At 39.9% G+C, this 288,358-nt stretch overlaps 12 protein-coding genes across 28 annotated transcripts; 7 read left to right on the forward strand and 5 right to left on the reverse strand.

Moving 5' to 3' along the window:
• Window positions 1-1,567: 1,567 nt before the first annotated feature.
• kars1 (lysyl-tRNA synthetase 1) lies at window positions 1,568-8,421 on the reverse strand. Of its 2 annotated transcripts, XM_080499775.1 has the most exons (15): window positions 8,343-8,393; window positions 7,417-7,583; window positions 6,967-7,111; window positions 6,704-6,869; window positions 6,504-6,597; window positions 6,215-6,401; window positions 5,480-5,605; window positions 5,230-5,349; window positions 4,972-5,134; window positions 3,592-3,765; window positions 3,348-3,433; window positions 3,160-3,245; window positions 2,952-3,078; window positions 2,645-2,788; window positions 1,568-2,214 (listed from the first exon to the last, which is right to left on the reverse strand). In XM_080499775.1, exons 2-15 carry the CDS (start codon window positions 7,554-7,556, stop codon window positions 2,140-2,142), a joined length of 1,833 nt encoding a protein of 610 aa, XP_080355901.1. In that variant the 5' UTR covers window positions 7,557-7,583; window positions 8,343-8,393; the 3' UTR covers window positions 1,568-2,139. The 2 variants fall into 2 exon arrangements, with proteins under 2 accessions (XP_080355901.1, XP_080355902.1); XM_080499776.1 differs by lacking the exon at window positions 7,417-7,583 and having other exon boundaries at window positions 8,343-8,421.
• A 1,255-nt stretch (window positions 8,422-9,676) lies between these two features.
• On the reverse strand, window positions 9,677-26,861 carry nfat5b (nuclear factor of activated T cells 5b). 3 transcript variants are annotated; one of them, XM_080498563.1, is made up of 14 exons: window positions 26,808-26,861; window positions 24,687-24,749; window positions 23,516-24,146; window positions 22,287-22,473; window positions 21,325-21,515; window positions 20,856-21,028; window positions 18,650-18,784; window positions 18,502-18,554; window positions 17,618-17,750; window positions 17,321-17,395; window positions 17,044-17,147; window positions 15,003-16,854; window positions 14,151-14,219; window positions 9,677-12,213 (listed from the first exon to the last, which is right to left on the reverse strand). In XM_080498563.1, the coding sequence occupies exons 3-14, from the start codon at window positions 24,139-24,141 to the stop codon at window positions 12,188-12,190; spliced, it is 3,624 nt and encodes a 1,207-aa protein (XP_080354689.1). In that variant the 5' UTR covers window positions 24,142-24,146; window positions 24,687-24,749; window positions 26,808-26,861; the 3' UTR covers window positions 9,677-12,187. The 3 variants fall into 3 exon arrangements, with proteins under 3 accessions (XP_080354689.1, XP_080354688.1, XP_080354687.1); XM_080498562.1 differs by having other exon boundaries at window positions 9,677-14,219; window positions 15,003-16,851; XM_080498561.1 differs by having other exon boundaries at window positions 9,677-14,219.
• A 21,162-nt stretch (window positions 26,862-48,023) lies between these two features.
• LOC308131139 (polycystin-1-like protein 2) lies at window positions 48,024-64,403 on the reverse strand (the record flags this gene model as incomplete). Its single annotated transcript, XM_080497746.1, has 41 exons — window positions 48,024-48,194; window positions 48,289-48,420; window positions 49,225-49,326; window positions 49,444-49,654; window positions 50,025-50,185; window positions 50,280-50,407; window positions 50,507-50,640; window positions 51,148-51,478; window positions 51,680-51,865; window positions 51,954-52,094; window positions 52,204-52,300; window positions 52,401-52,873; window positions 52,967-53,183; window positions 53,281-53,507; window positions 53,847-54,046; window positions 54,147-54,293; window positions 54,370-54,548; window positions 54,675-54,776; window positions 55,042-55,272; window positions 55,385-55,575; window positions 55,760-55,985; window positions 56,056-56,184; window positions 56,583-56,703; window positions 56,789-56,913; window positions 57,006-57,152; window positions 57,701-57,838; window positions 57,938-58,117; window positions 58,218-58,360; window positions 58,975-59,154; window positions 59,236-59,374; window positions 59,452-59,563; window positions 59,820-60,021; window positions 60,360-60,507; window positions 60,634-60,734; window positions 60,843-61,253; window positions 61,341-61,570; window positions 61,657-61,804; window positions 62,166-62,276; window positions 63,031-63,219; window positions 63,298-63,456; window positions 64,082-64,403. The coding sequence occupies 41 exons, from the start codon at window positions 64,401-64,403 to the stop codon at window positions 48,024-48,026; spliced, it is 7,422 nt and encodes a 2,473-aa protein (XP_080353872.1).
• A 1,039-nt stretch (window positions 64,404-65,442) lies between these two features.
• On the forward strand, window positions 65,443-67,692 carry bola3 (bolA family member 3). The gene is made up of 4 exons (XM_080502325.1): window positions 65,443-65,581; window positions 65,669-65,795; window positions 66,315-66,403; window positions 66,594-67,692. The coding sequence occupies exons 1-4, from the start codon at window positions 65,513-65,515 to the stop codon at window positions 66,657-66,659; spliced, it is 351 nt and encodes a 116-aa protein (XP_080358451.1). The 5' UTR covers window positions 65,443-65,512; the 3' UTR covers window positions 66,660-67,692.
• A 1,912-nt stretch (window positions 67,693-69,604) lies between these two features.
• Window positions 69,605-82,688, forward strand: vat1l (vesicle amine transport 1-like; the record flags this gene model as incomplete). 2 transcript variants are annotated; one of them, XM_080494681.1, is made up of 9 exons in its annotated part: window positions 69,605-69,819; window positions 70,389-70,522; window positions 70,735-70,946; window positions 71,867-72,009; window positions 74,053-74,156; window positions 74,789-74,844; window positions 74,995-75,189; window positions 79,501-79,584; window positions 80,357-82,688. In XM_080494681.1, the coding sequence occupies 9 exons, from the start codon at window positions 69,605-69,607 to the stop codon at window positions 80,453-80,455; spliced, it is 1,242 nt and encodes a 413-aa protein (XP_080350807.1). In that variant the 3' UTR covers window positions 80,456-82,688. The 2 variants fall into 2 exon arrangements, with proteins under 2 accessions (XP_080350807.1, XP_080350806.1); XM_080494680.1 differs by having other exon boundaries at window positions 70,389-70,518; window positions 70,731-70,946.
• A 1,944-nt stretch (window positions 82,689-84,632) lies between these two features.
• On the forward strand, window positions 84,633-86,768 carry clec3a (C-type lectin domain family 3, member A). Its single transcript, XM_080499548.1, has 3 exons — window positions 84,633-84,796; window positions 84,904-84,990; window positions 85,205-86,768. Exons 1-3 carry the CDS (start codon window positions 84,685-84,687, stop codon window positions 85,600-85,602), a joined length of 597 nt encoding a protein of 198 aa, XP_080355674.1. The 5' UTR covers window positions 84,633-84,684; the 3' UTR covers window positions 85,603-86,768.
• An 897-nt stretch (window positions 86,769-87,665) lies between these two features.
• usp47 (ubiquitin specific peptidase 47) lies at window positions 87,666-111,493 on the forward strand. 3 transcript variants are annotated; one of them, XM_080498567.1, is made up of 29 exons: window positions 87,666-87,891; window positions 90,565-90,621; window positions 92,660-92,854; window positions 95,061-95,177; window positions 95,286-95,433; window positions 95,526-95,622; window positions 95,713-95,858; window positions 95,993-96,072; window positions 98,065-98,214; window positions 98,342-98,437; window positions 98,525-98,677; window positions 100,829-100,987; window positions 102,216-102,347; window positions 102,980-103,056; window positions 103,172-103,227; window positions 103,852-103,964; window positions 104,059-104,160; window positions 104,623-104,830; window positions 104,982-105,097; window positions 105,231-105,350; window positions 105,447-106,257; window positions 106,481-106,656; window positions 106,740-106,820; window positions 106,958-107,073; window positions 107,176-107,294; window positions 107,974-108,104; window positions 108,233-108,280; window positions 108,365-108,495; window positions 109,881-111,493. In XM_080498567.1, the coding sequence occupies exons 1-29, from the start codon at window positions 87,847-87,849 to the stop codon at window positions 110,053-110,055; spliced, it is 4,155 nt and encodes a 1,384-aa protein (XP_080354693.1). In that variant the 5' UTR covers window positions 87,666-87,846; the 3' UTR covers window positions 110,056-111,493. The 3 variants fall into 3 exon arrangements, with proteins under 3 accessions (XP_080354693.1, XP_080354694.1, XP_080354695.1); XM_080498568.1 differs by having other exon boundaries at window positions 100,832-100,987; XM_080498569.1 differs by lacking the exon at window positions 90,565-90,621.
• Window positions 111,494-111,986: 493 nt separating this feature from the next.
• On the reverse strand, window positions 111,987-117,149 carry dkk3a (dickkopf WNT signaling pathway inhibitor 3a). Its single transcript, XM_080494615.1, has 7 exons — window positions 116,908-117,149; window positions 116,605-116,700; window positions 116,458-116,517; window positions 115,411-115,503; window positions 114,321-114,465; window positions 114,075-114,231; window positions 111,987-113,946 (listed from the first exon to the last, which is right to left on the reverse strand). Exons 1-7 carry the CDS (start codon window positions 117,112-117,114, stop codon window positions 113,859-113,861), a joined length of 846 nt encoding a protein of 281 aa, XP_080350741.1. The 5' UTR covers window positions 117,115-117,149; the 3' UTR covers window positions 111,987-113,858.
• Window positions 117,150-120,070: 2,921 nt separating this feature from the next.
• Window positions 120,071-176,747, forward strand: mical2a (microtubule associated monooxygenase, calponin and LIM domain containing 2a). 10 transcript variants are annotated; one of them, XR_013936711.1, is made up of 25 exons: window positions 120,071-120,200; window positions 128,737-129,093; window positions 133,615-133,822; window positions 134,270-134,386; window positions 136,024-136,125; window positions 137,518-137,673; window positions 137,810-137,910; window positions 138,527-138,784; window positions 139,445-139,560; window positions 139,891-140,017; window positions 140,122-140,212; window positions 140,945-141,092; window positions 142,972-143,171; window positions 143,762-143,868; window positions 144,040-144,108; window positions 144,717-144,851; window positions 145,167-145,271; window positions 146,896-147,162; window positions 148,788-148,895; window positions 149,876-150,056; window positions 150,147-150,223; window positions 150,520-150,610; window positions 152,379-152,439; window positions 160,150-160,324; window positions 163,416-163,469. XR_013936711.1 is itself a non-coding variant. In XM_080500100.1 (24 exons), the coding sequence occupies exons 2-23, from the start codon at window positions 128,833-128,835 to the stop codon at window positions 152,435-152,437; spliced, it is 3,084 nt and encodes a 1,027-aa protein (XP_080356226.1). In that variant the 5' UTR covers window positions 120,071-120,200; window positions 128,737-128,832; the 3' UTR covers window positions 152,438-152,439; window positions 176,702-176,747. The 10 variants fall into 10 exon arrangements, 9 of the variants coding, with proteins under 9 accessions (XP_080356226.1, XP_080356225.1, XP_080356224.1 ...); XM_080500100.1 differs by lacking the exons at window positions 160,150-160,324; window positions 163,416-163,469 and adding an exon at window positions 176,702-176,747; XM_080500099.1 differs by lacking the exon at window positions 160,150-160,324 and having other exon boundaries at window positions 163,416-163,480.
• On the forward strand, window positions 176,107-222,896 carry tead1b (TEA domain family member 1b). 2 transcript variants are annotated; one of them, XM_080500178.1, is made up of 14 exons: window positions 176,107-176,217; window positions 176,702-176,825; window positions 188,763-189,015; window positions 208,772-208,836; window positions 210,412-210,627; window positions 213,305-213,316; window positions 214,126-214,257; window positions 214,547-214,593; window positions 214,776-214,837; window positions 216,418-216,542; window positions 218,303-218,476; window positions 220,735-220,875; window positions 220,995-221,147; window positions 222,678-222,896. In XM_080500178.1, exons 3-14 carry the CDS (start codon window positions 188,859-188,861, stop codon window positions 222,789-222,791), a joined length of 1,398 nt encoding a protein of 465 aa, XP_080356304.1. In that variant the 5' UTR covers window positions 176,107-176,217; window positions 176,702-176,825; window positions 188,763-188,858; the 3' UTR covers window positions 222,792-222,896. The 2 variants fall into 2 exon arrangements, with proteins under 2 accessions (XP_080356304.1, XP_080356305.1); XM_080500179.1 differs by having other exon boundaries at window positions 214,556-214,593.
• A 6,716-nt stretch (window positions 222,897-229,612) lies between these two features.
• rassf10b (Ras association domain family member 10b) lies at window positions 229,613-230,917 on the forward strand (the record flags this gene model as incomplete). Its single annotated transcript, XM_080494733.1, has 1 exon — window positions 229,613-230,917. The coding sequence occupies one exon, from the start codon at window positions 229,613-229,615 to the stop codon at window positions 230,915-230,917; it is 1,305 nt and encodes a 434-aa protein (XP_080350859.1).
• A 16,778-nt stretch (window positions 230,918-247,695) lies between these two features.
• Window positions 247,696-254,733, reverse strand: btbd10b (BTB (POZ) domain containing 10b). The gene is made up of 8 exons (XM_080496037.1): window positions 254,638-254,733; window positions 252,362-252,555; window positions 251,616-251,931; window positions 251,350-251,452; window positions 250,847-250,967; window positions 249,837-250,034; window positions 249,644-249,754; window positions 247,696-248,450 (listed from the first exon to the last, which is right to left on the reverse strand). The coding sequence occupies exons 2-8, from the start codon at window positions 252,510-252,512 to the stop codon at window positions 248,119-248,121; spliced, it is 1,332 nt and encodes a 443-aa protein (XP_080352163.1). The 5' UTR covers window positions 252,513-252,555; window positions 254,638-254,733; the 3' UTR covers window positions 247,696-248,118.
• Window positions 254,734-288,358: the final 33,625 nt, after the last annotated feature.

A 288,358-nucleotide genomic window follows, 5' to 3' on the forward strand; every position in this document is an offset into this window, starting at 1 on the left:
TTTTAGCACAGGCAACATTTACATGAACTAAAGCCAGGGGTGTCACCTCACGTACTATTTTCTTTTTTTTTTTTATAAAACCCTCACATTTTCTCCTACTAGAAAAAAACCAATTTCTACACATGCAATGGTATCTTATGGTGTTGAGTTGTCCTCATATGGTTACGTCTTTGTTTATATGTGTCATTGAATGACAGTTTTCAGTCATTAAATATTTCTAGTACTGCTGAAGTGCCCAAATGATTTGCACCACTTCGAACCAATGACAATTGGGGTTCACTAATAAAATTACAGGGCGGTCTATCCCTTATACCAACATCCCCATGCCAGCAATAGGCTGACAATATGATTACAGCATTGTCCCAACAAAGTGTATGTATGGTTATGAACTAATTCATGTTTCTTGCCATTCTTGATTTATTTATCAACTTTTATTTATACAAGTAGTCCTACTGAGGCATGCAGTTTCAGTTACTAGTCTTGAATTCATCCATAAATGTTGACATAAACAAGCTCCTGAGGGACTGAGTTAACTTGTGGTTCTACTTCTAGCTCTAGAACAGAAGCATCCCAAAATGGGAAGTGTAAAGTGGGATTCTTTATTAAGCAATAAATATTTTGGTGCTTCCCATTTAGCATTGATTATATTTTGTAGTTTGTGTCGTTGTCATTGTAATTTGAGCTGGTGTTTTTCTTTCACACCAAAGTGTGTGGGATTGATACTTCGCTTCGTACTCAAGTCTAAGTAAATAATTACAAAGAGGTCAGGACAGTGAATCTGTGAAAATAATCCAAATCGCTTCAGTTCCACCCCCCCCCCCCCCCCAACAGCGACGCCACAGACAGAGGTCTGTTTAAATGCTTGTTATAGTTTGACAGTGTGTCCATGTCATTTGGAATAACTTTTTTTTTTTTTTACAAGTGAGATTTTGCAAAATCAAATGCTGTATAGTTTAATGAACGGGGTGTAAACAGTCATTAATTGATGACATTGATTTCAAGATGGTGTATGATGATAGTTTGAGGCATCAAATATTATTGTGAATTTTAGGATCATCCTGAAATATGACCAGAATGGTGAATATCCTAAACTTTATGTGAGTATTGTATGTAAAGGAATAGAATTGTTGGTAAAGATAGTCATCTGACTACAAGATTGCTTTGCGATTATAGGCTTGTGCTCTTAGTTTAGATACAAATTTGATCATTTGGTTAAAGGTTCAAAATGAAAAACTCCAGCCACAATACAGTATACCAAGTTCTCATTCAGCTACAGGAAACAAAAATATCTGAAAGCTGAAAAAAAAAAGAAAAAATTGGAAATGCAGTATTTACATAATAGTCAAATAATAATGGACAAATTGTAAAATCCAGCTTGCATTTTAGTTGTACTGTCGTCGGGCAATTTGATACAGAATTCATAAACCTTAAATATCGCAGGTTTGTTGGGTATAAATTAATCTTCTGCAAGAGTCTGACATTAGTCACAGATGTCACGATACTAAAAAGCCCAAGACAATTCATTACATTGAAAAGGAGAGTGTCTAAAACCATCACGAGACACAGCAAATTCATATGCACTTTATTCTGACATACAATCTTTAAAGTTCTTGGCAGAGAAATCTTGAATTTGTGGAGCAATCATTGAAAACAGGACAGATGAGCAGACGTAGAGAAGAAACTAATGGACATACTGCAAATATTATAAGAGGGTTCAGCTTCATGTTGATGTATTTCCACGCAGCATATTTGGTAATCCAGCACCCTCTTTAGTAACTCAAAGTATATTCAGAAGTATTAAAACTGATTCTGCATCCAACAGCACACCAGATGGATTCCTAACCAAACACCATGTTCATCGACCGACTCACAAAGAAGGTTAAAATGTGTTTTTCAGGGAAAAGGGGATGCAGTCAATAGGTGAGAAATACACAAAGGAAAGCATTCATCAAAACAAGATGATTTTCCCTTGCAGTAACTTTCAAATTCTGAACACAAAGACTCTGAAAAAAATAAGCAAAAGTAATCAAAACAAAGAAAACCCACTGAATCCATGGACAGCTGTAGTGAGGAAAATGCTCCAACATGACGCTTACTCCCGTCATGACGGGACAGCAGGAGAGTTTGAGGGTCACGTCATTACACGGAGGTCCCCTCGCTGGGTGCTGATGTCTTGTTGTCATCAGGCTTCATGGCTGGGAACAGCAGCACCTCCTGTGAAAGCCCAAACGTGTTACATCATTCTTTTAATTTCTTTTTACTCCAATATGGACATAACCAACTGAAATAAGAGTGAAACATGCATTTGTGGGTGCAAATCTGTTCCACCATTGTTGTCAACCTTTAGGGGAGGATTTTGCAGGTGCTATATTATAAATCTATGTGTTGGTCTGTTCAATTGTTTTAACTTGGGGGGGGGGGGGGGGTGGCAGAACAAAGATTTTTCCTGGGCAGAGCAGACTGCTGCACCACAGGCATCATGGTTCATCTGACATCCTGCTGTCTAGATCAGGCTGATGTTAAGTCTGTTCTCTACTAAATTACATATCTGATGGCATAAAGTATCTGACTTGTATTTGCTTGGTTGTTATATGTGCAAATAAATTAAATAAAATAAAGTTGAAAACAAGGCCAATATCTTTACTTTGATGTTGTTGGAGTCGGTCAGAAACATGGTGACGCGATCGAGTCCCATTCCCCAGCCGGCGGTTGGCGGCAGACCGTATTCCAGAGCTGTGCAGAAGGTCTCGTCAATGAACATGGCTTCATCATCACCCTCAGCTTTGGCCTGTGGGAGGAAAAACAAAACAAAAAACAAATCCACCTCAATGATTAAAATGCATTTGTTATGTGATGTATATATACAGTGACAATAAGACAAGGCCTCAGCTTTTGGATAATTTTCCTCTGTAGAAAGAAAAAACCCCCAAAACTTAGGGGTTCATACACACCTTGGATTGCTGCTCAAAAAGCTCTCTCTGTCTGATGGGATCATTCAACTCCGTGTATGCATTGCAGATTTCCTTCTTCATCACAAAGAGCTCGAAGCGCTCCGTTAGGCCTTTCTGCGATCTGTGCCTGCAACGACAGGGGAGGCGTCAGGACCCAACCGAGCCTCGACTCACCATGAACACGAGGGCAGAACAAAGCGTTTCTCACCATTTCGCGAGAGGACTCATGATCTGAGGATGGTCACAGATGAATGTCGGGTTGATACACGTGACCTCGAGGAAATCTCCAACCAACTGTAAATAAAAACAAACCCAAACAATTCGTATGTAAAAGTGGCAAAAGGAAGAACGGCAATAAGAAGGTCAGACAAGTGGTGATCAGCAACAATGCAGCACCTTGTCCAGGAGACGAGCGGTGGTCCTGGGCGGGGGACATTCAACTCCCTTCTGAGCGCACAGGTCATCAAAGAATTTACGCGTCTCTGCAGAAAGAAAGTGGAAAATAAACCACAAAAGTTCAATACAGAGATCGCACGCAATCTGAAAGGCATTGTCAACTGTTGTTTCAAAAAAGCATCTGGAGAAAGGTATGTGCGGTTCTCTCAGTCGATGTGATTCTTTATATTTCCACATTTCTTACCATCGCTGTCATAGCTGTCAGTTGGAGGGAATTTGACTCCCATGATTTTCTCCAAATCATGAGTCATGCTCACTCTCCTGAAAGGTGGGGTGAAGTCAATCTCATAGGCCTGTCCCTCCGGACCGTCAGGGTGATAAGTCACCTTGTATCCTCCAGTGATGTGCTTCACCATCCCTAAAGCAAACAGGATCATGTGAGTCGCTTCTAAATAGATTTGATTCCAGCACATTTTCACCATTTCAAAAGCAACAAAACTGAGGATACTGGTTATTCCATACTTGGGAAAAAATATATAGTGTTTTGTAGTTAAATTGAGATCTTCATTAATATACAAATTCATTACATTCAACAACACTGAAGGCAGCCAAGTAGCTCATGACTGACACCTGTAGGTTTGTAGATGAAGTTCTTTACATAATCAAGGGTGTCTAACCTTAGCAATTCATTAAATCCCTTTCCACCTAATATTTATTTTACCCTCCAAAATTACGACCATAGCCCTGTATGCATGTAATTGAAGAACCACTGATTTCTGTTTTTAAGTGTTAAGCTCTTTCAATGTTGATTTTTTATTTAATGGCATTTGACCAACTCTCATTAAACATACAAATGGATAAGCACTGTTGAAATGAAAGAAAACAAGTCAGTATGCATAGTTAATTGGAACAAGGGATATAATGTGTTCTGTGTGACCATCTCTTGCTGCTTGCCCTGTGATGGACAGGTCGGCTTTAGAACATCGTTGATAAAGCGAAATAGAAAATGGGTGGATGGACAGATACCAGGTAACATGGCATGACGTCCTTCGAACTGCCGGTTAAGAAAAAGATTTGATGCCACGCTAAAAAAGCAGGTCTAACTATTTATTTACATGTCGTCCAATAAAACTACACCGAGTCACTAAAGAAAGAACCAAGAACAGCCGATTGTAGACTCCTGGGCTATTGGAGCTTCCATTAATTCATACTCTACAGCTTTATTTTATTCAGGGTAGTCGGGAGCTGGAGTTGATCCCAGCTAACAGCGAGTAATGGCATGGTAACCCCTGGACAGGTCAACAGTCCAAAAACCTGGCAAACACTGAGAGAATGACAATCAAACACAATTTAGAGTCACAAATGACCTCAAACGCTTTTGGAGTGTGGGAGGAAACTGGAGCGCTTGGGAGAAAACCCACACAAGCAAATGGCGAACATGGAAACGCCACACAGAAAGGCAAACTCAGATTCACTTCATTAATACGAGATGAGAGCGCATGACCACTTCACTGCGTGGGCTCCTCTGAAAACCTGAAAAGTGTTATTTAACCGATGGACGGTTGAGTCTCACAGAGATCAGTTAGAAAATGATTTCTACACCATGGCTCAGACTTCCATTTACCTGAGAGTAACTTTTCAGTGATTTCCATCAAGTCGTGGTAATCGGCATAGGCCATGTAGAATTCACAGGTGGTGAACTCTGGGTTGTGAGTGAGATCGATGCCTTCATTCCTGAACTGACGGCCAATCTCGTACACTCTGTCCATTCCACCAACCACCAGCATCTGAGGGAGTGACACACAGGCATAGTTAGCACAAGTAAAGTACAACCTTTTCATCTTCCTTTCTTTTTGTTTTTAACTCCCTCCAAAGACATTACCTTGTGGTAGAGCTCAGGGGCAATCCTCATGTACAGGTTCATATCCAGCTCATTGTGGTAAGTCACAAATGGACGTGCCACTGCTCCACCAGGAATAATGTTCATCATTGGTGTCTCAATCTAAAAGCAAGAACAAACATGACTCAGCCAAGCAAATTGACACTACATTTATCTCACTCACATGTACAAACAAATACACAATCTGCGTGATGTGGTTCGCGTCACTGTTGCGGTACACATCTCATCGAACCTCCAAAAAGCCAAGCTGGTCCAGGAAGCTCCGCAGGTATGTGATGATTTTGGAGCGAGTGATGAACTTCTGCCTCACGTAGTCATTGAGAATCAGGTCCAAGTAACGCTGGCGGAATCTGGTTTCCTTTGAGATAACAGAGTCACAGCAGTGATAAGCAACACCTCAGTAGCAGTTCCTGCTACTACAACAGTGTTGATTTATTTACCATCACACATGCAACCGTGCCTAATTTTAAAGTCAATATCCTCAATGTATTTCCAGTACTTTCAACACTTACAACTAATTCATTCACCGATTATTTAAGCATGTTTTTGGGCTTTGAGAGAAAAGTGTGCAACTGAGAAGAAACCAAAGCCACCATAAAGCAAAGGAGGCTGGATCTATAGCTCTTTCCAATGAGGCGAAAGCGCCAGCCAGCAGAAGGTCGTGTCACCCCAAAAAAAAGTTTCTTCGAATAATAATTTGGAAGTCTGCTCTGTTCTCTGTCGAGTGTGCGGAAGATGTTTTATGCCTTTTTATGACAGTACAATCAGAAAAAACTTGGAACACCATGCAACAGTTGAACTCAATGTTCCCTTCAGTTTCATTTTGACAAACGGCGTCAAGAAAAAACATTTTATTGCTTTCCATAGATGGGAGTAGCCATGTACTGCATTCATCAGTTCCCTTAAGCCTATATTCATTGAGAATAAAGAAAATCCACGAAGGCGCCTCTGAGGTTGTCCTTGTTACCTTGTCTTTGAGGCCGAAGTGGAGGTGGGGCAACATGTGCAAACATGGCGACAGGAGAGTCATCTCGATAGGAACAATGCTCAGCTCCCCCTTCTTTGTCTTCCCCGGGTTGCCGCGGACCCCGATGATGTCACCACGGCGCAGTTTGTCGTTTATGGCCATAAAGGCTTCCTCAGACTTGTAATTCCTGTCAACAAGATGCACCAAAAATGAAAACACGCACTACAATCTTAAGAAAGAAAATCCCCCAACAATGTAAAGAGCCAGTGAAGAGTTAATGAGCGAGTACCTTGAGTTTGCCATCACTTGCAGCTTGACTCCCTCCCCTCGCAGGTCATAGAAAATCAGCTTGGCTCCAGAAGCCCTCTTAGCGTGGACACGGCCTGCCAGACACATACCAAGTTTATCAGGCAACCTGCTGCAAGGTACCGGCACATGTTTTACGGAAAGTGCACACAAGACAGTGAGCTCATTCATTAATCCCAGTACCTGACACATTGAGCACCACATCTGTCAGCTGATCTCCTGGCTGTAAATTATTGTATTTCTCGATGAAGTCTGTAAGCGACAGGTCCACATTGTACTTGTGTGGGTACGGATCCTCGGCTGTGCCCTTCAGCTCCTGGATGGCCTGAGTGCGAATCTTGTAGTATTGCTGTGTTGTAAGCAACAGATTGAATATTGGATTAATTTGTAAATACAATTTTGGAAAAGACAAGCAGAACAGTGCAATAGCCAAACAAAATCCTCACATTTGGATCAAGTGTCTCTTCATCCACCTCACAGGCATTTTGTGCACCCTGGTCGTTGGACTCCTTCTTTTGTTCCACTTGGTCTTTGACCTTGGCTTCTTTCTCGGCTGCCTTTTTCTCTGCTTTCATCCGCCTCTTCAGCTCACTGATAAAACAGGAAGGAGGAAATAAAAATGACTCAGATTAGATACAAATATTTTATTGTTTCTGATGCAATGGCAATGCAACGGCTTTGTAGATGGATGTGAACAGATGTATGAACTTTACAAAAAACTCCATTGCACAGTTCAATGTATCGTGGTTTGTTAAAACAAAATAAAAGAAAAAAAACAAGACGAGAGGAAGCAACAAATGCGGAAGAGGGTGGGGTGGGGTGAGGGGAGGGGTCTGCATCTGCTCTGATGACAAAAGGTTGGTTGATTTTCTCACTTTAATGGAAAAGCCACCAACCTTTTGTCACCTTTCCACCGGTTTCCGTAAATTTGAGCTGGGCCTGCAGCTGTACATGGGGGTGCATATTTTAACCACTGTCCCCTGACCCGATTGGCTTGGCAAAGCTGCTGCCTGGCTGCCCTGACCAGACACAGCATTCTGACTATCTCGGTCAGCAGACAGTCCTGAGAAAATAAGACATATATGCAAAGACAGAGTACAGAATAAAGATGAAAAGCGGACTCTGTCTGCCAGGAAATTCTAAACACTGTCAACATAACGTAAGTCTTAATTCTCACAAAGCTCAAGGGAGCTGAAATTCAATTTTTTCATGCAAATCAACAGAGAGTTAAAGCCAGATGTGGAGTTCATTGATTTTCCCTAAAGGTGCGGCAGATACCATAGTGCCACTGCATGCATGTATGGTAAATTGAAAGCGAAATAATCATAATTGAGAAACCGTTACTGTATACACACACAGTATACACACTGTTATATATATATATATATATATATATATAGAAATTTTGCATGAAAAAGTGCCCTGCTTGAAATAATGCATATCTTCATGCAGCGAGTCTACAATTTGACATAAGAAAAGGATCCGCAAGATTGCACGATCAACGTGTGGAGGACGTTTGGATAAATGTCTTCTGGTACTTGTAGTTTAATGTGCGAGCAGAAATAAAGTACATCGACCGGTTTAAAACCGTGTTCGAGACTACAACTACCAGCATCCAAAAACGAAATGCATGCTCGGATGTGTAGGCTGTTCCGGCGCCTCCATATGGGACCTTCGTTTCGCTTCTATCCCCTGACAGGAGGACTGGAATTACGAGATGCAAACAGTCTTAACTGCATAGAGAAGCACTGCTTTGAAAAATGTAGCTGGACGACAGACCGAGAGCGCTTGAATTAGCGCCGAGAGTAAAGAAGGAGCTCACTTTTTGCTGAGTTTCTCGCCGTCCTCCGCTGTCACGTCGGCCATGTTCTTGATGCTGTGCTAGAAAAGACCAACGAGCGCGCACGCACGTCGGAACACGAACGCGCAGACACCTCGAAAGTGACGCGATGGTGCGTTTAGGTCCGTCGGAAACCGTAAACACTTTATACGAGTACTTCAGTGTCATTGGTTAATAGATATATTCTTCAACAAACAAAATATAAGCAACAAGAAAATACATGTGAAGATCTAATGAAGGTAGTAAACGTCGATGAATTTTAACAGGTAAAAATCTAAATTTTTAATTCAGAGAAGGACTTTTGACGTCCTCTGCAAAATACGTATTAATCCCAACTGACTGACTTAAAAGTTTAGTGTAAAAAAAAAAAAAATCTGAATTGATTGCAATTATTATTTTTGTTTTTATCGTTATAGGCTACATGGAGCAGTGTAGTGCTCTCACCTCAAAGTGAAAAGAGTGTAGGTTTAAATACCAGCAGGGCCTTTCTGTTTGGAATGTGCATGTTCTCTCAGTGTGTGCTTAGAGAAGTGTGGATTTCCTCCGGGTACTCCAGTTTTCCTCCCACAGTCCAAAAACCTGCAAGTGAGGTTAATGAATCTAATTTGCCCATTGGTGAAAATATAAGAATGTGTGCTTGTGTGTCTCTCTGGGGCTGAGTCCTTCTGAGTTAATTTAGTATGTTCTCCCAAAGTCCAAAAACATGTACAGTATATGAGATGCCATGGTGCCAAATTGCCCATAGGCCAGTCAGTATTTGTGGTGCGATGGACCAGCGACCTGTTCAGATCATACCCTTCCTTCCATCACTGTCCTTGGATTGAACAAAGCAGGGCAGCAGATTGATGGGCTTTCCTTGCAGCTGAAGCCTATTCCAGCTGACATTGAGCTGGATTGGTATTTTCCAAATTTGGAGAAACTAAAATACATGTTATCTTATCTAAGTAAAGGCTTAGCATTTTTATGAACCCAAGCCCCCCCTCCCAAAAATAAATAAATAAATTGAGACAACACACCCTGAAACATTAATCCTTTTTTGATAACGTTTCATTCAATTCAGTGTGATGGGATGCTGGAGCCAATCCCAGCTGCCGATGGGTGAAGGCAGGGCTGGTCCTGCAGGTGAATCACTCCATAACAGGACAAATAAAGAGATAAATGATCACGTCAAAACTGAGCCATATTGCATTCTGCTGATGAATGGTGTAACTTCATTATTTTTAATGGACAGCTCAGAGACAAATGTACAAGGCCTGTATGTTGTGCCACCATAGCAATCTCAATGGACCAAACACATGAAATAAATACTCAAACCCTTAAAGTATACAAGTTTAATATGGAGAGCAGCAACTTTACAGGAATCAGATTGCAAGAGAAGAAAAATGTCCCAACAAAAGCCAAATGCATCAAACCCCTTTGTATCAGAGATGATTGTTTGACAGTTGTTCACTTGGTTACAAACAAAAAGACAAAATTCCTCCCAGAACAGTGATTCACATAAAATAGAAAGCTTTTGAAGAAATGCTCTGTGAGAAATTCAGAAGTTTTGCAGGATTTGTAACCAATAAAATGCAGGACATAACAGATGTAGAGTGGACTGACTTTTGCTATTCTGTTTGACGAATTACACGAAGTCTGTGTAACGCACAGGCTCTCAGAGAAATCAGCAAGATTAGAAATCATTGTGCTAGTAAACAGTAAGTTAAGGTAAATCTCCTCTTAAATTCACCAAACAATACAATTAATTAGACTTGTATTTTAAAAACAAAAAACATGTTATATTGTTGTTGAGAGGTTTGCATTTTGACTTCAGGAATTAAAATCAGGCGGCACTCAACGCATTGGAAAAGGCAACACAAAAAGAAAGAACATCTATTCTGTTTTTGTTTCCATTATGTGGAAAACCAAAGAGGTTATATAGAAAAATATATGTATATTCAAAAACTAATAGATCTCTATTTCAGATATATTAGCTGCATAGCAGTTTCAGAGAAAATTTGTCTGCATCTACGTCAAATAACATAAATGCCATGGATACTTCAGTACAAAGTTACAATGTTGTAGATGCATGACGGAAATTGCACATCACATGAATCCACCACAGCCACATCGGTCTGCTCACTGTTGTCAAACTAAAGAACAACACTTTTATAGTGTTATGGCTTTAAACATTCTAGATAATGAGGACTCGCCTTCGCTGGCAGGACCAGCAGGATGTTAAACAGGCAACCATGAATAAGCAGAAATCTTGCTGCTACTACAACATCTACTGAAGACACATGTACAACTTCTGCAAGTATATGAAGACACTTTCCCTAAGAAATGTACGGTAACGTTCTGAATACATGTGACTCATAGAATAACTGGTGATGCTCAAAGAAAACCACATATTGTTCTATTGCGAGGAACAAAGAAATAATCTTTGGCAGCTTGAGAAAAATGACAAAACACCTGTTAATAATTTCTTTTGTGTAAAGTTGGTATAAAGTGTAAAGAGTCTGTAAGAGTATTGTGAAAACACAAATGAGAAGAATGTAATTTCAAAAAAGTAATTACCTCCCCAGATTGTGAATCTAACAACATTGTGGCTCTAAGTGACACATTCACAATCACAATGTAAAACCACAATCAGTACTATTTTCCATTGTAAAAATACTGCAGGTGAGTTGGTCCAAGAGTTTGCTGCCATTTTTCCCTGCTGTTTACTATTTGGTCAAACGGACTACAGAGCCACTGCTCTCAAACCAACTCTGAAAGTTACAGGATATAGTGTACACAGGAATGTGTGTTATTAATTTGTGTACAAAAGCACGTCCAACTTGTAAAGCCTCACTGCCAACACTACAAGGTGCTTGTTAAAGAATCAGAAGGTCTCAGGGCCAAATCACATTACCGTCATAAATTATGGTCAAAAATACAACTATGATTATGGGGGGGGGGGGGGATGGTAACAACAAACACACAAATAAATTAGATATGCTTTTCTGACAAGAAGCTGGAAAAAAAGACTTTCTACAAGCAAATTAAATCATAAATATGCAACACTGGAAATCTTAGTTTTTCTTTTCTATTTCACAAGTTGAAGAAAGCCAATCTCAGACAGCTCTTTTCTCCAAAGTCAGGTTTCCTTCAGGAGTAGGGTCCCTTTAAAAAAAAAAAAACTGACTCTGACTTCTAGTCACATTGATAAAGTTTGCACCATCTGCATCAAAAAACAAATAGCTCATTCCAACTTTCGAGTATATAAAATGTAACGGTGTTGACCTGTTAACAAACTATACATGGAAAAAAAAAACAACCCAATAAACAAAAACGAGACAACAATGACGCATAAAATGGAGCTCACGCCATCATAATGAGAGACCAGCCCCTTGTTCGTACAGACACGGACAGTGAAGCTACACATGATAGGGATATGCAGAAGCAAACGGACACAAATAAACAGTTTGGCAGCAGTACACCGTGCAAAAAACTGAGATAGATCATCAGGAGGCAAATACATCTACGCCTATGCTGATTTTGAAGTTACATTGCAAGTCAGTAGAAAAGAAAAGTTTACGAGCCATAAAACTGGCCTGTCATCAGGATTTATGCAAAGCCAGAGTTGAGTCAAACTTTGGTCCTGAGGCAACTGGCCAACTGCAGACGAGGACAGAGTCTGTAAAACCTGCGACGAGTTTGTATTTACAGGAAAATGTGTGAAATGGGCCCCAATCCTGCTTCTGAATACCATAACATGGTGCAAGGAACTTCGTCCTTGACATTCACCAAATCCATGACATTTATAAAACCGGTGAAAAGGCTCTTCTCAAGCTGGTTTAAGAATACTATTCCATTTTCTGCGTGCCGGACGCTGAAAAAAAAGACAACAAAATGACACTTAAACACATAATATTCTGACCCTCACAACACAAATGATAATAATATACTATGTTACACTCTACTCTTTCTATTCCAGAAGACTGAACTTATATTACATTGTTTATATGACATTCTCCCGATCCACATTCCTCCTCATCTGTCCAGTCTTGAAGGAAATGTTTTTGAAAAGGGCAACGGTGATCATGACACTGCTGACAACAGCATGCAACAAAATCTGGACCCAAAACCTAAAGTTTGGACACAGCGTATCTGATTGGAAATGCATTGAATGATGATGAAATACAAGTGGATATTTATATGATCTGCATTAATGGGAAAAATATTATTTTTGTGACTGTAAATACAGAAATAAGTGGAGCAGAAAGCAAAAGCACCAGCTCTGGTGGGACTTCATGAAAATAAAACAGTGGCTGCAGATCATACCTGTAAGTCTCAGCCATCATTGGTTGTCTATCTTCCACTATTCTTTGTACAAAGATGACTTTTTTGGGGCTTTCTTGCATCAAAACCAGCAGGTTTCAAAGTGCAGAATGTGTGAAAGATTGCTTTAATGTGTGGTAATCACATTTAGAATAAATTCCACTCTAAAATTGTGTTTTTATAATTATTTATCTTTAAATTAAACTTTAGCCTCCTGTGAAGCTCAGTGGTGTCCCTCAGGGTAGGTCAGTCCTACACTTTAAAAACCCATGACTTAAACAAGTGTAGAATAAACCTAATGAGTATTTCTGCTTTTAAATCAGACCATTAACAAAATCAAAGCCAGTTTTTTGGGGGATGATCAAGCAATGAGAACTTTTACAAGTTATTGGTTTCGAAGAAACAACATGGAAACTAAAACCTACATACATGAGACCACACATCCGATTACCTTAGACGCATTTGTCACCACAGACATTCTACCACCGACTTCTCAGCCTTCTTGCTACTTTGTGAACTTCCTTTGAAACAACTTCTGCACTGTCAGGTGGAAATAACTATCAACCACATCAGATGCAGGCGCCGTCAAAATCCTCCCCAAGTTTAGCCAAACGTTCCAAAACCTCTCTAACATACTGCACCATACACTCTGGCCTCCATGCAACAAGATATACAAACAACATGATTAAAGAGAACACTAATCCAGGAAAGCACTCAACACTTTGGAGAACACTTTAGAGAAACACCTCAAGTGGAAGGCGGTGTTGCAAAAAAAAAAGATCAATGACAATCTACACATAGATCAAAACTTCACAAAACGTCTCTCCGCAAGGAAAGTTCAAGAAACGTGCCGAGTTTTACATTTCTCATTATGATTCTTCTCACATCGTTCACGGTTAAAACCACAAGGAGTCAGTCTCATTTGTAAGACGTGTTTAGTTTTCTCAACTAACTAATGAAGCTAAGTAATGCCTACTTTACCCTGTGTCAATATGAATTTGGTCAACTTTTCTTCATGGTCACCATCATTCATGCTGCTCATTCTGTCGCTATAATTTTGAAGATAGAGACAGGCTCATCATGGCCAGTAGCACTTAAAAATGTGTGACTCTCCTTCACATTATTATCAGTTAAATGCATGGCTTTAAAAATGGATCAAATTACTTTTTCATAGACCATAAGAACATCAGATGGCCACGATAAGTACATGCTGTAATGCTAATTATAGACATGTCTCATTGAATATGGAAAATATTGGGATCCTTTAGTCCACATTTCTATTAGCATTACAAAACAATAAACAGGTGTGGCATGAAGGTCAGTATGAACGAGTTAAGTTGCTGCCGGTGTCCTGCAGGCTGACCAGCAGGTCGTCAATCTTCTCCATGTTCTGAGAGGCAGACATGCTGCTCTGAACAGCCCCGGGCTGAGACAGCGACTGGTTGAGCAGTGACTGGATGTGTGCATCGCTCTCTCTTTGGTTCTGACCAGACTGGCTGATTGCGATGATCTGGTCCGACACAGTGTTTCCAGGAGTGTTCATCATGGGGCCACATTCTGCCAGGATGGAAGAGGGAGATGGACAAGTGAATCACAAAAGAAGAAACAATTTTAACTTCACCTCTTAAATCAATTGTCAAAAGTTTCATTATTAGAGTATTTTACATGAGCTTTTTTGTCTTGCAATGAAAGAGTGTCAAATTATTCTATACTCGAGGGAGCTTCTCAGTTCGACTTCAATGTGTGGACGCTCTGATATAGATGAGACTATCCACTACAAATACAGCACATCTGTTATGTTCACATGCTAATAAAATGTCTTGTTATTGCATTTTTTTTTCATCTTATGAAATCTGTGGCCATATTTGATTGTTTAGTGTCTTATAGGACATAATTTGTCAGTGTCCTCAAATAAAATTTTAAATACCTAAACAAAAGAAAAAAGTACCGTAATCAAGTGGTTGATTCATCTCTACTCACTCATTGTCAGTAACATGAGATTGTTTTATTGTTCTGACTGAGCTGATTTTAGCCACTTGGGGGCAGGAGAAACAAACTGTACACACATGTCGCTTCATTTGAGATTGAAATGGTTTTAACTTTAGATACATTTGCCAAATGCTCCTGTTACTTTCCTCGAGTTACTTTGAGATTCGGTCCTTAATATGCTCAAAGCAGATGATCAATGAAACGAGAGCGCGTGGGAACGATAAAGTCAAAAGAAGGTGTCAAAAGTTAGGTGACACCTGAGAGATGAGAAGCTTCTCGTGTTGAAAGCTAGTTACAGGGTTGTAGAAAAACACAAAAGGGTGAAAACACGGGGCCATTAGACAAACTAACCATTCTGCATACTGAAGATGAACAGGCCTGCCTGCTGAGGCTGGCTGGGCTGTCTGATGCTTCCACTCATAGCTGTTTGAAATAGATTCCCTGGCTGTTGAACCGGGGAGGAGGTTGTCGTCTGGAGGTTTGCCACTCCGTTCTGTGATGCGTACAAGGCAGACTGCGACAGCTCCTGAGGCGACAGTCCTCCCTGGAGAGAGCCCATGTTGGACTGGGGCATGAAGAGGCTGACGGGCTGCTCCTGCCGGTTGTTGGTGCTGCTGCCCAGCTGCATAGGCTGCTGTTCCTGAAACATGGTTTGCTGTCGTGGATCAGTGGGGTTCCCCAGGGCCATGGGCTCAGAGCGATCCTGCTGGTTAACATTCACCATGCTGGTCTGGGAAAAGAGCAGAGAAGGGTTTTGGGGCTCTTGAGAAACCAGACTGGTGCTGGTTGACGGAGGCATCTGTCCCTGGCTGCTGAATAAGAGGCTGGAGGCCTGGTCTGAGGTAGGCACAGCGCGGTTGCAAAAGAGCAGACCAGCCTGCTGTTGCTGCTGCTGTCCTGGAGAGAGCACATTTGCCGATGGATGTGAGGGGATGGTCTGAAACAGGGCAGCTGGCTGAGCTGGTTGTGTGTGTGGCTGTGGCTGGGAAGGCTGCTGCTGCTGCTGCTGCTGCTGCTCCATGGGGGCTCTCTGCTGGATGGGGGAGATCTGGCCCTGGGTCTGAAATACTGATTGTGGTTCAGGAGGGGAGGACTGGAGAGCATTCAGGAAGGCCATCTGCTGTTGCTGCTGCTGTTGCTGAGCAGCACCTGTGGAAAGCTGGCAGGATAAGGGGGCCTGGGGGAGGAAAAGTCCAGGAGTTGAGGGCTGCTGCTCTGGAGACTGCAGTACTGTCAAGGTGTTTTGAAACAGAGCAGCTTGAACCTGCTCCTGGGATGCTTTCTGAAACAGGGCCACCTGTGGATCCTGCGGTTCGGCCAAAGAGCTAGGATTGTGGAATACGGGTGGTGATGGGTGGGAGGACGTCTGTTGGAGGAAGTTGGTCTGAATGGAAAGGTCATTAGCCTGTTGAAAAAGAGCTGCTTGCTGCTGTTGCTGCTGTTGTTGTTGCTGCTGCTGTTGCTGCTGCTGCTGCTGCTGCTGTTGTTGGGGTTGTTGGAAAAGAGGGCTCTGGTTTGGTACAGCCCCCTGTGATGAACCCTGATGTTCTGCATTTTCCCCCGGAGAACCATCTGGGAACATGCCACACTGCATCTGAATCTGTGACTGAAACAGTCGCCGCTGTAAATTCTCCAAAGCCTGCTGCTGTTGCTGCTGTTGCTGTTGGATTTGCTGTTGCTGTTGGATTTGCTGCTGTTGTTGCTGCTGAATTTGCTGTTTTTGGAGCTGTTGTTGATGCTGAATGTGTTGCTGCTGCTGCTTGGTGATAGAGTTGTCAGACTGAAGTGGCAGGCTGCAGTACGCTTCAGCTTTCAGTTGTCTCACTGCTTCCTCGAGCTGCGCGACTTCATCTGGAGGAAACAGTTGTATCTGCTGTTGTTGGGTTGCAGGTTCCCCACAAAGTCTAACAGCTCCAGAACCGCTGCCCGTGCTCTCCTGCCGGATGCCATCTCTGGGCTCCAGAAGGAACTGCTGGGAGCCTTGCTGGAGGAGGGAGTCCGCCTGTACAGGAAACGAGCCGCTAGCAGCAATATCCTGCTTCTGGATGGTGCTTAAAGGCTCAGCGTTAGTGAAAACTGGAGCAGGGCCTTTGTCCGGATTGCCTGCAGACGGAGACAGGTTGTTGGAAAAAGCTCTGCTTTTATTTAGATGTCCTGTTGTCATGTCTAAGGTCTGCTGGGCCGGACAAAGGTCTCCAGACTGCTGGGAAAACAGAAAAAGTGAGATGTGTTACTTTAACTCATCCCGGTACAATTTCAGTTTACTTTTTTTTCAAACTTGCATTTATGAAGAACTTTTTTCGACGGGGCATTTAAGTAAAAAGTGAATTTAATCAAATATTCAAACACCTAACAGAAACACACTGAATGAACTTGTAGGTCACTACATCACCTTAAATACGCCAGAAGACTGGAGGTTGCTTGTCACTTCCATTGGTGTAACATCCTCTCTCTTCACTAACGGCAACAGTGAAGGCATCAATCCACCATCGAGACCTGTAGAAGAAACAATCATATTAAGAACATCTTTCTGCAGTTATGTCTCTCTGAAACATGCAATAACGATGACATTAAGAAGGGTCTTTCTTTAAAAATGTATTATCTCCTGAAATGTATATATGTAGTTCAACAATGATTGAGTATGACAGTAAAATTCTGAGTTAAATAACCTTTGATTTGCTCATCGAAAGAACAATTCTTCACTGGAGAGGGCATCTCTTTCTTCACAGAAACATCCGGTTTTACTGCAAGAGTGTTGGCAGAAAGGAAAATAAATTTTACTACGACAGACCTTCTAACTCAGTCAGGCTGTCAGTCAGTAAATACAATAAACATTTTGTCAAACAAATATATAGATATAATCTAAAAGTGATTTACTACTTAACAAGAAGCTTGATTACATTTCCATGGACATTGGGATGGTGAAAAAAGGGAAGTACTTTTGTGAATGAGCAGATGAAACAAACCTGGGTCTGGAGTGTAGGTAAAGGGCTGAATATCATGAGATCTCCCAGCGTTTGTCACCACGTAGATTCCCACACACACAGGAGAGGTGATGGCTTGGTTCTGATATGGCGGGACCTTGACTATTAAATGATTCTTGAGGATAATAAAAAGAAAAGTCAGCAAACTGGAACGAGAACAGGCTATCTGACTTCATGAATTGGAGGAAAGCCATAAGTCACCAGGTTAAATAACTGATTCAAAATAGAACAAGTTATGCAATTCTCTGGCATAGCACAAAAAAAACTGATGTGTGAATTAGTAGTGACCTGCAGTTTGCAACAAAAACAAAAGGGAATGGTTAGCTAAAGAGATTATTATTAACTGAGTAAATCATTTACAATTGGAAAATGCTTTGACAGGAAACGAACTAACCATTAGTCCAAAATGGGTAAGTTCTATTAATTTGACAATAATGTTAAAAAAAAAATTTAACCAGTGATCATAGTAATCATATCCACCATATGACATTTCAGATTACCAGAATTTCAAAACAATGACTGTAAATATTAAAAGAATCGAATCAAAATAAAATGAGAAGGGTCTCCCTTGCTGCAAATTCATCAGTCCATCTACTTTATGACTCTACGACCATTTCAGTTCCAAGGGCAAAGCTTTAAGCAGTCCTGTTGAGACACACTCAGCAGAGCCTCTGAGGCTGTGTGTAATTAGGTCACCACACAATAAGACTGCTCAAACCTTTGAACCAGCATCCATTTAAGATGATTACATCTAAAGCCCCATACCAATCTGAAATGGCCCCGTATATCTTATCAGCTCATTAGTAAATAACACCAACAATAATTCAGCACCAAAAAAACCCCCACAGGAAATAGAGAGGTTTCACCTGGTGAAACAGCTCCATGTCGATTTCAGCCTCTGCTTTCCATGACTTCTCCTCTGGAAGAAATAGAGGATGCAGCAAGTTGAATCGGGGTATATTGGGGATATTAACCTGAAATGTTCACATACAGTTCATTGAGCTCATTTAATACCTGAACCATTCTCCTGGAACATGACTTTGGTATCTTTGAGAAAGTTTTTGCCAATGATGAAGACTTCTTCTCCGCCTCTCACTGAGCAACTGTGGAGGGACTTCTTCAGTATTTCAGGAACTCCAGCAGGTTGAGCTGCAACCAGAGTGGAACATTAATGAGCCACGTCCATAGCAAAGGACAGGAAACAATGTAACAAGAAGAGGCACTGCACCCCTGTCACCATTTGGAAATGATTTAAAAATGTTTTTACAATAAGCATTTTTCACTCTTTTCCCCACAAACAAGCAAGCTGTTGAGAACTGTTTTTGTAACATTAATGACTCTTATAATCTAAAATTTAGGCTATAGGGACAAATAACAGTGTTCTCTTGTTTGGTCTACAAATTCAGAAAATGCTCAAATGTATACTAAAACTAATTCTGCAATCGTGCAAATACAGATCATCATGCTGTAATTAAATAACATTAGAACAATATCTTCTGTGCAAACATTGGAACATCCATTTCAGAACAGTTAAGAGTGTCTGATGTAGTTGTTATTCCACATGAAGATCAATCACCTCGTACAAAGTCTGGGTTACAATAGGTTATTATATTTAAAAACAAAAAAATTGCAAAAACTGCTGAATAAAAAAACGTGTCATAAAGCACTTAATTGTAAAGTTATTTTCTAGTGTTTATGATCTGGAGGCTTCAAACTGCCCTATCACACTTTACACATGGCAAAAAGTGAATCAACATTTCACTGTTTTATCAAAAAGGAAAAAAAAAAAAAAAAAAAAAAGTGTCCAAAAATAAAATGTTATTATGAATGCATTTTGTATACATTCATTGATCTCGTTCAAGGTCATCTTTGGGAGCTGCAGAGCATTCTTCTGCTCTGTCTCCTTCTCCTGCTTCCCGTTATGTTCGCCCAATTCATGCCAACAACCCACAGTGGAGCATCTGCTTCTATCTCAACCATCTCAGTGTACTCATTCAGCTTTGGCTTTTCTATAAAACTCGAAAGTGGACATGTTGAATACTGGACAGAGAAGTTGTTTATTATACCCAACTGGTGGAAGCACAAAGAGGCCGACAGGTTTTTAAGTACAGAACTGGAGAAACAGGTGTCCTTTTTTGTTTGTTGGGGATGCAAGTTTGAAATAAATATCCAATTGGAGTTATGGAACCTGCAACTGTTAATGCGTGGTTTCTTAGTGCCAAAAAGATCCAAACCATTTCAATGCAGCCCAGAAGCACATGCTCGACCTTCTAAATTGTGCCGACAAGTTAGGTTAAAACATACTGAGCTGTGACGTATTATTAAATAACTTCCGTCAGTTTCCCTAATACAAATGGCTTTAACACATTCATCCATTCACTTCTACACTACTTTATCCCAATCAGGGTCACAGCGTGCTGGAGTCCATCCCAGCTGGCTGTTTGTAGAGACTTGGTTGCCAGTCAATCACAGGATACATACAGGGAGACAGTCACACAGACTCTCACCAATCAACCCCCACAACATATTTTAAACAGTGGGAGGTCCAAAAACTGAACAAACAAATGTAACTGCTGTGATTGTAACAATCACAATTTTTCACCACCTTCCTCCCCCTCCAGCACACAATTTTACATATGGACACACACAAGCAAAGATGGATTGCTTTTTTTCTTCTTATTTTGTAGAAAGATATTTCCCTAGATTGCATGCATGCTCTGTGTAAACAATGGAAGTCCACACATCTCTATTGTTTTGTCCTTTCCCTCTTTTTTTTCTCCCAAATCCACTTACACAGATATTTCTCTGCCGTAAGCGTCTTTCCTGTTTATGAAACCAGCCACGTCCTCCTGCTGTAGGTATTATCAAAATCACCGAATCTGACAGGATCTTAACACATTGTCTTCAAATGTCTCCATCCAAAAGTCTCCTGACCTCAAGCTATTTTTAACATAAAGTGAAGGGACTGTCTCACGGAGGAGAGAAAAAAAAAAAGCGCAGCTTAGACTAACTATTAAATAATTGGGTTGCAGGTCAATTCATTGTTTTCTTGAATGAACCTGCCAGATTATAGTGTTACTGGATTAACAAAGATGATAATAGGCTGCACATGAAGCAGCATTCTGTCAAGATTGCTATATTATTTAGCTGTTTTTTTTTTTTACATGCGTCTCTTAAAGGTGTGGCCATTCCCTCAGAGGCAAGCCCAAATCCGACTTACTACATAGGATTGAAGACGAGGGAGTTTGTAGTATGAGCATCGATCCGTCTGGACGAGGGATGCTGACCCGAAACACCAACCGAGCTCGCGTGCTCTTCTTCTTCGACCCGGCCACACCGATACGAGCCTCGACATCAGCATTACGGAGCTTCAAGATCCCAACACAGTCCACCCTGCAGATAAAAGCAGTATTAAACAACAAGCCTGACATATACTAAACGTGTGTATTTTTACAAAACGATGTCCATCAGCACACCATGAAAATAACTAATACTTTCGAGAAGGCTTATAGAAGACAGTCTTACTTTATAGTTGACAGATATCAAAAATTCCCTTCATTAAGCAGTTGCTATGAATTATTTGGAAGGCACATCTAAACACCTGCAATCAACTCACTTTATGAGACTTTGTTGGATTTAACATCTCAAAACTAAAACAAGACTTTTCAGTCCCAGAGAAAAATACGCACGCGAGTGTCATGTTGGTGCTCGGCTCGAGGGACACCTCAATGACAGTTGTGCCATCGATGTCAACCTCCTTGCAGGCCGTGGTGTTGCGTCCGGTTACCCTGCAAGCTTGGTAAAATCCGTGAGGCTTCACACGTCCCGCGTCGTTCCCCACAAACACCTGCAGCACTACTGGCTCACTCACACCCTCCAGCTGCGTCACGGGAAAAACAACCGAATGGCTCAGATCACTCTTTTTCTTCATCTACAACAACCTCACGACGACACAGAAACTTCTTGTTGTCACTTATTCATCCTATAATGATTATTGGGTTACTGGCAAAGGTAGTTGCATTGCAATCACTATTTTATTGTTATTCTCAACACTGCTTATGGACATTTTTTAAATACGAATTTCACAAGATCCTTTTCTTTTTCACCCTGCTGTACAGCAGCATGCCCCGGCCGGGCCTGTACTTGTGCCTCTTCTGTCTTTCAATTGTTGTTTTAGACACACCACTAATAGCAATTACCTCACCGATCAAGGAGAGTCCTTTATTGTTTTGCCCAACACACCTCAATGTTTATTGCTCTCTTGTACAAACGAGTCGGGTTTTAAAAGTCGGCCTGTACTTGTTGTGCTCTGATTTAAAATTTGCTTTCTCACTTGTACATGTTCTCTTCTGAAAGGACATGTCAATGATAAACATTAAACTTCGTGATCAAATAATGGTCTCAATTCTGGATCGAAATCTTTAAACTCTGACACACAATGACTTCACTACTTCAGCATATTTGTTTTATTTTTTTGTCACCACTCTTATGGCTCTGGGCAAATATTAGATACATAGATGTGGATTTGAAAGCCTCCAGAAAGAACCCAATAATGTATTTACCCTTAAACAAAGGTAAACAACTGCAGGAATGTTAAAGGTAAGGAGTCCATGTGTTCACCATAGAAACTATGCCATGGGATTATCTTTACCTTGACAGTAGGGAAGCCCTGCTGAGTGCGGTCCTTCACTGATCCTCTGCTGCCTTCAGTCAGGTAACGGGCTCTGTGCTGAGTCTCAGGCTGAACCAGGATCTTCAGCTCCTTTCCTTCACTCTTTTGTGGGAATTGCATCGAAAGAGTTCCTCCTTTGTGATTTGTTGTTTGAGGATCATCCAAGCTGCAAAAAGTCAACAGAAGATCATCTTTAATATGAAAAGATTCCGAGAACTTTTATCATTGGATATGCAACTGAGCTTTTCTCCTTTTACATTGTAGACAGTTTATAGAGTAAGTTCATAACTGAATCGGTTAATATAGTCATTAACGGTTCATATTATTTTTAAAAAGAAGAAAAAAAGTTCTTGTTTCTGTTTGCATCCTCTTTACCTGCAGATCCTGTGAAATTCAAGACAGAGAATGCACTCATTATTATTAAATATATATGCGTGCATCTGGCGGGGGCTCTCTGCTGTGACTTTGCAGCCACGACAGTAAAAACACTTCAAAGTTGCCATGGTGCTCATGGAGCAATGCCGAGTTTAGAGGCCCTCCATCAAGCGGGCATATTCTATACCCAGCTCTTAAAACCTTCAGCGATATCTGTTTATTTAATCTGCTCTGCTTATCCTGGGTCTTTGAGAGAGGCTCTGTGATTCACTGTGGCTGACCATTGTTTGTACTTCAGTATCCTGCCCCTCCCTCGCTTCTGATCTCGCCGCCTGTTCTCCGTCAGTCATAGTGTGGTGGGAAATTTAGAGCCTGCTCCGTTTGTTGAAGATTTCCATCTGTTGGTAAGTGTCAGAGTGTGTAATTTCCTGATAATACATATTCTGACCATCAGGATGAATGCTGACGGAGATTATTATTAGATGACCTTTATAATAATGGTGAGACCAAAGTTAGTGTCCACTTAAAAAACTTCAAGGGTGGCAAATTAAACAAAAGGGTTACAAATTAAACAAAAAAAAGAACTATAAAGAACTATAAATGTTTGTTATGTCAATCACTGAGTTTAATTATGCCCCAAATGAAATTGAGACATTTGTATTTGATGGTTTTACAAGACAAACTTCCACCCAAAAATCAGGATTAAATAAATGAAGAGCAAAAGAATGAAATTATTTTCTTCTAATCATTCATCTTTCTGTGCATGAAAATCTCTTCTTATCAAAACCTAAATGCTGTGAGCATGTTGTGGCCATTTGGAACTGGGTACAAACCTTCCTTTTGATCCGGTTTTGTTGTCAGATCCCAGTTGGGAGAGCACAAAGTGTGGCCCTTTTGCACTGTCTGCATCGAACACATCCATGCTGGCTTCCGCTGTGGGCACAGTCTTGGGCCCGGGTCTTTGTCGAGGGGTACGCTTGCGTGACTTTCGTGGCACTTCGGTGTTATCATTGTAGGAGACGCTGTTCATGAGACTGAAGTTGGACAGGGAGTCGTCCATCCAGATGCTGTTACTCTGCTCCGAGTCCACGGACGCCTCATCCTGGCAGGACATGCGACTGTCATCAAGCAGGTCTTGTGGAGGTGGAGAGATGTTTAATATGGTGCGCCGCTTAGATGGCGTCATCTGATGATGTGGTTGGGGCTCCTGGGGTGTGACGCCTCTTCCTCCTCCAAGCTCGCTGCTGCCCCTGCTGTTTCCACCGCTACTGCTGCCATTCCCACTTTCTCCTCCTCCGATGACCTCTGGGACCGCTCTGCTACTCCTGGGGTCCTCCTGGTCCACATTGCTGCTGTGAACTGGATTCTGGTCACTGACTAAAGCAGCGGAAGGCACGGCGGAGCTGGAAGAGGTGGGAAAAGCACTGCGGGGGCCTTCCACGGTCACAGAGGAGGACATGGCATCTACATGGCAGATAATTAGACAGTGAATAAAGGTTTCTCAGCCAGGGTTGGCTAGCAGTCCCTTTTAAGCAGCAAATTCTATCCGTGATTTTTTTTTCCTTTATTTTTGGATTTCTTTTAATTTATCCAAATAAAATTTCCCCCTTTTCATTGGTTCTTAAATGTGTGCATGTGTGATGCAGATGTTATCTGTACATGTGAAGTAGTGTGGCAAAGATTGGACTCAAAACGAGGTGAGCAGTCCATTTATGTTTTTTGTTTTTTTTTTGTAAAGTTGTTTGGCAAAACAAAATTTAAGAAAAAAAATATCCAATTATAATAAATTAGCAATATGGCTAGCAATTTTGGTTATAATCATTTTTTTTTCCAAAATGAGGATATGGAGAGGGAAGTATGAAAAAGTAATATGTACAATAAGGAGGCATGCCAATTATTGGAGCTTTTTGTTTTGTTTGTTTTTTTTTCTATTCTGTTTTTGCGTCAAAAGCTCATTTTTGGGACTGAACGTAGCCACAGAGACAAAATAAACAAGCTTCTGACCTATGAAGCAGAGAACTGCAGACCATTTTATATGCAGACACTCCCTGCTTCAGAGGGAACTTCCTGGAATATAAAAATGAGACAGCGAATGAGCAATAAAAGCTGAACAGCAAAAAAAATTTATTCAGATTTGAAAAATCAAGACAAAAGCTCTTTTGTTTGCCAAAAATGAAAAAATAAAAAGTTGCTCCAGCATGCTGACATACACTGTGACTTCATAAGCATTCAAATAGTTACAATGAACTCGATGAAGAGTGGGGAAGAGTGTGGTTAAATTGCAGATTGTAGAGAAGAAGTTAGACTGCTGCTGACGTTTGGTGATTCATTAGTTTGCAAAACATACAGTTGGAAAGAAAAAAGATGCACATAAAACACATGGAAGGAGTTTCATCTTGGGAAATTATAAAAAATACAAAAACATCCACGATCAGAAAGTAAGACAACATATCATCAACCCAAATCTGCAAAAATACTGATAAAGATTTATCTGATTTATCTTGAATGGATGCATGGAATTTACCTAAGCCCATTAATAATTTGTCAGATCTGCATGCAACAAGACTGACAAAGTGAAAACCACAAAGAGGTCTTCATCATGCTGAGTGAGATTGACTTTGATATGTGTAAATGATCAAATTTGCTTCATGGGGACCTATTGCATTTTTTTGCTTGTGATATTTTCAAGTTATATCGTAGTAGCTTAAGTTCACAGCACAAAGAAGTCCTTATTGCCACATTCTGGCCTCTTATTCTAGTTTCAGTAGAGCTAAACATCCTCACAAGCAGAATCAAGCGCTTGTAACTTGACACTTGCCTCATCTTTAATGTGCATCTCAAAATTATATTATAACATTAAAAAAAAAAATGTGTAGACTCATATCACTAGATGCATGCTTAATTAGCTTAAAATAAAAAAACAACATTTGATATGAAGAAAGATGCAAGCACTCCGAGATGCTGCATTCAACATTTAGGAATTAATGTGAAAAAATAATCAAGAATAAAACATAAAAACCCCTGAAATACTTAGTTTTATGCATAATACAAGTCAAATATAATATACAAAGATTTCATGGTTTCAAATAAATATTTGGAAAAAGAATGTACTTTTCTAAGAAGTTGTAGTGCTGTGTTCTCTCTCTGTGCTTTCTTTTGTTTTGAGACACACCCTTATATAAAAACATCCATGATGATCTGTCAGAATGTTGAGCACACACAGTGATCTGAGCATAAACATTGATTAATCTCAATACTTGATATTAAGGACCCTTTTAATATGAGCTAATGTAAATGTTTCAATGAATGTTGTATGTATGTGGAATGCTCATAAAATGTATGTACAGGTGACAGAAAATGCAAGAAAGGTTAATATGTCCCTCTAACATGAGTTGACCTAAAGTAAGTTGTTTGTTTTGCTTAGTGACCCAGACTTGGACCATCTCTGCATTTAAGTCAGCATAAAACGAGACAACCAGTTCATTTTAGTTAAATAATCTGCTCAAATAAAACACTGCGTCACCATCACACACCCAAACACCCTGTAGATCATCACAAATGGAAAAAAAATGTATGCTTAATCGTTTTCATCCACATAATGAAGGATGGTCAATGGATGAAGTCTAACAAAGATAACTACATGAATGAAAAGTGTGGCGGATAACATTCACAGTGCACTGGTGACAAAATTGTGTCATAATAAGTCACAAGTCATTTGATTGTGGAATATGCCGAGTATGCAAAACAATTGTTGCAAAAAGTCCACATTTTAATGCAAATCTTTATTATTATCCTGCAGGCAGAAAGATGCTAGCAAATTTGAATACTGTTTAAATGTGCTGTCATGGCTGAAATTTAAAACAACAATGCTGCAGAAAAATTACCAAATAATGAATTACAAAAAGCAGACATGATCAGTAAGCAAGTAGAGCTGATTTTAAATCCTTCTCAAGGTAAAGTGTTTTCCCACATGTGTCAAGTAACCAAGCAGCATGTTGATTGACTGTCTCTCCTATAATATGCAAATCTTTGTTTGCCTCAAATTGTGAGCTGTAACATGTGTGCTGGTGTCTGAGGTGAGCCATGATTAGCCTGCAGGGCAGGAGAAAAGGAGCAGGATCCTACCTGATGCGAGAGGAGCCGAAGGGAGAGGCCCTGCCTCTCCGCCGCTGGTTTGACTCATGACTTTTTGTTTGTGGTGAGTGGAGGAAGGCAACAGCAACTTTCTGGGAAGAAGGTCATACACCGACTCTGTCAAGAATTGCGGGAGAGAGGCAGTAAAAGGAATAATTAGAGGACATGCTAATAGGAACAGCTTTTGTGAGTAAAACAATAATCATGTGCTTGGTTTGATGGCATTAAATCATTAAAATCAAATTAAAAAAATTATGGTTAACAGCAAATAAATTGCCTTTTTATTATGCTATTTTTGCAGTTTTATTAGTCTCAAAACACTGGTCACAATCAAAAACATTCCAAGTCATATGCAAACACAAAAACGTTCACACAGACACACACACACACACACACACACACACACACACACACACACACACACACACACACACACACACACACACACACACACACACACACACACACACACACACACACACACAAAGGACACACGTCAATGGTGATGGCAGTCATTCAAGGTGTTTACAGATCAAGAACTTTTGCTCAAGGACACTGCTTGATGGGTGATTAAACGCCGATCACATGATTGGACGACTGATCACTCTATCAACAGAGCTACAGCTATCCATGTCACATTATTGTCACAATATACCCTCGACTTCAGGTTGCAACTAACTGCATTAAATAACAAGGAAAAGCTCACAATACACTCTGTATACAACAGTGAAAAATCAGCACAGACATCAGCTTCATTCTACCATGACATGCATATACAATTCTATAAATATTTGTTTGCAACATCCATCAAAAACACAAACGGTCACAGTACAAGTAGTTTAGTCAATAAATATCTCAAATTTAGCCTAAAAGCTCTGAATTATTAAAAGTTTATCATAAATTTGATGAGTTGATTGGTCTTATATTAGAGAATGGTGTAAAGGTAGACCTGTATGTACCAAAGCCTGAGAAAACAACAACAAAATGAATGTGAATGTGTTTCTATCATGAGTAGTTGAAATCCGAGAATGTTGGCTTAAACTCCTAAGAGTTGATTTTCGGTTATTATATCCAAATGCCAAAACGTATTGTCTGCAGAGCTAATCACCTTGTGGTGTACGTGAAATTGAAGCCAAGATATTTTGGGTTCTGGTAAGGTGTTTATGAAGCGTGTGAGTAAAACCTAACTAATTCTATAGCAGTTCAGACATGTGTCAACATTTTTTGTCAACGAAAAAGCACAATTGTGAGGACGGTCCTGAAGAGGTTAAAATATTCCTTAAAAACGATCAAATATTTGTTAAGTGACGATGTTTTTTTTTTCTGTGATTCTATTAATATTTATTAAATCATAATAACTTATAATGTCTGTGAAGATTGTCCAGGACATGATCAGGGTATCTCTGTTTTGTGTCTTAGGCCCTGTTTACGTGACAACGTTTCACGTGTCAACACCTAATCCGTTAAATAAAAGGAGTGTGTTTACACTGCAGCAGTGGACACAGAGACAACGATGTAGTCAGAATGCCGGGCCACGGGAGGGTGCTGTTGCTTGATTTTGTAATGAAATTCGAAAGTGAAGAAAGTTTTGCGGACACACTCGTATCTATTGTCGTGGGCCTTAAAGGCAGATGAAATGTTGCACTTTAAAGACTTTTAATATAACCGGGTAGATTTTGTACACTCTCTGAATACACTGACCAAGTGCTACGAATAGACATGGTGCAACAAACACATGTCCATGCATGTTCTTATTTGTCCAGGTCGAAGACCTCTCAATGCAAATTGAATCAGGTCAACTGGCCTTAGTCATAACGAGGCAGCTAAGCCGGGTGAGCAGCACAAACTGATAAAGCTACTTGGATAAGGGGTCATACATCTTCCAGGACATATATGACCGAGCCCGACTAACCTCATTTAATTTGCACTGAGATGCAACAAACATAGAAATGAAACTGACTTATTAAAAAAGCACTATGCTCAGTTAGGTAGTTTACAATAGTCCAGGGTTTAAAATACTTGGTGGTACTAATCCATAGCTGTGTTGTTTGTCATGCGTCAATAAACCCCAGAGGGTAAAAATTAAAGGACTGTTTTGTGTCTTTGCATTGAGTAAGAAATTCTTCCAGGTAGTTTTGGCATATAATCCATGCTTATTAAGGCTAAGTCAACACATACGCTGAGTAATGTGTGCAGTTTGGAATACAACATTTGACCTTTTGCTTTCGAGCCTTTGGTTCAGACACAAGGCTCTAAAGCTTGAGTGTCAAACACACGTTAGTTCAGGGGCCACATGTAGCCCAATTTCATCTCATGTGGACTGTACCAGTAAAATAGTGACATAATAACCTTTAGTTTTAAACTTTAAAGTTCTCGTTGGTAATGGCATAAAGTATACGTGATGAAAATGTCTATATTTTCATAAAACCAAACCATTACAACCAAGAATGACTCCAATCTCAATATAAATCCTGTTTCTATGATACCTTCTTTTGCACAGCAGGGCTTAGAGGCCAGTTTGCTTGTTTTCTCGTAACAAGGTAGTTAGTAGTAGTTCAATGGGAGCATCACCAATTGCTTAGGTGAAATACTAAATTAAATTGTGCCTTTTTTTTTTTGGGAAAAAGCTTCCAATGCACATTGAGGTCATCTCACAGCACTGCTGATTTCACCGGCCTAAGACTTTTCCTTGGGGCTCTGGATTTCCTGTAAAGATCATCAAACCAGGTGAAAAAACATGTGCAGATGGATAAGACAAAACAAATGTTCTTGTTTACCAAATTAATAGTGAATCTCATTACAGACAGACGACAGAACCCCACGAAGCCTGTGTCTCTCCATTTTGTGCTTCCCTCAGGGCCGACAGGACATGGGGATGGGAGAAAGCCTTGGGTCAACAGCACGGCAACACTTTACTAGCAGCCTGATTCATCAGCCAAATATTATGGTATGAACTTAGAGCGCCCATTACAGTCGCCTGACTCTCTCCTCTGCCAACTGCCAGCTTTAATTACTTGCAGATGAGTCCCAGGGTTTGGTGTGTATATCAGATACTTAACCCTCCCATTGTTACCACTCGCTGTGTACAATAGACAAACCTGGGCCATACTGAAACTAACCCAATGCCTCTTCATTCCCAAAGCCCTCTGGTCTCTTGCGGCTCGCTCTGGAAGAGCACGGAAAACTGGCTCCCAGAAAGGGAGCTTATTACTGGACTCTGCAAACTCATATAACTTCCAATGCACACACAGAAACACACACACTCACCCACGCCGACACAAGATTCTAGTGTGGTTTTTGCTGGTTATTTGCTACGTTCTCAAAACAAAATCACAAACACACATGCATGCGCATACACACAAACACCACTCCCCCCCCCCCCCCCCCCCCCTGGCCACGGCAACAAAAACACTTTTCTGGCCCTGTGTTTGCACTTAAACTCAACAGTCTTCGTGGGGCTGACTGACTGCACATGCAGCAACATGTGCTCCGAGTGAGTGAGCAGCCCTTCCAGTAAACAGATTGCCAACCACACAGACAGAAAATATATACTCTTCTGTCAAGAGCAGTGGTCTCGAGTCACTGGCTGGCCTGTTCAAAGTGTTTCCACAGTCCCTTTGACATTTAAAAGAAGAAGAAAAAAAATCTCATTTGCCTCATATTTGTTTCCTCATTAGCAGACAGACTGCAGTTCTTTCTTCACACGTGACAAAAACACTGTCCCTTTCACAGGAGAGGAGATTAAAAAAATGGTCAGTCGGGTTAGCTGGTAAATAAACTGTACTGACTCACACACCACGTGCTGTTTTCATTTTACCTTAAGACTACAGTCATGTTGTGAGCGCCACACAGGAAAAAGCTTTCATCTTTATTTGGTTTGAAGACGACGATGGCAACATGTTACGGCACGACCAAAAACATTCGCACTGACACCATCATCCGGCTTTGGAGCCGATTCGTTTCTGCTTATAAACATTTTGAGACTCAAACAAAGAGTCCACCTTCAGGAGCTGCTTCGCTCGTTTGTTTCCACTCATCCAGGGGTAAGTAACGAACCGCACACAGAGATTTTTTTGGTTTGTTCCTGGAGCCAGCTTTAAAAACACTTTTACTTTTCATACCTTCGCTGTGCCTTGTCTTATCTTTTATGGTAAGTAGCGCGGGCTAAAGGTGAAAAAAAGAGAGAGAGAAAGCACTCACCATGTGAATGACAGGACTTACACTCCCATTCATTTCTCCCACATTCCTGCTGCTTGCTCTTACTAGCCCTGGCACCTGGGGCGTGGCACTGGTTTTTTGGCTGAGTGACTGATTTAACTCCCTTCTGTCCCCCTCCTCCACTCCACCTACCTCTCAGCCAGTCTTGTTTACTGAGCTCTAGACCCTTTTTCTGCATTGCATCTTGCTCGACAGGTTAGTGGTATTATTGTGTGGAATCCTGCCAAGCAGAAACAAAGCAGTACTATAACCTACGAAACTCAAGACAAAATAACCGAGCCACTCGGCTACGCAGGCGACTGAGCGCAGAGGATTACTACTTTAAAACTTAATGAGCAAGACAAGCTAGACTCACCTTGCTAGCACATTTAGAGATTATTCCAATCGGCAAAGAGGATAAGAAACGGTAAGAGAGGCTGGCACCTGCAGCAAACCATGTACAACAACCCTGAAATGTTTACAGCCAAGCCTACATGAAGGCTGCCAGCGACTCCATAGCAACACTGAACTGGGGAAAAGTCTTTAGAGCGTTTCACTCTCTTGTGGGTCGACAAAGTCTGAAGATCCAAGCCTCGGCTGCAGAACAGCAAAAGAACAACATTGTATTGTGGCAATTATTTGAATATCTACTGCAAAGTGTCTCGTCTGCATGATCTTAATGTCGCCTATACATCATCTGTCTATAAAAAGGTGGTGGATGGACCATTGATAATTGCGTTACACATGTGAAAATGTTACTTTAATATTAACAATGAAATTATTACTTTTCTATTAGTTTTCTAACGTCGCTTAATGTTTTAATTTCACATTGGCTAGAAATGTTTAATTTGTGGTTTTTGAAGGCTTGGTAATAGTCATATTCAAACTGTGAAATACTTGGCTTGTATAAATTGCAGTATACGGTGGTGTATTGGTTAGCATCCCCGGCATACAACAAGAACGTCCCCGGTTCAAGTCTTGTTTGGATTCTGTGTGGAGTTTGCATGTTCTCTCCTGGCATGCACACATCTCCAGATACAATGGTAACAAAAACTAAAAAGTCTTTTTGAAAACTATGGATTGGGATATACCAAGAACATGTGTAAACTTGTGAGACAGCATAAGAAAACCAATTCACTGTCTGAAAATATGCAAAGAAACATTTTGTGGAAGAGGAAAGTAAACATAATGCAAGTATGAATGGATTCAGAGGATGAATGAGTGTATTTAATGTATTTATCTGAAAACATCCAGTAGTGTTTTTTTCTGCAGTTTGTTTTTACATTGACTCAGCAACTACTCACGACTAATACGGGTGTAATGGTACACAAGAATCACAGTTTGGGACGTACCTCGGTACAGAAGTCACGGTTCGGTACTCAGTTAAGGGGGAAATGAAAAAAAAATCTTTCCCGGACAAACTTTGACTTGCCCGAAGTAAAGTAAATTTCTAAACTTTGGTAATGTATGAATTCGACCAACATAACTTTTTACTTAAACACACTTGTAGTTTCTTTAATAATCAAGATATCTCAATGAAACATTCAGGGAAGGCGTATCTCTTTATACTCTTCAATCTTAAGGAATAATAATATATATATTTGCTTGTTCTTCACGGCAAAAAAGCCCAGAGTTGAATTAACTCCCATTTAACTTTTAGTTGAAGTCGTTTTTATGTGTTGAATTCGAGTGAGTTTTTAATACGTTCCGGTGACGATCTGAATGTTGACGGAACTGAAAAATTCAAAATGGCGGAGGACGAGGAGTTTCCCAGACTACGTAATCCGATGGATTCCCAAGGAATTACGTGACGCTATTCAATCAGAATGCATGTTTTCCAGGTAAGACGCAGTGTCACTGACCAGAATGGGGAACACGAATCTGGAATAAAATAGTGGCCGCGGTCTTCACATACCTATATCAAGCGTTTTCCCACGCTATCGTTGGCATTAACACGAGAATCACGTGATATCGAGCCCGAACATTTTTGTACCGCGGTAAACCTCTGGACCGGACCGAACGGTACGGGTACCAGTATCTACATCGTTACACCCTTAACGACTAACAGGGAACAACTTTGACATCTTAGTTACTGAACGATGTGCCAGATGTAACACTCCCTGACTTTGCCTGCAGCATGAATCACAATACCCAAATATGTGCTTCCTCCTGGTGACTTTTGACCGACCTTCACATCTGGAGATCTGTTCATGAATTCTCTTTTTGTCAGACCCTTCTGTCATGGACATATTGAACGAAGATATATGCCTGCCTTCATGATGAGTGATTAATTACACTTTGTGTGTAAAGTTTAATAGTTATAGGACAATCATTGATGTTATCTGAGGTGAGCCTCAAGGGTTTTATATCATTTTACTATTGGTCAATAAAGATAGTGATGAGGTTACATGGCAAAACAGTCAAGTCAAATCATTTTGCATACTGTCCTTGGCGAAGCCAGTCCTGGGTTCGATCCACCTTGTTCCCACTTGAATTAGTAGACCTACCACTTTACTGTAAATTACTCACAGCCGTTCCTGGAACACATGTCACACAACTTTCATTTTGACTGCAGAGTCTGCCATTACTGTGCCGAATGATTGCGTCAAGCCCGATGACTCAAAATGCTGAATACACTCTCTCTTAGTTTACAGCCTGGAGCACAACAGCACACATTACAAAATGAGATGTCATCATTGCTTTGAACCATCTATTGCATTCAGGAAGGAGCATGACAAAGTCACATGTGTCTGATGAGGAAGCACGTAAGAATGACCAAACCACAGCTGAAATAGCATGGGAAATCACAGTTATCGTGAGTATACTCAGACACTCTGGTTAGAGACTTGGAGCCTGTAAAGAGCCTTTGGGAAAATCTGAATCAGGCCAAATTATACATTTATGGAATCCTAGGTAATTTATAATTACATGTTGTTGTTGCTGCTATTTTTTTTTTAACTTGGTGTTTATCTTTTTTGTGTTTGATGGAAATGTATTTACAAAAATTTTAAGAAGTACAATTATATTTTTCTTACTCATCATGTTACAATAACAGAGATTGTTAACTAATTTCACCCACGTTTTATTGATTTGTTTCATTCAACTCCTCATGCCCCCAGTCTACACATTTTATTACTCTGTAGTTAAACGTTTAAAATATTTAAATTTGCAAATATGTGCAAATGTAAAAATCATGCCTTCCCGTCCCAAGTAGTCCCCACAGCTGCCTTCCCCAAAGCATTAGACACCGAGAATGGTTTTATCCATATTATTTTAAAGTAGTTTTCATATTGGCATCACCATACAATAAAAATCGAATTGACCTTAAACTAACATTTGAATCAGAAGACCATCAACATTGTCCACACCTGTGTGTTCAAACAAGGAAGCTGTTTTGTTAACATTGAACAGGTGAATGAGGACAAACATACACTTGTGATCTGGTGTCCATAGGATTCATTTCAATTTCCTCACTTAGAACATACAAGCTCTCATTGTGGCCGGAGTTCAACCACAAGAAGTCTGGTCCACTGGATCCCTCCTCCATGTCATTGGCTGTATTTATAACAGTCGAGTTTCATAAATTAAGTGTGGTGTACTTTTCATGCAGTCAGGAAATAAAAAAGGTTGATCTTTATCATCTGATCCCAGCCATAAAAGACGTCTGAATGGATCTAGGACCTGACAATAGGACTGGACAAAAATCTAAAGTGTCGTGCACTGCCCTTATCGCAGCTTACAACATTGCTTATTGGAATAAAAGTCATATTGCAGAACAATATTGTATGGTAGGAAAATAAAATTATTAAACATAAAATCTACTGCAATATTGTTTTTACACATTTCTTTCAGGTTGGACGTTAAGGATGTGCTAACTCAGTGAACTGGAGCATGGTAGTGACTTTTCTTTTTATCAAACTTTGTTGCAGAAGAGAAAACCACACCACAAGTATAATTAAGATCAATGACTTTCATTTTAAGTTTCAGTTTTTACTCAAACAATCCAACAAGCTTTCCGGTGCCGAGTTGAAGGGCACTGATGTGTTCCGAGTTACAAATATGAAGAAACTCTGGACTCAAGAATGAATCGAGCAACTTTACACACTGATACTACAGCAGCTTTAATGAAAAAAATATGGCTACTGTTTTGTTTTGATTACATTTTGAATTAAAAAACAATCGAGGAGAAAGAAATGCTTGTTATAAAATATCTGTTGCATCTCAGTGGCTAGAATCCCAGTAACTGTGGGCATTTTTTGTAAAAAACAAAAACACCAAAAACAACTTTAGAAAGTTTTATTTTGCCTCAGTAAATCTGAAAAATGAAAGTGAGTGAAGCTTTGGAGCCACCTGAGTCACTACCAGCAGACAGGCCTCAAGTCATTGTGGTACATGTTTTTTTCAGTCGGGTTAATCCGAAAAGAAACCAATAACAACCTCCAGGCCTCAGTTTACGTGATTTGCTTTCAACAAACAGCCACCGCTGTCCGGACTTTACAAAACAGCCCACAGAGAGCGAGTCCTGTGAGGACTAAACCACCCAGCAATGAGTCTTGCTCAAAAACAAAGTAGCTCTGTTGTGTTGATTATCCTCACCGCAGTGCAGTGAAGTTAGTGTGACTGAGCGTAGGAGGGGATACAACTTGGAAAAATGGATTTCGAGAGTACCTTCAGCTGTGTGCTAACCAGCAGACTTGAAAGATCAACCAGGCAGTCACTGAACTTCACACGAAAGCGCGACTTCGGAAAGCCGTGGAATTCAAAGCATCTACAGAGGACAGTGCACATGCAGGCTCACATTCATGTGCAGCCACCAAAAAAGGCCATGTTTACATACAAATGACTGGAACTTACTAAACTCCTCTACACAACACTTCCAGGGAAATCAGCTCAATGGCAGTGATACAATCATCCTTTAACCGCAGAGCCGGAGTCGATTACACTCACCCACAAAAAACATTATCAACAGACTACAGTTTTTCCCCATATGTTTGGTGTGCCAATACTGGCACTTCTCTGGAGAAATCGAGCTGAGGCAACAGGAAGAGGCTTTAGCAACGCTGCACGCACTCTTTCACAGCGTGACATCAGCAAAGAGCTTCACTAATTGCACTCTGGTATTAAAGCAATACTATGAACATTTTGAAAGCGACTCATACCTCGCAAAGGTTTTCCAGCTTGTCGAACAATGAGTCAAACATTTATCTTGTCCAAAAGGGGTTTGAGAAAGAAAACACCAATTGTTGATCAAATAAAATACCACCTATACGGCACATAATCCCTCCCTCCACACCGTGCTCTTTTGCTCAAGCTGTCACAACACCAGTATCTCTTGTATGTCTTGTGTATCTACCGTCTCTACCCATCCATCCATGTTCGACTGACTTCACTCATTTCAGAGCAGAGCTGGAGCTGATCCCAGTTGATGGACAGGGTACCAGCCAATTACAGAGCTTACACAGTGACACATTCAAATGCATGTTTTTTGGACTGTGAAACACCCGTCAGACTCGGAGGAGACGAAAGCTCCAGTCAGACTTGAACTGAGGGCTGTCGAGCTGTGAGGTGACAGCACAACCCACTGCACTGCACAATCTGCTTACATCGACTCCAAATTCACTGTAATCCTTTTGTGCTCCTATACGTGTGGGTGTTTATTTCTTATATAACTTTGAGAGTGCATTTAATACAGCATTTCAGGTCTCAATATACTGATTTTATTCTAACTTGATTGTTTGAAGGGTGGCTGAGTATTATAATTCTCTTCTGGATAAATGAGGGATTTCTTTCTATTACTTTACCTGAACACACATGACAATATTATGAGATAACGTGCAACGATTCTAATGAGTTGAGAACTGCATAGCAGAAAGAACTGTTTCCAAATACGGAATATTAAATTAAAGATCATTTCCACAGGTGGGGAAGTGTGCCGATACACAGCTGCATGAGAAACGGTCAGTACAGTAAACGTTGAGCCACACCCAGTAGCCGGTAAACCAAGCACACTTATAAACAGTAGCCATGCAAGTAATAAAATCCACCATCCAATGACTCTCAAGCCCACTACTTAGCACAACTTTTAATCTATACAAAACCTTTACAAACTATTTGCTGAAGTAGCCTTACTGAGCTTGACTCAAAGCAATTCACAGAGATTAGTGAAGAAAGAAAATCTACATTCGGCAGCTTGAGGCCAGTGTTATTAGAGTGAGAGCGCCCTGGGAGTGTTCATGCAACACCTTATTACAAAACCATCACAATTCTATAAAAAAAATGCAATCAGTTTTCTCTTAAACAATGCAATCAAAAACCAGCATAACAAATTATCAATAAAAAAAAGAATAAACAAAAAACCTACTTTATTAAACCTTGTAGGAAAACGTGTGTAGAAACAATGAATTAGAGAGTTTCAACCTAAGGAATCTGGCATTTTGACAACATTTTGTGCGCACTGGGAATCTCGACTTGAGTCTTGAGGCGCTGAGAAGTTCACAAAAGAACAGAAAGCAAGGTAGTATGTAGGACTAGAAACCTAAAGCCAACATTTTGTAAACTGAGAGCCCATTTCAAAACAATCACTGCTCCAGGCATTGCAAAATCCTCACTTGCTCCAGTCCAAGTTCATGCAAACTGTGCAGTAATTCCTTGCCGGTTTACTAAATCGTATAGCCTTCAGACTTGACAAGTTTCGCATCCATAACAATTCAGGACAAAATTCGAGAAAGAGCTGGAGCTTGAACCTTCAGCTCTCAGTTACATAAGAAGATTTGCTGCGGAGGCTAATAAAGGATTTAAAATGTCTGCCGATTAGTGAGGCAAAAGCAGACTGCAAGAAGGGTGATTGACTGAGAAGCAGCAAACAACGTTGTCACACAACAACCGAGCCGTTCTGGCCTCTGTGAGACTACTTAATACAATAATCTTGATTTACAAGAATCAGGTTTTGTCGATTGGACTTTGACTTCAGTAACAAGTTACAGTCTTGTGTCTTGGCAACGAAATGAAATGTGAAATATTGTGCCTTTAATCCAGCACTCTTTTTATGTCATGTCGACAAGCAAAAATGGTGTTTGAAGGTTGTTCACTGTCATGTCCTTCTTGCTTAAACAAGACTTTTATGAAAATCCACACTCAGTTAAGAAATATATTGGAGTCATGTTTCTTTGGCTCACGATTTAAACAAGTTGCAGCTTGCATTAATGATCTTATTTAATAGCAAACACTGATACATAGGGGAGCGGCAAAAGGGAGTTTAACCCTAAGACTGTAATACTGGCATCATATCACACCACTGATGTGTCACGGCACCAATACAATCATTAAAGAGGAGATAAAACAATGCTTTGTTCAGTTGAAACAATCAGGAATTAAAAGAAGCAAAGAAATTATTGAAGAAATTATCATAATCAATAATCATCATACTACAGACGAATCTGAGTTCAACTCGCTCTGTCATGTTTCGACTCGTCTTCATCCTGATTGAGACGCCTTCACCATGTGTTGGGATAACATCAAATGAGACCCGTCTGGCTTTACGTTAAACAAAACCATTGCAACATTTTCTACATTATTATATACGGAGAGCTGTGTGTGTGTGTGTGCGTGTGTTTGTGTGTGTGTGTGTGTGTGTGTGTGTGTGCGTGTGTGTGTGTGTGTGTGTTTACAAAAAGTGTATCTGAAAAAATTTAAATGCAAAGTTAAATTAAACTGTGGAAATCCCATACATTTTAGATTTACTTTAGACTAGAATATGTCAAACTTTTTAGTTTATCTAAAAGTTAACATTAAGAAACATATATATATCAATTTATTTCAATCGGTGCTTTATCCTGATCAGGAGCGCAAACAAAAATCATATTTTAAATATTTCAGAAGATCACAAAATTGTAACTGAAGGCCACACATTTCAATGTTAAAATTAAATCAAACACTTCAGCTTCAGTTACGCGTGTAAACATAACTACAAAAGTAATCAGCTATTTGATGCTATTGCCATTTTTGAGGTGCACCTGTGGTTTATTTTATGCCTTCTTGCAATATCGTAAATAACATAAAAATGTTTTTTAAAAAGTCTTCAACTTAAAACACTTCGCCTTCAAATAAATGAATAAATAAATTGTATCATATTTTATCTTCAAATTTTATACAACAAAGGCTTACCATGGATTTGAATAGATTGTTTCCTCATGGTTTCCAAATGTAGATATTTATTCTATTGAAATGTATTCCTCACAAGTCTTGTTTATCTTTATTTATTGTTACTAAATAAAGGTCAAATTCTTTCAAACTGCACAGCATAATGAAAGATATGGGGCTGTCATTTAAAAAAAATGTATATTTAGTTTCACTGCTGCCATTAAAATCTCGGCACGCGCTGAGTTACTGGTTTGTAGAATATGCATTATTCTGTCCCTCGTCTTCACTCTTACTATATTTAATGTGGGCAGAGGGCTCAGTGGGACCGTTTCACATCACTGGGGTCTTTTAACTGTAAGAAGCAAGAACAAAAACAATGACAGGATACAGGGGAGAATCAGGGGGACCAGTGGGTTGATTCATGGGAGCCCTGCCAGTCTGCCGGGAAGCAGCAGATGACTCAGAAATATGAAATGAAAACACAGATAAGAGGAATGTTGGTGTTGGAGTCATTGACTATTTTAGGTCAAAGGTCTTGATGATCTCTGAAGGTCATGGATCCCCCCCCCGCCCCACCCCCCCTACCTCCCTCATTGAGTGAGCCTCTATCTGGAAACCTTGTCATGTGACAAATTGTGTAAAAGGCAAAAACAAAGTCACTAAGGACAGAGCCATCCCCTGAAGGCAACACAAACCTGGATCATGTGTTTGAAACCATGGGGTGGAGCAGCGATAGGCCACTTCAAAGCATGTGCGGCAGGTGGGAGGAAACCTGAGGGCACGTATCATATGGTCATGACCTAGCAACATTTTAACTGCTCTTTGTAAGTGAGTGGGACATCAGAATTCAAGGATCGGGATATGGTGGTGAGGTAGTGGTTGGCACTCTCCCCTCACAGTGAGAAAATCCCTAGTTTGAGTCCGGGGACCTTTCTATGCAGAGCTCGCATGTTCTCCCATTATCCCCAGGTAGTGCGATTTCCTTCCACAGTCCAAACACATACTTTATGAGGTTAACCACACTCTGAATTACCCGTGCGTGAGTGTGGTTGTCTGTCTGAGCAGAGTGATGGATGGATAACTTGTTGGGCAGGTTGATCAGAAAGGAGCGTGAACACAACAGTACTGTGATGTGCAACCGAAGGCGCATGAACAAAACCTCTCCTGCAGCTCTGGATTCCACTTCTGAGCAAAGTCACCTCACCTGCTGCCACAAAATGAAAAAAAAAAAAAAAAAAAAAATCTAATCAACACGCAGATAAGTAAGACTCATACAAATAAAGATGAAAAACAAAAAAGTCTTTTCTAAGCCTCACTGCACATATTTGACCACATTGTTCATCTTTTGAGCCACATGCTGGTAATTATTGTTGAACAGCCCTGGATTGAATCCGTCACTGCCGGCTGTAACAGCAACAGCGCCACGACTCCACGGCTGTGCGAGATGAAAAGACAAATGTGGCAGGATGATAGATAGGCCAATTACAGTCGGCCATTACAGACGTAATTCACACAACCAACAAGGTGCAGTAACTGTCTGCTGTGATAGCAGACAGGACTGCTGCAGCGGAGGGAGGACATGATGACAGACAAGCGTTGGAGGTCACAGCATGTCAGCCTTCAAACAGCCCAAACCACTTGTGAGAGCTGTTGTTGAAAACGTTACGAGTCAACAGCTCCCTGGCACAGCGTCAACAAAAACCGAATATGATAGGCTTCACAAAAGGGGAGTTGGAGTATTGGATTACAAATGGAAGTATTTTTTTTCTGGTTTCTGGTGTTGCAGTGTACAATAAACAAATGTCCGCTTGAGGCTAGGAGGCCCGACTCCGTCTGAAATTGCCCTTTGTGTTATGTAGGTTATGAAACAGATCCCAGTTTATTATTGTTTATTAATCATCACATGTTGACAGGGCGGGATCTTACGTTCAGTGAAATAAAAGTTCAATACACCATTGTTTATATACTGGGTTTCTTGAACTGCGGGCCAGAAGAACTTCTCACACTGTGCACAAGTTTCAGACACCATGACTGCGGCACCTCATCTGTCCAATGGAAAGAGACAAGCCAGCCAAGATTCACCACATTTAATATTTAATGTCTGACTTCAGCATCATCTTCTTGTGGAGAGAAACACAAGGGGAGGCCGTTAGATCTCACAGGGGCTTTTGGCTTTTCACAAAAGAGTGTGAGAAATATTCCAGAAAGCAAGTAGGCCGAGTGTTCACAGGCCTCCAACACTCAAAACAGACTCCGTCTCAACACTTTACCAGCTCAAGCTGAGAACAAATTCATGCGTCTGCATTGTGGTTTGTGCAGTAAAACATTATTTAATGGAAATCCTCAAGGAATCTGTATTTCTGTACTTATGTCCCTGGCAGAGTGGACCAATGAGGAACGAGGGAGCAGAAATCTCCCTTTGAAAACACAACTGCACTATTCAACTTTAAATTCCACATCACAGTGCTTCAATTTGTGTGTCACAGTACTTTTTCAGAGGTTGCCTGCTCCAGCGTGTGGAATTTTATAAAATCTCCACTCATGAGCAACACTTTCTTTCCATTTCACAAAGCCCGTTAACCCACTAACCTAGAAAGATCAAACTAACCCAGAAAAAAGGTTTCCTACTCCACTCGACGACATTAAAAAAAAAAGATTACGAGCAGGACAGAAACACAGCAACAACAGCAAAGAAGAAAATCTACATGCATTAGAAGACATTGCAGATAAATAATAAAAATATGCACGGATTAAACACTTCAATTACTGCAAAGTAGTGTTGACTAAAAGCAAAATATCATCTGTTGATCCATTTCATGTAAAATACTCTATCCAATATTTTATCAGGCATTATGGTATATTTTTGAAACATTTTAATTATTACTTTACTCCGTATTTCAAGCAAGATAAATGTATTCAGGCCAGTTTGCTTGTGTGCCAGTCAAGAGGATGCCATACAAAATAAGTCCGATTTCTATAAACCTTGAGTGCAAGACGGGAAAGCAACAGATGTTGGATGTCATCAAAACAATTAAAAGTGTCCACAAGTTGTTATTTTAATATCATCAACATTAAATGAATCTGTAGATCACAGGAGAAGATCGTCAGTGCTTCTCTCGTTTTACAAATTTCTGTTTCATACGTATATGTTAAATGTGTTTTTAACCTCACGCAAAAAGTCTGACGCTGACTTTCGGTTTACAGCAAATGATTTACCGATGAGCAACAATAACAACAACAGCGATTTTAGAGGATATATCCGGGTGTGGAAACCAAGACTACAAATTGTGGACATCAATACTTCAACTATCACACACAGAGAAGCTTTTTATTATCGGCTCCGGGAGCTTGTAGAGGTTAAACCACTCATTCAGTGATTTGCTGCGGCCAAAACAAAGTCACAGGTGTGCAGTAAATACCAAAGGAGGTGACATTTTGTCCAAACCCTGATTAGACTCCTTACTGATGTTTGGTTAGTGTTAATAATTGAGCAAAGAGATTTAAATGAAGGCAAGGTCACACAACATTGTGTTGAATTAGATCATCCACAGTTAAACATTGAAAATATGCAGATGACTGCCAGGAAAGGTTACCTTTTATTTTCAACACATTGACTTTAATTGCTGCAACACGAAACACAAGAGATTTCACATAATTATGTAATTACAAATGTACAAATGTCTTTTATTTTGTCTGCTATTAGGTGTTACTCTGTTATGTAGCTCTTCTTAAAAGGGGGAAATAAAATGTGTAAATGGGGGCAACATGAGCAATTCCACTCTAACTCAGCAACTTTTAATCACAAGATAGTACGACAGCATCTTAAATATGATGATGAGGTTATATTACTCCCCAACGCTGTGACAAGTACTGTATATGATTTAAGGGAAGTGAAATGTGTTTTAAGACAATGGTAGTTCAGGAATGAATTAGTAACCTATGACAAAAGATAGTGGAAAAAAAAAAGAAAAGTCACCAGCTAATAAAACAGCCTGCTGTGTTCTGCAGAACAGGTTGGATTTCATGTTAAACAGATGAAGACACCAGAAGGAATTCTCTCGATGAGGTTCAGCGTGATCGCAGCGGAATCGAGTTCACAAGACAACTGGGTCACAAGTAAAATATGTCCGGCCACGTGAAATTAAAAGGTAATAGAATAATTTCCAATCTGAATGTATATCTGAGTTCTAAATCCTCTCGCATGATGGGGTTTTTTTTTTCTTCCCAAATGAATAAAATAATGCAGAAATGTCTCATGCTTCCAATGGTCATCCTAGTAGTTAATACAAACCAAAATAAAAGCCTGAATATATATAGAATCTTGACAAATCAGACTATTTTACACTTCAACAGTTAAGTTTTGGAAACTTATTTCAAAAACCTCCAAATGTTTGTATGCGCTCATATGTCCTGTTGGTGGTGTTCAAACTCCGAGATAATTTCGTATTTTTCTAGATGTCACCCACGGTCCTGTCGCATTGTTTCTTTCATCAGCCAACATCAACAAGCTTTCAAGGCAGTCAGATATTTTTAAGTGCATGCTGCTAGGTTTGCTTAACACAGCAGAGTCAATATTAATAGAGTGCTATTTAAGCTCAGGTTTATACACAGAGCAGCCAGATAGTTAATGATTGTCCAGGGTTTGGTGGGTGTCAATAAAAAAAGAAGAAGAAGAAGAAGAAGAAGAAGAAGAAAAAAAAGAAACACAAAACTATGTCGAGATCTGAGGCTTTACAATTCTTTGGCGGTGCCTGACAAAGTTACGGGAAAGTCATAACATTCTTCACCCTTAAAGTGCAACTGGTGGGGAAGACGTTTTATTACTTCCATTAACCTGCAGTCCATTACAAGACAGAAAGATAAGCATTCCTGTCCTGAGTGCTATTGTTACAGTGTGATGTTTTTCCTCGGTATTCCCTCGACTGCTCGCAGGCCAAAAATATGAGTTCGGATTTAGGGAAGGAAGCCTTAAACATGAGAAGAAACATTTACGACAAATCACAGCAAATCCTGCTCAGAAATGAAGCTTTCTTTTAATGCAAGTGTTTGTCAACACTGAGGAGCTCCTTTAAATGAGTGAACCGAAAGACAGACGAGGTCAATCAGTGTCGTCAGCAAGATGTGAAAACTAACTTCTACACACACACACACACACACACACACACACACACACACACACACACGCACACACCTGAGTCAACGCTGTTTACACAAACACACAAAAGAGTGATTGGTCGTCAAACAAAGTATAAGTAAGACCGGTGAACATTTAGATTTCAAAGGAATTTCTGCTGATTTATTGAGTGAACTGATAGTTTACAGTACAGGGAGGTTTTATCTAGAGGCAAATACAAAACCGTATAAATAATCACTCTTGACCTTTCTATGTGACTCCCACTGAACAGCTTTGTGGATTTTGTTTTGTTTTGTTTTAAATAGATATTATTAATATTTTATTGGCGAATGAATACAAATGGAACTGATTATCAAAGCAATGTTTTATAATAACACTACAGCAATGTTTCATTTGAAATAAATTGTTTGAAAATGGAACTCGTTTTTTATTCAGTGTTATATACAAGCCAACCATTGGACCCGTGATTCAGCTGCAAACCAGAAAAAAACTCTGGCAAAAGATGCTAGCTTAACCAGCATTTTCTTCTCAAAACATTGAGTTGGAAAATAAGTTGACAAAATATCCAGATGACTACAAGCCACATTTTCAAGTGCCAGTGAGTCAACATACTGAAATTCAGGACAGACAGTTTGAATAGCAGGTTTAAGACTTAATGTGGAACAAAGAGCTGCATTCAGTCTGGTCATTTAAAATAAAAGGAGAGAGGGATTCACAAGATTACTTTTCACTCATCGCCAGATAAACATGACACAAGAATGTAATAGCTTCAACTTTTCATCCATGCAGCTTTATACTCACTTTTTTCGCAATTTTTTGGGGGGAATAAATAAAAATCTGTTGTATTCAGGCCACATAAATCTTAAACGTTAATTAATTTCACTTGTTGTCATAAACTGAATTCTACTAAGTTGAATCAGCTATTTCAATGAAATTAATATTCAAAGTTTAATGCAGATTTATCCAAATAACAGTAAAAAAAAAACCCAAAAAAACAGCCTAATATAAACAGACTAATTGTTGGAGAAACCCACAGAAGTGATAAGCTTGATGCGGGCTTGTAATACCACTTTATGCCACAAGATGGTACAGTGAGTGCAGTGACAGATTCTGATGCTGAAGCAACACTCAGATAAGAATGGTAAATACTGGAAATTGGGGGGAGCTATCATTCACTACTTTGACCAAGAGCACAAAAGTGGCATCACTTAATTCTTATGAACTGATCAATGGATCATAAACTGGCAACTCCTGAGTTATTGGATTGCAATAGATTCAGTGCTTTCACTATAACCATGTAACGAACACCAGAAACAGTGTCACATCGTGTCCATGTACTTGTGTGGAAATCAATCAATCAAATGAATGCCACTAAAAGTAGAAAAAAAACAAGCTATCGAGCCAAAGTTATGTTCACTTTTTTTTTTCCTCCCCCATACTTTATGGATTCAGGTAAAAACTGTTTAAAATGTTTCACAGTCATGTCTTACTTATATGGCAGACAATAGGTCAGCTTTATGCTGCAGGGGTTTGCTGAAAACTTGCACAGGTGGAGATGAGTTGCATCGGCGGTCCTCCTGTGCTATTCTTGAGTTAACAGATCAGTAACACATTACAAAAAGTCTTGATCTAAGCCTCAAATAGGGTTTGGTCAAATATTCTAATGACATTATAAACAACCGCACATCATAAAATAATGCTGTATACAAACAGTCCATTACTTTGTTTTTCCCCAACAGTGTTGACACATTTCTTTTTCTTTTTTTTTTCTTTTTAAATAGGAGCACTTCTCACAAATGTGTGAAATCTAAAGCTTGGAAGAGGTTAGTATTTATGTACATACGTTTTGCCTCATCTATGGTAAACTAGTGCTTTATCATAAAATGTTTGAGGAGATACATGTTGTTGTTTTTTTTGCCAGATTAACTTTATATGTGAAAATTATTTCAAGGGTGAGCTTATAGAGCCCCACACCCGGTGTAAGAAGTTCGGCTCAGTTCAGTTATTTGATCTGCCACAGGGCCCATTGGCCGATGATCACCCAGGTTATATTATTGGGGGCTCTCTAGTGCCGCCCTATGGGTCGCAACCTGCCTGTGCATCCCCTGAAGGGGGCGGAGGGGGCGCTCTGATGGCCTCTTCAAACGACCAACAGAAAATAGAAAGCGATGTTTTTCAGCTGGCAGAGAAATAAACTGGTCTGACCGGTGTGCATACAGCTGCTGAGGGCTTCAGTGTGCAAAAAAACACACGCACACAAAAAACACCACTTCACCTTGCTCCAGGATAATAAAAAAAAAGACAACGACTGAAGGACAATATGAGCATTTAAATGACTCTACACGAGATATCGAAGTACAAAAGCGTAATATTATGAACAGACGTGTTGCCGGAGGAGGTAACTTTACACGTGAGTGGGACTCAAATTGGCTCGTGGCCACTGCAAAGTTATCAAACAAAAAAACCCATAATAAACAAATAAGTTACATACATATTTATAAACAAAGAAAAGCAGCCAGAGGTGGAAAATAAAGCAACATAAAAATATGTATATATATTTGTTTTTACCTTTGGTGTATAAGGATCTGGGAGAAGTCAGGTCGGGGTCCCCGCTGAAAAGGGAGATAAAGTCAGAGGGCATCGCAATCCCTCAGGCGGAGGAAACCGGACGCCCTCAGTCACACAGCGGCTCAACTCGAGTTCACTTTCTCTGTGCCGCCAAAAGAACCTTTAACTAGAGCTCGGACAACTCGGGCTCGTGACTGGAGTGAGCCTCTCGAGCTGCTTGCTGGACTACGTCTGCTGTCACTAGAGCAGCGCGTCCCCCCCCCCCCCCTCCTTTCCGTCCGCCCACGACGCATGTTGGCTGGCAGTGGAGACACGCCCCCCCACCCTCCAACGCGATGACGCAATACGCACAGACTGCGTATGGAACGCGTTGTAGAGAATCTCATTTCTCCGTACAGGGCTGCTTTTGTCAATGAGCACGACAATTACAAAGCTAATATTTACATTTCTCTCCAGAGAGCTCCTTTTATCATTTACCTTGACAAATAAAAGGTGAATGTTTATCTGCAGAGAGCTCTGCTTATCAATGACCTTGATCAGCAGTGGGCCAATCATTTCCCCAAAGGGCCACATGAAAATGGACTTTAATTGACTTAAATTGACTTGAAATTTGCTCAATAAGAATTATCTATTAATAAAAAGCATTTTAACATGGTTACTATGAGCTACTGTTGCTCTGTGTCAGGGATCTCTTTTATTATTGATCACGGCAATAACAAAAGTTAGTGTTTGTCATCAGAAAGCTTTTTATTAATAATGGCAATAAAACAGTAAGTATTTATATCCCTCTTTAGAAAGCTCTACCTAAAAAAGAATTTCAGTGTAACTCATTGAAAATAACTTGACAAAATAGAAACACACTGAACATGATTTAGTCACAGAAACGTATTTATTTGTGCCACAAAATATAGTTGTTACTAAGTACAATGTCTTAAGTATAAGCATAAGCATTATGTATTATCCTCTGTTACTACCATCATCACGTCATATTATTGTACAATGGCAACAGCACTGCAGCATTAAAGAACAGCTAATAATTTATATATTTATAACTACTATTCAGTCACAGATCAACAACATTGCACCAATGCAGAGCTATCAATGAAAAGCAACAACAGGTCTTATGTGATCTTACATTTGATCTATATTTGACTATATAAACAAATAAATCATCCATTGTAAATAATCCCGGAGGAAATTGTGGACATTTTGGTATTTGGATTAGATAAAGCGGCTGGTTTCTCTGTTAGGGTGCTGTCCTCTTGTTTCTTGCACTTGAGTCCAAACAAACTGCAGAGTTTCATCAACATCATGTCCACAATCTCATCCTCTTCTGAAGGCTGAAACAACAGTGACTCAATAAATATCAAATCATATCAGGCTGGCTTCTGACAGTGATGTCAACAACAGTCAGACTGAGCACGGGTGAGTTACCTTGTGATGTGTCTGCTCCTGACTGAATGCCACCAGAATGACAGAGATGAAGAGGTTCAGCACTACAAACGTCATGAACACAATGCAGGAGCCGATGAGGAAAGCACCGAGCACAGGATTGTAGTTCAGAACCTGAAGGAAGAAATTGACTGTCATCGACTGCAGAGAAACACTTGCAGTAAAACATGTCATAACAGAGGTGGTGCGGTGGTGGATATTTTGAAAACTCTGGGGTACGCGCTGTAAACAAAAGGATAGCCCAAATATCAGCTACAAACATTACATTTGAGAAGAAAATTACTCAAAACTAGTGAAATTATTTGTCCATGTGGCAAGTAAATTCTACTTGCTGTAGTAAATTTACAAGTTCTTGTCCTCTTATAAAATCTTGAAAACAGGTTTTTAAATTTAGATTTAAGATTATAATGTATAATCAATGACAGAAAGCTAGTAAATAACTTTTAAAACAAGCCAAATCATCTATCATGTCTGAAAAGGAGATATTAAATTTTGGCAAGCGTCAAATAATTCATATTTATTAGGATGTATTTTCCAAACGTGTTTACATTTTTTAGAGGAAATCTTGAATATATCATAGATAATAAAGAAAGTGAATCATAAAAATATTGATTTTATCAGAAAACACATATGAGGTTTGATTTCGCTGTAGTATCAAGGTGACAAATTAAGATTGTTAGATACATCTTAGCCCAAAACCATAAGATAAAGAATGACAACTGTTGCAGACTACATAGAGAGTTATTACCAGTTTTCTTTTAAATTTTAAAAAGCAACCTCAGTCGCTCAAGAATTGTATTGGTCACCATTGCCTATTCATGAACTCCAACAGCCTTGAATGATCATGTTTTATAATGTGAAAAACATCAGGACACCCAGCATCCAACCCACACTTTGAAAACCTTTTGAAATACAAACCTCATCGTAGTTAAAAATGCCAAGTTGCAAGCTGATCATGGTCAGCGCAGAATCAAGCAGAGTCCGATAAGAATACAGCTTCCAGCCATACATCAGGTTGGACTACAAAAGACAAAGTATGCCTCTGTTTTAAAGACCACATTTGAGTGAGTTCCATTCAAATAAAGCAGGATAAAAAGGTAGCAGCATGGTGATGGGAAGTGTGGGAAATCTCCTCACAGCAATGGAGTAGGCCAGGAACATGATTGTCATGACCACCAGGAATCCTGAAATATCAGTCCAAGCCCGCTGCAGCGTGGCCGTGATCATGTGCAGCTTGGGGTTCAGTCTCAGCAGGTGCCACAGCTTGACTGTAGCCAGCAATACCAAGAAAGCAATCAGATACCCGAGCACTGCGTCGGCCTTGGCAGTCTCATGGAAACTGGCATATCTGGACACAAAGCACAAGAGGAAACAGTCCTCTGAAATCATTGATCATACTGCTTTTCTTTTTTAAACAAAGGAAAAGTAGAATTTCAAAAGCAATTAATTACAACAAAAAAACTTTCTAACTGTAGTTGTAGCTCAAAAGGCATAGTTCCAATAAATTGACAAAATATATAATTTAGTGAAATGTAAAACAAAATCAAAAATATAAGCTACTATTTTTCTGTAGGGAAAAAAAAAGAAAAGGCTTTATGCAGATAATTTGTTGTAATTCACTGATGTGGAAAAAATTACAATAGAAAGAGAAATTTGTTGTTCAGAGTAAACAGAATATTTTATATTTAAGATAGGTACTATTACATCTTGTTGCTTACTGATCCTTGTTGTTCTGGTAGTAATCCATGTCCCTGTTCCCCAGTAAAGTCCTCTTGATAAAGACAGACAGCGCACTCCAGCTGAGAAGGATGATTGCCAATTCCAGCAGGTTCCACTTACTCTTGAAATAAGCCCATTTCTGTGTCTTCATCAGCTTTCCCTGTCAAGACAAAAGGGTTACATGGTCACATGAGCAATTTTATCAGAAAAATCAAGTCTAATCGCATTTTACAAAGGTCAGGGACTATACTTACCTGAACAAACATGTAATAAATAACAAAGAGAAAGTAGATGGCTTCAGAGGCCATAACAAAGACGTGAAGGCCTCCTGTCGACTGGTAGAGACGCACACTCTGTTGCTCGCTGCGGAACTGGAAAGCTCCTGCAGGAAGCACAGGGTGAAAAACATACACAGACATATTCTCATCAGAGAGGAGATTTTGGGAAGTTCTCAAACACTGCCCTTTCCTGGTCTGCTTACCGATGGCTGTGGTCTCCAGCATCAGTGTGACAATGCAGAAAAGGTTGACGTTCGCGTTGTAGACGGTGAACTCAACGAAGATCGCTTGGGTGTACATGTCAAACCATGTATTGTCATACAGGTACTGGAGGATTCTGTATGATTATGAAAAAAGCAATAATATTCTCGTATGATTTTCTTAAATATACGTTGAGACAAGCAATTCTGTCCAAAGTGTAAAACAAACAACAGTTACTTTCTACATCAAAGAAAGCTGTTTAACCACAGCATGCATGCAAATTAAGAGCAGATAAACATTTTAAAAGAATTAATATTATTTGAAGAAATGAAACATTGAAGAAATCATGCATTTTTCTTGTTTCATTATATTGGCCCATTGCATGTATATAAAGGCTAAAGTATCTATCGATCCAACCATTCTCCTGTGTCACTGTCTTTTAATAAAATACTTATTTGAACAATTATTCAAAGTATATTTCATTATTTTGTGTCATAGTAGTTGTGTTGCGTTTCTGTCTGTCTCAAAATTAATATAAAGTGAAATCTGAACAAACTGTTTTGGCAGTTTTATTAGACATAATGTATCAAACATATTTAAGCCATTCAGCTGTGTTGGGTTAAATAGAAAACAAAATATGTACCTGCTGGAATTTTCTAAATCAGGCCCCAGATTCACTACGAAACCTCCTCCTCTGTAAAGCCTCACACTTCCCCAGATGGGGTACGCTCTCAGTTTACCCTGAGACTTATACGTCCACAGGCTGTGGAAGTTTGCCGAAGTGTTGTTTCCCACCAGGCGATTCCAGCCAGGGCCGTAGGAGCCAGTGTCCTCCACTTCCCATGAGTAAGGAGCATGACAGTCTGGCACAGACCTTTGCATGGACTGAGGGATGCGGCAGGAGTTTTTCTGCACCCTCACCTGGCGGAGGCGTGCGTTACCAACCAGCTTTGAGTTTCCGTCTGTGATGAATCCTGTGAAAGTGAAAGAAAAGCACAAAAGTGACAACTTTCTGGACCACGAAACGTAAGTCCAAATTAAAAAGAAACTATAAAATAGCTCCATAATTACAATGATGACATCCATTGATTTCTGTGTCAGTATGACACAGATCCACAATATTAATTAGTCAAAGACAATCAAAGCAGTATGTAAAAACATTTACAGATACTGACCTGGATATTCTCCAAAAAGGTTGCTTACAAGAGTGGTGTTTGCCCAGTTGAACACATCCTGAATGCTCATAGTGTCAGAGATCCCTTTGCTGAAGCTCTGGCGAATGTGTTGTGTCAGGAAGAAAGCATTGGGGTCCCTTTGACCGTAGGCCACCAGCAGCAATATCCACATAAATCCCATGTAAGCTATAGCACATAAAAGTATGTTGCATCAGAAACGTACATTGTTTGACATTGTTTGCTATGTGGTTAGATATTTAAGCAGGTCTCTTACCAAGAATCTCTTTTATGAGGGCAAAGACCTTCTGCTCTTTAATCATGTTGTTTCGTATCTTCTCAATATCAGTAGGGGGTGGTGGTTGATAGAAGCTACAGGTGCTGTCTCTTCTCGCTGCCCGCATTGCATCAGGATCACCTGAGGGAGAAATGTTGTACTTATGAATTAGCTTAATTCCATTTTTGTTTTATAGAAACATACGGAAAAAAACCAACAACAAAACAATAGACGTGTAAAAAGAAAACACCAGGGTTTCTGAGGCTTTCGTCTATCTGAGGTTCCCCGTACTCCTCTTGATCAACTTTTTTGAGAACAAGAGCAAAGAAGGCAGCAAAGCCAAGGACCTGAGAAGAAAGATTTTTTTTAATTAATATTTTAATTTCAAGATACTGGCTAGTGTGATAGGCATACATGTATCGTAATTTGCTTATTAGGGCTTCTCACCTTCAGGGGTTGGGTGATGAAGAGACTCTCAAAGAAGGACACAGCCATGGAGATAAGCCAGCTGATTGAGCGGTCTTTGCCATAGGTCAGCCCGTACATCATCGTGAAGTACCCTGACACCCCACTGGTTGCGATCACCAGTATCCAGCCAATAAACACAAACCCCCATGGCAGCCCTCCTTGGCAACACTTCCTGCTGGCGTTTCCATCGATGCTCTCTTCTGGACTGGGGCTGCGAGAGAGCTGGCTTCTGTCGAGGCTGGATAATGGCAGATGGTACTCCAGAAGATCTCTCATTCCCTGAACCTGCTGCACAGCCCGGCTGTAGCTGTCTGCCTTTGGCAAACGTGAAGGTCCCAACAGGCTGAGCTCCTTCTCGACATGAAGCAGCTGTCTGTACAGGTAGCGGTTGTTGTTCGTTTTCTTCTGAACTTCATCTGAGGTCTTCTCTGGGCTCCCCCACATGTTGTTTTCTGTCAGTCCGAAAAGTGAAAAGCAAGATAAGGCGAGAACACAAAGACAATCTTAAACAGAATAAGGAGGGGAAATGTGACGTTAGAGTTTACCTTGCAGATTAACTGCACCTAAACTGAGGATCATGGAGCGGTCTGTCTTTAAGGAATCAGTGTAGAAGTCTCCAGCTGCTCGGTTCTGCTGTTTAATGATGTCCTCCACCAGAGCCAGCAGAGTGTTGATGTCCGCCTGCTGGCCAGGACGCAGCTCCAAATGGGGCAGTGGACTCTTCATGGCTTTTGAAAGAGACTGAGCAATTCTCTTTATGTCCTAATGAAGAAACCATATCCAACTCTTCACACATGTAGAACAAAGTAGCTACTAGATCTCGGCTGTAATGGGGGACTGTAATGAATCTTTACTTCACCTTAATCACAGTGTCAGGTGTAATGTCCTTCAGCTCCTTTTGAGGAGAAGAAGTCTGTGAGGGGGAAACTCGAACAGTTTTCCCTTGTTTCGAAGCATCTGTTTTGGTCCTTTTCTCTCGAGGACGAGTGTTTCTGAAGATGCTCACGATCAGGAGGTTGATGGGAAACATAATGATTGAACTTTGAATTCCAATCATTACCTGCTGCCAAGTAAACTCAATGTGACCTGCAAAGTAAAACCTTTTTTGGAGCTCAATTTGAAAATAATCATTTAGGATTTCAATAAATAAGTAATGCCCATACAGTATATGCAGATACAATAAATTCTCAGAACTGTCAATCCTGCAAAACGTCTAAATGGTATGCTGAATTCACTTTTAAGACAGTATAAACTTTTGTAACTGTTGCATGCTGGTCAGTGCTACAAAATAGGAAGAGGCACATTTTCCTTAAAAAAGCTAAACAAGGCTTGAACATAGGCTCTGATTAAAACTACTGAAATATCCTGACTTTTACTAATTCTAATACTAATGATTAATTTAACTGATTTGTATTTGTTACTGACCCAGGTCCATGGTCTGCTCAGATGGGTCAGTGGGAATGCCCCAAAACATAATGCTGGTCAGCATTGTGCAGAGCAGAAGGGAAAAACAGCACGAGACTCGCTGCACACGTGTGAAAGTGCTGCAGGGAGGCCGACTAATGACAGAGAACCAGATGTGGCCATCACGGAAATCCTTGGCTGTCTTCATGAAAAACAAATTGCTGGGGAATAAAAAAAAGTTACATTCAATAAAAAAAAAAAAAAAAAAAGATAGAGACTTCAATATAATTCATCAGTTATTGAGTATTTGGCAGGACTCACCTAAATCTCTTCAAATCAGTCTCTGTTGCTACCGGGAAGACCTTGTCAAGCGTGCACTCTGCCACGTCTACAGCCAACCAGGAGTTACACAGAAAGTGCCACTTTTGACCACTGTCCAGATCCTGCACCATCACTTTGTTGACATACCTGCAAATTACATTACACATCGATTTCTGGGCCTCACAATAATGAGACGAACTCAAAGGTAACTTCAGACTCGCACCATGCCGGGTGATCTCCTGAGTTGTCGTGCCAAAGTCGGATGCTCTGAAGATCTCCAAGTGAAAAGTGTGTGGTCAGCAGAAACATATCCACTCCACCCCGCTCGAACACTGGTTTCTCAGAGTCAGTCAGGTGGTGGGGCTCACTTTCTCCCTCTGTGCCAAGCAGAGTTATGGTTACCTGAAACAAAAATGCTCAGTCAAGGTATATACAGATGCAAAAAGTATTAGAATTTCTAGTGTTGTGCATCAGATGTGGACAATGTTTCTTGAGAAAGTCTTTTGAAATTTCATAGACATCCCTGACCTGGGAGGAAGTGGAGGCACCGTGCCGGTGCCCAGTGCTAACACTCAGCATGTAACGATATTCAGCCAAAGGGTCATTGTCCTCAAGGACTGTTATCTTGACCTGCAAAGCAAAAAGTAAAACAAAGGGGGAGATAATTTTTTTACTGAGATAAAGTTGATTTGAATGTCAGCATAGAAGAGCAAGCACTTCTATAATTTTTGTTTGTTTTGATTTATTGCATTTATCATGCAGTGGTACTATTAATTTGAACATCAAATATCACAGGCCAGATCAGCAAAAGTGTGAATCACAAGAAAGCAAAAACCAGGAACAAATCCAATATTATAATGTCAAAAAAGAAAAACAATTCTTTATTACAAATTACCTTGGCTGAGTCCTGGATGTCTTTCCTGCGTGCCCAAATGGCCACCATGAAATAAGCAACAAAAATAGCCCCAACAAAACACACCACCACGGGATTGTTAGTGAATGTGGAAAAAAGCTCAGCGGTGCGCGAGACATCCACCAAGTTTGGCATGACGAAGAAAGAGCTGCCAAAGACAGTTAAGTGGTTACAAAGACACTGAGTGACCAGAGGTGTGGTGAGTGGACCAACCTGTTGGGGGGAAACAAGCACACAAAATAAACCTCACAATTTGACAAAGTGTGCAATCAGATTGCAATAAAAAAAAAAAGAACTGTTTGTTTTGTTTCTTTTTTTCACTCACTCTACAACCGTCTTCACTCCAAGAAGATGTAGTTTCATTCCAGTATTTGCACTGAGCAGCGACGGTGCTGACCGTGACAGTGGCGTTGACAGATTTGATGCCAGGCTCAACAATGGGCTTCATGACGAGGTAATGCACTCCAACATCTCCTCTTCTGTCTTTGGGACTAAGGACCCACGTCAGTTTTTCCTCTGTGTTATGATGACACACATACAATCTAATTGAAAATTGTTTACGCCAAATACCCCTTCTGAGATGCATGCTGAGACATTAGGGATTAAGTGTCTCGCTCAGGACACATTGTACTGACCCACCAGGCTTTCACGTCCTCCAATAATCAGAATGTGTTCATTGATTCCCATTTAAATATTTTACCTTCTTTTGTGTTCTCTAAAGGCATCTGAGTCTTGGCTACATGACGTCTATCATTTGGGTAGTCTTTGTATCCCAGGAATAGCATAAAGGAAATGTCTTCAGAAGGCTCCATTTTCAGCACCAGCGTGACGTCCGGTGATGGGACATCAATTATTAATGTGCTGAAATTGGCGAGGTCCAGAACTGTGCTGCTCTGCTGACCCACGTCTACCCTTGGCAGAAGAATCTGAAAAACCGACAAGAACAATTTTCATTTCAAGTGAAGCAAAATAAAATATTTTTGGATGGGACGTTACCTCAATCTCTTCGGGCAGGTTTTCAACAGGAATGACAGAGCCGTTGGCTCTGGTGAGAGAAACAGATCCTACTGTTCCTGTGATGTTGTCTTCCCTCCAAGAATATGGATTCTTCTCAAAACTCATCATCTAGATGATGAAGAGTACACCAACAAACCGTCAAGTCAGCCTAAAATTGATGTCAATAATTAAGGGAAACTTTTTTTCTTTTTTTTTGACTGTAAAAAAAAGTCACAACAAAAAGAGGAAGCAATAAAGGCAACATTTCCTATTTTATTACTCTAACTTGTTGTTTGTATTAGCTATGAGAGATTCTGTCAAATCGGATAGTTTGTATATTCTTTTAAAGTCAAGTATGAATGTACAGTCTAACACATTTCAACATCTAAACTCATATCCCCATAGTCCACACTATACCATACATCTTCAATTCCTAATATGTATTATGATGCAGACTTTTAGTCTGTGTCGGCCTCTGTAGATTCACATGTTGCCTGTTTCATTTCCTCCATTTAGTATAAACATACTCTGACATCCACTGGCTCCTCTGGAGAGACAATATCACCAGGCAGTGTGGGGAAGGAAAATCTGGACGAGCTGTTCTTCTGGACATTTATATCCTGCATTTGCATAGCTCCCAGAGTTATTCTGAAGGCGGAGAAGTTGGAAATATTTAAGTCAATTTCAGATTGTGAACAGAACCTTGGTGTAACTTTTTGGAGTCATGTCCTACCTGTTCACATACACACTGATCTGACCCGAGTCTATGATGGCAGGCTCGCCATCCAGCTTTCTATTACTCAGCAAAGCACTTTGGACATTGTTTATTCCAGTCAGAAGAAAATCTGAGACTTTTTTCTGTGACAAACATAAATCTAGTTGAGGGGAAAGCAAAGCAATGCAATTCTCAGAAAAAACACATTGAGTGTCAGTGATAGTTGTGTTCTTACATTGGATGAAACATTGAGAATATTGCTGGCTGCTTCAACTATTGGTGTTGCTGCTTCAGCAACTTCTTCTTCTTCTCTGCTGTGCTGACCGACAATGATAGTGTTGAGGGAGGAGCTGAGGTCTACCAACAATGAACCTGCTTCTTCCTGTTGGGAAATTCAACAATATAGACATCTGAAGAACAAAAACTAACAGACAAGCAGACACATTATGACAGTTTTGCATAGTCAAAAATCTGCAATTAATTCAAACAAGAAATCAAATCAGCTGAAATTGTTGGTGAGAACTAAGTTTCCATTTAATGTTGTTTGGGGACTTTGATTCAACTTAAAGGCCTTCAAAACAATCATTTCCATCACCCGGTGTAACGCTCACACTACTTTGATAAGACATAAATGTGTCCTTATCAATAATGTTTGCCCTACAGTAGAGATAAGAGTGACCTCAGCATGTTCTTACAGACTACACTGTCGACTTCTATACTCCGCCAAATCTCAAATCCAGATCTCCCACATTCAAAGTGAAGCCGAAACCTGAAACACCACAAAGGAGGTATTGAAAATTTGATGTAATTGTTTTGTAATTCTGCCCCGCCCCCTTTTTTTTTTTTTTTTTTTTTTTTTTAAAGATTCACATATGCTATTTGGATTTTTCTTGACTAATGTCACACATTATCAAGTATTTATTGCCATACCTGGGCTGCAGGACTGAGCTCGTCTGAGCGCTGTGTCAGTCCAGCCACAGCTCTGGCCGTGACTTGCACTTCCTGTGTCGAGTTGCTGGGGGAGTCTAGCAGGACTGAATTCATTTTGGTAAGCATTTGCTCTCTGAGCTGAAAGAGAAAGAAACAACAATTCATGTTATTTTGTTCTCTTCTCACTAACACTGGATATTGATCTCTGCAGGCCCAGACTCAGCTGCAGTCAGTTACCTTTGACCGAGCATCCTTTTGGCCTTGGTCTTCCTCTGTATTCAGCATATCAGAAACTGAAGTGAATATCTGTCCAAGCGTCTCCCCAGAGAGAAGCCCCTGCTGCTCTAACTGATTGACAGTATCCTCCACGGCAGACTGGAGCGTCACTATGGAAGCACTGGAGTCACTTTTTCGTACCTTATTAGAGACATCAAACTCAAATCATTTAAAAACCCATCAGATTGATTTAACTCATAGTGCTTCTTTTCTTAAAGATACATTACTATTGATGACAAACCTGAGTGGTGACGGTTGTGCTGGTTTTATCAAAGTCATTTTTCACAGTCACCACAACGGACAAACTGTAATTGTTGTTTTCATCCCCAAGAGGCAAGAAGACAGATTTCACGTCATTTGCATTGCTGCATCGCAGATGTTTGCCTTAAAGAAAAGAAAATCAGTGACTGTAGTTTTAATTTCTTATTCTTATAGACTATCTGCATGTGGCTTGCCAAAGCACTGATAATGATTGCAATCACTCAAATTGAGAGCATCACATTTATAAGGCTCAAAGGGGGGTTTTCTAAAGTTTTTTTTTTTTTTTTTGCCTTAATGTTAACCCTTTACCACACAATGAACCATATTTTATATCCTCTCGAATTTCTTGATTTTTGATGTTGTTGTTGAAATTGTTCTGCTATGGTATTCATTCATGTGTATCCAATCTTTTACTCAGGTCGAATAAGAATTGTATGAAGTTATGGGGTTTATATGCCAGAAATTGTGATTTGCGTGTAATTTTGATCTGGTTAATGTTTCAATGTTTTAACCTATTCTATTTTATATGATGGTAAGTTATAATGTCCATGTCAGATTTTTTTGAATGTGTAAATAACTATGAAGAAAAAAATTATTAAGTTTAGCTTACTTGTCCATTTATATTGATTCATGATTGGATGCTCTCTATGTGGACTGCTTATCAATGATAGATATTTTGAATTTCGAAACTTGTTTAAATGTGAATGAAAATGGTTAACAGATCAATTCACTGCTACCTGTGTTGGTTTTGAAGCAATAAACACATCCTGCTGAGCAGAAAGAGGTTTCTTTGCAGGAAATGTTGAATGCATCAAGCACAGTTCCTGATGACGGAGAAATGCTACACGAGAGCAGCGAGGGGTCAGGTGGGCCCGGAATTGGAAGAACGTACTTGACAAAACCAGGTACCTTCTTGCCTGTAGAAAAATTAAATAGAGGTATAACTTTAAAAAGAGTGTCTCAAAAACAACACTATGTTACACCAGAAACAAACCCACCATAAGCATAAACAGTGATGTTTTGTTCCACGTCCCTTGAAACCTTTAGATGTTGGCTGTGGACAGTATACTCTGTATTTACGTCCTGCTTCTCAATAGGTGGCTTTCTTCCTGCTTTGGTGTAACATTCAAAGTCATCCTGAGGAAAACAAGAGTTGGACACGTGAATCTGGGTCCACATTTTGACATTTTAATTGATGTGATAACGAGACTTACTGGTGAGGGTTTGGGGTCTTCAATGTACCAAACAACATCTGGGCAAGTGGTCTCACAGCTCAGTTTCAACTTTATATCGTTGTTTGCATTTATTGATGTGCAGCTATCACAACTGAAAATATAAATGAATAGATATGCAATAGTCACTTCCCATTTTTTTCAAGAGTTTCTCCATTTAATGTGGTGCCTCTTTGCATTAGTTTGTCTCTTACACCCATGTTACATTATGAATTATTGTCTGTAACAAAACCTGATGTATCACTTCAACTGAAAAGGGGTTTGTTGTCCTCAATTTGCTACTAATTTCCCCTCAATTAACATGGTTTGAAAATGTTGTATTAATGATTTCTCACATGAAATCTTTTTACCTGATTGTTACACCTGTAAATTCCTCTGAAGGAGCAACTGTGACGCATTTGAACGCCGAAGTGAGTTCAGGCCATCTTCTGAACCATGTTCTTTTCCTCAAAGTTAAAGTGTACTTGAACATTTCAAAAGGATTCGGAAGGCAAGTGTTTTCAATAACGTGGGTTTTCTCCTTGGTTTTGTTTCTGCATTTGCATTCACCATCTGTGTGAAAGAACACAGAACCCCAGCTTCAATACACCAAAACTAAAAACAAAACAAAACAAACAAACAACAAACATTATTCCTGCTATTTTTTAGAGTCACATTGTGGGAGGAAAAAAAACAACTAAATAAAAAGCAGTTTCAATTCGGAGTAAAATACACAAAGGCTGACTGAATAACCTGAGTCAGATCTGAGTATTTTCTCCTGGGAACTGAATACCAAAAGTCTTTGCAACTCATATAAATGTCCAATCATAGATGATTACACCAGCATTATTTTAAAGTACTTACCGGTAGATTTTAAAGAAATCTTGAAAGCCATTTAAAATCACACTTACCACATTTCCATTCAAATGCAAGTCCTTGACTGGGTAATGTTTCACCTACAGTTGCCGTCAGCGTGACATTCTGAGAGTCGTCAACCACAGTGTCAGGAGTTGCAATTATTTTCAGGTCAGAGGAGTGGTGGACACTCATATTGCCTGTCTGGAGACATAAACAAGAAGAAGATGTGCATTTTGAAAACTGAACTGAATGGCATAGCATAATTTAACAATGCAAAGGCTATTACTGTTTATACAAACAGTATATGATACAATATATTGCACATACTGTATTTGTATACAGGCAGGCATGAAGTATCTTCTCTACATCCACATCCACATCAGCAGATGAAATGGTGTTTGTGGCTCGTATCTCCATTTTGAAAGACCCTTCACCAAAAATGAATTGATAAAAACAATTACAATTCAAGAGAACGAGGCATGTTTATAAGATCCTTTGATTTCATTTTTGGCTTTATCTTTGCAAGCTATTCGTACCCTCGAGTGGATTGGAGAATGTATACGTTTGTAAGGTACCATTGAGCATTTCTCTGGTCTCAGACAGTGTGTCTGTGGCTCCAGTGAGGGTAAAGAGAAGCTTTACAGGGGCTCCACGCTCCAATGAGACCCCAACAATGAGATCAGTGGAGTCTGGACACTTGTGCTCCTCTGTCACCACAGACGCCTGCAGGCCTTCAACTGGCTGCAGCAGACACAGTTCCAGATCAGTGGACACTGGCTGTGACGTGACCCTGTTTGAGGCGGCGAGGGTTAAATTGTGGCAACCATGTCCAAGTTTTTCTGCTATGTTTGCATCCAGTGTGACGTTGATGGGTGTAATCCCTCTATCTGCTGAGACATTTGTCACCAGGTGATCTTCATGGTAGATGGTGTAGGACACATTTGTACCTGTTTATGAAAAAAATAAAAGTTCATTTTGTTTTTCAAGTACTTTAACAGGGCTGATAGATTCCCCATGATGTTTGGTTAACTCACCCGCCTCTAGATTGAGCTGGATCGGAACAAGCTCTCCATAAAGTGCGTTACATTTAGTATCCCCTGTTGACATATTTGTGCCGAAGCACTTGATTCCACCAAACTCTCCAACAGGCTCCTGAATGGTTATCACTTTGTGAGCAGTGACATGCCATTCACTGGTAGTGCATTCAACCGTGACAGTGAAAATACCAGGAGACTTGTATTTGTGTATGACTGTGCTCTCCATCCTGTGAGAAAGGTTAAATAAATGTTCATTATTCGAGTGCAGCTTCAGATGTGTCGGCAGTATTGTGTGAAGTGAAGTCTGGCTCACTCTTTTGGGTTGTAGGGATCTATGGTGTGGCCGTCTCCAGCATTCAATGCGCATGTTAAGTTCCCCTGAAATGGATGGAGGAGCCACTTCACGGTGATAGTGACATTATCAAAGACGGCAGCCAATTTACTCATCAGCAAGTGAAGTCCTGAGAATAAACAAGAGTCACTGAAAAATACTTCCCCAAGCAAAGATCCAAACATTCCTTTTTCACCTCATCTTCATGGGGTGATTGACTGATGGGTGTGTGACAATGCAAAATCTGAACTAATTCAAAAAGTCATGTTGGCAAAGATTGGTGCAATATCAAAGGGATAAAATGTGGTCATAAAAAGAGGAACAGCACAAGGTGTACAATCTTGTGTTATCACCGACAACTTTCTGTGAATCATTCATACCCTGCAGAACAATTTGTTTTTTATAGTCATTCCACTTACAGCATTTTTTTTTTTTTTAGAGAGGCATGGGTGCGTGGTGTGATTAAAAAATGTATAAAGTGTGCATCTGACCCTGTTTGCAGTGGTACTCTAGAGACAGGTAACTTCCCAGCAAAGGACACGGTTCACCAAAGGAGCTCAGATTCACGGGAGCCTGGCAAGCCTGCAGTCCGTGGCAATGAGCTGCAGAGGAAATAAAATGTTCATGTTGGGGGACAATGAACAGAAAATATCATGAGGACTATGATTGGGTAGTTGGCTACACAAATTATATATTGAGGGAGGACAATATAGTCTCTCATTCAAGAACCAATGTTCCCATTTTGATTTCCTCCAAAGCTGCAAACACACATACACTGAAAATGTGACAGTGTGTTAATAGTATTAAAAGCATGCTCCTGTCAAGTTTTCATCCTAATAAATTCAAGTAATCTTTCAAGTTAAAGTGTCTAATAGTTATTTCAATATCTGCTATCTGCATGAAAAAAAATAAACATTTTCATAGAACATTTAGTTTTTACACTAGCCAACTCATATAGATTTAAGAGGGTTTCACTAGATAATTCACTGGCCATTGAACCTGTAATGTGCAAGAAAGGGACAGTAATGGCATTGTGTTTAACGAAAGGCACAAAATAAACACATGCTGTGTTTCCCCCCCGCCAGAATTCTTTATCTTGTCTCTTAGTTAATGTACTTTTGACAAAGCCAAACATGCTTTTCACTCCCACACAATGTAAATACATCCATACCAACAGAACAAAAGATTTCTTCATTCATCACAAAGTTTTAGGTTACAGCATGAAAAAAACTATTGGTCAAATGAGGTGTTACCAGCTCTAGTGCACATTGATTTTTTTTTTTTTTTTTTTTAATAGCGGCTATGAAAAAAACAAACTTGAATGAAACTAAAATGCAATTTTATAACTCTTGATACCTGTTACTGAATCCACCACGTCAATCCAGCTGCATTCTTCCTGAGAGGGTGTGTGTGATGTGGTGAGTTTGGATCGGCAGTAGTGAATTGTTTTTCGACCGTAGAAGCTGTCGTCAATCTCTATAACCTGACCAGAGCCGCACTGCAGTGTGGCATTTTGACTGTCACAGGCAATGGATTTTCCAAAATCTGGAAGAAAAAAAAAAAGTAAGCTTGTGAAGCAAACGCCACAAAATACAATTCGGTGTTTCATCGAACACTGCTCACCAAATTGGCAAATGAAGTTTAGTTCCTGGCTACAGTTTTCTGTGGCTTCCCACTGGAAACCTGAAAGTCTCAAAATATGTCCACAGCCTGCTGGAGTATCAGACATGTTCTTCCAGTTACTATAGCTGACATCTGAGCCATCCAACCATGCAAGGGAACCTGTTATAAAAAAAGAAAAAAGAAAAACATTTGACACCAACCCATGTGGTTGAAATTGCATTTGGAATCTCTTTATTGTGGAGGAAATGTTCTGACTAATAAAGACAAACTTATTCTTTATTTACCAGCCGACTGGCAAATAAGGAAACATGAAAGCTGAGATTGTTATACTGAGCTAGTGACAGAGTGAATAAAGACTCTATGAAAAACAATAAAGATACACTTGTAAACAGGCATTTTGACAGCTATGGAACCATTAAAAAGAATGACAAATATGTCATGAAACCTGTTGGCTGAGATATCATAATGTGACAATGGTATTAGTAAAAAAACAAACAAAAAAAAAGCATCACAATTCAAAGCTTTCTAACTAGACACCAGCTGGGGTAATAAATGTTTGAAGTGATTTCTGGGCTGTTTAGTCAAATTTCAGATCACATCTATCATCCACATTTGAAGAAATGTATTACAAATCTTAATTACTAAAAGGGTATTTATTCCCCTTTATAAATGCTGTTGAAAATGTGATGTTGTGTTTAGATTTTTCTTATTGAAACTATAAAATGCATGTATATGTACTCAAAAATATCAAATGAAGCCTTCAAGTCCCTTTATGTCCTCTCACCTGCAGAGGTTTCTGAGTCGAGCGTGAGGTTTGGCGCTGCAGGTGCCAACCCAAGCCACCAGTCCTTCGCTGGTTCCAAGTGCTTCTGAAGGAACTGCTGCGTTTCATCGTTCAGGATGAAGGCGAGGTGTCCCCCTCCACGCTCACACCATCCTTGAGCGCTAAGAAAGGGTCGCTGCAGACTCACAAACTCGTAGCAAGAGCCGTCAAATCCCTCCTGGTTCTCTGGACAAGAGAGAGCATCAACATCCTCATCGGCATAGCAACCCCAGCTGAGGAAGACAACCACCAGAATCAGTTTGGTTGAAGCAGGTCTGTCCATCTCTGAACCTGTGCACTGTTCGTCTCTGTGGTAGCGTCTTGTTTTAAAGGGTAACAACGTCAGCAGCTCCAGCAGGGATGGCTTTCTTGATGGTTGTTCAGCATTGTGATGTGATCATAATTCTTCAGCACAAACAAAGCTCAGGCACGTAGTGAAAAGAGCAGAGAGCCAACTGTCAACAGCCACTGATTGCAGCTCTGCCTCCATTGATGTCAGAAGCCAACCTGCTGTGTAAGATAAGCTTCTCATTCAAACCTGTTCTACCATGACAATGGCAACGCAAGCTCTAAATAGCAGTCTTTTACTGTTAGCTAAATCGGATTTTTGTTCCTAAGCTAACTGTAAAACTTCCAGGGCATTAAAGACCATTTGTCACCCGTTTTAACTACTAAAGTGAAAATTGGAGAAACATTTTTTTTTTAATGTATCTCACATTTTTTAATCATGAGGGACACATCCACATAATGAAATCCCGTAAAGGACAATTACTGTAAGCTATACATTTCTCTCATCTATACCATGTAGCATAACACAAATAAACCACAACAAATGTATGTGGTCATATCAGACAGAGTAATACAGCACAGTAATACAGCACTTTGTACTTAGATAACTGGAGTGGCCCCCAGCTTTGCTTCAGTTTTTTGACCCCTGATGTTTTATGTTTGAAACAGCTCATATCAAAAATACAGAATTAAAAACTTCTGAGCATGACAATTGTCATGGTCAACTATTTTAACCACAAGTCTATCAATAAAACGACATGTAACTTGTTTAACAGAATGAAAATAAATACAATACTTCGATAAGAAACGCGTGTGAAACACTATGTAGGCAGCAATTTGGGTTAATAGTTTTTTGTGAAAAGCTGAGAATAAATAAATAAATAAATAAATAAATAAATAAATAAATAAATAAATAAATAAATAAATAAATAAATAAATAAATAAATAAATAAATAAATAAATAAATGTTCGTTGGCGAAGGTTGAACTTTTTACATTACCCGGATGTGTGACGTCATATACGAGGGACGAAGCTGTGTGAGGACATGGCTCGTTGAATGACCGGAGTTGTTTTTATAATCGACCCTCGGTCTTAAACTTGACAATGTTCGCTTGTAAGCCGAACCTGACAAACACCATGATCTCTGCTCTCCGGTGTCTTCGCTTTAACCCGGTAAGTGTCACTGTTTCCGGCTCCGTCCAGCGACAGTTGGGGTGTAGCTTCGTGCTAACAGCAGATTGTTGAAACTGTTTCCTGCAGGTTGTTGTTGTTTCTGGACCGGGACACAGATGTCTGTCCACACGTACAGACGGAGAGCTCCGCATCGCACAGGTCCTGAAGGAGAAATTTCCCTCGGCTTCGTCGCTTAAAGTTGTGGATATATCAGGTGAACACGGGTGTAACGACTGGATTACAATAACAAGGCGTTGATATAGTGACCTCCTTATGTATGTCGAGAGTCCAAAACATTCCTCTCTAACCAAAGACACAATGTCAGCTTCCCCAACATGGTTTATTATCCCTACGAGCATATGTCTTCATCGATTGTACAAAAACAACTTCGAAATCTCAACAATGACAGTATAAAAGAATTCAGTGTTTTATAAAGATATTAAGGAAATACATTAAAACATGGAAGGCCTGATCAAATAACAATGTCTTAAGTCCTGATTTAGAAAAAGTGAGTGTGTCAGCAGTCCTTCCACGGGGCTAACATAGGAAGAGTGCTAACCCCCAGTTTGCATCATCTTGCTACCCTACCTCTCAAATTCTAACCTACCTTTCTTGTATTTCTCGTGACAATATTTGATCAGATTTATATCCCAGATGGACTAAAACATATATGTACAATGTCAAGGTTGCAACATGCAGTAGTGAACTGGCTGTGGTCCTGTGCTGTGTCCAGGTGGCTGTGGGGCCATGTATGAAATCCACATAGAGTCCGGTGAGTTTAAGGGGAAGAGGACTGTTCAGCAACACCAGTTAGTCAATCAGGTAAAACGCATTTATTTTCTTCCCTGCGATGGCCTAAATGTCATGGATCATGTTATGCTACAAATCACACTTTAGCAGTTGGATTGAAGCAACTGGCATTTTTTCTATTTAGCTTTAATAATTTGTTCAATATACATGAGCATTGTCTTCTGAATTCCATTAACTAGATTTTACATTTTGTCCTCTGCAGGCTCTCAAGGAAGAGATACAAGGGATGCATGGATTACGAATATTCACCGATGTTCCAAAACAGTAGAGGCCATCCTTTCGCTTCTGAGCCAGTTTTTTCTTTTCTTCATCATATTGTGAATTTATAGTTGCAAAAGAAAACCAAAAAACCACAAGATGTTGCATCAAATGAATTTCATGAACACTTGATGTGACATTATCTCTGGCAGTTACTCATTGATAGTTTGAAATGTGTATTATATTTAGGATGCTAAGCTGTCCTTTTTACTTCATGATTTATCATTTTTCTCTTAGTTAATATACAGTGAAAGCTTTGATACGCACAAAACGGCTTGGTAAAATGTGAGCAAACTGTCAAGTCATTTAGGTTTCTATCAATTATGGAGACTTCTCAGGGTTTATTGTGATGCTGATGTTACAATGAACATTTCAAGATTTTCTGAACAAAATCACTTTGAATAATGGAAAACAGCAATAACCCTTTGCTTCAAAGGTCCCATATTAAACAGTTTTTCAATAGTTCCACATAGGTGTATGAGGTCCAGCAACATTGTATTCAAAGTGTTTTGCCCCCAAACTCAGTTTTGGTCCTGAATTTCATCAGTATTAAAAGTCCCTCGAGTGAGTTCTACTGAGAACAGACTGTTTCTGTGTCTGTATCTTTAAATGCTAATGAGCTGTGTCTGTCCATGCTTACTCCATGCCAGGAGAAAAAGTGGTGCTCACTCTTTAATTTTCGAGTCCAGATTTCATCTTCCTGTGGGAGAGTCAAAGGGAGTGTCCACTACCAGATGTTTGAGCGCACACGAACTAAAAGCAAGAAAGGGAGATGACAGACTTTCTTCACTTCTGGGGCTTCATACACAAAACCTTTTAGAAATTGAATTTTGCATAATATGGGACCTTTTAAGTGAGGAAAATGTGTTGATTGACCATCAGTGTGCAGAGCCATTAAAATTGTGACCATGATTTGTGTTACTTCCCAGTGGAAGTTGGCAGGTTTTAATTATAGCCAACATTGGATTGTGCACGAGTCATGTTTTTTTTGCTACCTATGCATTGATGAGTTTTAATAAAAACATGCTGCCTCAGTTGACTGACACAGAGGTCTTTGTGATTCAAAAAAGTTTACAATTATGTTTTCAGAGGAAATGTTTCCACTTTTAGTGATAATTCAATCATAGACACTTTAAAATATGTCACTGGTCGTGAGGATCTATGTTAAACGGGCTCATTTACATTGTATATTCACCTCTTGCTATTATAATATAATCTAACAATATCAAATAGAAGTGGTGTCCCTAATTAATGCATATTTAAGCATCAAACATGTCTAAAAGTTTGAGTTCTTAGACATATAGCCATAACAAGGAGCCTAAAACTTTCATAGTTTTGCACATAGTTGGGGATGTTGGTCAAACCAACTTCAAAACCCAGGTGATTAAAGTTACTTTAAACGCAATTAAATATTGTGATCACAACAACATTTATAGGTGGGGAACCTTTAATAACAACAACTAGATGTAGTGCTACCATGTCAGTATTAATGAGTTTTCACTTGCTTAGTTTCTTCATGAATAAGTGTCCGGGTTTTTTTTTTGTCAAGTGTGTTTTAGAGTTATCAAATAACAACCGTAATGCTTCACAAAAGAGAGAAAATGAAGACATGATTTGGCATGGTGTACTAGCTCATTAAAACTGGAAGAGGGGCTATGTGGAAGTTCTCTTGGAATCAGCAGGTATTGATTGGTATGAAAGCAAAGTAGAAAAGGTTGTCCGCGCACAATAGAGCAATCAACTTCTATATTGTTTTCCTAATTCAGTGCAGAACAGTCGGCGAGGGCAGGGGGCGCCATGGACAAATCACCAGTCCATCAGTGGAAAAATGGCAAGAAACTCACATTCATCCCCACAGTGAAAACTGAAAGCACCAATAGGAAAAACATGTAAGCTGCACAGAAAGGACCTGATGACCGGTATCAAACTGTGGATGGTTGTGAGATAATAGCACTAACCGCTAGTGAACTCTGTAGCACTTTGTGTATTAAACTAATTCAACATATAAACATGGGCTTGGGAAGGATAACAGGTTTATGCTGCATCACTTAGTGTAGCCTACAGTCGCATCAGACTGTGTCTTTTGTAAAATTTGACATTTGTTCATACAAGTGAAGACTTAGCCTGACATTTTCACACTAACTTACATTCAAATGCATTACATAGTCTCTTTGAGCAACTGGCCACCCCCCCCCCCCAAAAAAAAAAAAAAAAAATTTGTTTCACAGGCCATCGGGAAAATAGCCATTTTAATCATATGGGAACCTCCTTTAAATATAAATGCTCCATATTTACAGTATCAAATCAATCATTATTAAAAAGCCTAATGATAAATTTTTGTAGCACTCACAACGATCAGATATACTCATCCTTGGTCTATATGCACATATGGGGGATTGATCCAATTAAATCATTTTCTTTCATCTGATTTTAATCCCTTAAAACGTACCACCTGATCGTATTGCAAATGTGACAACATCGAGTGTACCTTCGAGCATCCTGGGTTATGAAGCAGAGTTGATCTTTGCTTTCCTCGAGTTTTATCGAATCGCAAGAGAGGAAAATGTACACGCGAGTTTGATCTGAACTTTTGCACAGATTCAACCAGCAGGGAGCGCACTTTGTTCTCCACAGCAAAGATAACGCGTCGGGATTATTTTTTCTTTCTCGCTGTTCGAAATGGCAAACTTTGTCTGTATGAACGCAATGTTTTGAGACTGGAAAACACGTGCGACGGGCGGACTTGCATTTGGCACGAGTGTGCGAGCGTGCAGAAAGTGTGATTTGGTGAAGCGTCATTCAACGCAGTCACAGCGCCCGTGTGCGCGGTGCGCTGCGCTGCGCTGCGGTGCGGCGCGGTGCGGCGCGGCGCGGCGCGCGGGCGGCTCCGCCACACAGTGAGTCCGCCGCACATCACTCTCTGGAGAAGGAGCGCAGGGGCAGCTGGTCTCCGACATGGCGAAAGAAGGAGCAGATATGACAGAGGAGACGGAGTACATGATAGACAGAAACGTGGGGAAAGAAGCGGAGAACCCGGAGTCGCCTGGCAATGCCAAGGAAATGCGAGCGGTGGTCCTGGCAGGTTTCGGAGGTTTGAACAAACTCAGGGTGACCAAGAAGGCAATGCCCGAGCCCCAGGAAGGTGAAGTGAAGATCCGCGTCAAAGCATGGTAAATACTCTTGTGATCCTCCACATTAGATGCTCACGTGTGTTTTAGCTCCCTGTTTTTCCCTCTGCAACGCTATACAATGTATTTCTGATCAACATCTCACTGAGCGGATTGCAGCCAACAGGTCCTTTTCAGTGCAGGATACTCGCTCATGACAACGAGCAAAACTGCCGTCAGCAATTTACCCAATCAGGCGTTTTGAAAATCAGTTTCTGCTTTTATAAGACTGAAGCACACGGATCAGGTCGTTTCGCTCCAGGTTGTAGTCGAGGCAACAGCTTTGGCAAACTCCCATGAGATAAATTAAAGTGTACTTCGTTTTATTCAAAGGAGAATATTTGCTGAATGTGGCCTTGGACCCACAGATGAAAAATCTTGTGACTCACTGCTGATAATAATAGAAAACCAGGGTACTCCCCGAATCCCCCGCCTGGCAGCTCTTATCAGAGATTTGATAATAAAAACTGTGAGTGGCCAGAGAGTTTTGAGGCATGGGTTCATCCAGAATGACGCACCGGATGGATGTGAAGTCTAACAAATACTGAGGTCCTAATTATTTTCTGTTGCAGTGGCCTGAATTTCCTGGATTTGATGGTTCGTCTGGGCACTATTGATAATCCTCCCAAGCCCCCCATTGTCCCTGGATTTGAGTGCTCTGGAATAGTCGAATCAGTGGGTGAAAACACGAAGGGATTTGAGGTTGGTGAATTTATCAGTTGTTTATGTGGCGATCATATCAGAACAAATGATGCTACAGAATCTGAATCAATAGAACTGCAGATTAAAATGTGTGTGTAACAATGCAGAAGGGCTAATCCATAGGTTTAAATACCATCCCCCTGATGCCACACATGATTGTCTCACATGACTGTGTGCTCATTATGCTGCTACTCTTAACAATTCTCTTTCAGATAGGTGACAGAGTTATGGCCTTTGTGAATTACAACGCCTGGGCAGAGGTGGTGTGCACACCGGTGGAGTTTGTCTTCAAGATGCCAGATGAGATGACATTTGCTGAGGCGGCGGCATTCCCCCTGAACTTTGTGGCGGCCTATATGATGCTCTTCGAGGTCGCCAATCTGCGAGAAGGGATGTCAGTTTTGGTTCATTCGGCTGGAGGCAGTGTGGTAAGTCCATTTCCTTTATTACTACAGTGCTCCTCAACTCAGGCGAATGGCTCATTATCGGGCCTCTGCAGTGTCTGATTATGACTCAGTGGTTTGAATCAGGTGTGTTGGATCAGAGAGAGGTCTAAAACATGCAGATCAGTGATGTATGAGGAGTAGGATTGAAAAGCACTTGACCACCAAAAAGTAAGTTTAGCCTATTCATTGAACTCCCTTTTAAAGTTATAATCGCAAGCACAAATGGAGCAAGTTTGTTTTCTCTAATTGCTTGGTGGTGGTGTTTATATAATTGCAAGCAGGGGCGGAGCTACCTTTGTGCTCATCATGTGATTGGCCACCCTGTTTGCCCCCTCCATTGTCATTGCTTCCAAGTGATGTCATTGTGTGTCTGTCACTGGATTATGAAAAATAAAGAAAACTAAAGACTTATCATGTCCTTGATTTTATTTTGAGGATATTTCTGTGTGTGTGTGTGGGGGGGGGGGCTGAAACAGACGTTAAACTTTGTAGCAATGGTAACTGATTGAATTCTGGTCTTGTTTTGCACCTTTACTTGAGATTCTGTTAATTTGCTAATTACACTGAAGAGCCAACAACACACCCAATGTGATGTTAATATTAAAGTAAAGAAATCAATTTGGCTCCCAAAAACAAGATGGGAGGGGAAAAAATTATTTTACCTAAAAGTTCATTTCTTTTCTTTCTTTTTTTAATCAAACGGATGCCCCTTTTTCAACTCTTGGCACCCTATATTTATAAAACTCATTTATTGCTAAACTTACCGACTCAATAATGTCAGTCATTTCAGAGGGTATTGCTTATTGTGTCTGAGTGGATTGTGGTGCTTTTAGAAATGCATTTTCAGTAATTATCTGTGCTGTGGTGCTTTGGTACATTGTAGTTTCTCCTCTTATTTCCAGGGTCAGGCCATTGCTCAGCTGTGCTCCACTGTGTCGAATGTCACAGTGTTTGGGACTGCGTCGTGTTTCAAACACGCAGCCATCAGAGACTCAGTGACTCACCTCTTTGACAGAAATGTCGACTACTTGCAAGAAATCAAAAAGTAAGTCGGTCGATGTGTTTGTGTAGCTGATGAGGACTCTGTGCTTAGTTTTTCTTGATGCACTTTTTGCAACATTGATCGAAGGCGTCCCAGGGCGCGTCGGCTGTTGCCTGTTGCACGTATGAACTTAATGCGATAATGTGGACTCTGCTGAGAGCAGAGGGCTGAGTGACGATGCAGATGTTACCGGTTGCCTCGTTTGGTCTTGCGTGGCAGTGGTCCCCATGGCAACGCACAGCTCATCTCTGAGAGCAGCAGCATTTTGTTGGGTGGAGGTCTGCACCGGCAACGTGGAACAACTGAGCCAATTAGAGCCAACTACTGCTAAACCCCACTGACAGTGCTGCCACAATGCCTATTTGTCATTAGTATTCTAAAGATTCACTGAACTTGCGCCTTGGAAGTTTCAATTCCTGTAAACCTTTCACTGTTTTTAGAAACTTCATCCCCACACATCCTCCTACGCTTCACAGAGCTTCACCAGTAGTTTAATGTTATTTCTGCTGACAGTATCAGTACCAGGAGCAATTGTACTATATGCATATATATACTGCATATTTGCATGCACTGTCCTTGTCAGATTATAATACATCAGAATTAAAATAGCTTCTTTGGTAATTGATGTTTCATGCTTTTTGCCTACATATCAGCTGTGGTAGTGGATTAATATGCCTTTCATCTCTTGGGCCCACACATTCTTCCCAGGATCAAGCCCAAAGTACAATTAAATTAGTCTTTTAACAAAAGGCAGAAACTATGGGAATCACAAGACCACAAGACCACAGTTCAGCCAAGCAGGTGTTCAAGGCCACACGGCAGAAAGTAAGGCATTATCAAAGCAACATGCCAATCATTCTTTTACATCCGCTTCTTTTTAATGATTCTCATTATGGAAAGCTTTTTTTTTTTTTTTTTGTCTGATTCCTTCTGGATGCTGTGAAACCACATTGCAGAATGAGGTGTAGGTAAGAAGTAATGTAGGTACAGCAAGACCATGATTTCTGTTAAAGAAACTATGGAGAGAGGCTAAAGAAAAATGTGAGCTGTGCACTGCAGCTTTTTCTCAGAGCAAACACCCAAGAGAGTTGACGCTGATATCTTATGAACGCATCATTAGACAAAGCATGATGCTGCTTCGGAGTATGAATCACAGTCTGGGTATATGAACTCTTTGCTTTAAGGCACAAACAAAGGGACTCTTTGGAGATAAATTCACTGCAAATTATTTGGCACTTGCCAAAATTTTAAATCTTAGTTATAGACATGATAGATAATTTCACTTGTTTAAAAAAAAAAAGAAAAAAGTAATTTACTTATCTTTAGTTCTTGATTTTAATAGTATAATCTTGAATCTTGATTTAAAAATCTTTTTTCAATATTTATATTGCTGCATGGAGAGATGGTTGAGCAATTTTCTTTGATTTGACTACTCGTATCTATTTGTAGACATCCACAATGTGTGAATACAGCTGAGCTTTAAATGATTAACAGTTTAGTAAACAACATATGGGCATTAATAGTATTGGGTTGTATTATTTTTTAACATAGATTACTTGGCTTGTTCTCTAAAATGTGAAAAGCACCATTCACCATTTCATGAAGCTCGAATATCTTTGAATCTACTGTATCTATTTGGAGGTGTTTTTTTTTTAAGTTACAAAGCATTTCTTTTGGGGATTTTCTGTGTGTGTCTCAGATGTTTCTTTTCTTTTTTTTCTTTTTAATTTAAAACGTCTTCAAAACTTCAAATTTGAATTTCTGTCCATTACTTAATCAATATATGAAGCATTTCATAATCAAAATGACAAAACTCTGGTTGGAGATTCTGCAGTGTTTCAGTTTGACTATTTCTGGCTTTTGATTGCATTTACTAAATATGGCATCTGAATATATTAACCTTTTTTTGGTCATTTTGATTGGCTGGGCAAGTAATTGAAAGTCAAATGATCTGCTTATTAATCAGTACCAGTAATAGACGTTAGCTCAACCTTGAGTAAAAATACATGTACGTATTTACTTTTTGCTTTGTTCCTGACGCTTCAGGATTTCTCCAGACGGCGTGGACATCGTGTTGGACTGTCTGTGTGGGGAGAACACGGGGAAAGGTCTGAGCCTGCTGAAGCCTCTGGGAACTTACGTGCTGTACGGTGAGGGGCAAAAACACTTAACGCCTTTGTGATGTGTTATTGTCAAATTTGCGAATCAGTGTCGAGCTTCAACACAAATGTGACAATTACCCTTGTTCAAATTTTTGGTTAAATCATGGGGAGAGAGATATTTAACACTTCATAAAGCAAACCTGAATTTGAGGTTATATTCACTTTGAACCAGGTTTTATGAACTGGTTCTATTTTGTGTGCTTCAACTAACTTAACTGTTCTCTGGCTGAAGCTTCATTGAAGAGAAAGGCATACTGGTGTTGATAATCCAAGAACTAAACAAAGTTTTATGTGTTGCTCATATAGCTCATGGTGAATAAGATCCAATCCAGCGCTTAAAAATGAACTATATTGTCCTTCACAGCTTCCACTCTTATCTGGCTGTTTTGAATTACTTAACTTCTTGTCGAGCCTCATGAATCAAATAACAGCATTAGATTGATTAATTAGTTGTAGTAACACGGACTATGCACAAATGACATGCTTTCATAGATTTAAGGGTCCAAAGGTGCCAACTCACACCCCCCCCCCCCCCCCCCTTTTACCCACCTTTTCCTTCCTGCTTCATGGCTGCCTGGTCTGCCCAGCATACAAAACGCTTTTTATTTTTGTTTTTTCAGGCGCGTCAAACATGGTAACTGGGGAAACAAAGAGTTTCTTCAGCTTTGCAAAATCTGTGAGTCAGAGGAGCAGCCTCTCATCAATATTTGAAGGAAACAGTGTCCTGTTACCACCCAGTCAATTGCATTCTATAGAAAAATGAAATGCGTAAACAAATGACTCACTGATTTCTTTTTGTTCTTTTTTGTTTTGTTTTTTCCGTCAGTGGTGGCAGGTGGAGAAAGTGAATCCTATCAAACTATACGAGGAGAACAAAGTCATAGCTGGATTTTCGCTGCTCAACCTCCTTTTCAAACAAGGGAGATGTAGCCTCGTGAAATCAGTCATGGACAAACTGTTGAGTCTCTATGAGCAAAAGAAGATCAAGCCGGTGGTGGACTCGCTGTGGGCGCTGGAGGAGGTAAGAGGCTGGGCTGAGCAGAGGATAAGACGGGGAGGTTGATGACGATCAAATCAAACATGATCTTATTTCTGCTGCAACATCATTTGACTTTCCATGGAAGGTGTCAGGATTCATGCAAATGTCCAGGAGCAGTGTATTTAATCTGTTGTTTGTTTTGGCACTGCTGTGGACAGTGTCAGCTGTTCTTGGACATTCTTCAACAGATGGCGGGTTGGTTGAATCTTCCCGTTCCACAATAATTTTTCCACCCACACAATAACCCAACAGGCCATACATCAATCACTTCACTGTTGATTCCTACAGACTCTTGAAGTCTCTGTCGAACTGGTTATTCCATCTCTGGAGGGTGTTTGTGCAGCAGATGCACAACCCACTCTAATCATGATCAGTTTATAGGCCACCGCGGGGAACACACACATGCAGTAACTGCATCATTTGCCTTTTCCCAGTGTGTTGTGTTCAGGTGAATGTCACTGGCTGGAAAATGTGGCTCAGAGCAGGAAGCGATGGTGGTGAACAGTTGATTTTTGGATGTGGTGTATAAGTTTTCACAAAGATCACAATTTTTTATTTTTTATTTTTTACGTGTACCATCACCGCATGTCAAGCATTTCTCTTTTCAATTATCTCAATGGTTCACCCTCACAGTGAAAACATTAGCCATATTTCATATTGTAAGTAAGCATTGAGGTCAATGAAAAAAATATGAATCACATTAGTGTACATAATACAACAGTACTGCTTTATTTTTTTTAAAAACTGTATTTAGTTTGGACTAGTTTAGCAGAAAATACGTCCGCTCACAAACAATTATGCAGAATGTTTTACAAGTCTAAAATGTCAGAAAATATGTCTCTTTCTTCGCTTTGCTGTGCGTCCATGGCTGTGTTTTGATGCCTGGTTGCCGGCAAGTATAGAAAGCTCGCTTGGCCAGGCTCGAGAATCATTACTTAATTTGACTGACTGACTGACTGACTGACTGACTGACTGACTGACTGACTGACTGAATGGTTTATTTCGCTTTCAGTGCAAAAGTTGAATTTTGTGCTTTCAGTTCATAGTGCTTTAATTTCACGGACATGTTGGGTTTTTTTTCACCCGTCTCTTCTAGTTGTTTAGTAGAGGACAGCAGTATGACAAAAAATGTTTATTATGCCAATACCTTTATTTTGTTGTTGCATTTTTGCTGTCATGAGGACTTTAACAGGAGCTTCTCAGAATCATGAATCAAGGAGATGTATTATTATTATTATTATTATTGAGCAAATTCAGGTCAATTTATTGCTTGAGTTTAACGCGACAGTCCCTCTTTTTCATCTAAAAAAAAACCAAACAAAACATTTGCCCACCCCTGGCTATAAGCCTCTACATCATTGTTTAATGTAGATAGACAATGGAGAGACACAAATGTTGGCGACAGAGTATAAATTACAACAATGACACGATAGTTTACCAGAAAAGTTGAGATTTCTAAAAATGTGTAGTTTATTGCAGAATTTTGTAACTTGATTATTGTGCAAGAGTAAACTCCTTGAAAGCCTGTGCTTCCTGACTGGTGTCGTAGTTTCATTGCTGTTTGCAGGTTTGTGCCCATGTGTAAATTAAAAAAACACACACACACACACACACAGATTTCTGTCTTTGCAGAGGTGTAGTTGTAATTCTTTAACACCTAAGAATCTGGATAAATGCAGAGGCATTGAAGGCAGTACGTCACGGGACAAACGACAACGGGTTATTGTCAGTGAGAGACATTGATGAAATCCTTGCAGCCTTCAGATTTTTATTTCTCATGGGAAACTTCCCATGTTCTGTTGTCATTACACTTTGGCAGGTTGCTCCGGCTATTCACTGGAACCACTGCCCATGAAGAATCTCATTAGAGCATAGCGTGGGATGTAGTGTCAGGGGCAGAGGCAGCTTCACTTCTTTATTTGCCTGTAAGGAGAATTCAGAATGTGTTAGTTGACCTGTTGACTACGGAAATTGTTCATGTTGGCATTTGTGTGTGTCTGGGACTGAGTAAAGCCAGATTGCCATATAAGCCAGTTTTTCTCCAAATAAAAATTTATTTTTTATTTCTATCACTCAGATTACATATCATTTTGCATACTGAAAAAATTGGGCTACATTTGCATATTAATACAGTGACTACAAGGACCCAATGCTCCCAAAATGTAAGGGGAATTTACCCCCTCCTCTGTGTGCACGGAAACAAATTGCTGACCAAACTCCTGACCTAATTTTGCTCTTGGCTTGATTTTTGCTGAATTGTTGTGCGGTTTGAGTGTTTGTGACACAATAGCTTCAACGCAAACTGGAACACATTAATTTGTGGCTGTGTGAACTGAAAAGAAAGTGTGAGTTGTAGCACACAGAGTTTTCTCCTGGTGAAGTGTCGATCCAATAGGTCTACAGGTTGAGAATGCTGTTTCACATGTCATAATAGAACCTCACTTGCAATAATCCTTCAATTTAAATCACTCAATTAGAAAACTCCCAATTTTTATGACAATATTATCCTACTAGATGGCGACATGGAGCCGAAAAATAGTCAATGGTGAGCCAAGTGTGCTCTATTAATGTGAAGCATTTGAGTTGATTCCATGGAATTGGTCTCATAATACAAACATTTATGTTAACCTGAGTCATTGTTTACAATGATACTTCCTGATTCCAGATATTGTCAGCAAACACAAGCATGCTGCTGTTCTTCTTTCTCATGAAAAATATATAAAGTCTGAAATTGAAACAAGAGCGAGTGTTCAACATCCTTTTTTGGTTTATCAGTGTATTCACCTAAATACAAACTATCAAACTTTGTGTCCAACATAGTGACATGATTAGTCATGACAGCAGAGTGAATGCAGTGTAGACGTGAAGAAGAAAAAAAATCATAATTCCAGTGCACCTGTTACCCCATCGCTTTGCTTGTAGCAATAAGGCTGCAGCTGATTTGTGTTGAATTGAATTTCACACTGTTTTAGCCCAAGAACCAATCTGTCAGAAAACATAATTTCAAAAGGTGACATTTGTTAAATTGAACACGTATGAGTAGGTGTTCCGCCTGAAAGCCTGTTGGTGAAATTCTCACATGTCCTTGCCTTATAAATTATTCAAAAAGGTGCGCTAAAGCTCGAGTATCCTGACAGACAAACTATATAATCTATCTGAATTTTAGTAGTTTTATTTAAAATTTTACGTTTTGAAAGCAATATTATCTTACTTTGACGACAACAGAGTTGTTTTTTTAAAGTGTGGGAGGAACTCCCCAACTGTCACTTATGCACATGCTTTGTCTCGCATAAAGTCATACGGTCATATTTGGTTTAATGCTTGACTTTATTTTTGTTTTACACATTATACAATATTATTAAGAGCTAATGGAGCTAATAGACAAAATCTCTCTTTGTAGTTGATGCACCCAGTTTGACTGCAATTGTTGCACCGATGTGTTTACACTGATGAGTAGCTTTTTCCTATTGCTTTTATAAAATATAAAACCATTCTACCTCTTTTTTTATCTTGATTTCTTCTGCACAAGTAAAATGAAAAAAGAATTTTGAGTAAAAGGTACACGGCTCACATCTCATTGTCAAAATAATCTATACAGAACCTCATTCAGACTGCAGTGAAAACTGCAATTTCCTCAATGTGTTTAAAAAGGAAGTGCCCAGAGTTTACCAAATGTTTGCAGAGGATTATACTGAGCAAACTCAGCATTATTTGCAGAGTTACGAAATATTTCATGTTGGCAGTGCTTTGTGATCCTAAGATACATATACATTTTTTTTTTGAAGAATCATAAATATTGCACTTATGGTAAGGTTTGGTGTGACTCACTTCAGAGCTGTAGGACAATAGTAAGTGACTTTTTAAAGGCTTGAAAAATATTTGTTATTTCCATTTGGTGTTTCTCATTAGAGCACACTTCATGCTTAAAGATGGTTAATTCGTTCTCTAATGTGTAGTTTATACAGTTCTCGCAATAAGAGATGACGTGAAGCTTGTATGCATTTTATGAAGCTGCATTTGTGATGTCAAACACCTCTTAGCATCAGTGTTGAGTAAATGATGCAGAGTCACTCTGCTATTCCTCACAGAGTGAGCTTGCATTATTGCTGTTCAGACAAAGGGGCCCTGTGTGATTAATAACCATGAAACAAGCACTGAAGCTTTTTTTAAGCTTCTGGTTTAAACTGCATTGAATAAAGTTATTTTAGAGCAAATTGGTGTGATTTTTTTTTTTTTTTTTTTTAAGGTTTCCTGAGTTGTTGGAAATAACTTGATATTGTGTTTTATTCTCAGGTCAAAGAGGCCATGCAAAGAATTCATGACAGAGGAAACATAGGAAAGCTCATACTGGATGTTGAGAAGTCCCCCACTCCTCTGGTAACAACAATTCCTCCTGGTTTTTTTTCCCCCTCCCGAGAACATTTCTATCGATAAACAAGGCTAATGCAGCACCTTCAGTAAAAGTGGCGGATTGATTGATCTTGAAGTAATTGCATTACCTGTTGCTTTGCTTCTTGAAACAAAACAAAAACAATTCTAACAAATTGAACAAGACAAGCTTAAAATGTCATATTGATTAACATAATAATGATCTACAGTTACAGTTTCACTGTATTTCATGTTGCATTAATTCATGATTCAAATTGGTTATTAATTATTAAATTAATAATGAATTTGTCTTTTATTGTTCAATCTGAATGCCAGTTGTAAGTAATGCTGATGACAAAAAACTAGATTAATGATTTAATCTCCCTGGCAATAAATACCCACCGCATGTGGGTGACGAGAAGAAAATTATGATCAAATTAAACAAGAGGTGTAAAATTCCTAACAAAAACTGGCTGACCTGCAGCGTGGTATTTGTTATTATTAAAAATATATATAGACTGCAGCCTATTCCAGATCATCTTAGGGTCATCAGTGGTCACTCTTGTGATTCATTCTTGTTTTATAGCACTGGTTGCCATGGTGATCTCAATATTTTTACCTTGAAAAAGTGCCTGATGCCCACTCTGAGAGATGACCGTGTATACGGCAGCCCGTCACCACATTTCCTGCACTGTCAAATGTCAGCTCACTTTTATGCGTGTATTCCATATGAGGGGCTCAATAAAGGGTCATTGATGGCAGGTAAATGTGTTCCCACTAGATGGCCAGTGACAGCACGGAAACCAGTGAAGCGGGAGAGGAGGAAGAGGAGCCGGAGGGCGACAACGACAGCAAGGAGCGAATGCCTTTCATCCATTAGACCCAATGAAGTCTTCTGCCACACCCCGGGAACGTGCAGAGGCTGCTCAGACTCAGTGCAGAGAAACACAACCGCACACAAGAGTACGTGTGTGCATGTGCTGTATGCATGGATGTCGGTGTGTATGTGCCTTCTGTGTGTCACCTGTTGTCTGTCAATTGATTAGCCAAGCAAAGCATAGACATAGCATGTCTGAACAAACGTGTTTGACACCAAGTAGAAGAACCATTTTCAGAACAGTGTTACGGTCTTTACTGAAGTAGGAAGTGGCGTGATGGAAACCACTCTCGCAAAGATGTAAATGTCCTTTTTAGAGTTATTTACATTTACAAATGTCAATGGAAATAGCAAACCTGCTGACGCGCTATGATGACTGTTTATTTAGCACCCTTAAACAAATGTAGGAACTAGACACATATATAAGTTGAACATTTCACAGGTAACACTCTTATGTTCTCGAATTAACACTACCTTATGCATTAAGACAGTATTTTTTTGACAATGACTTCTGTGTTTTGATGTTACTGATCAAAGTTGTGAATCATTCCCTCCCGTAACGTGAAGTAACGTTCAAGCTGCCACAGGCTGCGGGTAGATGTCTGCATTACACTTTATTCTCAGTGCCAACAGTGAAATATTATGAGATCAACAGTGCCTTTGTTGGCTGATTAAGTACACATGAAATAAATTAAAAAAAAAAGGATTGTTTAGCTTCAACGTGTAAATCGCGGCACAAGCTATTGTCCAATGATGTGCATTGACTGACCAGAACATTAGGTACAACTTACCACATTGGACACCCATTTTTGTCTGTAGAGCTGCCTTAATTGTTTGTGATACATAATCAGCCATGCGTGAGAGGCCCAGAGAGAACAAAGAAACGATTCCTCATGTCCTTGCATCACCATTTACACCCAAACTTTTGCTTATAAGTAGAGAGACTCCACATTTTGTTGTTGCCGAATTGTGATCTTACCATTCAAAAGTTGCTGCAGAAATCAAACCTCATCAGATCAGTCACAATTGTAGCAGTGCTTCTGTTTTTGAAAGCTCAGGTCCATTCTAGACTCAGTTTGTTGTTTGGATACTTGCTGTGGTTCTCTGCTGTTTCTTATCTGCTTCAAGTTCTGTTGTGCAATCAGAAAAGCTCTTCTCCATGCCTCTGTTGTAAAAAAAATAGTTGATTCTGTGTTATTTCTGTTGTCTGAACCCAATCTCGCTGTTCTCCAATATTTGCCACTCATTCAGGATTTATTCATTTGAGCCAGTTCCTTGCAAACTGTTGAGATGCTTGGAAATTCAAGTAGATAAATCGATTCTGCAACATTTATATCAGCTAGTTTTGCTTCATAAGCCACTTTCACAATCACTTCAGCGTTTCAGTTCAATCTCTAGCTAGTTGTTTCTACCTTGCACATATGATTTGCATTAATGAGCAGTTGTACAGGTGTATCTAATGTTGAGGCCAGTGAGTATATGGTGTATTAAGTGTAACATTTCTAAATCGGTGTGTCTGACACGATAGAAAGTTAGAAATAGTCCAGTTTCGGAAAGGCTTCCAAAAAACATCTTGAGTTTAAGTCTCAAGTATGCAAATCAATCTGGGAAAAGTGTAAACTCAAGATAAATTGGTTAAATGAATAAATCTTCCTTTTTTTTTCTGTGTAAAGCGGAAAGTGTCAGATGGGAGCAAAATGTTTATGGAGTCTTTGCTTTGCTTGTCTGTCCAAAGCTGTTTACTTGCGGGTGCCTCACAACAAAAGTGCCACAAAACTCTGTGTTAAATTATTTTATATGGTTCACTGGTGTGTAAAATCAGTCTGAATTAGGTTCGAGCCGCACTGTATTAAGTACTCAAGCATATTTAGAACTGCTTTACTTCTTATCTGTGTGCCATTCCTGTAAACCGCTCACCTATTCACATGACTCAAGTGTTTCTATTTCAAAAGTAAAAAAGGAACCCTGCATTGTTAAATTTTCACTGTTTACCCAACGTAGTGCTTTTTGTTTGGGGTAGTTGTCAGAAGTATAAAAACAATAAAACAAGGCAGTGTTTGGTAGTCATTTCAGGAAATAAATAAAATGTTAAATTTGAAAGTGTGAAACTAACACTGTACAGCCTCTGTCGGCTTTCAAGGTGACTTATAAGCAGTGTAGAAACTTTGGATTGTCAGAATTGGAAATAAACATGATCCATCCATCCATCCGCTATATACAGTTTATATCATGTGCAGGAGCCAATCCAAGCTCACTATGGGCGAGGGCAGGAAACATGCTGGACAAATTGCCAATCCATCACAGGAAATGAACATGACAGTGATAACAATTAGAAAACACAACCCAGTTTTAAAGCCTTTCGTGTTGTGTGTTATGTGTGCACCAGTGAGAGTGGATGTTTTGTATGAATTAATTGTTTAAAAAAAGAAAAAAAAAACAGAAAAATGTGTGCAAAGAGGTGTTTCTGCATTGGTGTAGTGTGTTCACAAAGACCCTTATAAAATACGGTTTACCTGTGGTCAAATATTTGTTGTGTACTTTGAGTACAGCTCTGTTTACTTGAATAAATTTGTCTGCAAAGCATTTAATTATTTTGTTGTCTCAGTTTGATCAATCAATACATTCATCCTAAACCTACTTTACCCGCAGTACGGTCACTGTGTCAATCCCAGCTGACACCATTTAAGAAAAGCAAGCTGCACCCTCAACGGGTTTATTAAAACACTGACAGAGAAACACACAACCATCCACTCATTCTCGTATATAGACCATAATACACATGTCTTCAAGTCAGTTTACTCAAGTGAAAGTGAGGAAGGCATCTGAAAAAAAATGACTCGATTAAAAGTCAAAGTACTTGGATTATTGTATTAAAACCTACACAAATAGTGAGTCTTTGTCATGAAAGCAGGATGTGCGAATTCGGATGCAATGAAGCAAAATAGCATCTTGAAATTGAAAATGAATGCTGCATAAAGAATTGCACATTAAATAAACTGTTGCAACAAGGGTTTGTCAATATACTTCTTTTTCCAAAACATTTTCTTTCCCCTCACCACATTCTTGTGAGATAGTTTAACTACAATATTGAAACTTTGGAAGCAGCATGAAGTGAACACAATCATTCACATCAGGGAGCCTTTAAATGTAGAACATGGTCTCAAATGACATAATTTAATCTATATTTGATATTTAAGGGGGGGGGGTTCATTGTTTTTCAATAACGGATGGAGTCGGGCATAGTCAAATAGGACCATTTCAGTTTATGTTATGCGTGTAGATATAATTGACAAAACAATTGACTCAGTTATATTGTAATTGTTTGATATACACCTACACATTTGTCTTCTCAGCCATGGCTCACTTGCATGAAAAATTAGTTTTGAAGCTCGTCCTGGAGCTAAGGCCCTGCCCTCCCTATTCAGACAACTATACCAAGTTTTTTTTTTCTCTTTATAGCCTGCAGTGAAACAAATGTTCAGGAGCTACATTATACAGTTTCAAGCACAATTATTACTCCATGATTTTGAAGGGTCAAACATGAGAAAAACCTACCTGAGCTGGTTTTGAAGGTTGTATAGCTATATTAAGAGTGTATGCCCAAGGGGTTTTTCTAATTTAGATCACCCCTCCCATCAGTATACAACATTTCACTCTAAAAATAGCTTTACCAGCAGCAGAGCTGGGCCTCCACAGGTATAGCAGCGGCTTTATTTTTCAAGATTGCATAACAATCCTTAAGACTAACTTTAAAATATATATTTAGACACTCTCTTAATGCAGTGACTATCCTCAACTGTTTTTTTTTTAAACATTTAGAATTGTCTTTTCTAAAATATTACTGTATGTGTTGGATGTATGTCCAAAACTGACCAATAATGGCACTTAGATGAAAAACATTTTGTATTGGTTGAAAGAACTCAATAAAGTTCCAGTTTGCTTTTGAAATGAAAAGGAATACTGCTTGGTGTACCCTTTCTCAAGTCAATATTTATCTAAAAATAACTAGAAACAAGGAAATCATTATTTGCCTCCCTCCTTTTTTCCTTCCTTGCCTCCTCCTGATGTTTGGACAAAAACAAGCAGACGTGGAGCCAATGCAGGGACAGGACCCAGAAAGGCACACAGAGGGCCAGTATATATTGAGTTGCCCGTAGTACTTTTGCTTCCCTTCGCAGCAGTACAAGGTGTGCCACTGTGTCCCTGCCCTGCGGGATCCTCTGGCCTCAGTCATGGCACGTCTGGCCCTCCCTGTATTCCTCCTTCTCTGCTGTTCCGTGCTTCACCTTTGCTGCAGCCGTCCACCCCGCACCAGGAAAGCTGTTCCACCACGTCAGTCTGGAGGTACCAGTACATGTCACACACACGCACACCCACACATCCTCGGTACTTGATGTGCACCAATGCTTATCTGACCTGTTTTTTTTTCCTGCCTCCTTGTTGTGATGCAGCGGCGGAGGAAGATGATGTGAAGTCTCAGCTTGAGAGGTTGTGGCAGGAGGTGAATTCACTTAAGGAGATGCAGGCATTGCAGACAGGTACTGTCATATATCACTGCAATACTGCACTTTTGGGCCAGTTTATCAGACATTCTACACTTACATCAATACTAAATTACCAGTAGAGGGCAGTCGCATTCACATGATAAAAGATTGGATGGCGTTGAACTTAAAGTTTTGAGTCAGAAACGTTTAGAAATGTAATTGCAAACCGAACCTCTTTTGACGTCCCGTCTATTCGGGACATTTCCAGTGTGTCTCCGAGGCATCAAAGCACACAGGAAGTGCTACCTCACCATCGAGGAGCCCAGGCATTACCACGAGGCGAACGAGGACTGCATCGCCCAGGGGGGGACCCTGGCGACGCCGCGGGACGCCACGGAGAACAACGAGCTGAGGGACTACGCAAAGAGGAGCGCCCCGGGCTCGGGGGACTTCTGGATCGGCGTGGCGGACATCGTGAAGGAGGGCCAATACGTGGACGTCAACAGCCTGCCGGTGAGCTACTTCAACTGGGACCGCTCCAAGAAGCAGCCCACCGGGACGAAGCGGGAGAGCTGCGTGGCCCTGTCCGTGGCCGCGCAGGGCCGCTGGTCCGACGAGGTGTGCCGCAGCCTCAAGAAGTACATCTGTGAATATATCATCCCGTGAAAGCACCCTCATCTCATCGGCATCCAGCGGGTTCAAGTGATTCGAACTGTGCAAATGCAAATGTGCAAAAATGTCTGCGAGAGGCGAAATGACTTGTTTGATTTGACTGTTCAACTCCACGGAGCCGCATAAACAATTAAAAACCATATTAGATAACTTCCACGGTTCTTCCTCTTGTTTGCACTCGTGGTGCTGCATTGTGGATGATTGTGCTTTTCACTTCCCACTAAAACATGAACACTGGCCGTGTTTAGGAAAAGTGTTTCATACAGTTCATATGAAAAGGAAATGAGCGTCACAACAACGTGAACTAGTGGACCCAGAACACAGGATAACCATTTTGACCTCCTAATGCTTCTATTAATCATATTTAAGGTCAGATATTTATGATACCGAGGGACAGAATTGAAGAAGATGTGTAATTACAATTGTGCAATGCTATATGAAGAAATCATGCAAGACATCTTTGCTAGTTAGAGTTTGTCGGCTTTTACTTGTATGTGTGTTTGGTTTTAAATGTTCAAATATCTTCCAATAAAACCCCAAAGTAGAAACGTGTCATTTCCAAGTATTTTAGCGAGTGCTCTGTAAATGATGATTGTATCTTTATGGTTATCGGGAATTGGTTTATAAACACGATTTAATTGATTATCAGATGACTTCCACACAACCTCCTGACTGAAAAGCAAGAAAAATAAAAAATCACCAAGTGATTCAGACCAGCTAAATGACCGATAAATAATGTGAAAAACAACAATTTCCCTTTTCGAAGGTATAAGGATTCTGTTGTCTACATTTAATTCAATATCTCCATAGAATAAAAATGAATTCAACATTAATGTGTTAACTGATGCCTCCGTTTGAAAAATATATACAAATGTTCAAAAAAACATTTATTTGTGGCTCCCGCTTTGTCTTTGAATACAATTTTATCCAACAGTGTAAAATAAAATAAAATTAATGGACGTTGTGCTTCTTTCAGAAAATGGAATGAAACAGGTGACCTTTGATCACTGATCATCTCAGCGTGGTGCAGTGTTTAAGAAGGGAGACACTTATGTACAGGAGCTGAACTGTAAATATGACTCTGCTGCCAGAATCATTGAATTAAAAGGTAACCATTAACTTAGGTCAAGTCGGGTCGAGTGTTTTGATTCCAGTTTCCTCTGTGGGACAATCTGTAATATATACTGAATGTGACCAAACAATAAAGGTGCCTTCTCCACTGATATAATTTTACTAATCTATCTGAAATGTCAACTTGTCATACACACACTGTTAAACCTGATGCCTCTCTCTCTTTTTTTAAAAAAAAGTTACCTTGACAAAGTACCTTTGTATGATTAGTCACAAATTTGAGGGCAACACTGTTTTTCTGTGAATAATGCGGGTAGCAATACATTTCATTTCGACATGAAGCAGGGTGCACGGTGGAGCAGTGGTTAGTGCTCTCACATCACAGTGAGAAGGTCTGGGTTCAGATATTGGCTGGGGAGTTCTGTGTGCAGTTTGCATTTTCACTCGATCCGTGTGTGTGTGTGTGTGTGTGTGTGTGTGAGAGAGAGAGAGAGAGAGAGAGAGACCTGCGATTTCCTCTCACAGTCCAAGGGCATAATGTGAGGTTAATTAGTGACTAAATATACCCTTAGGTGTGTGTGTGTGTTTGTCTGTCTCGTGTGTTTGACTAGCGATAGGGTGGGGTTGGCTCCAACACCCTGCGACCCTGAACAAGATAAAGTGGTATAAAAGATGGATAAAATCAATAATTTACATCAGGATTACTTCAGGAATGAATGTGAAAATATCCCTGCTTCTCGGAAACAGCTGATTGGGGACGTGGGACTCCTCAGAGGAGAAACGTGGCTCAGATAAACCTTCTGGGGAAACATTTTCATTCTCAAAACAATCAAACGTGCGCCCTCACGCACACTCCCCCGTCGTCACGCCGTCGTCGCACGTCACGCGCGCCTCTCTGGACGGAGCGTGACGTCAGAGCTCCCTGTGCGAAGTCTCGCGGAGTAAAACACCGGCCATCTTTCTCCATTTATAGCAGGACACTTTGTGCTACAACCCGGAGTGTCGCGATCACTTTCCGAAGCCTGCAACTTTTCACAAGTTTAATTTTGGTATTCAAGCATCCAAAGTTACATCAAACCGCACACAAACCATGTTTGTGTTCACCGCCGCTAAGTTTCTTCGCTGACATCCTCGTCCGGACAGACATTGGTCTAAACTGTCGCACAAATGGAAATGGTGCCTAGCGAGGAGAACCAGTTCGTACCCAAAGAGGTGAGCTCACCACGGACCTGCTCCGGGTCGGAGCGTCCGCCTCAAGCGCTTTTGGAGGCCACGCACATTTACAAAGGCGAAAAGTTTTGCGGTACTTTTGGACTTTGCGGTCCCGCTGTGTCGTCCGGAGGCTAATAGTTAGCTCAATCTGACTTGAACGGCCTATCGTGACAGAGCGCGAGCTAACGTCAGTTAGCGGCTAGTTTTGCTATCTAAGATGAAGTGACTTAGTGAGGCGAAGAAAACCTTCAACATGCCTGTCATTCGGCCGCTCTTCGTGCAGATCGAGCATCTGTTTGATTGACAACGAAAAGGTTTTTCGGTTCTACTCGCTGACATGGTGTTATCAAGTCGAATAAATGTGACATTTGTCAACATTACTTGGCTCAGTTGCATAACATTAGCTTGGAGGAAATGGCTAGCCGACGGCGTTAGCCTTTTAAATCTGGTCACTGGCAGCGAGCAGCTAATCTGCTTGTTTTTCAAGTTGCTTAATCAAACACAATAATCAAACACAAAGTACCTACATCGGTTGAATTGACGGGTCTTGTCGTTGAAACGATTTTCATTTTGGTCCATTGTTAGAAATGTGTCGTCTGCGGTTCATCCAGCTTGTTATTTGTGAGTTGTTTGGAACACTACTTGTAGTTTTGTGGTAAAGGTTTCCGTCAGCACGATTAAACTCCTCAGCTAATGTCAGGAAAAATATATAATCTACATTATTGCTAGTGATCTGGGTTGTCGTCAAAAGCTGTTTCGTGTTTGCTTTGACGCCCTCGATGATCTGCCAAGATAAGTTATTTCGCATTTCCTCGTTCAGCCCGATTATCTGTTTGGCTAACGTTAACCTACAAAATTCTGCCGTAATTGGCCCGTAGTTTAAAGTGCGATTTTTTTGTTTTGTTTACTATGGTGTTTACGCAAGACGAAATCTAAACTACTTTGTCTCTTGTCAATACTGTTGATGACGGTTTGGTTGTTGACATGTTGACCCAGTTTAACACGGTGACTTTAAGGTTTTGAGGTTTTAATCACGAGTCAGGTTCATGATTTATGATGCACATATATGAAATCAGCCGTGTTGTTATTGCTTTTCCACCAAACTGACATCGGCAGCAGACCCATGGGCATGTATTCCTCGTGAGAACATTTGATTTGGTGAAGCAGCTACGCAACACTTTTGTTTTCGTTCTGCTTAATGGCAGCAGAGCTTAGACACACAGTTGGTCTGATGGTTTACTTTTATTTATTTTTTTAACTTTGCAGGTCATGCCTTTATTCAATGATGTGCAGGTTAAGTGGATGTAATGTGATTTCTAACCATTAAGCAGTTCTTTCTAAGGGACTCTTGTAGTTTGAGCAGAAATATGTGATTGTAAAACATGTCGCGTGCTAGCACATTACCTGCACACTGCTTTTCACTTCCGATGATAAATGTTGAGTTTCAACCCCGATTCCAAGTAAGTCAACCATGAGTAATAGTCATAAGCCTTGTACAGCACCTTCCATACATGCAATGCAGCAAGTGCTTCACAACAAATAATTGCTTAAGTCAAATGTTTAGTAATAAATATAAAATAATCTTTAAAAGTTTGCTGACAATTATGACATGATGCAACACTTCACATACTGCATCATAAATATTGATAAAGTCAGCTGCATTTGAACAGTGGAATGAGAGTTGGAAATAGCAGCCGAAAACAAAAAACAATTGTTGCAATAAAGTTACATAACTTTTGAAGGTGCATTAATAAACCATGTATAAATAAAAATCTTGACAAACTTATTTGCTTTCACTGCCAACCATCGTGATTTATGTGTATGTTCGTTGTCTTCATAAGGTTGAAGATATTTTGGGACTCAGATAAATTTTATGTAGTTGAAAATGGCAAAAACTTTCTTTTTGTTGTAGAGGTACCAAACTTCATTATTGAGCAACAGTACTAAAGTCGTCACAGTCCACTTAAGTGAAACACCAGAGCAGAGAAAGGCCGCCGTCGTATACAGATCCGTTTTCTGCAAGTGCTTTATCTCAGAATACTGACTCATCACACTGGCCTAGTTTTAAACTCATTTCAACTTTAAACTTTGAGATAATCAAGTATTTGTAAATGAATTAATTTACATTGATCACGGTCATGTCATCCATTCATCACACAGCATGTGGTTAATTTGACTTTTTTTTTTCTTTTTTTTTCTTCATGGGAAATTTGATTAGTGTCTTCCACCTCACAGCCATGAGAAAAAAAAATGCTAAAAGTTTTCAACATTTCAGCCTGTCTTCACTTTGAGGCCGTTATGGACATCTCATGTGAAGAAATATCAGCAGTGTGCTGCGTTACCTGTGGCTTCATGTCAGCACCTTGTGATTATATCCACGGTAAAAATAACCTTTAATCTCATAATACACTTGTGTGTTGTCAGCTGCGGCTGCTCTATGCGAGCCTTCAAGTCACATTTTGCCAAGATCACAAAGGCTATTAAAAATGTCACGACGACGATGATGATGATGATGATGACGATGACGACGTGATTGCCTTTTTTGCATACTTAGCTCGAACATCTGCTTTTTTTGTTTTTACTGGGAATTCAGTGGGTTGGTTTGATTTTTCTGTTGGTTGTTCAATGTGTTTTGAGATGTTTTTGACCCTCACTGTCTCCATCAAACATCAGGACGTGTTTTGGAGTTGCAGACAGAGTCTTTTTGATGAAATTAAAAGGATTTCTAAGGTGTGTGACACCAGCATGAGCTGTGCTTGTCTTATGAAGCATGATGTTGGTCAGATGCATGATGCAGCCACATCACCACCAGATTGACTCTTTATAGGGCACCTATTGAATTTCCTTTGAATGTTCTAGGCCTTTTTCACTTTTTAGGCTTTAATCAGCATTGTCACACCTCTTCTGTATCGACAAATATCTGTAAAAGAAAGCTTAAACACTATTTGTTTGACTCGGGTTAGTTCAGGAGCTACATCCAGCTCAGCTGCTCTCACAGGGGCCCAAGCAGTATAAAGATGATCACTAAGGATTCTCAGACAAATAATTGACATTTTAAAAATATATTTTCATACAATCAAACCTGAGGTAAGAAATGCTAGGATGTTTTTAGTGAAGACGAATTTACCATGATCATTCTAACTTAAATTTAACATAAGTGACGACACTGAATCGTCAAAGCCAAAAAAATACTTGCCCTTATGAAAGATTCCCATGATGGAATCTGGGTGAATAAAAGATGTACCAGAATAAACAACAACAAAAGTGTTGGCTTATTTAATTATTTAATTAACCTATGAAGATTATGCAACCCTGATAATCACTGAAGTGCAAGTTTTTGTTTTGGTTTTGGTGCTTAAAAAATATTTGAGCGTTCTGCAAATATTGGCATTTAATAAACGTTTGCACATTTGCGATTCTTGGTGGATAAATGCACGAGAAGATGATGTGAATGCATTTGTGCTTTGGGATTTGCTCTTCCAAATAACAGCTTTTTCCCTTTGCTCTAATTCCCAGTAGCTGTCTTCTTTTAAGTCTGTCGGGGTCCAGCTGATGGGCCAAATATGGTCACGCGCAGAGCAGGAATGCACAGTGCATTTGAACACAAGTTATCACAGTTCAGTTGGTCTTTATTAATGTTGATTAAAACATTCCAAGAAAAGTTTTACTCAAAATTAACTCCTCCTATAAGCCAAATAGGACCATCTGGCAGACCGGGTTTGTCGCCCTGGCCGTATGTTTCACTCCCCGGATATAGGAATTCGTGTTGTCATTTTGGGTGGGGAATTGACCAGCATGAGAAACGATACATATACTGGAATACTAACACTTTAAAAACAAGCTCCCCTTTGAAAAAATGACATTGCCTGACGTCCTTCTTGCCTGGGTGAATAAAATAAGCCAAGGCAAGCTTCCAGTTTTCTCTTAAAAAAAGTCATATCTGACTGTTTAAAGGTAAACAAGGCCAGGAATGTAAACGTTGAGTTCTGAATTGAGGAACCTCAATCTGTAAGGTCAAACGGGTTGTCTGGTTACTGAGTAACCTTTTCTGTGTTTGCTTCTTTCACTTTTGATATCGTTTTCAGTCTGCAAGGGGCCACAATAATGATCAATCTAAAGCGTTCTCTCAGATGGCAGGCACTGACTGGCTTTCTCTTGAAACTCCTGTTCTACTTGAAAAACCATTTCGCTCTGTGCGGTACACAAAATGTGCACATACAGCGAAGCATGACTCAGCACTTTGATGGCCTGTTTATTCTAACAGATTGTGGATAATTCACAACAACCTGCCCGTGTTTTCGCCGAGTGTCCAGTCTGAGCTTGTTCATTCATGTGTAGGATGGTTTCACACTGATGCACCACTCAAGGAGGCATCTGACAATGTGGAAAGGAAAGATTTCTATTGAGTCCCAGTGGCACAACATGAAAATGTGATCTGCCTTGACAAGGCTGTCACCGATGGAGATCAGATATTGTAGTTTGCATACGAGATTTAATCTTCAGTCTTGATGAGATTAAATTTTTTTGTCTAGCATGAAAAACAAATAAATTCTCATAGGCATTAACCTACCTTTTGATTAACTCGTCTGTAAAATCTGTGCGTCCCGCTTGAGGCGTGGTGGTGGTTTTTCTTTTTGTAGTGCGTGTGGGTGTATGTGTGTGAGACCAGATGTGAGCATCTTTCTGAAAATGATGTGTGTTTTGACAGACAAGACAACGGGTTATAAATGGTGCCGCCACGTTCACTGCTTCTTTGTGGCTTTTGCAGATTCAAAATGCAGCCGAGGAGCCCAGAGTGCTGTGCATCATTCAGGACATCACCAGTGCAAAGACAGTCAACGAAAGGCTGACACTCAACCTGCCTGCTTCCACTACGCTTTCCAAACTTCACGAAGATATCGCCCACAAAGCCGGATATGTCAATGGCACTTTTGGCCTTGCGTGGGGAAACACACAGGATATGGTGAGGCCTTCAGTCAGTTTTGATGCTGTGATGATGTTTTTTTTTTTTTTTTTTTGAGTTAAGATGGATCTCATCTCAGTCGTGGGGAGAATTCTGTGGTTAACTTGTTAAAGCGGAGGATAAATGAGCATGAACTGTAGAGCTGAGGCAGCACCTAAGCTGAGGAATGTATAAAAAAATTGTGTTCCTCAGGTTGACTGTAGAATCAATCTCAAAGCGCTTCATAGTGACAACTGCTACGCAAGGTGCTCGAAACTTCATCGGGTATAGATTTGATTTTAGTGTCTTGCTCAAGGAAACTTAAATACTTTGGCAAGGCGATCAAGGGATCGAACCACCAATCTGATCCACTCTATCAACTGAGCTGCAGGTTCATGTCAAATTCAGTAGGAGTCGTTTTCTTTTCTTTTTCCCTGTTTGCATTACTGTTTTCAAGAGAAAATGGAAAAACGTCCATTGTGTATTGGCTACTCTTGTAAACAACAACAATATTTACAGTTTCTGATGATAGCGAGTTTTGAAAATATCTTCCAAAGCACAATAATTTCAGAAGTGCACCACAAATACAAATTTTCTACATGTAGAACTGCACATGTGCACGACTATTATAATCAGTAATTACAAAAAAACTTGGACATGGACATAAATACTTAGAGCGAATCGAACTGCCTTGCATTTGTCACATAGCCTATTGATTTCTGTCTCATAAATGGTTACGCTGTGGTTAAGTTAAGTCCTTTATTGAAATGATAAAAAAAATAAATAAAAAAAAAGGAACAGTTGGAGCTCAACTTGTTGTTCCTTCTCCTTCAGCAGAAAAGCAGAGTGTTGCTCAGAAACAGCTGCAAAGCTATCAGGCCAAAAACAAGCCACACATTGATCAGGGTATTGTAGAAACTCGGGGAGAAAATTTGACATTTCTCCTTAACTGAGACTGGAACCTCTTCAACAATCAATAGTTTTATTGCAGATATTTGCAGAAAAAACATTAAACATTTCTACATTTTAGAAATATAAATAGAATCCTTCCCCACTGCATTAAAAGAAATGCTTACATTATGTCTAACTCATGCACTTCACTAGTTGAAATGATCACAAGTTAGTCATATCAGGCGCACAGTTTTCTTTTTTTTTTTTCCAAATTTGATTTCTTCCTGATGATACCTGCTGGGCCGCTTAATTATTGGCATTCCTAAGTAAAGCTTTTCAAATAGAAAGAAATGTTTTCAACAGATTTCTTGGTTCAGTGACCCTGATGTTAAAAAAAAGGAAAAAAAAAGAAAAAGTGATGCAGCAGAACTTGGGTGCAATTCTGCTCCACCTGTTTTTGTCATTGTGGAGCTACGATGACCTTTGTGGCAAATGTGCCACATTTGGCAACTTCAAAGAGGGAGTCTGCTCCGTTATTATAGCATCCATGTTGTTACAAATACATTTTGTTCCAGTGTGGTTTAGGCACGGTAGAGTTTAAGCATTTCTGGCAAGCTGTGGCATGATTCATGATGATGACTCTCAACCTTTGTGTGTATTCTTGCTCTCTATTCATGCCCCATGTATGGCGTATAGTGCTGCCCCCTGCTCCTGCTACACTAGCAGAGCACGACTAACGTATCATGACGCCGGTAAAGCTGGTAATGACAGAATTTGTTCTACTTTGAGCATGCAAGTGGAGTTTGTTACACCAGTTATTTTCCCATAAAGAAGATGGCAACACTGGTTCGAATAGTGTTGCAACTTGTGAATACTTTTCTGTCCGTATCCACAGAACTACACAATGAAGATATTTTTAACATGCTGAGTCAGTGTTGTGTTCCCTTGCTTGTCACTCTGTGTACTTATTATTTCCTTTTCTTAAATGAGCCCAGGCTAATCCTGCTGCTGACCCAGCCCAAAGCCCAGGTGCTGTGTCTGTTGTTATCTCACTGAGTAGGTCAGTGGATTAAGCCACTGCATGTTTCCACTGCAGCACTTTGCTTGTTCGTGCTCGGCTTGCCCTGAGAGAAAGGCCGTCGGGTAGCTTTGTTCACGTGTTGACTTCCAACTGCTTTCCTCAGACATGTCAGTGCAAGGATTTATCTGAAAGTGACCTCCTCGGGACTTTTAAGTCAGCTTGTGAGGTCTTCTTGTTTGGTTTTTAATGTTTGCTGCTCCCGTTTCTTTGCATTCTGTGAAATGGAATCGTTAATTTGTTGGTTGTTTCATTCAGGCACCTCTGGATCACCGCGGCGAGATGGCCCTCTCGGATTCAGGCTTTGAACCTGGTGGTAAGAAGAATTTCCTCCAGCTGATAGACAAAGATGGAGAACAGCCCCAGATTGGATCAGTAAGTAACGATATAAACAAAAAGAGCTCCTTGTTTTTAAAAATTTGTCGGGATGTTCTGCTTGTATATAAGAAGCAGTTAACTACAAGGTGATGTTTGCGTGTGCAGGATGAGTCTGGAACAGCAGAGAGCAGCGGACTGGACGACAGCTCCCAGGAACGATTTATTGGGCCCCTACCGAGAGACGGTGCTCCGAGCTGCAGTGGTGGCTACAGCAGTCCTTCTTACTCCTCCATCCTCAGCAAGTCAGAGACTGGTGAGATGTGGATGCCTGTTAAAGTCATGACATTGGTGAATTCTTATGACCATTACAGACTCCTTACCTCATGTCTGCTGCTCCCACCTCAGGTTACGTAGGCTTGGTGAACCAAGCAATGACCTGCTATTTGAACAGTCTTCTGCAAACACTGTTCATGACGCCGGAGTTCAGAAATGCTCTCTACAAGTAAGGACATACGCTCACTTCTGTCTCTATGAGGTTTGACTTATGGACGATAGTTTTTAAAGCCTTTGTCTTCTTCCTGTCCGTCATCAGCTGGGAGTTTGAGGAGTCAGAGGAAGACCCAGTCACCAGTATCCCCTACCAGCTGCAGAGGCTGTTTGTTTTGCTGCAGACCAGCAAGAAGCGAGCGATTGAGACCACCGATGTGACAAGGAGCTTCGGCTGGGACAGCAGCGAGGGTGAGTCCCTGCGCTCCCCTGTGACTGGGCTCACATGTCTCGCCTGCGTTGTTGGTGAAAATAAATGACAATGTGGCCCTCCACGTGTGCTCTGAGTCATACTTTTTTGTGCATGTTTCTTTTTTTTTTTTTAGCTTGGCAGCAGCATGACGTCCAGGAGCTGTGCAGGGTCATGTTTGATGCCCTGGAGCAGAAGTGGAAACAGACAGAGCAGGTACGAGAAAACAAGACACTTTCTCACAAGTTCAATAACAAACACTCATGCAACCAGACCGAGGGCTCACAGCAGAGCCCAAACAAAAGGCCTTCTGTGGAGAAAGTGTAACAGGCCGCTAAGCCCAAGGGTTAGCCGGTTCTTATCTCAGGAGGAAGCTATAAACTGCAAACACTTAGTCCTGTGTGCTTATGTACCGCCATGTAGTCTGTATATGTGTGCTTTGTTATTAGAAACTGAATGCATGTGAAACCAATTTAAATAAACACAAGTAACATGCAAGTTTGTTTTTGTTTTTACAGTGCTAATCTATTATTTTTAGATTCACAAGCTTTTAGTGAAGTTTATTTTCTGTCAGTTCAGCCATATGATGTCCTGTGTTGTATAACAGAAAAAGTGAACCGTTAGCGGTCTTAATAAAATTACACAAAAATAATGAACTTGTGTATATTTGTGCAATTGTGCAACATGTTGTATTACCGTTTTCCTGTTCGAACTATCTGCTCAGTGGGCTCATGCGTGCTCTTATGGACTCCAGTAAAACTGCTCTGCCCGAAGATTTGCCTGTACAAAAGTAATAATGTTCAGCGAAGTTAAAGCCTCTCTTACAACCTTCAGAAAAAAAACTATTACTTCAATTAAATGTTGTTTACAGTGTTGTTGAAATGACACTGTGCTCCTTGTGAAGCACTTGTAGAGCACTGAGGCAGGCCTCTCCTGGGAGATGCCAAAAAGTTGTGGTAAAGTAGGAATAAGGGCTGAGTAATGTTCCATCCATGCATCTTATTTCTCACTTAGTCTGGCGCCTCTTTGGCAGTGAAGAGAGCAAAGAAGCCCAGACATTTTTGTCTCCTGCAACTTCCTCCAGCTCTTCTGGGGGGACCCCCAAGTCACTCCCAGACAAAATCAGGGATATCATTTCTCCAGCCAGGCCTGGGCTGATCTCGGGGCCTCTAAATGAAATAGACAAGAGGGCGTCCTAATCAGATGCCCGAACCACCTCAGCTGGCTCCTTTCAACGTGGAGTAGTAATGGCTAGACTCTGAGTCTCTTCTGGACGGCTGAACTCCTCACTCCGTCACCAAGAGTGACATCCGCCACTCTGTGGAGAAAACCCATTTCAGCTGCTTGTATTCGCAATGTCATTGTGTCAGTCATGGCCAAAAGTTCAATACCATAGGTGAGGGTTGGGATGTAGACTAACCTGTAAACGGAGAGCTTTGCTTTACAGCCCAGCTCCGTCTTCACAACAGTCCAGTAGTGACTGCATTACTGCAGCCGACTGTCTGCTATCTGTGGCAGATTTTCCAATCCCTCCTCCCATCTCTCGTAAATAAGATACTTGACCTCCTCCACTTGGGGGAAGGTGTTCCCCACTTACCTGAAGAGGGTATGCCATTCTTTTCTATAAGAGAACAGATTTGGAGGTGCTGATCCATATACCAACTGCTTCACATGGCAGCGAACTGCTAGAGTGAACCCTGGAGGACCTGATGTGACGGTGCCAGGTGGAAAATATCATTTACAAACAATTGTACTAGTATTCTTGTCTTAAAAAAAATGTCTAAAATGACTAGACGTTTAATTGTAGTCAAAGCAGAGTCAATGGCAGGGCTTTTGTTTTAGAACACTTCAAATTGTATAAACACCTAACAAGGCAGTCAATGAGGGCATACTTGTTTTCGTAAGGTACCAAATAACAAAAATATTAATTACATGATATTTAACTCTGAATAACAATACAAAATCTGTTTTGATTAAAAGATACAAATCATAGTGTTTTTTTTTTGTTTTTTTAATCTATAGCTTCCTGCAAGTCATAATCGTTTTTTAATAGTCTGATTTCAAATTGTTACATACTAACAAGGTCTGGTTCTTAAATCCCTTCATATTTGTGTTTTCTTTCCTGCCAGTGTATGTCGTAAACACACAAATGCAAATTTGTGCAGCATGACTGAAAAGAGCGGCCTGTCTTGCCTCCCATGTTCTCAGGCTGACCTGATCAACCAGTTGTACCAGGGGAAGCTGAAGGATTACGTTCGTTGTCTGGAGTGCGGCTATGAGAGCTGGAGGATCGACACTTACCTGGACATCCCTCTCGTGATCAGGCCTTTCGGTGCCAGCCAGGCCTATGGCAGTGTGGTGCGTTTCTCTCCACATTTGAATCTTTTTCCTCTCATGAACATCTGCGCGCGGTCTCACATCAATAAAAATTTTTGATTCAGACTTTGTCTAAATAGATGTTAAACTATGATTTTTGTGGCCACAGGAGGAAGCCTTGCAGGCGTTCATCCAGCCCGAAACCCTGGATGGACCCAACCAGTACTTCTGCGAACGCTGCAAAAAGAAATGTGACGCCCGCAAGGTGAGCCCACTGAAGGAGCGACTGTCCAGAGAATGTTTGAGTGCGTTTCAGTTGTGCCGGTATCTGATTCTCGGATTCTTCCGACAGGGTCTGAGATTTCTGCACTTTCCCTACCTGCTGACGTTACAGCTGAAAAGGTTCGACTTTGACTACACCACTATGCATCGCATCAAACTTAATGACCGCATGACTTTCCCAGAGGAGCTGGACATGAGTCCATTCATTGATGTGGAGGATGAGGTGAGAGCCACAGAATACTTGCTTTCTCTCTCTGATGTGCTTTTGACGAGGGTTGTTTTCCAAATCGTTACCCTTTGGCAGGATGTTATAGCCCCAAAATTAAATACAAATAAATAATAGATCTTTTAGTGACATCAATGATTTAAGAGTCCATTGAGAGGAATTTTTGTCACATAACATGTGTGGTGGTTTTTAAACCACTGAGTCCCAATCTTTTATATTCTAAATAAGCATTTTACCCCCTTCTCCGATTTCGGATTTACTCAAATTATTACAGCCAAAGTATGACTAACGTGCAAAAGCCGTATCCTTCATATAAAAAGCAAAGTCATTTCCAACATCTGCTCTGTATTCTAGAAGTTGTCTTAACATGGTTTTTCTTCAATATATAAAAAACTAGTTATAAAAACTTCCGAGGTTGAAGAGCCCGAGGACCCATATTCAAAAAATATATTGCCTGTACGCTAAGCAATAAGGTCAAGCCTGGCCCACAGGATTCTATTGCAATGTGGAAAAATAATAAAGAACTCAATAATGGTAATTTTTCTGAAAAAAGTAACTCCCAAAGTTTCTTCTGGGTGTTGCACTATTTCATTAAGAGAAGAGAAAATAAAGCACAGAACTGGACGCTCAAAGCAAGTTCAGTGGCGTAGCAAAGAATGCCAGCGTATTGCTAACACAATAGCATGAGCATCCCTGTAACACTAAGAGTATGAGTTTATGTGCACATAGAAGCTACTTCTTAATATAATGTCGTTGATACTATATATGTACACGATAGCCAAATTATTATATTGGATTCTGTGAAAACTTTGGATCTTTTCTTGCATTATTTGTAATGGTCTGTGACCTGAAATGAAGTTGCACTGTATGTTTTCCTTGAAGTAAAATTAGTTTTGACACCCTGGTCGAGAGTATTTGATGTATTTTCTTCTGCAGATTTTAGCATTTTGAATTAAGTCTCTAACAGGAGAATCTGTATGTCAAGAACAGTTAGAAATTTGTCTGAGGCGTTTTTCTTGTGATGGGCTTCATGATAGCATGCCCATTAGCACTCTGGCTGCATAGCAAGTGGTTGTGGGTTCAATTACGGGCCTGTCTTTGTGCGCTTTGTACGTTGCTTTACTCATTTAGTTTGTAGTTTGTCCAAAAATATGCTTGAGGTTAAATGACCCATAGGTGGGAATTTGAGTGAGTCTGTCTCTCTCTGTTTGCCCTGTGATGCACTGGTAGCCTGTCAGGGTGTACCTTGCCTTCGTTCTTAGTTGGCTGTGGTGGACTCGCGCAATCCAGAACTGAATTAAGCACCATAGAAGCTATTGGGATGACTGCTGTAATAATTTCTTTCTAAACGAGATTTAAATTCTCTCTCAATGTCACAATTACAGACAAACATAATGTGTGAACACACCTATTTAACCTTTTCTAAAGTGACAATAACCAGCGCTATCTTGGATTTTTAAACATTGATTAAAACTTCCTTTGTTGGATTTGACCTTCAAACATTTTTTTCCTCTGACAAATCAGACTGGGTGTCATCCAAATGAGTTTTGAACCTTTCCTCATTCCAGAACTGCTTCGTCTCGGCCTGCTTGCTGGATCTCTTTTTTTTTTTTTGTTATTCCCCAGAATATTTGCAGGGTTTAGGTCTGAATTCTGACAGTATGACTTCAAAGGGAAGTTGCTGCATCGGTTTTTTCTGCACAGTTATTGACCCATGAAGGAAGCTGGTCATGGCCAAGGGCAATAAGATATCAAAATTTGTAATAATATTTCAGTGTACCTTTTCAGTGCCATTTATTTGTCTTTACTATTTGCTCGAGTCTCTTCACAAGACCTTTTCCCGGCAGCATTAGGAAAACCCAGAAGCTCTTGTTTGACTAAAGATTTGGAATTACTGCCATTGACACTGCACAATTATTTCTGTACCTTTTATTATCCCTTAATTTCTGAACTGCGACCTCATGAATGGAGAGATTTACTAGCTCTTTTTACTGCACTTTTCACTGTTACTTTGGAGTACTGCCTTCATTTGATCTTCAAAGCTTTTGTAGTCACTGTTGCTTGGCTGAACATAACCTTTGGTGGCTTTTTTTTTTTTTGGTAAAACATTTGTTTAATCATTTGTGTTTGGACTGAACTCCTCTTCAGAAGTCACCTCAGACGGAGAGCTGCACTGACAGTGGAGCGGAGAATGAAGGCAGCTGCCACAGTGACCAGATGAGCAATGACTTTTCCACCGACGACTGCGTTGATGAGGGCATCTGCTTGGACAGCACCAGCAGCACGGAGAGAGTGTTGAAGCCAAAGGTAAAAATTGCGATCACTCAATTAAAAAGCCAGAATTATTTTTCTATGATCCAATATCTGATTTTGTATTTGTATGATTGTGCTACAACTAAAGCCCCGATATCACTGGTTTGGGACAATTTTTTGGGTTTTATTGTTCCTGCCACACGTCCAAAATAAATTTTTCCAATCAAAATTTAAATCAAAAACTTGAACGGAATTTGTTGAGGTGATTTATACTTTTCTTCTTTTAATTATCTTAAACATTTTCAATTTCCTGATCGCATGATTGTGCAAACATTTTCCTTGTGTGTGAAGAGAAATATCACAACAAACTTTCTTTCTTTTTTTTTTTGCAAAATGTCTGAAAAGAGAATCTTCAGAATTTTAAATCGCAAGAATTTGTGATTGTGGTTGTCACTTGTTAAGTGAGGTATTCATCCAGCAGATTCTTCACTTCTCTCCGCTCCATTTTTCCTGACATCTGATGACAAACTGATTGTTGGAGTTAGACTCGACTTGTCTTTATATGGCTCGCGATTCTCAGTTTTTGAGTATTGCGCAACCTTTTTTGCAACCGTTAAAAGACAAATATGTGAATCTTGAGTGCCATATTTTACTGGCATGTTGCGTGACAAATATCCATTTGCATTCCACCTCGAGTTTATGCAAAATTTGTGCAACATACCCAAAGTACCAATCCAAGGTCTTTCCAAGTGAAAATTGTTGCCAAAATACACATTATCTAGCATTCTTGTGTCGATTAGTACCGAGTTGTTGTAAAACGGTGTCGTCGGTGATGAGTTGGAACTATTTTGTCATATTAAAGTCATCACGAAACAGATTTCCTCTAAAAATCTCAAATGTCCTTATTTGTGTTTCAGAAAGCTGCTGAGCTCTCTATTTAAGTACAGTGACACGCCATGTTGTTTTCCTTCCAATCTTATATGTTGTCTGCCATCTGCTCCTCTATGCCAGGACCGGAGTGATAAGAGACTCCCGGAAACGGTATTGAGTAACTGTCAGCGGGCAGACAAAGTGGAAAAGTTATGTCGTGCTTCCCTGTTGCCGCTACATGAGCTGCATCTTTCCCTGATGATGTTAACTGCACTTTAGTGACTGACCTCGCCAGCACTTGAGTACTGGTGGCTTTTGGAGCAGTGCACTCGGTTTAACAGCATCGCCATAAAACTTGCAGCACTCAATTGTTGTTTTGATCTGAACAATGTCTTCCAATTATCTTTCTCAGAGTTTGCTTACCTTTGAGCTGTTCTCCGTCATGGTCCACTCCGGGAGCGCAGCGGGTGGCCACTACTATGCCTGCATCAAATCCTTCAGCGACGGCCAGTGGTACAGTTTCAACGACCAGCACGTCAGCAAGGTCCGTTTCAGCGGTTTAGTAAATTATTCACAAGGACATGCTCCTGCTGCTACTCTTCAAATGTTTCATTATAGCAGTCTAGGAAGGTACGCTGGAACACTTGGGAGGTCCTGATCAGATCTGCAGGATCAGATCAGGAATGACTTCAGTGTTTTTTTAGTATAATGTGACAACAGTCCATTGGCTAGTTGAAATATCTACAAACATCGGAGCTTCATTCAATCCAATCAATGTGATGCATCTAAAAAGTAAACGCCTAGCTGACTATGAAGATATTTTCACAGCAGCTGTATTAAATGGACCAAATTCCCTGCAAATCCCACAAGTTTCTGAGCTGAGAAGGCTCCTGTAGTCTGATGATTAATGCAGATGACTTTATAGATACTGTTGTCCGCACTGAACAAGAATAATTATGTTTATGTTGTGTTCAATAAATGCCTCATGAATAATGATCTTAATCGCGCCGGATAACAGGTTTAAAGCTTTCGGATCTGCTGTATGTAATGTCACCTCGACATGGGGGGTGGGGGGGGGGCATCGAGACCAAGACAGCCCTTCATAACACTCATTGGCATTTAGCTCTCTGCCTGCCTTTCTAACATCATTTCATTTCCTATTCCATTTCTGTTCAGATCACCCAGGATGATATCAGGAAGACATATGGGGGATCCTCAGGGAGCCGAGGCTATTATTCCAGTGCCTTTGTAAGGTCAGTGTTGTCTCCTCACAGCCCGTCTTGTTCCCATTTAAACTAAACATAGCAATCTGACAAATGTTTTCAGAAAATATTTGTATATTTAATCTTGTTTTTTTTCCCTTTACAGCTCTACGAATGCCTACATGCTGATTTATCGACTGAAAGATCCCTCAAGGAATGCAAGTAAGAAATGTATTTCATTGGACAGTTTTAGCAAAATATCTAAAAGTCTGAGATGGCAAGATAAATATTGCAATTCTTCTGTTCACTTGTCCCTGAAATAAATAATCTATGACTAAAACTGAACATTATGGGCTTACACAGTTCAACTTAAATTGTTCCTAAAGTTCTTCTGAATTACATCTTGCTCTTAATCTATTGTCATATCGTTGATCATATTTTGTGTTGCTGACTAAGTGAAGGTTCTAAGAATTGGACCATGTCTGAATAAATGTTTGCTATAGTGACACATTTTTAAATGTTTGGTGAATTTTCTATATTTAAAAGTTGGACTACTGTTAATTTAATCTGGAAATGATTTAGTTACAGTTTCTGCTGGTGTACAGTCCATGTTAACTTGGCTTCCTGAGTGATCAACCTTCATGCCAGCAGTGTCAGGAGCCTCCGAGAGGCATATTGTGTTAGTTTCAGAAAACGAAGATGACTTTCATTGCTTCATGAGACACAATTGAGTACCGTAATGTGGTGGTTATATTTATTCTGTGTCTCATGCTTCATTACAATTAGATTGAACTTCTTTCCTGTAGTTTTCCCCCCTAATTTCACTGTGTACCTTTCTGTCTGCAGAGTATTCAGCTGTGGACGACTTCCCAGAGCACATTAAGAGTTTGGTTCAGAAGGAGAAAGAGTCTGAAGAGCAAGAAAAGCGGCAGAGAGAGATCGAACGCAACACTTGCAAGGTACTTCACCGCCATTTGTTTAACAATTTTGTGAGACTTTAAAAAAAAAAACAAGTTGCATATTTATTATTCATATTTTACTTTTGACCTTCAGATTAAGCTTTTCTGCATGCATCCAGTGAAGATGATGATGGAGAGCAAGCTGGAAGTGCACAAGGACAAAACTCTGAGAGAGGCAACAGAAATGGCCTACAAGGTATTTTTTGAAAGAAACTTCAGGAATTTAGGAAATCCTCAGTGCTGCTTTAGAATGTGTGGAAGAGACAAAATAAAATACTTGTTTAAAAGTTATACAGTATCATAGTTGAAGGAATGTTGTAGAACTTTGCCTCTGCAGCTTTGATGATATTGAGGCCTGGAAAATATTATAATCCCCATTAGAAGCTCAAATTGTAATGGACTATTAAACAATTTATGAGGATTAGAGCATGGAGTTTAACGTCAAGATCCAACTAAATGTTTGTGAAAATGTTCCTTTGATAAGTCAGTCTTTCAAATGCATTTATTGCAATGAGTATTTTGCTCAAATGTGATGAATTGACCTTTCTCCTTGCGTCACCATTGTTGGGGACTATTCCACAGACCACGGAGGAGGCAAGCTGGTGGGGGTTGGTGACACATTTAGTCCATGTCTGATCTGTGCGTTTTTGTTTCTCAGCTGATGGAGCTGGATGGAGTCGCCCCACTGGACTGCTGTCGCTTGGTGAAGTATGATGAATTCCACGAGTACCTGGAGCGCTCCTATGAAGGCGAGGAGGACACACCAATGGGCCTCCTGCTCGGAGGAGTCAAATCGTCGTACATGTTCGACTTGCTGCTGGAGACACGCAAGCCAGAACAGGTGTTTCAGCCTTATAAACCTGGAGGTAGGGATGGCCATAAATCCAGCAAAAAGCATTACTGTCCTGCTAATTTTGTGCAAATTTTGTGGTTTTTTATCTCCTTCCTTCTTTTGACAGTGTTAATGATGACAATACTAACAAATGTAGTGGCCTCACATCTTTTGATTTTTCACAGAGGTGATGGTGAAAGTTCACGTCGTTGATCTGAAAACGGAGACCATCGCCTCTCCAATCAGCGTCCGGGCGTACCTGAACCAGTCCATCACTGAATTCAAACACCTCATTGCACAGGTTTCATACTTTCTTACTCACTCCATTGTACATTAACCCCTGACACAGATTCTGTGTAGAATAAGTGTTTTTTTATTTTGCACTGAGCATGTGAATTCACATTTGCATTTCCAATGATTGTGTTACTCCCCAGGCGACCGGGCTTTCTGCAGATGCCATGCGTGTGGTCCTGGAACGATGCTACAATGACCTGCGACTCCTCTACCTTCCAAACAAGACTCTGAAAGCCGAGGGCTTCTTTAGGAGTAACAAGGTCTCATTCTCATTGTAACACTTCTGTTTAAAGATTCACAGCCACAACCCTGCGTAAGCACTTCTACCATGATGACGTCGTGTGTATTTTTCTCAGGTTTTTGTCGAGAGCTCCGAGTTGACAGATCACCAGGCCACATTCACTGACTCGCTCCTGTGGAAACTACTTGATCGTCACGGGAATACAATCCGACTTTTGGTTCTGCTGCCTGAACAGTCTCCTGGTACCTTAGCCAATAGGACTCTTTGCCAAAAAGGAGACGCAGACGCACTCTTTGAGGAGTCGAAGGGTACCAGAAAATCTGTGGAGGCAATCCTGGAGGAGAGCACAGAAAAGTTAAAGAATCTGTCTCTGCAGCAGCAGCAGCAGCAGCAGCAGCAGGGCTCCAGCACCAGTGACAGCCAGAAAAGCTCTGACACCAGCGACTTTGAACATATCGAGTCCCCGACCCAGGAGGCCGACTCAAACTCTTCACTGTGTGTAGCAGCAGACAACAGAGAGCTTGAGGACAGGATCAGGGCCACGGCCGGGGGCAGCGGCGGCACCTCCTCCGACCCAGACAACCACTTCGCCTGTGAGGAGCGCTCGGACTCTGAGGTGAACAATGACCGCAGCACCAGCTCAGTGGACAGTGACATCCTGAGCTCCAGCCACAGTAGCGACACGCTGTGCAATGCGGACAGCGGCCCCATCCAGCTGGCCAACGGCCTGGACTCGCACAGCATCACTAGTAGCCGACGCTCCAAAGCCCATGAGGGCAAAAAGGAGACCTGGGACACTGCTGAGGAAGACTCTGGAACAGACAGCGAGTATGACGACAACGGGAAGAGCAAGGCCGAGGCTCAGTATCTGTACTTCAGAGCAGAGCCTTGCTCTCAGGATGATCCCTTGTGTGATGCACAAAAATGTATGCACCTTCTTTTTTTTTTTCTTTATTTAAATACTTAAGTGGCATCGACTTGCTGTAAATACATTTCCAACTTGTCCTGCGACACACGCAACAGCACTGTTTTCTCACATTACCTCCCATTTTCATGTCAAATTAAAAGCTTTAACTTGACAGGAAAAGAAGCGGTTTGTAGCTTGAGAGGAACCGAGCTTAACAAACTCTTTCTTGTGATCTGCTTCAGGTTTAGTGGTTCACGTGGACAAGAGAATAACATTAGCAGCATTTAAACATAACCTGGAGCCCTATGTGGGAGTCACCTCCACCCAGTTCAAGGTGTTCAGGGTGTACGCCAACAACCAGGAGTTTGAGAGCGTCCGGCTCAATGAAACACTCTCATCGTTCTCCGATGATAACAAGGTCAGGATATTTTTTTTTTTAATTGTCATTCAGTTGTATTTGAATTCATTCTTGACCGGAATGCTTTTCTTTTCCTTCTGCAGATAACCATTCGACTGGGAAGAGCCCTGAAAAAGGGTGAATACAGGGTGAAAGTGTATCAGCTACTAGTGAATGAAGCAGAGGTGAGAACTTGTAACTTTTCTGCTGTCATAACTCCAATCTCATTTATCTATAAATGTTACTCCCTATTAGAATCTTAACTGTAGTGACCCAAATTGAATCTGCTGTTCTCTCTCTCTCTCTTTTTTTTCCCCCCCAGCCCTGCAAGTTCCTCGTGGACACGGTGTTTGCCAAGGGCATGACTGTCAGACAGTCCAAAGAGGAGCTGCTTCCTCTGTTGAAAGAGCAGTGCAAGCTTGACCTCAGCATTGACAGGTGGGATCACCCGACTATCAGCCGCTAACAAACTAGAGACGTCCGACAGGTTGAGGTGAATCAGGTGAACGTGAACCATTTATTTTCCATGTTCGTGTTTAGGGTTCGTCTCAGGAAAAAGACATGGAAGAATCCAGGCACGGTGTTTCTGGATTACCACGTCTATGAAGAAGACATCAGCATTTCTTCCAACTGGGAGGTTTTCCTGGAAGTCCTCAATGGTAACCTCAACCAGTCTGAATGATTTCAATCCTCATAAAATAATAATCAATATAAATAAATAAATATGTATTATGATAGTTGAAGCCTGATGGTAAAAATTAGTTTGTGGACCAAGTTGTGTTTTTATATATAAAATCATGAGTTTCATTTTCTCAAGTGAACAATATAAATAAACAGCACAGACACACAGGCGTGCTACCACACTGAACTGCGCTCAGCTGTTTCCTGCTTCCACGCAGGCTTGTATGCAATCGGCTCCAGTGTCCTCCGCCTCATAGTTACACATATTTCCTGCACTGCCGGTTTTGCTCCAGCTGTTATTACTCATGTTTGACCATTGGCTCCGTCAGGTGTCTGTGGATCACATCCAACATATTCATCTTGTGTCTAAAGCCTCTGTGGTGTGATATGTAGAACTCAAATGACACCGGTAGCTGAATGTTAGACCTTCAGTATAAGGTGATCCCACTTTCTTTGACTTACTTCCAGACAAAAAGCCTCCATTTCAGTACAGCATTAAAGTTATTACATTCTTTTTCAAACGCACACCATATTTGATATCGGAAAATCAATAACAGTGCATTGGTGCAGACAGAGTTGTGGAACATACATTTTATCGCTCTCATTTCCTGCTGAAGTCTGAGGCTAAGTGGATCGATGGTCTCTTATGTCTGTCAGAACCAGAGAAGATGAAGTCCATGTCTCAGCTGGCCGTTCTAACTCGGAGATGGAACCCATCGACTATGAAGCTGGGGCCTTTCCAGGAAGTGATCCTCGAGAGCAGCAGTGTAGAAGAGCTGAAAGAGAAGGTCTGTGATCATGTTCAGAGTTTATATTTTTATGTACCATGATGTATATAATCATACGTACGTCTTACTGGGTTTGCTTAATGCACATTTAGCAGCAATTGATAGACGTGCTATCTTTGTGTCCACAGCTCAGTGAAATCAGTGACATTCCCCTTGAAAACCTGGAGTTTGCCAAGGTATGTGGCTTTCATGTCTCTGGAAAGAAAGATCTCATTTGGGTCTGTTGCTTTTCTGACGAGCCTGCTGTGTGATCCCTGCAGGGGCGAGGAACGTTTCCCTGCGATATCTCCGTACTGGAGATCCATCAGGATTTGGACTGGAACCCAAAGGTCTCCACCCTCAACGTGTGGCCTCTCTACATCTGTGACGATGGAGCTGTGGTCTTCTACAGGTAAAATATACAAGTACATGTTGGGCATTTTGGAGACGATCCAAATGTAGGTTCCCTTGAACCATTGATGTGTTCTTAAGTTTCAGTTTCACTTTGCGGGATAATGCAGATGCCTTTATACTAATCACATGAGAGTCTCCAATATTAACAATATAGTATAACCAGCTTGCATCGACAAACCCAAAATTAATTTTTAATTATCTAAAAAGCAGAAGTGAGATGGTGTAAAAACCACTGAGGGACCATGTTAGCAGGACAGTTTTTTTTCTCCGGGGGCATATGGCTAAACATCTTCACTTTATTTATTAGTGTTTTTGTGAATGTCTTTTAGAAAACACTCATTGACATTTTGTGTTTACTCGTAAACTCTACAGGGAACAGTTTCTGACATTCATGGCATTTTCAGTTTTGCCACTTAAAAGAAAATCGAATATAGGTTTCTTTATTGTTAAATTATTACTTCAGTCTGCATCATTTCTTCAACCCAGCTGGTCTAATATTCAGACCGCATCCAAGTGAAATATCATAAAAGGCTCATATGTTCTGTTTGCATGTGCTTTTTTCCACATTCATATGCAGCCAGTGGTATTACTCCATAGATTTGTAGTTCTAATAAATAAAACTATTTGATATACAAGAATTGGAGTTATTTGCTGGTTTGTGTGACAGATTGAGTAACGGCTAGAGGTGTTCAGAGTGACTGCTGATGAAATTGAAACCGAACGTAGCCACAGACGGCTTGTTTGTGAACTTGGCTGCTGACGCCGATACGAGCAGCATGCGAACACAGACTCTGGCGTTCTTACTAATATACTTAGTATGCTCCTACTTTTTGATATCTATTGATGCCACTGTGGAGTGTGGATATGTTCCTAAGCTAAAATACACTTTTAATATTTGAATCACTATTTTTGTTTCTCTGTATTACTCTAGATATTACAGTAGCGCTCACTTCTGGCTGTCCATCCACCTTGTTAAACGGCTTAATTCAGTTCAGGGCTGCAGGTGAAGGTAGTTTACACTCTGGACAGCTCGCCACGAGACACACAGGGATACTTTAGATACTACTAATTAGCCTCAAATGCATGTTTTTGGGTCATGAGAGGAAATCGGACACGTGCTGTTTATCCTGCTGCGCTCAGGCAGGAGGCTCTGCAGCGTCCAGGCAAAGACTTGAGAGCAGCTTCCACTCCGATCCTGTCAGACTTTTGAACCTCCTCACTGACATTTACAATGTTTATATTGATATATATCTTCATCGTGTCATTCTGGGTTTTTTTTTTTTCCTATTATATCACAGTAACCAAGTCAAGAATACTGTTGTCTCTCGGGCTTTGCATGCCGACACTGTAATTGAAGCTGAACGTGAATTTCCGTGTGCACAGGGACAGCACAGAGGAAACTCTGGAGCTTTCTGACGAGGAGCGCAACGAACTGATGAAGAAGGAGAGCAGCCGACTGCTCAAGACCGGACACCGAGTCAGCTACTCGCCTCGCAAAGAGAAGGCCCTCAAGATCTACCTGGACGGCGGTCCCGCAAAGGACTCTGGGCAGGACTGAGACCCACAAAGCCCGCGGTGCTCATTTGGACGGTCTGGCTGCTGTTAGCGAAGCGGCCGGGCTGTGGGGCCCTGAATGTCGGGGGGGGGCCCCCCGATAGCGACTTGAAACGAAGCAGTGCTGGTGAGGCCATCATGCTCTCACTCTCCACCCTGAGTCTCAGGACAGGCTCAGAAACCCTGTTGTGCACTAGTGTATTGTACTGTAAAGTTTAAAGGGAAGTACAAATGCTATTCATACAGAGAAAAAAAAAAAAAAATCAGATACTGTATAGACAAATCAATGGGAGGTGAAATATTTGAAGGCAGAGATGTTAGGACTGTGAAAGTGGTTTTGGAAGGCGTCCATCATGTCTATTTAAATCTAATTTCGCGTCAGGCTGTTTCACTCTCCTCCCTGTCGCCGCGTCCTCATCTTCCTTTTCCGGACAGCGTCTTGATTCTGTTGCCGTTTTGTAAGTCGGTATGCTTACGCCTCTGTCAGTAAAATCATCGTGTCTTGATCAATTACTTTGAATCCAGCAGTAATAAACAGCCATGAAAGAGCTACTGAACCAGCCTTCCTCACTCTCACCTGTTCTGGCGAGGCTGACCTCCCTCTCAGCGACTCCTAATAAGCTCAGACATCAGTCAAGATTTGATGGCTCAAAAAGCAACAATTTGTAAACCCAAGGGTTGTTTATGCTCCTCTTAACGCTCCTATGATGCCAGAGTGGTGTGTTGTTCTGGATGTTTTCCTCACTGCTGCTCTTTGTGCTTTCGAGGAGCTCTGCCTCAGTTCTATTGGCTGTTGGTCCTCCTCTCCAAAGTACAAGGAGACGAAATGTTCAGAATCTCCTCTCTTTGCCGTTTGTTGTAAATTATTTTCGCTGCAGACTTGATCACGATTAGGTCCCGTGAGGCTTCAGGCGCACACCCGATGTCTGCGTTATCCTTTAATTTAGAAAGTGAATATCTTTGTGTTTGAACCATATTAAGTGGATGTACACGTCTGCAGTCATCCGCGCGCGTGTGGTGTTGTACTGACTGGGGAGAGCGCTCTCTTTGGGTGTCTTTTTTTCTTTTCTTTTTTTTAATGGCGGAGTGAGAAGGTTTTTTTTTGTTTGGTTTTTTTTTTTTTTTTGGCGTTTGGGGTTTTTGGCGCTTCGACCTGCTGCTGCTGTTCAATGGACTGACACCAGAGGGTGCTGAAAGCCTGCTGGACTCCTCAAGTCTTGTAACAGGGGCAACTGGCTCTGTGGACTGAAGCTCAGCATCCTGCCTCCCACCATTACCCCCCCACCCGGCTTCTGATGCTGCCACCAGCTGTTCACTGTAGAAATGCCAATATCAGAAGTTTGTTTTTTTTCTTTTCTTTTTTTTGTTGTTCATTTCTTTGAGATTTCAGATCCTGTGTGAGATAGATTATGATGATTTTAGAGAATTAAAGTGCTTTTTTTTTTTTTCATAACTGCAGTTTTCTGTTGTGAATTACAATGACACACTGGTATATCATTTTTCTCCCGTTTACTCTAAATGGCCTGTAAGTGTAAATGTGAGTGTGCGACTGATCACAGTGTTTGTCCTTTGATGGACTGGTGATCTGCCTCAGGTGTATCCTGCGAAGTTGGATGGATAGATTTGTATGCTAAACCCCGACTCGCTCTTCCCTCACTGAGTCTTGAGGTCCTAAACATCGATGGGAGAAAATTCACATTTTATGATGTTTTTAAAAATCACATTTCCTTGCGTCACTTATAAACCCAATGTCCCTCGTTGACCTTCACTTTTGGCTAAATGTTCATACAGCCTTCAACATTTTTGATCAGATAAGAAGAAAATCGGATGGTGAACCTGCAAATATCTTTGAAAACAGCTTTCAAATTATTTTTTTTTTTTAATGTCAAAAATTAGATGCACCTTTAAGTCAATGCTGTGCTTCTTGGCTGACAAGTCAACTTATTTTATTGCATTTTATTCATTACATGTTCATTTAGTGAGCTGGTCCATGCTTTCTGCTCTCTTGGTCTGAACATCAGGAACGTCTTCATTGTTAATGGATTAGAATTCGAAACACTTTTCAGCATACAGCTAATCTGATGACATGCACCACACACCATGGTTTTATCGGGACATTATTTGGCTGCTTGCAAAGGTTTGTGGGCCTCCCAGCATTCGGATTAAAGAATCAGAACAAATGGTGCATTTTGCAGATATAGTGAACTCCACTGAAAGCAGCCAAAGCGATGTTTGTTTAAATCAGTTTGACGGTAAAAATGTCACCTGAAATGTAGGGATGCTGGAGAGAGACAAGCAAACTTGAAACAGTAATGCAGAATATAGTAAATACAAATACTGGGGGGGGGGGGCATCATGCAATGGACTTATTCAGTCACAAGCAACAGTGTTTTAATATACCAAATAAATTCTATTGATTAAAAGCCTTGATCATTATACAATGTATTATGAAATTAAAGAGCTGCTCCTCTCACGGTGCAAAATGATGCATTTGCACAGTGAAAAATCAATTTTATCTTCTTGACAAGCTAAAAACATCAAAGTAGAACAGTTGTTTGCAAAACTAATCAAATAGATGCTTCAGCCAAGCATTTTCTCAGTGAAGTCAAGGACAAAGGATTATTTTACAATTTCTTTTGCAAAAGCTGTTTTTTTTTTTTAGTGAAGCAAATGTTCCGACATCAAGAGAAAACACTCCTGCTCTGCTGACATTAAGGTGGTGCAATATAGTGTGTATTGCACAAAATATTGCTTTTTCCTGTAAAATATTGCCGATAATACTTCACAGGACAGACTATAGAAAGGCCGCAGAGAGGATTACTTTGAAATGGAGCTGCAGCCCTGCCGTTTTAAAGTAATATAATCTGACAGTAAAGTGATACAGGCAATGTGATTACAAATTTAAACAGTGAGGTGAGAAGCTCATAGTTATTTGATGTCTTGAGTCGTTAAGGCTATCTTAGGATTACACAACGATTAGAGTTACAAACGAGTATAGAAATGCAGCGAAAAGTCCAAAAACATAAGTGCAAATATAGATTTGTCTTGGATTTGTGAGTGAGAATTATATCTACATTTTGTAAAAGCTGAGAAGGTCTCATTCAAAGCAAATAATTACTACGATTCATCACCCATGCTCAAAAGCTTTGGATTTAAGCTGGCAAACAAGACGTGTGACGACTGCTTGTAGAAAAGGTCAGGCTTTGGTGGAGATGTTTGTGTAGCTGTTTGAAAGCTGATGTGAACTTAAATTCTTCTCTCTCTCTGGGCTGTGGCAACTCATGAAAACACTTCAATTAACTTTCACCATGAAATTGGAATTTCTGCATGCATTTATTTTAAATGCTGCAGAAACTGCCGGAAAGATTTGGATCAGTAAGGAAGACTGTGATTTGAGACGGTCCAACATTGTTGTTGGTGTTTGCGATCGTCTTGCCGCAGACCCACAAACGTCGCGTGGAAGTCGACACAACTGAACAGGGTCCCATTGTCAGTCCGGCAGTCCTTTTGTCAACAGATGTTCAGGAAAGTGGAGGAGCGGAGGCCAAGACTAAACGTCCTTTCTCATTTATCGTACTTTATGATCTGCAGAAACTAAACTGACATCCATTCTATAATGTTTTATCCAATTCAGAACCTACAGGATCAACAATTGACCTCAAGCACTTTTTTTTTAAAGTGGAGGTTGAATGAATTTTTCAACATGCAAGGCCTTGCATGTTTCATTCATTAAAATTGAGACTTCGGGTTCAAGTGTTTCAAGATATTTCCGTTTGTCGCAGCCCAGTGAGAAAAGTCCTGCTGTGACTAGATGATGTAGTCTATCTCTGAGTAGAGGGAGTCTGTCAGGTCCTCTTCACTTGAGTCCTCTCCTTTCAGACACATGGACCCTCGCCTGTTCAGAACAAACACAAAGTATTGGTGATGACCGTTGGATCGTTGCCTCCACATCAAGCTATAATAACACCGAATCCTTCACTTGATCAAAGTATTGAAGTTTTTTAGGGCCAGTTGAGTACTCACCCCAGGTGCTGACAGTGAAGATCCCCTGCACAGGGGCAATGTTTCTTGGGGCCCTCATCGCCAGTGTCCCAGGACAACAGCGCCATCAGGTGGTTGGAGGCACCAAAGCAGAGCTCCCGTTCAATGGGTTTGGCCGAGCAGACAGCAAAGCGCAGGGCTTCTCATGCGGAAGGAAGCACATGGACAGATGTCCTGAGAGCATGCAGTGGACGGTGGATCCCGGCAGACTGTGCTGCAGTGTTGTACCTTTATGTAAGGCACAGCAAAGCTCCGGGCTGCAGTCGGCCTGGATCTGACAGGTGCTGCCGGACTCTCCTTTGGTTGCATTCTGGGTGCACTGACCCCAGACACACAGCTGTTCAGCACAGCACTCCTCGTCCTTCCTACAAGACTGGAAGAACAAAAAAACAAAACACGATTCTCAAGTGTCCTAAAAGGAGCAGACTTGTCAACATGTACTTTCACTTCATTAAGAAAGAAGCTGAGTAACTTATTGAGAATCATTCTCGAAGTGTGACGCCTGCTGAGTTCTTGATTAAATATAAATGAGTTGAGAAGGTCAGCTGGCCTCTGATAGCCGTTAGAGGACTACATAAAAGCATATCTTCTATATATATAGTCAATCTGGGTTATATGACAAACAGTGTTCTGTTTTTTTTTTTTTTTCCAGGGAGAGTTTTCCACTGGAGGGATTTTGACAAGACGCAGATCACCTCCTCTGTGTATTTATTACACTGCTTCACTGTGCTATTGTTTGGCAGACCGCCAGTATCTCAATCCATTTGCATCGCTTTTTTAGCCTCCTCCACCCAAGACCCACTCATCCGATAAAGACGCTGCACAGCTAGGACTCGGGTGATAACGGAGTCCAAAAGCAACAACATAGGATGCATCACATTATGAAAATCAACTTTGTTCTGGATGTTACTTGAGAGGCTGGACGGGATGGAGCTTTAATTTGACCTTGACACATGATGTTCTCTCATGTGAAGCTGAAGGGACACAAACAACACACTCCAATTACACTTGTGGACACACTGCAATGCAGCTGATGTGAAACCCCAGTAGCCTGGAAGTGTGTGTGTGTGTGTGTGTGTGTGTGTGTGTGTGTGTGTGTGTGTGTGTGTGTGTGCGCATGTATGTGGAGCACAATGACCCATGGGGACGAAACTGGAAGTTCCCATGAATCTATCAATAGATTTCCAGGTTTGCAGGAAGCAAATGTGATTCAAAGTATAATCATGAGGCAGAGCAACTCAACATTTACATGTGTCAGAAAACAACATGTGTGAAAACTTTGAAAATGGACTCTTTGAACTGGAACTTATTTTCTTACCACATCGGTCGCTTTGCATGGCAGACACCTGGAATTCTGTGTTTCCAGGAGGCAGTACTTTCCTTGTCCACAGCCATCATGCGTTTTGCATCCCTAAAAACAAGAAAGAGGTTTATGTTTCAAACAGATCTGATCCCATAGTTTGATCTCATAATCATCAGAAGATAGAGACTGTGTGTGCAAAAAACACTTTTGTCAAGGATTCTATTGTGAAGTATGTTAATAAATGATGTGTCTAATAGGAAGTCATTATGAAAAAAAGTTTTCACTTCAAAAATGGCGTCAAGTGTAAAGGGAACACGGTGTCAAGATCTCCAGTACTGTCTGATTAAAATAGAAATGCACTTTATTGTTGTAAGTTCTGACACATGGACACTGAGATACATGTTTCCAATGCTGTTTTAGCGACTCTGCGTGCCTCCGCGCAAATGGAATTTAACATCTCTCCTCTCGTAAGTCTTGCAAAATGTAACAAGCAAGAAATTAACTGCATACATTTTCTTTTAAGTGAAACTGCTGTTTGAGGACATAATGCCTCCGTGAGACACAAACCTTGAACAGCAGATTGTGGAGGAAAGATTAGTGAAGCGGCAGTGGAAACCAGTAAGTCTTATTGCAAAAAGATACATAAATAATAGCATAATAAATAAGAACCATGAGCGTCAAAGCCAAAGTTTTTGAATGAGTTGATAGAAACGTGCTCAAATCTTGCTGCCAGAGAACCTTAGTATGAAGAAAAACACTACAGCAGAGTGCTTTTCTTTCACCAGAACATTTCAGGTTGTTCTTTATAGATTTGTTAACTTATGCATTAAATGTGAAAATTTCAAGAATTCAGAATATTTTATGATAATGAGAATATGCATGTTGTGTTGTTACAAAACAATCCCCTGAGAAGCCTTTATTCTGTAAAAAATGACACAGATGTATTCAGACTTTCTGAATAAAAAAGAAAATTGACATAATGTCAAGTCATCTTGCAGTTGAAGGTCATTTGAAAACAATCATTTCCTTGATAATTTGTTGAGTGAGCAAAAAGGAACGTACACGATCAATATGGTTTTCCAGGTCATCGGGCTGGATGGCCGTGGTAATGTTGTTCGTCTCCTGAGAGAGGAAGTGACAGAGTTTCATTTAAAGGAATACAGAGGAAATAAACAAGGTCTCTCCTTTATTTACTTCTTAAAAACTCACCTGGTCTGCTGAAGGGGAGCGAACAGATTCATCATTCTTGGATGCAGTGACATTGGCATTACTTGTAGAAACGTTGTTGTCTGTCTGGTTGTTTGTCTAGAAAAATCAAATAGTGCCTCAGGTAAACAAATAAAGAAAGAAATCATTCTTGTATCCTGTCTCCTCTCATTGCTGCGTCTGCATCACTGTAAGTTCCTGTGTGGAGTTTATTCAAAAAAATCTCATAATAAGTATTACCCCAGGCAGTGGAATAATGCTTAGTCATGAAAACATGCTGACTGAGAGGTAGAACTGGCAGCCTACTTGATGAGACGCATCCTCGGGCTTTAGCTGTGTGTCCTCCGGCAGCTGCTCCACCTCCACTAGCACGCTGTCCTGCTCCGGCTGCACCGGCTGCACCCAGGCGAAGTTATCCTCCAGGATGTGGCTGATGCCTGAGTCCACAATCTCAGGGAGGATGGCATGACAGACTGCTGCGAGAGCGAAAAGGAGCAGGCCGGTCTGCATCATGCTGCTCCTGCTGCAGGACCCTCTGCTGCTGCTGCTGCTGCTGCACTCTGAGGGTGTGGTGATGATGCTCAAACACACACACACACACACACACACACACACACACACACACACACACACACACACACACACACACACACACACACACACACACACACACACACACACACACACACACACACACACACACACACACCAACAGCGTCACTCCAGCTGATATTTCTGTCACTGCTGAGTCATCACATCATGTAGACTCCCCAAACTCTCATGAGATCAACAGTCGTGAATAAATGTAGCGTAGTCAATATCTCCTTAAATGTGATGGTATGAAATCGAAAAAGGATTTTTTTTAATTTTTTTTTTAGTCTTTCTGTAAAAGAGACGAGAGACAACCTGAAAGGATTCTTTTTTCATATTCATCCTGTTGGAATTCGTACCTGTGTTCCCCTGAATTCCTGCATGTTCGTTTGATCCGGGAGAGGCAGAAAGAGAGCGTTAATTTCTTCAATAATGCATTTAATAATCACACAAACAAGAGTTTACAAAAATGCATATCAGATTATACAATGCTACAAAATTCCATATATCAGAGTTTACATCTATACGAGCTCGGACCGTTCTTCCCTGCAGACCCAAGTATATAGGCCAGGTTTACAGTGAAGAAGGGCCCCGTTGCAACGCGGGGTTCATATTTATACATTTGCATACGACACCTCAACCTCACATTGGTCAGTTCCTCGTGATGTATGCGTTGCTATGGTGAAGTTGCTATTCCTTTGTCTCCAAAACTGCTTAAAACTGGTTTTACTCAGAGCTTGACGTTTCTGTGGGACCAAAGTGACCTCTGACCTCTTATCTGTTCCAATCTTACCTTAACCATGAATTGTGCAGAATGGAGCACTGAGGAGACATCGTCAACCAACTTGGGATGTCCCTGAACATTAATTTACAGCTTTGTTTTTCCCAACTTTAGCAGTGGGAGAAATCCCAGCTGTGTAGGAAGATAACAATACAATGTGTTCAGTTGTCCCACAGAAATCAAATGTTTAACTTGTATATTCCTTCAATCCTTTGAGAATGCCAAAGAAAGAAAGAAAGAAAGAAAGAAAGAAAGAAAGCAGGCATGTTAGTATTTTTCTTTACATTGCACTTTTTCAGATAAAAGTCACTAATTGTGTCACAATTGAGCATGGAAAACAGATAAATACACACGCTGCTTGTGAGTGTGCTGCTTGTATGTATGATCTCATTCTTTCAGTCATAACTTGAAGATACAAGAAGCTCACAAACCAATGGCCAATGTCACAATCGCCCTTTACATCACTCGTGAATTAGATGCTGAGATACTTGAACTACTTCCACCTTTACTCCTCTATGCATGTTTTAATGTAGGTCATATCATGCTGATTATAACTATAAATATGCAGATCCCCTACAATCCAACAGGGGGTGCCACAGCCCCTACTTCCTACTTCCCACAGCCTTGACGTCAGATGGCTGACAGCGGTTGAAATCTCAAAGAGCTTTGACCTTGAGTGAACCGATTTGATGAAAAGCTTAATGGACATTCATTTCACCATCACTCATTGGACACATTGTACTTTAATTACAATTAATTACAAGAGCAAATCAACTAATTTATGCAAAAACTGTTCATTTTAGTGCTGCGTGTCCATTGATAAATAATTTATGTGTGCAGAGATTTGGTCACATGAGATTGCAAAAGAGTTCAATTATGGAATGTTTTGTATTGGACATTGTTTCTACTAAAGTAGCTGTGAGTGCCCTTACACTATAGACATTGAAATAAAATCCTAATGTTGACATTGATTGTCATTTGAAATTTGTCCAGGTTTTGCAAACAGATATTTGATTGGATGTAAACATTTTCCAATTGTATTCTTACCTCGTCACCCCAAAACGTAGACGAGACATATGAAGTAAACAATGTACAAATTGATGCCAAAATAATGATTATTTCATACATTGCATGGATTTGATTAATCCTCATATCACTATACTGATATTTGCATTGGAATTTATTTATTTTGTGGTGGTTTTGCGTCCCTGGTTTATGCCAGTGTAATGCTTCAATGTTCAAACAGCAAAGATCTAGTTAAAACTTTAGTATTATTCAATGACTTGTTTCTCAGAATTCTGACTCTAAACAGAGCAGTAATCTCACTTCAAACTCTGAATTCTGAGTGTAAAACAGTCAGAAGTCTGAGTTTAAAATGAGATCACTGAAAGAAAAAGAAAATCTAAACTCAGGATTTCCCCCCACAGTGGCTCGACTTCTCTCCTTTAAATATACCAGAGAAACCAAATACTAATAAACATATTGATAATAACTTGCTCAACAAAAAAATTGAAATGATAGGATGAAAAAGACTTTCACAATTCACTTAGAAGTATAACTACATGTGTGAAATATCCACGCCTCATTATAATAAAATATATACCACATTATGATGATAAATATGACTATGATTATGATTATTATTATAGGCAGCATACTTAGTGGTCTGCCATCCCTCTGAGGACCATGTGGTATGTGTGTATCAGCATCACTAATCACATATGGGAGAGGAAGTTGTTATGTCAACCAGCAGGAAGTACGACCTAAATAACTTTTAGCTTTGATGGGAGAAGGAAAAAAAAAAGTTAATTTGAAAAACAGCAACAAACGTGTATTCTGACTTCAATATTGATCCAAAAACATAAATTACTGGCATTTAGTTGTTAAGTATCGCTATTACAGTATCGATCCGCACATCATTAACGCAGTGAAACAAAAACTCCAGAAGTTTGTATTTTGTTTGTGTCCATTTTTAGTAGGCGAGAGGAGGAGGGTGGAGAGGTGGTGGGTGAGAAAGCAGCAGCAGCAGCAGCATACTGGGGCAGCTGGTCCCGGTTGCGTCCCTCTCCAGAGCACCGCCCTCCTCCTCCTCCAACACTGGACTCCTCCGCACCGAGCAGCTCCACACTGTCACACCGAGGAGGACGCGCTCCACGCCGGAGTCCAGCTCCTCGTCTCAGCCCAGACACTCTGGAAGAAAAGGGAAGGACTTAAACTGAGGAATAAGGTAAAAAAATAAATCTGCTTTGTTTTTGTTTTGTTTTTGTTTTTGTGCGTGTTCATGGTTCGTTTCAGAGTTCGCTTAATCCCAGATCTGGCACACCTGACAGAGGTTTGACTCTGATCCCAGCATGCGTGTTGAGTAACCGCGTTAACGAGATCACGCACACACGCACACGCACACACACGCTCCAAAGTTGAGAAGTCAGTGTTCAATGTGCGATCGTGGGCTGACAGTGGTCATGGGTCCTTTCTGAGGGAGGTGTGATTGTCTCCGGTGACACGTGCCAACATTCAGGCGTTATCAGGAGAGGAGTCAGACATCTGGGCTCGGCTCTCCAGCAGATAACACAAAGGTTATCTCCTGCGGTTTTTTTTGTTTTTTTGTTGCGCTGATGCACAAATCTCTTCTGTGTTGCTGGTTTTTTTTCCCTCCTCCCTCCTAAAGTTGCCCCCCAAGTCATCAGAACCTGAATGGCAGGTTTCCTACGCATAGAAGTTCAAAGATGAGTAAACGGAAGTAAAGCCAATAATCCATCAACGGACTTTTTGTTGTTGTTGCTCTAAATCCACCCATTAGTGCAGGAAATGGTCGTTTCTAATTCTTTTCAGCCTCTTTCCAACTGATTCCTCTTGCTCTGCAGCATCTAGACTGTAAATAAACCTGCAAGCCTTTTGGGTTGGAGTGATTTAAGAAGCACAGAGAGGTGTGGTGTTGACACACAGTACTGTAGGGTCACGGGGCTGCAGCTCAGTGAGTGAGCGAAAACTACCGCTTATTAATGTTTTCCAGTGTGACTTTAGGTTAATGTGCAGCTACTGATCAAACAGGCAGTAGGAGGAGAGAAACAACTGCTTTTGTGTTTGGACATATTCTCCTGCAGCCTGTCTGGTGTGATTCATGTGTCTTGCAACATGATGCATGATGTGTTCTGCACATATTTTGTGTTGGGTCAGAGGAGTCATACAAACAGTGGGAGTTCTCCTTCCCGCTGCTGTATGCGTAATCATTTCCTGTGTATTTTCATGGCTGTAGGAGATAAAGCTACCCCCCCCCCCCCCCTTTTCCATCAAATACTAAGGATCACACATGAACGACAACTGGCACCAACTCCTAAACGTATTTGCCGTCTGGTGCAGATACTGACGGACCGTATGTAACTTGTACTGAACAAGACGGACTGTCTTTAGGTCCACGTTCAACTGTAACCACATAATTCTACTCCTGCTGGAATTTCCCCTTTGAGTCATTTTGTGTGCTGTGATATAAAGTATAGGGGGGGGAAATGCCAAAAGCGGCTATGTTCCGCTCAACAATGTAAGTGGTCTCTTGACGATACTTCCGTAAACATACATTTGAGCTTTTTGCTAGTTTAAATGGTTTTGCTCTCTCGATGATTACAGGTTTAACACCGTTTCATTTCCTTAACTTTTCAACTCGGATGTCTCTGGAGAGCTTTAAAAATATACAAACATCAAGAGATAACAAGGCAAAGTAGACAAATGTAACCTGCATGTCGGATTCCCTTGTAATTACAGAAACCATGTCACAACACCAGCTAATACAGCTGACATATACATACAAACACCCACATTTTCTTAAACAGTTGTTGCCAAAATGACTGACCTCCCTTTCCCCCCCCCCAAAAAAAACGTGGAAAAGCCTAACAAAGCAGAATGGATGGCAGCGCTGCTTCAGCAGCTTACAGTTGCAAAATCCTGTGTCAGCCTTTCATTTTTAGTTAGTAATTACCAGCTTTACTGGAGTTTAGCGTAACAGCAGTGCAGGGAAATCCAGAAAGCAGCACAGAGCCCTCCAATCATGAAGCCAAATTAAGGCTCGCACCATGAGAATCCTCATGAAAAACAAAGTAGAAATGTTTACAGATCTTGCTTTTGATGGTTTCATGAAAGAAAACTGACCAACTTCGGTTGTCTCTGGTCTGTAAAGCTGAGCTGCGATTGGCAGCAGGTATCGGTGTCGGTACGTATCCGCGTCAGCTTAGATTGACACAAAGTTAAGTGTTATGCACCTATTGACTCACCTGCAGTAATTAATTGCTGTAATAATAACTGCTTTTGTCTGTAAATTCTCAAAGTGGAAAATATTATCCATTAGTTAGTCATCGTTTACAGCTTCTGGCATGCGATTTGTGTGTCAATAGTTGGGCTAAGTGGATGAATTGGTTAAAAGAATGCACTGGCAAATGTGGGACCGTCGAGTTGTGAATGAAAACAATGCGATCTATGCGGCCTGTTTAACAGTAGAAATCGTTATGGGCAGAGAGGGGCGGTGTAAACTTTCTCCTTCCTCTATGCAACATGTTTCCTTCCTTGTTCCACAGCTGAAAAACTTGACACATGTGTGGAGGCTCGAGCAGACGAGGAACTCTCAGCTGTAGGTGGGAGTTTGTTGTTCCCTGTGGCGAGCTACTTTATCATCAACCTGAAAGTTGTTTGAACATAAAGTGGTTGGCACAATGTAGCCATTAGTGAGTGGTCAGTACTATAGATGAGGAGGTTTATATTTAGTTGCTTTTTTGTCACCTGAATCGGATACAGAAAAAAAATACATTTCTGACTCTTTTTTTTTTTTTTGGTAGTCTTTTTTTAACTGTTCCTCGATGACGGCACAGGTTCAGATCAAAGCATCATCGGCACATATCACATCTAAATCAGTGACACATTGACGGGAGAGCCCGCCCAAAGGAAGTTCAAAGGACACCTCTCTGCAGTAAACTCACCCCAGGATGTCTCTATCGGGTTCCCTCTGGCTATGACAGTTGTCGTAAAGGGTTTCTTGGTCATACTTTAAATTCACAGAGGTGGGATTTTACTGAGGCAGCGCTCCTCCGAGCTTTGATCTGGACAGGAAACCAGACAAACTCCACAGGAAGAGTCTGAATATGAGGCGTCTCGGGGAGCTTGTGCACTTTGTAGCATTACCTGAAGCTGGAAGGCTGTGCTGTTGCCAGACTCGGCAAACACGTGTGTTACTGAGGCAGACTTTGTACATCTCTGTGTTCTTTTTGTTGATGTGGACGTGTTTACAGGGTCTCCTGTTGACGTGTTCCAGCCCTGTTGATATTTCCTCAGGTCATGTGCTGTTTTCTTCAGCAACATGATACACTTCTATTCTTAGCTTGGCTTCACCAATTGTTGGCTTACAGATTCGGCTATTTCTTCGAGGTAGTGTTACTGCCGTTTCAACCTTTATGGTGCCCCACTGGATGAATGAATGACATCCACTGATCTTTGACCCTCGGTGCCACTCAACATTTGTCTTGTGGTTTGTTTTCACTACTTTTTTTTAATGCCGGGTGAGTTTGTAAACCTGTAATTTTTTGAGTCCAGTGTTTTTTTTTTATGATGAAAGGATCTGCAAATGTATGCTTGGGCTTGGTCGGTGTAACTCAGTGTATCCACAGTATAACACACCTCCTGCTACAGGTGAGTCTTCAGCTGCTCTCTTTCGATTAAAAAAAAAAAAACGTTTTCTCCTCTGATGCTGCCTGACATTTCCACTGTTCTGTTAGGGTCTCTATCTCCTCATGACAGACTGTCTTTTGTTTTGGCACGGCTGCCTGAACACGTAGCAGCCAGATTTCAGACAGTTGTGATAGGACCGTGGAGCCGTGGGGCCTGGGGAAGGGCAGAGCCCACCGGCTGAAGTCCACATGAGCGCACTGTTTTCTGAGGCACGCTGCCGGCTTATCAGGCCCACAGAGGGTTCCTTCCTGGTTTTCTTCGATCCAGTCTGTAATTACTGTTGCCGGCTGACTTCACGGCAGTATGTGTATTTCCCAGCACTCCTAATGTTATTCTTGTGTTGTCAGCTTCCTATTGTATTCTGACAGCTGAGAGCTATAAATGACACTGTGCCAGGGGTGTGACACACTGTCTTTACAGATCAATCTGGGCCAGACTTCACTATATGTTTTTGGTTGTTTTCCACCCACAAATGATTACTTTTGAGTGGTCTTATCTTTTCAATATTTATCGAGTGTATACTTTAGAGTTGACAATGTCAGTGTAACATTCGGTATTGTTAACATTTCGATGGAAAAGACTAGAGCCAACAATGACTTGTTTGAAGAACTGATACTTTATTCTTTTGATTTTAGTTTTACCAGTGAGTATAATTACAGTAGGCCATCGCTGCCATCAATGAACCAACAGCGTAATTTATGACATGTATGATGTTTACACACTTGTATATTTATCATGTTTAAACATTTCCACTTTATCATCACTGTCATGTCAGAACATGTAGGCATATTGCTTTAGAAGTGCTATCAAACTCTATGTATACCTCAGCCATGTGAAGTTTCGGTTCCATAGTGAATATCTGTACGCTCTTACAGTAATGTAATGTGCTATAGATTAATAAAATGGTGTAGATTTAGCACTTCGGTGTTACAGGTACATTTTTCACATTCCTGACATTCCTCGTTTATCTCACTGAAAACTGATAGCCCTCTATGTCTCCCAAACATACATGAGTGCTCATATTTATATCCAAGCACTAAGCATATCCACCCTCCTGATCTGCTCTTTACAAACTACAAATACATTTTTCTTCACATAATGTGGTAAAGTGCAGTTGAATGAACCAACGAAAGATGCCACACTTGATACAGCTTAACTGGTTGAATAAAACTATCAAAGCAGAGGCATTTCCTCACAGATAATTTATTCTTTCTCTAACATATTAATCACTGCTCATGATTTTCTCCATCAGGCGCAGGAGTTTTCACTCAGTCTGATAATTATCAAAACAGGCAGGAAACTTGAACGTGTCCACCGTTAAACTCTCCGATCCTGTTAAGCACTATAAGGTTCTTCTGTGATGTATGATGCATGTGTGCAAACGGATATTCTTTCCGCTTCATCTGTCGTTAGTTGTACTTTTACAGCCGCTCTGTGGGTTCACTCCGTCTGCCCGCAAGTGACTTTTCCATTCTGTCAGACCGAGATGGTGAAGTCATGAGACTCTGACGGAGACAATGTAGTTTGAGTGCTTGATCACCAACTTGGCAATGGAGACGGTGAGTGGTACCTTTTCATTAGTCCTCACAGACTGCTGGAGCAGATGTTCCCAATAATTGTGCCTGTTTTACAACTTTACTTGGTCTAAGATGTGAAAATATAGGCGCAGTAAACATGCCTGTATTTGAACTTTCCACCAAAGGTTTGAGGCATTATTGAATTATTGCCAAAAAGTCAGAGGGAAACTATACACATATAAACTCTTTTTGATAAAACCAAGCTTTTTTTTGTCCTAAGACACAGACTGCATCACTTAAAGCCTATGTGTGTGTGTGTGTGTGTGTGTTTTTTTTTTTTTACTGAAAGCAAATCTAAAAAAAGTAAAGATAATAGGCAGGCTCCACAGGAATTTTCCAATCACAGCCTCCTGCCATGCATAAAAGGTTAAAGCACCTACATTATATACCTTGCTTGTCAACACTCGTCACTCGCTGACAATCAGTGAATTGCTAAATGTCTGTGGAGGTGGTCGTGACCCTTGACGAGCCGATTGGCGCAGGAGGCAGTGCAAGGGCTGGCAGTGATGGTTTTGAAGTAATGCTGATAGAGGAGGACACAGCTTTGCTGGCCACGTGGCAAAGGAATGTCAGCTCACTGAGTGAGGCTGAATGTTTGGTGTGAAAGGCCTCAGGGGTTCAGAGGATCTTCTAACAGGGCAGACATTTTTGTTAGGCTTTAAAAAAACAAAATAGAATCACCTGTCTGTATGTGTATTTGCATTGGCTGAGTTCCTCTTTCTGCCGCTGGAATGTAAAACAGCAACAAAACAGGATGCAAACACGAGTACAAACAGGATCTTGTGCAAATGAGTATGCTCATTTTAGTCTGTGTAGAGACATTGATGGCAAATAGTCAAAAAGACCGGATGGTTATTTAATCTAGTGAGTGAATTTTGCTGAGACTGATGTAATATTGCCCCAAGCTAAAGGTAGTTATGGGCAGAGGAGAGTCACGAAGCGTCCTGGGGCTCTGGGTGTGACTGGAGCGATCCAAAGCACGTTTGACCTCTCCTCTCTATCCATGCCCATCCCACTCCATGGGACAGAATGTCAACGGCAAACTTCTCCCAGAACTCATGGAAGCGGTGTTCTCCACCCAAGTGCACACGCACATGTACTTAATGCAGAAAAAAAAAATCAAGAATTTTGCTTTGATGTTGACTTGTGGCTCAGATTTTCTGGCATGAATTCTAAAAAAAAAAAAGCTTGATGGTTGGTTGGAAGACACACACAGAACTATGGGGTATTTTATTCTGTCAGTTCAGTTTTATTTTGACTGGAGTGGGTGTTTTTAGTAGCACTCTCACTCAGGCACTGGCCCCTCTGTATGGTGAGCACACATACTTCAGAACAAGGTGCACTGTAAAGCATGCATACCTAATCACTCTACAGTCTGCACTAGCCACAGTTGGCTTTACTTCATTGCTGAGGCCATTGTCTGGCGGTTTTTAGCTGGAATGCAAAATACCACATACTTTGCCCGTCCACTCTTCGATGGTGAGCACTGCACACCAGGAATGAAAGGTGCCTGACAGAAGCAGTGCTCCATTGGATTGTGGTAATAGAAAACATACCCTCTTACCCAGATTTGATGGACTAAATGCCTGAAAAATGATGAGCTGTACAACACTAAATATTAGATAATTCTGAATCGTAATTTCACTGAAAAAAAATCAATCTCAATAAACTTGGTAAAGAGGTGAGAAATATGTCACAAATAGAAAGGAACTTTTAGAGCATTTTTCAACCAGTTAGTTATATTGAATAAATGTAATTATAATTGTTCTTTGTGAATTTAATAAGTCCATCCATCCAGCCATGGTTGCAGTTGATCCAAGTTGACTCTGCGTGAAGGCAGAGTGCCAGTTTATCACAGAAACAGAGACAGATGATGTTCATTGTATTTGAAGTGGCCAGATATCCTCAAATGCATTTCCTGCCCAGAGTGGACTCACAAACCAGGAGAACATGTGAACTTCACACAGATAAACCTCACCTCAGCTGCACTCAATCTGGGGAAGTTTAAAAATCTGAAAAAGAAGTTTGTCTAAACTTTAGTGAGCATCCATACATCTCCTACTCTTTTTTTTTTTTTCCCCTGTTCAGGGTCACAGGGCACTGGGACTGATTCCGGCTGTCTGAGGGAGAAGGCATTGGTGAGCAATTCCAGGAAAAAGGTCCAATTATATACACTGCATTATCTCAACATGCACATCATCAGAACATTCAAACCTCTGCAGAAAGAGCAAGGCCAACCCTCCATACCAGTATGTAATCTTTAGGCTGAGCATTAACAACAACTGTGTGTGTGCACCAACACTTCCAAATGATTTCAAAATAAATTGGACCTATTGTTAATGAAATAATAAAAAGTCTGACAGTCTGTTTCATGTGAGTAAAGTACATTTTTAATGGGGAATTGCCAGTTTAAAAATGCTTTTCACACAGCATTCCAACCTTTAGGGAACTAATTAAGTGTATATCCTCGTTTTCCTGGATGCATTACATTTAGCTTGTCTTTGTATTGCTGTTCAGCAGGCTTCTCTGACTAGAATTATATTGAGGCTGCCTGGATGTATTTTCAATTTATAGCTGTACAATTGTTAAATATGTGCAGTGCGTGAGTGTTTGACATTCCCAAGTTAAATTCAACTTCCAATATCTGTCATTCATTAGATAATACTGTGTATGTGAATGTGAATGGCCTCTGCGGGGTCTAATGTGTTTGTGCTAAGCTCTGTTTTTCTAACTTTTGGAATTTTGCACATCGCAAACATTCTGTGAGTTGTGGTTATGAAAAGTATGCATAGTAAATGCTTTCAGTGGTGACAAGATTGGGATACAAGAGGGTTGAGAATTCATTAGCTACACTGCTCATGACTCCACCTTAACAGTTTGGGGCAGATTCTCAGTATAACCTATAACACTACAGCATAATTTTTATTGCTTGTTCATTGTGGATGATTCATAATTTCTTTTTTTTTAAACATTTTAGCTCTTTGCAAAGTTACCACTGCGAACCTAAAACTGCTGAGACACTCAGTTCTTTGTTGAACCAACAACTTTAACAATGTGGAACCACAATCGCCTCCATTTATAGGCTCCCATGGTTTTGCTTCTATAAAGCACAAGTAGTAAATATGCTCAGCAGCTGCCCGACGCTGACAGATGGGCTCAGTCAACGTTGGTGCATGACTCTCTCTGTAGTATGTCTTACAGCTGCGTCAGTATTTGAAATGTTATCTTCTTGATGTGGGAGTAAGCTTACCGTATTTCAGAATCCTCCAACGATTGAGATATTTTCATTCTTTGTCCTTCTAATGTCGAGCAGTTTGTTGTGGTAAGCCGGGGGAGATGATTATAATCTTCAAACAATAGGAGAAATCCTGTCAAGTTTTGACAGGTTAAAAGTAGAAAATGCCAACGTGAGAGCCATCAGGTGGAGGCTGTTTGCCATTCAGTGACATCACACTATGATGTGTCTTTCCTCCACAGACTGGGCATGACGGTGCGGGCCAAGCTGAGGGTGTAGCCACATCTGGCGGAGAGCGCCGAAGTTAGTACGCCAGACCATCTACAGCAGCGCGGAAGATGGGAGAGGCAGAGGAGGAGAGAGACAATGCGGGGAAGCTGTTTGAGAACTTCATGCAGGCTTCAACTTGTAAAGGAACCCTGCAAGCGTTCAATGTCCTGTGCAGATGTCTGGACCTGGATCCTGCCGACCACATCACCTTCTACAGCAGCCTGAAGGAGAGGCTCACCTCCTGGAAGGCCAAAGCACTCTGGAGTAAGCTAGACAAGAGGATGTCCAATAAGGAATACAAGAAGGGCCAGGCCTGTGAGGGCACCAAGGTAAGATCATGAATATCTTTGTAGAGCTGTACTTTATCCTTTAAATTAGTTTACTTGTCATGGGGTATCAGAGGTGGAGGATCTGTCAACATAGATATACAAAAACAGAAAAAAGAGCCCATAAGATTCTTTGTGTTTCAAGCAACATAATAATACAGTTGCTGTACATTCTGTATATTTTTGTTCCTGCTGCGTGTTTTTCTGTCCTCAGTTCAGCCCCTGGCTGTACCATTTCTGCAATTCATTCCCCTGCTTCCCCCTCACATTTCCTGTCCGTGTCTCCACCCCACCTATCCAATAAAGACACAAAAAGAGCACAAATATCCATATAAAAAGAATTTAGTTTTTTGTTTTCCAGGCAAGCATTGTTATCTTTTTTCCTTTGGTATGTGACAGTCTGTTGTTTTCATTTCATATTTGAAGAGTGGTTCATCCCGGTTCTCATGGACTGAAAGTGCGGGCCTTTTCAAATGTTTATTTTTCTGTGGTCATGCAGCTGTTTTAAAAAGTCCCTTAACAATTTAGTCAAACATACTTTCCTCTAGACTCGTGGAATTTACTGGACGACAGAAGCCATTATATTTTTATTAACAAATGAAACGATACACCTCAACTCTTCCATATCCAGCAATTATCCTGAAAGTGTCCTTTTTCTTGTAAATGTTATTATTTTTCATCATGTATGGTTCTTATAGATAATTTAGATATGTAGTAAAAACTAAAAACCTGTAATATTTAAATGAACATTCATGGCTTCTTATGAATAACCAGAAATAAGATGGAAGGGATGGTTTATGTGCAATTAAAACTGATAATGTGGTTTAGGATAGTCTCCATAACTTCCCACATGGTTCTTTTTTTTATTCTAAACAAATGACACTCAAACACCCTCATAAAGTATATTACCTTCTTCAACCTCTGCTTGTTCAGATCAAGAAACTTGCAGCTCTTTGCACCTGCGCTGTATGTATTCTATAGGCAAAGCTGTCTCCAAACCAAAACCTGACAGTAAATCAAAATGCACTCCCTCATCTCACCCTGCAACCAATTAATATAAATCAAAGGGTTTTTTGTTGTTGTTATTTTTGGAAAAGAGCTGTTTGGGAGTCGATTATGAGAAGCTATTCACAAGAACAAAGCAGCTATATTACAGTGAGTGTGTGTGCCGTGTGGGTTTGTGGGAAGTGATGGCGATGAGTGAAAGTTTGAGAACCTGGCGGAGTGCGATCACCTTTCATCCCTCTGTTACTCTTCACTTGCGAGAGTGTTTTTATTACACAGACAGCATCACTCAGCAACTATGATTACCTGGCTTCAGCTTTACTGAAGACTTGCTCTGCTCTTTATAAGCTTTTCCTCTAAACGTTGGAACCAGGCTCAAGTTGTTGTTAAAACTGTTCTAAATGCCTCAGTGTGAGCAAAGATTTTTTTATTTACGCTCGGTCGAAGTTGAGCCAACACCCAAATAGGCAATACGAAAGTAAAATGTTGTGAAGCCAGTTTGACTTCACAGCCAAAACTATCAAGTCCGATTATGTCATTTTCACATAAAGGTGCACAAGGTTGTGTTGTTAAATCAAAGGTGGGACCGAGCACTAAAACCTGTAAACTCGTCGTAAACCAGCATTATTGAAACATATTGTGAGTGTGAGAGTTGGCCTTTCTTCTTCTTGGAAAATCTGATTTATTGAGCTGTTTATATAGCATATGTCATATTTCTTTATTAGTCGCAGGCAGTCTGCTGTTTTTTGTGATTTATAATTTCTGCACTCTCCCGGGTTACTCGATGGGACAGACTCATTTTATGACAGCTCAGCTCTTTAACAGTGACAGATGTGATATCACTCGCCACCTCTCCATGTTGCTGCCGTAGCAGACGCATTTTAAAGGATGTGATGTCATCTGTGTTTTATAGTCCGTCACAGCTGGCTGCACGGACACATAACCCCTCGTATGTTCTCGTAAAGTTTTACTATGCAGAACGTTTCTTTTTTCTTCAGTCTATTTATACAATCCATATCTCAATATGATGCAGCTGTAATTCTCAGTCCACCTCAGATCCATGTTGCCCCGTGTCCATTTATTCCTCATCCAATAGCACTTGATGAGATGAAAACGATATGAGGTTTACATTTCAAGGACTTCAGTTAATAGTTTTTTTGGTCATTCGCAATTTTAATTACTTAAATTGTGTATCCCTGATGTCTTTTTTTATTCTGCTATAGATTAGAAAAGCCATTTGTATGTCTGCATCTTGTGTCACTGAGTACAAGCTTAAGAACTGAAAAAAAGAGCACTTACATGAAGTTAAAAACTATGCAGGATTCTTTAATTTGGGTTTGTTATTAAAATTGTTATTAAGTTCAGTTGTAGACACTATTGAGATGCATCTAAAAATATTGGAAAACCATTCAAATTTAAAAATGTCTGCATTCACAACAAATACAATATAGAGTTTTAAGCATTTCAAACATGTTAATTGTGAAATATGGAAAATGGGTCAAATAACCTTGATTATAATATAATTTGATTCCATATTTTTTGATTTTCATCAACAATAAGATACAATTTAAAGGAATAAAACAGAAAATGTTTATTCAACCTTTGTTTATCCAGATTGTCTCATTTTCAAAAAGAGACCTGCCATATGATTTAAAATTTCTGTTCATTTGAAAACTATATGGATGTTTCACTATTCAGTTTTCCCCCATTGGATTCAACTTTTTGAGATGTTAATGTAAAGAATGTTATTTAAAAAAGATTGTAGAAGCAATTTAAAAATGCAGCGGTTCTTTAATCGATGATGAGTGCAAACAATGCTTTAGGAGGCAAAAAAAACAAAAAACAACCACATAAACACTGGATGGAGGGTTTATGATTGACATGTTACTGTTTTCTTACACTGTTCAAGTGAAGGCAGTTTTCACTGCTCGAAGCCTGAAGTTGAATGTACGAGTTTGTTCGTGGTCTGGAAACTGCACAAACTGACTGACGGGCTTTTTGGGAGTGTGGGAGACGAATGGTGGGGTGAGGTGTAACTGTGATGAGAATGAGGTCATGGATGGGAAGCTGAAAGGAAGTGTGTGTCCTCATGTAGCAGATCCAGTCCAGACCCTCAGGAAAGACCTCGTATCTGTGAAGGTTTATCAGTCAGTGGAAAGTATTAAAACAAACATCCCTGCAAATGTGTGATAGGAAGATCAAAACTGTGACACAATGTTAGGAAAAAAAAAAAATGTACAGCTTGTGAACACGTGTCTGAATAAACTGATGTAATGTTGTGCGACTAATTACTGCTCTTTTTTTTTTAATATAACTTCATTCCACCTCATTGTGTGGTAGCTGATTCACATACTCCTCTTTGTTAAAGAGGGGAAAAAAAGATTTGGCCAGCTGGAAGGCTTGTTCAGGCAGCGTTCCCACCACCTGTGTGCACTTCACACCTGACACTGCCTCATCCTGTTATCCTCAGGCAATTCATGGTGAAACAGTGTGTTCCTCATCACCCAGGAAAGCTCATCTTCACACTCGGCATAGCCAAGCTACCTTGTTTCTTGATGCACAAAAAGCTGCTGTCTGAACCGGCTGATAGTCTCTCAGAATGATTACATATGGGGTTTCCTCAGCCTTTCTTATTTATCAGATAGTGGATGAATGCAGGAAGAGTCCTGTTACAATGCCCAGTCCGCTGGATTCAGCTCTGCCCGTTATAAAGAGTAATTGAGAAATGTTTACCAAGAAAGTGAAACTAAATATATATTTTCAGGGCTAATTCGGTGGAGTTGTCACGGCAGGAGATGGTCCACCTTGTTGAGCACAGTTGGGAGACTCTCTCAGGAGTGATTTGGTCTTGGATTAAATCTAAAAAGAAACACGACGCACGTAGCTCCCCCTTGATTTTGCCTCTTGATGTGGTCCGAAGGAAAGATGGTTTGCCAGCACACATGCGTCACCTCTTTCATCCATCGTTCAGGACGGTGATGTCATGTTCTCAGACAGACGCTTTAACCTCAGTGAACTGACTTCATGAATTTTTTTGGGTGCAGCTGGTCTCTGAATAACACCGTAGATATGCAACGGTCCTGTAATGGTTTAGTTTTGTGGAAGTTGTTCATAAACATGCATCTGGTCATAAAAGCACCAATCTGGGACGGTATAAACTCTGTTCATGTTTGAAGTGGTTCACTTATAGTCTCCATACACGGTGTCCGAGAGATGTCATCCTAAAGCTTAAGGGACTTTTAAGCTCAGTGTGTATCTACCATAAGTGTCTTCAAGTTTAATACTTAGTTTCTAAACTCTTCAGCTGGGTGGTAAATGCTGCTTCCCATCGTGATCTGTGTTGATGTTGCAGCGCGGTCAGGCATGGGATAAACAAGTGGGACATGAATGAGTTGTCATTTCAGTGTCGTCTGCAAAAAAAAAAGCCTCAGCCATGTGTTATTAATACATCCAAGATGTTATCACTTCTCTCTGCCTGGCATTCGTAACGAGGTCAATTTGTCACTCTCTCTTGTTTAGTGCCTCATCATCGGAGGAGGCCCCTGTGGCCTGCGGACCGCCATTGAGCTCGCCTTGATGGGAGCGAAGGTGGTGGTGATTGAGAAGAGGGACTCTTTTTCGAGAAACAATGTGCTCCATCTTTGGCCCTATACCATCCATGATCTGCGTGGCCTCGGGGCCAAAAAGTTCTACGGAAAGTTCTGTGCTGGAGCCATCGACCACATCAGTGAGTATCTGAAGTCAAACAGGCCACCTTTAATTTTTTGTTTCACTTCTGATCGGTTTTATGGTTTTGTCTCGGCCACAGTGACACAAAATAAATTAAGACTTAATGTTGTTCGGAACCATAAAGGGTGCCACCAGTCCATCAGAGGGAAAACACAGATAAATGCATAATCATACACATTCAGGAAATTACAAATGAACTTTAGAAAACGCAAGTGAGCACAGTGAAACATGTACCGTAAACTTTGTGACGATAGGCTCCGAAACCCAGACATGAACCAGGGGTATTTTGTCTTTAAAGAAAATGTATCCTCTCTCCAAGCTTTCTTTTCCCTCCTTCCCAAACCACCTGAGTTCTGATTCACATCATATCATTAAAAAAAAAGACAATTCTACAGTGGTTGTGTACAAATTGTGTTAAAGATTAACGTGAGCTTGTGTCTAATAGGCATCCAGCAGCTGCAGCTGATCCTGCTGAAGGTTGCCTTGATTGTTGCAGTAGAGTTTCACATCAATGTGGAGTTCGTCAACTTGTTGGAACCTCCAGAGGATCAAGAAAATGAAGGTAAATTCATCCACGAGTTCACATCGCTTGCATGCCCCCAAAATAATATTAAAAGTGCTGAAAGTTGTTTTATGGCTGGCGAGATGTGTCGAATATTGGAGATTCAAACTGCTGGAATAGGTGTACCTGAGACATCCAGTGTGATCGAGTGGACACCTTGAACAGGGTGTTAATCTTGAGGCAGACAAATGTTTGTTTGCCTGTGTGTCTTCCTGAAGGATGTGTATTTACCCTTCTACTCTGCAGCTTCAGTTGTGTTCCAAGGCCGGTTAGAAAACCAGGCACTCCTGAGGCTGCAGTATTTCATTTCTTTGACAGCCACAAACAAACAGGAGATGAACACTGGCACTGATCTTGTTTTTTCACATTTAGATTACAATATCATGGGTCAAGAATTTCTGTCCGACCATATGTGATCCAGCACAGATATACACCATTTTCACATGACTTCTTCTTATAATTTCTTCTTGTTCAGAAAACACATGTTGGTTTTTTTTGTTGGTTTTTTTAAATCTTTTTTTATATTTGTACACCAAATCAACTCAAAATTAGATTTTAGATTGTACCACGTACTCATTGTAGTCAAGTCGTCATCTGAAGTGAGCCTAACAGATATGAGGAAGAAAATAACTACAACACTCTGAAGCATTCATTTGTCATATCAATACACTGATAAGAACAAGAGCCGCACCTAAATTTAGAGAAACTCACCCTCCTCTTCTGCTGTGACAGACTTAGCTTTGCCCTTGACATCATGGAACATGTTTTCCACATCCACATTACACAACTATCAACAACTATCAACTATCAACTTTAGTGCAGCACTTCCACTTCCTGCATCTTTGCTGCACACTGTCAATGAATATTGTTGGCATAGTTGTTTCATTATGATTTATAGTGTTACATGTGATTGGGATTTGGTAAGGTCACATAAAATGCACCATCGGGATGTTTTGTGCCATATAGAGTTTTAAGTCTACTTTGTATTAAATAAAGCTTACACCGGGAGTTGGTAAACTTGCTTTCTTATGGCAATTTGTTTGTTGCTCCCTGTTGCTGTCCTATCGTGTTCTCTCGTCCTATCATCACTAACCACAACCAGAATAGCAGAAAGTCTCCACCTCTGTCTCAGGGACACAAGTTTTATTCCTGGTAAAAGGAAGTTTTCCCTTTTCACTACCACATGCTTGCTGATGTGGAATAGTTTGGTGTTTCCCTTTTTGCCTTGAGATGACAATATTGTTATTGGTGTTTATATAAATACATTTAATTGAAAGTGAATTAATTAAACCATATGTTTGTGGTTATTTTACCATTATACTTATAGCAATAAAACAACTCAAAATACTGAAGTTCATTCTCATTTGTCATTACCTGAATGTTTTTGAGCAAAATACCGATTATTGTCCTCTACAGGAGTTTATAAAAATAAAAGTATTATAGATGTAGATATTTTAACCATTTTAAAAACGTCTAGAAAATCTGTATCTCAAAATTTGTTAATATTTTCAGAATTGTTTTTTTGTTTTTTACTATAAGACCTTAATTGTTTCCAGAAATGATGGTAAATATGTCTGTAGCAGAAGGGAATCTTCCCAGGGTTTGTACTACATGTTTTCTTTCCCTGGTTTTTTCAGGACTTGGGTGGAGAGCTGCAATCCGACCTGCTGATCACCCCGTGGCTAACTTTGAGTTCGACGTTGTGGTGGGAGCCGACGGTCGCAGAAACACTCTGGAAGGTGAGAAGACAAACGGACCATAGAACAGTGTTGATGCCTCAAGGATGTGCTGTACTTTCAAGCCGGACAAAGAAACAGTGTTCCACATTTTGCTTCTGTGTGACACAAGGCTGGCGCCACTCCCACTTTGTTCATTGTGATTTAAGAAAGCAGCTCGAATCGCTAAAGAAACATAAACATCGCAAATCTTGATTTATTTTTGTCTGTGTCTCATCCTCATCCTGCTTTATTTCAGTTTTAAAGCTGTAAATGAAAGCAACCTTTTTAGAAACTTGTGCGAAGCCATTGATCGCTCCTACTGGCAACGGCTACACATGAAAACAACGACGCATCGTACACAAATAGAGCAGAGTTGGGGGGGCTCAGGGCTGCAGCCAGTGTATTCGTGTTGGACTGACTCCATTGCTCTAACTGTTGCGGGCGCTCTCTTGAAAATGCTGTCATCTGACGACCAATTCGCATCAAATGCTTATTCCTAAAAAGGGCATTTTAAGGCAGTACGAGATGTTTAGCTCATTCCCCAATTATGAAGAACCCTGAGGGAAATGATTTCCCCCTGTTCTCGGTCTGCTTTTGTGTTACTTTGTGGCCTAGCAACACAGAGTGAGAGACAATCACGTTGTAAGCTGTTGATTACTACGTCTGTTGAAGAAAAAAGTAATGTCAGGACAGAGTGGGGATGGAAAAGTTGCTGAATGATCCTAAACAGAGACAGTTTGCGCAAGTTGTGGCGCAGATACGGATTTTTACTGTCTGTACTGCCGCTGTCTCAGTGTGCTGTAAGCTGCGTGCCTCACTGTGGCCTTATCCTTCATGTGGCTTTGCAATGAATGACATTTTCTCTAAGTTCTTTGTTTGCTGCTTTTAAAATAATTGATTTTACTCTTTTGTTGTATAGCTGGAGAATTTCCAGTTAACATGTAAGGACCTCTTGAATGTTTTTGTTTTCCATGTCCCTGATTTCTCCCCATAAAAAGCTCAAATATTCACTATTATGAAGAGATTTCCTCTGCCAGTTCAAATCAGATTCCTCTATCAAACTACATTTAATAATTGCACAGTGAATTATTGGTTCATAAAATGACTGACTGTTGAATGGCACTAACCTCTTACAAGTGGTCCTGAAGGTTAATTAAATAGAAGGCTTTCAAGTTTGATGACAGATGGAATTATTTAAATGCTGGTGCTTGATAAAGTGTGGGACTTTAGTTCTTTAAGCCATATAAAGGTTCACCTTGGTGAGCTTTCTTTTATCCCAAAATAACTGCCATGTAATTATGGTTTAAGGCTAGATTTCCTTTGGTTTTAACAGACAAGCCAATAGTGCTCGAATGCTTGGAAAGATCGACATCCTCTTTTTATTCCATCATCGTCGCTCTATCTTTGTCGCAGGTTTCAAAAGGAAGGAGTTCAGGGGGAAGCTGGCCATTGCCATCACGGCCAACTTCATCAACAGGAACACGACAGCAGAGGCCAAAGTAGAAGAGATCAGTGGAGTGGCCTTCATCTTCAACCAGAAGTTTTTTCTTGACCTCAAAGAAGAGACGGGTGAGAGGGGGGAAAAAAAATAAATATATATATATATGGTATTTACAAAAAAAAAGTCTATCAGCCCAGACTATGTTGTATGTTTGATTGTTTTTTTTTAGCTGTCGCCATACTGAAAGCTTTCTTTTTCTTGCAGGTATCGATCTGGAAAATATTGTGTACTACAGGGACAACACGCATTACTTTGTCATGACTGCCAAGAAACAAAGTCTACTTGACAAGGGAGTCGTCATTCATGTAAGCTGAATAACTAAAGGCGCCTGGTGTGTCCTTTTCTTTGTTTATTGGAGTTTGCAAGTGTGACACAAGCTGGATAATGTTACATCTGTTTTATGCTTGCGACTGTCTTGCAGCAGACACGATTCATAGCAACTAAATTGATAAAGGTTTGTTATGGACTTAAGACATCTGGAGCAGCTACTTTGAGACAATTTAATAAGATAAAAATATGTTTTTATCTAATGTTCAAGATTTAACCAGCAGGCTCTTTTTGTACTCTGTCACATCCCAGTGATGGTGAGAAATTCTATTACATTAGGAAAAAAATAGTTCAGAAAAAATAGGCTGTCAATGTTTTTTGTTTCATTTGAATGTTCCATTAGTCTAATATCGAATATTGTAGAGGTTAGTTGAGTTGTAGGGATCTAAAATGGATTTGCAGGTCTGTTCTTTTAACGTCCTATTTACTCTCTGCAGTCACGTCTCTGGTGTTTCTAACTGACAACAGGGCTCACACAGAGGTTTTTGCCTTGGTGCTCAGAATTGCTAAGATAACATATGAATTAGTCCCTTAACAAAGCTTAACCCTGCCTTGCTCTCTATAATAGCTCTCCTGTCGGCTTCTGTTCAACAGGATTATATAGACACCCAGATGCTGCTGAGCAGTGAAAACGTCAACCAGGAAGCTCTCCTGTGCTACGCCCGAGAGGCTGCTGACTTTGGCACCAATTACCAACTTCCCACTCTGGATTTTGCCATGAACCACGTCGGGCAGCCAGACGTAGCGATGTTTGACTTTACAAGCATGCACGCCTCTGAGAACGCCGCCCTGGTCAGGGAGAGATTTGGACACCAGTTGCTGGTAGCACTGGTTGGCGACAGTCTGCTTGAGGTAAGGAGGCTCAAGATAAAGTGAAGTGAGCTCATCTTGGCTACGGGCAACCTGAAGTGTGGCTCTGATACTGAAACTCCTCTGAACAGACACGGTGGAATGAGGGCTCTTTTGCAACACTGCCGATATTAGTAGATCTTTGTAGTTTTTAAAAGTCTGGCATTTGGCTTTTTATTAGGCGATTTTATAAAGCAAAACTGACTTTTCAAATCGATTGGCTAAAATGCGAGATAAGCCTGAAACCGCCCAAAGGTTACATTGTCGGTTTTATCACTCTTCTCTTTTCTCTCATTTCTTTTTTCTTCCTCCGACATTTTTTTTTTTATTGTATTTGTTTTCTGCACTCAGGAAATCTGCACTCAGGAAAGGTGAACTCCTCTACTGCATACCTAAGCATGATTATCTCCGCTATATGTACTTATGTCCTGTACTCTAATTTTTATCATGCAATGCTTGCCTCATCGTATATGTATGTGAGGGTTTTTTTTTTTTTGTGGTTTTGCTTGGCAAGTATGTTACTATGTGAAACTGTCTAAAATCATCGCACTGTATGTCAAATATTACATACTGCTGCTCTGATAAGGGTTGTTTTGTCTCCACATGTACAGACGGTCATGTTTCTGCGTTCATACGGTTTGTGTGCTCTGTGTTGATGTGCAGCCCTTCTGGCCGATGGGAACAGGCTGTGCCAGAGGCTTCCTGGCAGCCTTCGACACAGCCTGGATGGTGAAGAGCTGGGCTCAGGGCCGGACGGTTCTTGAAGTGCTCGCAGAAAGGTACTTGCATGTGCTTTTGTACATTTCTTTCATTCAGCGCCAGTAATGGTTTGATCTCATAGTGTTCATGGGTCACGGTGTTGTTTTGCAAAGCATCGAACCTCCACTTGCTCTTGGTGTGTGAACACCTTGAACGGCAGCTGTCACCGTTGCTGTGTTTGTGTGTGAGGGAATGTGACTAATGTGCGAAGCCTCGAGCAGTAAAGCAGTAAAATGCCCTGTAAATGAAGTCAATTCACCATAAATAGATACAGTTGTGTGTTTAGAACACTAATTGGTGCTCACTCTCACATGGGACTGATTTGAATACCGCTATTGATGCTTCTCCAGGGAGAGTATTTACCGACTACTACCACAGACGACACCTGAAAACATCGCCAAAAATTTTGAACAGTACACAATAGATCCCGGGACTCGATACCCCAACCTCAACTCTGCCTGTGTTCGACCTCACCAGGTGAGAGGGAGTGACTGTGACGGATATATTACAAGATATTGGCATCATTTTCCACCAAATGTTTACATCTTTAATCTTTTGTTTTCCTTTGCTTTGGGTCTTAGGTGCGTCACTTGTACATCAGTGGAGAGCTTCATTCCTCCTCTCTAGAACGTGCTGCTACCATCCGAAGGCCTGTTAATCTTTCCAGACGAGGTGAGTTGGTCTGTAGCTGACAGACTTAACAGACCTGCTCCTCAGCCACAAATAGTTCAATAAGAGCAGTGTGGTTTTTGCATCTTTCCTATCCTCTCCTTGTGATTAACTAGAAGCTTCCAAAATGAACCTCGGTGAGTGGATAATTCACGATCTGGGGGGTTTTTTTGGGGGGGGAGGGGGGGTCACCAAGCAGAAGAAACTGTGAAAAAAGCTTTAAAGGAACAGTCACACAGAAATACCTCATTGTGCTACTTAAATGTTGTGATTTTTCCCTTAGAAATGACCCTGCTTTTAAATCAGAAGAAGCAATCACTCACAACACTTTAAACCAAATGTGTGTATCAAATGGTGCAATATGTAAGAGCTTAACATTTCTCATATTTTTGACTGAACTTGATGGTATGGAGTCTGATTATATCCACACTTGGAAAATAACTCGAACTGAACTGTGTGTGTTCGACCAAAATAGCTTCATTCACTGAGAGCAGCGAGTAAGTGCATGTCCAGACAGAGACATTTACATACCAGAGCACCAACTCCCAGCATTTTCTGTCAGGATTTTTTTTCAATGGCACCAAGCTGATTGCTGTATGGTTATGACATCATATCCTCTCCATCTGAAAGTGGTTTTCTAACCCCCCCCCCCCCCCAAGAAAAAATACAAAACTGGACGCATTCCTTTGGTAACTTGTATTAAAATAAATTGTTGATTATATGTGTCTTTTGTAGAGTCGGAGATCAGACCAGCAAGGCTCCTCACCTGGTGCCAGAAGCAGACGGAGGGCTACAAGAATGTGACCATCACAGACCTGACGTCGTCTTGGAAAAGTGGCGTCGCCCTCTGCGCCCTCATCCACAGGTTCAAACCCCAGCTGATGTACGTAACCTGCATCAGATACGATGAGCAATTTAAAAAAAAAAAGTCCTACGTGCCGTGACATGAAACTGCTTGCTTTTTCTGTCTGAAAATGAACTCACTGCTCTTTTGTTTACAACCAGTTTTTTTTAGTGCTTGATTGATGAGAATGAGACTCTCAATCTTCAGCTGGTCGCACAGAGCTGCTGTCTAGATTTGACATGTTTTTAATCTTAAATGTTTTATCATTTTAAAGTTGAAAAGTTCAGCTGAGAGAAATGATGTCCATACCAGCGTTTGATTGAAACTGTAGTCCCGTGATCTTGAACGACTAAGAAAAACAACTCCAGTTTGACAAAGAAACAAGAAATACACCTCAGTTTCCACTCTCACACAGGCGGCTCGCCTCACCCAGCTTGGATTTATTCAGTGCGACTGTAGATTAGTACATTTACGAATCTAATTATATCATCTCGCCCTTTAATTATTGCTTTCATACCTCAACTCATACCACTGCAAATTTATGTGGACCCGTAAGTTTCCAGGAACCCACTGGCATTTTTCCCTCTCCATGTGCGTGCCTGTCAGCAGAGGGGGCGGCCGAGAGGGGAGCCGCTTCACCTAGAATAGAGAGAGTGCCTCGGCACACACAGTGTGTGTGTGTGTGGGTGTGCTATTGCTTGGTTACTGCTCTCTTCTTTACATTACTTCTGGAGACGTCTGCACACTGTCATTGTAGGGGGAGACGTCTCTATTTTGTGCTGCAATGTGAGAAACAGGTTCTTCTTCAGGTTAGAAGTTAGCCGAGTAGGATTTGTTCCCTTGCTTTTTTCACATCCCAGTGCGTGTTATCTTATGCATGGAGTCAACTGAAAACTGTAAATTAAATCATTGTCTAGAAAAAAACACAATTCAATGAATCTCAATTGTAAATTTTACAATCACATTCCTTTCTCATCTGTCAAGCGGTGTTCGTGCTTTTTTTTTTTTTAAATTTGGGGAACTCCACTATAAGAGAAACATGTGCACTCAGCCACTTCACCAATCAGCTGCTGGGACTTATTTTCTGCAACATAACTTCCAAAACAATACTGTGGGCTTCAGCTGGATGCGGCATGATGCACCTTGGATTATTGTGGTGGTATTTTTACGAGCTAATAACTCAACAACAGCCCATAAATGTTTTTAAAGGGGCTGAAACTGTGGCAGGAATTTCTTTTTTATGCACACCAGTTACAAAACATGCAGCGGCTTCAACACATCTAAAGTCCATCAGAGGTTCAGAGATCAGAGGAACTACATTTATCCCAGTTTGATCGAATTGTGAAACGAGCGCATAAAGATCCTTGAATACTGACAACTCATCATTTAAACAACAAATAAATGCATCTCAAAGATGTTTAGTGGACTTTTCTCTCAAATGAAGTAGATTTCGAAGGAACAAAAGTGTTTTTCTCCAGACTGATGTTGGAAAAAGTCACTTAACTTTTTAGAACAAAGATTTCTGCCACTTGTAGCGTGGATGCTTTCACAAACTTGGTGGTAATTCAGCAGCGATAAAGTAGCTTTCACTGGTGTAACACAGATTTCTGAATATTGTTACCATCTGCTGTTCAGTTTTCAGTTGAGGTTCTGAGTGTTGTTATGATTTCTACTAGTCTAAACAGTGTGACCCCAGCCGAGACAAACACAACACTTAGTTTTGCAGGACCTGCAGTCAGTTTCAAATGGACGCGGTCAGCATTGTTTAATGTGATCGAGGGTGCAAATAGACGCCTTCACACTTCACCGCATCGCAGACACAATTGTACCCAGGTTGAATTTAACCAGACCAGATGTGAAAACACCTGTCTTACAATGCTTAAGTTTATTTATTTATTTATTTTCTTGCTTTCATCAGAGAATTTGACTCCATAAACGAGGAGGACCGTGTTGCAAACCTCCAGCTGGCTTTTGACGTCAGCGAACGGGAGTTCGGGATCAAACCGTTCACGTCAGCGGAGGATCTGAGCGCTGACGAGGAGCTGGATAAGACCCAGATGAGCGCCTACCTGTCCAAGTTCTATGAACTCTTCCGTGGAACTCCTCTACCTGCATCAGGTACTTGGTGACACGTTCATATATATTACATTTATTTGAAGTTCGTTTAAATATTTCAACCCTTCTTGTTTTGTTTAAGGTTATAACTCATGAAAATGAAAGATGACATGTACTAAAATATTCGAATATTTCATAAGATCAGGTGTTTTTCACTTTTTGTAACAGGAGGTCATACTTTAAATAAAATTAAAAGAATGCGTTTAACTTTATGGTTTATATGTTATGAGCGTGGAAATAAAAGAATACAGATGCTATAGCTGAATGCATGTATTATTAATTTGGAAGTGAATATCATGTGCAAAGGATTTTTTTTCTGAGTAATGACAAAACTGAACTCGAGCCAAATGTTACTATACCGTTGTAATTTAACACCATTTGGGGCCTTTTTTTGTTTCATAGCTGAATGATTGAGCTCAGTTTTGCAAAGTGGAATTATTGCCCTGCATAATTTGACTTTTGCTCCTTTTTCCAGTCTGTCTGTTTAACGTCTTAAATCTATAAGAGAATAACACATGGAGGTTATGTGAAGTTTACAGCTACATGTGGTGGAAAATATGAAGGCTTTAACACAGTCATGTGTTATACTGCAGGTTCCAGAGGAGTGGATGAAAACAATGAAGATTATCCTTCTAAGGAAGTCAGAAGTAATAACAATAATGTGCTCAATCTTGGACTGCCCAGGAAAAGAGTGCCAAAGGTAACTCTGTCTGGAGGTGTTTGTATCCAGTTCACTGATTACACTTGTGTTTGCCTTACATTGTCTTTACTTCTAAGGCAAATGTGATTTCTCATTACTTCATTCCATTGTATTGTGTTGTATGAAATGCTTTATTTTTTCTGTAATCGTCTCATTTCTTTGTATTTCAAGGATGACAAGAAATCAGACAGTTCGGACACAATTTTCAAAAGGAGGCGGCGCTTCTGCTATCTGGAGGAGGTTTGTAAAAATAAGTTGTTAATATGTGAGTCTATTGAATCATTTCTTTTTTTTAAGGCGCCTCAGTGTCTTAGCTGCAAAACATCTTTTAAAGCAAAAGTGACAAGTTAAAAACATGTCATTATTAACAGGTAATTATTAACTAATGTTAACAGGAGAGGGGCGATTGACAGATCTATAATCATTGCAACATTGTTGTTTGCGATATACTTCTTGGGAAAGCCTAACTGCAAGTGGGAACAGCCGACACGGTGGCGGGGCGTCTGGTTAAAGTTGAGCTCTGGAATTACAAATCGTAAAGCTCCAAGACATCAACATCATATCCTTAATTGTGTATTTTAAGTCATATTGTGACAGGCTAATGAAATATCAGGCTGTGCTATAATTCAGGAGTAAAAGTTCCTGCATTGACCCCAACATGCTCTATCATAGACCGAGTGGTGGTGTATTGATCACTACAAATGTGAGGATATTTGTGATAGGAAATGGTCCTGCAGAGCAGGAATCAAAACCATGCACATTGTGTTCATCGGCAATCTGCAGGGTTTGGAAAGCGGCACAACTCCTGTGTTGCCCGAGTGTCTTGACTGTTGTCTGTGTGTCTTTAGGCCACCAATCTGTCCAGCAACGGCCCCTCCGTACGAGATGGGCTTGATCCTAAGGAGAATAAAGTTCGCTCCATGGCGACTCAGCTGCTCGCCAAGTTTGAAAGTACACCGAACCACACCGTTCACAAATCACAGGTAACAACAGAGAGGTTGTATTCTATTTTGCTGTTTGTGGATGGGACTTTTCAGGATGTGCGTATATACTTTATATTAGTCTATATTTGCTCGCACACATTTTGTTCTTTCTTCAATGCAGAAAGTTAAAATGGCTAATTTCTTTCTTTCTTTACTGTTTCTATTTCCCTCTGTTGAAGGTTTTTGGCTTCCTTTTTAACTAATTCCACAAAACTTTCTTTTGTCTGTTTCCATTTCTTGATGTTTCCACTCCATTTCCACTCCTTTGCCCATTTATTAACTCTTCTTTTCCTCCCTAATGCTCTGGGATCTCAGGCAGACAGTGAGGAGTCATTGCTGCTCCATACATTTGTCCTGACCGAGAGTCTGCCAGTTAAAGTCGGGCCTCCGGTCCCACCCAAACCTCCTCCTTTGACTCAGGTAGTCCGGACAAGCTCAAACTGTACAAACAGCACTGAAACACATCATAAAAAAAACACTGTATGACCTCGTTGGATTCTATAATACATAAAATGGACAGTTGTTTGCACGCTAATTTATCCTGGTGTCACAAACCACATGTACAGTACATAAAACCCAAACACCGCCACCCCATGTATAAAACCTAAAAATAAGGCATATAAAGTCAGTTTATAGTCCCTGGATGTTTAAAAGACCATAATGGTGGTTTGTCTTTGTTTAGCCCTAACGGATTGAAACCCTTATTTTGCTGTGAAAACTATCTGACAGTCCTTCATGTGTCATTCCAGATATACGCTGCATAAGAACCTGCTAATCTTGCATTAAATTATAATAATTTCTGCATTCCTCCTCTGCAGAGTGTATTGTATATTTCCCTTTTTTGATGTTAAATGAAGGTTTCCTTTTGCTGTGGGTAAGACTTTGCTGTAAGTATAACAACACTGGAATTGAAAATTTGTTAAAAATGTGTGCATGTGCAGCTCGAATGAGTCATATTTTTTGCATCACTTAACCAGTTTGAGAGGTTCTGGGCAGAGCTCAGTTGTTAAAGCGTGTCCTCCTACAGTCAGATGGGTGGCAGTTCGATCCCCATTTCACCTGGTATTCGTTTCCAAAAATTTGTTGCACACGACAATGAATCCAATGTTACTTTGTAGCCGTCGCCATTAGTATGTGAATTACAGATCATGCAACATGGATTGGGACTGCTATACAAAGCCCATCTATCATTTGTTTTTCACTGATGTTTAAGGCTTGTGTCCAACAATGTATTTTAAAGCACTGGTACTTTTGTCAATGTGTATGTCTTGAAATCCAAGCATCTACCTATAAAATGAGTGTCATGGGACACCAGAGTTAATCCCAGCGGACTTTGGGTGAAGGCAGGTTCTCTGGACAGGTCAGCAGACCATCACACGCATTCACAGCTGCAGGAGATGTTAGAGAAAACTAGAGTAAGAGTGCAGTTCACTGCAGTGCATGACTATGTGGCCCTGTCTTGAAATTGGAAACTAATATAAATAACAGGCTTATATTTGCCCCGTGAGCTTAACAAATGTGATGAAAACACTCCTCGACAGCTGCATTGAAAGCAGTGTACTCATTAGAAAAGTTGCTGGGAACTTACATCCACAAAACTTGTGAATTTGTCCATTTCTTACATTAAAAAAACCAAAGCTGTTGGCTGTTTAATCCCAGCTCCCACCTCTCCAGTTTTTGACCTCCGCAAGTCAGAGAGTTTAAATAGGAGTTTCTCGTCAACACTGAATTGCCTTGAGATGGTTACATAACTTTGTGAAAACACAAAGCCGACGGACAGTGTAATGGATCACCTCCGTGTGTTGATTTTCCATGCTGCGCTAGCATGACTGATGTCTGCCAGGAGGGTCGGGAATCGATCTAACATCTTGTGCTTTATGAACAGCTTGCAGCCGAGTGAAGTGTTTGTGATTTGTAGTTAATGGGCTGAAACTCATAAAACCACCTCTATGGTCTTTAAGCGATCCACAGTGGATTGAAGTGGATAGAAATGCTTTAGTGTCAGATAAGATCAAACGGCTCATGTGTGTATTATTCCTTTCAGTTTGAAGTCAGTCTCAGAAAAGCAGCGGAGCAGTTAGTCCGCCTGCCTCCAAAGACCCTGCCCAAACCTCAGCTCCAGTCTGAGGCCCAGCATCCGTTTACTCTCGTGAAGCTCAGGCACGTTGATCAAACACTCGCTGAGACGAAGCCCCCGCCTCAGCCTGAGAGTGCAGACCCTCCCACTGCTCCTCCTCCTTACCACTCTGCAATCAGTGTCATGTCAAGAATCCTCCACCGCCTCAGGGAGGTGGACGAACACGTCTCCGAGGTGAACAGTGTCTCCTTTTTCTTGCATGCTCCGACCCCGCAAAGAAGGCCCCAGAATGCATGATGAGGATGATGATTGTATATTCTGTCCTGATTATACATTTAGGCTTGTGTAATACGCAGTCATATGGCGAAGGCGGCCCCTAATTATCCAGCCCCAAGAAAAATCGCAAGAGCAGGCCTACAGAGCTGGCACAAGCCGAGGCAGACACACAGACGCACAACTGGCCCGTCTCCGTTCTTGTGGGACAGGTTGGCCAGCGCACGTACGGCATTTACGGAAATAGACTATTTTGATTGTCGAGATTTGCCAAATGGCCTTCAGCAGTGGCTGTGCTTACTTAGTTTAAGACTGCTAAATGATTAAAATTCAGTTTTTAACTAGTAAGAAATTGAAACTTTGCTCATTTTGACTTTTTTGTTCAGAAAATACATCCTCAGTCATAATACTTGTCAACATGAAATGGCCCTCTTCTTCTTACCATTCTAATTTCAGTTTTTACATACTTTTTTGGTGAACTTACAATCTGTGTGTCTGTGCTGCATGTTTGTTCTTGTTCTTGCTGTGGCTTGCGGGTCTTACGCCACACACACTTTTCTCTGCTTTGTGAAGGTTTGTGTGACATTTTGGGATATTTTTCAGATACCATGTAAGACGAGACTGGGCAACTTTGATCATTTCCAGGGCCACATAAATGTTCCTCTCAATAAAAGAAGGCCATGGTGACCGAATGGATCCACCACAAGAATCCATGAGAAATGTGGCAATTACTTTTTAATGAAAATTAATTTTTCCATCGTATTTTAATCAGAGTGCATGTATTTGATATTGGCACATTCAAATAAACTCTGGAATACAGAAATTTGGTTTAAATATGGTGAAATTTACAATACCACCCCTACCTTTACCCATGAAATCACGATTGAATACATTTTGGGGATGAAATTCATTCATTGGCCATAAAATATGAATATGAGGCAAATTGCATGTTTACCAAATAATAGACTAAAACATGTTTTTCTCAAATGAGATGACACATTTAGGAAATCTGAAGAATAAAACAGAATTTTCTCAGTTTCTCCTTCATTTCCTCACCGTTATGCTAAGCTAGGTTAACAACCTTTTGCTTCTTTAAATAGGAATCTCATTACCTTATGTCATTGGAACTTTGTTCATTGCATTTTTCTGAACTGACGTTGCATAATTATTATTTTTTTTTAATTAATTGTCTTATGATTGGACTTCTCTGAAGTAATTTCTCTCCCAGGGTTGTGCCCGCCCCCCCCCCCCCCCCCCCCCCACCCCATAGTACAGTATGATTAACCACATCAAGTGGGGTGTGAAATTAATATAATAGAGCAGCTTTCATGCCACACAGCAGTGTTATTGTTCGGCCCTCAACAATACAGACCCGGCTGTCAAATCCTGTGTCTTATTAAGGAAGTAGAACAGAAAGAGCTTTCATCAGTTAACCGTACAGTGCTTATTAAGATATTAGTCTCTCTAATTATGTGTCCACACAAAAGAGTTCCTCATTTTTGGGGAGTTGATTGTGTCTCAGTGTGCTGAGGCAGCCAGTCTGATGACTTTCCTGATGTCCCCCTCTGCCTTGTGTCCTCCTCCAGAAAAAAGCTCAGACACAACAAGTTAGAGAGTTTCAGTCAAAGAGTATAAAGGAAAAGGCGGTTCACCTTAGGGGCTTGTTCTCAGCAGACGGCGATGCCTTGCTCAAGGTGACTATCTGGAGCTTGATCGTTAACGCCACTGTGACTTTGTGTTTTTTGCATTAACTTCCTCCCACTGTGCATTTATTTGCATGAAGAAACAGATGATGTTTTGGACCACGAGTGTTGCATGCGTCGGTTTTTACACTCGGTGCAAAGCTTCGCCAAACTATACCTGAAGCTCAAAATGACGTGTGCACATGTGGAGTGACTCCTCATGTGATTATCACCGCACAATAATGACGTGTGTATTGGAGTGATGGCTCCATTGTAGATGATCAGAGAGGCGTGTGAAGTTTAACGTGTGCATTGTTGGTATGAACATTTCACTGTGCTTTGCATGAGAACTTAGCTTTAACTGCTGTTTCTGCTCACTTGTGCTTTTAATTACCAGCTGCCATTGGATGGGTGAAGTGTGCGTGTGTGTGTGCGCCACTGTGGATTTTCCTCTGCTCCACCCATCTCAAAGAGCCAGCTGCAACTCTACCACCACATGTTTTTGCAAGACTGTAATACAAAGGCTGCACAATTGTTACCTGTGGATTTATGTTGGGATTAAATTGCAATCCTGATGAATAGTGAGGAATCTGTTTCCAGTCTCCTGCGTGGCTTTATTCAGACGGAGACGGGCAGAGGACACAGTGACATGTCCACAAGGGTCCATCGAGGGTCCATAGGGCAAACACAGAGAGACACACAATTACAGAGACACACACACACACACACACACACACACACACTCACTCACATTTACAGTCACACACACACCAAGAGAACAAAAATAACAACAAAAAAGATTCTTTTTTTATTTTTTTATTTAAGAAACTCTGTTTAGAATGTTATTTCTATCAATGTCACAAATGAGCTTTTTGGTGAACAAGAGTTTGTGTTGTTTTGTCATGAGGGATGCGTGTTGGCTTCATTTATAAAGTGGTATTATTGTTCATCAGCTGTTGTGATGTGACTGTTTGCTTTCCCACGTTTTCCAGGGCGGCTCCGTACGGAGGACGTTTTCCCAGTCAGGTGACAAGTGTCATTCATGCGAGAAGCGCGTTTACATGGTGGAGAGGGTCTGTGCCGAGGGGCTCTACTTCCACAGGGAGTGTTTCCGCTGTTCGACCTGCGGCTCTGCCCTACGGCAGGGAGCGCACGCCTTCCACTCTGAAGAGGGTATGCTGTCTATCAGTGGTGTGGCCACCCACAGCTCCAGCTGGGCTTTTAACCGTAAACTCTCTCGTGACGTTTCATGTGACCTTACAGGGAAGCTGTACTGTAAACTTCACTTTGATCAACGTAACAATGGGACAAACCTGCGGAGGAGTTTGTCTCTACGCTCTGTAAGTATCCATGTTTCATGCCCACCATTTTTTTTTTTTTAAATGTCATATTGTGAGAGGCAGTATTTTTTTTTTAAAATCTTTTATGATTTACAAGCTCAAAATATGAAGAGTATAGCAAAACATTTTTCAAATATTCCATGTAACAAAATCTAAATATATGGAGGTGTCAATGTCTGAATTCTATTATGAGGTAGAATTAAATGGCGATGGCAGTCTATCACACTCAAGGTTTATCCTTCCCCTCACAGTGTTTTCTGTGAAAAGACTAATTTCTCTTCCCTCTTCTGTTTTAGACCCGTTTAGTTCGGGACCGATGTGCTGCTGATGAAGAAGACGGCTCTGTGTCCAGCGGTGCAACAGACCTGCGGAGTCGGCCTGCTGCAGGTACCTTCAGCTCATTCCTGAAGAAACAGCTGAGCTGGCCGCTGCGTGTGACCCGTGCTGTGTGCAACGCCCCGGGGTATCTGTCCCGCCGTGTGCGCGGTGCTGCACAGGCCCTGGGCAGCCACCTGAGGGACAACGCCCAGGACTATGTGTTACTGTATGAGCTGCTGAGCATGAGCTTGCCCCTGCTGTTCGTTTTACAAGAGGTGCTGCTGCAGATGTATGCAGAGGCAGTCCCCGACGGGCCGAGCTCATTTCAGCCTTTACTGCAGTGGCTGCAGGAGCAAGTTGGCTCGGGGCTCGAATATTAACCTCAATCATTGTACCAAAAGCCATTAGGTGAGCGGCTGCGGTGCATGTCAGCTGGATGGTTCTCATCATTCGTGCAAAAGTGCACAAAGCACCTTTGTAATGTTTACTTCCTTTTCTGATGACACTGTTGGTCGAATTGCTGGTTGCTTGGCTGCATTCACGCACCAGTTAAAATAGACACACTGTAAGTTGTTAATGCAAAACTTAGGAGTTTACATTGGAGAATTCATCAGAAAATTAAAGCTGCAACAAATGATTCTGCTTGTGGCCTTGACGGGTTAACAGTACTAATTAATGAGAGGCTGAAACTAGTTAAAATTGAAATAAAGTGTGCCACAGTAAGTGCATTAAAGACTAGACTGCTGAAAATTCTTAATCAACATTGCTGTAGAATTTTACTTTTCACAGAGTGACTTAGGAAATTGTTCGTGCAGTTAATTCCTGATCTCGGGTTATGACTGACTAACTTGACGCACTTTATCTTTGAGAACTGCCCTGTGTATGTAGCAGTAAACTGTCACATTGGACAAAAGCCTGATCTCAGGTTAGCAGTTGCCGCAAAACAGGTTTTCCTCCGATTACGCATGTCTGCCTTTGCCAGATGTTTTTTTTTTTTTTAATGTAAGCATATGTGTTTTACTGGAAACAACTTTTGTTTCTTCAAGAGATGTTTTATGTATTTTTGTCGTTTTTTTTTATTGAACACCACCAAAGAATATCTGAAACTGTAGACTCTCATAAGTACTGTGGAGTGTTTTGTTCTTTGCTGCCATCTACTGTTAACTTGGAAAACAAAACAAACAACAACAAAAAAACCAAATGAAGGGATAATGAGCAACCCCACCTTCTCATTTTCAGCCTTTCAATACCTACGATTAGAAGCAAATGCCTCCATGATAATTGGATGATTTTGGGTTTTACTGTACAAAGACGCATGCTGTGATGAGTTTGAATGTGTTTTCCTCTTTTGCCTTGAGTTTGAAGCAGCAAACCTCCGACTAGAAGCCAAAGTTACTTCCTGTTCACATAAACTATTCAGTGTGGCTCATGAAGCACTTTAGCCTCAAAAATGTTTTGTTTTTCTTCTTTTTTGCTTATCTAACCTTTTTTTTCTATTTTCTGCTTTTGAACAAATATTGCTATGCTCCTATTTTGTTGTCGAACTGCTGCATGTGATACAAGCTGAATGTCTTGTTTACAGCGCAGATGGAAAACAACATTTTTGTGTGTTTTTTTTTTAATGCCAAAGATTTACTTTCATTTGCACAAACTGGACTCTTGTACAACATGTAAATGGCAGATATGTGCAAACTGCAACAGAATACCTTCTTCGTGATGAATGTCAGTATTTTGTTTTTCCCCTCAAAAGAATTTTTTTTTTTTAATTTTGATATTTGAAATTATTTATGTCTTCATCTTCTCTGTTTAGCTGACCTTTGTCTTTTCCTCTGTTCAGCTGATGCCTGTTTTGAAGGTTGTGAGACAACTGGATGGTTAGGAGAGATGACATTTTGAAGGTGATCGCCTGCATGGCCATGTGTTTTTTGGTTTCTATTTTTTATTTTTACTTTTTTTGTGTCAGGATTGTGACGTGGCTGCAGATGCTGATATTAAACAAGTCTGATATGACTGAACTGCACTTTCAGAAGTGATTGTTTTTCCTCTCTTTGCAGTGACACTTGATTCCTGGCTACACTAAAATCAAAACTAATGAACAGCCTCAGTGTTTGTTTTGGATATTAATTTGTACTCACAATGTGGTTTGAGAAAAAGGGCATGCAAATTTCTACTCGACTACTGTTACTTTGCTTGATTTGTCCTCAAATATAAGTACTGTTGTTAAATGTACCTGAGTGAAAGTACATAGTGCTCCTAATATCTACTGAGTATTAGTTACATTTCAACTGTTGGATATATTGATGCATTGTCAATAGCCGGCAATTAGAAAGATTGTGACGAATGCCAAGGTTTAAAAAACAAAAACAAAAGATGCTATAGAAAAAAAAAGGAAAAGTACTTTTTTTTAGGTTATTTTTGTGTGAGATCAATATTAATCCACAAATTAATTTGATCTGTTTTGTTATTGCTGAGGACCGCATAGATTAAAGGCAGACATGGATCTTGTGTATTGTTTTCTAATATCATGGCAAAATTTGACACTAAAGTGAAAAGCGATTCCCATGAAGTACTGTTACCCAAGTGCCAGCACAGCTCATGTAATTCTTCTTAATGGGTTCTCCGGTTTTTGTCATCTCATGTGAGCTCAAGATGTATTTTGACAAAGTTACTCACGTAAGTCTGTTTACAATTGCTGTTGAGACAAAGAAAACAAGGCCTATGCCTTCTATGTATCCACTGGGGTTACATTGCCTCAAGTGATGTCACACGAGTGAACGTCAGCTCAGTCTTAAATGACAAAGTGTGTGTGAGTCTGGACTTTGAGATGACGGAGCCTCAAGAAGCCTGCTCTTCATCTCTGCAGGAGGCGAGCAGCTGGAGGTTACTCCTGCACATTGATCAGGCTGCCCTGATGCAACTGCATTGTGGGTAAAGGATACAGCTGCAGGAGTGACGTTTGGATTATAAAATGTTCCTCAGTGTACATCACTGTTTCTTAATTCTTTGGATCTAACTGTGTTTTACAATTTTTGTGAAACAGAATGATTGATGTCAAAAAAGGACAAAGACTCCCCTTTTCTCCTTGATAACGTTGAATGTCTTTCAGTCACGACAAAGCCCCGTTGGTTCAACTTGGAACTAGTAAAAAGCTGGCAGGATTGTGCATGTCTTCACAGATATTCAGATTGTGTTGTTTCTCTTGGTTTTTATTTAACAACTGCCACAGAAGAACCTTCACTTTAAAATGCCCTGCAACAGCAATACAATGCATATATTGGTAGTTGCTTTAAACTTTCAGATCCCAAAGAGTTTCATGTGTTTTAGTATGTAAAAGAAAAAAAAATGTTTCAGGTATTTCACCTCCAGTGCTAAAACCAAACAAGTCTGGTAATGGTTGGTCGTTAGTTCGCAGAAGTTCTGCAAGTGTTAAAGAGCTTCAGCTTGATGAATCAGCTCTTTTTTGTTCTTGGACTGAATGCAGGGTGAGTGGTACAGTGACTCACTACACCACCTTGTGGAATAAATTGGGATTACAAGATGAACCAAGCAAGCTGGTTAGCATATTATCTTGGAAAGCTTTATATTGTTGGGCTGTAATTGGTTACTGGTTTTTTTAATGATCATAGAATAATATATATTGTATATAATGAAATTGCAATGAAATACTGCATAATGCACCTTTAAAAGGACATAGAAAACCACAAAGAACAGACAGGTGAAAAACCTCAAATCGTTTCTGTTGAAGGTTCATGATCACACCATCGACGAATCACTCAATATCATGAATATCTGGAGATGTACAAAGTCTCTCAGTGTGCAGATATTGACCTTTCTCTGTCACGCCTTGTATAAATGGAATAAAACCTGCATTATCAAGTGAAATTTCTCTGTCTCCTCTTCAGTGTCTCTTGAAAGCAAAATGCCCTCTTATGTTACACTGAAAACCATTGAGGAATGCACGAAGAGCTCAAAGGGCTGAGCCGCCACGGACATGAAAAAAACAAAAACTGCTGTTTAAAAAAAAAAAGAAAAGGAAAAAAAATTTCAGCAATAAGTGGAACAGTGAACCAAAGAAGTCCTTGACTTACACAAAAAAAAACACTGTTCATACACTGAATAGAAGTCTCTATCACTGAGTTTGTTAATTAAACTTTTGAGATTTGAAGTACCAAAGAGTAGAAAGACCAAAAAAATTAGCTTTTTTTTTTTTCACTCTCCATGTAATAAAGAAGAATATTGAATGAGCAGTGTGTCTGAATTGTGGTTTGCTTCTCTGACTGTCGCTTTTTTGGAAAAACACTTTTTCAAAGAACAAAAACAGGTTGCAAACACATTTCTTTATTAGAACAAACTAGTAAGTCCACTTCAAGTGAAAACCATAGGAAGATACTTGAAGCTGGTTTCAGACACCATCTGAAAACTTTTAGATTTATCACATCGAAGCTGTTGGGAAGCAACCAAGAGGGCTTCATTTGTTCCAAACATTTGATGTGTGCAACAAGTTATTGTCTAAAAAAATAATCCTCTCGATTTGTTTCTGCATTCTTATTTGAAGGCTTTGGGCTTTAATCTTACATTGCAAATGAATTGGTGTTACCCAATCCATTTTTATCCATGCATACTTTGTTTTCAAGTATTCTAGTTCTAATAGTTTTTTTAATTCATTGTTCGTGGTTGCCTTGAAGTGAAACAAAAGTTAATGGTTAAGAGAGTCTGCATATAAATGTATATTTCTATTACAGCACATTCATTCAATACAAACTTTAGGATACCATTTGTCTCTCCAGTCTTCTGATCTTTTAAACATTGGTTTGCATTTCAGAAATGTAGTGTGTGTAAAATCTCTGTCCCTTTGAAAACAAATGAAATGTCCATATTTTTAAAAAGGCATTGGCTGTTTCAAAATGTTCAAAGTCCAACACCAGTTTGCATATTTAGTTATTTTAGAGGGCAGAAAAGAAAATGAGCTCTTTCACACACTGAACTCTCCTGTGGGATCAGGTTTGCAGTTTTATCTTTGATAATAAAATCAGAGCGGCCACTGCTGGCAGCAGCTCCCACATTTTGGAGCAAATGAGATGATGATCATCACTCTGTCAGAAAGTCTTTGTTCACTTGACTGAACATCATGAGAGATGAAATGAGACACTTTCTTGCACAAGCTTAAAACGTCCCTCTTTGGCTCGACTTTGAATACTATTTAATACTATCACATACTTAATCATTCTCTTTACTTTTACAGTTATATTTCATCAGATGATTTATGTGTTTCAAATGTTCCTTTTAAATGATTTGAAATTGCTTTTGTTAATAATATTTAATCTCTTTATTTTTATTGGTCAATGTATTTTAATATCTTTATCACCTAGATAGATAGATAGATAGATAGATAGCTTTGTTTCTGTGTTTTTAAGACAAATTTGACAAACTGGATTAAAAAATAGTCAGAGCTGTCTGGTCAGTGGGTATAAAAAAACGACTCCAAATGTATCCTGTTGTTAACGTGTGTTAAAAGGTGTTTTTTTTGTTTTGTTTTTTTTTGCTGCCCCCAAGAGGCCACATGTATATATTATTAATTATCCAATACAACACACTGCCATGCTGAGCATTAGAATAGAATAGAATAGAATAGAATGATTAATGACACATTTGACCTCCTAAATATTTCACTGGAGAAATGATGAGGCATACAGTATTATTCATAATAGAAATAACAATAGATGAACAAAGAGGTGGATTTAATTTGACCAAAGTGTTGTTATATTTAACAGCTTCAACAAAAGTCCCACATGTGCTTTTCGGTAGAGTTCAATTCGTTTGACTGACCATAACAACTTTTTTCATTCGTTTGTTTGCTGTCAAATTAAATGGCGCCTCCTTAAATGCATGGCGTGCCAAATCGGAAACAGTAACAATGATTAGCATTCACGCAGCTGAGCAATCAGAGCCTGAAATTGCACTGAAATTACAGAAGCTGTGAAAGTTGATGAAAATAAAAAAGAAAACCCGCGAGGAGATGACTCTAAAAATATAAAGTCATTATTTGAGCACTTTCGCTCAAATCATCTTTTTAAACAGTCAAACCCAATTCTCCAAGCGGAGGGGACACACAGCAGGCTGCTCGGCTAAATAAACTATTTCAACATTTACATTTCCTCTGAGGAGAAAATCATCCTATTTAAGGACATCATTTCACTAGATTTTCTCCATACCTTCGATACTTTTCAATACAGCTCACTAGAGGGCATTTTACAATAATAAATAAAGTGAATGCTGAACACTAGCTCTACAACACAGACACACCAGTGGTAAAAGTGAAACAAGCACATAATGGATCATCCCGGAACAAATGAAGCTCCTCTTCCCCACACTGAGTGAACATAAGAACTAATAGCAGTCTATATAATTCTTATTTGATTCTGTAAGATGCATTCAAAATGTTGCTTGACACTTGTCTTTAGTTTAGTGAAGCTGCTTTGAAAATGCACCGACTTCAGCCTCCCTGATTAAATCAAAACAACACAGTACTAAACGTATGTTTTGTTTGAAAATGTACATCACAATGTTCAAAAACTTGTTATTCCCCCCCCCCCCCCCCCCCCCCAACCAATGCAGAACCACAAATACAAATCACAAAAGCAAAGTCTTGATTCCTCAGCATTAGATGCGTACCATGTTCTTATTTTCCTACTTGCATCAGTTGTTCAACATCTTGGTGGGCTGACAGGTGTGAATGAATTGATGTGAAAGTGTGTTTGTCTGTCTGTATCTCTATGTTGGTCTTGTGACCTGTCCAAGCTGTACTCTGCCTCTGTCACTCAAATTATAAAAGAGATAAGGAAGATGAATGACTGAAACCTTGGAGACACACTTCTGACCGAGTTGTCCCACTTGGATGTGAGGCCCAGACAACGTTCATTGATCTTGAGAAACAGTGCAAAGATATTTTATTCTTTTTAGGGCCCATTGTTTCAGATTTCAAACACTCTTCTCTACTTATAATTTTATCCCATGAGAACTCTCCTAATGTCTCTTTTGCTAGAAACGAACGAGCATTGATTTGAAATTCTGTGTAATCGGACCATAAAAGCTTGTCGTAAATTAATCGAATGTCAGTTTGTTTTGCTCAGTATTTTGAGGATAATGCAGTTCGAAATCATCAAATACTGAACTGAATGATACTACTGAGACTCCTACAATTAATTAGGGAGAAATAAAGATGTGATTGAATAAAAAGATGAGTATCTTTGACTTAAATGCATATATAAGATTGGCTGTTTGCATCATGAGTTATACAATGTGTGTGTGTGTGTGTGTGTGTGTGTGTGTGTGTGTGTGTGTGTGTGTGTGTGTGTGTGTGTGTGTGTGTGTGTGTGTGTGTGTGTGTGTGTGTGTGTGTGTGTGTATATATATATATATATATATATAAAGATATATAAAAGAACCTTTTTCTTCCTTCAGCTCTGAAGGAAGGTGAATCCTTTTTCTTTTTCTTTGTTTTCAAAATTGCATGCATTACTTCAAACACTCTCTGCGTCCTTTTGTACCCGAGCAAATATTCCACAAAACTATTCAATAATCACATCTTCAATTAACTGTGTGCATTTTAAAAAAGACTAAATGTGTTAAGTGAAAAAATGCTGTTTCAGGGCCTTGAGCGATTTTAACGCGGTGCTTGGCGTGTAACACAAACATTCGTAATTGCATTTTTAAAGCCAAAATCAAGATGTACAAACATGGCAGCCTTCAACACAACTGAAAGCCTTCAGACTTTTGCTTTTATTATGAACTAGAAAATTCCATCAACCTGCTTGAATTGAGCCATCGCAGCCTGCCGTTTGATGTCAAATATGCTGTCAAGTTGGACGCCTTTCTGTGACATTTCTTCAGTTTATGAGTTACAGGTTTTAAATATTTTTGTTTTAATTAAATGAAGGGGGTGTGGGGGCACAGTGAAGAGAGCCAGAGTAATGCACAGAGAGAGCAGCAAATGTGACAAATTGTACACAATAATTACAGATGGACATGTGCATGTTGTAACAACCAATAATGTAACAAAGCCAATAATGTAATAAATCAGTAGCAGATTTTTATTTACAATCATGATTGAGAGGGTTGTTGAGTTTGTATAATTAATATGACAGCTATCCCATCCACTGTGCCTAATTTTCTTTTATCACCAAACTGTGCAAAACCTGCAAAAAAAGTATTTTATCTCAAACAAATATAGCCACTTTAAACAACAAAAAGCTGTGAATGTTCAGATTCATAGGTATTAAAATGCAGAAATCATCTCCTGCTTGTTACATAATTTAATTCAAAATGCCTGAAACTGAAACCGCAACAATCATGGTTTAATGTTAAAGCTTTATTTTATGTTACTTTGTCTTCATCACAATTGAAATTGTTACAGTTATAAAAATGTTTTGTTAAAACATAAAGAAATAATTAGGTTTTATTCATCATTTCGATGTCTTTCCATTTATAAAAAAAAAAAAAAAACCTCAATAATCATGCCAAGGAAAACTATCAGACTTTTATGACAAAAAACTATATTTGGCAAGTCATTTGGTCCTCTATTTTAATGATCACAAACAGCAGAGAAAGAGAGAAAAAAGGGTTGATTTTCATTCACTTAGAGAAGATTAAGATGTTGTAAATATTTTAGGGCAAATTTCGACGTGAAAAGCAAATTAGATCTGTTGGAGAGAGGAGCAAAGTGGCGAGCGACAAGTGGCTGCAGCTGCACAAGATTCATTCCCTCCTCTGAGCAGGAAGAAGATGAGGACATCAGTCCGTCTGGAAATCTGTTTCTCCAAAACCTTTTGATTCGACCTGGCCTTTCGGGGTTTTTTTTTGTTTGTTCTTTTTTCTGTTGAAATGCTACTATCTGTTTGTTTTCTGCTCAGTCTTCATATAAAAAAACCCAACAAAAAACAACCCTGAAATTCTTTGTATTGGTTGATGTGCAGCACAGTAAAGTACTCCAAGAAGAGCTTTTACATGCTGTTTGCTGTAATGGTTACATATGGGTATCACGGTTTGTGGTTTTCCAAACGTACAAATTAGAAGAAAAATGGCAAATGCAGTTGAAAATGAAAACCGCTGTAACGAGAGGTCAATGTTTTCCTCCTCCACAGCTGCACGGTACTAAATATTTTTGGCAAACATACACATTGTAAATCTATTTAATACATTTTATGTGAGGAAAAGAGAAAGACTATAATTGACTTCTCAGTAAATCTGACCATTGAGCATAATAGTTCCTGGGCTTTCACTCACAGCTCAACCAGTTTTGCACTTTTCTGATTGTTCCCCTGCTTCTTTGCATGGCTCGGTGGTTTATTCAAAACAGTGTCTCTCATTACTTCTGTCTGGCAAGTTCCCTTGCTGTCAGCCTAATGTCTAACTCCTGATCTCCCGCCTGTTAATCCGGTTACCTTCCTGTTAGTCATGTGCCGGGATCCTGCCTCAGCCCACCAGATTGCTGCCGCCACCCATCAGCCTTGTGCCCAGTGTTAACTAGTCTTCACTCGCTCTCATCGGGTGCCTTCAAATATTCACAGTAATATCATCAGGTTTTTTTTCTGCTGCTCTGCTCCTGTCAGGGATTCACGCTGCTTCAAAGGTACGAGCATTTCAATATCTGACGTACGTCTAAGAGGAAAAGTGTTTCTACACGTGAACACAGAAGATGGTCATCTCATCATTAGCAGTGTGAGCAAGTGTCTGAAAAGAAACAAAACAACCTCTATCAAAGGAAATACTACATTACATGCAAAGGTATTAAATATAATAAAGGACATTACTAGTGGTAGCAATAATAACCACTATTTTTTTTTTTTTTTTGCGATGCATGGTTTTATCCACTGAGCTTGACAGTTTACTGGAAGCAAGTCACGTGGCAAACATGTCTGTACTTTATAGGAGAAAGCCGAAACGCTCAAAGCCTCAAAGGTCTTACGATGGACCTTCTTGTTGTAAAGTAACAGTGTTAATCACAATGTGCCACTCTCAGCATTCATCAACCTTTTCTGAGGCTTTATCCAATTCAGGGTCACCAATCCCAGCTAACAATGAGCAAAGGAAGAATACATCCAAGGCAAGTTGTTACTCCATCAAAGGACAAATGCCACAGTGACCAGTTAACCCCTTATGTGCCAAGTAACCAGATATGACCACTTTCAGCTTTTAGTTACTGCGGTAACTTGATACCATTATAGAGCACGTCACTATTTTAGTTTATTTAGAGATTTCATTTTTCCAACATGTTTTTTTTTTGTCACACATAACTCAGCAGTCATGACTCTAAAAACTCACAAACATAAAAACGTGGGCTTTGAAATATTTCTTGCACAACATTCAATTTTCCATTCCTAAACATTACAAGACATGACTTAGAAAGGGTGGAACTCAAACAAATGTTTAAAGACTGTGGGAGAAAAGCAGAGGAAACCCACACATGCACACAGGAGAACATAAACAATAATGACATCACGCGTATGAACCACAACATGCAAATATGATATCTGTGTGTAAATTACTGGAATACTGATCATGGAGAACCTTTTTAATCTTGTCTCAGTCAAAGTAAATTTGTTTGGAGATGACAAACTGATCATATCACATTGTTCTGAACAGTATCTCCAGCTGCATAATCAGTGCAGCAGTGTGAACAATTTCTCACTGAAACACAATAAAGTTAAAACCTCAAAATCTAATAGGAGATAAATGTCACGACAAATACGTGCTTCCAGCTCAAGGTTGCATGTGAGTACGATGAGGGAAACTTGGCCTGGGATCCCTTCCAATGAAGAGACATGTCCAAAATGTCAACCAGAGAAAAACAGTAATTGGTAATTCAAAGAAGGTCTACAACCACTGCTTATATCTGTTCAGTAAATGTGCAGTAGGAAAAAAAAGAAAAAAAACTTCTATTCATAGTTTCGGGAAAGTGGATGTACCAGGCAACGAATGTTTATCTGAAGTAGACTATGTTCTCCAGAACAACTGATTGAGAATAGGCCAACTAAATTGTACACGCACATCCTGATGTATCTCAGAAATGTATTCTTGTCCATTTTACTGGTTGAGGCGGAGAAGAGAGCAAACATGCTATTTCCTTAAATGCATTTATTTTATATAAACATCTACTGTGGAGGTTGTCTCATAAAAGAACCTTCACTACTTCTGAGACGTACAAAGTTCTTGATGACAGGTTTGTACATTTGTTTAACATTCAGCCAAAACTCAAATACTCTGTTTTAAGCTGATAAAGTCTAAAATGTCATTGCAATTCAGATAATCCTCTACATCTGTATTGAATATTGTTGGTTGGAACAGACTTCTTTGCACTGTCTTACTCACTCTTGATTTCAGTTTTCAAGTCCCTCATATTTTCTTTCGTTCAGAATATTTTCTTATTTTCAGTCATGTAATGGCAGCTGACCTTCAGAACTGAAATGAGGCAATTCATCCAATCACACTTGCTTCTGGAGCCACAAAAGGTTTAATTCATCTGGTTTCACATACATAGGGAGCCTTCTCACAGCTATTTTCACCCACGTGCGTACTGTAAACCCTTTAAATCATCTCACCTTATCGTCCTTGTTTCGGCAACTGTTTCAGTTCATAGATCACTTTTAAACATATACAGTTCACCTGTGTGTTGCACTCTGTGAAATTTGCCAGCAGTAGAAAGCTCTGCAAAAAAATTATAATAAGACATAAATGAGAGGTATTTCTACTTCTCTTAGTTTGCATTTTTCCACTTCTCCTCCAGTACCGAAGAACCCAGGCGGTTTCCCTTTTCGCACTGGAATAAAAGCTTTATATGCCGATTTTATCGCGTTCCGTTCTGGGGCCTCCTCCCTTTCTCTCTCATTAAATGTACCTTAAATCTCTGAGAGGATCTTCTTTGCTCTGCACTCGGTGCTGTACGAGGGAAAAATGTGACAATGGGGTATAAAATTATTTACTTTAGTGAGCCGCCAAAAGCTGCAGAGCAGTGCCGTTAACTGAGCCGACTGTGAGCTTCACCGTTATGGCGAAACCTTTCTCCAGTGAAGGTCAAGATCAAAGTGTGCTGTTATCACAGAGGGGCAATTTGTGGCGCAGTCAGCAGGTAAAAAACATGACAACATACATACAACATACGCACATCCATCCATCCATCTTCTATACCACTTTATCAAGGTTAGTCTTGCGCAGTTGCTGAAGTCAATAAACTAACCGTGGGCAAAGTCAAGGTGCGAGGACCGGTCACCACTCCGCCACAGGGCGAACTCAGGAAGCCACATTACAGTCACATTCACACAGGCAATATAGAGACACCAATCAGAATCACCTGCAAGTTTGTGGACTGCAACGTGAAAACTGGATTACCTGCAGAAATCCTGATTATCACATGCAATCTTGCAACATGTCTCAGCCACACCCTCCAGTTTTGTTTGTTTTTTTAAGTTGGATACTTTTACAAAAAGAAACACACCAAATCTCAGAATGGAGTCAACAAAACCCCCCAAAAAAAAACATTCTCATGAAAGTCACATCTGTTTTCTACGAATGAACATGGACTGCTTGGGATTTTTGCATAAAGCATCAACATGGTGTTCAAAGGACAGTTTACTGTCTATGATTGTGCCAAGGTACTTATATTCTTGTACTACCTCTACAACCTGATTGTCTATGATGACAGGAGAGAGACAGAGAGAGAGAGAGAGAGAGAGAGAGAGAGAGAGAGAGAGAGAGAGAGAGAGAGAGAGAGAGAGAGAGAGAGAGAGAGAGAGAGAGAGAGAGAGAGAGAGAGAGAGAGAATATGAATGAATTTTTTTTTTGTCCTGAAATCAATCTGCATTTCTTTCTTTTCTGACAGGTTGATGATGAGGAAGGAGAGACACTGAAATCTTTCACTACAGGCTATAACTGTGTTGTCGGCAAACATTATAATATGATGATTTGTAAAGAGAAGGGAAAGTACTCACTAGTCATGAACTATCTGACAGCAACGCGAAGGATGAAAGAAAAAACGTCAACATTGGTCAGTAGCTGTGATACCCTTGATATAAATTATATTAGCTTAACTTTATTGTACTACTTTGCAGCTGTTTGCATGTTTGTAGTTTGTATCTGCTGTTTTGATGCTTGTTTATATCGGTTAATGATTACACACTGATATGATACACAATGACAATGATACACTATATATATATATATATATATATATATATATATATATATATATATATATATATATATATATATATATATATATATATATATATGAATAACCTTTTCATGACAACAGATAACAAAGAACATTTTTCATATAAAGTGTCTATACCTGCCTGTGCTGCATATGCAGAGGTTTTATGAGCCAATGGTAAAATGTTATTTAAAGGTGGCTTCAGTTCATAGCATCATACTAGCTGCTCTTAGTTTTGGTTGAAGATGCTCTTATAAAATTGGGCCATAGATTTCTTGCCAGCAGTATCCTTTGACATTTCAGCTGGGATAGTGACAACGCATTTCAATAGCTCATTGTTCTGAGCTACTATCATCAGTGATGCCCAGGACCTGGATGCTGTTTTTTTTTTTTTTTCAACCAAAAAGCACAAAATGATCACCCATAATCAGGCATCATACACCAAGATGTCTTGAACAGAAGCATTTCCAGCCATTAAAGGTAATTACACTCCCGTATCTGCCTTTATATACCACTGTATTCATATCAAATAAGCCTCTCCACACATACTAAGACCATAACCCAGCCTGTCCTTTATATAGGACAACAGCAGTTCTGGCAGCAGTTAAGAAAAACACCCTTAGAAAGGTGCGCTTGGCAAGGCTGACACCGGGGATGAGTGGTTTATGTCTATTAAGGGTCTGGGAACCTGTATGTGTTTGCTATTGATTTGTGCCTCAGAACAGCAGAATCTATTAAATGTTATCCATGTTCTACACTATTAGCACTGCTCTGTCCATGTTGAAACAGCCACCATTGAGGTTAGTAATTCCTTTGGAAATGTACTATTTTAAAGTAATACACTACCTATGCCTTATACTGCCTTCTGTAGTCCTTCACCATAAGTCTTCATTTTAAGTATATACATAATTGTGAGCTTCAGCTATTGTTTCTCTTGGAATGGTTTCTTTTCTGTATCATACTTTAGATCCAGCTATTTTATTTTCTGCCAGATGGCAGAAATTCGTTGGTGGACGGATTGTTTTCGAGAGGCATAAAGCTGTGCTCTAAAAACATGCAACTGTGTGATATCACAAAATCCTCTGCCTCAGATACAATCTGAGTGCACATCTGGTCATAATCACATTTTAAACATTGGTTATGCAACAATCTGTCTTTAATGTCTGTGTCCTACTGGCAGGACCTTTGAAATGAGCTGCCACAGAGATAAAGAGATTTGTCGACAGCAAGCAGGTATGCAAACTGTTTAACAGTGATAAAAAAAAAGGCTGCAGGAGCAGATCAGAGTTGAAAAAGCATTAGTGAGGATTTTTGTGAGAACTTAATTCCATCGAGTGACACATTTCTCGGTTATTCACCTGTACAATCTGCTATGCTCCCAAAATGTATTTATACAGTTGTGTGGTATGTGACAGGCGTGTTAGCAGGCTCCTAAAAATGTTATAATACAGCTGCTCTATGGTTTTTGTATAGGCAGTTCTTGTTTGTGTTGAGTTACATTGAATGAATATTGATGAGTGACTTATTATTTCACCCTCAAAGCATTTCTTAATCAAACTGCTACGAAGCTGCTGTTAGCAATGGGTTTTGCGGTATGAAAAGCTGTTGCAGCTGCAGCTGCAGTGGGACCACCAATTACTAAATCTTGCAGTAAACGGATCAGATCAAGAAGGTCTGAGGAGAGTGTGCAAATGACTGGTGGAGCTCATGAAGACCTAAAGCATCATAGGCATAGATGGATAGTCTTTCATAGTACAAAGCTTGGACATGATAATTGTGTCACATAAGAATGCAGCAGCGACAGAATAGCTCACATTCGACTTTCTGACAAATGTCTCCATAAAACCAAGTGCTTCACATTAAAAGGGAACATTTGAGACAATCGCAAAATAAATAGATTATAAGCCGAACTGGTCAGTCACAGAAAGACACTGGGACCCTGTCCTTGATTAAGGGTACTATCTGAAAATGCTGCTGCATTTAACACATCGCAGCTGATGAGATGTGTTATGACAGTGAATGTGCTAGGCCGCTGGAACAAACCACTCTGGTACATTTCTACACAAAGCACCCAGTAATTTTCATTCATCGGAAATATTGATGGTCAGCAACAGACCTTCCAGCTGTTTAACTGTGTCCTCTTAAATTCCCAGTGTGGAGGGCAACTGGTTGTACTATCGGCATTTATTATATATTTTACTCCTCAAATAAAATGAAACATGATGGGTTGAACTGCTGTTTTCGGTTTGAAAGTGTGGTACATAACCTGTCATGCACAGTTTATGTCTATGCACATAAATTAGCTCGATTGAATCAAGTGTTTTTGATCAATTAGTCTAAAGGCCGTAAGTCTGTCCAATTCTATCATAATCTGTACTTCAAGTATTCTGAAAATGTGAAAGGACGAGCCCCACTAATGATAGTTTCCTATGTTTGACTATTTGGAGGGCTAAATTTCAGAAATAAAGAACATTTATATATCTGTAGAACAGTTATGTAGTTTTCTGCTTTCTGTACTCTGGTTTCGTCTCACAGTTTAAATACATGCATCTGAGGCATGTTGGTGACTCTAATTTGTCCTCTATAAATTTGAGTGTCTGTACGTGTATACTTTATGTTCTTGCAGAAAAACGGTAAAGCTGCTGTGCTAAGCAATAACCTGTTACAAACCCCGGAGTAATAAAAAATGTTTTATGTGAGATACTTTTTTAAATGTGTCAACCTTGTGATGTCTTCGAGAGTAATTATTTCTGCACTAACTGTGGTTTTAAATAGGCAGACAAATTCCTGTTTCATCAGTTGGTCCATCAATAGGTAACTAAATGCAAAATAGTTGATTGCTCCAGTCCTTCAGTTTACACCAGGAAACTCTTGCAAGAATATTAAATGTAGTTATTTCCTCAAAGACAAACAGTTAAACAAAACAAGCAAATTGTAATCATTACTCTGCTGACTGATAATAGCTTTACTCTATTTAAAGCAGTGAATCCAGTACATGAAATATCTTATGGTTCTAGTCTGATTGAGTAAAATTAGATTTTTTATTTTTTTATTTAGAAATTAGGCAACATGTTTGGCTTATTTGCAGCTAAGGGAAAAATAATTATAGAGGGTGATTGGCTGATTGCATGAACTATTTATTATTTCAATATCCCTAAATGGGGACATTTCTAATGTCTGTAATGGTTATGGGAACACAGGAGATTGCATTCATGGCACACTTGAAATTCCTTCACAAATGTGTCTTGCCCGACTATAGCTTGAGATTCAATGACGTAATTTTATTGTGTAGATTGCAATTATCTTGATATTGACTATGTTATCAGATGACAATGCAATTGTTTTTTACAGCGTTTTTACCATTACATCAAAGCATCTGCAGTATATATGTCAAACAATAAATATACTTCAAGATTAACGTTCACTCAGGCACTTATTGGGTAATGAAAAAGGACCTTATGACATGAAAAGAGTTGGGACCAGAAATAAGATGTTGTATCACCATGGAAACCCATTCACAACAGTTCATTTTTGAAAGGATTTATTGCAAATGTCTATATTGAAGCTTTGATGCTTCTAATTTTGAATTCATCTGGATAACATGGGAATATGTTAGGAAATACTGTATTTGAAACTTAAAAGCAGCAACATACGTTTTTTAAAGTTATTAATTCATCTATTGAAATTGAAAGGTATCGGAGGAGACAGATGAACAGCTAAGAAAAGTGGAGCAGCCTTAATATGTTAAATATGCCATCTTTTACCATGTTTAATTAATTAGTTTGGGATGATTTGATTTAAAAAGCAGAATTCAGAATACTTCTCAGAGAGAACATACGTGAAATTATACAGAATAATATCCTTAGTGTTAATGTATATGTTCAATACATGATTGGGAAAAACAAGTTCCAGTTGTCCTTGTGTTCAGGTATACCACTGTGATCTATATGCACCATCTCAACGACTATCCCATGATAGCTTGTCCAATTATGTTGAAAAGAAATAAATTATGGGATGTATTTATCTTTCATAAGACTTCATAGTGCATGTATTAAAAAAAAAAAACCTGCATCCAGTGAAACACAAGTATGGCATATGTAATGATCAGAAGCTATGTTGGTTGAGATGTGGGCTCCCACACTCCTATTCATTTATCCAGTAAGTGGCCCTCACTACTCCTCCTCTTATCTCTGAATAAAGTGAATCAGTGTGGCTGGCTGAGCAGTCAGAGCTGAGGGCCAGGAAGGCACCTGGCCTTACACAGCGATCTGATTAGAGGAGGTTGCAGGCCAGGCTGAACCAGACCAGGCCAGGGCAGAGGCAGCGGCAGGGCAGGTCTGGTGGAAAATGAACTAAACCAGGCTAATTCTATTGCACCCATGGCCTCCCTGAGAGGGAGCAAGTTCAAATCAGAGCAATGCCACAGCACCGACCAACCTTATCAAGCCACACGACATAAATGAAGACGACGGTGAAGAAACTATAGCCTCACTGGTTCAGAACAGATGATTGGTGTTCTCTGAAGCATGCATTTAATGATTAAATTGTTATTATCTATGGCAACCCAATGCTCCCAAATTGGCTTTTGAATGAAAGTCCTCTGACATATTTGATCTTAGCAGGGAAAAAAAGCAGGGATGTTGAGAGAGCTAAATGTGATTATAAAAACAGGTTTGAAGTGTTTCCTACTTGTATTCTGCCTATTTTGATTGTTTTTGGGAGAACTCTATAACTAATTTTATAATGGTAATCAGTTAAGGACTTGTTGCTTCTTAATGTAGAAGCGTTACAGCACAGTGTCACTATTTATTGTTTTATTATTTATGCTGGTAGGCAGAAAGTGTTTGTGCCTTGTCAGTCATTTTGTTTTTGAGGACACACACATTCCAACAATACAGTAAGTGTTTTAGTCAGCCTGATAAGTAACATTTAATTACAGTAATTGACATTCAGAATTAGAGGCTTTTAAGCCTAATACATGTTGTCATTATCTTGATCTTAGATTTTCCACTTCATTGCCAAGTGCAGCCTGTGGAAACCTTGGGTCAGACAAGCAAAGCACATTAGAGGGACGGTGGGAGGATCATTGATAAATATAAATTTAAAATTTTCAATGACTCAATAACTCAAACAACCACCTTTTTTTTCCTGTCACATTGTTGTCTTGGTGAAAGAGTATCTAAATATCAGCTTTGTCAAATTGAACCCCTGAACTGGCACACACCGAATTAAGGATATTAACTAAAATGTTTGTCTCATAAGTAATTTCATAATACAGATGAAGCATGAAGTGACAGCTGGACACAGGGGTCAAGCATTGACTACAATGTACAAAGTATTCGGGTCAAAATCTGATGAGGTGTTTGTGGAGTGTCCAAAAAGTGTAACACATATAGCTGCATTTCTTAATTTCTTGCTCACATGTCTGTCTTATTTGGCACCTATACAACCAGTTCGCATGACCACGCCCTATTACAGAACAGGAGGCCTGGCGAACAGGGTATTTCTTCTGGAGTAAACAAGAGGTAGTTTTTCTGCTTCATCACATGCAGAGATGATGCAATGCAAAAATTCCTGGGCAAAGGAAGAGATAAAAACATGAGGAATCCACATATCCATAATTTAGCTGTAATCATTTGGTTCAGTAACCTACAAAATGTGGTCTCGGCTCGGAGCATTGACACCAAAGACTTGTCGGGAGCCTCCTCTGAACTGTGACACTTGTGACGAGAGCTCTCAGGATGCACCGACAATTTAGCGCCCAAACAGTAACAGAACACGTGAAATCCTATAGACACCACAGACACAGATGGCTTCTCAAAATTACAATCTTGTTGGAGGTTCGTGTTTGAGGTGATATTGCTTTGATTGGGCTTACTACTAAAATATTTGGAGGAGTGGATGAAGTGGAACAGATTATGAAATTGACAAAAGTAAAAAAAAAAAAGACTAAAAATGCATTACAAGATGTTACTTTAAAAAGCCCTTTTTTCCATTTAAAAAAACACATTTTCCACTGCTTCTCTCTCTCTCTCTCTCTCTCTCTCTCTCTCTCTCTCTCTCTCTCTCGCTCTTATCTGAGCTAAACGTGCACAGACAGATGTTAAAAGGTGTTGATGGATGTCCTCAGAGGAGCTGTCGTCCATCTTCATAGATCTCTTTCTTTTGAAAGATTGGTGTCAAAACACATGGCTCCTAATGGATGACTTGTTCAGGCACGACCACAGTTGTGTCTTTGCTTATGTTTTCCGACTGCAAGGGTGCGAAGTCACACGTGCAAATCTGAGCAAGTCTAGCTTTATTAAAATGTGTTGAAAATGTTTATATTTTCAGGGTAAAGCTGGTCTGGAAATAGTGTTAGAGATACGTGTATGACACCTGACAGAGGTGGTTTTAGCAATTTGCAATAGCCTTTGACTGAAAATATGAAAAGATATTTTTATTTTGAGGGTGTCGCAGATTCAGGATTACAGTACATTTAAATAACATTGTATGTTTCTCCCCCAATAACATATTCTCATGAAATCCGTTTCTCAAATGGGGAAAACATTTTATTACATTAATTGCCATTATTTGCTACTTTTACTGTTGTATCAAGCTGCAGAACAGTGTTTTTGTTTTAACTGTGATTAAGTTTGCAAAGTGTTTTCCAACCTCGTTTGCATGAAGATTATTTTGAACATCTACCATCCTCCTGACTCCTGAGGCCAGTGAGCTGCTGCTTATATTATAGGTCCTGGAGGAAATACTGCTGTTCTGAACTATAACATGGAGGTGGTGTATTCTAAAAAAGATGTGATAGTGGCAGCAAAATCACAGTTTTATAAATTTTTTCAAACTGCACCAGGATTTTCCACAATTCAAAAATGTATATTATTACATTGCAAAGCACTTTAAATATTACCAAGGCATCACCCAAGCACAGAGTTTGGCTGTACCCTTCAATGCTTAACAATTTTTGAGGCATCCTGGCTGGGGATGTAATACAATTTGGTTAATTCTTAAGACACAGGTATTGGTAATTATGAGATGCAATATGTTTATAGTATACACACACAATCAATAGCGTGTATGGAAATGCAATACCTGTATGACCAATATCTGTACATATAGGAATGTTAAATAACCAATGCAGGTATTGGTCTCACTAAAAATAGGAGTGTAGAGTAAACAAATAAAAGTGCCTTGGTCAGTCCACCATCCAAAGTAAGCAAAGTAAAAAAAAATTTTTTTTATAGAATTTCTGTATTTTCAAGATTGACAATTTTGTAAATAATCTGAAATTATTGAACCTCTGTCTGTCCTCACTTCTGCTTGCCACTGGACTGTATTTTGTATTGTTGCACTAATCTTGATGCATTCTTTCTGGTACACAGTATCCCTAAGGTTAATCAAGAGCAACCACTCATGACGATGAAAAAAAAACAAAACGTCATCTGCCTTCCAAGCAGTTTTTTTTTATTTTTTTATTTTTTTTAATGAAACTGTATTTGTGCTTGTGATATTTTGACAAACTGTACATGAATCCAGAACATTGGAAACAGGACCACCAGACAGTTGTGGCCTCTTCGCTGTGGTTTCATGAACTCCAGAGCAGACAATAAAAACATTTCTGGCTTTTCACTTGTTTCTACATATATTTAGTTGAACCAACAATTGGTATATTTCTGTTCAAAATGTTCAAAAATGTTCAAAAATAGAGAAGGTGAGATTTCTCTGAATGTTCCAGTGAGAATAACAGGAACAGTAACTTGACACAGACCAAGAAATGCTATGATACTGAGATGAAGGATAAATGTCTTTGTTGGCTTGCGGACTCCTTCAACATCTCTGTCAACATCTCAGAATCAATGTGAGGCAATGGCTTTATAATCTGATACAATTTAGTTACATGAAACAGGAAACGTATGGTTCAGGTTCAATCATATATAGTGAATTGTTGCAAGTGTCCCCACAGTCTGTGTTAGTTGTAACAGACCCTGAGGTCGAACATAACATAATAATACTGTAAATCCTACGCTCACGCAGCCAGGAACTGGCATGATTACAGTAGGGAAGGTCCCGTTTTCCACTTTACAGTGTCCACATGACAATAACATGACAATAATCAATATGGCTGCCTCGGGCAAATCTGCTTCTTTGCTGCTGTCAGAGGCAAGACACAAACAAGCCCTTCATCAAACACATGAACTGAGAAGACCACGTTCATACACATTTGCTGTCATTTGAAAGTAAAATATAATTGACCGTTTTTTATTACCTTCTTTTCATTATTACTGGCTTGCATATGTGTTAACCTGAGCAGTTGCAACATTTTGTAATAAGATATTTGAAAATATGAACACGTCTCAACAACGGACATGTTTATGTGTGCCACAGCACACTAAAATATTAGCATCATCAGCTCCCAAGAATTATATCCATAGACAGACATAGGATGTCATTAAAATTTGACAGGTTTAACTTGAAAGCTTCCAGTGTCCTCCCAAAAACAAGTGAAGTAAAAAAGATAATCCTGATTTGCAAACGTCATTTTTTATGTGTCTCTGAAACTGGAACTGTTTGCCTCAGGATAGGACTTTCTGATTACACATTCAGAGGGGATGACATTTATTCTACTATCATAATTATTGGTGAAATTAGACATTAGAATGCTGTGTTCCAACCAATGTTGGAATAATGCACTTTGATGTAAATTGTTTACTTTATCACTACTAATTTTGACTTATAATGATTGTGAAATTAATAAATCAGTTAAAATTTACTGACGTTTCAGTGATTCTTATATTCGGTTACATTTGTGTCAGACAAACACGATTGCGGAGCCAGTGCCTGTCTCAGCAATGCTCCGGTTGATTAGTAACAGTAATAACAAAAAAGCTCGATAACTGGCGGAGCTGCACCTGAACCAACAAAGTGTATCTCGTTGAAGATGGGGGATTTTTATAAGCTCTTCTAATATAATAGTCAAACTGACTAAACAACATGTGTGCCCCACCAAAATGAGTGCTTCAATACAGTTTTCACTTTCTTTCTTAAAAGAAAATGAAGTTCCTTGTTTCTTAAACCAAAAAATGGGACTTGTAAAACTAATTACTTAATGACTGATTCACTCATTACGTTCTGCTGAAGTTTCCTTGATTAGCAAGTCAAATGGTTTTGCACGCACGGTATTGTGGCCTGCTTGATTATTGGATGATTATTTAAGCCCGATAGTTTTAACGGCGCATACTCTAAACACTTTCAGGGATGAAATGTTCAGGACACACACTGAACTCCATAAATGAACGAATGACAGGCAGCAATGAAAACAGCTGACTACCAACATGTAGACAGCAGCAGACAGCTCCGAGAACAAGGAGCTGTGGTTTATTTAGGGGGGCTGTGGACTGTGGGCTGTGGACTTTAGGCACTGTGTAGGCAGACTAACATCGGCTCACATCAAAGTTAAAATCTGTCTTAGGGAGCAGGTCAGAGGGAGAGAAAGAGAGAGACAACAGCTCTCCAACTGTCTGCAGTAATTGTAGCTGCATTATTGAATGTATTATAGTAATAATCAGTATCTAGCACATCTCTTGGGGTGAACAAATACACACTTTTGCTCAGATCCGTCATTTTATTAAGCATTTATTTAAATTGCCTGGCACTTTGCAGACAATACTACGGTAATTATGCGTGAAGTAATTCCCCAAGAGGCCAAACAGAGAGAGCAGACATCTGAGCAGCATTCCTCCTAATCCACATTCACAATAGCAAAGGATGGGCGGCGCTTTTCAAATACTGAAGAAGATAAATCCTCATTAACCGAATGAAGATGTTTTGTGTTTGTTAAACTTTGATTATTATGAGGCTACAATTTTTTTTGTCCACATTATTACATTTAAGAAATAGTTAGAGACACATACATACTTTAAGCTGAATTTTCTAAAACAGAACAGATATTCACAACATTATTTTATATTTTTGCCATTTATATATTTGCCCAGTAAGACTTGAAAGGGATTTTTTTTTCATTATAAATGTGTCATTAATTCATTTCAGAGATTAAGTTATTTTTTAGCATGCATTGTTAATGGCTGATTAGATATATTAATACATAATATAAACAGAATAACATATAATAAAGCCAGCTCAGGATTTTTTCTCTTTGAGAGATAACTATTATTCTGTAAACTGAATTTGCCTATCCATAACAAAAGAGGCCTACTTTGTAGATAAGAAACCATAAGGCAACTTTCAGTAAACTTTGTGTATAATTTAAGTACCTTGGAGCGACAGCAAAAAGATTTTATATTTTTTAGAAATCAAAACATAGTAAGCTTAACTCAGGGCTCTGTCACCCACAGCTCTTCAGTCATTCTGTAGTGGCTCCTTGTTGCTTAATGGAATATTTTTTTTATTTTTTTTCATTACTCTTATAAGACACTCTTACCTTGCAATCAGAGATGATAAATGTAACACTTGAATCAAATAATCTTTTGATACTTGTCCAGCTAAGATGAATAAAGTCACCTTCCGGGCACGTCTCATAGAAATACAGTTTTATTCAATGTAGGCAGATATATGAGACTTTTCTGACTTCATTTTCTCTCCGTTAGTCAGTGCAGCACACACTACAGACTTAGCTTACATAGAAGAACTACATATGTATATTTATGATCAAGGTTTTCTCTTCTTTTGAATGTTAAACACGTTTAGTGGCTCCAGAAAGGTTACATTTGCTTGCTCAAGGGCAAAAAAAATGTACTCTCGGTTGAATAGGTTGCAAACCCCTGCCATAGTGTTACTGCCAAACATAGCATCACGGTACCATGTTACTTTATAAAACGTTATTCTCAACAGTGAACCACACTTAATGAGTTCATCAGTCATTAGACGGGCACACTGAGTGCTGACAGCTCTGCTAATGTGACACATCAACACTATCAAATCTATGTGAGAGAGACGCTTAAAAGTCACGTCACACTTCTTATGATTTATTTTCAGGAACTTGTTTGTAACTGGGGTAATGTGGGGTCACGGGTTAATCTTCCCTTGTCAGTGAAAAGGTAGTAGGTTCATATCTGCACTTTACACGTTCTTCCTGTTCATGTGAATGTTTTCAACTGATACTTTTTTCCCCACAGTCCAAACAACGTGTGACTTGTTGGTGTAAATGTGTGTATAAATGTGTTTCCTCTATACATGGACTGGCAACTGGTCTTGGTAGCGCTCTGCCTTCACCAATGGTTAGCCGGGATCGGCTCCTGCAGCCTGTGAAGGTGAACAGGATAAAAACAGTATAGAAAATGGATGTGTGGGTCGATGTTTATAATTCCAATACTGTTTTAAAGAAGTGACAACTAATTTTCAAAACATGTTACTAGTAATGATATATCAAGCCCTAATGAGACCTTTGATTCTGACCACAGACACCAAAACTGGTGTATTCAAATGCACAACTCGGAAAACACAATTTAGTAGTTTATCTAAAACTCTTTATATTGCTTAAGTTAAAAAAACAACAAAAAAAAACCATCAAAAAAGGGGCTCACAAAGAGGATCAAAAAAGTACCCACACAATCAAAAATGATCCCAAGCTTGAAAGCTTGATTTGATTTGAGGTGGTGATGTTTTACTTAACATGAACCCAATCTAAGACATGACATGAAACACAAAACAATAAACATTAATAATGACGTTTACATGTACAACCAGCGGCCAAATCCCACCAATTCACCCAGGACTCAAGACATCATGAATTACCCAGATGTGTACTTGCTATTGGCTAACATTCTCGCTAGAAAGATTGTTTTGGCTGGCATAGATGGGGCTTGACATATGTGTTGATAACCTGTATGCAACTCAGTTACTTTTTTTTTTTTTTAATGGAACCATTTGTCCTCAGGTACTCATTTTCAGTAACTTCTTTATGATTTTACAACTTTGCAAAATAAAATAAAAACAGTCACTGTAATCAAGTACTATTTATCACTAACTCATATGCAGCTCCAATACTTTTCTAAAAGAAGTAACCAGTATCTGTACACCGTTACTAATCCCCGTCGTCCTGGACGGTTTGGATGCGTTCAGGTACCTGTGGCCTGCGGAGCTGTAATTTCGGAGCTGTCACTGAAGGCGGCGGCTCCCGGGATGTCCATGCCCTCCCTGTCCCCGCCGCTCCCGCCGCCGCTGCCGCTGCTGCCGCTGCTGCTGCTGCTGCTCGCTGCCCAGGCCGCCTGCTGGCTGCTCCACTCGGGATGACGCCACCTCTCGCTCCGCCCCGGCGCAAACTCGCTCCCTGCGTTCATTTCATTCCTCTTCTCATTCCGAGCATTCTTCGCATCTCTGTCAGTGCGCGAAGCGATTCACCTACACCTTTGCTGGCTGGCCCAGAAAACACCAGAATAACTTGACATAGTATTTCCCAGTACCCAGTAACATCACACTACCTACAGAAAGGGGCATTTTTAAATGAGATATCATTAACGAGGTAAGTTTCAATGGTAGTTGCAGGTATTCAAACTGGTTGTGGACTTCTCCTCAATTGGGGGGCTAGTTTTCGCTTTTGGAAATACCGCACATTGTATTAAAACGTTGTCTTGATTCGTGTGTTTTTGAGGTTTCTCCCACGGCCGTGAAGTGAGCTTTAGGTCGCTTGTTTCCTAACGCGGGGATAGACAGATGGCCGCTGTTGCAACAGGGTGCTCACTTTGAACACTCTCCGTTGTAGCCCGTGGCTTTTGACGCGGCAGCGAAAAAATCTTTCACATTTTTCACATTTTTTGCGAAGAAGCCCGATCGTACGCCCCTATAAAACGCCTCAGATGGCGTCTGCCCCCGACTCGGAGAGTGGGAAGCCGGCGGAGGGACCGGGGATGAAGTAGAAAAAACACCGCACGAATAACAGTTTTTTTTTTTTTTTTTTTTGGACAAGATGACGGTTGAAAGGGTTGCTGTTTTCCTCCTCTCCGTAGTTGGCTCAGCCGGGAGTTGTTGTTGGAGATTTCGCCGGAGCATTTTCGGACCACCTCGAAGGAAACGCTGCGGGGAGACTTGTTGCTTCCACGGCGCCTTTTTACATCGTCATCCAAGTTTCGTGTAAGTAATTTATTTTTTTATTTTTCCAAAAAAAGAGAGAGAATAGTGTGTGTGTGTGTGTGTGTGTGTGTGTGTGTGTGTGTGTGTGTGTGTGTGTGTGTGTGTGTGTGTGTGTGTGTGTTTTTGTGCGTGTGTGTGTGTGTGCCTCTTCTGAGCGGTGGCCGTGCAGCTTTTCTCCATGTTGTTACTGAACCGGTGGGAAGGATCACTGCTAACTACAGCTCATCAATAACTTTTATTATAAAAACACCAGTTTATTGCAGCAAGATAACATAATCACAAAAGGTCCTGTCCCCTCTTGTAATAGCAGGTCGGTCGCTTTAGATGTAGGTTAAAGCGACAACGTCTTTGTTTCTTGTGCATCTGCAGCTGCTTTGTGGAGTTTACGTGGACTTTTTCCTTCATTGTTTTCATTTTCCTCCCTCCACTTTGGGAAGTGCCTGCTCAGCTAAAAAATTTGAACCCCCCCCCTCTCTCTCCTCCCCCTCGTCCTCCCCCTCCTCCTCACCTTCAGGCCAGCTGTGTGTCACAACGTTTTACTCCTTTACACTGATTTCCTCCACAAAACTTTGTTTGAACTCCGAAGCAGGGAAAAAAAAGAAAAAGATCCATGACTGTGATACAAAGAAAGCAACTGATGACAAAGCCTGTACTTTTGCTACAGTTGTGTTAAGTTAAAAGGTAGATGTGAATTCTACTTTTGTATCAAACTTTGAACATTTTCAATGTGGAACTTTTCTTAAACTTTTTAATCATCAGATTATAGTTAACACATCTCTCATATGCAGATGTGATTTGTTAAAGGTGTGTCTTCAGTGAATCCAGCCAAAAGTTGTCAATTAATCTGCTTTAGCTTTGTTGTGAGTGTGATATTAACTGTTGCACCGATCTTCTTGACATTGCGTGGCTTCAGCAGTGTGTGAAAAATCAATAATTTGGAAAGCTGCTGGCCTCTATTAAAGCAAGAAAAAGTCTCATAACGTCTTGTAATGCGTGAACAATAACTGCAAAATAAAAAAAAATAAAAAAAATAAAAGGCTTCCTGGCTAGAGTATACTCTCCATCTTTGCTCCTACTTACTCAAGTTTTTGGCTGCAGGCTCCGAAGTCTTTTTGTATTTATTGTGAAAGCAGTTGGTGAAGGCATATGTCTGCAAATCTCTGCAAATGTCTGCATTCACATTGTAACACACACTTTTTGTGACAGTCAGCCGGTGTTAAACATTTAATCCAACCTCACAGAAAATAAAGACAAAACACAACTGAAGAAGGTGCCGTGAAAAGGTTGCTACAGTGTTGTAGAAAACAGTTTGAATGCAGTCAGACGTAACCTCAGACTTGTCACAGTGTAAATCTGCTTGCATAGAATGTTAAAAAAAACCAAAAACAAAATTAAAAAGATCAAGAGTTAGAAATAGATGCCTTGTTTTCAGCTTATGCAACCGGTGGACCCTGTTGGACGAAAGCCTGCATAACATTTGTGCAAGAATTGGATGTCGTGCTTGTTTGACCGAACGAAACTTTACCTCCTGAGTTTTCATACCATGGAAAATCAATAGAATACAACACTGAAACCTATGACAGTGATTAGTGTAGCAGTTGTAATTAAGGCATGAACAATTATGACTTCAAAATGAAGGGCTATTGAAATAGTACTCGTTTGCCCCACATGATTTAGAGGTGATAGTGGATGCAGATAAACATCCTAATGTGAAATACTCATGTTGTTGTGTGTGTATATGGCGTCATTGTTCAGGTTTTGGCTCCTCACGCAGCCTTGTCGAGGTCGGAGAGTTGGGCTTCACAGTGCGATCTGTCTGTTTTGAAGTGTGGACAGAATAATGGGCATCGGTGAAGCAGAGAGCAGATTGCGTTACTTCTTGGGGCAAAGTGAAACTCCTCCTCTGTCAACCTACTGGGGGTCGCGTTTACACAGAAGCTTCAGGTTCTATTTAAATGGCTGCTTTATGCAAGCATGTTGAAGTTGCAACATTGAAGTTACAATGTAAGTAAAAGTTATTAAATCCGTGGGTTTGATCTTGTGTGATGTTCATCAGCTGTCCGTGCTAAATGTGGCTTTAGCTGTTCGGCGGCTCTGCACTTCTTCATTGCTTCTGGACAGAAATTATCGTCATCGAAATTATGCAACAGGATATTAATGTACAAATATAATGTGGTATCTTCTCTGTTGGATGGCGCTGTGTTATTCCTCCTGGGAATGCCACACATATTTAATCACAGTTGTGATACACTATTGTTTTTATGTGATGAATATTTTGTGCTGGGAAAAGATCAGTGATATGCAACTGAACCTGGACAGAGTCATTAATTGTGTAATTAGAGGGGGGGGGGGGGAGATGTGTAGCAGAGAGTGAATCACATCAAAACGTGAGTGTTGTCCGTGGTCAGAGGCAGAGCATGCTTTAGAAAGAGGACGCTCCTGCAGACTTCCAGACTGTGTGTGTGTGTGTGTGTGTGTGTGCCCTGAGGTAAACCCTGGTCTAGAAAGGGAATTTTAGAGTATGCGCTGCTGCTCAGCAGTTTGAGCAGGGCCCACTGAGGCCAGTGGAGAGTGCCACCAAAAAGGAAAAGCTGGCTCAAAGCCACTGACGTCATCTAAGTAAATCTGCTTCAGTACTGCAGCCATAAAATGACTGCCAGCTACTGAATGCACTTTGGCCCCGTCAACCACCTTTAGTTAGTACAACACTGTTTTCTCTCCTTGTGCATACTTACGGCAGGCTGTGTTTAAGTCGACTTCCTTTTCGCAGGAGTAGAAGCAGACATTGTCTGCTTATACAACAGATTCAAAGGATTTTCTGACCTTTTTTGAGTTGAAAAAAAAAAAAAGCATTGAGTGTCTCTGACTTAATGAAGTCTTACCACTTTAATATTACGGCGTTTTAATGTTCACCATATGACAATGATAATCATCTAGTCGAGGAAAGGAGGCATTTAACCAGCAACCAGTCATTATTGATGAGTAGTGCCTCAGAAGTCATTTAGATGGCGGGACATGGAGTTTTCCCTCCTAATCTTAGATTAAAACAAACACTAATAAATGAGCTGAATCCTAGTCACATACACACTAAAAGTTGCCAATACTCCATGAATCATTACATGAGTCACTTTCTGAAACCACTATAAACATTTTCAGCTCCTAACCGCAATGAAAGCAGGAAATCTCGGCTTCAACAACTTCCTTTCTCTGTGCCGACCGTAGCGGCGGTGGTGGTGTTCGGCTTCTCGCTCGTGAAAAGAAATCCTTGAAGCTAAAGCTCACAGTCACTTCATTTACTGAAACTGTGTATAATTTGTGGCTTGTATTCAAACGCGAGTTGTTTAGTCTCTCTGGCACCGTATCCCCCCTGTCACTGCTTGTAATAAATTCCCACAAGGCCTTTCATCAATGGCCGCTGTATTGTTATCATGGCTGACACAGATCAGGCAGACTCTGTGCCCCGAAGGTGCCCTGGATTCAGCAGAGGCACAGATAGACCGGAGAGGGTAAGCCCCCAACATTAATATGCAGGCTGTGCCCAGTAAATTAGTTTGGAATCCGAGCCAGGACGCTGCAACGGAGAGTGGTGCTGTCCAAACTTTTCTTTCTCTCTCTGTTCAGTTTGTTGAATAGGCCCGAATAGTGGACATTTCCAACGAGAAGCTGTTAGTTCATAATTACAGCAACAACAAGGGCTTAGCTGTTGTGTTGAGAAACAATGCAGCTTTCATAATCCCGTTAGAGCGTATGGAGGTTTTAAAGGAGTGAAATGGTAAGAATCCATAATGTGAAGCACGCAGAAAAGTAAATAATGAACAAACAAAAAAACCCAGGCTGTGTCATTTTGCGGCTTACAGTTTCTCAGTTCCGCTCGCATTTATTCATTCCTGCAGAAGAGGTGGCTTTAAAAACCTGTCGGAGCTCTTGATAAAGGATGTGGAAATAAAGAGCACATCACCTAATATGATGGTGCAGCTCATTGGTGTGTTTCTGATGCCACAATGAAATGTTATCAGGCCTTTTTTTTTTTCCCCCAATCAAATAAAAATGACTGACTTTTCAAAGTACCCTTCTCTTGATCTCTGTTGCACCATTGCCCAATAATGTTCAAAACAATTCCAATTACAGAAAGCTACACAATGTATTTTTACTCTTTTGGCGTTTGCTTTCAGATGTAGTTTTTTTTTTATTTTGTTTTTATGAAGAAGTTATTTTATTGTTGCTCCTGTTGCAGGACCTTTGTTTTCTTCTCTTTGTTCCCCTCAGGTTGAGTTCGCGTCTGCATGCTGTTCTTCAAACAGATGAAAGGAATTTGACAAAATAGCTATAATTAAGTGTCGCCCGAGTATATTTCTGATGAACAGGGGATGCTTTATGACAAATACACTTTTATACAATTGCCTCCGATGTTTACCTTTGCGCTGTTAAAAAGATTATGTAACTCATTTCACAAAGATTTATAGCACACGTGTGTGGCCTCATTGCTTTTGACGACCGTATATTAATTGAGATGTTACAGAGCAAAGTTTAAAATGAGACACCTTTGAGGCAAAAACATGTGAACGCTTCGTACATCTTGACGACATGTCAGTAAAAGGTCAGATAATAAAGTAATCAACTGTTCTTTTCTCACCAACATGGATATTATGCAAAAAAAGAAATGTTTGTGTTTAATCCATCCCGAGTAATTTTCAGTTTCGGTTCGATCGTAAAAAAAAATGTGATTTGACATTGACTTTGTTGTTTCTGGCGTCGCAGCGCTGACACACTCATCCAGTGTGCTGTGCTGGATTTTCTCCGACACGTAAGAAGGGGGAGGTAGCAGAAACAAAACAAGGAGAAAAAGTCCATACGGGGATAAATGATGGTTAGAGAAGCAGAAGAAAAGAGATGAAAGTCGGTGTTGAATTGGCAGCGCCAAATGCAAATGGTGGCCTTCATGCTCATCATCGTGATTTGTTTTTTCATGCCCGTCCGCACGCGTCCTGGATGAGCCAGCAGCCGGCTCTCGGCCTGCTCCGCTCTCATAACTGTCAGGAGATCCTTTATCTGACGGACCTTTATTTACAGCTTTAATTTCCTGAGCTTTATGTGTTCCGCTCGCAGTCCGCACCCGCTGTGTCATGGGTGTATGCAGCCTGGAATGCACTGCAAATTTTTGATAGGCAAATATCCTCTGAGCTTTCATTACTTCTCATGTTTGAATGGTAAATTGTGTTTCTTTTGATATATTTTGAGTCTTCCTGGCAGAACGGGGATGAATCCTCACAAGGAGAGATTTTTGTCTCCCAGATTTACAGTTCATTTTCTCTGTTGTTCCAAGCGGAGGACCTTTCGCCATGCCTCTTTTCTGCTCCGCCAACATATCTGATGTTGTCCAGATCCCGTTGTTGTTGTTGTTACCTGCTTCTCTGTCTGAGGCAGGTAGAGAAGGCTGCTTTGACAGAACCTGTAAATCAATCTCAAACAAAGATTGATCCCTCGGTGGCCTGATGGTCACTGGGTATTGGGATGTAGGCCTCAGATTTGAGAGAGATGATATCAGACCGATTCACAGCACTGAAGCCTGCTGCTTCAAAGAGGCATGAAATAAACTCTAAGCCAATACCAATGACAGACGCATCAAATAAGCCTTCTAGCCTCTACAGGACTTTTGGAAATGAGTAGTGTAAGCTCTATTTAGACAATTAGTTGTATGTTAAATGAGAATTTATTAATGAAATACTGTGTCCAGAAATTCCTCAATTTGTTTTCTTTTTTTGTGTGACATATACTGTTCTTTGAAGAAGAAAAAAATTATGACATGTTTTGTGGTGTTCCACAAATTACAGAAACGGCTTTAGTGTTAAAACATTCCTTTTTGAATAAAAGGTTGAACTCTTGTTGATTCACACATCTGTTTAATTGTTTTTCACAGTGCCGGCATGTGCCGACTTCGCTTTGAGTTTTAGCTTTCACCATAAATTGAGTGTTTCCATAGACTTTTATGTAGTTGAATTTTTTTATTTTTTTTTTTGCGTGTGTTCTGCATCTCAAGGTCTTTAAAGACCTGCTGCCAAAGCTTTCATTACGCAAACATGGCTTTCTTCAGGTAATTAATTTGTTTTTAATAACATAAAAGTGGAATTTCAATAACGTCTGTCATTGCAAATGTTCATGGTTGGTTACGTGTTGCTTAAAATGGAATTATTTTGACATTGCTGTGGTAATTATATAAAGGCCAGGATCTGTCTTTACAACATGCTAAAAATGTTGAGTTTTGAAATCACATGGTAATTATAGTTTTACACACTGTGGCCTTAGCTACTGTGGGGCCATAATGGGGTGCACAAAAGTCATTCACAGAATCATTATTGCACCCTCTGAGATAACGGCACAAAAGAACTCCACATGGAAAATTACATTTGAGACCTCTCATCTGCTATTTCATTACCTTGCTCTGTCTGATGGGTGAAATGGGTTCTCTTAATTTAAGGAACTGGATTCCAGCTTCGTGAGTGGTTTATGTAATCTCACGGTAAGTGTAATTTCCCATAATTCCGTGTCACACCTACTCCTCTGCTTAGCTACCGCATTCACTTATTGCGGTGCGGGCCCGGCGTTACCCCGCACCTCACAAATAAGACCATTTCTATGGCGTGCACCATGCAAAGACAGAAGTATGCAATTATCTGTAGGCCACAAGTGTTTTTGTGGGTGACATTCATTCCTCCTTTTGACAGACGTAATTAGTGTGCAGATTCTGAGGCACTGAGAGACTGTCTTCTTTGACAACTGCAAGGATATTCACATGTTTCACACTCCTGAAGCACCTGGTTGAGGCAAAAAAAAAAACAAAACCCAACAAGTCTCCTGGGTGGGATTTTTTTTTTTTTTTTTTTTAACTCAGTCTTATTTCAGGGTTCAGAGGACAGGTCAACAAACCTCATCTTATAGATAAAGAATATTGTGGATTGATTTCAATCAAACAGAAACATACAGGTTTGTTTGTTTTTTCAAACAAGTATGTGGTATAAGAAACATACACTCACCTCATATGTATGTTAAGCTTTCCTTAAATATTTAATTTGACCCGATCCTGCATTTTGTGTGGACATATACAGTATATAGAAGACCTCTGAAGGGAATGTATTTTTAAACCTTTAATTTAATATGATTTCTTTAACTTTTAATCTGCAATATTGATTACGTAAAACCTCTATTCATTCTATGTTGAGCTATCTTACAAGAATTTCCCCAAGGGATTAATAAAGTATTTTTTTAATTCCAATTCTGTATGCTACAATAAGCTGTCACAGACACTCATTGTCTTACACATGTGCAATGCATTGTAATGGCATTCTAAAGGTGTTGTATTACTTCAGTTTAGTACACTTCTTCTGGAAATTAACAAGCAGGTATGGTTGTATCATGTCAATATATTCACTCAAACTGTGTTGTATTTGGAAGGACATTAAAAAAAATTTAATTTCTTATTTTATGTTACATCAACTGATAATCCAGTCTTTTGTCAACAAGAAATGTACTAATAAATAAATACAATGACTTTGATTATGAAGTTAGTACATTTATTTGAGCATCACCTATTATTGGAACATGTTGTTTCCCATACATTGTTGTTAGGATCTCATAATGTTGCTAATGATTTATATTCATTTTATGTTTGTTGTTGTTAACCTGCAATGCTTGGATCCTTTAATAAATTATTTACTGATACTAAATTGTTGCATAGCCTTCTCCCATGTTTTATTCATGTTCACATAAATTATTAGTTTACACATTCTCTAAATGTCTGACATTTGCCAAGTAAAGTTGTAGTCTAACAAAAGTGATAATATGATCATGATTATCAAGCATTTATCAGTTACATCTACATTTCTTCCAAATGATTACCAATAATGTTTATTGAATGGCAGCCACAGCCAGATTTATAAAATAACCTTGTTAAATTATGACAGAGGGGAATCATTTTCACTTTTCTCAACCATCCAGTAAGAACTGTATGTTATTTTAAGTCGTTTTAAAATTGTGAAGTAGAACAAATGATGAAAGAAAACAAATATTTTTTTGCATGATAAAGAAGCTGGTGGAAAAAATATAAAACCAGAGTTTGGGCGTCATCTAAATTTGTACTGCTTAGGTAAAAAAAAAAAAATTAAGGCCATTCAGGAAACTTGTCTGGATGCAAATGAACACGTAGCCTATAAACATCATTTTAAAGTGCTATATCAAACTTTCTTTGACAAAATAATAGAAAAGGGATACTTTGACGTTGTGCATTCTTCAGTTACAAAGTCAATTTCTTCACTTCACTTTTAACTTTAAAGTGGATTAAAGGATGGGAAAAAAAAGAAAGTTGGCAGTTTTTTCTTCTTGTTGCCATGTCTGTTGTAGTATTTGTGTGGGTTGATTTCTTTCACTTTCAAGATGCAGTTGAGGGAAGAAATATTGTTAGTTGAGAGAAAGTTTTACATTTTCTCCAGTTTTTTTTCCCCTCAATTTGAGCAGCACCAATATTTTTCCGGGGAGATTATTTAAAATGTTTCACTCACTCTATTAACTGGAATAGGTCGTAATTGTTGGCGATTATAATGTGGGATTGGTTTAATAACTTTATTACAACCGGTATTTTTGCTATTAATTGGGTGCTATTTAAACTTTGGGGGTAACTTATTTACACACTTTTGAACTACTCTAAGAGGTCAGTGTATCTCACTGTTACCATTTTTCACCCTTTCAAATATTATATTTTCATGAAATTGTCACTCGTTTCGCCTTTTCCTTTTCCTTTTGTAAGCTGTGTAATCAGGCAGTGATGGCTGTGCACTGTGGAGTTTGATTCTTAGTGCCGTATATTGCTGATCTGAAGTTGTTGAACTGATTTGTTGGTGGATGTATTCACAGTATTTTTCAGATATTCTAAATGTTTTAGTTTTTTTTCCATCAACAGTAGTTTATTTATGTTGTCCCAGTCTCCCTACAAGTCTTTCTTCTATAATGCAATGTTTGTAGAGTAAATACAGAGGAGGCAAACAGCTTGTAAAACTCAATCTGCTTTGATGGGCAAAGGTCAAGAAAGACGACTGAAAGAATCACTTTTGTCAGGAGAAGCACAGACGTACAAAACATGTTAGTGACGTGTTGATGCATCAAGCTCCAGATTCATAGTTTAGCTGTGATGTTGCTTTTTTTTTTTTTCCTTGGGTGTCTCTTACACACATGTGTGAATGAGTTACTAATTGTATCTATTTGATTAAGAGTGAATGTTCTTATCAGACTGAGCATCGCAGGGGATTTCTGAAGTGTAGAGCTGATGTGTAATTTTTTATTTTTTTTTACAAAAGTCATGAACTTTGTGACAAAACATTTCACGAGTATCACTTTTTGTTTTAAAAATGGGAGCTGGTTTTGGTTTGTAAATGCAGCTCATCATTTGGTTATGATGAAAGGAGTACATGTAGAAAGAGTCTCAGCCGTTTAGTGGTTGAAATGGGAATGTTTCCCCTCCCTCATCAGTTTGTGAGTTCGTTCTGCAGCGTCAGCAGTCAGCGCACAAAAACGGAATTCACTAAAACCTCTCTCTGGTCTCTGGGAGTTTTTTTTTTTTTTTTTTCCTCAACAGCTTGCTCCCATCCCCCTCTTTCTCCCTCGTGAACTGACATGCTGGAAGAAACATATGCTACTATTCCCGCTTCCTGACAGCTTGTGCTGCTTGAATAGGATCTTGCTCAGGGAGGAAGCAGTTGTCTGGAATGGAACGAGTGGGGAGATTAAGAACAGACAGAAACTCGGTGAACTGTTAGTAAATTAAATAAAACATGAAAGTAGCTTTGATTGTGACTTGAGGGTAAAGGTAGTAGCAGTTCGACAACTGACAAACGCAAACGTTTGCCTGTTAAAAACATAATAAAACATCTAATCTGTATTGAAGAAGTAAAAATTCAGTGTAACGTACATGCTCCAGACCATGAACGACATTTTGATCAGATTCCAAAAACATGGAGGACAGTGTCACTTCACTATACAGCAAGACATTTGTTGATATCACGACATGCGCTGAATGGCCGAGGGATTTGTTCAGACGCTGTGCTGCCGTGTACATAATAAACACCTGACTGAGCTCACAGTCCAACATACAATCTTCTACTTACCATGTTTAGGAAGGGAAAATAGACACGGATCCTTAAAATAACATTTCAGTTTGCGTTGTGTGACTGAAGCGGAAGCACTTAGACAACAGACAGCTACATTGATCTGGAAAATGCAGCTATTTTATACAACCTGTCAGAGTAATTCCTTCCGTACCGATTGGTGGCATGAGAACTATACCAACGCATTGATTCCTTAACACTTGTTACCTTGATTATTCATCTCCAGCAGAAGATCAGAGAACTGATATATCTAGGATTATAATACTATGTATTGTTTCTGGTGGGGGGGGTGGGGGATTTCAAATAAATAATACTAATATATATTTTCATACATGGTTGCAGTTTTTGGGGGAATTTTATGTCCATTTCTCTTATGCCCTATCATTTCTAATATACAAGTACATTGTTCATCTTTATGTGTAAAAGTTCTGGACGTTTTCCCACTATTCTTGTCTAACACTGTTCTAATATTGGTGGTTTTTTTTGTTGTTTTTTTGTTAAATGTTTTGAAACCGAGATCAACACCTATGCAACTTTCTCCCTTTTTCAGAGTAGATGACGGCGTCGTTGTATAGATCTGTGACCGATGAATTGGCTCTTGATCTCCAGAACTACACATTAGAAAAAGTGAAATCCTGTCACATCCAGCCCGAAAGCGACAACAAAACAAATGGTGCAAACAGTGATAAAAGGAAAGACGTAACTGTTGCTTCTGGCTCACAAGGGTTAAGTACTGTCACACCCTCAGTGAACTTATTGAACTCCTTCAGAGTGTTATCGAGTCTCGGGTCTGACTCTGGCTGTGAATAGCCCCGTGCAAAAATGTTTTCCAATCATGAAACCACACGGTGTACATACACAGCGACATGGTTCAATCGCGTTTTAAAGACACGCACGTTCACACTGTTGCCATGATCAGGCGCATGTATACATTCATGATCCTCCGGTCATTTCCTGTGATACTTGGGAAAGACGATTGCCCGACACTGCCTCCGCATAATGACACAGTCCGCAGATTATTAGCTGCAGATGCACAAGGAGTTTGTTGATTTTGTCAGGGACGGCTCGCGAAATGAGACTTTCTCCACCTGTACGGGCAGCTCGGATTTTTCTCCGTACGTTAGCGCGTGATGAGTGGTGATTTGAGCGCTGCAGATTAGTGGTCTTTTATTTTTTGTCTTTTTAGCGTTTTCATTGATGGCAGCATACTTTTGCTGAAGATGAATGTTTTGTCAAGGAAATGTCCTCCTTCAAAATTCACAGTCCCCCACAGTTATTCCTGGAAGCTGCCAGCAACCAAAGCCCTCCTTTAGGCCACTAAAGACTTTGTTCCTCGGTATCTGCTCTCTGGTAGTTATTACAGCTTCTAAAAATACATTCATTTGAAGTGCATGTCATAGTACCACATCTAAAGTGTCCAGAATTCTCATAAATATAGAATTTTAAACCTTTTGGTTTTTTTATGAGCTTTTTTTCTTTTAATTATTATTTTTTTTTTTTTTTAGAACAATGGTTTATCTTGGACACAGTCGACACCAATCATCCAATCCCTCTGTACATTTTACATGTCACTATGTACAAGATGTGCAGTGTGCTAAACCCATTACATGCATTGTAAATGAATTCAAAAACATCATTGGCATTGTCCAAGCTTGTTTGGCAGCTCTCTCTCCATATTGTGCTCTCAGCTAACAGTTTGTACTATGTAGTGTTTTGGACGTACATCTCTGCCTCCCTGTTCTGGGTAGTGACGCCTGGGTTGTGTTTGTTTATTTGGGGATTCCAGGTCTCTCCCTAGTCTGCTCCAGGCTTCAGCTTGGAGAGCCCAACCGCCACGATTGATCCCAGCAGCTGGAGCGGCAGCGAGAGCCCTGCCGAGGACATGGAGAGGATGAGCGACTCGGCAGACAAGCCTGTAGACAATGATGCAGAGGGTGTGTGGAGCCCTGACATTGAACAGAGTTTCCAGGAGGCCCTGGCCATCTACCCTCCATGTGGGCGCAGGAAGATCATTCTCTCTGACGAGGGAAAGATGTATGGTAAGTACAGATGTGTGCATGTGTTTTGTGAGTTTTAGCCAAAGCTTTGCTCATGCGGCTTCAGCTTTTCCTCATAGGTCAACAATAAGAAGCTTCAAGGGGCGGTTTGACATTTTGTGGGCATATTATTCTTTGCTGTCCTAAAAAAACCGGTGGAGAAAAGTGAGAGTACTCCCATTTGCCCTTAATTATGAGGCTCTTTCAGCAGAGCCTTAAGGGCTGAAAGGCTGAGGGACACAACTGTCTTGAATCTGTCCAACAGTTACACATTTCGCTTGCCCTCTGAATGACTGACACCTGCTGAATGAAACTGAACCTTCTAAAAGCATTTACATGAAGTGTACAATGAGTTGACCACACAAAACTTTAAAATACCTTCTACTGACCAACTGACTATTTCTCCTGTAATCATTTTATATATATAGCCCACCTCATTCACAGAAAAGACAATAGGTTGTTTTTGTCTTTCATAGTATATTAGTATAAACTCACTCACTCGCTTTCTTAAAACTCGCACTAATGAAGGCTTTTTAATGAAAATCTGCACCATTTGTCCACAGAGGTAATGTAAAAAGATGGAGCTGCTGAGTGTTGTTGTGCACGACTCGGAGGAAGCCACTTTTCTTTACTCCTTTCAACACTGGTTGAAGGCAAACCCGAGTCTTCTGTGGATGACCAGTACTGCTCTACAAACACATGAAAAACATTGTCAGGGCCTCAACCTTGACAGCAAAAGACGACAATCATGGAAGCTGTTTATAGCAGATGTAGCTTTTGTGTTCTTTTGCACACACGTTGGCTAGGTGGAAAGCTACAAAAGTAATACATGGTTTCTCAATGCTATATTGTTGTAGTTCATGTTTGGAAGCTATTCAGATATAAAAGAACTGAAACCGTTATTTGCGTGATATTCAGTATCAAGTGATTATTGTTTATTTTCCACCAAACTTCATTTTTTGGGGGTAATTTTCTGTAATTTCCTGTAAAATATCCTAAAATGTGTTGCAAAATTTTTGGAGAAATTGTCTAAATCTAAAAAAAAATTGGTTATTTTAACTTTTTTTGGGGCATTATTTTCAAAACTTGTTAAAAGTTCGATTTTTTTAATCATAAAAATAGGTCAGTAAAGGTGTTGAAGTATTCCTTTAATTGAGGGAAGTACGCTGTACGGAAGTACATGGCTGTGCCCAGTAATCAGATATACGACTGTGATGGTGACCATACAGCCACTACTCTGGTTCACAGAAGTGCAAGTTTATAAGTAAAGCAGCATGAACTATTAGCCGGTAGCAGATGGTACTGTGGCTGCCACCAGCTGTGCCCCCTCTTCTCCCTCCTCTTCCTCCCCCAATTCCTGGCTGGGTGATGTCATGGAAAGAGAGAATATTTTCTCTCTGTGGTGTTGGACCGTCTCACAGCCTGTCAGTGTCAAGTGAAAGCAGAAAGCCCCTCAGAGCATTCGCTTGCAGCTGTCATGTGACCCCCCTCCGGCCAAACAAAATGTAAATTCTAGGAGTCGCTGTGAGACCCCTCAGTTGCCACTACAAAGGAGTGGGCTCAGACAACAGGACCCTCCCCACTTTCTTGTCCTCATATTTCCCCGTACCGACACAGAGCGAGGCTGCTCCTCTGCTGTAGATTAAAGCATGACAATTTGTTTTTCTGCAGTTTTAAATGAGCAATGCCTGCCTCTCTCCTACTCAGCAGAGAATATCACTCTGTGACAAATGGTCAGCCTTTAAAAGACTCTTTGTCTAGAAATTTTTTTTTTGACTATTTCAACTGTTGTACAAGTAATACTTGTTGATTTACGGTTGGCTACGGTTTCTCTCTCTCTCTCTCTCTCTCTCTCTCTCTCTCTATATATATATATATATATATATATATATATATATATATATATATATATATATATATATATATATATATATATATATATATATATATATATATATATAATCCCAAGTAAACTAAATCATTATTTGGAAAGCCTTGGATTTGATCGACTTTTAAAATGGAAGTGAAAAGCCAGAATCTACCCTTTTCAGAAATACTTGAACTGAAAAATGCTGCCTTTAAAGTCCCCTGACCCTCTCCCTGTAACAAACACAAATACTTTCTTTGTAGTGTTGAATCTCCCTCAAAATGTACTGAAGAGAGTAGTGACCACCGTGGGGTTGAATAGAGGTCCATCCTGCCAGATGTGCCGTGTATCTGGTTACAGACGTCTCACCAGTCCGCAGAGTCCTTGGGTTGCATCTTTGTCTCACTGAAAGAAACCTGTTAAATACAATAGTTCAATGATTTTCATCCATCCTCGCTTGACGAAACCTAAAAATCATGCCTGCAGGGACCAGTAATGCATTATGAATATGTCTGAAATGAAAGCTAAGTGCCTGTGTATTGTTTATTTCTTGTCATTTTTTTTGTTGCTATTTTTGATTGCAGATGCAGTAGCCTTTTAAATAACATATTAGAATCTGTTGGGTGTATGTAGCAGATTGCCGGTGGTCTGATGTATGGGTTCTTTTTCTAGGGACAGCGCCTTTTGTTCAGCAACTGTTGCTGCATTTCAGTGCCAATCCAATCATGCCATGAACTGTGACAATTCCCCCAAACCAAGGAGGTGCCATGGGTCTGTGTTAAAAACAAAAAGGAGTTTTTTTTTTTTTTTTTTTTTAATAAATTCAAACAGATGGAGGCAGTCTAGTAGTAAAACAGTGGACATTGTGTATAAAATCAGCTTGAAGGAAAATATATTTGTATAAGTAGTCCATGTCCAGTCACTACTGCTGAGATAGCTTGTGCATGTGGCTGTACAGGAACTGAAATGTTGACATGCAAGCATCAGGTCAATCTTCCAGCACAATGCTGATGCCTGCGTTCACTCTGAAGTTAGAAATGTTTGTGGGCAGATCACATGAATTATAGCCACCGGTTTTGTAATGATGGAGTGTCTACTTTAATTATCTCAGTGATCAAAATGACAAACTCAGAGCTGTGAATCTTATGAGCTTAAAATGAACAGCCAGGACGGCCTAGTAAATTTAAATTGAGGTGACTGACTTATGAAATCAATTTAGGAAATCTAATAACACACTGATAGAAATTCCTGCATTTGTTGCTTTTTAAAAGATTATTTTCCAAATTAATGTCTTCAAGCAGTTCGCACAATGTCAAGCTACATTTTAGCTTTTGATTTGCTCCCTTTTGAGCAAATAACACAAATTCTTCAATGCTGTCATAACAAATGTTTTCACATGCCTACCATGTACCAAGGACAACGTTATGTTAATATGATTTGAATGCTTAAGTTATTTTTTTCCCATTGCTATATTCTGGGTCAAAACCTTTAACATTGTGAGGTACTCCAGGTATTCCATGAGTTGTACGCTGTTAAGGTCACTGCATAAATATTCATACTGAGAGAAAAAACTTCTAACTGTATTAATAAACTACTGTTTACAATAACTTTTCAAGTGTAACACTTGAAATTGGGGTTACATTCATATGTTACTACTCTCCAGCTCGTGAACAATGTGAAGCACTCCCAACAGGTGGGCTATTGTCTATATGCCACTTTTTCACACTCCATTGTAATAGTTCTTGGAATTACCATTATAAAAGCACTGTATCAGTTTTGAGTAAAACAATCAAACCTGGCAGCTTTGTACAGTCCACTAACATTAAAATTATTATTAGGTATTAGTAACATATTTCACTTGCATCTCTGATACAGTAAAAAAGAAATTCTGCTTTTGAGGTAACCAAGAAAGTCTACTCCATACATCCATGGTTTTACTCATGAAATGATTTTGTACATGGGAACAGTTTGATTTTACATTCAATATGTTGCACACTTTTAATTTGATAAGTGTGTTTATTATGAAAGAAGGAAAATACAAGAAAAACATTTATTTATCTGTCTATCCATCTTGCCTCCACTTATCATCACTTTCTTGTCTAACCTTCCAGGAAATATAAATGCAGGGCGTAACATGCACCTGCAACCCCACTCTTCTTCATCAAACAGTCAAAAGGAAATGGAAGCTGAATCAAATTGTGTTAAACTCTACACCCGTAACAAATATTCATACCGTCATATTTGCCTTCATACACCCATCTAAACACACACAAACGGTTAACTAAGCACCTCGACAACAAACGGATGTGAAGATGCGAAGCGAACATTCAGCTATTACATTGTGTCTGCAAAGTTTCATTTATATATTCAAACACCTTAACAATTTACTTTGTTAAATTGTTTGACATTATCGTCATTTTCCAAACTCGCATTTCTCAATGCTCTGTATTTCCTTAAAGACTTAGAGATTTAAAAAAAAAAAAAAAAAAGGTGCTTTGTTATGCATGCAGGTTTATACTATTGACTGATTTAACCCTAAAGCCCTGGCTGCAGGCCCTATGTAGATGCTGTATGATTTTTAATTCACTGTTCCTTGTTAACGCTGCACCCCATTTTGAAATGCCATCATAGATATTAAGTGACCAATGAAGTGGTCCTCTGTGCTTCTACAAGGAATTGATTTGTCTCAAACATCTAATGATTTGTTTTTTTTTTCCAAGGGGGGGAAGGGTTCTGCTAAGTACGTTGAGGCTGATTTGGCACAGCTAACCAAGTCCATAGGGTTTATAACAGAAACAAGACAGACACCGCGTAAAACCTCTTATGGCATCTGAGATGAAAGCCGGCCACAAGGAGACAGGTATTTTGTAGTTGAGAGACCCTGGGGATGGCATACTGTTCCATACACAGAGCTCATCACAAGAGGAGCCGCCCCGAGTGCCCTTAAGCCCTTTGTTATCCCGGGGTAGAGTGCAGTTAATTAGCAACAGTCTCTATAGCAACTGTGTTGCGGTACAAAACAATTTCTAATTTCTGCTTCTTAGCTTATTGTGGTGTTTACCTGAAGTGTATCAGATGTGCCAGGACCAGCGTTAGCTGGCGCTGTGCCCGTTATCTGAGGCAGGTTATGGCTGCACTGGAAGACGCTGCAAAACCAACGCTTATGTTGGCCCCAAAGTTTACTTGGCAGCATATTCTAAAAAGTAAAGGGAACGGAAGGGCATTGGCCCCTAGCCAAAGGCCTAAGTCTCTACACTTGCATAATCCACCTGCTGTGCTAGGCTGCATTCATTTATCTCAGAAATGGAGTTGATAAATGAAACAACACGCTTCACTCAGATTGTATGTTTATTCATTGAGCTATGTATTTGCACTACCCAGCAAGCTAAATGACATTGGTGAATCTTTCCTCTGTTACTGTTAAAGGGACAAACTGAATTTTGCTCCATATACTGAGAAATACATATTCAAATACATACCCCACTTGTCGACTACACAGCACATATATAGGCTTTTTTCATTCCCAGGAGACCGCGCCACCTGGTGAGTATATGTCCATTTATAAAAGACTTTTCTTTAGTTTAGATGAAGACATAAACATCCACCTCAGATGTATGATTTTCTTCCTTTCATATTTGTGCCTCGTGCACAGTAGAAGCAATGACACTATTCATTTCACACTTTCATTCAAAGAAAATAATAAATACAGTCTAGAAATGCACCGAATCCAGACTCCGTTAATACTCGCTTCATAGATTGCTGGACACCGCGCTTCAATCTGCACGTGTCTTTTGATGTAAAGCTTTTCCCATTACCATTCTGCTGTTTGCTCTGCCATCTCGTCAGTGATCCGGCCCAGACCCCTCCTGTGGGAACTAAGTGGCACTTGGTTTGCAGAGATGCCAAGGATGAGTTAGATATAATGAGCGGACCTGGCTTGCCCCCGATGGCCCAGCACTGTGCTCCTCTGGGGCTCGTCTCATCGGGCCGAGCATGCTCTGAGAGAGAGCGAGCGGACCTGATCCTCCCTGCTGGGCGGATAATGAGGAATTCTGGGATCAGCTCAGGCTCCCTGAGTCACCTGCATTCACTCAGAATGGAGTGTGAGGAACTTCATTGCAGGAGAGGCATCACACACCTCCGGAATAATCCCTCATTTGTTCCCCTGCCATTGTCGGTGCAGGAGGACTGTGTTTTCACATACATGGTAGTGAAAAAAGTCCAATTATTTTATGTCTTCCTCAAAAGAAGTAAGTGTTGGAAGTGTAAATAGCATTGATGCAGGTATGATGAGGGAAGGAACGAGTCATTTTGAGTTGCAAGAAGATTCAAGATTTTGAGGCTGGGTTGCGACAGTCTGGTTATTTATTCATAATGGATCACTATGGAGTCTTGTGCTTCTTTTAGCCTCTCAAACAGAAAAAAAAAGCATGAACCTACCACAGTTTCAGTGCATCAGTAAGAACAAATATGTCTGCTTTCTGTTTTCTTGAAGAAAGAATAAATGCAACGAGAGCAAAACCATTTTTGAGACAATTTTATAGGTATTGATGTTAATTTGATAACATAACTGACTTTATCACGAGGAGAAAAATAATAATATAATAATAAAGATGGAAAAAGCCCAAGAGACCAATATAATCTCTTTTTGCCTCTGTAAATACATGTAGTTCAGTCATTATGCAGCGACCTGTACAGACAGTAATACAAAAGGCTTAAAGCGATTAGTCATTGAAGGCACGTTTTATATAACTGAACTATATGTCTAGTCGAAAGCCTTTTATACAGGCTACAAGGTCTGTCGTGTGGTAATTGTCAAACATGCAGTGTAAAACATTTTTCCATTTATAATTTTGCATTTACCAGAGATTAATGACTTGCACAATTAACTTGTATAATTGTCCAATTTTGTTATTCTTTAATCAACATTTCATTGATTATTCTTCCACACATGTTATTTTGAGTTACAGGGAAGATGCACACATGGTTCCTGTATGTCCGCCCATTAGATGGTCGACAGCAGCATGACATCAACATCAAGCTAATAGATGATTCAAGATCAAGTTTAATCCATTTTGCTTTTCTACATATTTTTATCACATTGTCCACCTGTGGCTCTGAGAATGTGCAATTAATGGGACTCGGCTCCAAAATGGATCTACATTTAGAGCTTCCCTGTTGCTGAGCAGCAGAATTGATTTTGAAGTGCATGTTATTTCATGGCAGTCTGTTCAAGGGGCAGATTTCAGCTCTAACTCGTGTCCATGTTGTGGTGACCAAGCATAACGTGTTGTGACTCGTGTGAGATTCCACTCTCCTGCACACTGCCTGGTGTTGCCACTGGGTTCATGCCTCATAGGGATGCTTAGCACAGGCAGTGCTGATAGAGGAAACCAAGGTGTGGGCAGCCGGATGCAGTGCTCCAAGGTAAACTGTGTTGTATTTGGTGCTATATAAATAAAGTTGAATTGACAAAGGTTGATAGTACAAAAGAGCTGAGCTTTTCCGGTCTGCCATGTTCACTTTTTATGGCATCAAGTGCAATTACAGCTTTATTTGAAAAAAAAAAGTTGATCATAACTGAGGTTATGCTCTCAAGGCCTCATGCAAATATTCAGAGCGACAGTGTGTGACGCTTTCTAAATTTTCTAAAATTATTGGAACGAGTCTGTCTTTTTTGCTCTTAATTCATTAGCGTATGGATGTAAGGTCATTATATATATATATATATTCTTTTTTATTTCTACAACATGGAATTATAGATCTGCAAGAAAAAGCAGTTCAACCAACTGATCCGTGAGGTTGTGTTTGTGTCCGTGAGATTTCCTGACTGGCTGCGTGGAAGTGTTTGCTCTGTGTATGGTTAGATAGCAGGCTGTGGCTCTGTGCCTGCCTGAATCAGGAGAACACGGGTGTGTCCCTGCTCTGAGGTCTGTGTGTGAGGCCCTCTGAGCCTGGCTTCTGGTTTCAGGTTGCATGTTCCCAATTGGCTGCTTTTGTTTGACTAAAACACAGCGAGACTCTGGGCTTCTTAAAGATGCAGTGTCACTTTTTTGTGCTCTGTTCATGAAAAAAAAAAAAAAAAAAAAAAAAATCATCTGTTTCATGCTGATTACATCACATCCCATTGATGAAACACTTTTATTCTGATGAGATCATCTCATACTGATGGGACCATTTCGTGTAATCAACATATGAATGGCATCTGAATGCCACTGTTATGCTCTCATCCAGAGCACAGGGACTACTCTCCATTGCTAACACAGGCTGTCATCTCTTCCTTTTTTCTTTCTTTCTTTCGTTTTTTTTTGCTCTTAGTTGAATGAAGAATGGCCTCTCAGCACTGAGCAGCATCGCTGAAAACAAAGAGAAGCCATAGTAATAGACACGAAATAAACATACTTAATGCTAATGCTAAGGTCCAACTGCAGGACTTGATATAACCAACATCCAGTGCAAGATTCCTGTTTTTATGTTGTGACCATCTGAGTTATTTTTCATTAACTCTTTGGTACCTTGCCGCTCTCTCTGATCTAGAATTCAATTATAACTTTTTTTTTTCTTAAGACTCTCCCAGCCTGTGCTCATGATTACAAAAGAATGTGATACTCTGCAGCCCATTATGAGCAGAAAGTTTGACTTTTCATTTATACGTATCGGTCGCAGCCAACATGTCTTCCTTTGTGCTCAGATGCCGAATTGATCCCAAGAGATTGAAAATATTGATTTGACTCAGTGTCTTACTTTGTTGTGGAGAAGGGGGCAGTGTACCTTCCTGACTGTTAGTGCCATATTCACACATTGGACTTGCCACACAGCCAGTTCCTCGGGAGACTCATAATTACAGCCGTCCTTTCAGATTAGTACAGCAGCCTGTCCAACTGTGGCTTCACTCCCTGGTCATTTATTTCATCCCTTTCCTCTCCTGAGAGGCAGACCTCAACACAATGACCAGGCCAGCTTCTACAATAATGTATGTGATGATAAACACAGTGGCTCCTAATTGATAGAGTGATTCAGACAAGGGCTGGCTGTGCAAATTGGTCCCCTGTGAGTATATTGCACAGAGTTGGGACTAGCGGGTTTCTGCTCTGGCCTTATTTGAGCAGCGCGGAGCGGAGAGAGAGGAAATAGAATGGGGCTGGACCTGCTGAGTGATAAAGAGGCTGTCTTTACGTCTGAATACAGGCACAGTTCAGCAGAGGTTGGCTGCTGTAATCCCCTCAGTGTCTCCAGGAAGGCTCAGGTTAGTGACCTGCTGCTTTGTGATGTCTTGTAAGATTTTGAGAGAACACCTCACCTTTAATCCCCCACTGCTCAGCTAACACATTAGCTCAACCGCTCCCAACCCAGCCCCAGCAATAAAGCCTTTTATCTGGCTCAATAAGGTCATTTGAAGTTAAGTATTGATTTCTTTTGGTGTCCAGAGAAAAATGGATTTTTAAAAAGCTGTTAATTACAGTTGCACACTGCAGTATATGGAGAACTTAATTTCCGTGACTGGATTTTAAAAACCTGGGTGATACTTAGAGTTATCAGTTTACTTTAATGTCTGAATGTCTGAAATGTCTGTTGGCCGAGCTTCAATTTGTACTTGGAAGAATAGCTGAATGTCAGTTCTGGAAATAAAATTACACTGGACTGAGGAGGCGGAGTGGTATGCACTGGAAACAAATTGAGTACATAAAGAGTTTGACCTGACCATCCCCAAAGAGATTTGAAATTCACAAAATTTGAATGGAGGCGTGCTGAGGGAGCAGTTCTTTATGAATGAATAGGCAGTTAACACAAACACTGCTGCGCAAATATATTATTAAAGATATTTTTTCGCTTTTGATTGTGTTTATTATTATTATTGTTATTGTTATTGTTATTGTTAGTATTATTATTATTATTATTATTAATAATAACAATATTATTATTATTATTATTATTATTATTATTATTATTAATAATAATAATAATAATAATACCATTGTTATTCAGTCTTGACCTCCTAGAATGTTGGGGACCCGAGTTCAAATCCAGTATAAATTCATCTGGTGTAAAAAAAAAAAAAAAAAAAGAAAAAAAACAACAACAAGTCGATGGTGCAAGTTACTTTCTGTGTGTGTAGTGGGAGCAACCAAAGAATAAAATACCTCAGTTATATCTCAAAGTCTAACAAATGTCATCATCAAAAGTACAAAGTAAGAGTCACACAAAGTGAAAAACCCACTCAGTATTTTGCCCCTATCTGCCTTTGCTTCTTAAATTCTCAGGCTTTGAAGTAGGGGAGAAAAAAAAACTCTTCTCTTAATTGTCGGCTTTCTTTCTTTCTCTCTCTCTCTTTTTTTTTTCACATCCTTGCTTTTCTTGTCCAACTGTGGACTGAATGGAGCCGTTTCCTGTGTATATGGGAGGAACACCCATAGACATGGGAAGCCAAAACTGAGTGCCTGTTCGCATTTTATGAGACATTAAAACGCTGCTCTGTGTAAATTGGAAAATGTTAAAAGATTACCATAATAATCACCTTCCACAGACTCCAGAGAGTGTTGGTTTCTGACAAGTGAAAAAATCAAATTCAGTGAAAATGCTGCACATTCAGTATGACAATACAAAGGCGTGTACGTGTGTATGGTACACTTGTTGCTTGCTTGTTGGGACAGAATTAACAGCCGAATAAAAGAAACGCATGCAGTCAGTTTGTGTGGCCACAAAGCGCAGAGCTTTCCATTTCAGCCCGCAGGCATTGGGATTTCTTGTCGTTCGTGTGTGTAGGAGGAAGAGGGCTTATTTCTATTGTGCCTCAAAGAATAGCGTTAGTGTTGGTGATCATCACAGCCTCACACATACATCTGACCCTGAAGCCTTTCTTATGCTCCCACATTTTTAATGCAACGGCTCAATAATACACCAAGTAACAGCACTTCATGAAGCAGGTGGTGGACTGGAGTCAGATAATCTTCTAACATCCTCATGAGATTTTGCCACTGAAGAGGGCTTGATCACTCTGGAGCTCTGACCTGGGATTATTCGCCAACACATAGAAAAGACCCGTGCCACGCCTTCCTCTGGAAACACCTGCTGGCTCTGGCCAGCTGCAAACATTTTATATTTAGTTGTACTTGCCTAAGCATACATAAATGGCTCATTGTGTTTTCATCCTTTCCGTTGTGCATGTTTTATTTCTGTGAGATTATTCATCACAGTGTGTCAAGCATAGTTTTCGACCCCCAGAACTAACATAATGCTACAGTGGTAGCACGCTGTCTTCCTACCAAAAAAAGGACACTGTCAGTTTTTCTTTTGAAGCCACAAGTCACAGGTTCCCCTCCGCTTGGCAAGCTGTGGTTTCCCATTGATATTTCAAGTAAAGGGCTTCCTGCCTCCTGCCTCCTGCCTCCTATTCCCGAAACCTGGGACGAATGCCTTCATATTGTTGGTTTAGTGTATTGTGATGCTAATGTCTGTCTGAGACCCTTGAGTCATCTATCACGGATGACAGGAAAGCTGGGGCCTTTGTGTTGGTCCACTGCCCCCCTCCCTCACACACACACACACACACACACACACACACACACACACACACACACACACACACACACACACACACACACACACACACACACACACACACACACACACACACACGTTTAGGTAGTGAACACAGGAACAAATTGTCTTAAGAAAAATAAAACTAATCTTCCTCGCCTTCTGTAGAGTGTAACATTTTGGTTTTTTGCCACTTTCAACATTGTGCTTCATTTTTAACATTTTCATAAGGAAATGTTCAAAACCCCAAACAAGAATCATCGATGCAATCAAATATCTGACAGTCAAACAGAATGTCCATTTACAAGGACATAACACAGAAAAGAGCAGACGGTACTCTCATGTGAGAATATGTCCTTATCTTTGCTTAAATAACAAAGCGTTGCTCTGAAAATGGAAAAATCTCCTATTTCTATCGATTTGAATACTTCCGAATGCCTAAGTTCAAGAAAAACAGTGAATCTCCACATTTTACAATGTCGTCTTTTCTCCCCTCTTATTCCTTCAATGTTTTTACAGATTAGTTGGTAATGGTTTCTCACTTTTCAGAGAAAATTGAGAAAAGTAATGCAACTAAGTCTTAAAAGAGCCCACTAGTGTATCATCATTGTGGTGTCCAGACAGCAATCTAACAGGAAGAATATTAGTTTTTATCACCTTAAAACCGTAAATATGTGAAGATGATCATGTTGAAGCAGCTAAAGCCATCGCATCTTTTTTTAAATTGTGATCTGTGTTTTTTTTTTTTTTTTTTTACCGGTGCTACTAATGTTGAAGTTTCTGTTTTAGGTTCAGTGATGAACTAATCATAATTAGCTGTAGTTCAAGGTTAAGACATAATGAAGATCAATGTATTCATTATATATTAGTGTTGAATGAAAAACTCAAAGAGTCACAGGGCTACAGGAGACTCTGTTGTTCTAACCTGTTGTAAATGTCCAGCTATGGGTCCGTCCTTGATATTCAGTTCTAATTTCAATTAACTTTGATAAAAACTAACATGTTGGCTGAAAAGATGGAGGATTGAATTAGAGGGTTTCATCCCAGGTAGACGATTCCCAATTTGACGACTTATTATAATCTTGGAATTATTGGTAACATTTCAGTGATGTACACATAAAGACACCTTGTCCCTTTGAAAAAGTGGCTCAACATCAGTTTAAAATCGCTGCATCCGGACCAGCTTTTTATTTATTTTTATTTTTTCTCACACTACGACGATTTTAATGTCTTTTTTTGTGTAACAATACATTACTATTCATCCGAGGTCACTGAAATGTCACAAATGATTCGCTTAACAACAGGCTTTTTTTTTTTTTTTTACTTCCCCCGCCCTGATTTTAAACTGAGTCGTCTAAATGGGAATCATCTATCTGGGATGACACCGAATAGAGAGTCCATGACAGATCCTCCCGGTGTGCTGAGCAGGGTCACTTTTTCTGCTCTCGTTTGAGCGGGGACATCCTCTCCCGCCTTGCTCAGGGAATAAGTGGCGTGGAAGAAGCCACACACATGCCTGCAATCTGCCGACTGATTCTCAGCCAGGCCGGACCCGGCGCTGTCTCATGGCAGAGAGCTGGGCCAGATGTTACTGTGGTTGTGCCTGCATTAGAGTGGGAGGGGGGGGGCTGTGCTGCTACAGGAAGTGGATGCTTTTGAAAGAGAAAAGAGAGAAAGAAATGACAGAACCAAGACAGTTAAATGGTTTAATATCCCATTACCTAAATTAACTCCAGTGTTTGTGTTATGTTCATGTTACTAATGTACAATTGGTTTAAATTCAGTGAAAATATATCGTATTCTCAGAGATTCACTGCATATAAAAAAACTACACAACATGCACATAAGTCCACGCCCGTTTGACTTTGTTTTATTCTCTATCGTTATTAGCCTGAATTTTGATAATGTTGCTGAAATAAAACTTGCACTGAATGTAGGTTACTTGGTTGTTAAACTTCTGAAAACCAAATCATCATGGTTCTGCAGAAATGTTTGCATAATTAATGTTTGCTTATGCAATACTTTGCAAATGTGTTTTGCATAAGTAAAAAGTTTAGGTTATTAACTACTCAAATGATACGTTTATAACCATGAGTCATTGCAATCATCTCAGTTTATTAAATAACAATGTATTAACCAGGTAATTACTTATATTCTTTGTTTTTTGCTGAACAGTAGTACGAGTGTTAATTTAAAATGGTAATTTCTGTATATGGTAGTATGTTAATTAAATCATGAAATGACCCATTGAGGAAATATTAAGCAAATACTGCATATGTATTTAAAAAAAAACTTGTTGCAGAGTTTAGCATTTTAAATAATGCTGAATTTTAAAACGAGACCTGAAACTAAATTAAAAGCTGCTTAATTGAAAACAATTACATTTATCATAACCGAGGAATACATAAGAAAGTAAAGATGAGTAAAGAATGTTATTTTTTTTTTGTATGTGACAAAGCAGAGAGATATCAGCTGATAAAGTAATATATTACTAATTTGTCTAAGATTGTCAAGGCCAAGTTTTGGCGTTTGCCTGTGAGAACTAAGGGGCAGGACTTGTCGGGGCTGATAATCCTCTGGTCACAGTGGGTGCAGTCTGTATCGGTTTCTTAAGATGAAAAAAAAATATTAACGCACCACAAGGCAGTCATATCACATGTCTGCTGTATGATGAAGGGACTTTAGTTTTTCTTTTTATCACAAGAAGAAGACAGAAAGATACAAACAACAGATTTGAGATATTTGGTCAACAGTGAATATGACCAGGCCATGGGTTGAAATCCCGACTGGATCTTTCTGTGTGGAGTTTGTATGTTCTCCCTGATTCTAGTGAAACTAGAGTACTACCCGCAGCTCGTTAAATTTGCACAAAGCAGCCTTCCGACACATTAACCAGCACCTGAACGCACCACTCACAGCCGTCATCTATGAAGCGGTGTTTTATCTTAATGGCTTATTATTGTGTCAAATATACTGATATATCTTGTGTTCTTGTCTCAAATACACATGATGATCCTTCCAAATGTGTCAAATATACTTTGAAATCCAATCCTTCAAATCAGTAATGCTGAAAGAAGATTGTCATGGGTGAGTTGTCCGGAATCGCGTGGACGAGTTTGTCTGGGTTTACAGTTTTGTGGACGAGTTGTCCGCCTCGGTTTCCTCCAAGTACTCTAGATTCCTGCCACCATCCAAAAACATGAGGTTAATTGGTGACCCTAAATTGCCCCTACATGTTGTGTTTTGATTCACCCAAAACTGTTAATCAAAGTCGACATGAAGTGAATCTTGTTCCATTTGTAATTTGGTGTGACAATAAGGGGCCTTGAAGTAAACACTACAGATTCTTAGCGTTGCCAACGCACATTTATGTCGGAACATCTGAATTATTTGCACCGTTCTAAGTTTGTCAATATCGAAGCCTGATTTGTATAAAGCCTTGTCATATTCTATATATGGATTTAGTTTAGATACTGAAGTCATTGTGGTGTCTTCAGATGATCATGTGAGTGTCATTCAAATGGTAGCTCCGAAAGTGGAGGGTTTGTGGGAAGTGATGTGAAGTTATTTCTGGGTGTGGCGTCTCTAAAGTTGCACAACAGAGGACTGTGGAGAAAGGGAGGAAAAAAAACAAAAAAAACCTCCATTGTTATTCACACCAGAGGGAGCAGGTCCCATGTTTCTTGTGGAAAAGATGCTGAGGGCCAAATTGGATTTCTGACTGAATGAGGAGTCGGCTACTTGGAGACGATTTAGAGAAAGTTGAGCCACCGTCTCTTCGCGGGGCTGCCGTTGGAGTGCCTGCCATTCATATGTCTGGGATCCTCCAGAGTCATTGAGATTCAGAGAGCAAGTTTGCAGTGGCCAGGTGGAGGGCTCCTCTGCCAGCTGCTGAACAGAACAAATCTGCTCTGGGGTAACACTATAAATATTTAATCCTCTTCCCGCTGCTTTGAGTGACAGGAAACACCCCCCCCCCCCCCATAAAGGGTTAATTTTCTCAGACCCTCTCCAGACTGCTACAAGGACTTTACTTAACCCTCAGAGACAGACATTCAGAAGTAATAATAAGAAAACTTCTCAAAACACAGAAAGGGCTTCATTGAAAATGCCAGCAAAGCAAATAACAAAACAAACTCGATCAGTTAGTTGTGGAGGTTTTATGCTGCACTTCAGTTGTTTTCATCGTCTTCAGAATGATCTTGAAAGGGACTTTTCTCAAAGCCAATATTTGTCTTACTTGACAAATATTACATTCTTTGTTCTTTAAAATCGTATAAATATGAATGATAAATTTATTAGGAATTCACGACAGGTCACTAACAAGCCAAGTATTGCACATTAAGGTTTTTTTTTTTAATATATTACAATTAACAAAGGAAGATTGTAAGGTCACATTGGATAAATCAAATAAATAATCAAATGATTAATTGTTGCAGACATATTCTCACAGCTCTACAGTGTGAATTTCTCTTGGACATCATTAAAGTATTTATCTATCTATCTATCTAAAGGACAAATCCATACTGTTTTTATTGCAAGTGTGTAAGATTCAGTTTGTGCCCTCAGACTCACTGTTGCCGATGTCAATAGAAGAGTTTACTTTTACTCTTAATGTCTCGGGTTTCAAATATTTAGAATAAATCCAACGGTTGTATTGTAAATGATGAAATCCACACATATTTTGGCTGAAACCAGGCGGATTTGTCATTATATTTCTAACAATTCTGGGTGATTTCATCATTTCTTTGCTGTTTTCAGAGAAATTCAGCTCCTTTTAAATTTCCAGGTGGAAACCACAGACATACCTAGTCCTTAATATGGACAGTGACATTTTTTCCCCCCTACAATTGTTGTTTTGCAGCACAAACACAGGCAGAAAAAAAAAAGAAGAATACAGGCTAGCCAGGACCCACTGAGCCTTTTTTTTTTTTTCCCAGCCTGGTGAAAAGAATGAATTATTCAACAGTAAGCAAGCTTTCAGCTGGCCATTTGTGCGCTTTGATCTAGGAATCAGGAGTTTGCATGAATGCCTGTATTGTCATGTTGTGTTTCCACAGTGTGTGAATTATTGAAAATAGCGCAGGTCCCCGTTTCACCTGGTAAAGTTTACACTGCGGGCCCACTGGACACGGAGGCTGGAACAGTAAATCCCCAGGTGTTGTTTATTTCTACTGTCAGGTCACATGATGGTTTTCACTCAGCCTGTCCCTGCCAAAATGTTCAGAGTGAAAAGAGCTGCAGGGTCAACCAGCAAACTGGAGCTCGACATTAAGCCCACCCCTCCCACCGCTGCCACTACACAATGTGTAGGCGTGGCACACAGCCAGGTGTTGTACAAGGACAATGGGTCTGGTTGCTCAGGAGGGAATACAGGAGTGTTTATTTGAACGCAGCGCTTTCATGGAAGCTAAAACGTAAACCTTTGCTAAGATTACTGCTCGAATCAAGAACCGGTAATCATACCTTATAAGCCGTGGAAAAGACAAAAAAACTTTTTGTTTACCTTGTTGAATTCCTGCATGTTTTTGTTTAACCCTTTCTAGAGCAAGTGGCCATTTGTTGTATTTTTCTTGTTTCTTTAAATCCACCTATTTTAAGTTTAAAACAATTAGAAAATACATCATTTTCTGTTAAAAATTACATTTCGTACGGGACACGAGTACCATGTGGTGATTAGGATGAGACAATAGGACTGAGAGCTTATTGAAGACATCCACTGAGAAGTTTAGCATATTCAACTGTAAGTTGTGAAATAAAAATAAATATATAAATAAAAATAGATCATTGTTTCTAACATATTTGAAGTATTCTTCAGCAACACCTGAGTGTTGAATTTCTCAATGTTTAAGCATTTCTTATCAGAGTTTCTTATCAAGGATTAATAGTGTAATAGCAAGTAATGATGCAACTTATATTTTAGATCCATGAAAGGAATAATAATTAAAAAGTTGGGCTGGTTGCTGATGTATTAGTTTGTTAGTTGGACATAATTCAGAAGGTCGATGGCACATGACGGATGGAGCCTATCGAATAGAGTCCTAATGATGACAAGACTCCAGCTGCTGTTGTTAATAGTAACAATAATAATAAACCCCTGAATGTAAGAAGTCCAGGTTATTTTTCACAACTTCTTTTGTTAGCTGGAACAAAAAAACATATTGCATTAAGGACACAAGTTAATTCTATTTAATTCATCACAGTTTTGGTTTGAAATTATAAAAAAACCCAATCCTAATTAAAAGAGACAACTTTCCTTTGCATTTACTGGTGTTTTTTCAGACAAAATCGACAAAAATGTACTCGGAACACCAGACGAAAACAGGATTTAAAAATCATATATCGTCACCAAAATCAGGTGTTTCATACATTTCATAGCATTAAAAAAAAAATACAAATAATTGAAGATGTAACTGGCTGTTTAATAATTCACACCAAGCGAACTTTCAGCCGTAATTCACGCTGCTTTTCAGAGACCAAGAGTCACATTCATTCAGTGCACTAAAGCATTAGCGCCTCGCAAGATGAAGCTCACATCTAACCACTCTTTTTTTTTTTTTTCTTCTTCATACAAACAAAAGGTGGATTGAAAAGCATCGCTCACTGTCGTGCAGACACTAGATCTATCTCTCACGTCTGCTGTGGTATATACATTTACGCCTTCACATTCTTTGAACCCCGGTGTGTTGCCATTGATAGAAAATGCCTTCCCGTCCGATTCCCTAAGATACGGCTTATTAGCACATGTTCGGTACTTTGTGGTCCCATTGTGTCGTAACAAAAGTGAGTTCTTTAATTGATCACGAAGTAAAGGTAGAAAAATGTGTCATTTTAATGAGAGTTTGGTGAATTTCACAGAGAAGCAGAGCAGATCCATGGCATTGGTTGGCTACAGCTGGACACATAATTAGAGTACCTCCTTACCTATAATTTGTGTAATAGTTTTGGTTGGCGGCATGTTATTACCATATGAAAGGGCTAAGCAGGGGTCATGAGCATTGCTACAGCAATTAGAGCAGAGCTGTGGGCAGAAGAATGTTTAGGGCCGTTGTTAATTAGAAATCTCTACAAAGCTATGCTTTAATTATAATTTAGTCCAAACTGTGCTGTTTTAAGCCCAATATATTCAGCTGCCATTATTTCCTGTAATAGTATGAACAGCCAGGTCTGTTTCCTTTCAAAGCATTGGGCTTTGAAGAGAATGAGATTGAATTAGATTAATTTTAAAGGCTGGCTGCTACTGTGAGTTTGTATTTTATTTTTTATTTTTTTCATGCTAATTCAACATGGTGTTGTCACAAGGGAAACAGGGTCTGGTTTGTTCGGGAAATGGACATGCATTCTGATTTGCATCTACTCACCCTACTCTTCTTTTGTTTCAATGTTATTAGCCTCCAAATTCTCGTTTCATCATGTCTAGTTGGTATTTATAGAGGTGAAACTTGATGATTGACCCGTGGGTAAAGAGATAAAGTCACATACTCCAAATTTCCCTGTTTTCTAATACATTTGTGAAAAGTGTGTGTGCGTGCGTGTGTGTGTTTGTTGTGCTCCGTGATCCAGGGTCCCCCCAGCACCTCATGTGATCTGATTGTTTGATTTGGCACAAGTTTTACCTTGGATGCCCTTACTTCACTCACACAACGATAGCTATGGGCTTTGCTCAGGGACTCAAACCAGCGAGCCTCCCGACACAACCTCACTTCCCTCTAGGCCACCACCACTGTTATATGTATGTAAAATCTTAAAATATATGTACGAAATATAGATTATTTGTGAGAGCATCAAAAATATATTTGTCAACCATAAATGTATTTCTCATACGTGTGGATAATTGCGTGAGGTATGCAGAATATTTTTTAGCAAAAATGAGCTTTTTAGATCTTTAAATGCATTTGTGTGTTGTTGTGCATGATGAAGTGACTTTGATGCCGAGTTTGTTACATTTCACATATAAAAGTCAAACCATTTGAGATTTATATAATTTCCCCCATAACGTGAAATGTAAATCCGAGGTCCAGTAATCGCGTAAGTAGGTCATCGTAATTTTTTCCCCTGCGGTCGATATTTCAACCTCTGATTTAATGTAAAATGCAAATATTTATTCCAATAAGCGTGATTTTATATGTTTGGAAAAAGAAATGTCAAAAAAATGACAGAACACTTGGACTGTTGTGAAGCATTGGATGGAGAAAAAAAATGAAGTATTGATTCTTTCTTACACACACACACACACACACACACACACACACACACACACACACACACACACACACACACACACACACGTGTGTGCATGTGTGCATGCACATGTGTGCATGTGTCATAAATACATTTTACTTTCTCTTCTTAAAGGTCGCAACGAGCTAATAGCCAGATACATCAAGCTTCGGACCGGAAAGACGAGGACCCGGAAGCAGGTAAGACTAAGACAGGAAAAGAGACGTCTCAGTTGCCTGAGTTTCGGCGGCCCGTCAGAGCTGAGCCTTTGCAGGCTGTTGCCTTTGTTTCTGCATGAGAGAAACAAAGCAAGACAGAGAATAAGACAATGCTAGGCTGTCAAGGAGGCTCGAGAAGCTGACAAGTCCACTGTCATTGCTGACTCGAACGTCCCTCAAATGTGGTGTTCGTTCCCTAAATTTGTCACTCTGTGCATTTACATGTGCACAGAAAATAGTTGGAGGCTTGAATGATGCACGGTTTAACATATTTCATCAGCCTTTTATCTTTAAAACAATTTTTCTTATTTGATAGTACTGATGTGTTACACACAACAAAAATAAGAAAGAGCATTACTGTCATTTGAAATGCAATCTGCTACAGTAGCTTAACATCTTTGCTCTTCAGAAGTGATTCTCAGATATGGTGCACTTGGACAAAGTTGCATTAACATGGACTATATGTGATCAGGTGCACAAGTTGACCTCAAAAGGGTTGACGAGATCCTATCATTGGTAACATTATAGTTCTTGCTCTTTTTCATATATATCTCAAATTCTTAGAGGCCGGAATAATCACTATGAAAGGAAACATTGGATGTTTGTATTTAAGCTACACAATGTTTGACAGCCCAGATGGAGCTTCACTATGCAGTTGATTCATCTCCCCTTCTAACAGGAAATTCCCTGTATGATCACTGACTTGAATGGCAGTGATAAACAAGCCAGTGTCTACAGTGACATTCGATCACTGTGTGTGAATTGATCAGTCTGGACCAGGGAGGCCATGTGGTTTGTCTCTCTGTAACACTTCTCCACACAGAATCAGACGGAGAGATTGTTCTGTTTTCTTCTTCTTCTTTTTTTTTTTTTTAAATGTGTTGTTGGTTCAAGTGTCGTTTACTATATGTAATCAATTAATTTATTTGAGTTGAAGCAAGAGTCGGTGGAAATGTAAATACAATTTTTTTTTAACTAATTCTAGCTTTTTTTCCCCCTTCAAGTGTGATAGTAAAAGTTGAATTGAGCTTCAAAGGAAATACTTGACGACTCTTTCTGTTTCCCATCTTGGGTGTCATTTGTGTTGATACTGCCAGTTGAGCACATTAATCTCCCTCTCAAGACTGTCATCAGCAATCATTACTTCTCTTTCAAACCACTACTTTTCAAGCGGCTCAATGTTCCACCTGAGAATAGATAATAATTTTGCAATGTATGAAGGTCGGCGGTAAACTTGGCCGGTGAAATGCCTCACCCAGCTCCCGTAAGGATACTAGACTAGCCCATTTTCATTCAGCACACAGCAGATCACATCTGTGTGCTCTTAATGTGTGCTAAAGGAGCCTGCATCCTCCTTAATCAGTTCACTTAAGTGACGACAACACACAGCATAACGCTTTATTGGCCGTTAGCTTGGTGTGTGGTTCGGCGATCCTTCTGTTATGCACCTTATCTCCCTGAAGTGTTTTATAAACAAAGAAATGTGTAATCCATTTTGTACTTTTATTTTGGCTCTTCTTGTTTTTTATTTTCCCCTTTTCTCTGTTTTGAATGGAGGTGTCTAGTCACATACAGGTCTTAGCAAGAAAGAAAGTTCGAGAAATCCAAGCTGCCATTAAGGTACGTCTGGCTTTGCCCAGTTGCAGGGGGCTTTTCATTGCCATGGTTACAGGCTCTTCCTTTGTTTTCCTCCCCTCCCCTACCCCGCAGGTGTCTAGTCACATTCAGGTTCTTGCCAGAAGGAAATCTCGTGAGTTTCATTCCAAGCTAAAGGTATGCGCTTTTCTGCTTATGGGCTTGTTGGTTGCTGTGCGTCTGAACTTCCTGTTTCCTGTGGTGATGGAGTGAATGCCTGTTGCTCTGAATCCTTCTAAAATAAACCCCCTGCTCAGTGTTCTCTGCTTTCTAACTTCTCCTCATCTTCTCAGTCACCGCTCACACACATGTTGCCACTATCTTGTGAGTTTGGTTTTACCTAAAGACATGTGCAAAAGTAAGTTCACCCCAAGGTTTATTTTATTTATTTATATTGATGTTAATATGGACCTCGAAACATTGTGCTTCTTTACATAGATGACATTGCCAAACAAACTCGCATTAAAGTTCTTCAGGTGAATTCATTCAAAAATTTTGATTTTTATAAAAACAAAATAAATTCTCTTTTAAATAAAAGTAAGCACAGTTACTGTAGCTTAAAGTCCACAAGAAATCAACTCCATCACACCATTATCTGCTGGTTGAGAGGTATGACGGGTCAGTGACTTGCACTGCGGCCCTCAAGTTGGAGTCTGTTCACAACTTGCATGATATTTGTTAGGTTGATTGGTGACTTTAAATTGGCCATTGGCATTATTAGTAATGACGTGTTGAGGGCTCTTTCCAAATGCCTCATTAGACCGAACGGTATCTTAATGTCTGGGCATTGTGGCTCCACATACATCAACAGAGAAGCGATGAGCAGAGCCGGGCTGTCAGGTTTCTATAAGACGGGTCCCACCTGCCACTTTCTAACCAGGTCCCAATGTTACCTGACAACTCACTTTTTCCAGTGTTCTGATTCAGCGAAAGTATAAAAACATTTACAAAATCATATGTAACAACAGTTTGTTTGACAGTGTCACTTCTGTTATGAGACAAAATGAGTTAAATGTTGGAAGGTTTAAAATGTTGAAAACACATTTCCTTGGGGGAACCTCACCATTGCACAAGTCTTTGCACAGGTGCATCTCAAAAATCAGAATATCATTGGAAAGTACAATTTTTAGTAGGTTCATTTTACCTTAACCTATACAAAATAACTCTTTTTTTTTTTTTTTTAATTGATTGTGATAATTATGGCCTCCAGTTAAAATAACAAACAAAAAAAAACATCTGATCTTATTGAATGTATTTAGAGGTGCTGTTTTTTTAATTATAATTTTCACATATTCTAAACAAATATCATGAGGAATAAAACAAAAAAGGCTTGAAATATGTTTTCCATGCAATATTTCTAAAGTATATGGAAGCTTCAGTGGTTGAATAAAATGTCAATTCTTTGAGATGTGCCTGCATTTGTTCATCTTAGGTGACACTTCTTTGCATTAGGATCCGTTTCTTATTTCTTACTGGCTGATATTTACACCGATACTGGTTTTCATGCTCTTCGCCATTCAGACTCTTTGTTTATGTAATGATCTGCTAAACCCCAAAAAACAAAGTGTGCACATGTCAGGAAGCATGCTGGCATTTGGCTGTTGGTGAGTGGCTGAAAGCTGAAGGTACAAGGAAATGATTCTGCTTACATCTTTTGTAAGCAGACTTTATTAAAAAAAAAAATGGGGCATGGCAAGCAAGGGGGGGAGGGTGGGGTTTGTGTTAAAAAAAAAAGAAAAAAAAAAAGAGGAGATTACACATCCGGCTCATTTGACATTGTAACCCAACTTTTCCCCGCTGTCAAAGGCTTAGTGGTGCACATTCAGTGGAGAATGGCCGTGAAGCTGGCTGTTTCTGAAATGCCCTCTCTGCTTTCTTGTTCTGTCTTCAATCTGTTGATAACTCCGGGCTCTCACAATGCCATGGCTGTCAGTCGCTTTCCTTCCTCTAGGTTCAGATGTCGTCATTTCACAGCGTACTCCCTAGTTATTTCAGAAATAGTGAAATCTGTTAAAAAATCACTGAGGAAAGCTTTTCAGAGCAGCAGATTAAAATGGGAGAGGAGCATTGTGAAAGAAGTAATCTTGAATAATACTGACCTGTAATTTAAGGTACTTTATGAAGTAATGCTTGTATATCAAAGGACACTCCAACCATGTGCCATTTTCTTCTTTTCTTGGGAAGCTGACTATACATTTCGACTTTGTCACTTTGCTCTACTCCCCAGTATTCAACAGGAATTAATGACCCCCTCATTAATTTGTGTGTGTGTGCGTGTGTGCTGAGAGACAGTCAAACAGGCTGCTCGCCACATGAATGCCTGGTCTTTCAGGGGCACAGGCGGCTGCCTGAAGAAAAACAGACAGCTTTTGTATGAATCCCTGTCTTTTCTCATTTAAAGCAAATTAGAGTTCAGTGGCAAACAGGAATACAAGTGTGCCCTTCATTTTGGGGGCATCAGAACCTGCTGTTTCTGTTCTCGTTTGTGGCATTTTAGCAAAATTACAGTCATTGGTCACTGCATTACTGTTCTGTTGTTTTGTCTTGAGTGATGACTACTGATCAGATTGTGAAAATTACAGCGCGCATGACTTTCGCCATAGACTGAAGATAATTTGTAAATACGAGTTTCATAATGCCTGGTTATGAAATGTTCATTACACATCTATGCATGTTGTAATGTGTAGCAAGTTGATTTTACCTGATGTCTGAAGTCACAACTGTGATATTTTTTTATATGCCCTGCTTTGATTGGATTGACGTACAGTACTCTGAATTACAATTCTACTCTAAATCCCTGTTTGTTTGCATTCAGGTTACAAGTATGGTAAGTATTGACTTCCTGTTTGTTGTGCTGTCTGTGCTTTAATTCGGGCCTGCCTCGTCCCTCAGCTGCTACTTTAGCATGTGTGTTGTAGTGACACAATAGCTGCTGCCCTGTGTGTTCTCCATGTATTGGTCTCTGTGTGTCGCTTCACTGTGAGCGTACTGTAGCTTGCCACTGCTCCAACAGCATCTGTACTGCCAGCATGCTTACCTGTAGCTTCTGCCACCAGTCAGTCTGCATGGGTTTGCTAGTGTGTATGAGCTGCCCGTGTGTGCACTTTGCAGAAAATGCATTATCAAACAATCCCAAGTGTCTTATTTACTGTGGATTTAATGTTAACATTTTTGACTCAGAGTATTCACTGTGAATGTATAAGAAAATATTCTGTCCAAAGATGAATCATAATGTTGCTCTGGGTGGGAAAGACCTGTAGCTAAACCAAGTTGTGTCCTTCATCTTTTACTTGGGGACAATATTTATTGTATTTACATGTGTTATGTAAAGAAATGTAACTTTAGCAAAAAATGCTTCTGAATGACTTTCTAAAAAGATGCATACCATCGGTAGCTCCAGTTTAATGGAATTCTGTTGTCATTGTCAAGCACACACCTTCAAAAAATAAAAGCCAACTCTTAGAAAAGCAACACTGATGCTGCTTCTTTTAACCCACTTGCTGTTTACTGTTGTGAGAGAGGCCAGTGGTGTGTTCAGTGTGTTGTTTAGAGTCTGGTTGTTGCTACCTCTCCCTGCAACATGCCCCTCCTCTCCCTTCTGTGTGAGCGTTAAGCCTTTTGTGACTGCTGTTAAAGGACCAAGCCGTGAAGGACAAAGCCCTCCAGAGCATGGCCTCCATGTCCTCGGCTCAGATCGTCTCTGCCACGGCTATTCACAACAAGCTCGGCCTGCCAGGCATCCCTCGCCCAGCCTTCCCTGGAGCAGGGGTAAGAGCCTTGCCGGCACCCCGCTATTGATTCATCCTGTCCAGCTTCACCCAGAGCAGCAATAGGGCCAACCACACCAACACCCAGGCCAAATCACATTACACACCACAGCTTTGCACAACTGTCCCTATCAGATAAGCACATGATCAAAAGGAGTGGTAGTCAAGATAACTACATCCACTGAACATGAAGCTAAGAGCCATTTTGATCTTGTCACTAACAGCTGCTCACAATTGGATGCTCTTTGTTGTTTGTTCTTTGTTGTCTATTTATAAATCTCATTCTCTAGTTATGGCAGGGTATGATATCGACTGGTCAGCCGGGATCCTCACAAGAGTAAGTGTCAGATTCTATTGACAGCAAAAAAAAAAAAAAAAGAGAGAGAGAAAAAAATCCCGAATCAAAAGAAATCCTTAGAAAGCAAAAAAATTGGGTTTTCTTTGTTATTTTTCATGGCTTTTTTTGTTTTGTTTTGTTTTTTGTTTTTTTGTAATAATAATTGTCATTTCTTCTTCCAGTATCAAGCCTTTCACCCAGCAACCCTACCCCATCCAGCCAGCAGTCACTACAGCCATTTCAAGTGAGAATCATTCTGGTTGAAAGGAGTGTATTGTTTGATTGTGAAAAATAATTAATTTTTTTATAGTCCACTTGTTTATTTCATCATTTCAGACATCCTTTCATGTTGTTGCCTGAATATCCCTTGACTGGTTTATGTTATTTTATCTAAATGCTAAAGATGAGGAAATGTATTTAATTTAGCCTATTAAGTCAATATTGTTGTCCAACAGCTAACAATGTAACATATGTTGCCACAGGTTGTATTTGTCATACAGAGTTTTCATAACCACAACCCCTCGACCATTTATGATATCTAGGAATTTCAAAAACTCGCAGGAAGAGAAATGGAGCTCTTTACCCACGAACTCGTCACGAATGTGGCCATCCAAACACAAACACATTTCTCCAGCATGTCATATGTACATAACATGCACAGTTCGAAACAAGCAGTAATATTGGACAAACTGAACTCAATCCTTGTACATTGTGGCAGGAAACACCATTTAAAAAAAAATAATTATTATTGTGAAACCACTCAGTCTTTTAACCAGCCTCCGTGTTGTTTTTACATGTTTTTCATCTTTTTTACATGTTTTTCATCAGAGAAAATCTATGTATTTTTTTTTTTTTAAAGCAACTCAACTAAAGTAAGGAGCTGTTTAATGGCTTGTTTGCATGAATTCGGTCATTGCACAAACTTAATAAAGCAAGACCTTGAAAAAAGGATTGATATCGAATAAAAACTTGAAAAGAGGGATATAATTTTACTTTCACTTTGTATTGTCTTGGAAGGTCTTTATACAATTAAACATAAGAAAAACCTGTATCCACATTTGAAATACAATTTATTGATGAGGTAAGAATAAAAAAAAAAAAAAAAAACTGCCTCACCAGAATGTGTGGCACTCATAATGATTCCATTCAAACGTTTTCCTCCAACAATTTCACTCATCCATTGTTAATGGATTTTATTGATTCGCTGCTGTCGTACCTCATTGTAGCACACACACAGGCTGACATGTCCCTGGTGGAATCAGACCTTCTCATCTTTCACGTAATCCATTCAATACATTTCAGAACCTCCTTAGTTGTTTCTTCTATCCCTTTAAAGTTGTTGTGGCACAGATCCACTGTCTGAAAGAGATCTGCTGAGAGTAAGCAGGGACAAAGCAGGCAGGTTTTGATACTTTAGACCTGCATCTCTCCCTGATATCTCCACTGCTCCTCGAAGAGAGCAGGAGAAAAATGTCAATATCTGAAAACAGTTGTAGAAGCTCTTATTTTCCACCGATTTTAAGTCATGGAATACAATTAACTGTTTGCTCTGGTATCCGTCGAATGGGACAGTTGAGTCAACTGTGACTGTTGTGGTATTCAAGTTTTCTTTTTTTTTTTATTCCAAATTTTCAATGCATTATCATATACAACTCTCAGACAGTATTATGTTCACATTTTTTTGTTGTTGAAAGAAATCTGAATTTTAACATTGTCCCCACCAGCTCTGAAGTGATTTGACAAATGTAATGATGGTTTCCAGATTGAACACGTTGAGGCTGTGCTGCAAGTCAGCCCACTGAGAGGATGATTCTGTTCCTGCAGGTTACGAGCCCACAGCAGCTCCTGCGCCCACGGCACCAGCATGGCAAGGCCGCTCCATCGGCACATCCAAACTCCGACTGGTGGAGTTCTCCGCCTTCCTCGAGCAGCAGAGAGACCAAGACTCGGTGAGCAGAGCGTTACACCAAAACATGAAAAAAAAAGAAATCACGGTCTCAACAGTGTTCACTCCCACCTCTTATCATCCTGTCCTTCCCTCCATGGATACGCTGGGACATTTTCCCAGGCAGCGAGTCAGCTGAGAGGAGGCCAAACCAAGCTGAGAGGAGTGTAGTCTGGCCTGTAGCAACAAATGACATGGAAACCTGCAGAGATATTGATGAATCAGTTCCTTAAAAGGCATGCTAAACCTATTTTTATGCTCCAAAGCTCAGCGAGACAATGCCCAGCCTCACAAAATGTGAACTCGCTTACATTTCCTGTTTGCTTTAGCATATAAATGTTTGTCCACATTATCCAGTGCAGTTTTGGGATTGATATCGCATGACAACGGCCATTAATCTTACATGCAGCTTAATGCTTGAAATTGTTGCATTTGCCCCGAAGGCTACATGTTAGTCTGGCTGCTCTGTGAGCTTTTTAACCAGAGTGCAGCTCCACATGACAGCGGTTAATATGGTCACAACAAGGACGACGACAACAATCTGAAGAGAAAATGGGATTCTCTGAATGTGCCGTTTCCATTCATCATATTGTGAGTGTGTATCTACGATTTCAGGTTTTAAACAAAGTAGCTGGTATTGTCTTTGCAAAAACTGTATGATTTAATGACAGAATACAAATATAATATAGAAAGTACGAAAATACAAAATGATCATTATGTTAGAAAAAGTAACTAAACGTGTATTTTTAAAAAAATCTTTCACTTCAATACAAACAGGAACACAAACGTCTCTAAAGTAAACCTTGATAAAAACCTTGTTGAGCTGAAAATATGAATAATCCTGTTTCATATTCAACACATGTATCTGTATGTAAGCAAGGAATACAAGCAAATATAGGCTGGTCAGTGCACCATTTAGGAACTTAAGGAGCATAAATTAATGTTGTTTTAAGGATTTAACAGCATTTCTCAAGTGTTAAATATGCCTGAATATGTGCAATGTGGCTGTTTTTTTTGTTTTTGTTTGTTTTTTTGTGAAAGCCATGACTTGTTGAGATTTGCAAAACAAGTGTTATTTTTAAAAGGACTTTCTGGTTTAAAAGATATGTCTGTAAAAATCTGTAAAGTGCAAATATAACACTTGTATTATATATTGACACTCAAGTATGGCTCCTTATGTATTTAATTTTAAAAACACACACTACCAACAGTTCATTGACCATATGAATTGGGAAAGAAAATTGTTTTTGTTTGTAATTAAATGGTTCTATCAAAATGCATTGCATATCCTAAAGGTTACAACGTTTTGTGGAAGCAGTCTTGTCTTTCTAGCTTTGCTTAATACAAACTAGAGGATCAGTTCATTTTTGCTTTAGTGAAGCAGAATGTTAATACCTAATTTACACATCCTAAAGTGGAGAAGTTGTTTAAAACCACTCTGAGATTAATAAAAAGCAGTGTTGCAAAGGGTAATTTTTCATCATCATTGTTGTGTTGCCAGTCCAATCCAGGCTACGACTTGTTGAATGTGATGGTTATTTGTCAGAAATGGCTTGTTTTCCTTCAGTGATCCTGTGATGATGAATTACTGGATATCGAAGTGCAATTTTGTTGTAGACAATTTCTATTTAAATTTAGACAAGCTACCATTGTTGAAATCAGCCTCGACAGTCTTGAATTTCGCTTTTTTTTTTTCCAGTAAACGTGAAAACACAACTCTAATGTTCTGTTTTTTTCTTGTTTTTTTCTTGTTGATCTATTTAGTACAACAAGCACCTATTTGTACACATCGGACAGACAAATCACTCCTACAGTGACGCGTTGTTGGAGTCCGTGGACATTCGTCAGATTTATGACAAGTTTCCTGAGAAGAAAGGAGGACTGAAGGAGCTGTATGGGAAGGGACCACAGAATTCCTTCTTCCTTATAAAATTCTGGGTGAGTGTAATTTATCAGCCATGCTGACATGCATCCGATAAAATCTGCACATGTCGCGGCTTGATTATGTTTTCTATACATCAGTCTCCATGTCGCTGGAAGGATTTGCTCACTGTGATGTGCTTGATGACTGAATCCTGTTTTGCTCCAGCCTGCTCAGATTTGTGTTTAGTGATTGAGTGTAATCAGTCCACACTGAGAAGATTGCTCTCTTAATGTTTGCAGAATGCACTCTGCTATATTTGGACTTGCATAGCAGGAGAGCCTTTGATCAAAGCAGTCGCTAATTCAGCGTAATATCTCTAAACAATGGGGTGACCTGGTTGCACTCCTAATGGCTGTTTAAACATCGCATGTATTTCCTCCCTCATGCAAAATGCTAACTAGCGGCAGCCAACAAAGTAGGACCCGATGCACTTGGACCAAGTCCTCTCAAATTCCTTTTGAAGTGACCGACGAATCTAAATTTCAAATGAAAGACAGAATCTGCACAATAATGAATGTATAACTGCTTTGCTTAATGAAGGAGGAGAATGTTGTAGGAGGATGTCTCCTCTTTTTGTGTCCGTAATGAACAGGATGTTCAGGGCATGGAGAGGCTGCCCTCCAGGAGCGGACTCGTTCAACCTTGTAAAGCAGTCTTTTAACGTAACTTCATTTAATCCTCTTTCCAGTCTTGTTTCCAGAATGAGCGCATTAACATGCATTTTCAAATGTGGCTGAGACCTTTTCATTTGATACACGGATAATCTCAACAGCTCTGTGATCAGATAGATTTTAGATCCTGTTTAAGTCCCATATATTGAGAGTACAGTGTGGTTCCAGCCGTACAGGTGCATCGAAGAAATAAAGGGAATTGTTTTACCAGTATTTTTTTTTTCTGATAGTTGTAGTTTATAATTAGTTCAATAACAAAAATATGTCAACATTTTAAGATGCTATGTTTTGATTTGTGTGAGATAAAAGCTAATTGATGAAACAAACTGGTGTTAAACTACATCAGTTTGTGTACAAAAATACAAATGTATACATGTTGGTAAAGACAAAAAAAAAAAAAAGTGAAACACTGAACAATACAATCAACACGTGAACCAAAAGTCACACGTCTAAATGATCATCCTCATCAGGGGAGATTTTTTTTTTTTTTTGTCTTTGTGTTGACATAGTTACACTACTTTTATCTCAATTGCATTGAACTTTAGTCCAATACATCATTGCATGCTACAGCCCTCAAAAAACAAGATATTTATAAGAACTCAACTTGATAGGATGTGTCAGTCTTTTGCCTGTGTGTTTAGCGCAAGCACTGCTTTTCACACTCTATTTCTTTTTCAGAGTTTTATGCAAATGTATTAATTTGCTGCACTCACTGGGGAAAAGGAGATCCTGTGTGAAAAAAGGAGCCACACATGATGGTGTTGATTCTGTTATAAGAAACACTGCAAGACTCACACTCGTCTCGATAATTAGCACTTTTATTCTCATAGTCCTACATTTGCCTTAGTGTGTAGTTTAGAAGAGAGCATGAAGAGCTGCTCAAGTTACCAAATATGGTTACTAAATAATTTATGTTTTTTTTTTTTTTTTTTTTTTAAATCCCTGAAATGCATAGTTTTATATATTTCCCTTTGGAAAAGAGATCCCAATGGCTAGCAATTAATAAAAGCTTTTACCTGCAACACTAACGAATGTAACACGTCTGAAATTAAGCATTATAACAACTGCATCAAATTTAGTTGTATAACATTATCAAATAGCCTCTTCAGTAAAACGTGACTTACAAAAAGAGCGGCAGGTGTCCATTTTATTGCAGGCTGGTCATAATATGAGGACCTCCAGTTTTAAAATGGCTAATTTTCCCATGCTGTAAAACGTTTTCATGTTTCTTTTGAGAGAGAAAATCATGTCCGTCCAACTCAAGGTTCCCTGGATTTGAGCTGTAGTCCAAGTCCAATGCCATCCAGTTTCTCCACTTGACAAACATTTCAAAATGTGAAAATGTGATCTTTTTTATGCACCTTAGCTGTAATTATTTTTGTTAGGCTCCGCACACAAAAGCCCGCATACTATTGTGCTATTATGAGGGTGACATAAGTAATCTCTAATTAAGAGAATACTTGCATATCCTTTTACATTTCTCATAATACGAAATAAAATTCATAGGATCGGAGTCTTTGCCTGTGTTTAACTGGAGGTACCTTCATTTCTCTAAAAGAGGACTCCCTTTAAAAGTGGCACTTTGTTTCCCTGTGGTTCAGGCTGACCTGAACTGCAACATCCAGGATGATGGCGGTTCTTTCTACGGAGTGACCAGTCAGTACGAGAGCTCGGAGAACATGACCATCACATGCTCCACGAAGGTTTGCTCCTTTGGCAAGCAGGTGGTGGAGAAAGTTGAGGTATGGGATCAAACTTTAGTCCTTGGAAATAGCGACGTGTAGATTTTGAATCGTATTGATGATTTACACTTTGATGATTTCATTGATCGATTCATTTCTTCTCTCCCCCCCCCCTCAAGACTGAATACGCGCGGTTTGAAAACGGACGATTCGTCTACCGGATTAGTCGGTCCCCCATGTGTGAATACATGATCAACTTCATCCATAAGCTAAAGCACCTGCCTGAAAAGTATATGATGAACAGCGTCCTGGAGAACTTCACAATCCTATTGGTAATAACCTCACCGACCTGTGTGACCTGCGTGCCTCTCCGGCACTCTTTTTCTCCTCCTCCTGTGGGTGGCTGGAGCTGGCCTCCTGCTTTGAGATGGGTTCCTCTCGCTGGGCTCACATTCCTCTCATTCCTCGGGGGATGAGACGCAGTGTGAGGAGCCTCATTATCTGCAGGGGGAAAGGGAGGGTTAAGAGTGAGCAGGGACCCCTTATGAGCCGTCACATGAGGTCATAAAGGGATATTCACCATTACTGATGGAGCAGAAAGGAAAAGGCAGAGGTGCAGAGATGCTCTCACACACACACACACACACACACACACACACACACACACACACACACACACACACACACACACACACACACACACACACACACACACACACACACACACACACACACACACACACTTAATTGCATCTCCCCAGGCTGAGCTCCTCACACTCATTTTACAAGTACTGAAAACTCATGAAGCATTTTCCAAATCTATGAACTGTCGGTCTTTCAGAGATGATCATAGATCGAGAAGTGGATCCCGACCACTTATTAAAGGCATGTAAGAAGCAGAAAGCCTGCAGGATGAACCAGAAACATGTTTCCATTAGCAATCGTTCATGACGTCTGATGCTCCCCCCCTCCCCCCTTTAGCTTGTTGCTGAATAAAAGTGACACATTCCTCAGGTTACATTGCCATTGTCTGGCAGGTTAGTCGCTACAGGCGTATCCACAATAACTTCATGATATGGCTGTGGAAACATTTTTCTTGCTCATTTTCTTTGTCCAGCAACTATGTTGAATAACGTTTTAAAAGGCAAATTGTATAAAGTATCTTCAACCATTCAGTAACTTCTTTTTTCTTTTCTTTTTTTACTCGTCATTGTTCCAAGTATGCCATTTTCTCACATATTTACATCGATACTGTCAGATGGTAAATCCTACTTAATGGTTTTACCTTCTGAGCTGAATAGTTATTTGAAATTTCTCTCCAGAGCTCAAACATGAACATGGAAAAACAAAACCTAACGACGTACGAGACCTTTTCGTCTCTCATACAAAAGAGAATAACGGCTGTTTCACTTTCTTTCACATAAACGTACAATAGGCTGACTGAGACGGTGTTCCATTTCTTCAAAACGGTATTATTCATAATGAGGCCGCAGATAAAACAAATTCTTCTAAATAAAAAATAAATAAATCTCAAAACCAAAAATTCCAAATCTTATCGCAGAGCATTGACATTAGAAATGTCTGTGCTAAATGTTCGTATGAAACACATCTGTCATCACATTTTGTCAACAATATAGCAGGAAAACAAATCAGTAAATCATAAATACTGACTATTTATAGCAAAATTGCAGTGATCTGAATATTAAGAAATTAATCATGTATTTAATATTTGCAATTGTAATTCGATCATTTCAATTTTTTGATTTTCAAAAAAAAGGGGGGGGAGACTTTCCTCTACCTACCACTAGAGGGAGCTTATGTACCCCCCGATTTGAGTGTCTGTCATGTGTTTTGTCCTGCAGGTGGTGACGAACAGGGACACCCAGGAGACGTTGCTATGTATGGCGTGTGTGTTTGAAGTTTCAAACAGCGAGCACGGCGCCCAGCATCACATCTACAGACTCATAAAGGAATGAAAGTCTCTGAATCCTTCTCTCCCACCCTCCTCCTCTCCTCATCCCCTCCCCTCCTTTTCATAGACTTACCAACCTCAACAAGTGGCAGTGCCTCTACATGACAAGTCATACCTACAATGCTTTTTTTTTGTTTTGTTTTGTTTAGTTTTTTTTTGGGGGGGTGGGGGGGTGTCAAAATATCGGGTGAAGTGAGTCGTTCTGAATCTGTTTTAATATAAGTGTTTGTTGTTTGACTGCAGCTGTGGATTGCGGTACAGTTGTTTTGTGTTTAAATATGAGGATTTTTCCTTTTTAATGCGTTGAGTCGGTCTCTGTTGGCTATAATGTGGCCGTTCTTAAAGAATTTACTCGATTTATTTGGTAAATAGAAATGTACTTGTTGTCTTCTGCTTCGTTAACAAAAAAAGGATGCGGGCCTTTTTTCTTTCTTTTTTTTTTTCTATCAGCAGCCTGATGTGGCCCGTGTGTACTACGTTCTGAGGGTGTTTTGTGCGTCTGTACTTCATAACTTGTGAGCATACATACTGTAGATTTACAGACATGCACCCACAGCCAATAGACTGTCCAAAGAAACAAAACTCGCAACACTATATACTGACACAGTAGCTGAAAGCCAGTGCTTGTGGCTACTGCCGGATTTCCCGAGAAGTAAAACGAGCAAACCAGTGGGCTTTCAGAGGAATTTATTTATCAATGTAGAAGCACTCCGAGTCTTAGACACTACAGGATGAAAGCACTGTGAAAACACGACAAACGTCTCGCCTGCGTCCGCTTCATGGGTGTAGGAAGCTTCACCGCCTGCTAAGCATTTCTGTGCCGCTAACGCGTCTTTTTGTTCGTGACGACCACTGGGACAATTTGTAGGTTTTCAGACGGGTGAAAGTACTGCTAGACATCACTCTCATCGGACTCCCGTCTGGTCCGAAAGCACTTTGTTCTCCTGTCCTGAGCTTGCCTTAGTGACGCTTACTTCTGTTCTGTGGTTTTTAAAAACAATTCATATTATCATGACACTACAAATAACTTGGCGTGGCTTGACTTCTTCAGTATAACAACCTTACCCCCCCACCCCCCCCCCTCCCCAAACTGAAAAAAAAAAAACACTGACAGTATATTCCCCCTCTGGGATGACAGTGCAACGACTCCCATCCAGAGTGTTGCTGCCTTCACGGTCACACTGTGCTCACGTGTTTCTGTGGCCTACGCCGATCCCGAGCCTTAAACAAGTCAAAGCTGTGTGTGAGCTCCAAAAGACGCCACTAAAACTGTGATCTCGACATGTGTTTGCATTGTGTGAGAACAAATCATCATACAGTCTGCCAAAGCGTAAGTGTACAGTGCCTTAGAAGATATTCTGACATTAGCCTTTGCTTTCTCTGAGATTTAAATCAGTTTTGTGGAAGAAAGAGACAAAAATGACACTTCCCCCATGTATTGCTTGGGCGTTGTATCCGAGAAATAGTTTTCTAAAATTGGTACACTCCTGGAAATCTGAGTTTTGTTGATGTTTTTTTTTTTTTTTTTTTTTTTAAGAGGCAGTACACTTATGTTAAGAAGCAAATTTAAGCTCAGAAGCTGGTCATTTTTCCTCTAACACTGTAAAACGTTCCTCAAATATCTGCTTTTTTTTTTTTTTTTTTTGTACGAACCTACTCTTAACACTGAATGACTGCCTTTCCTATCACAGAAGAACCAAAAATACAGAGATACAGTCAGTTGTTTGTCCTGCATGGTAGCAAGGAAGTGCCTTTGGTTTAAGATTTCCAGCTTCAAAACAATGAAACACAAAAATTAAAACTATTTAATGTTAGACCAAAAACAAACAAAAAAAAAGACTCATGAGTGAAACCAATCACCACATTGCCTTTTCAAGGACTGCCATGACAGCAGGGGAGGAAGAGTTACTGGTTGGATAAATGAAATATATTAATTTTATTACACTATTCACAAGTTATGTATTTGAAAAAAAAAAAAAAACACCTTTGAACTTTGAAGTCAAAGACTTTTTCTGATATTGTTCAGCTGCTGGCTGCATGCAGGACGTCAATCTGAAAACTCACTGAGGCCGTCTGCTTAGCGCACACTTGCAGGTTCAAGTGAGTTTTAAAGACGAGGTTTTCCGGAAGCATTGTGGATTTTTCTCTTTCTCACAGCCACACGTGTGTTGAGAAACCACAGGAATCATTAGACTTTCACAAAATCACCTTGAATGATGCTGCGATGCTGACAGGGCACAGCAGACACACTTTTTTTTTTTTTTTTTATCATCTATGAAGCTTCTTTAACATTCGTAAAATAGTTAACACTACAGTACAAACTCTAAAATCCAATGTAGTATGTGGCTGGAACTTAAGTGTAGTTAATCTTTTTCTTTTTTTTTTTTTCCCCCTCCCACAAATGCGATTGTGGATCAAGGCTGATACTTCTACTGTAAGGACAAAATTTTTCAATCATCCAGAGTATTTTAATCAAAGAAGTTCTACTTAATGGCAGACAACATCTCTGGTGGATTCAGATAACGTTGAATCAGTATTTTCCCACAGTCCTGAGGACACGGTGGAATTTGAATAGGCTTTTTTCTTCTTCTTTTTCCCTCCTTCTTCTTCTGTTTACCCTGTGTATCTGTTCACATTTATTGATTATGTAGTGGGATGTTTTCTTCTTGTACGTGTATACAGTCGTACTTGGTTTCGTGATGACATTGTCTGTATATTGCAAGCCTGACGAGATGGTGATGATGTTACTGCTGCACTGCTGGTACAATTCTAACATTTTAACACTAAAACAGCAGGACTGCTGCCTGAGATGGCACGGAGGTCTGGTGAACCAGTTACACACATACACACACGCACACACACACAGACACACACACACACACACACACACACACACTAGAGGAATCATGCTACAAACATATCAGCAGTTTAGCCCTTGTTAATTGTATTTTTTTAAAGAGTAGGTACTGGTACCTTTCTGTTTTATGACCATTTCAGATGGTGGCTTTAAAGTGATTCTTATAGCTCACATATAGCTGTCATACACACATTCGAGTTACTGTGTGCAAATGTATTTTTTCCTCCTCCGTTCCTTTATTTTGTAAAAAGGTGCTTTGTATAAAATGATATCTTAGCTTTTCTTGGTACAGTTGTGTGATATCTTTCCATATTCATGACAGTAAAGTGTTGGAGCGAAGGAGAAAAAAGAAGCTCTGCTACGTTTTTTGTGTTCTGCATATGGTCTTGTCTTTGCTCCGTAACATTATGATGCCTTCTTGACGACAGTAGATATTTTGTAGCTTTCTAGATACTTTGTATGTATGCAATATTGAAGTTAAATAAATTAAAAAAGAAAAATCCCTCCCTTATTTTTTTTTTATTTTTTTTTTTTATTGTCTGGTGTAAAATATGTTTTCTGAGTCAGTCGTTGCTCATTTATTTTCAGGCACGTTATAAATGGAGGTTTTGCTCTGAGGAGTCAGCGGTTTCAATGCATCAACTTCAGATCAACAGCAGATGGAGCCTGTCGCTTTGTCTTTAACTACCCGCATCCCCATTTCACATGTGAGCCAACATGAGTTGGTGTATACTCTTATAGTAACAGAAAACACCGCCTGATGGCGACATTGTGCCATTCGGGTGTTAAACAGCATAGACACATTGATGCGTGATTCCTTTTTTGATCCTGATAGAATTTGAACGTCTTGGCTTCTCAAACAATAATCCATTTTAGAATGAATGTGTATCTTTGTGGGTAAAGCTAAACATCCAGTATGAAAATAATTTATATATATATATAAAATTTAAAAAAAATCCTATAATCTCATGCCTCCTCTACTGTTACACCAACCATCACTCCTTTCATGAGAAAGTATGGCAAACTGGTATATTTACAAATAAAGTCCAGGTAAACTCTGGCAGTCGGTGCATTTACACCATTCGTGTTCAAATCAAAGCTCAAGCAGAAACAAATGATCTCAACTGCATGATTTGTCAACCAGAACTTTCACTGAATTTTCTAATTGATTGAAGGCTCTAGTCTGAAGCTGCTTGGATTTCATTTGATGATGACTATGTTCATATAGAATCTTTGTTATTTTTTAATTCAAGGGACTCTCCTGTCTGTTACGAAAACAAATGACCTGATAAACCGATTAATAACATTAGTGTCCTGCAGTGATGATACTAATAATTCTTAAGGTCACTTTTAAAATGCTCCACACTTACAGGACCAACTCAAACGTGTCATGTAAAGACTCATGTTTGGACTTAGTTGTTAATAATAGTTGTTTTTATCCCCAGAGGGGTTACTTATAAAGTCATATAATTTGAGAACCCTCAAATCGATGGAACAATATCCAGAGTGAGTTTCTAATTCCAAATGTGTTATTCGTAGTGCTCTGACAAGATTGCAGTTTGTGGCTTAGATAAAAGTTTAACAGCAGCTACAAACATCCTGCTCTAACAGGGTCACTCGTGTGCTGCTACGAGCTGAGTGCAGAGAAAAGAAGAAAATGTTGAACTCACTTTTCAAACTAAGTTTTGATGAATGTAACTGGTGATATGAAAGTGTTTCTTTGTGGACACATGTTGTGCAATGCCATTGTCAAACTGACAAAGCCAGTGTTTAAGTCTATTAACAGCATTTTATTTCCTTTTTCTCCCTTTGTGATCAAAGCTCCCGAGTTCAAGATTCACCAAGGCTGAAGTCTGAAAGCCTCCGCAGCAGGATTACCACAATGAATTAATGGCTAAAAGGGTCCAAATAGTGGCATAAAGTAAAGCACCATATCTGTGTGTGCTCACTTGTGTCAACAAAAGCAAAGTGACCCTGAGTATTCAGATCACTGTTGTGTGATTCATTAGAGAGGGAGGACACCACCGCTCTACTTACATGTGACTGAAGGCCCGAAGGTCTGACATCCTTCAACTATTTGTTATTGCTTGAATACAATTCACCATCTACTGTATATTTCATTATTTTCCGAGCTTGAAATTTTCAAATAGATTTTAAAAACCTCATTCACTGTTGAAGGAGTACAAAAATAAAAGAAGGTAATTTAACTTAAAAAAGAAAAAAAAAAACACAAAAAAAACACAGGGACAGAAAGCTCAAGTTGAATCAGGTGTTGTGGTGTTAATTGAATTTATTGTAAACCTGTAAGACTTTATAAACAGGATAAAGAAAAGAAACAGGAAACTGATTCTTCAAAACATTTCAGACCTTTTGGGTCCATTATGATAAATCGCTCCTGCCAATATAAATGTTCCGTCACATTTCATTTTAGAGTCTTGAGTAGAAGTTCATAGGTTAGAATTCCACAGTGTACAGGCCACCGCTGAGCAGGACCCTCGACACCAGTCAACTTCCCGAGAGACAACCTGTGACGGCTCACTGCTTCTAGCATTACTATAGATAGGGTAGGTTAAATGTGAGAAAAGGAATTTCCCCATGGAGATTTATAATTAAAAAGTATGCGTTCTACTGTTTTATTCAGCAATATCTTATTGAGTGGTGGAACAGGTCCCAGCCTCTACACACACACACACACACATATATATATATATATATTGTGAATTTTGTGCCATCCTTATGGATTTGGGACTATGCAGAAATCAGGTTGGTAAACAGGTGACAACCGGATTTGATGACTACTAGAATTCATATGATGTCAACAATCAATCATGACAGCACATCATTTCTTTATGAATTGAAGGTCAGTCAGTCTGTATAATTGCAAAAACTTTGAATGCATTCCCAAGTGCAGCCGCAAAAACTATCAACAACAAAACTGGGTCACATAATGACCAGGCCAGGAAAGAAATACACCTCTCCTGCTGAGGATAAGTTCGTCAGAAATTAGCTTAACGGCACCTTTGATTGGAGCCCATGTAGTAGCAGTCCCATCTCTACATCAACAGTTCAGAGGAGACTGATCAGGCATTTATGGTCAAATTAGCTGTTCGGAAACCACGAGGAAAAGCTGTTTGGGATCTATTCAAAACTGAAGGCGCACTGAACCAGCATGGCTGCCACAGCATCCTGCAGCAATGTGCCATCCCATCCAGTTTGCGTTCAGTAGGACAAAGTGAGCTTTGTGAGCACTATTTGACCAAGAAGGAGAGTGATTGAGTGCTGCTCCAGATACCTGTTTGGTAGGGTTAGAGTGAAGGCAAAAGGGCCAACTAGTGCTCAACATCTCTGGGAACTGCATCAAGACTGTTAGAGAATCGTTTCAGATGATGCAGAGATGATTATTTTTAAGCTTACTAAAGCTCATTAATTCACAATTGTTTGTCTACTAAATAATTCAATCTGTGGTTATTCATAATTTGGAAACCTTCAATTGAGAAGCTACAATCTAAATAATTAAGACGATAAAGCAAAAACATTGGATGAGATGGTGTGTCCAAACTTTTGACTCGTAGTGTATTTAAGTGCGTTGTAAACAGACAACAATACTGAACACACACACACACACACACACACACACACACACACACACACACACACGCGTGTCAGAAATGCGCACGCGCGCGGACTTGTTTTGCGGGACAGTCTCGGTGGTCATGTGACCAAAGCAAAGGCGTCTCAGGACGCAGTGAGTGTTTCCCTGACTGGGCCCCAGCCAGATAAAATCCACTGGAGGACTCGTGGGAAGCTCGAGCCAGATGCGTCTGGGACGCAGCCCCCAGCACACACACGCACGCAAGTGTGTAAAGCAACGCTGCGCTTTTTTTGCCCCCCCCCCCCCCCCAGAGATGCGGATATAATACTTTTTCTTCATTTTCTTTTAAAGAAGTAGAGTTTATCAGTAATCCAGAATGGAGCCAGATTACAGTAAGATCTCTGTGTGGGTCTGCCGGGAAGAAAAACTAGTGTTCGGTTTGTCAAAGCGCACGTCCTGCGCGGATGTTGTCAAAGTGCTTCTGGAGGACCAAAACTCTCAGCACAGCCTGTCAACAGCACGGGCCTACTGCATCGTGGAAAAATGGAGGGGCTTTGAGAGGACTTTACCGAACAAAACTAAGATTTTACGGCTCTGGGTGGCGTGGGGAGAGGAGCAGAGGAATGTCAAGTTTGTGTTGGTGAAAAGCGAGGCGTCTCTGGCAAACCCCGGAGCCCGGAGCGCAGAGGCGCGCGTGGTGCGCAGCAAACAGAACCCCTGTGTAACCAAAGAGAATACGTGGGCTCCCATGAGTCACATCCCACCCGAGAAACAGCGGCGGGTTGTGAGGAAGGCCTTCAGAAAGTTGGAGAAGATTAATAAAAAGAAGGCGCGCACTACGCACAAAGACGCGTCTTGCGCGGAGAAGATGGAAACTTTGGTCCATCTTGTGGTTTCTCAGGATCACACCATCCGCCAGCAGGTGCAGAGGATTACGGAGCTGGACGCAGAGATCGAGAGGTGCGAGGCAAAAGTACATTTTGACAGAATCAAAAGACACGGAGTAAATTATGTACAAAACACGTATTTGGTGGACGCTGCTTCGGGCGCAGTCCAAGAGGGAGACGCGCCGTCCCCCGCTGAGACCTGCGTAAAGTTTGAAGAGTATGTCCTACGCTGTGAGGAGCTGGTTGAACTAGAGGAGAAGCTGAGGGAGCAGGGAGATCTAATAGATCGAATGACGGCGGAGATCCAGGAGGAACTGAACCACCGCTGGATGCAGCGCAGGGACGAGGAGCTGCAGTGCAAAGAGTCGGAGCGCAGCGAGGCGGACACAGCGTCCCACAGCGAGCTGCTTTTGGAAGAGGAGAGGCTCAAAACGCAGCTGGATGCAAGTTTGTACATAGGACTGCGCCTCAGCACGGATTTGGAGGCTATTAGGAGCGATTTAGAGCTGACCCAGCAGATTTGCGGGTCGAGAGAAAAAGAGATGAAGGATTTGCTGGAGGAAGTCAACACTTTGGCCATAGAGGACGAGACAAGCAGGGAGCAGAGATGCGCCCGCGGCGCAGACGATCAGACGGGGGTGATTAACACGCTGGAGGCTAAAAGCGGGTGGGTGGAGCAGGCCAGGGGTCTGTCCAAAGCTCACAGTGTGAACGACGACGACTCAGACACTGGTTTAAGCTCCCTGCACAGCCAGGACTCAGACAGCCTCCCTGTGTGGGAGTCACTGGTGTAGCTCTCTCTCTCTCTCTCTCTCTCTCTCTCTCTCTCTCTCTCTCTCTCTCTCTCTCTCTCTCTCTCTCTCTCTCTCTCTCTCTCTCTCTCTCTCTCTCTCTCTCTCTGTGTGTGTCTTCAAAATCCCTTTCCTGATCTAATGTCATAACACAATACAGAAGACTACTACATGGAGACGACTTTTCAAAAGTTGCGTTGACGCAATAAAGAATACACTCAGTATTTTTCATATTTCTGGTAATGACAGAAAACATTTATGATCACATTTTAGTATGGTGTGTCTATAAAAGCAGGAGATCTGGACACAAAATAATCCAGATGTGTATTAATGATGCAGGACACTTCTCAATGTAATCACTTTATCATGATGGCATCATTTGAGCAACCAATAAGAATAGCAGCAGGGGTTATATTTATGTATGCTAAAACAATACTTTGTGATATTTCTGCCTCAGAAGTTGCTGCTGGAGAAATGTCTGTGTCTCCTGTCTCTGCCAGTGAAGTGAAATATCTTCCCTTGCAGGAGAGTGGCTATATCTGACTGTTGATTTTTGTAGGAATAAAATGAACCTCTCCAGCCTCAGGGATCATAAGAACATAAATGAAGCAATAGTTCCACATAAATGACCAAAAACAATAAAAAAAAAAAAACTTGCATCAGAGCAATTAGCGGTAACATCTGTTTTTATAACATGGCTCTCGTTTAAGAACCACAGATTTTTCTTTTGCATAATAAATATCAATGTTTCCAAAAAATCTGTTGTTTTGACTTTAAAATAAACACTGTTCTTGACGCAAGAGTTCATTTGCTTCTTTTTTCTTTTTGTGATGACAGTGGTATAACAAAACAGACAAAATGAACCAAAGGAGGGTACAGAACAGGCTGCAGGGTGTGAGTTATGAGTAAGTGTGAGATGAAAAGTAAAATTGCTTCATGGTAGAAGCAGATTACAAATAATCACTGCCAGCGACTAAACATCTTGGAGACATCAGGGCAACGCAGTCAAAACAAAGTCCGAGGTGTTTGGGATTGTTCTGCAACTGTTGAATGACTTTCTGTCAACTCTCACCATGATCCAGACACCGAGTGATGAAACAACGTCCTTTTGCAGTGACGCATGGCGTCGTGATGATATCTGTTAGTTAAGACAGAAGTGCAAACGTAACAGGATCAGACCGTTTGAGTATTTAAAGCTTCATGCTTAATTCTGTCGATCATAGTAAACCATCTCAAGGGTTTTTTTTGTTCAAAGAAATTGTTGAAGTCATGTGAGAAAGTGTTCCCCATGTGAGCATACATGTTGCCAGAGAAAGGAGTCTGTGGTCGCACCAGGGAATAAAGCATCCCTACGTGTATCCAGTTTCAACCACTGATAAATCCACCCATGTACTGTTTAATGCACAACACAACACAGAGGTATACATTACTCACAGTGTCCCCAGAGTTGTTTCAGTACTTATTAGGTGCACTGAAATAGCCACCGAGAGAATAGAAGATGGACGAGGTGTTCCTCAGCATGCGGGATAGGATAACAGTGTGACTCCAGCAAACAAAAGCTGCAATGTGCATGAATAACAGGGAATTAGTTGGGAGTATAAAGATTTGTTTCCCAGCATACCCTGTCATGTTGTGATATGGAAAATGACTTTGTGTCATATTTTACTGATTGTTTATATCTTAATTATTTATAATCAACATAATATCAGAAGTGGACAATAAACAAAGTTGCTACGTAAAAGAAAATGTGCCATGATAACTCTTCCCCCTATTCTTAGAAAAACTGTAAATATTTCAATTGCATGTGTTTTTGTGCTCAAGTATCCGATGACACTGAGACGGCATTAAGGTTTTCAGAAGTTTAAAAAAACAGAAGCTTTTCTGCACCACAGTTCTCAGCATTTGTTTTCATCCCCCTATTAATTCATTAACTTTTCCTCCTTGGATTTATTCTGATGAAAATCAACCCCCACAGAATGGAAACATCCCATGAATTCTGCAGTTCTGGAAATGCTATGACACCTTCCCCCAATCTGCTCCTGCCTAAATCCTTATATTGACATATTTTACTAGGCTGCCTCCTTGCTGTTTCTCTGCTATTCGGCAGATCCCAAAATAACAACTCATCCGATGCTCCTGCCATCCCTGGGCCGCATTCACAATGTTTGATCCAACATATACTGTCCTACTGAACCATCTCTGATGATGTCTGCACACATTTTCCTTGGCTGATCCATTCCTCACCCCCCTTCAGAAGTCCATTGCCAAATGGTCTTGGCTTCGAGTTCTGGAAATTGATGTCAGTCCCCCTGCAGCTTGCAGCGCTGTAATGTGCACATAAGATGTTCCTGTTGTCCGGTTCTTATTGTTATTTTCTGATGTGCATAGTCATTTGTTCTGTGGTGCCTGTAGCTGATGTTCAGAAGTCTTCGATAACATTTGTTTTACAAAGCTTGCTATCACAGTCTGCATAGAGTCTGGCTTTCGTGGCTTTAGAGGTAAACTGTTGACTTTCGTAAGTCTGTTTAGTTTCGCTATAACAGATGCTTTGCCGATTCTTGATCTGATTTCTTTTGTTGAGCTCGTTGTAATGAGGGAGTCAAGATAATGATTAAGTGCAGACAGTGTCTCTCAATCAGTGTCTATCTCTTTCCTGTACTCATTTCTATTCCAACAGATTTAAGAGCAACTACAGGCGATTTCCTGCAGTTCACATTCACTACCATATGTTTTTTTCTTCCTTTTTTGTCCTTGACACTCAATTTTACAATGTTTGTTTATTTTCTTTGGTTTTTTTTAAATCACAAGTATGTGGAATAATGCAACGACAGAAGGATGGATGACAGAGCAGTGTAGGGTAGAAGAACAATCAAACACAAGAGTGTGAAAAGAGACCTGCAGACACACAATCCACCAACCAACAAGAGGACAGGGGCAGAGGGGGACACACACACAGGACATGAATAAATGAGAATAAGCGCCAGACATTTGGGACCCCACTAATAGAAAGTGGTCCAACAAAGAGTTGGCGTGAGACCATAGATACCATGGGCATCAGCATCTGGAGAGTGGTGATAAATGGCACATCTCCCCACAGTTAAATCCATCAGTTCCTTGCTCGCCCGGGCCAGGTGAGCAAGTATGTCTGCAAGCACCCAACAGACATGTGCGAAAAACCGAGATAGAAGAGCGAGGTGGTCCAATGGCCACCCACAAGCAGAACAATAGGCACTACACAAGCACCAGAGCAATTTTAGAGTCACAAATTCATGTTTTTGAAGTGTGGAGGGGGGACCTAGAATACCCAGAGAAACCCCATGCATGCACAGGTAAAACATGTCTCCAAGTGTTTCCAAATGATGCATTGTTGTCATATTGTGACATTGAGCCAATTCAAAACTGCCAAGCTTGAACATAAGCTCTCAGGCACATATTAGTATTTGCCCAAAAATGTGACAATTAACAAAACAATTGTTGTGACACAATTCTAACACAACAATTCTGTCCTCACCCCCCCCCCCCCCCCCCCCCATCCCCCCTCCCCCAAAAAAGGAAAAACCAGACCAAACATCCCCACTTCCTCAGATTATCCAGACTGTCAGTGTCTGAGAGCAACGCTGGTTCTCACAAAGATAGAAATATAACAACAGGCACAAGCCACCTTAAGTGTCTTTGTTCTTTGGATTGAGGGCAACATCATTGTCAAACCAGGGGAAGTACTGTATTACATGTTGTGTGAATGGCAATCTTCCTGCCTCTTGACACACACAGCTGCAGTCTCCTCTGTGCTCCACACTCTCCTGTGGATTTCTTTTCATTTGCCACTCTGTCACATTGAGGAACATAAATTAGTCTGACCTGATAGAAACAAAAAAGTCTTCATCTCAGAGACGAGGGTGTAACGGTGCACACAGTGTCCTCGAGAGAGAAAACAGAAGCACATTCCTCCTCTTTTGTTTTGGGGATGAAGTCTGCGTAGAGAGTTTCTCACATCGCTGAATGGATGCAAAAATGTCAAGTTTTGATTATGTGGAGAGTCTCCAGAACTCTTGGAGTTGTTTGAGAGAGAATTCAAGAATCTGACGAGAGTCCTTCTCTTAAGCTTTTTGCAGAACCGGCCTGATTAAACAGACAAAAGCCTCTGAGCAAGGTCAGTCTGGGATCGCACTATTTTTCTCAGTGGTATGTAGCCTCGTTATCTTGTTAACACAACTATGTTTATAATCGTGTGTTTTGCCGCAATGTCTTCACATGCAGATGGACATATCTGACAATCCTTGGACGCTAACAAACACTTTCAGAGTTTGAGAAAGAAAATGTCACAGTCTTTGCTCTGGGGTCACTTCAGGGTTTAGGGGTCATACGATCAGGGGTTAAAGGTACTGAAGCATTGCTGCCATCTGACCCATTCTGCTGGAGGTCATGTAAGTGAACAGTGGGGAAGTGGGAGACGAGAGAGAAAGCACACTTTAGAGAGAATAATTCAGACTCGCAGGCTCTTAGAGACCACAGCAGAGGGCTTCCTAAACAGCAGGGGAACTAAAGTCTCTGCACGGCCACTAAATCACCATGTCACTTCAGCTATGTCGATAAAGAGCTGCAAGATGCTCTCAGAGCACCAACTCTGTTTAAATGAAGAAATGATATCTTGAAGAATATTCTCTTCAGAGGAGACCTTCACCTGTCAGCAGGTGGTTATGTTCCCATAAATACTGATGATATACACATAAACACAACAGGTCCAAATTACATTCGGCATAGTACAATAAACATGATTACTGGTCACTGGGTAAATGTAACATAAGACTGAAATAAAGTAAAACAAATGTGTTTTAATGAACTGGAGAAGCACACATCCATCACCCATGGTCGCTTTATTCCATTCAGGGTTGCTTTGGACGGAGGTGACACAAAGTAAAAAGCAGATACATCATGCACAGGTCACCAGTCCGTTTTAGGACGCACACAGAGAGACTGACAACCACCCATGCACACTGTCACTCCGTCCCATTCATCTTCTCCTTCTCCTTTGTTCAACTAAGGGTCGCAGGGGCCTGGAGCTGATCCCAGCTGACTGTGGTTGAAGATGCTCTGGACAGGTCATCAGTCCGTCACTGAGAGAGAGACAACCACACACACACACACACACACACACACACACACACACACACACACACACACACACACACACACACACACACACACACACACACACACACACACACACACACACACACACACACACACACACACACACACACACACACACACACTCACAGCTACACACAGGCAATTTAGTTACAAATGGAACTCAAATGCATGTTTTTGGACTGTGGGAGGAACCCTGATTATTTGGAGAAAACCCACACATGCATTGGGAGAACATGCATTGTTTGCATCAATTCAATTCAATTCAATTCAATTCAATTCAATTCAATTCAATTCATACAGTGCCACATGATACGTTCACAGAACAGTCAAGGTTCAAAAATGTCATACAGTCAATATTCTCTTATGACAATCCATCACAGGAAAAAAAGTCCTTTAAAACAAAATAGATAACCAAGCATATGCTTCTACCATCCATCAGTGAAATTTCAACAGTATAAACTAATGCAGCAAAATCAAATAGACAGGGTTTTTTTTTAAGCAGTTATTGTTCTTTCACAATGTCAAAATTCTACAAATTTCATGAGTGTAATCTACTTCAAAACGCTGAGTGGATGAAAAAAAAAATCCCCTTGTCAGACTGATTACATTGAAATGTATTATGTTTACTGTGTCAAAGCAAATTCCTTGCATTCATGAAGAAAACATGAACTTCTTTTAATGACATGAACCTGCTGGTGCTCCCTAATCCCTGGAATGTGTCACTCTGTGCTCCCGGCAGCTTTTGTTCGGCCTCAGAAGAGAGTGATCTGCCATGAAGTCACTAATGAAGGTATTGACTTGAGAGCCTGGACTTCAATACCGGTGCTGAGGTGTGAGCCACTACGAGAGCACTTGGCCTGCTGCTAGCGGACCGGGGCCGCCAGCGTGCGCTCATTAGGGCCTTATTGTGCGGGTGGCAGGTGTGTTAATCCTGTAAGGCTGGGCGGTGACCCCCGGGACCTCGCCTGTGGGATACTGTACAGCTTCTTCCTGAGCCACTCATGGCCTGTCACCTCCTGTAGGAGCAGATGTAGCCCAGATCTGTCACCAACAGGCTCCTTAACCTCCATTAAACTCCTGAATCTCAACGAGTGCAGAGAGACAGAGGGTCAGGCCGATGAAGGAATGACATATTCAGACAGGTTATAAGCAGCTTCATGTTTTATGTCAGTAAAATGATCCATCCTCATAAAGCCAAGTTACAGACAGATCTAGCAGTGATTCTTACAAACATGAATTTGTTAACAATCACTTGTTTTCAGATGCCCTGGCTTCCTCTCACAGTGCAAAATGTGCATGTTAGGTCAATCGTCACCTTCCTTGTTTGCCTTGTCATGGACTGATGACTTGTCAGGGGTTTTACAGCCTATTATCGGCCGGGATCAGCTCCAGCTATCTGAGACCATGAAAACATGAAAAATATGAGAGATGAGTTCCTCACAAAAGCAATGCTTCAAGGAAAAAAGAAATAAACTGTGTTGATTTCAAGGATACTTTAGAAGCAGGCAGAATGTTCGGGTGGAAAAAAAAAACAGTATTATAGTTTTCTATAGGTCTTTCACAGGATTTGAATAAAAGTAGCTCAGGCAACAATTCAGATTTTGTTTTGAAACAAGTTTTTTTTTTTTTTTTTTTTTGGTGTGTGTGCAAAGTATAGTTTTCACAGCTAGTGTTCCAAAATGTTTCAAATGTTTCAATGTGATTGCTTACAACAAACTTTTTACTCTTTATTTATATCTTAGATTGTATGGCTCTGTCATGTTTCCATTGTGCTGCATGTTCAGTGAGCACAGAAGATTAGTGTTTTAAGTGTTGCACACCTTTGGGTGGTCTGAGGCTCTACGCCCACATTCAAACAATAGCTGTTCACTGCTGAGTTACGATGCCACAGTCGACTCCTGTAAGTACACAGACCTTTATAATACAGGGAAGTTTTGATGGTCCTCGTATCAGTTACAGACTCTTGAGTGGGTGTTTCTCTGTTTCCCTGAATCGTCTTCCTCCGTCATGAAAAAAGTGAAAGGGATTCTCCTCCGGGCAAAAATCACGAGAACAATTGTTCCAACCCCTCCTTATCATCTAAATGGCAAAGTTTGGCTTCACAGACAAAAGGAATGGATTGTGTTGCAGGATTTTTGTGGGTCACAACATTTCTCCAGTAAACACTTAGAAGCCCTGAAACTTTTCTCATAATGCAATGCTCACATAAATTTACCAAACACTGTGATTATGTGATTAAGTTATATTTAACTGCTATTCATCACAACGAAGACCAACCACTCATTGTTTCTGAAACAATGGTGAGAAATGTTATTCTAGATTTAAAAAGGTAAGATTAAAACACAATGTACATAATGCAACCATAAAATATGTTGGAAGCACTATGAAGCAACCCAGTGACTGACAAATGCAGCATGTTTCTATATTTCACTGATGCTTTTAAGCAAACACACCTAAAAAAAACAAAACATGATATTACTGGGACACATCAATGAAATATATGTGATAAATTAATGTCCAGATGCCATTATCCTTGTTTTACATGGGTCAGGGTCAATAAATCACAAAAGTGTGACATCATCATGATGAATAACGACTGTTTTGTTTCCTATTGATTGACCTTAATCTAAACTAAATGTGGATCATAACCTGAATAGAGGCATAAAAACAACTGGACTGATGGGTTTTTTTTCTATCTTGCCATCACAATGATGCATTTCATTTGCAGCCATGGTAGCTTATTTTTCCCCTTTTTACTCTCTTTCAAAATGGGTGCAATTTCAATTATGTTAATCCCATTCAGCTACAAGAGGAAAACCATACGAGCATTACCTTTGGTCTTGAAAGCACACATGCAGCTTCACGTTACAGGGCCAGCAATGAAAATGAGACAATAACAGCTCACTCACACACCAACAATAATGTAAAAAAACAGATTCATCCTCTGACTGTGTTGTTCCTTGGCTGAAGAAGTTTTTTTCTGGGGCGGGGGGGTTTGGGTTCACATCGCTCAGAAAGAGTAACAGATGAAGCATAGCTGTTATTCTGGTGTTACTTCTTGTGCACCACAGATGGTGTGCCTCTGAATAAGCAGCAGACTCATCAGATTTAGAAACCACTGACTCTGAGCCCACAACAAACCCAAAAGTCAGCTATAGAAAGAAAAACAAAACATAACAACAACAAAAACTCCATAATGTCCATCTTTGTACAGGAGGGCAAAACACTTAAAATTTACAGTAGATTGCATGTGTGGGAGCGCTCAGGGCATCTCGTTCTACATGGTGATGAATATATACACTTCGTTTAGCCTCTTCATAATCACCCAGATGCTCTGACATGACCTGGCCAGGGGTGTAGTGTTGTTACACACCTTTAAGAAAGCAACATTAATTAGTCATCTTAGTTGTATCAGATTAATCTGACCTCATTTAACGTGTCAGGCTTGTTACTAGCATGTTTATGAAGTTCTAGGTGTAGTTGGTGTAAACCAGTGAAAGTTTAATGTTCTCTATCATTCCTGATGATTTCATGAACAAGACAAAATGTATATAATTGTTTTTTCCTTGGGAGGTGCTGCTTTTTCCAGGTCAGCTGAAGTTGTCAGACATTCATTGTTAGGAATAAATGACACACTCGTTTGAGGATACTGCTGCTTGTTTGTTTACATAAGTCAGTACATGGTTGTATAATTTGTGTTTGCTACTATGAAGTCATTTTCATTTGGTGTAGAAATGAATAAATAGAAAAAAAGAAATTTCAGCAGATCCTGAGCTGACAAAAGCAATACAAAGAACTCAAAGTCTCGTTGTAGTGTTTCTTAAATTACACAAAATGAAGCATGTTCCTGTTGTCATAAAGCACTTATGTTGGAATTATTGTTATTTTCATGCAAGCTGAAAATAAATGAAGCATTTGAAAAATGAGGATGTCATTTCTCCTTCTCTGGACCATACGGAGGCCCAGAGGGATTGTGGTGAACAGTATTTATTTAGACTTGCCTTATCAGCGAAATAAAACGGAGCAGACAGTGCCTGACGCTTAATGATGTTACATGACCTGAAAGGGTGACTTTTACAAGAACACAATGACTGAACTTTCTCAGAAGGTCTCAGTCTTAATATGTAGCTACTTTCAACCTTCTTTATGAAAACCAAGCTTTGCACTTTGTTTAATTTAATTTACATACTTATTTATAAACCTATTTACTTTTCTTATGTTTGATTCTACGAGTTAATTCATTGTACAGTAACACAAGTATGGAAGGAAGAATTAAAGGATATTTTGATAGTCCCATGTTAGAATTGTTCCTATTATTTTTCTTTATGTTGTAAGTAACATTTAGCCGTTGCCGGTAAAAGAAAATTCTCATATCTTAATGCAGACAATGTTCGACATGATGACCAGCAAAGCTGTAAACATCTTTAGGAGAAACATACTTGCCTCAGCCTTTTTTTTAAACCAGAGACGTCCATGTCCAGCTAAGGTGTTAGTGGGTGTGAAATAGATTGAGCCTTATTTTGGACTTCAAAGTGTAATTTTCACTCAGAGCCTTCTCCATCCCCGTGCCAATACAGCCATCAGCCTTTTCCCATGAGTTTGATCCTGCTGGGAAACTCAGACGCACAAACATCCCGCTGAAGAGCTGCAGAGCTGCACTTATACAGCAGTTCTGTTTTTTCGTCTACGTTTCGTCTCAGTTTCGTCTACAACTGAGATTTCTAACAGGCCTTTTTGTTAATATTGTGACGAACCTTGTGGTTTTAATTAAGAAAAAAAATGCCCAAAACTCACAATTGAAATGATTTTCTGATCATATTTGAGGTTTTGCTTAAAATCTGAAGAACTGCTTTTAGGCCATTGCTCATTCAGCAAACAGCTAAAATCCACCCAAAGAAATTATTTCTGCCGGATCGATGTGTGTGAGCAGGAGAGCACTCTTCATACTCAAGTGCGAACCGCCCTAATACTATAAAAGCTGGGGGCCTGCATTCAGGTTAAAAGCATTGTTGCCATGGAAACCAGGCGTCTGTGGGAGCCCAAACACTACAAGGAAGCTTGTGCTGAAAAGTGCTGAGAGAAGAAGATCAAATATAGAGGAATAGATCATTCACTCATTTTGGCTTTTGTCTGTTCTTTCAGACTGATCTTCCCGTGGCTCTTTATTTTTCAGACAGGCTTTGAAATCATCTGATGCAATGACAGTCATCACTCATTGACCTTCAGATGGTCCCCCCCTTGAAAATAGACTTCAGGGAGGTCACAGCAACCGGAAATATACTGTAAACTAAAAAATCATAATCACCAGGCGAAGCTAAAGAGATCAAAGCATCAACATAAGAAAACAATTTATCCAAGATGTCGATACGATTTTGTCCTGGATTGCCAAATCACACAGTGTAACGAAAAGAGATGCACTGTGTTCTTTGTAGTTTGAAAACAAACTAAAGGAGTTGTAGTCACAGAAAACAAAACCTAATTCTTCCTCTGAGCACAGCGATGATACGAGTGAATCATTTTTGCCATGTGGTGAAAGAAGGTGAAACATAACACTGCTAAATTACCTTCTACGACTTCTTTTTGGGATTGCATGCATCAGGAAATCAAGTTTTCAACACTTTAATTCAGGACAATGAATTGAGTGCTAACCAAGCATCCCCGTGTCTCTTTACTGTGAAAATATTTAGTCTGGGCAATCTGTTTTGACTAGTCGTTCTTCAGATAAATGCTGACTCGTTTTTCTTTTGGGTTTTTTTGCCTCATGAGTTTTCACCACCACAGTTTAGTCACGTTCTGATTAAAGATGCTGCTGAAATCACTCTGAGAGGAAGTTCTCCATTAAACCCAAACATTACAATGCCAACATATCCTCACATGCATCTTCATTCTTCTTTTCTTTCACTCACCCCTGTCAGATGCTCTGGTTACACCATGGAGGCATAATGGTGGCGTTTCAAACTTTATGTAACTCAACATGACAAATTATGAACGTTTTCTTTTACGCCAATAGATTCATGATGGGACCTTTATGTTGATGCGTGCTGTAACTCAAACCAAACTGCTGTTAATGCATGATGTCTCACGTTACTTTTGTCTGCCTTAATCACTTGACCTTTTTGTGTTGTTGCCTCCTCTCTGGTTTCACATTGTGGAGACTTGGGAGGCTTTCCTCTTCTTCTCTCTTCTGCCTCTTCTCAAAATCACATCAGTCTGCTTCTCACACTGTTTTGGTGACACACAGGAAAGTCAAACATGATATTATGTCCCAAATGCCTCAGATGATCCTCGAGAAACACAAAATAAGAGGGATAGTGATTGAACTGCTCGATGTGTTTCGGTACACTCTGTATTGAGAGACAGTCAGCCAACCACATCACGACATACTTGATGTACAAATAAAAACACAAAGCTGGATGAGCCTTTTGTAAGACTTCAGTTACTTAACTATACAGACAAAACAATATTTTTGATTTGAACTCGGATAATATTTGTTCTTTACCTACATTTACCCATAATGTTATATTTAATCATTCAAAACTTTGAATTTTGAATCTTTCTGGCATGATTCTTGTTTTGTTGGATTGGAGCCGCTAAAGTATCCACAGAGTCATCATAAATTAGAATATCATTCCAAATGTAATTATTTAGTCAGTTATTTCAAAAGTCACACCATACAAATAATAAAGTTTCAAGCATTTTTTTTTTTAAATGGTGATAGTGATAATTATGGACTCTGGTTGAATACAATGAATTATTCCATTGTATATTCATATATATGCTGTTTTCTTACAGGAATGAACCTTTGAGGCTGTTTTGGATCATTGTTTTTAAATTCTTAATCAGCTGTGGAAGTAAACACTGATGAAACAACCCTTTTTGTGAACAAGCTATAAATAAGAAAACGTGACATTGGTTTGGTTCAATCACGGTAAATTCTGTTATTTTTAGGATTTAGAAATGTTGCTTATAACTAAACATTTTGCTTCAGTATGTTGGTGCCTGACACTCTATCTGGCTAAGAGAGCAGATGGGTGAGTTAAATAATGTATAATGTTTCAGGTTCACATCTCTGTGGCTGAATTATATTAGATTAGCAGACACCAGAGCCTGTTCTCCACCAGCTGTTGAAAAAAACAGCACAAAAAAACAAGAAAATCCAAACCAATCCTCTTATAGCACACCTTTGAATCGTTACATTTAAATCCTTTTCAAGTAGCTTTTGCTTTGCTTTGTGTATTTATACTGCTTTAACTGTGCAAACAATCTAATGAGGCATGTCCTCGCATTACATTAGAGCAGACCTGAGCTTTGTTTGGCCACTAGATTTATAAATAAAGTAACTGAAATGTAGCATACATAGTTCATGCAAAGGCTTTTGCTTTTATGTTATGTGCTGCACCTTTATTTTTTAAGTGTACAAAATTCATTGTATTGGTTGCAACCGAACTCCTCTTAACCGAACTGAAGCAGAGCAGAGATCAAAACCATGTCACCTCTTTTAGAAGATGCCATATATTAATGATGAGCAGATTTGAGTAGAGCCAGGAGCTCCAGACTGCTGTCGGCCTCTCAGGAAAAGCATTTTTGTTTGAGTGATAAAACATTTAAACAAAAAGCCGTATATGGATTTATGTTTGGGTGATAATGACATGGTAATGGACCTTAAAGCTGCAGATGCAATTCAGTTTTTCATCTGATTGTTTTGTTAAACATCTGCTAAATAAAAAGAAATGTTTGTTTGAAGTTATTTTGGCTTGAACGCGGCTGCCATCGAAGTTGTTATCTCCTAAACTAAACATGAGGGAGCGCTTTGGGGCGAAGTGGATCTGCGGCAAGAAGCATCTGCCAGAACAGTTGCATTCTGTAAAAGGAGCTGTGAGGGAAACCCAGGAAGAGAGTGAACTCGAAGGCCTCACTTAATGAACTAGAGTGACTTTTTGAGCAGCTGAGGTCTGATGCTAAAAATGTAACTGTGTGAAAGTATTATAACGTCTGATTCTTCAGATGTAAGTTGATTAAGATATTAAGATTAAAAAACAGTACTTCGTGAGAGCAAAACAAAATAACAAAACAAGAGTCAGATTAGAGCCTCCTGAGGCGAGCTCTTTGCTTTTCAGTTTGGTTTCAAACAAAAAGAGTATGAGTTGCTGTGTGTTACGTAATAATAATATTAATAATACATGTTATTTCAAGGTGCCTTTCTCTGCACTCAAGGACACGGACCAAACGTCAGCTTCATGCTCACTGGAAGGTGAACTATGGACTATGGCTATTTTACTTTAGGTGACCTCTCACAATAGAAACTATTTTATTCAGCACATAACCAAACATCTGTTAGTGCCCCTTGGTATCAACATGAGAAATGAGTGTCTGTCATGTCTGTGGCGCTCTGCTGCCAGCCTGTGGTGAGTAGAAGAGATGGCCCAAATGTCTCCGGCAGGAAATGATCAATTCACGTTTCAATTTTATTTCTTGTCTTTAACATTTCCGTCAATTTATTTAGAGTTCATGTGACTTAAACAGTGTCAGAGGACATGTGGGACCTCTCTCACCATCCTCCGGCTCTGTCTGGTCTTTAGTCCCAAAAATTGAAAGCAAAAAAGAAAAAAGAAAAAAGACTTTGGTGAACTCAATAACATTTGATATAGTTTTATCAATGAAAGCATCACGTGATTTATTTTCATCCACATTTATAATATTTCGACACAGACTTTGAATACCTATTTGTTGACAGTGCCATATACAGAGTTGAGCCTGTTTGTCTTATGAGTCTCATTATACATGTGTTCAGAAATCTGCACTGCCCCTCAAACAGGTGACCGAGTGCCATAGAGATTCTGGTCATGTGGAATCTTCCTGCTCACATTTCCTCTCAATTATTATTGAGTTAAGTCTGCTAATAAAGCCATACCTGGTGAAGTGGAGGGACGAACTGAGTAGCAGCACAGCCGTGCGAGTAGGAGCCTTAAATACAATGATTACGCCACAGATCAGCGATTCTTTCTTATATCTAGAACATGTGAGGCCGTCTCGAAGATGAGGACTGATGCCTGTGCAGCAGTGTGCGCTGCTTGAATTGCAGTTATTTGATTCCATTTCTGGGCAGAAATTGGTGGTGGAGCTCATTCTAACAGTGGACAGTTCATCCATTATCAGTCTGCTGTAAGTGCTGCTGATGACAGTGAAGATCGATTCAAACTGTGACAAGTTAAAATTACAAGACGGTTCATTCATCACAATAAGAAGTGGCTGGTTCAGTTTTATAAACCCTCAAACCGACCCTCGAGCCGACAGCTCAAAAACATGTGTTTTCTGTGTGTGTGCGTTCGTGTGTGTCTGAATGATTGCTCTGTAATGCACTACCCGGTTGAGATGTACCCTCCCTTTGCCAGCTGGGATCCACTCCTGTGACCACAAGTTGGATAAGTTGATATGCCCGACCTTAAACCTGCCAGTGACTGTGTCAGATTGTACTTGATACGACTTGCACCATCTCACATGCAGTATCCATCACATCAGGATGCTGCATTCTCAAAGAACTGCTATTGGATTTACCTCGAGTTTCTAAAAGTAGAATATGAGGCAGAGCTTTCGCTCATCAGGTTCCTCTCGTGTGAAATCAGCTCCTCGTTTCAATTAAATTAAACTTTATTTATGTAGCACCACATACAACACAGTCATTTGTAGGTGTATTATTTTTACAGAGAGGAAGGAACTGTTTTTACTTTTAAGATCAGAGGATAAAACCTCTCTATGAGAAAAGGCTTATAAATCAGACAGGTTCAAGTCACCATGAAGAATTTTCTTGTTCAGAAAACATCTTTCATGCACTGAACCTCTCATTCCTCTTTCTGTTTTTATTCAAATAACACAACTACATGTTATTAAGTATTTGTGTCTCCGTACCTTCCTGCAGGATCCCCGACAGGACAACTGGGAGCTTGTGATTTAAGACTCTTGCCTCCGTCAGTTCTGCAGTTCGTCTGTCAGCTTGCAGTTCGATGCTCTCTATTGTTCTATCCTTTTCTCTTGTGTCCCTTCACCCCAAACAAGTGGAGCTGAAATCTTTCAGTCTGGATGTGCAAAAGGTGTTTTGTTCTCTCCATTGCCTATGCTTCCTCGTGTGGGATTATTGAGTTTTGTGAAAGTGAAATGAGATGGCTGTTTTAATCGGTGCTGTATAAATGAAACTCTAAATATAAATAAAACTATGGCATATAAAATATAAAGGATAAATGCAGGGCAAAATAATGATTCAAGAAAAGCAAAAGAACTTTCATAAACACATATTTCACGATATCTTAAGGTGAAGAGGGTTTTACTATTTTAAAATTATTTTGTTTTTAATATTGTGATTTTGCCCTGCCTCACCTCTGAGCTGCTCTGCCCCAATGCTCCTGCTCAGGTCTACTGATCAGCTGCTCCTGGATGATCCCAGGTCTAAAACGGAAGCTCAGAGGGGACACAGCTCTTTCTGTTGCTTTCCTGAAGTTATAGAACAAACTCCCACTACACATCAGACAAGCCCCTTCACTGTCCATTTTTTTTTTAAACTAATCTTGAGATCTATTTTCATTCCTTGGCCAGCCAGCTCATTTTTTTGTTGTTGCCATTGTATTGTATTTTACTGATTGCACCTCTTTCTATTTTTTATATATATATATTTATGTCTATTTATGTACAGCTGTAGTTGTTTTTGAATTGCTCTAAAAATAAAGTTAGGTTGTACAAGAATATTGGAGCATTCTCAGGAGGCTGACAGAGGGCATTACTTCTATTTTAAGACTAGACTGATGTCAAAATCTATAAACAAATAGTGCACTAATTTAATATTTATAACTGTACACAATAAAAAAGTTAACTCAAAATACAGAAGACTACACTCAACTTTTTCCACCTTTTCAGAATAATGGCTGCTCCTTTACCATTGAACTGCCTCATCATCAGTGATTTCTTCCTGAAAGGCCAAATGAATTGTATATGAAAAATAAGTTATGTGAATTGTATAAATAACCGTTTGGTTTGGTTTCATGTTATCCTGCTTTTACATGGAGTAAATTTTGTTTTTGAGAAAATGGCCAATGGCTCATATTTGCAAGATACATTATTTTGAAACTATGTCTCCAGATTATATCATATCAACAAAACTCATCTCCTCCGGCAGTTGAATTCAATTGTGAGGAATGGATTAGACATTCATAGTAAACGTGTTAAGACCTATAGAGTAAAAATGTTCAGGTCCGGCTCTGGGCTAGGTCGTCACTGCAAAATAATAACAATAGATTTTTTTCACTGAAACAATCAGTGGGTTTCACAAGAATAGATTCAATATACAGAAAGTATTTATTTTTCCTCTTTATTTGATGATTTTATGTTTTATTTTCAAACAACAATTTCAAGCTTTGCACAAAAAGATTCGGACCACATCAGCCTGTCCTCTGCTATAACTTGGCTGTGGGAGGAGCATAACATCACATATCAGATCCACCCAATAACTACATGTTGCCGCCATTACAAGATTCAAAGACATCTGAGAGGAGTTCAACTCCAGATCATGACACCAAGTGGTGAGAGCTGATTTTCTTTTACCAGAATGTTCCCCCCACCCCCCCTCCCTTGTAAATCTTGTACACATTTAGTATTTAGGCCACCCATGATCAAAATTCTAATTATTGGTGAAATAAAAACTTGTGATAAAACCATGACAAAGAGTGCTTAGCCAAACTCATCAAATGAAGGTATACAACAACGTATGTAAATAATACTCTTAATACTATGTGTTTGAACATTTTTTTTTTTACCCAAATAAAAATAAATTCCTTTGGTCAAGTAAAAAAACAAAATGAAAACAACAGTGAAGTCTTCCTTTCACCAGTCTTGTGTTCCTCGTTTCTTTTTCTACAGTCATCCAGGTTCTTGAGGCTCTAAGGCTGCAAAGGAGGTGTCAAGGCAATATGGTTATGGTGCCCCTGGCGCTCCATGCTGCAGCATGCTGGGAGTGGGACGAGAAGAGAGGAGAGGGGCGGAGGCATCGGAAGAGGACTGGCGCGTCCTCAGACAGCAGGTGACGGTGCGTCAGGATCAGGCTCGTTGCTGTAGTTGTTGCTGTAGTGATTCCCACTCGGTGGGTGATTAGGTAGGATGTCCAGTTCGTCCACTTGGGGGCCAGGGTGCATCACTACTAGCTGGTCTTGGGGGATGTCCGCAGCGGCTGCTGCCAAGTTGGTGATGGACTTAGACTTTACACACTGGAAGTCTACGTGGCGGCTTTTGCCCTCCTCCTTTTCCCAGGACATGCGGATGAAGGGCCTCTGGACGTAATTGTAAATGACCTCCGGACGACCGCCCGGTCGTTTCTTGACCTTCTCTTTATACGTCGGGTAACCTGTCGACACAGAGAAGCAGCGCGCGGACAAAGCCGTCAGCTCAATTCATGCCGAGTGTTATTCAACAATCATAGGCTGAGAGTCCTTCAAGCTGCAGGTGAAGTGGTTGACCACTTAGAGTTCGTTCTGATGCACTTCAACTACGACAAGGACTGGCCTCATTTCTCTGATCAGGTGTTGTCGCGTACACTTTATTTAAACCCACTCTGAAATTCTCTCTTCTCAGTTGCAGAACAAGCGATGGTGTCATTCATCTCGCCTCAATGCATTTCTCAAGTGAGAATCATAACTGGTTTCTATCTTCCATAACCTTCCAGCTTTTGATGTTATACAGCACGTGCAAGTAGAATCAGAGGTTGAGATTGAATACATCTTGTATAATTAAGATTATATAAATATTGTAGGCGAGTGAGGTTTTATGTCTGAAATTTGCTGCAGCCTTGTATAATATCCATCATCCATGGACTGAACTCAATCATGGGAAATGATTGATTAAATTTGAATTAAATTAACAAGAAATTCTGCAAGTAATTTAATACTTTCCAATTGGGCGTGTGGAAATTTAATTCACCCATTTGAAAAAGTAAAGCGAACACTGCTCCGGCTCTCCTTCCTGGCTAATGTGCGTCTTTGGTGAATAAAGTGGACGAGGTACGACTCCTTGTCACTCACTGCAAGATATCTTTGTCTCAGAAGCTGGCATTTGTCATATTTACAGATGTACACATTTATGCTGTACATTGAAAAGCGTATTTTGCGTGTCCCCAAACTTAAAATGAACTGAAAGATGTGAAAAAAGGAAGAGTATGCAAATAAATGTACCATTATTTATACATATTTTGAATAATGCTCTTCCAAAATCATGATTATACTATGATTTTTTTTAGAATATACTTGCATTATTAAAAAACAACAACATTTAATGCAATTTTTCATACCTTTTCCACAGATAGTTGATCCCAATATAACAGTGCTATAATTATAGTAGAGAAAAGGCTTTTTTTATGTTTATGTTTAATATGTGTACATGTGGAGCTGACCGGGCCCGTCTGTCAAATTTTAGAAGTCAATGTGGCCCCTGAGCCAAAACGTTTGCCCACCGTGTTCTAAAATATACAGTTTGAATAACAAGTCACTAAAATTATATGGAAAGCAAAGACAGATGTATTTCTCATGGAAGCGGTCAGCTTACCTTCAATGCCCAGTCTTATTTTCTTCAATCCTCTCTCCTTTAAAACTGATTTGGCAACATCTCGGTTCTCAATATACTTGAAAAATCTGTACAGTTTTGTGCTGTAAATAACTACGGAGAACAAAAAAAACAAAAGGTTAACGGCAGGTCCGTGTTTTGCGTGATTCTGTTTTCCCCATCAGCGGTTACTTACTCTGCGAATACTCTTCCCCCATTTGTGGTGGATACTCTTCATCCCAGTCCACCACGTCATCATCAGTAAGGACAACAATGTGACACTCCCTCTCTCCACTCTGAGCACTGGTCACCATCAAAGGCAGAACCATTTCCTCAAGGTAAAACTCAAATTGACGCCGAGCTCCGTCATTGGACAGCTCATGCATCAGGGCACCTGTTGGATAAAAGGATAATCAATCACACACTCTTGCCAGCTTAGGCCTACTGCTTTATAGGAACAACTCATTGAATTTTACCACTTAGTTTCAGATCTCTGAATTGGTGTTGATACAGAAAAGTTTTGAAATCCCTGCATGTAAGCCGGGAAATAATAGAGTTGGCCAAAAACGCCCCACGTTGAAGAAGAAATTCATAGCTTTCCCTCCACTGCAGCAGCACTTGAGTGCTGCACCATTATTGAGTTCAGGGAGTCGGAGGACAAATGGAGTTTGAATCCTGTCCAAACAAACACTGCCACTTTCAGGCAGTTTTCTTCCACAGACACTGCATTAAAAAAAAAAAAAAAAGCTAATAAAAAAGAAACACAAGCAGTAACTTAAAAGTCACTGCAGTAAACTCACAAGCTGTAGGCATCTTTTCACAGAATAAGCACATTTAGAAGCTAAAGTGCCAGATAGTCATACCCGTGATGTTCCAGTCACAGCACCCGGGGCAAAGGGTTTTCTACAGACTCTTAACTCCAAACTGTGTTGTGAATAAATATTGAATATACACTATAAAATCACAACCATATAAGCGTCATATGAATATACATAATTTCACCCACTATGATCACATATTTGCCAGTGACTTCCACCTTCTTTGTAGCTCTTTATAGGCAACAAGTAAGAGCACATCGATCATGACTCAGCAATTATGTGCTCCAGAAACTACAAGGCACGTCATGCTGCGTGACACTGCAAAGGGAAGAAGTGACATGGCAGCGCTGCTTTTGTGTGCAACACTGGCGGCTTCAGCATTACTCACTGAGGTCTCTGCATTTGATGGTACTGTAGTCGAAAGAGATGCATAGATAGTCACAAGCCTCCCGCAACTCAGGGATGGAGATTCCATCAGGACAACGGATAAGCCCGGATTTGTAATAATCCTGCAAATTAAGAGAGAAATCACAAAGAAAGAAGTCGTATCACACGCTGTACAGGCCCATTAAAATAGAAAAAAGGACTGCAACTATAAACATTTACAAGTGTGCTGTAGTTTTAGATTCCCCACTGATTTTCAGTCAAAGTAAAAAAAAAATTTCTAAACAACGCATCACTCTTGCCTTCACTTAATAACAAAGTAAATGATTTCCATCTAATTTCCTGTGTGTGCATATTCAATCAGTTACTAATTTTTAAAAGAATCTAATTCAAATGGTCCCATTTTAAAGGTTAATCTGAAAGCTTGCTGTACTCTTCAATACAGCATTTCTATTTTTTACCCCACTATAATTTAATTATAGTGAAAGAATTGAAAAAGGAAAATACCAGAATTGCTCGGAAAACGGTTGAGCTAATGCCCTCAGCCACCTCGTACTCCCCCTTGTCGTTGGGCCGTGTAAAATTGTGTTCTCTTCCAGATCCAAACATTCTGGGGGAAGAAAAAAAAAAGGTTTTTGGATTACTGTCACAATTCAAACTTCTACAAATGCATATGTAGAGATATCGTTTCCAACTTGGAAAAGGATAAGACATGAAAACTATTGAAGGACATAGTAAAGAGTCAATGTGAGGAGGATTAAAGTGTACTATACCTGCCCAACATTGTATTGGGCTGTGCAGTGAAGATCGAAGGATCTACGACAAAGCGCGTGTTGTCAACGATTAGAGTGACTCTCTCGGATGTCCTCGTGTTCCGGTTTCCAACGGCGGCACTCGCGCCTCCTTCTTTAGCATTCTCGTAGACGAACACCATCTCTCCAACTCCCAGGCTTTTGAAAGTGCCTTCAGTACTTGACAAGCTACTGTTGCGACTGCTCACCACCCCGCTGCTGCTGGAGCCGCTGGGTGAGACTCTCTGAGGCCGAGGACTGCTGGGCCTGGAGGACGGCCCACCATCACGTTCGCGGTCTAAACGCACAAGGCCGCAACAATGAGACGGGTTTTTCAAAACAGCAAACTCACAATTAAGAAACAATTACTGACCAACATTATTATTCACTGCATGTTAAACTTGGAATTGTTTGTGTGGTGAAAACATTCTTTGGTGGCTTTGTGTTTGAGCTTCAGTCTATTCATTTTTAATAACTCATCTGAAACAACCACCTCACTCTGAACATATGTCCTGCATGTCAGTCAAAGTCCAAGCAATTTTGCTCTTTAAACAGATGAATTGCCTTTGCTATTCCTCGGTTCACAAACAGAAGCATCTAAGTTAAAACCCATGGTTGATCTGTAGGTTAATAAATGCACACAGCTGTTGTTAACGTTTGCTGCTTGGAGCTGCCGAGATTAAGCATGACATCCACATAAGCCCTTTATTCTCTCCATGCATACTCACCGTTGTTGTGTTGGCGGGTGGGTGAAGTGACGTTGCGAATGCAGGGAGTTAGCTGGCCTTCCCTCTCATGCGAGGAGTCTCTGGAGCGGTCACTTGAGCGGCGGCGGTCACGTGAACGGTCACAGCCCCCACTGGCACCATGCAGGCTCATCTTCCTCTGCTCTGCCTCCTCTAGAGATGCTTGGGCCTGGCTGCTGCTTTCAGGACCGAAATATGTCACTGTCAATACTTTTGCAACACTGGAAGACAAATTAATTTTTTCACAGTTGTTATATAATTATAGCATACAAACAACTGTCAGAACATGTAAGGGATTTCAATCAAGTTGTGCTTATTATAATTAGGATTTTATTTGCAATGAGAACAAATTGTGAAGTTCTATAGTGTAAAGGATATTCACAGTAACAAGCTTGCAAAAAAAAAGGGCCCCAGAAACACATCTAATAACAAGATCAACCAGATGTACCACATTCTGTAGGCTTTTAAAAAAACAAGGCTACACACAAGGTAAGCATGCAGCCTTCGTGCCATCACCTATGATGTATAATCTAACACAAATGAAACCACATTTCTCAGAACATGAATAAACTATGAGCTGATTTATCTATGGAGTACACAAACAGAAAAAGACTATTCATCTGAAATGTGACATGAAAAAGAAGAGAAGGAGAGCAACTGATCTATGGAATAGATGAAGGTTATCACATTAGGTGACATGGGCAGGTGAAAAATGCTTATGGTGTCAAAACATAATCTTATGGTTTAGGATGGCACTAAAAGCAAAACATTTGCGCGCGGGCGAATGAAACCCTTGTATGACTGTTTAGAAGCACTTCATTATAATAAGTAAGTTTCTGATAAGCAATAAATCATGTAAGATTTTGTGACTTTGTCATGTGCAGTAAGTCAAATGCCTGCTAATTAAACATAAAAAGATGTGTACATTACAATTCTGACAAACATCTCGCTCAGCTTCATTGAGCTTCACCATAAGAGTACTTTTAAGATTATGCAAACTGTTTCACCACGGAGACCGTCATCTTAGCAGTAGATTCTGCTGAAAATTCATCAGAAACATATATGATACAGTCTCACGATGAATGACAAGATACGTTGATGAGATATTCAGTCAATACAAGGACATAGTTTCCATAACAGAGTTTAAAATTTTGTTGTCTTAAAACAGGGCCCTACGCATTTCAGAGAAAGCTCAGTGAAAGGAAGTGAAATATTTTACCAAAGGAGTTTATTCATTATCCAACTGTGTGCGAAAAAGTTATCGGGACAGTTCAAAAATACAACGGCTGGATGGGTGCCGGTATTTTTTTTAATCACTTTAACAAAGTCAAAATAAATGATATAGTATTGGACGGAGCTTTTAGTGTCATACATACTGTCGAGTTAAGTAGAATTTTTTGGGGGGTCCTCTTTGCAACATATATGGATATCTACAATGTCAAACAATACAACTTTGAACAGTAACTGATAACAGAGAATACATTTGACTTCACTGAAATCAATTTCAGGAGAAATTACTAATAAGGTTCATCCCCATAAAATCCCCATAAACATAAATCTGATGAAGAAACAGAAACTCGATGAGTATCATGTTATATGTCTACGTATTTGTAGCACCTGTCTTGCCTCGCCCGACAAAAAATATCGTACGGCATCTTTCCAATGAGCTCTTTTCACCAGGCTCACATCGGAAGATTTCCGAGTTTACGAGGTCGGCTCGTTGCCTACATGTTCTCAGTTTTCGGAGTTAGTGGGGTTACTGCCATATGACAGCAGGCGTGATACCATCAACCCTTATATTAGAGAATCGGGCCTGGCTGTTTCACTGATCATAACCTGGTCGACAGTTAACGTCGGAATCAACAAAGCACATGGAGGATCTCATGAGCAGATCACCAGGCGAGAAACTGGCTGCTAAGACAATATCGACACATTACCTTCACGTGTGCTATCGACTTCAATTTAAGAGACGTAGCACATAGACAACAGGTACTGTTAAATGGCTGCATGAGCATTGATAACCTTAGAATACGATGCTGCTCTCAGATAGTCTTCCTACGACTGGGCTACATACTTCGCTGTGTTAGCATAGCGGCTGGCTAGCATTAGCTAGCTTAGCGAGCGGCACGGCACAACAGAATTGACATAAAAAAAAATCCTAAACGGCACTGTGGCCAGAGAAATATTCTCCTTCGTGGTCACGTATTGATGATGCGAGGATGTATGGAGTCATGACAGAAGAAAGAGGAGGCGAGTACCTATCTGGCTACGGTTTCCGCTGTGGTATAATCCCAGGGTCTCTCCAGCTAACCAGCCATCTCCTTTCAAAACACCCAGCCAGCTGACGCACGACGTGACGACCGTTCAGGTTCCGACGTGATGACGTAATCAAACCCAGAGGACAAAGCCGCTGCCACGCGCACTGTTCGCTCTTCCGTCGTCTGTCTTATGAGTAAAGTATGAATATGAAAATATTACGAAGGGACAGGTCATGCGAGGCTCATTTCTCCCACGAGATAAGGATTACTACTTTTTTCCCTAAAAAGGAAAAACATGAGGGAACCTCGCAGATCTCGCGATATCACACAAGAACAACGTGTCCCCCCATTTGTTCCTTATTCAGAAATTAAAAAAAGATATATATGGACATCTTAGAACAAATAAGAAGAAATACGGTTTTGTTGGATTACAGCATAATGAAAAATATTCAGACACCAACCCCACATAAAATCTTCTTAGAGGTCAACGGACAGACTGTGTTCTTATTGATAAGATGATTTAAACATTTTTAACAACTGTTTTATTTGTAAGCTATCCATGATGTTGCTTTTTGTTTATAGCTTTAATTAGTTTCCATAACAGTTAATAACAATTATGAAATCGCCAAAAAATCCCCTTTTTCAAACATGCATATTCTGTAAGCAATGTTGGTCCGCTGCAAATGACATATTTTTAATTAATTAATTAATTGTTTTTACTGCTCCTCATCAGTTATTTTTTAATTTGTTTTAAACTCCATTTGTATTGTACAGTGACCTTGAGTGACTTGAAACGCACTGATACATTTATTATTATTATAATTATGATTATAATTATGATTATTATTGTCTTGTAGATGCATTTTTAAACCACTCACACAAGCAAAACAGGATAAACTGCTCATTGAAGGCATGGAGCTAACTGTATTAGTCTTTACAGAAAGAGATCTCCTTCACCTGGTCCTAAGATGATACAGATTACTAGATTCTGAGATTCAACAAGTGGGTATTAACACTGGAACATTTAACTTGGACATTATAACAAGCGAATCAAGCACTTTCATGTCGCAATCCAACAGAGGCATTCAAGAGACAAGACACCAAGAGTACTGCATGTTAAAAATGTGTGATGAAACTTGTTTCAGAGAGAGACAGAGTCAGAGGACAGCTTGACGAATTGATGTATTTTGCTTTTATTGGAAAGAAGTCAAACTGGTTTGTTGAGATTTGGAAACAACATGAGTATGATGCTTGATCAAGTTCTGTTTGCTGTGGTGATGTGTGCTGCTCCAGAATAAAAAGTCATTTATACATTAATATCAAAAGAGAATGTACACGGAAATACAGATAGACATCATGCGAAATAAAATTAGACTGCTGAAAATAATTTAAAAAAGATTTTGATCTTTGTCCAAGAGACAACTCCAGGAAAATAGATATTCTTCACATCAAACCTTTTGTTTATCTTAACCAGAAAACTTAAGCAATTTCTTTTTGCATTACCGAATTTGAAGCTGGGGGAAAAATGTTCTAATATGGTCAATGAAGTGTGGCTTTGAGTACAAAAGAAAGGGTTACAGTGACAACTTTATTGATATTTATCATAGAAACTGGTATCAGAAGGGGGTGGGGGGGGGGGGGGGACAAACATATTTGACCTGCTCTCCAGGAAAGTACAAACAATACTATGAAACAAATGAAATTAGAATTAAAAAAAAATCTGTGAATTTCTGGGGTGATCAGTAAGGCATGAGAAATTAATGTGCAAGTGAAGCAGTACACACAATACAAATAATTTTTGTTGGTCCAATTCCATATAAAATAAAAAAAGTAGTAAACAACATTTTATCCATCTTTAATGTGTAAAATAAAATGTAAGATAATGCAATATTTAATTCTTCTGTATGCTAGCTTGAAGGGTGGTTGTCAATTCTAATCAAAATTAAAAGAGTGTAAACAAATTGGATAATTTAAAAGAAACCTATCATATTCCACATAAAAGCAAGACTCGGGAAAATATAAATAAATTAAATAAGTAAATAAAATCTGACGTAAATTAAATAAATCATTAAATTAACAATAAAAAGACAAACATACAAAAACAATAATGATGATTCGATCTGTTAACACAGGATACTCATTATCTATGAGGTTGGATTCAACTTTTCTTCATATTTGATCCAAGAACATCTTTGGGGAATAGATATTTAATATTATCTGATTGTCCATTTTGTGATTTGGAGCTGGAAACAATTATTTCCTTTAACTTTTCTTGAAGCCAGTCTTGTCGTTCTCCCACTTGTTTGTGTTCCTGAACGTTGTGCATAAGCTGAACTTCACTGATGGTTCTTTTTCTGCAGAAACATCAAACACCAAAGTTATCTCAATGACTCAATCTGTCAACTATTAGTTTGCTGTAATCATTATTCAGTATTAAATACAATTTCTTAAAAAAAAAAGTTATTTCTCATCATGAAGCCCAAGTTAAAAACAGAAGTTACCTCAGGGGTCTGGCCTCTGTGTGGAAACTAAGGCAGAAGCCAATCAGAACCAATATTTCCAAGTACCTTGAAGGAAACATGTTGACTAACTGAAGAAAAAAGTAAAATAGATTATTGATTAAGTATTTAAAAAACAATATCCTATCCACAATTAATGACGTATACACTGTCATGCCATTCTTACCAGATTTTTTGCCCTTATATCCAAGAAAAAGAGTCTTGCAGCTGCTTGTGACAGGACCCAATCAGTCAGGGAGAGAAGTCAAACTTGTTGATCAGCCTTTCGTCCGCGGAAGCCTCTCTGCTTTATATACAGCGTAGCCCTCCCCTGGTCATCAATGAGCCATTTTCACTGTTGATGTTGATGTCACTTTTCCAATGCATCAATGGGAACAGGCATCTGCATGACACCACCTCCACCACAATTCACCACTAACTCTTCTTTCAACACCTCTGGAAAGGCCCCTATTTGTCACACTGTTTTTGAGCTTGTTCCATTTTGGCCTTTCTTGCTGAATAATGACACTTCCATCGTGGAACATAAATGTTTATTTGAGTGGGGATACACTTGAAGAAACAAATCTCTGTATTGGTCAAAATATCTGTAATTGGCTTTGCCTCATGCTCTGGGACCGCAGTGAAAACATATACTCTTTGAAATGGCCATGAGTGTCATGCTCAATTTATCAGCAATGCAATTTATTTTACGGTTCATCTCATGCAAGCATGTAAAGGTCAGCAAGAGGGGCAAATGGATGAACCCAAAGGGTATGAAGCAGGCAAATGCAGCCCAGGTTAACGGCTGAGCTCAACCAGAGAAACTCTCAGAAGAGATAACTAGTAAAACCTGATGCATAAAGTTCATGGAGGCCAGTGACTCCAATGTCTCTTTGAATGAATTTCCAGGGATTTTCAAAATTAGGTGTCAGTGGACGCAAAAGGACCAATCCAATTTTATCATCTTGCTTCACTTGGACATCATTTAGATTTGTTAAGCATAAAGGAGAGATAACTTTCAATATGATTAAAACACACACGCATGCACGCACACACACACTTTGGTGTATAGTATGTCTATTTAACCACCTGTGGCGCTTTTTGCATCAAAAATAGAGCTAAAGAGCTTCCCTCTTTACAGTAAATCAGCTGTACAATACTGTAAATGGGTTTTCACAACGGTCCCATCACTTGATTCTCTCAAGCCATCATTTATGCAGTGATGATTTGGGCATTTGAAAAGCATACATTCATCTCCTTGATAAATGTATAGCATCTCAGTTGTGTGGTGCATGGGTTGTGGATCACCTTGTCACAGTGTCACAAGGTGCATTAGGTAACCATGAAAGACATTTTCTAAATGTGGAAAAGGAATGGCTATGCTATGACTGAAGGAATAGGTGCCACTGGAGGACCTATATCTCACTGTCATTTAAGGGTCACTATAGACACCTTCATGTACTTTTCTGCAGCTTTAAATGTGTTTTACATGATGTATATTGATATTATATGAATGTGGTGATAATGCTTCTAATCTGCAAGGTTGCATGCTATTGCTGCCACATTCAGTCTGTTGCAATATAAAAGCTTAGAAGATTGCCTTGTAAACATTATTGCTTTATCATATCAAGTCTCACGATCCCCTGAGGAATGTATCTCAGCAAGGGGGTTGGGTGGGGTGGGGGGTGGGGGGTAGAATGGGGATGGGGGGGGTCCACCCATCTCTGAGAGAAACAGAAACATAATGCATGCAGGGCCATATACGCAGATAACCTGCCTCTTCATCAGCCCTCTCTACTCTGCACATAAGCAGGACTCAGCACCACCACCTGTGTCTTCAACTAGGCTAGATTCCTGTGCACACGTGAAGTATCCTCGCCCCAGTAGCTCTCATTACCTCATGCGGTCACAATGTGAGCCATCTAAGTTATGGTATGCTGCTGGTGTGCAAGAGGGCTTGACAGTGACTGACGGGAAGAATTGCATGTAAATCTTTGACTTGGGTCACCCCCATGTCACAACGAAAGTAACGCACATAAAATGACTCATCTCTTTGAACTATATTTAAGTGTGTTGGCTGTAAATAGGCCACCTCTGCACATATTAAGGTTCTTTTTGATTTATTTAAACCAAGTTTTAAATGCTTATATTTAAAGTAATGTTGTCATTTGTCAATAATGGGTATTATTCTTTGTTGATTGAATTATTAATTGTAATTTACAATACAAAGGTGTTTGTTGCATTCATTTTAAGGCCCTGAGTTTTTTATGCTTGTGATGGATCCGCTTCTCTGGCCTCTGTATTGTATGTTTGAAGGTATGAAAGGACACGAGCACCATATAATGCTTTCCCTGAAATCTATAAATGGAGTTACTTTTTTCATGAAATGAGGTCACCTCACTTGAAGGTACCATGTAATGACATAGGTTATATTTAGCTGGTTGACATCATGCCACCTTTGCTTTTGAAACCAAATAAACACATAACACATATCTAAATCATACCAATTGGATGAAAATGTATTGCTTATGCAGCAGCTGGAGTTCAGCACTGCAATAAATCTCTCAGGTGTCTGTTGATCCAAGTCTTCTCTGAGCTGCTCAGCAATTCATTTGCCAAACCAAATGTTTTATTCCCCCATGAAACAGGATTGCGGGGATATGCCAGTCTTGTCAGAGCAATTTTATGTGAATAGTCACACCCACATCAATCTATCACACAGTTTTTGCAATGACCATCTGAGTCCCAGGCACAGGTGCTGGTGGTGTCAGGTTAGTCATCAGTGTCTCCCAGCGTCTGCACACAGGCTAACAGGTTCACTGAAGAAAGCTGCCGACTGGAACTGGTCAGTTTTTTTCTTCATTTGCAGAATATGCAACAATATTTAAGCCAACACAGTGACTCTCAAAATAACAATTTCTCTGAGACATTCTTACTGTTCATTTTTATTTAAGTAAGCTGTATGCCAAATAATTTATGCTGCACAACTTAAAGATTATTGAAATGTAAATGGCATTACATATAAAATCTATTCTTATTCTTATTCTTATTCTTATTCTTATTCTTATTCTTATTCTTATTCTTATTCTTATTCTTATTCTTATTCTTATTCTTATTATATAGTTCATTAATATATTTTTCCCTGACATCTTTTTTTTACTCCAATAATCTTTTTTTCCCTCCCCTAACTGGGTAAGTAGAAAAAGTGCATTAAAAAAGAAGAATGAATAAGACACAGCAACAGATTTGTTGCAGACAGAGAATGACAGATTATTTGTGCTTTTCTTTCCTGGGGCACCTGTGCTTTGTGGCATTCTTTTGATGGTTGTAATGTGAAGCAGACAGTCATGGAGGGAGAGAGAGGGGTCCTCAGTGATGAAGATGGCGTTCCTTATCTGGTTGTTTAGGCTCAGGTAAAGAAATATAAAGTGAACCAGTTATTTTGTTATATTTGCTTTTAAATTAAGTTTGTGAAATTCAACCACAACAAACCCGTGAGGTCTCACTAGGAGTAAATACCAGAACACAGGAGGACAGTTTTATTGATCTTTCATTCATCCATGGGATGTTTGGTGTCTGAACAAGCTGTATGCTTTAAGCTCCCACCGATTCAGGAGTCTTTACAATGGTAGTGCTTGTCTATTTGTCTTTTCTCTATTTGTATTGTCAGCCTAATTAACACGGCATTGTTAAAACAGTACAGAAGGACAATGCCTTATACATGTTCACTTGAATATGGGGCTTCAACAGACGTTTTCCGCATAGTTATACAGTAATACATTTAATCCACAAGAGGTCACTGTGACCAAGCTATTAAGTTAAACAGCTACAATTCTCCGAAGATTCTCTTGACAAGTTGTCATAAGCAGGGAAAAAAGTTGGACATACTCTCGCTGTGAATCCCAAAAGTCTGCAAACAACAAACGTAAAAAATTTAATTAGACATAGGGCACTTTGCTTGTCCCTGATTGGCCTGGATGATGTCAATAAGAGTTTCAATAAATAAAATAAAATAGGCGTACATGGTGCATGCATTACAAGTGATTTCTTTTTATTATTTAAAGTTGGAAGTGTGTGGGTGTGTGTGTGTGTGTGTATATATATATATATATATATATATATATATATATATATATATATATATATATATATATATATATATATATATATATGGAGGGGGCACAAGATGGAGGGGGTTTTAACATCCATTGGTTTGCTTACCTAAAAAAATAAAAGAGAGAGCAAGAGAGAGAGAGAGAGAGAGCAAGAGAGAAAGAGAGCCGTGATTACCATTTAAAATTGTATAGATTCTTGATTGCTCCTTGGCTGTCAGCTCAGATTTATATTTACTGCATGGTGCATTCATTGGTCATGCATTTGTGAATAAGTGCTTTGGTGTATCATGCATGCAAAAACAATTTGCACATTTAAACATACAAAAAGACTACACAAGCAATCTAGCCTTAAATGTTCTCATGTAGACTATGGAGATCATGCATCCATCCCCCCTCTCATCCATCTTATACCACTTTATCCAACTCATGGTGGTGGGGTGGATAAGCCAACCGCAGCTCACTATGAGAAACTGTGTTGGGCAAACACAGAGCGAGATGGTCACACATTTATATTCAAACCTCGAGGCATTTTAAGTCACTAATTAAATAGTATATGTATTTCTCTCATATAGAGGTTTCTACTGCTGCAGCCCCCAAAGGGCTTCACATTGTTTGTTCACATTCACACCAATGGTGACAGCCACCTGCAAGGTATGAATAAGGAAGATGTGTAATTGATTATAGGTTGTGCTTCTTTAATAGTTCTTCATACTACAGAGTTACTTGACAATACTGAAGGTAAATGGCAGATATAAAGCAAATCACTGGGATATTTCATGTGAAGTAAACACCAAAGAAACACCATATTTGTAAACCAGGAAGTGAAAAAAAGGTCAAGTTAGGAATGTAAGTAACAGTCTCAGGAGACTGTGTCCCCTGTGTGTGGAACAGTCTTCTTTAAAATGAAATAAAATATCAGAGCAGCTTTATCCAGAGGGAAGAACTGTGCAAAACAGAATGCACAATACCGGTTTCTACTTCCAGATGAAAACAAAAACACCTCCTGCTGAGCTTCTCAAGCTGATCCAGGTTTTCAGGAGCAAGTTGACAAGCTTGTCCCATGTGACTTGATGCAAATTCCAGGGCAAATTGAAAACTAAGGGCATAATAATATACAGTATGTGTGGTTCCCATGAGCCACAGAACATTTTCCCTTTCAACAAACAAATCTTTTATCTACTAATGCATTGATGTCACCATATTTCTTTGGAAACTTATTTCTTAGGTTTTGTGTTATACATTGTGTTTAGCCTGGCTCTTGTTATTAATATGCTGGCTGTAGCTTTGTATTCTGAACATTGCAGTGTAGAAAGCGTTATGATGCAAAACATGGAGGTGGCAGAAAAAAAATACTTCAAAACCCTTTTCAGGGCTTTAATAACCTATTGCAGGAAGAAGAAAAAAAGTCTTGTGCAACAACAATCCAAAATCCAACAATAGCTGAATGTATCATGGCTGTTGCTTCCAAGAGCTGAAAGGTTGCTGAAAATGCAGTTTTAAATAAGAAGGTACTTAAAAGTTTCCTTCATTAACCTTAATGTGATGAGAATGAGCACAAAGGGCTGTGAATGCACACCCCATTCACAATCTCTTAACAAAGTCCACTTCCTTTTCCTGTATGTCAGAGAGAAATATAATTTGTGCTGTGATTCAGTTTAGGAACCATGAAAAATGGCTATGTGGAAATAAGAGATAAACAATGCTTACTGACGAATTGAATAAATATTCATTTAACACAAAGGCAATCTGACAGCTGCCACTCTTACAGATATCTGACTCAGACTTCCATTGGGACCTGTGCCATCTAAATGTTATACCTTGCTAATGATAATGTATACTGACTCAAACTGAACCACTGCTGTGCAAGCAAAATGCCAGGGTTGGCTCACGAACCCACATCTCCCGCTGTGTGAGAAGGAGGCAGTGGAGCTTATTCATTGCTCCAAAAAATACCTGTAGAGGATGAATCTTTTCAGAAAATGATTCAACGCTTGATACTTAATATTTCTGGCTACATTTGTTGGCACTATATGAATTCCGTGGGTGTTTTTTTTTGCTACATTGAGAACTCACTTAAAGATTTTGGCTGAGTTACGACTATATAGCTTCAAATAATGAGCAAAAAAGACAAAAAGAAGCTATATTTTCATTGAACAGGATACAACAGAATGATGTTTGGCTGCAGTCCCCTGTAGCATCTACACTAGCATTTATGTGAGAACATATTTATATATATATATAAAATCAGTAATAGATCACACTTGTAAAACATTAATTGTTTTCCACCTTACAGTTTCCTGAAAGTCTAAATTGTGTCCAGTCTGTCCAAATTAAGGAATTCATATTAACTGATGCAAAATACTAATAATAGTTTGGTTACATCTCACTAAACTATTGTAATAAATAGTGTTCCTGATGACATTTAATAATAAATGCCATGCTCTGGTTTCAGCATTGATAAGGGTCCATTTCCAAAGGTTCTTACTGCAAAAATTTACATGCAGCTCAGAATCGGCAGCCATGTGGGCTGTTTACAGTTGACTGCACATGCTGAGGACAACATGGGTGGGCGACTGCGGTGTAGTTGTTGGATTTACTGCATTATGGGAGTTTTTTCTGCTCAACCTGCAACTGGCTGCTATACTTTGCTGTAAATATCCAGGCACGAGGCACAAACTCAGGGCTCGACTTTAATAGAAAACATCCATTGGCACCTAGTACACTTCCAGTCAGCCATGCCACTCATTTCTTGCACCATTTTACTGCGTTGTGATTGTGAATGCATGTAACAGCTCCATGTTGCAGACACATGTTGTAACCGACTGGGTAAAACTATTTCCTGGCACAGGTGCACCCGGTGAGCTGCAGACTGTGTGGATGGTTTGTTGTTCTGGGTAACAGCACCTTCTATAGGATGCATTATATACTGTATGTGCAATAGATCTGCATGTAAATGAAAAATGTATTCCTGAACTCTAACACATTTCTCTCCACAAACAGATGTCTGACAGATGCTTCTAATTTGTTTTTCAAATGAGTTGTAGATATGAATGATAGGGTTAACCTTGTATGCTTGTTGTTGTTGTTGTTTTTTTAGCACATACAAAGCAGGAGATCCCTGCTTTGGGGAAAAAAACCCAAAACTATTAATTTAAGGTATAAAAACCAGATAATGAAAACTCAGAGGCATGTAAATGAAAGTTATGTGATTACATTCAAATCACATAACACCCCTTACCATATGTTGTTATTGAAGCACCTGCTTTAATAACCTAATTCATCAGGAGTTGATGATACAGCCAATCGGTTGGCAAACTTCTGTGTTAATACTACTGGAAAGAATATGCGTTCATATATGTGGTTGAGAGTCAGTGTGTGTTTAATGAAATCGAATGTTTTACACAAGATTTCAGGAATTCTCCTTTTATGGTCTCAGCTGGCTGGAGTAACAACAGTAGCAGGACGTTTTCCTCAGGGCTGGAGTTACACTGAGGTGTGACTAAAGAGTCACAGGAGTATCTAACCAGCGAAATTTACAACCATTTTTATGTGCTTTTATTGTACAGCACCAGAGCCGGTATCCAGCATGCCAACTTAAAAGCATACCATTTTAAGAGGGCTATTCTATATTGGACAATTTAAGCACTGTGCACTTTAACATTTCAAACACTAAATGCACTTAGACATACTCACCCATCCATATTTTTTAGTGTGTTTATGCCAACATCATAGCAAAAAGTAGAAGTAGATCAGGGAGGCACTGACTACAATGTATTTAAACTACCGGTATACAGAAATATGCCCTATATCTGTGTCAACTGTGGCTGAGTTGGAAGAGGGGCTGGTCTTCCAATCCAAAGGTTGATTGCTCAATCTCCCCAGTCATATATCGAAATGAGCAAAATGTGACCATGAATTGGTGAAGAGAACTGAAAAAAGTAAAATGATTTGAGACTGGTGATGCAGTGAAATTTGCGACATGAAGTCCTTTTACCTGCTGTGTTGCTGGTGGGTAACAGTAAAATCAAAAAAATGGGCAGAGCTTTTAAACAATATCCTTAAAACCATCAACAGAGTGGTTTGCTGCCATAGACCACTAGAGACCAGTAGACTGTGCAGCTTGAACTTTATTTATAGCACATGAACAGCCTAAGTAATATTTAGTTTGCTTCATCTTACCCTCAGATTAACATTATTCATGATGTCAGTATGCTAACGATCATATAGTTGTCAATAATAACATTTAGGTTAACAGTAAACTAAGTGGAGGCAACAGCTTATATGAAAGTAAGTATCAAATCCCAACATGATCTTGTTTAGATAACAACAGGCTAAGTGGACATTGTTCGGCTGATGACAGTAGCCATGCTTCACTGCTGGAACCTTCAGTTTAGACGTCAGCCTGTCAGCCTTCCTTGTTTGATGTGAATAATCCAGCTGGTACATTGTTTGTCCATGTTTAAATTCAAATAGACACTGACATGTATAAATATTTGACTTGTAACTTTCATTTTGCTACGGTTGTTTGGCGATGCTTGGGTGGCATTCTCATCTGTTGACACTCCTAAACGGAACAAAGCTGAAAGCAGATGCATCTAGTGCATGATTCATCATTTAAAACCTCCACTCTTTGATCATCTGAACATTCATGATTTTTAAAGTACACATAAATGATACTCTCAGGGTGTTTCTCGCATGAATAAGTGTTTACCTCTAACGTAACCGGCGGAGCACACCTCACCTAATATTTGTGTTGCTCCTTCAAATTGAAGATACAGAATAAAACCTTGTCACATCCTTTTTATGTTGCGAATTCAAACGTATTCATCCATCCATCCATCCATCCATTGGCTACCGCTTTATCCGGGGCCGGGTCGCGGAGGCAGCAGTCTGAGCAGAGTAGCCCAGACTTCCCTCGCCCCAGACACTTCCTCCAGCTCCTCCGGTGGCACCCCAAGGCGTTCCCAGGCCAGCCGAGAGACATAGTCCCTCCAGCGTGTCCTGGGTCTGCCCCGAGGCCTCCTACCGGAGGGACATGCCCGAAACACCTCCCTCGGGAGGCGTCCGGGGGGCATCCGAAATAGATGCCCGAGCCACCTCAGCTGGCTCCTCTCGATGTGGAGGAGCAGCGGCTCTACTCCGAGCTCCTCCCTGGTGACTGAGCTCCTCACCCTATCTCTAAGGGTACGCCCAGCCACCCTACGGAGGAAGCTCATTTCAGCCGCTTGTATCCGGGATCTCGTTCTTTCGGCCATGACCCATAGTTCATGACCATAGGTGAGGGTAGGAACGAAGATCGACCGGTAAATCGAGAGCTTCGCTTTTTGGCTCAGCTCCTTCTTCACCACGACGGACCGATACAACGTCCGCATAACTGCAGACGCTGCACCGATCCGCCTGTCGATCTCACGCTCCATCTTTCCCCCACTCGTGAACAAGACCCCAAGATACTTAAACTCCTCCACTTGGGACAAGGGCACTCCACCGACCTGGAGGGGGCAAGCCACCTTTTTCCGGTCGAGAACCATGGCCTCGGATTTAGAGGTGCTGATCCTCATCCCAGCTGCTTCACACTCGGCTGCGAACCGTGTCAGTGCACGCTGGAGATCCAGGCTTGATGGGGCCAACAGAACCACATCATCCGCAAATAGCAGAGATGAGATTCTGTGGTCCCCAAGCCGGACCCCCTCCGGCCCCCGGCTGTGCCTAGAAATTCTGTCCATATATATGATGAACAGAACCGGTGACAAAGGACACCCCTGCCGGAGGCCAACGTGCACAGGGAACAGGTCCGACTTACTGCCGGCAATGCGAACCAGACTCCTGCTCCGGGAATACAAGGACCGAACAGCCCTCAACAAGGGACCCCGGACTCCGTACTCCCGGAGCACCCCCCACAGGACATCTCGGGGGACGCGGTCGAACGCCTTCTCCAGATCCACAAAACACATGTGGACTGGTTGGGCGAACTCCCACGAACCCTCAAGCACCTGGCGGAGGGTATAGAGCTGGTCCAGTGTTCCACGACCAGGACGAAAACCGCATTGTTCCTCTTGGATCCGAGGTTCGACTAACGGCCGGACCCTCCTCTCCAGTACCCTGGAATAGACTTTCCCGGGGAGGCTGAGGAGTGTGATCCCTCTGTAGTTGGAACACACCCTCCGATCCCCCTTCTTAAAGAGAGGGACCACCACCCCGGTCTGCCAGTCCAGAGGTACTGTCCCCGCCCGCCACGCGATGTTGCAGAGACGAGTCAGCCACGACAGTCCCTGCACATCCAGAGATTTAAGGAACTCTGGGCGAATCTCATCCACTCCCGGTGCCTTGCCACCGAGGAGCTTCACAACAACCTCGGTGACTTCAGCTTGGGAGATGGACGAGTCCACCTCTGAGAACCCAGTCTCTGCTTCCTCAATGGAAGACGTGGTGGTGGGATTGAGGAGGTCCTCGAAGTATTCCTTCCACCGCCCAACAATGTCCCCAGTTGAGGTCAACAGCTCCCCACTTCCACTGTAAACAGTGTTGGTGGAGAACTGCTTCCCCCGCCTGAGGCGCCGGACGGTTTGCCAGAATTTCCTCGAGGCCGACCGAAAGTCCTCCTCCATGGCCTCTCCGAACTCCTCCCAGACCCGAGTTTTTGCCTCCACCACAGCCCGGGCTGCGGCTCGCTTGGCCTGCCGGTACCTGTTGATTGCCTCGGGAGTCCTATGAGCTAACAGTGCCCGGTAGGACTCCTTCTTCAGCTTGACGGCATCCCTTACTTCCGGTGTCCACCACCGGGTTCGGGGATTGCCGCCACGACAGGCGCCAGAGACCCTGCGGCCACAGCTCCGAGCAGCAGCTTCGACAATGGAAGTGGAGAACATGGTCCACTCGGACTCAATGTCTCCAACCTCCCTCGGAATCTGTGAGAAGCTCTCCCGGAGGTGGGAGTTGAAGGCTGCGCGGACGGAGGGCTCGGCCAGATGTTCCCAGCAGACCCTCACAACACGTTTGGGCCTGCCGAGTCTATCCGGCCTCCTCCCAGTCCAGCGCATCCAACTCACCACCAGGTGGTGATCAGTTGACAGCTCTGCCCCTCTCTTTACCCGAGTGTCCAAGACACGCGGCCAGAGATCAGATGACACGACCACAAAGTCTATCATTGACCTCCGGCCTAGGGTGTCCTGGTGCCATGTGCACTTATGGACACCCCTGTGCTCGAACATGGTGTTCGTTATGGACAAGCTGTGACTGGCACAGAAGTCCAATAACAGAACACCGCTCGGGTTCAGATCGGGGAGGCCGTTCCTCCCAATCACCCCCTTCCAAGTCTCGCTGTCATTACCCACGTGGGCGTTGAAGTCCCCCAGGAGAACAATGGAGTCCCCAGTTGGGGCACTATCCAGCACCCCTCCCAGGGACTCCAAGAAGGTTGGGTACTCTGAGCTGCTGTTCGGTGCATAGGCCGAGACAACAGTCAGAGACCTGTCCCCTACTTGTAGGCGTAGGGACGCAACCCTCTCGTTCACCGGGGTGAACTCCAACACGTGGCGGCTGAGCTGTGGGGCAATAAGCAAGCCCACTCCAGCCCGCCGCCTTACACCGCGGGCAACTCCAGAGAAGTGGAGTATCCAGCCCCTGTCGAGGAGCTGGGTTCCAGAGTCCAAGCTGTGAGTGGAGGTGAGCCCGACTATATCTAGCCGGTATCTCTCAACCTCCCTCACAAGCTCGGGCTCTTTCCCCCCCAGCGAGGTCACATTCCATGTCCCAAAAGCCAGAGTCCGTGTCCGGGGATCGGGTCGTCGAGGCACCTGCCGTCGACTGCCACCCAATCCACACTGCACCCGACCCCTACGGCAGCCTCTGTGGGTGGTGGGTCCACAGGAGGATGAGGAAGAGGGGCCCGCGTCGTCCCTTCGGGCTGAGCCCGGCCGAGTCCCGCGGGCAAGAACGCGGCCACCAGGCGCTCGCGTGCGAGCCTCCACCCCGGGCCTGGCTCCAGGGTGTGGCCCCGGCTGCGCCAAACCGGGCGACGTCACCTTGCTCCTCTTGCGTGTATCCATGGGGGTTTTGTGAACTGCTTTTAGTCTGACCCGTCGCCTCGGACCTGTTTGCCTTGGGAGACCCTACTGGGGGGGCAAGCCCCCCGACAACATAGCTCCGAGGGTCATTCGGGTGCTCAAACTCCCCCACCACGATAAGGTTGCAGTTCAAGGGGGAGTCAAACGTATTCTTTCAAGCTAATAGATGTTTAATTTAGAAAAAGACTTTGAAGACAGGATAAAGCCAGGAGGTTCTTGGGGGCTTTTCTGTTGCTGTAAAGAGAAAATATCAGCTCGTGAACAAAGAACAAAAAAAAACAAAACAAAAACAAAGCAGGGAGTAAAATAGGGAGAAAAGGGGAGTATTGGGAGAATTTATCTGCATACCTATATCAAAAGTATAAGGTAAAATTGTTTATGGAAGCTGATAGTCCAGGTTGTTTCACTGACTCAGCATTATTTAAATACCTATTTTGTTTTTAGTGGTTTCAGGCTGTCATCTTTATTACTTTACTTGATTGTCATGTCAAAAATAAACGATAAGCTATTTAAGCGGAGTCAGCAGCTATGGAGATGAGCTCAATAATGTAAATGGTTTGTTTTTTTCAAAGATGGAGGTGGAGCCCAAGTTGGATGAGTAGAAAAAGGGCATACACAAACAAGATTGACTAAGTTAAAGTCACTTTTCTGAACTCCTATAACAGACTTACGGTTAAGTAAGAGTTTGGTAGGCAGCCTAGAGCTTATTGCAGGTGTGACAGGATGCCACATTGAAAAAAAAATACTTGGCACCACACACTGTGACTCATGATGCAAAAGTCACCTTGGGAGCAACAAGCTGGAGACAACAAATCACATTTGTTTTGATTCTCTTAGGAAATATAAGTTAAAATAGATTTTTTTTCAACTCCGACTCAACTATGTGCAAGTACTTAACAAAATTAAGAACCAACTGATGATGGCAGTCAGTAAACTGCTCTACTCTGCTACTAGGAAGAAGAGAGACTGTGCAAGAGAACCCGCATTGTTTGTGAGGTTAACACCAGCAGACAGTAACTGCTGAAGTGGAGCTGAATATGTAAATCACATGCTGTAGTGTGGACCTGTCTGCAAGCTATCAGAGACGCAAGAGGTCAAAACAGGGGTAGAAGGCCACAGGCTGTCTGCAGTCTGCTGAACCACAATGTCGTTTGCAATTTCCTGTATATTGTTAAAATATACTTTTTTTTTTTTTTTATTTACCCCGTTGATTTTAGTAATTTCCACAAGATGTGGATGTGAAAACGCTCTGCAACACTAATGAATAAATCCTTTCTTTATAGCAATAAATTCTCTTTAAAGTTGGGCTGACAAACATGCAGGCCACAACCAGCCCACAAGAAGATTAAATTCAGCTCAAAGAATGACTAGCCAAGGTATAAAGGTAACAAAAAAAAAGACACCAGCTGTAGTTTTTCCAAAAAAATTACCTTTTCATTTTATTGTCACTGGAGGTTCAGAAATAGTTCTCAAGATGTGTGTAAAAGAGTCGGTAAATTATCAAATGTTCATCCCCTTGCTGGCTGGCCACCTGGTCAGGCAAATCAATTAGTATTTTATTGCGACAGTTTCATGCATCCACCTGCAACTACTTGAGGCTACAGAGCCATCAGACAGCAGTCAATCTTCCTATGATTTCAGACAAGTCCACACAACCAGCTTGATATAGCAGCACCTTCCCCTGGAAAATGAAAACAATTTAGCATGTAGGTGGTGCCAGAAATAAAAAAAGGTAACTCGGAGCAATGTGCAACCACGTTTGTCTCAGGTATTTCAACATTAACCTGCACACAATGACAGCTACTGCCAGTGATGCTCGTCACGCTCAAGCCAATTTGTCAGTGTTTACCCTGATAAGCTCTTATCCCACCTGGTTTGAGAAGAAAGCACGGTTCATCACGATGAACCCACAAGATATCCTATTTCTTAACTTTTATGAAGCTTCAGGAAGTTGATGAATATGTGACTATGTGACATTGGATCAAGTGAAAACACTCAACATGTTTTCCCACAATTTCAACTGTATCCATATTATATGTTTAGCAATAAGAAACATCTTGTTCAGGCATGGCATATTTGTTTTTTGTCTGTAAAAGTGTTTTGTGTTCTGTTCTGGAATGATAAAGTGCAAATTAGCTGCAGTCCATACACCAGTCAGCCATTACATTATTGCAACATTATTTCTGATATTGTGTGGGTTACCCATTGCAGTTGAAACAACTCTGAGCCATTGAGGTATTCACTCCACTAAAGACCTCTGAAGGTGTGCTGTGGTATCCAAGAAGTCTAAGATGGGGCTTCTCTAAGTTATTAGAGCAGTTATTTCAAGTTATTCCAGGGGGAATATAGTCAACTGCTATATGGCACAAATATGACCTACTTAAGGTTACTGACCCATGTTCACAATTCATATGAGTGTTGAGCGCAAGTTTACTGTCATGGTGGTCAATGTTTCTGGAAAAATTCAGGCAAACATGATGAAAAGCTGCTTACTGTCTCCATGGTTACTACAAGAGCCCCGTAACCATGGTTTGTAATTACTCTCTGAGCCGTGAGCAAGCAACACATAGTCACCTTTACCCAGTTACGTTCTTGCATAAACCTGTTTTTTTGTTGAATTAAAAGAAACTACTTCTTTTTTCTCTGCAATCGAAAGAAATCTAAGAATACATCCAACAGTTATTGACCTTTGAAAGTGCGGTTCAATCCAGCTGCAGGGCTTTTGGTTTGGTCCTCTTAACGGGTGAAGCTGAAATCAAGACTGAGCAGAGGTTATTTGCAGCTTATGTTTGAGAAAAGCAATAGAAAAAAAAATGCTGGCTGTGCTGCACTCCTCAAACCACTACTGATTCCCAACCTGCCGACTCGAGCAGGTGACAGAGATGAGCGCTGTGGCTGAAATAAATTGCAGAGCTGTCAACTACAATAAACCACAGAGCTTACTGGCAAACTGTCCCCAGCACTTTGAGTAGAGAAGCTGCTCTGTGCATGAGAATTACATCACCGTGGATAAAAATATAAATGTCTGTCTGAGCTATTTTTCAGAATTATGTTTTCACTATCTGCTTTTTTCCCCCATAAATTACGGGTGAGAGCTTCATGATTTCCAGAAAATGTTGATTTATAGTTGAATATGAGACATAAATCCCAGCACTTGAGCTATTGTGGGAAAGTATCCTCTTCTTATCAGACAGTGGAACATGTAAAATTGTGGCAACATCCTTTAAAAGTAAGCAAGGCAGCCACTTATATTCAGTGAATGGCTGTAATCCACCTGTAAATTACCACCGAATGGCAGGATGCAGCAAGGTTTGAAAGTGTTTAGGATTTTGTTGGAAAATGAATAAATGAAAGCTGTAATAAATTGTCTTAACAGGCTGTGATCGGAGCATCATGTGAGTGTGAACAATATCAACAGGACATACAGTATAATGTTTTTACTCCATAGAATTACAATTTTGGCAACCTTATATGTCCTTTAATACCAGTGAGAATGTTTTGTATCCTGGTGGATAGTGAGCCAACACAACTAATGACAAATTTGATCCTGAGGTAAGTGTATGTTATTCTATTAAAAGAAAAAAAGGAAAAAAACAAGCATTAATTCCCAAGAAAATGATAATCTGCTACAAAATCTTTAATTTTGTTTTACAACATATGTATATATTTCTATAGGCTGGTGTGAAAGACTGTTTAGCATAGTCTTAAATGAGCTGGAAAAAAAACCCAAAACAATCAAACAATGAGAATCTGAATAAACACTGAAATTGAGACTATATGAATATTATATATGAGTGTTTTCACATATTTTAACAGTCTTATAAAATTATTACTTGCTGCACTGTGCAATGTGGATCTCGTACACTTACTTACAGCACTAAGTTTGACTGCACAATGTTGTTGCTTCCACTTAATTGGAGGTGACGATCAATACTTCAATATCATCGACGTCTGGCACCGATGCCTTCAGGAAATGAAGAAACAAACCAAGAATCAACCTGTTGTTGTTTTAGTAGCATTTATATAGTGGGAAAAAGTTTAGTGTGGAAAGAGAAAACATGTTTTTGCCTTCTTGGGGATGTGTAAACTATTGTTCTTCTGAAATTTGAAATTTTATTGCCACGTTGTTTGCAACTGTCGCTCATCACACTGTGTAGTGTAGTAAGACGTCGCCGTCTTACTAGTGAACGTCTGACTTTGTCAGAAAAGAATCCCAGGCTGTCTGTGGTGACATTATGCTAACATTGGCCGTCTGTGAACCTGTCCCACCACCAAGACCACAGATTCAAAGAGATTGTCCCAGTTGCTTATCTTTCATGTGAAACAATGTAAAACTGCCATAAAACATTGAGCTATGAAATTATTTCCACTGTCAAACTCACAGAGGTTATACATTGTGTTGGAATATGAGGCACACTTTGTAATTTGATGGTGTTATATGTGAATTTGTGTCTATGGACTGGTCTCACAGGAGCACAGAATTTGAAACAGTCTACTGCTGAGGTGGTAAGGATCCTGCATAATCCTACTAACTCTGGTCCTGCACCTGCTGTTATATAAGTCCTGCAGAATGGGGATCCAATGGTACAGGCAGCTGAGCTGTCTGAGACAGTAAATCCGCTGGCTTTTCTTTCCTTTCAGGATCTCTGTGTGTGAACCAATTCTGACTCTTTCAAAAGAGACTTCCAAGTAAATAAAGGTGATCATCTTTTCTACACATGTTCTATTAACCTGTCTCTGCTGCATACTCAATATCTGCAATCACGTCACTGGTAAGTGGGAGGCTTGTGTCAATGCAGACAATGAAGTAATTAAAAAAAAACAAAAAAAACCCCATTCAGATTATTAGAGCCACTAAAGACAAGGAGATGTAGAGATATGGTATTTAGTATGACGTGAATAGTACAACACAATGCTCTGTAAATTTTGCACCTTTGGGATTTATGTTAAGCTTAAGTCTTGATTATAATTATTACAGAAGAATCACATGTTACCCAACTACATCATATATATATAAAATATCTGATGTGTGTGGTATGTGGGTAACATGAATGAATCTATTCAGAATCACAACATTGTCCTGCTGTTCTAATGCAATCTGATGGCAGCACAACACTCACCTTTAAAAATGAGTAATCCCAGGTGCATTCTCTCAAAAAGAAAAAAAAAAAACAAACATTTGAACTTCCTATATGAATGCCATTGTGCCTGGACCCACTTAGTTCCTTGCTTAGAGATAATTTGTCATAGTCTTTGGTTTGACCGCCACACACTTAGAGACTATAAAATCCAATTAATTATGCGTGTCTTTACATTATTTTATTTTAATCTTCAAACAGTGAAGGTGAGTAATTTTCTTTGGAGAGGATCCTGGCTTTTAAATCAGGCTTCCTAGTGCTCCAAAAGTATTTTAATTTTGAGATACCTGCATGCATTAAGGGACTGCTCTCTTTGATTAGTGAATGCCTTTTCTCTCAAAGGTATCTGGCTTGGAGTCAACGAGGACAGGATTTAGGGTTTTCTGTTGAGTTCTGCCGAAGCTGCATGCTGAGAAAGAAACTTAGAAAACAACTACAATAGAACCCACATAACCATTATGCAGCAAGAATCATTTGAAAAGATAGAATACCACAGGAAGTTAAACATATGCTAAATATACAGTATTTTGAAGCCAAGATAAGCACGGACCTTTCCTCTTGGAGGGAAAAACATATAAGGGGCTGTGCTCATTTGCTGACATTGATATTTGTAGTTGTGTTTCATCTGCATAAACATAATAGAAGACTGCAATATTTCGTGATCTGCGCCAGAGGGAGCATGTACAGATGCTAAATAAAAGAAGCTCAAAGTTGGAGCCCTGAGGAACACCACACGTGTTTTTCATATGCTCAGATTCATAACTACCTCTTGACACAGAATAGTCCTTATCTTGCAAGTAAGATTTAAAATAGTTTAATGTACTTTTTCAAATCTGCCGAACAGTATGTTATGGTGAACTGTGATGAATGCAACTCAAAATGAAAGCTATAGATGTGTCACTGCTCATATAAATGACATTCAGTACTTTCCTAAAAGCAGTCTCAGTGCTCTTGCTTCACCTATATCCAGACTAAAAAAGATTAAAGAATTGTTTTGTGTCATAAAAACATAAAGTTGTATAAAAACGGACTTTTTGATAAGGCAGTTTTTATATGGGCTTGGAATTATTCATTACTGATGCATCCAGATTACAGTTTTTCAAGGAGGTTTAATTGCTGCTGTGTTCTCAGCTTTTGGGGAAGAGCCTGTCTCAAGAGGGCTGTGGACGATTTTCAGAAAATCTGGTGCTATACAGTTAAAATCTATATATTTTTTAAAAGGTCGTGTGTGGAATGTCAAGGCTGCAGGTCATGGGCTTAAGCTGCTGAACAATTTCTGCCAGAGCTGCACGGTATAAAAGGTGAAAATGAACTAAGTTAGCCAAAAAAAAAAGGAAAATCACAGTCAAACAGTCTGGATGGTGAGTTGAGAATTTCAGAATTCAAGTTGCGGGATGTACAGTTAGCGTTGCCATGTCATCTGCTCTGTCTGGTCCACTGTGTTTTATCAAGTACAAAGTACCACATCCGCCTACATACATGGAGGTTATGAAGCACTTCACGCTTCTGTCTGCAGAAAAGCTTTTTGTGATGTGGTAATTTCCTTGTCAGGCATGCATGATTTTACAGCTGCTCACAGTGCCAAGACTACTTCGGTTTGGCGATGATCGATGTGCTTGACTGACTTAACAGCTTCAATTACATGTGAACTTAACAGAGAATCTGTATAATACTGTTGAGAGAATGATGAGAGGCACCAGGTTCATAATTTAGAATAACAAACAGAAGGACACTATCGATGCTGCCTAGAAATCATAATCTCTCAGCAGTGCCCCGGGGTGATCACCACCAAGCTGATGAAGGAATTAAGGTCTTAATAAATATAGATGAAGATACTTTTCAGCAAATTGGCTTTGTATAATAACTCTTATAACTGACTAAACAATGAATTGTAACATTAAAGATGGGGACCTAAAGAAATTGGGGTTGAAATATTGAAGTGTTTGCGAATAAATCTAAAGTAGAAGACAGTTCTGTTAAAATAAAAAGTATGAGTATTTGATTTTCCAGATGCTGCTCCTCATTTGGTGATTTACAGACATGAAAAACTGCATGATTCATATTCAAACTCTAGCTTAAATCTCTGTAAATGATTATTGAGCTTGTAGAGAGTTACCAACACTGTTTCCACAGTTTTGCCTCATACAATTTATTTTCCACTCAGAGTAAGAAAATAATGGAGATATTGATCTCAGGCTGAGGAACACTCACGGTACAAAGACGAAGGTTAGATGATGGCAATTCATTAAAATGAGTTTGGTGTCCAAAGCAGTTTCAGAAAAGCTTTACAGGACGAACACGCCAAATGAGCATGGAAACAGAGCAACATTTCTACAGTGTGGACATTAATTCTCATGGATACTTCTCTACATTTCTATTTTTCAATTACGGGTTTTTAATTTGTAATTTTTTTGTAATTGGCTTTATTCCCGAACCCTGAACAGCATCCATCAGTTCATCCATATTCTCCACCCACTTCTTGCAACCTTGGAGCACAGGGATCAGGACTGTGAACCGACAGAACAAACTCAGATCAACATTGACAATCACCTACTGTCAATTTAGAGGCACCAATTAAACTAACATATATTTCTTTGATCGTTAGGAAGAAGTCGGAGCTGAACAATCCATCTTACACACGGATTTATCCAAGTTAGGGTCGCCAGCTCAAACAGAAACCGTTACATTCACACCTGCAGGTAATTGAGAGACAGTAAGTGACCTCGAATTAATTTTTTTGGACTGTAAGAGGTAAGTGGAGTATCCGGAGAAAACCTAAACACACCCGCAATGAAAACACACAAATGCTGTGTGGCCTGGCAGATCATGCAAACGGCAGGCAGAAAGGAATGTGTGCCTCCTTGCTGGGATCCAAGAGTACGAGAGAAGATAAAAGTCTTCCAAAACAATTGATAGCGGACCATGAATACATGAACTGGCAAACTGATAAAATTAGAACCAAAACAGCAAGCCAGGAGGTTAGAATAAGTGGTGCTAACAGAGTGGAGACCTGTACGTTAACCACTGCACCTGTTGTAATAAGATGAGCTGCTTGAGCATGACCCTCCCTCTGACATCTGTGCACAGACCGGGAACAAACATCCATCATGACAAACTGGAGGTGAAGGCTGCTGAGACCGCTGAGCGATGATGTGCAGATGTTTTATGTTGCTGCGTTCGGCTTCAGGTTGGCTTACACTCAGCCCAGTTTACTATATGAAGAGATGTGCAGCGTTTGAAGGTTATGAGATGACCTACAGCCCGTGGCATCATGTTTAAATATATATAGTGTGCAAGATCTCCCTGTGAGACTTTTCAATGCCTTTGTGCTCCTTACTGTTAATTATTGATTGTTGGTTCTTTGCTGCGACATGAAATCAATAATCTTCCGCCACAACTCCAGGATGCAGCCAGTGTCCAGTACAATTGTATAGAAACCTCATTATGGGAAAGGATTTTTTTACTTCCTGATTTTGTATCGACAATGAACAGCACATTGTGAACTGCTGCAATTCGTCATCGAGCATAATCCTGTATCCCTGTTAGTCCTCTGAAGTCACAAGCAAATACTTGCAATGCACACAGCAACACAACTCTGTTAGCAGATGTCACTAAACACACGTAACAAAAATTTTATTAAATTCATACACCAGATCATTTGGAGTAGCTAAATTAAGATATTTATCACTAAAGAAAATAATGAAGAAATAGCATGAATAAATATGTATTTATTGTACAAACAAATTCTTAAAACTGCTAAGAAATAGCCATACCTCCGAGGAAAGAGGATAGCTGAAAGAGCATTGTATAAAAGCACTCCGCCATGTGCAACCTCAGGTTTGAAAGCCCAATGGCTTTGAATCACTCAAAGTAGTTGAGACGTTTTCTTTATGCCGGCCATTTGTGCATCTTGCACAGCATTGATCTTCTTCGGCCTGTGAAGTTGTTCAAAAATGTGATCTCTGTAATATGTTATTGATGTGTTTATGTTTGTGGGCTCCCAGAGGAGGGTTATTTACATGTTTGCTCTCACAAATGCAGCTGTGCTGTTATAACATTTATGAATTCTGTTTTTGCCTTTAGTCTGCACATATGGCCTCTTAAATATCCGGTGCTCTATTTTTTTTTCTCACTTTTGTGCCAAAGCATTGGCCTGTATGTGGAATAAAGTGCCCCTCGCACTTTTCAAGAAGTCTGTGTGCAGCCCGGAGTTATTGCACAGTGGCAGGTTGTGCAGTCGAGCAACACCACCCCTGCAGTGTTGAACATAATAGCAACATGATGATAGTCCTCAAAAGGAAAGAGCAATAAGGTATAATAAACCTGTAATTCTTGCCAACATTTACTAAGGATTGCTTGAAGCATAATGTTGAAAAGTATAAATGTAAGCCCCTGAAGGATTTGATGACAGCACAGACCACGACTGCATTTTTCCTAACTGCTTGATTATGTGCAGACGCTTATTGGAGCATAACTGGGCAGCAGCAATAATTGAAAAAAGCTTAAATAGTATTGCATGTGTTATAAAACTCCAAAAAGTATCAAACATTTTTTTAGTACTTGAAAAACAATTGAACAATAATTGCACAAGAAAAAGTCATTATTAACAAAGGTTTCTTTTTTTAAAAACATCTTTTTCACTCAGTCACACTGTGTTATTGGTCTGTTTGTTAAAGGAACGTCAATATTGTATATGATTAGTGCTGTTAAAGTTGTTGATTCACTCAGATTGTGAGGCTGCATGTCTACTTGATAATATTTCTTGTGAAACCGGCCCACAAAAATATAAATAAAATGCACAATAGAATTAAAACAAGTTCAGTTCATCAAAGTGAAGTGTTTGTGAATTTAAAAAGATCACCTGCTGCTTTTCAGCTTTTATTTGGTTTTTCATTCAGTGAGTCAAATGAAAAAGCTTCATCCAAGCAAATTAGTAGTAACTAAAGGTTTGAAAATTAGCTAAATAAAATTTGCAGATAGGAAATCATTTTTAATGCAACGTGGACACCTGTGCCAACCATGAATATATATAAAAAACATGTCTTTGTACAGGAAGATGGCCATTTAATTACTATAGTAGCTATTTTGTCCTTATTAATGTTACAAATGTAGATGCTAATTTTACATTTAAAAACTGAAAACATAATATTTTGAATATATTTTTAGCCACATATTTTTCTTGTGAGTGGAAATTCAAATCACAGCCTTGTGTATTTGACTTACATCACTGCATTAGAAGGAATGAAAAGACAGCAAGGATTCTGCCTGTAACTTTTAATTGCATTGGATTTAACTGAGCATCTACTGGCAAAAGTGTCCCTGAGTGTTTTGCAGGCAATTGGCATTCAATGATGAAGCGACGTACTGAAATCAAGGATGCGTGTATAGATTTGTAAAACATAAAGTTGCTAATTTGAAAGTCCTTGCTTGGTTCAAAGATGATAGTCAATATTAATGGGGGCTTTTGTCAAGCAACTCAAATACATCCGCATTCAAATAATATACAGTAACATGCAACAGTGCTGTACACAGAGCTATTCAAAGTTGCTTTTCAAAGCAATTAGTGAGCTTTAAAATGGGAAATTATGACTTATGAGTGCAGAACTCTCCTGAAACTCCTCCACCAACAATGGTAGCGTGTCAGAATAAGAAATAAAAATGTTAGCATAATGAATGTCGACACACTATAACTTTAACTTCAGACATACACCTTGTCTTTGGACATGATGAGGAGCTGATGCAAGTAGTAAACCAATATGCATTATGGAAGAAAGAAAGAAAGAAAGAAAGAAAGAAAGAAAGAAAACATACTTTACTGATCCCCTTGGGGAAATTACTTCTTCAAATCATTATCGAATTGCAAAAACAAATTCCGGAAAACAAGGCAATCCTCCAAAATACAAAAAGAGAAATCTAAACGAGGGCTAAACAGTCAGACACTCAAACAGTTGTGCAATTCAAAGCTAAGTTAAGCTCTACACAAACCTCAATCACTGCAAACAAAGATGGTGATTGGGCTCCTCTTCATGATTTGTTTTGCCAGTAACTGCTATTCATCTGAAATGCCTTGCAGAGCACCACATCTATGGAGCATAGACACAATTACATCAGAATAAGAGCTCGTGGAAACAGTGAATACGTCCTCAGTGAAGTTGTTCTGTTGAGACTGCCGGAACTGTTCTTTAACGTTCAGGGTTGTCGTGTAGCAGTACTGCTGTTTGATTGAGTTTTGTTTTGTTCAACTAATCCAGCTTTGCCTCTCCTTTGAAAGTGATGAAGGTGAGTGAGTATACTCAAAAATTTTGTGTAGGTTATTTTTTTTCTTTTTTCTTTTTTAACAAATTGCATCTTCAATAATGATCTTTTTAGGGGGGGTTTCAGTTGTTTTTTTGGCTTTCCAACAGCTCTGAGTGAAACCCTGAGCTGGATGCACAAGCACACAGAAGACTGAAACACACACATGCTTTCATCTCTCCGTGTGCCTTGCAGACACAACAACTGTGGTCAAAAAGGAAGAGGTCATAGGTTTCCATCTGTCTCCAGGCCTTGTGCACAAGCTGATTAGGAAGAGCCAAAATTCTGAAAGAAACAAAGTCTGGTGCAGCGAATGTACAGCCAGAGGATTCGTCTTGGAAATTTACCCTAACTTTTATATAGGAATGTACCATACAGTACTTTAAGATGTATTAAGGAGGACAACTTGATGAGGAACTTGTCCTCATCTCCTTCTGAAATGTCAGACTCAACCAAAACCTTAATATATCACCTTGACATTGTCTCATCGTCTTGAATCTGGGATGTGATGCATAGTTCTCATTTGGAAAACGGAAAGGCCGTCTGCTATGCAACCCTCATCATCACGATCATATTTACTGCTATGCCACAGAATCTAACTGACTCAGAGACTGTTACTTTTGTTTGTCATTTTAACACGAAAGAGATCAAGTTTAATTTCAAACCACATATTATTTTTTATGGTCAGTAGTTCTGCTTAGTTGCCACCCAAACATTGTCCTGGAAAACCTGTGGTCATAAGCATGAGGTGGGGAATTTCAACATCAGCCTCAAAAATTGAACAAATAACCAGGAACAGGAAATGGTTTTCACAAGTTTTAGAAAAAGCTTATAGACCTTGAGCTCAAATCAAGTCAAGTATATACCTGAACTCCCAGCAGACACTGCTTAGTTAATATTCATTATGCTCTTGAGAAGTTACTGTCATTCTCCGATAGCAAAATTTATCGAGTGTGCAGCCTGTCTAAAAAATCTCTATAGCATTCCTATGAGATTTGTTTTTTTTATCCCAAAGATACACTAAATATAGACTGAAATTCAATGCACAACACATTTTTTTTAAACACTAATACAAATGCTAGTCATGCTCTTGTCTTCAATATCAATTTGTGAAACTATTCTTATGTGTTATATTCCCTCAGTTTTAATGCAAATAATAAAAATTGTCATTTTGATTTGTGATGTTTACTGCCTTGGCTAATGCTTTAACAATCTGCGTGTCATATTGCATTCGAGACGCTACTCTGAAGGAGACCGAAGTGAAATTCTTTCTTGTCTTGCACATTGCTTTCAAGCAATGACAAAATGCCATTACAACCCAGCATATCATATAAAGGTAAGCAGTAATACCATTTGGAGACAAAGATTCTCCGGAGAATTTTATTATACAGATAGCGTGGTTGGTGAGGACTCGTCCCCTTGTTTTGAACTGCCGTGCCTGAGGATGAGGATGTAACAACAAGGGATGTGATACAGACTATGAAGACACTGGGGTGAATACAGGAAGGAGATAATAAGCACAACTCCAGATGAACAGTATTCTGCAGTGTGGAAGATGCTACACCAGACATTTTGTATGGAAAATAAATAAGATACGCCTCGGGGTGGAGATGCTGGCTGCAAACAAGGCACTCATTGGGGAAATGAAAACTGCAGAATATGCGCGAGCAAAGCTGGATGACTGAAAGAGGAAGTTAAGACAATGGTTGACGTTCCTCTTCTAAAGCCTGAGGGAACGAACCAGACCCGTCATCAGAGCAGTGGCAACAGAAAAGTAATTAGTCCTTCCCCGGAGAGCATTTGGTTTAATTGGAATTATTCAAGGGTGTCATTGGAGGTCAAAGGGAAGGTGAGCCAGAACCAATTAAATGAGATAAAAAGACAAACATTCACCAAAAAAAAAAAAAATCTTGTTTCTTTTACACAAATTCTGGCAACAGATATAAACCTACTTTCTGTGCTGTAAAGTATCATGCAAATCCACGCATATTTAAAGGAATTGATTACTGACCTGGGATCCATCCGTCTTCTGTAGGATTTATCTGTGTCAGACGCGGTTAGCCTGTGGCCTGTGAGCCACATGTGTCCCCCGTCGACATACTGTGCAACCGACGAACCAGATTCCACAAATTAGATCATCATTATCACAGAAAACCACAGGATTATAGTCATTTTTTTTGTCAAGTTTTTGGCTTGATTACATTAAAATGGAAACATGTTATTGGAAAATATTACGGTTGCTCTAAGGTTTGTAAGCCTGCAATTGAACCAGTGTCTCTCACTGTGAGGCACGAGCAGTAAACACTGTGCCACCTATGCAAAACATAGAGTAAAAAATGTTTTGTTTTGTGAATATTGCAATTATAAAACAGACAAAGAAAACAAATTTTCCCTGACTCTCAAGCTGTAAACATGCATTGTCTCGCAAAATCATTTTTGGTTGAATGCCAGACTTCTCAATGTTTTTTTTTTCCCATTATATTACCAGTAAAGGCTGTTGGAATACATGGACAACAGAAAAAGAAAACACACACACGCACGCACGCGCGCGCACGCACACACACACACACACACACACACACACACACACACACACACACACACACACACACACACGCACACACACACACACACACACACACACACACACACACACAGAGCCCAAATCACAGCGCCATGCAGGGGTGCTTCTCAAAGAAAGAATTTTGATCTTGTTTTATTTAAAGCAAGACAAAGGTCTAAAGGAGGGCATGAAGGACACTCTGTAGCATCTCAAACTTTTTCTTAGCAGGGTTATGTTTTATGCTGAGCTATTTGATGAATAATCTCCTTATTGAACTTTCAAATGAAAGCACTGAAGTGTCGTCGTTCCTGAGGTGTCTCCGAGGTGCAACCAAGCTCCTTAACAAATGCCACTGATTCAAAGGCTAATAATTTCAAATAACTTATGTGTGCCCTGTGGAGGTTCAAATGGCCCCATCGCTCATTCTTAGTCCCAGGCCAGGCCATCCTCTCTTACATCACTTCCACAGTATAAAATCTAATCAGAGGTGGTCATTTATCCCACTGGAGGGATATGACTGCCATTACTGGACTGAAAGTGCTGTGTGTGCAGGTACACATACTCGTATATAATGCTCATCAAACTCCTCATTAATATTGTGAGGCTATTTTCAGCCTTTCATCCAGGTAACCATACAAACATGCAAGGTAGAGTCCAACATTTTTTTAAATTTCCCAGCAAAAGATTCAAGATTGAGATGCAGAGTAGGAATTACACCGTATACCTGGCCAAAGTTTTACATCGCACTCCTCGGGCAATAAAAACTGTGAGAATAATATCGCACATACTTTTTCCTCACCCCAATTCTTACTTCTACTATTGTATTGCAATAACAAAAGATCTTCTTATTCAATATGAATAATATATATCAGTTCCTTATCTATTATATGTACATGCAGATTTAAAAGATGGCAGACAATTACCCTGAAAAAACAGAGCTTCACATTTCACATTTGTTGGCTATGAACCTTGACTGCAGCAAAGAAAAAAGCATGTTGCAACATGTTGATGGGAACACTGACTGCAGATAGATGGAAATATTGTATTGTAGTAATTTGAAGCCCAATGTCCTGTGATCTGTTTGTTTATATGTTACCAAGAAAAATACAACTGATTCACGGGTGTAAATAGCAATAAAAGGCATTCTGCATTTGTCAATTCCACCCACTTTCATGGCTGAATCACAGTATATAAATTTGTTGGATGGGTTTACTGACACAAACATGATGCATCCCACATCATCACTGTGTTGGTTATGTAATTTCCCCAAACATTACAGCTGCCACTATCAGCATTTGATACATTTGGACTTGCAGATAATTAGAAGCGGCTATGTGATTCTGGGTTCACATTGTAGGGATTGTCTTTCACTGTACAAACCCTAAAATTTTGTCTCTTTGAGTGGATTTTGAAGCATGGACGAATTTCACTCCCAGCACTGCCTTGCACTTTAAACATCTGGATGAAGAAAAGATATCTAAATAAGAGTACTTCTAGATTAAACAGCAAAACTTGACAGAAGAGACGAAATAATATGTTATAATGAGGAACAAATATACCAGCTGACATTCGCTAAACAAACTATTATTGTCCAAGCTGTTCCTGCAAAGTACAACTTGGATATCTCCAATGCAAGATTACAGAACAATCACAAGAAAAGATATTTGTTTGGCATTTCAGTTTTCAAATTAAAACAGCAAACAAATACAGTGCTTGCACAAATGCAGTGAACAAGTTTAAACTCAGAACATACTGATGTCAGTTTTCATCACAGAAATTGTCTAGTCTAACCATCTTTTCTGATTACATATACTTAAAGGATACGATGGAAAAGTACCTATATATATGGTATACATATAAATAATATGGTATTTCGCTTCCTATCTACTACACTTTAAAAACATTAACAAAACCATCATTTTGTAAGCTGCCTTATAAAAAAATCCATGGTTATTTTTATGCTGTTCAGAATGCCCAAGTGTCATGTAATAGTCTGTGCAATTTGCTTTTTTCTGCAATTTTGCACTCTCCTTCCAAGTATCTCCCGACACATGCTCAAAGTAAAGGTACTCTGTTCAGCCATTATACCACAAACAGCTTGTCCACAGCGAAAAATAAATAAATGACAGTTTTGAGCTGTCGAAACACATGTGTCCAGACAATGTGGTGTTGGATTAATCTATGATGGGAATGTCCTGGCAAACTAAAGGCAAAAGCATTTTTTTCCTCTGCCCAACACCTAGCATCATAATAGATTTATACTTCCCTTCCAATACATTGAAAAATGGCTATTGGAAAACAAATTATGTAAATGTGAGTATTCTTATGCTGCATATTTCTTTTGCACATTAAGAAGTTAATCTACAATGCTGCTAAGTAGAAGTTAATAGGCTAATGTTAACAGTGTGGTAGAGTAACTAATGAGTGAAAGAAATAATAAACATTAAAAAGTTAACAGTTTAATCTTCAATGGGCTCTGTCTCTGTCAGAGGTCAAGTCTTGGTGTCTGAAATCACACAAGTTCACACAAGATGTGTCTGCACCCTGTAAAGCTGGGAAACAAACGTGTCATTTTATTTGACAAACAGCCGTTTGTGTATGACTATGTATTATAGTTTCTTCTGTATCTGACATATCGGGCTGCATCGTTGTTTGTAGTCCCACAGATTTATTCTCCCACAGAAACATACTGGTTTCCACGGGGAAAGGGACACTCCTCGTAACCCAGTGAAGGATGGCGTGGAAAGCAGCTGTGAAAGTGCAATGAACGGGAAATACACTCAAATGAGTCAACCTAAAGAGGGCCTGTAATGTCAAGGTGAACATGATGCTGTTAAGATTTATCCTTCGTTGTTTTGTCCCAAAGCATGACACTAACATTTCATGAGGACACAAAAGACTGCAATGGTTGTTTATCAAGGGGCCATATGTGACCAATAAAATGCAAACCAACTGTGTATTTATAGCACTCGACTTCATGAATCTTTGTGCACAAATGTGTTGCTGCAATCTGCCTCCACGTCATCTCGCAGGGTTTTGTGTTTTGTTTCTTTCACAATAAATGTATAGAAAGGCCTCTTCATGATCTGATCTGCTCAATATACACAGATAGGGCATTCTAAGATAGATGCATATCTCTCATGTGCATGTGTTGGAGAAGGTGTGAAGACAGGCAGCGGAATACACTCTGTAACAGACCCACACAGTAAGAGAAGCCCTACTTATATACTGGTAAGCAACACACCTTCATAGGAACAGGAGACAGGCAGTGAGTGATGATGCAGCCAGACTGGGGTCCCAACGGTCGGTGGCAATATTAATATTGTGCGTAGGTGCAGGCAGGAAAGAAGTCAGAAAAGAGCATGTCAGCCCCATACTAGACATGGTTATTTGAGTTATATGACAGTGAAATACATTGCTTATGAGTTTTAAAGTTTCCCAGTTTTGAAGAATTAGCTCAGGAAATTTTGTTCAAAACATATTGAGTTTGGCACAACACGCTCCAATGTCTTGTTGGTTTCTGAGACGAAAAGAAGAATCTCTGGGGACACGGTTGAACTGAGAGGTCAGATAAATACATTGGTGAGCCATTGCAATGAATTATACATTACGGTACTTAAGCACTCCAAGTAAAGTCTAACTTGATGATGTTCAGTTCCCATATGTCAAAAGATGTTCTCCTCACGTTAAGTCATCATTATTCACCGCGAGAATCAGTAGCTCTCACAGTGACTAAACAAGCAGTAACTTTGATCTGTAAAGCTTCCTGGGAGACAGTGAAAGCCACAGAAGCAATCCCAATGACATGACTTACCAGGTGAGGAACCTGACAAAACTGGTTTTGCATAAAACACAAATAAGGCCTTTGGGTTCCGATTCAGAACAGGACAGAGACACTTTCAGAGAGTGAGCAGATGGATCATCAAACTTTGAAGGTGATGATGCTCCGATACATTAGTTTTGATTGATCTGTTTGTTCACTGCTGCTGAAGAGGTGTATAATTCAGGGAACTCAATAGGATACAATAGCAGCTCCTCTGTCAACTCTGTGGTTGCAAACTGCTCTTTCAACCTGCAGGTTTGGAAAAGCATCATCAATTCTGACAGCAGCAGCAGCAGCAGCAGCAGCCATGCATGTTTGTGACAGGGACAGATGCCTGACCTACATTTATATAGAAGTAAGAGACTTCTCAGGAGCCACTGCGTAAAAGCTTCCAAAAGAAATGTTAAGTCCCAAATTCAATGAACCAATATTGTTACCAAAGAATGTTAAAAAAACCAAAAAAATCAAAACATATCACAATTAGTATGGATTAGTGCCAGATATCTATTTAGTCCTTTTATCCCATGTTTCCATTTTGAACAAAAATCTGCCCCTCTTATAACCAGAACAGAGGTGGAAACAAAAATATAGACCTTTTGTTGAACCCTGTGTTAACAAACAGCAGGATAAGAAAAAGGTGTTACAGCCCACGCTACACATTGTCAGGGTATTGAGTTTAACTCTACTCCCCATGGTTCATTTTCAATTGAATGTTTGTTCCAAGTCCACTCAGTGAATACACCAACCTTCACATTTCTCCTTTTCAACAAGTTGCACAAACCAGAAGATTTCTCCAAAATTAATCATTAACGTAATATTCCTCCAGGTATCTGATAAAGTAGGTAACATTGTGTGACTTTTCATGCAATCTTGCTTCATATCAAATTTTAAAGTGTGATACTTTTATGAAGTCTTATTGAAGGTTTTATTAGCAAAAACGAGAAAAGTCAGCATTACAAGAAATCCACATTCAGATACTTGATAGTGGTATTTCAGAGTTTCCCCTCAAGTAAAATACAATTCTGTTAAGATAAAAATGTTGCTGTTTTTTATTTGGTAAGACAACCAAGAAAGGAGATAAAAGTGAAATTACTTGGGGTTATTTAAACTGTGATCTAGCATCAGTTAAAAAAATATAGAAAACCAATTCCTTTATGCTGCTGGGTTAGGTCTTCAAAAAGTGAAAGAAAAAAAAACTGACAAACAATGGGAGTTTGTAAAATTTAC

This window comes from Blennius ocellaris, assembly GCF_963422515.1.
Source record: "Blennius ocellaris genome assembly, chromosome: 1".
NCBI classification, from domain to species: domain Eukaryota; kingdom Metazoa; phylum Chordata; class Actinopteri; order Blenniiformes; family Blenniidae; genus Blennius; species Blennius ocellaris.

Coding starts and splice junctions, on each gene's coding strand:
- kars1 (XM_080499775.1), bottom strand. CDS start 7,556: ATGCTGTGTCTGGTCAGGGCAGCCAGGCAGCAGCTTTGCCAAGCCAAT. Junction 5,350..5,479: donor ACCAGCTTGGCTTTTTGGAG/GTTCGATGAGAT, acceptor TCTTGCTTTTAG/ATTGAGACACCAATGATGAA. Junction 3,246..3,347: donor CCGCTCGTCTCCTGGACAAG/GTGCTGCATTGT, acceptor TTTTATTTACAG/TTGGTTGGAGATTTCCTCGA.
- nfat5b (XM_080498561.1), bottom strand. CDS start 24,141: ATGTCCTCCTCTGTGACCGTGGAAGGCCCCCGCAGTGCTTTTCCCACC. Junction 17,751..18,501: donor ACATGGAGCTGTTTCACCAG/GTGAAACCTCTC, acceptor ATTATCCTCAAG/AATCATTTAATAGTCAAGGT. Junction 16,855..17,043: donor AGTCTTCTGGCGTATTTAAG/GTGATGTAGTGA, acceptor CTGTTTTCCCAG/CAGTCTGGAGACCTTTGTCC.
- bola3 (XM_080502325.1), top strand. CDS start 65,513: ATGTTCGCTTGTAAGCCGAACCTGACAAACACCATGATCTCTGCTCTC. Junction 65,796..66,314: donor TAAAGTTGTGGATATATCAG/GTGAACACGGGT, acceptor TGCTGTGTCCAG/GTGGCTGTGGGGCCATGTAT. Junction 66,404..66,593: donor AACACCAGTTAGTCAATCAG/GTAAAACGCATT, acceptor TGTCCTCTGCAG/GCTCTCAAGGAAGAGATACA.
- clec3a (XM_080499548.1), top strand. CDS start 84,685: ATGGCACGTCTGGCCCTCCCTGTATTCCTCCTTCTCTGCTGTTCCGTG. Junction 84,797..84,903: donor TCCACCACGTCAGTCTGGAG/GTACCAGTACAT, acceptor GTTGTGATGCAG/CGGCGGAGGAAGATGATGTG. Junction 84,991..85,204: donor GATGCAGGCATTGCAGACAG/GTACTGTCATAT, acceptor GGACATTTCCAG/TGTGTCTCCGAGGCATCAAA.
- usp47 (XM_080498567.1), top strand. CDS start 87,847: ATGGAAATGGTGCCTAGCGAGGAGAACCAGTTCGTACCCAAAGAG. Junction 102,348..102,979: donor ACGACCAGCACGTCAGCAAG/GTCCGTTTCAGC, acceptor ATTTCTGTTCAG/ATCACCCAGGATGATATCAG. Junction 108,496..109,880: donor GGAGCTGTGGTCTTCTACAG/GTAAAATATACA, acceptor CCGTGTGCACAG/GGACAGCACAGAGGAAACTC.
- dkk3a (XM_080494615.1), bottom strand. CDS start 117,114: ATGATGCAGACCGGCCTGCTCCTTTTCGCTCTCGCAGCAGTCTGTCAT. Junction 116,701..116,907: donor CCGAGGATGCGTCTCATCAA/GTAGGCTGCCAG, acceptor TGATTTTTCTAG/ACAAACAACCAGACAGACAA. Junction 116,518..116,604: donor GCTCCCCTTCAGCAGACCAG/GTGAGTTTTTAA, acceptor TTCCTCTCTCAG/GAGACGAACAACATTACCAC.
- mical2a (XM_080500093.1), top strand. CDS start 128,833: ATGGGAGAGGCAGAGGAGGAGAGAGACAATGCGGGGAAGCTGTTTGAG. Junction 139,561..139,890: donor CTTGAAGTGCTCGCAGAAAG/GTACTTGCATGT, acceptor ATGCTTCTCCAG/GGAGAGTATTTACCGACTAC. Junction 140,018..140,121: donor CCTGTGTTCGACCTCACCAG/GTGAGAGGGAGT, acceptor TTTGGGTCTTAG/GTGCGTCACTTGTACATCAG.
- tead1b (XM_080500178.1), top strand. CDS start 188,859: ATGGAGAGGATGAGCGACTCGGCAGACAAGCCTGTAGACAATGATGCA. Junction 189,016..208,771: donor TGACGAGGGAAAGATGTATG/GTAAGTACAGAT, acceptor CTCTTCTTAAAG/GTCGCAACGAGCTAATAGCC. Junction 208,837..210,411: donor AGACGAGGACCCGGAAGCAG/GTAAGACTAAGA, acceptor TTTTGAATGGAG/GTGTCTAGTCACATACAGGT.
- btbd10b (XM_080496037.1), bottom strand. CDS start 252,512: ATGAGCCTGCATGGTGCCAGTGGGGGCTGTGACCGTTCACGTGACCGC. Junction 251,453..251,615: donor CCCAATACAATGTTGGGCAG/GTATAGTACACT, acceptor TTCTTCCCCCAG/AATGTTTGGATCTGGAAGAG. Junction 248,451..249,643: donor AATAAGACTGGGCATTGAAG/GTAAGCTGACCG, acceptor CTGTGTCGACAG/GTTACCCGACGTATAAAGAG.